This window comes from Lynx canadensis, chromosome D1 (assembly GCF_007474595.2).
Source record: "Lynx canadensis isolate LIC74 chromosome D1, mLynCan4.pri.v2, whole genome shotgun sequence".
In the NCBI taxonomy this organism is placed as follows: domain Eukaryota; kingdom Metazoa; phylum Chordata; class Mammalia; order Carnivora; family Felidae; genus Lynx; species Lynx canadensis.
The window spans coordinates 46208833-46497190 of record NC_044312.2 but is presented as its reverse complement, the minus strand read 5'-3'; the positions used below and the strand labels follow the sequence as shown (position 1 = coordinate 46497190).

The window sequence follows — 288358 nt, the reverse complement described above, 5'->3', positions numbered from 1 at the left end:
GTCAAAACAAAACAAATGCCAACTAGAACTGTGTTTTCAAATGGACTAGTTGAAATGTAGGAGAAAGGGCTTAAGAAGTGAGGATGAGAGGAAATAGGGAAGAGGGTAAAAACAATGGGAGTAGTTAGAAGAGCAGGAAACATTTCACTCAAGAAAAATTATTTTTTTGGCAATAGGTACATCAGCGTACAAGTCACCATGGCTTTTTTTTGTGTCCATAACATGATCTTTAAAGCTCTCTGAAAGCGCAGAGTATGGGAAGCACATCTTGGTGACGTAGAAGTATGGTCACCCTCTTTCACCACCAGAGGGTGCTTTCTGTGTAAATAGTATGCTGTGGATTCTGGGAATATTCCCAAACACCCACTGTTTACAAAGTGCTTTTATGTAACAGTCACTCAAGAATACTGAGTTGCTATTGGAGATGAGAAATGTGATCCCAGATGAGAGACACCTAACCAACCCATACAGATATGGAGGCCAAGGTTTCCTAATAACATCTCTGGCTTGGGCACAAGGACCTTGTAGAAATTAGAAGGGGAATTCAACCTAAGATGGAACTACCAAAGAGGTAGAGAGGCTTGAGAAAGCACAGTGCTTTCTAGGAATCACAAGTGGCGGGATGGGAATGTAGAGAGGGTGTGTATTATAGATAAAGGAAACAGGATAAACAAAGGTGTTCAAAATGTGTGCATAAGTTTAGATTCAACTATGGCTATTTAATTGTTTAGCTTGTTATCTGACTCATTTCAATTTTGCATCCCATGACCAGAACTTGAGCAAATGAACTGTTTTGAATAATTACTCTGAATCTGTCCCTTGGAATTTCCACTGCTTTCCTTAGCCAATTCTTGTTCTCCAGCTTCCTCATTTTTCCATGCTTTATTTTTATGTGCTAGAGCTGTATTAGAAGGAACTCATTGCAAAACAAGTGTTGTATTCAAATACACAGAATCTCAAATGCTTATGGAACACCTACACTGTATATATAGAAGAATAAGAAAAAATCTATACCCTATAGTACTGATGCATTCATTCTGCTTGTATCTTATTCAGTGGTTCAAGCAATTATTATTGTGTCCATATGGTATGTCAAATACTGTGTTAGCACTTTACATCTGTTCTCTCATTTAACATGGAGTTGCATGATTCCCATTTTACTGATGATGAAACTAAGACTCAGAGAAATTAAGTCTTGCCCAATTTTCAGAATAGAAAATTAAAGACCTAAGACTTAATTTTCCATTAAATATTACCATGTCTGTCTTCTTTATATCATGCAGGTCTCTGTTCGAATGTAATCTCAGAGAATACTTTCCAAATAGCTGCCTCACTCTGTGTTCAATTGTCCCAGCTTATTTTTCATTGTAGTACTTACTCTTACATTATTTAAATTTTGTCATTTGTATCTCCCACTAGACTCTGATTCCTGTGAGTTTGAGCTCTTGGCTATATTACTTACTGTTTATTATAACACTATGCATAATACAGCCTGGCACATAATAAGGAGCTGAGCAAATTTTTGTTGAAGGATTGACTCTCAAACCCAAACTCAGCCACTATTCTATTTGGTGTTTCTAATAGGTTAAGAAGATTTCATTTTTAAATGCCCTGATACCAAAGAGTGTGGTGCACAGAGCTTTTGAATGCAACGTGCCAAATAATATGTAAACTGCTGGTCCATACTTTTTAAAATTAGAGTTTAATTTGCATGTAGTAAGATAAATCTTAAGCATGTATGTATTTTTTTAGAAAAATTCCATTTTAATTAAACTGTACAGTCTGAATTATTTCCTCTGACACTGAGGTTAAAAATAGAAATCAATTTCTGCAACCTTCCAAAGCAGCCTTTGAAATGTCAAGGTTTTAAAAATTATTTTATAGCATGAATTTACATATAAATACAAACTGTACAATGTATTAACTTAGCAATCAACGAGCTTCCATCATGGAGAATATCTGGTACTGGGACAGGCCAGGGCAGAATTCAATTGCTGCCGCCTTAGTGGAAGACTTTTCAGCCTTCTCAGCAGTTCGTGGGGTGACAGGTCTACAGTCCCTTCTTCACCACTCGGGCTGTCACTGCTGTTGGTACTCTCAGAACTACTGCTCTTCTCCGAATTTTTATTCTTTTGCTTGACTTTGTATTTGTGCTTCCGGTGTTTCTTTTTCTTCTCTTTCCTCCATCTGTGCTCTTTCTTGGTCTTCTGTTTTTCTTTTTTCTTTTTTTTTTTTTTCTTTTTTTTTTTTTTTTTTTTGTTTCTCTTTCTGAGGTGCCTCAAGTTTCTGTTGAACATTGGGCCAGAAGATGGGACGTAGTTGTGGGCCGAACACTTCTCTTTCATCTATCTGCATCTTTTGTATCAGAAAGGAAGGTGCGGGCTCCTGGAGGGCTGCCAGCTCACTAGCATGTGCCATGGATTATGTTTCCATTCAGTCAGTCTCTTGGGAGCTTTTGAAGTCAGCCTCCCTGGTACCTGCCTGATCATCCTCATTGTCGCCTTGCTCATCCTCAGAGGATGAGGACTTCTCATCGGAGGAGCTGGCAAAGATGGCCTTAAATAAGTCCATGGATGGGCGGCTCCCTTCTCCTTCAGTCTGTGAATCCACACCTTTGCTTACATTCTTATTTGAGAGTGATTCCATCACATGCTCTTCCTCTTTGATTACTAAAGAGCTGGACTCTTGTTTAGGTGGACCAACTTTTGATCTAGCCAAACTTAAAAATTCACTAGTGGGATCTTTTTTCTTTTCTTATTTAGATGTATCCCATCTTGATGGTTTTTGTGATTTGTCGGGACCTCAGTGTTGCGGCCCTTTTTCACTTGCTGCTTGAGTTGTAGGTGAGGAAGTGGTCTCTGGGAGTGTCAGAAAGTTGAAGACTGAGAATTTGTCACATTTCACACTTGGTGAGCCAACCAAAGTTGAATCTGGATAAGGGTCAGGGACATGAAACCTCTTACACAGAAGCTTGTCAGGATGCCACTCAGATGTGTCTCGGGTAAGCTTCCCGAACGGCTTCAGCTTCACAGCTGACTGCTTGTCATTGACATCATTCTCTTGGTCTTGAGGGACTTCCACTTGATCTGAATCGTCCTCCTCCTTGGCATGCATGAACCTGGAGGACAAGGTCAAATGGGAAGACACATACAGCAGGGCTGCCCAAGCAAACTTATCCCGCTCGTGGCCTCGCTCCCATTCTGTCATACTGGGGTTCAGACAACGTTCCAGGGCATCTTTCTGGAAGATTCCTATTTATTAAATTAGATTCCCGTTTCCTATTTACTAAAAACTCTTCTTATAGTTTTTGTTTTTCTGGATCTTCACGAAAGGTTTGAAGTTGCTGGCTCTTGTGGTGGCTGTCCTACCACTCAATGCCATGTGCCATGAGCAGGGCCCGACATCCAGAGAGGAGGGCTGGGGTCTGTTGCTTGAGGCCTTCTGGGCCAGAATCCTGGCCTTGAGTTGAGCTGCTTTAAGGTCAGTTACATACTTCATTTCTTTGATTCTCTCTTTATCTTTTTGGGACAGAAACTCTAACACTGAAGTAGATGAGCCTTGAATGGGTGTTTCTCCCAGCAACTCCACCCACTTGGAGGCATTCAGTTGGTGCCTACTGTGTGTCCCTGGGTTAAGCATTGGCTTTCCAGCTGACTCTGACAACACCTGAATTAAGTGGGTGTTCTCTAAGGTTTCAGCTACCACAGGTCTGAAATAATGTACTGGTTGATAGTCTCTTGGCGATTCAGGTGGTGGGGAAGTGTTTTTAGAAGATAAAGGTTTAGAAGCCAAGGAAAATCCATCCAAAATTTTGCTAATGTATCGAAGATCTTTCTTTGATTCTTTCTGACTTCTATACTGCCTGGGTGCTGTCCAGCCATAGACTCCATCTCCAGGCTCCTCATCTTTCAAAATGGTGTCATATTTGGATAAAGTTTCTGTGGCATAGATGTCATCATCTTCCTCTTCCCAGGGCACTAACACCAAAAGCCTGGCCTGAAATTCCCAGTTTTCTTCCTTTATTCACTCCAGTCTCTCCAAGGAGATCGTGGGCTCCCTCAGGTCCTGCACTGAAAAGATTAAAATGTTTTCCTGAGGTTCCAAACAATGCTTGGTGGGGATCCAGGCCCTTGTAAGCCAATCCATGCACGTTATCTTTAGGTGTGAAATCCACAGGTGTGATGTCTTTGGGTGCAGAGGTCACATTTTCAGGCACATAGTCATTGTCTTCATCCTCAGATCCTTCAGAGCCTCCAGGGGGTAACGCACAGCCATAGATTTTTACTCCAGGATCAGGTTTTTGTCAGTGAGGTCTTCTCTTTACTTGAGGGCCAATTCCTTGTCCTTCCTTCCAACCCATTTTTCTTAGCAATTCAAAACCAGTACATAATTTTGTTGGTGTTATGAGGTCATCAAGGAGAGTAGCCCCAGGAATAGGGGAGTAGCAGTTGCTAACTGCCTGGCCTTTTCTCATATTCTATCTTTGGTTTCGGAAGCAAAATCATCCATGGTGACAATCGCTTTAGGTGCTATCCCAAATTCAGTAAGATCCTCTTCTTCTATAAAGTCTTAAGGATCAAGAACAGATTTGTCTGCTCTGTTCTGTCATGAAGACATGAAGGAAGAGGGCGTCCATCCATCTTTTGAGCCAACAATGTTGAAGTACCCAGCAGAGAAACCTCCGCTAAAGGCCCCATGAAACTGTTTATACCTTCCTTTTTCATCTCTGACAGTCTGATCCTGAAGAGGAATTGGTTTCTTTGGTCTTTCACCTTCCAGCGGCTCCAGGTCCATCCCATAGCTGACCAAGTCCTCTTCGCTGTCACTGCCCAGCACCACCATCCTGCTCCCTTCTTCAGCATGTGTGTATTTTTACAGATGTTATATGCTTGTGTAACCACTACCCAGGTCAAGATACAGAACATCTTTAGCCCCTGAGGGAAGTCTCTTTTATTACCTCCCAGTTGATATCCCATCTCCCAGAGGTAACTTTTTTGACTACTGTCACATAAATTAGTTTGCTGGTTCTTGAGTTTTATATAAATGTAATCTGTAGGTTGTACTTTTGCATTTATAATCTTTTGGATAAATGCAAATCATCTTTTGGGTAATATTTTGGAGATTTATCTATGTTGTATATTTCAGTAGTTTATTCTTTTTTTATTATTGTGTCATGTTCCATTGTATGAATATACCACAATTTGTTTATCCATTTATTCATTTATTTTTTTAAAGAGAGGGTGAGTGTGAGTGGGAGAGGGGCAGAAAAAGAAGGAGAGAGAGGGAGAATCCCAGGCAGATTCCATGCTGTCAGCACAGAGACCAACATGGGGCTTGATCTCATGAAGTGTGAAATCATGACCTAAGCCAAAATCAAGAGTTGGACACTTAACCGACTAAGCCACCCAGTTGCCCCCCATTTACCTTGAAAAATTTTTTTCAAAATATTTATTTATTTTGGAGACACAGGGAGCGTGAGTGGAGGAGGGGCAGAGAAAGAGGGAGACACAGAATCTGAAACAGGCTCCAGGCTCTGAGCTGTCAGCACAGAACCCAATGCGGAGCTCAAACCCATGAACCATGAGATCATGACCTGAGCCGAAGCCGCTCAACCAACTGAGCCACCCAGACGCGCCCCCCCCCACCCCCCATTTACCTTTTGATGGATGATGTTCAGAATATTGCTAGTTTTTGACTATTAGAAATAGAGCTGCTATAAACATTCCTGAACAAATTTTTATAGACACACACACTCAATATGTTATTTTGGGGAGGATATACTTAGAAGTGGAATTGCTGCATTATAAGGTACATGTATGTTTAGTTTCCTTTTTTACCTTTTGTATATCATGGATACAATCCTTTATCAGATGTATCAGACATACAGACTACAAACATATTCTCTCAGTTTGTAATTTGCCTATTCAATTTCCTGATGTGTTTTGATAATAGAAGTTCTGAGTTTAATGAAGTCAAATTTATCAACTTTGTCTTTTAAAGTTAGCACTTTTTTTTTTGTCATGTTTAAGGAATCTTTGCCTACCCCAAAGTTGTGAAATTACTTTCCTTTGTTTTCTTCTAGAGATTTATTTTTACATTAAGGTCTGTGATCCACCTTGAATTAATTTTTAGGTTTGGTGTAAGGTAGGGTTTACTGTTTTTTCTTATGAATTTGTAATTTTTGAAGCACCATCTAATGAAAAAGACTATTATTTCCCTGCCAAATTGTACTGATACTTTTGTTATAAACCAAGTGAGTCTGTATGTAGAGGTGCATTTATAGACTCTGATTTGTTACATTGGTCTGTTTGTCTATCCTTGTACCAACACACCAGTCTTAATTGTGCAAGTCTTGAATTCTGATAGCATAAGTCTTCCAACTTTTTCGTCTTTAAGATTGTCATGGCTGTTTTAGGTTCTTTGTATTTCCATATAAACCTGAGATTCAGCCTGTCAGTATCCACCAAATATTCCTGCTGGACTTTTGATTGGGTTTGCACTGAATCTACACATCAAATTGGGAGAAACTGACATCACAATATTCATGCTTTTGATTCATAAACATGATAGATAGCTCTGCATTTATTTAGGTCATTTTTAATTACTCTCTATAGTATGAACTTGCAATATTCTGTAGTTTTCGATATTAGCCTTATGTAATTTTTCTTAAATTTGTTCCCAGATATTTTTATTCTGCTGTAAGGGATATTTTTAAAAATTAAATTTTCTGATTGTTTTTTGCTGGTATATAGAAATATGATTTTTTAAAATGTGTTGACCTTATATCTAGAGAGCTTATCAATAAGCTTCACTTATTGATTCTAGTAGTTGATGTATTTTTGGATTTCTGCCTTTACAATCATATACATATAATATAAATATTCTTTGCAATCATATATATGATATAAACCTATATCTTACAATATATAAATGAAAAACATCTTACTTTTGTTTTGAATGTTATGCCTTTTGTTTCCCTTTCTGATTTTATAGCACTGTCTAGGGCCTTTAGCACAATGGTGAATACATGGTTGTGGATATCCTCATCCTGTCTTTGACCTTGGGGAGAAAGCTGTGCCTATTTCACCATTGCTAATGATGTAGCTATAGGGTTTATTAGTAGGTAATCTTTTTAAGATCAAAGATGTTTTCTTCATTTCTACTTTGTTGATTTTTTTTCTAAAATCATGAAAAGTATATTTGGTTTTATCAAATGAGCTTTCTTCACCTATTCTAATGATTGTACTTTCTCACCATTTTTTTATTCTGTTAATGTTAATCATACTGATGGAATTTTTAAATGTTAAACTATCCTTTTATTTCTGGAATAAGCCACTCTTGCTTAGTTTTTTTTTTTTTTTATATCCCTGGAATCCTATTTATTGATATTTATAAAGGATTTTTACATCCATAGTCAAAAGAGATACTGTCCCCCCACTCCCAAGGGAGATGCTGGCTTATAATTGTTCTTTTTGTAATTTTTCTTTTTCTGTTTTTAGGTTTTGGTATCAATGTTTTGCTGCTTTTAAAAACTGAGCTTAGAAGTGTTCCCTCTTTTTTTTCTGTTCTCTGGAAGAGATTGTGTAAATTTGGTATTATTTCTGCCGTAAATATTTGGAAGAATTCACCATTAAAGCCAGGTGGGCCTGGTATTTTCTTTTCTTCTTTAAAATTTTTAATTACAGTATAGTTAGCATACAGTGTTATATTAGTTTCAGGTATACAATATTGTGATTCAGTAATACATTACACAGTGCTCATCATGATAAGTGGACCTTTAATCCCCATCACTTATTTCACCCATCTCTCCACTAACCTCCGCTCTGGAAACCATCAGTTTGTTCTCTGTAGTTAAGAGTCTGAATTTTTTTTTGACATTTTAAGTTTTTATTTTAATTCCAGTTAGTTAATACACAGTGAAATATTAGTTTCAGGTGTGTGTTCAGATAAGTGATTCTACACTTACATATAACACCTGGTACTCATCACAACAAGTGCACTCCTTAATCTCCATCACCACTTTCACACATCCCCCTACCCATCTCCCCTCTGATAATCATCAGATTGTTCTTTATAATTAAGAGTCTATTTCTTGGTTTCTCTCTCTCTTCTTCCCCCTCCTTGCTCATTTGTTTTGTTTCTTAAATTATACATATGAGTGAAATCATATGGTATTTGTCTTTTGTTGACTAACTTATTTTGCTTAACATTATACTCTCTAGCTCCTTCCATGTCATTACAAATGGCAAGATTTCATTATTTTTTTATAGCTGAGTAATATCCCAGTGTGTGTGTGTGTGTGTGTGTGTGTGTGTACATATATGTATATATATGTGTTTGAGTGTATATATATATATATGTATATATGTGTATGTATGTGTGTGTGTGTGTATATATATACATACCACATCCTCTTCACCCATTCATCTATAGATGGACACTTGGGCTGCTTCCATAATTTGCCTATTGTTGATAATGCTGCTATTGTAGGGGTGCATGTATCCCTTTGGATTAGTGTTTTTGTATTCCTTGGGTAAATACTCAGTAGCGCAATTGCTGGATCATAGGGTCATTTATTTTTGAGAGAGACAGAGAGACAGAGTGCAAGCTGGGGAGGGGCACAAAGAGAGGGAGACACAGAATCTGAAGCAGGCTACAGGCTCCGAGCTGTCTGTACAGAGCACAATGTGGGCCTCTAACTCATGAACCATGAGATCACGACCAGAAGCTGAAGTTAGACACTCAACTGACTGAGTCACCCAGGTGCTCTGAATTTTTCTTTTCTTTTAGCACTTTGAATATATTGGCCCATTACATTTTGGCCTCCTAAGTTTCTGATGAGAAATTTGCTAATAATCTCATTGGGAATCCCTTGGATATGATGTGTCACTTCTCTCTTGCTACCTTCAAGATTCTTTGTCTTTGTCTTTCAAAAGTTTGCTTATATTGTGTCTCAATGTGAATCTCTTCTTTTTTTAATTAATTAATTAATTTTTAATTTACATCCAAGTTAGTTAGCATTTAGTGCAATAATGATTTCAGGAGTAGATTCCAGTAATTCATCTCCCATGTATAACACCCAGTGCTCATCCCAACAAGGGTCTTCCTTAATGCCCCTTACCCATTTGGACCATCTCCCCCACAGCCCTTCCAGCAACCCTTGGTTTGTTCTCTGTATTTAAGAGTCACTTATGTTTTGTCCCCTCCCTGTTTTTATATTATTTTCACTCCCCTTCCCTTATGTTCATCTGTTTTGTATCTTAAATTCCACATATGAGTGAAGTCATATGATATTTGTCTTTCTCTGACTGACTTATTTCGCTTAGCATAATACCCTCTAGTTCCATCCATGTTGCTGCAAATGGCAAGCTTTCATTCTTTTTGATTGCCAAGTAATATTCCAAGTAATATATATATATATACACCACATCTTCTTTATCCATTCATCTGTCGATGGACATTTGGGCTCTTTCCATATTTTGGCTATTGTTTATAGCACTGCTATAAACACTGGGATGCATGTGCCCCTTCGAAACAGCACACCTGTATCCCTTAGATACATACTTAGTAGTGTGATTGCTGGGTCATAGTGTAGTAGTGTGAGTCTCTTCCAAGATGTTTATATTCATGTCTTTCATCAAATTTGGGACATTCTCAGCCATTATTTTTCAAATCTTCTCTCTTCCCATTTTTCTCTTTCATTTCATTCTTAGACTCCCACAATGCATATGTCAGTTGGCCTGAAGGTGTCCAAAAGGTGACAGGCTCATTTTACTTTCCTTTCATCTTTTTCTTTCTGTCTCTCACACTCAATAATTTCTATTGTTCTATCTTCAAGTTCCCTTTTCTTTCGTCTGCCTATTTAAAGCTATTGTTGAATTCCTCTAGTGAATTTTTCATTTCAGTTACTGTATGTTTCAGCTTCAGAATTTCTTTTTTTTTTTTTTTTTTTAGAATTTTTTTCAACGTTTATTTATTTTTGAGACAGAGAGAGACACAGCATGAACAGGGGAGGGGCAGAGAGAGAGGGAGACACAGAATCGGAAGCAGGCTCCAGGCTCTGAGCCATCAGCTCAGAGCCCGACGCGGGGCTCAAACTCACGGACCGCGAGATCGTGACCTGAGCTGAAGTCGGCCGCCCAACCGACTGAGCCACCCAGGCGCCCCTTTTTAATGTTTTTTGAGAGAGAAATAGAGACAGAAAGAGAGAGAGCACAAGCAGGGGAGGGGCAGAGAGGGAGACAGAGGATCTGAAGCAGGCTCTGCACTGAGAGCAGAGAGCTCAATGCAGGGCTTGAACTCAGAAACCATGAGATCATGACCTGAGCTGAAGTCAGAAGCTTAACCACGCAGAGCCTCTCTTTGGTTCTTTTTTACCCATTTTTCTATTTGAGTTTCCATTTGGATACTTTCTTCAAGTTCATTAATTGTGCCAGGTGTTATTTTCAGACTCCTGTTAAAATCCCCCAGTGGGTTCTTTATTTTTTAGTTTACTTATGAATTATTTATTTAAGCTTGCTTCCCCCAGAACTCTGGGTTACTTCTTAAAAAAAATTCTCATTGAGATATATTTTATATACAACCAACTACAGCCATGAAAGAGTAAATTTTGATGAGTTTTGACAGTTGTATATGCCTGTGAAACTGCCACCATACTCAAGATACAGAATATCTCCATCACCCCCAAAGATTTCTCATGCCCCTTTGCATTTTATCTCTCTATCTGATCCTGACCCCAGCCAATCACTGATTTGTTTGAGTAACTCTAAATTAGTTTGCTTTTTCTAAAATTTTATATAAATGGGGTCACATAGTGTACTCTTTGTGTCTCATTTCTGTCAGTTAATATAGTGATTTGGAGGTTCATCCATGTTGTTGCCTGTATCTGTAGTTCATTCTTTCTATTACTGAATAGTGTTACATTGTATGGATAGACTTACCTGTTGTTTATCCAGTTACCATTTGATGGACACATGGGTCATATCACATTTTTGTCTCTTGTGAATAAACCTGCTATGAATATTTATGTATAACACTCTGTGTGAACATGTGTTTTTATTTTCCTTAGTTGAAATTGTAATAAACTGCTAGTTTTTCAAAGTACATTGAATCACTTTACATTCCCTTCTGTAGAATGTAAGTTCCAGTTGCTCCACATCTTTGCAGATGCTTGGTATTATCAGTCTTTTTAAAATTATGGTCATTCTGATATTGTAGTGCTACCTCATTGTGGTTTTAATGTGTGTTTCCCTAATAACCAGTGATGTTGAGAATCTTTTTATCTGCTTATTAGCTATTTGTATATCGGCTTTGTAAATTTATATTCAAATATTTTGTCCATTTAAAAATTTGAGCCGTCTTATTGAGTTTAGGAAGATTTAAAATATGTATATTCTGATAGGTGTTGGTAAGGATGTGGAAAAAGGGGAAGCCTCTTACATTGTTAGTAGGAATGCAAACTGGTGCAGCCACTCTGGAAAACAGTATGGTGTTTCCTCAAAAAAGTTAAAAATAGAATTACCCTACAATCCAGCAATTGTACTAGTAGGTATTTACCCAAAGGATACAAAAATACTAATTCGAAGGGATATATGCACTTGTTTATAGCGTTATTATGTTTATAATTGTTTATAGCATTATTAACAATAGCCACATTATGGAAAAAGCCCAAATGTCCATCAACTGATGAATGGATAAAGATGTGACACACACACACACACACACACTAGAATATTACTCAGCCATAAAAAAGAATGAAATCTTGCCATTTGCAATGACATGGATAGAGCTGGAGTGTATTATGCTAAACGAAATAAGTCTGAGAAAGACAAATACCATATGATTTCACTCATATGTGGAATTTAAGAAACAAAACAAACAAACATGGGGGGAAAAAGACAAAAATCAATAAACAGAATCTCAACTATAGAGAATGAACTGATGGTTACTAGAGGGGAGGTGGGTGGGAGGATGTGTTAAATAGGTGATGGGGATTCAAGACGGCACTTGTAATGATGTGCACCAGGGGTTGTATGGAAGTGTTGAATCACTGAATTCTACATCGGAAACTAATATTACATTGTATGTTAACTAACTGGAATTTAAATAAAAACTTGAGGGAAAAAGGTATGCCTTTTCCCTGTATGCCAGTTGCCAGATGTTTGTAATGTGAATATTTTTTCTTGTCCTGTGTCTTTGTTTTTCATTTCTTAATGGTGTTTTTTGAAGAGCAAAACTTTTAAATTTTGATGAAGTCCCATTTATTACATTTTTAGCTTTTATAATTCATGCTTTTTATGTCCTAAGAAATATTTGCTTAACCTGAAGATCACACGATTTCTCTCTTATGTTTTATTTTGGAAGCTTTATAGTTTTTACCTCTAGATTTAGCTCTCTGATCCATTTTAAATTAATCTTTGTGTACTGTGTGAGGTGAGTTGGCTAACCAACTTAACTCACATTGCCTAAAGGCATCTACATTTCAGTTCTTTTCAGAACTTGTTTATTGATCAGTAGTCTTCATTTAAAAAAATAATCAAGAAGTATTCCTTTGTAGAATATACGTTTTGTTTTGCCTATGTAGAATGGCATAATATAATGGTAAAATTGGATAAGTAACTGTAAGTTTAGAATTTTTGGAAGCCAAAAAACCTTTCTCATTTTGTTTTTTCCCATTGTTTCTCTTAAAATATGGGAATTGGGGGCACCTGGGTGGCTCAATCATTTAACATCTGACTTGATTTTGGCTCAGGTCATGCCCTGCATTGGGCTCTACACTGACTGTATGGAGCCTGCTTGGGATTCTGTCGCTCCCTCTCTCTCTGCCCCTCCCCTACGCTCTCTCTCTTTCAAAATAAAGTTAAAAAAATATGGGAGTTGGGGCACCTGGGTGGCTCAGTCAGTTATGCATTTGGCTCTTGATTTCGGCTCAAGTCATGATCTTATGGTTCGTGGGTTTGAATCCCACATTGGGCTCCACGCTGACAGTGCAGAGCCTGCTTGGGATTCTCTCTCCCTCTCTTTGTCTTTCCTCTACTTGTGCTCTCTCTCTCTGAAAATAAATAAACTCAAAAAAATAAAATATGGAAATTACTTCTATTAGTATTTGTCATCATTAAACACATCTATTTGTTTGTCACATCTATTAAACATGAGAAAGTCCTATTGTGTGACTTTTATCCTGTAGATAGGCCAGGCAGAATGGTGATAGTGTGCTGTCTATTACTTGATTTGTTTTTAAATAGTCTGATTTGATCAGACTTGCTGTATTTCTTCCTTGGGTTATCATTTCATAGCTTAGGCTCAAAATATTCTCATTTGTCACACTAACTCACCTTTTTTTTTTCAGTTGTGTTGCATCTTTGCCACGTCATCTGTCAAAGTTTATAAACAGTGGTCACTGTCAGTGATATTAATCATCCTGTGGCCAGCCTTCCCATGGCTAGCACTTATCTGTTTAGTCATTTGGTAGATTTCCTTCATCTCCCTCAGCAATTTTTCTGACTTTAGTTGCCATATGACATATGGATTCCTTATGCCATGTAATGAAATATGGAGAATAGAATATTCTGTGAGTGATCAGTCCATCATCTTATTCCCAGGCCTTCAGGAAACATCTACATCTTCCAAATAAATCCCAAATCTCTTTGCTTGGCATTCAGACAAATCATCTTAGTTTTAAGTAATGTTCCTTGTCTTGTACTCCCATTACATTGTCTTCATACCTCTAATATGAGGGTTAGCATGTCTTTATAATAGAGATGCAGTACGCAAGCTCTTAGTTTATATGATGTCAAGTCTAAGTAAAGCTGAAGAGAATACAATAAAACCTTGGATTGTGAGTAACTGGTTCTGCGAGTGTTCCTCAAGACGAGCAAATATTCTTAATAAATTTTAACTTGATAGGGGCACTTCGGTGGCTCAGTCAGTTAAGTGTCTGACTTTGGCTCAGGTCATGATCTCATGGTTTATGGATTTGAGCCCTGTGTTGGGCTCTGTGCTGACAGCTCAGAGCCTGGAGCCTGCTTCGGACTCTGTGTCTCCCTCTCTCTCTGCCCCTTGCCCGCTCATACTCTGTCTCTGTCTGTCTCTCTCTCTCTCAAAAATAAACATTAACAAATAGAAATTAAAATTTTTAACTTGATAAAGGAGTGATGTCTTGCAATACGAGTAGTACATGACACTGAACATCACATGATCAGAACTGAGCCAATGGTTCTTGAAATTCACTTTGATATACAAGTGCTTTGGATTAGAAGCATGTTTCCAGAATGAATTATGCTCACAAACCAAGGTTTTACTGTAATTTAAATGTAAACACTTCAGTTTTAATGACTAGTCCTGTAGTTAGGGTTTAGTCAGAGAAGCAGAAGCCCCATGAATGATGAAGAATATGGGATTGTTATGGTCATTAACCCTTACATAATTGTAAGGTCTGGTTAGGCAGTCTATGTCTGGTGTTCGGCCTGAAGTCAGCAGGGACAACAGTCAGGAAGGAAAGATGGTCATGAAATGGGGGAGAATAAAAATAGCTTAGGATTGGTGAGAAAAAGCTGGAACCCATGAGGGCAAATTAGAACCTGTGAGGACAAATTGGGACTTGCATTTGTCTCTCGATGTATCTAACCCTCAGTGATAAATGTCATCTGTAGGATAAGGTGGTGCCTATGGCCACACTGATGAACATGCACTTAGTGTAGAAGAGCTAACAGAGAAGATCTGATGGGAGCTGGAGAGCTGCAGCCAGGCTGCTGGCCCGTGCCTGTATGGTGAGCCAGCAGATCAGCTCCAGGCCCTACAATGATTTTCAGAGCACAAAAATGTCTTCTGCTTTACTTCTGCCTTTCAAATCTCACACAAATGTCTCTTTTTACTAACCCTCACATAGAGTCATACGGAGAAGCGTATTTTGGGAAATGCAGTTCCATCTTAGCTAAGTTAATGTGGTAGAAAGCGACCACAAGTACACTTCTTAAAGAAGCCCTGGAGTAGGCAAGGGATTGAAGATATGTATCTGGTGTATTTTCAGTCTGTCTCAGTTCCCCAGTATGTGTCATAGTGTAAGCATCTCACAGTGTTGAGTGCAGTTCCACTATTTGGTTGAATTTTTCAGACAAGACTGCTTTTTAATCATAAGCCAATTGCTTCATTACATGATCATAAGAAAGTGATCTGACCTAAAGCTGGAGGAAAAACTGGCTGTATTAGGTCTGTAAACCAAGAGATGTTATGTGGATCTCTAACATAGGGCCTTCCTAAGAAGGTATTTCTAGAGTGATTTTGCCCATTGATTGAATTTTCAATTTGCACTTTGACTTTCGAACTCTTCCTGATTTTAGAACCTTCTTTATTTTTTAAGTTTATTTATTCATTGAGAGAGAGAGAGAGAGAGAGAGAGAGAGAGAGAGAGAGCGCGAGCTTGAGCAGGGAAGGGGCAGAGAGACAGAGAGAGCAAGAGGGAGAGAGAGAGAATCCCAAGCAGGCTCTGTGCTGTCAGTGCAGAGCCTGATGCACGGTTTGATCCCATGACCCTGAGATCATGACCTGAGCTGAAATCAAGAGTCAGATGCCTAACTGATTGAGCCACCCAGGTGCCCCAGAACCTTCTTCAATAAATATTTGTCAAATGGCAAATGAATTGTATACTTCTCATGTGTGGGGATTTTCTTCTGCTGTATTCCTCTTACCAACTAGCAAAGTACATGACACATATTAGATACCTAATAGATGTGGGTTAAATTATTTATTGCAAATTCTTATTCTGTGTTGTATAATATGAAAACAAGAGTATTACAAGTGTTTTCTTTTTTAACAGATTTCCAAGTGGCCCTTAATATGAGCCACTGAATATCGTGTATGCTTTGGGGTCTGGGTAAAGGTAACTGCCCATTTAGTGTGGGTTTTACAAGGCAAGTTGAAGCTTACAGAAAAGTATGTGTATATTAAAGTACTTTGGAAAATATTGGCCCAGTTTATTTCCTTCAGTGTTTTTCATAAATCCATGCACTGTGCCGGTACCTCTCTCTGTCCTCTGTTTCTCTTTCTATGGCAAATTACCTTTAAAATATTACTAAGATAATCCATGTCTAAACAGTAAATAAAGGAGAAATGTGAACATAAAAGTTCTCTGAACTCCTCCCTCTCCACAAAGGATTTCACACTATCCAGAAATAATCACTGCTAATACTTTTATGTATCTTTCCTCAAATATTCTATGAATTTATAAACATGTATATGAATATACATACATATTTATATGTGTATGCATACTTGAAGCAAGTAGTATCATATTAATACTATTCTGCAACAAGTTTTCACTTAATGTATCTTGAAACTTTTTAAAAATCGCCACATAAAGTTACAGCTTTCTTTTAAGCAAACTCTTCAAAATGTATTCCAAAGTACATTGTACAATTTAACTGGTTCCCTGTGATAGTTATCTTAAATTCTAAGATTAGCATTACAATGTTACATATACATATATCTTTGTTTGTATCATGCAGGTATATCCAAAGAGCAAATCCTAACTAGTAGAATTGCATGGTGTGCCTGAGCTTTGTTACCAACTAAAGGTTATGTTTTTTCGGGATATATAATGTTTATAGTTCATTGCAAGTTGCTAGTAAACATTGGGTCACATGTATCTCCACAGCCTCTTTTGGCAGGAGACCTTTGGTAAAAGGAAAAGATGTCGAAAGAAAGGTCTTTGCCTTTACCAATTGTAGATCTGCCTTTGGTCATCTATAATTCACTAATAATTAGCAATCGTTCATAATGATTTCATTTCATAATCACTTCATTTTTTGAAACTGAAGATAACTTTTTGAGAGACTAAAAGCATCATCGCCATGCTTAACTCAATCTAATCTATTATTCTAAGAAACTAATGTATTTCTACACTTTCATTTATTTTCTTAAGATTGAATAATAATGCTGATATGACCACTAAAAATTAGCTGACTCAGCAGTTGTCAAGACAACTGTCACAAAAGTTTGCCCATTGTTTACTGCTGATCCATTCAACAATATTCCCTGCTTATTTCCCCAAAGGATTTGAGACAGCTTATTCTGCAAAGACAAGTGCTTGAAGTCTAAACACCATCATAGACCAAGGGCAAAAGGCGGGTGTAAAAGAGAGAGTGGGAGGAAATTATTTCCCCAAGAAATTAGCTTATGAAAGGCCCCAAACCTAGTTCTTAAGGTAGAGAGACAAAGGCTGAGTTATGGAGTTTGTCATTTTCTAGCACAGAAGTTCTCAGTCTTATTAGACACAATGGTTCTTTTTCATAACAAGTATTTTATCTGAATGCCTTGTTACCATCTTGAAACGAGGTTTATGGATAGCACAGCTTATTTACTCCAACCATTTAAAAATGAAGTCAGAACTCTTGCATAATGTAAGTAATGTATAGTAAAATAATATGTATTTTGGCATATATGTCCAGGCATGACTATGCTGGAAGGCAGAGGAAGTTACCACATGCTTATACCAACAGAAAGAATCACTATGAGTGCTGCAGCTACAAATGCAGCCTGGTTGAGATGTGTTGGCTACTCAGCTACCATCCGCATTGATGTGATGATTACAGTTTTCCTAAATAGTGAAGAATTCTCCTTAAATCCTGAAAAAAAAAGGTGTAATTTTCCTCCAGTTTACTTGGATTTTGAATTTCTAGGAAATTAAGTGATAGTGAAATTAAGCAGAAACTTCTTTGTATTTACATGCAAAGTGGATTTTTTTTCTAGGTTCATAAATAGCCTTTTTTTTCCTTACATGGAAATCTGATGAGATATTCAGACACAGTGCAGAATGTGGAACCGTCTTCACTGTACAGGACTGTCCTATACACTGCGGACCATCAGGGACCCCTGGTCTCTGTTCATAGTAAATGCCAGAAATTTCTCCTCCCCACTACCATTGCAAGAGTCAGTCACTTTGGAAATCTGATGGGTATTATGTGTTAAAATCTGCATTTCCCATGACCCAGTAATCTACTCTTAGTTATATATACACATCATAAATGAATATGTATGTGCATCAGAAGTTTTGTTCAAGAATGTTTGCAGCAACATTATTCCTAATAGCCCCAAATGGAAATAACTCACATATTCCCTCAACAGCAGAATGGATCAACAAATTGTGCCATATTCATAAATATGCAACAATGAAAATGAACAAATTGCTAGTACAGAAACCATGGAGAAATCTCACAAACATAATGTTGAGTGACAGAGCTACACACAAAATAACACATACTATATCAATTCCGAAAGTTCAAACACAGGCAAAACAGATTTATAGTAATTTCTGGAATAATGCCTGGAGGGAGAATGAGGCATTTCAGTGCTGAGTAGTTCAACGGTACGTGAATTGTATTCCGGTAAAAAACTCACTGCGGGAAGGGAAGACGAAGGAAAGAAGGAACAGGGGGAGGGAGGGAGGGAGGGAGGGAGGAGGGAGGGAGGGAGGGAGGGAGGGAGGGAGGGAGCGAGGGAGGGAGGAGGGTAGGGCGGGAGGCGAGGGAGGAGGGAGGGATGGAGGGCGAGCGGAGGGCAAGCGGAGGGAGGGGGAGGCGATGGTGAGAGGAAAGAAAGAACACGGAAAGGTGGGAAATGAAGGAAGGGGAGGGGGAAGATAAGAAAGGAAGTTAGGAAGAGGGAAAGGAGAAGAGGAAGGAGGGGAGGGGGGGGGAGAGGAAGGAAGGGAAGGAAGGAAGGAAGGAAGGAAGGAAGGAGGAAGGAGGAAGGAAGAGGGAGAGGGAGAAGAAGAAAGAACAAGAGGGAGAGGGAGGGAGGGAAGGGAGGGGAGGAGGAAGGAAGGAAGGAAGGACGGGACGGAGGACGGAGATCTCAAACAATTCCCCAGGAATGTCTTGTGTCCTTACTTTTGTCTCTTTCGTCTCCATCACTCTTCCCCTCTTTCTTTCCTTTCTTGTGTCTTTTCTTTCTTCTGTCTTTCTTTCTTCTTCTTCTCCTCCCTTCTTTTTTTCCACTTGTTAATTATGCCATAAGTAGTTAGTATTCTACAGAACACACTTTGGTGAAATTCTTTGTGTCACTTTTGTTTTATTAACTCTCAGTTTCCATAGAGAATCTCAGGGCGGGTAGGGTAACTTGCCTAATATTAAGTGAGTAGTAAGTGATGGATACAAGATTCTATTTCTTGACCTGGGTGGAGTTTACATGTGTGTTCGCTTTGGGGTAATTATTAGCAGAGGGGAGGGCATTAAAACAATTCTGCAGGATGACACTCATGCCGTGTATAGGGAATAAAAAAATCACTGTAATTACAGAAACGTCAGCTCTTGCTAGTTCTTTTCTCTCCCTAGTCCGGCTCTCCATTTTCTAGGAGGGGAGTCCAGGAGAAACCAAAGAAGAGAAAGAAATTCCGACTCAAAGTCAAACTTATCCGGAGACCCAAATGTCCGTTTCTAGGGTTAAAAGGTTTTCTCCAATTGGTCCAAGGTGGTTACAAAAGCGACCAATTCTCTTCGCTGCCCAGGGTAAGAGGGGAAGGAAAAAACAAAGTTAAAAAAAAATTACTCCCCAGCCTCGCTGTTTGCCACTCCAGAATCCCATTGTCTACGTAGGGCTCTACCCAACATAGGAGGCGGGGCCAAGGCCATGCTTTGACACCCTAGCGACGCAGCAAGCCTTTGTTGCGTCCTAGCAACACACCACGCCCTCCCTGCGGCTGGCCTACCTTCCCTCAGTCCCGTTTTCTTGCTCTTGGCTCTGCGCACGCTCTCACTCGGTGGCCCTGAGCGCTTGGGATTTTTGCATACTGGTGCAACCCAGCTCTTGGGGTTCCTGGGGTGGGAGCCACTCAGAGAGAGCCAGCACGGGGTGAGAAGGGACGGCGAGAAAGGAGGTGTTAGAAAAACACAAATCGATATTTGGTAGTTTTTATTTTAAGGTACATCCAAAGCTCTGAAGAGAGGGGCTTTGGGCGTAGGAAAGTCACTTTTGTACAGATTTCATATGAAGAAAGAAAAGAGACCCGTCAAGGACTCAGCACCGAACCAAATGAACACCAACATATTGGACACCATCGTCCCTTCCTTGCGGGACCTGAGCAAGCCGGTGCTGCGTACTCTTCGTACTCTTCGGTCGCTGAGCCAGGAGGGTAAGCGAAGTGAGGCGAGGGCCCTGGGGGCTGAATCTTCACCTGCTTGGGGGCAGGTAGAAAACCTCCTTCCCCATCCCCTGAGTGGCCAGGTTATCTTGGCAACCAGCTAGTAATCACAGCAGGCTCCCATTGGATGCCCATAGAGTTCCTTTATTGATCGTGTTAATGAGGGAAAGGGGCCAGCTGAGGATTTTGATTAAAAGTGATAATGTGTTAGCCTGGGGACTAGCACAAAACAAGTGCTCATTAAATGTTAGCTAAAAACAACCACTCCAAATGGGTCCTTCTCAGACTTCATGCAACGACATGGCTACTTTTGTTGCCCCTGATATTTTGGGGTTGTGTTAAGAAAGTGAGATGGTCATAAAAGGAACTTGGTGTTTGCAAGAAGACCTGACAACTTCTCATAGAAACTTAATAGGCTTGATCAAAAGCATAGTTTCTTAGAAGAGTCACTCTAGAGTGACACCAAGATCTGTTTGTAAGCATTGGGAACCCTTGGGAAGAAAGGTGCTCCAGAAATGGAAACTATTATTACTATCAAGTCATTGTGACTTAGGGACGTTGCCTACACTTTAACCAAATGACTTAAGAAGACAAAATAAATAGGAGTAGATGCCTCGTTTCTTTCCCCTGCATCACTCTTACTTTTTCCTGTTAAAATAATTATAAAAGGAGCATTAAGTATAATGGTTTTATGGATTAAAAATATTTGCCTTATTTACAAATTTACATATAATTTATTCATTCAAGTAATTTTGAGAACCTACTGTGTTAGACACTAGAGAACTGACGGTGAGCAAAAACCTTGGAATTTACATAGTCTAGTGGGGAAGAGATATACATTAACCAAATAATCACAGAAATAAGTAATAATTTCAATTAGTAAGTGCTACCGAGGAGGAGGTGCATGGTACGCTGGGAACTTTTACTGTGGTTGAGGATGGGAATGTGTGTCAAGATTTGTTGAAGAAAAGAAGACGTGAGCTGAGATGTGAAGAATGAGTTGCAGTTAAATAGGTGAAATGGATCAGTGGAATAGGGAGTGGAGGGGAGGTGACAGAGTTCTTGGCAGAGGGAATAACAAGAGCACATTGATGAGAGACAGCATGGTGTGACCGAGGAATTGAAAGAAAGTCAATACGGCTGCTCTGTAAGTGCAGAAGCCAGAGTGTTCTAAAGGAGGCTGGACAGAAAGGGAGGAGTCGGGCGATCAGGGCTTTGTAAATCATATTAAGGATAGTGGCCTTGATTTTAAGCCTGTGGAAAGCCATTAAGTGTTCTAGCATGGAGATAAAGGAGGAGTTGAATGACATGATCACGTTTGTGTTTTGAAAAGATTGCTCTGGTTGCAAAGTGGGGAATGAATTAGAGGGTCAAGAACACCTATAACAGTAACTTAAATGAGACTGAATGGTAGCTTGGTCTAAATTGGTAGCAGTAAAGATGGAGAGATGTAGACAGACTGAAAGGCTATCTAGAGATTGTGGTGGTGGGCTGGGCATGGAGGGTGAGAGAGAAAGGAAGTCGCAAGGATGAGTTCTGAGTTCCTGGCTTATATAACTGAATAGATGAAGGTGGCAGTCATTGACATCGAATCCCTGGATACAGGGCAAGATTTAAGGGAAAGAAGATCCTGATTTTGAGCAAGTGAAGTGTCTCTGTGAGATATCCAAATAGGCAGTTGGATACACAGGTCAAGAACCTTAAAATGGGGAGGGTTTCCGGGATCTAAACAAACACGTGGGAGTCATCAGCATATTGGTGGTCATTAAAGTCCTGGGCACAGATGTAACCGCTGCAGCAGAATATGGAGTGAAAAATGAAGGCCTAGGGCTATATCTTTGGAAATCCCAACATTTAATGGCTGAGTTGAGGAAAATGAGAAGAAGTGGCTAGAGAGGTAGGAAGAAAATCCAGGAGAGAGGAGTGTCACAAAAGCCCATAAGAGAGGTGCTTAAAGGAGGAGAGAGTGGTCACCACTGTTAGATATGACTAAAGGGTCAGCGAGGTGAAAGCTAAACATATCTATTGAATTTATTGACGACATTGTTGGTGACCTCAGCAAGAGCTTTATTGGTTGAATGACAGAAACAGAAGTCATTATTAATGTTATTATTAAAGTCATTATTAAAATCACTATTAACTAATAAGTGACTACTTATTAATGTTCACAAATGATCCCTTGTAAAGGAGATGAGGATAAACTAATCTCAGTAAAGCCCATAAATTAACTTTTCATCATTGTATGTATTAAGTCCTGTGGCTTTCATGTTTTTCCAAAGTTTAGTATTATGTAGTTATAGTACTTAGAAGGTCCCGTCATCATTTTGTGGATGTGACCGGGCAAAACTATTGAAGACCACATAGCTAGCAATCTGCAGAGGCAGGAAGTCTGCATGTCTTCAGTGCAACACACTGATCTTTCCACTGAACTATGCTCCTATGCTCTGGGAATATGTTTCTTTGTTCAAATCACTCTTGAATTTTATGTTTTGTATGCCAGTATTTTAATTTTAAAAGATGTCTTATGGGGCGCCTGGGTTGCTCAGTTGGCTAAGCGTCCGACTCTTGATTTTGGCTCAGGTCATGATCTCATGGTTCATGAGTTTGAGCCCACACTGGGCTCTGTGCTGGCAGCGGGGAGCCTACTTGGGATTCTCTGCCTCCCTCTCTCTCTGTCCCTCCCTACTCATGCTCTCTCTCAAAAATAAATAAACATTTTAAAAAATGTGTGTGTGTTGTTTTTAAAAAGATGTCTTATAAAGTCAAGGGAACTTATCTCTTATATTTGGTGTTAGTATCTATTTCAAGCATATATTATTCTACAATTTATAATCATATATAAAATGTAGCATTCTTGCTACCTGGCACTGTGTTTGAAAATATGGTTTTGAATGCATAAAATGTTTAGAATTTGAAGTCAAATGGTGGTTGAACTGAGTATAGAAGGTATGTCTGGGGATTATTTCTTTATAATAATGATTCTAGGTATTTCAATATTTGATTAAAATAAATAATAACTCCAGTTTTCTCTAAAACATAAAAGTAGCATATCTTTAATTCGCTTTTTAGACTGGATTAAAATTCTTTTTGTTTTACGATTCAGTGATATCCTCTCTGACTTTGGGATGTCAGAAAAAATCAAAGTTAAAAATCATTGTTTGTAAAATTTTCAAATCTATTCCAATTGAAATGCAGGAACCTACAACTTCCCAAAGGGAATGATGTGCATATTTTCTTTTTTCTTCAGTAAGAAACAGCAAATCTCTCAGGGTGCCTGGGTGGCTCAGTTGGTTAAGCGTCCAACTTCAGCTCAGGTCATGATCTTGCAGTTCATAGGTTCGAGCCCCACATCAGTTCTGTGCTGACAGCTCAGAGCTTGGAACTTGCTTTGGATCCTGTGTCTCCCTCTCTCTCTCTGCTCCTCCCCTGCTTTTGCTCTGTCTTTCTTAAAAATAAACATTAAAAAAATAGCAAATCTCAGTTTAGAATAATAAACTCTGCTTTTATATAATTTTGCCCATTAGATTCTATAGAATAAAACAACATGGCAGTCTTGAATATATCATTCGAATGAAGAAAGATGATCCTCAAATTTCCAGCTAGGCTCAGTCAAGTCTTTTCATTAGGGTTTGGTTGCAAGCTATATAGTTTCTCCTGGCTCTAATTAAATCATTTCCATTTGGTATAGATTGTTTTCCTGAAATTTGAGCTGCATATTGTGAGCCTGGGTAAAAGACTTAACAGTTTTGACTTCATAGTTTTGAAAGGTCTCCATGTAAATCTTTATATGGAGATTCTGTGTTATTAGCAAATTAATGACATTTTTGGTCATGATGAAAAATTTAATTCAGTATCTAATTGGTATTGGTTGAAAGACCTTCTTAGTTCTTAGCAGCCGGAAGTAGAATTCTTTTGTCTATGGTGGTGGAGAGGAATGGGGAATACAGTAGGATGGAGCAGAGTAGAGGAAAGACTTGGTTATAATAAACTGTGTATCTGTGATTTAGAGTGAAGGGTAGGATCTTTTCACCTGGCTCACTGTAGCATGTAGCCCTAGTTTCCTTGGTGGGTGAGTGAATTTCCATCACCCAACTTGTTCCCAGATACCCATGAGAATCATTCACTGCTACTTCTCATTGCCCAAACTACTCCTCCCCTGGCATAGTAATAAAAATATTTATAACCCTGACATGCTGTAATTAAAAGTACAATTTCCCTGCTTTAGGTAGTAGTTTAAACCATTAGAAATAAAAGCTATACCAATAAATCAAGCAATTTCCAAAGTGGGGAAAGAACTAGTCTTTTGCCTCCATCCATATCCCAAAGTGGCAAACTGGTAAATGTCACTGTTCTTGATTTTTTCTTTTTTAAAGTAGGCTCCACACTGGGAGCCCAAGGTGAGGCTTGAACTCATGACCCTGAGATCAAGAGCTGAGATCAAGAGTCGAATGCTTAACTGACTGAGCCACCTAAGCACCCTGTTATTGATCTTTTATTCTGAAAACTAAAACATAACACTCTGGATTTGCAAAGAGTTCATTGGAAAGTGTCTTTAATACACATAATTAGGTTTGGAGTGGAGATGTCAACACTGACTTAATTTTCAGTACTTCTAAATATTAGGTATACCTAGAGTATCCCTTCATATCATGTATTTAACCCTAGTTATTGGCAACTACTTATTTTTCTACCACAGTTTCTTTTTGGAAAACAGCTCAGAACAAGAAAAACATAGAAGACCCCTCTCTGATCATTCAAAACAGATAGTAAGAAGTCTATGCACTGATTCAAATTAAGCCCCTTGGGTCCCTACCCAAAGGTCTGTTGTCAAAAATTATTATTTTAGGGCTGTCTGGGTGGCTCACTTGGTTAAGTGACCAACTCTTGATCTCAGCTGAGGTCATAATCTCACAGTTTGTGAGATCAAGCCCTGTGTTGGGCTCTGCACTGACAGTGTGGAGCCTGCTTGGGATTCTCTCTCTCTGCCTCTCTCTCTTTCAAAATAAATAAACTTTAAAAATATTACTTTAGATATAATATTAGTATATTTGTTGAAAGCAAAAACAAAGCAGATCAGAAGCAGTAAATTAGGATCAGGTCTGCAGAGCACTAGCAGTAGAGAGACGTAACAGCTGGTAGTCTAACAGTAACAAATGAGAATGAAAAGCAAGTCAAAATTTAAGCAAAAATATGGTGATCATTTTGCAATATATACAAATATCAAATCATTATGTTGTACACCTGACACTATTATTATGTGCCAAACTGAATCTCAATTTAAAAAGAATATATTGTTTTATGGGTTTAGTAATAATGTTATATGGGCTAAGGCATTTAAAGAATATCAAAGACTACTACATGCTACTCAAGGTTGATAGTACACAAAGATTCAGTGCACAAAGCAACTTAGGTCTCTGCTGTCATGGAGTTATCATCTGGGCAGAGTTGTGGAGAAAGATGATATACACACACACACACACACACACACACAATCTCTATAAAGACCCCCCCCCCCACTGCCCCCAACAAAGAATTAAGCAATAAAAGAAGTATAGAGACACTTAATGCCCAGACAGCAGCCTTTTATACCTTAATGATGCTTGGCTTTACTTTTGTGTTAAAGAATGTCATAAGAATGAAGGTTTAGGGGTGTCTGGGTGGCTCAGTTGGTTGGGCAACCCACTCTTGGTTTCAGGTCAGTCTGTGACTTGTTGTGGGATCGAGCCCTGTGTCAGGCTACATGCTGAATGTGGAGCCTGCTTGGGATTCTCGCTTGCTCTCTCGCTCTCTCTCCCCCTCCACTGCCCCTCATCTGCCCCTCCCCCACTCACATGTGTGCTCTCTCTCAAAATAAATAAACATTAAAAATAAAATATGGGGCCTGGGTGGCTCAGTTGATTGAGTGTCTGACTTTGGCTCAGGTCATGATCTCATAGTTGGGTTCCAGAGTTTAAGTGCCATGTTAGACTCTGTGCTGACAGCTCAGAGCCTGGAACCTGCTTTGGATTCTGTGTCTCCCCCTCTCTCTGCCCCTCCCCTGCTCATGCTCTGTCTCTCTCTCTCTCTCTCTCTCTCTATCAAAAATATATAAACATTAAATAAAATAAAATAAAAAAGAATAAAGTTTTATATTTCAGAGGGCACAGAGTAGACACTCAATAAATACTTTTTGAATCGGTCATTAAGAAAAAAGGGGTAGGGTTAAATAGGTGATAGAGATTAAGGAGCTCACTTGTAATGAGCATCAGGTGTTGTATGGAAGTGTTGAGTCACTAAATTATACACCAGAAACTAATATTACACTTTATGTTAACTAACTGGAATCTAGAGAACTAAAAAAAAAAAAAAAAAAAAGACTAGATTATACTTGATTAACTCTATTTATAGGATAAAAGGAACTCTGTCCCACTTCTATAAAGAATAAAAGGAAATGTGTGACAGAGTTCTCTTTATCCTAGAAAGATTTTATTTAAAAATTTGTTATTGTTATTTTTAAGCACATTTTTGGAATGTAAAATGGTAAGCTTTAGTTACTAGGAAAATTAACTTTTGGGAATGAACTTATTTTCTGTTAATTCTAAATTAATTAGGAATTACTATTGTTTGATTCTGCAGTTCACATTTACTTTTTTATTTATTAGCACTAGATACTATCACATGAGTGCTTACATCAATTATTTTTTATTTCCTTTGAATTTCAGAAGTGTCTACTATCTGGGGGAATGTGTCAGAATTTGTGCAACGACAGCTATCCCTACAAAAGGCAAGATTTATACTTTAAGTTTAATGGAAGAGTCCAAAGGATCTTTCTTCCTTGGTCTTGTATAATTTTGCTGGGAGCAAGATAACAGATTTTAGAGCCATTCAATTTGACTTTCAGTCCTGTGATTTTATGATGCTCACACTATGACTTACAGATAGCAGATTTAGCAAACATGGATTTTATTCTTAGGTAATGAATTTGTAAAAGTTCTCTCTAGTGATACCAAGCAGATCACTGACTAGTCTGGATGTGTGTAGAGGAACTAGATAAATTCTGTTGATCTGTGACCTGATAGTTTCTGGCATTGCTATAGAAGGATGTAATGCTTCCTGCCATGCCTCTTTGCAGGGAATGGGTTTTAACTGAAATACAAGAAGACAATCTGGGATTGAACTCGTCTTGCCAAAAATGAGAAACTTTGCCCAGACTTCAGTTTGGATGCCATGGAACTGGACAGAGATTTGGGGAGTTTGGAGGGAGCTGGGAAATTGTGAAACTTTTATATCCTACTCACAGGTCCCATTATGACAACCCGTGGGCTGAATTCGTCCTTCAAACTTATCTTGTTTGGTCTGATAATTTGAAGTAGTCATCACCAACCTAAAATTTGGAGAGTTTATATAAAGTTTTGGACTTGTTTCTCTTTTCTTGAAAAATCAGCAGATTTAACAACACCAGTTTTCCATTCCTGCATGATGACACTTGGCTGGAGCCAACAATGAGCTCTTCCCTTTGGATGGGGTTTGTACTTTCTAGCCACTGCACTCTGGCTGGCTACCTTCATTCCCTTGCGTTCTTTCGTGGGTGGTGCCTGTAGGCATTTGAGTTTGCAACCCTTGAGGTGTGATATTTCCAGGGAGACAGAGGCCTAGTTTGAGAGCCAAAAGCATTTGCTTCTACCCCTCAGCCAAGATCACTACACTGTAGCAGATGCCTTGGATGCTGGATTGTCTGGTTTTAAGTGAGAGACAAAACCTAAAAGAAGGAATGAGAAAGCAGAGATTCTTACAGTTTTTCAAATTCCTTCTTTCTAATGGTAAATGATTAAAATTCAGAATTTCCCACGATTTAGGATAAGAGGAATCTTAAATATAGATTAAAAGTATCAATGGCATCCATACAAGTTATCTTAGTCCTCACAGCCTTTGAATGGTAATGGAGATGCAGGATCTGATGTCAGAAGCATTGTAGATCAATATATTACATTTTATACTTACATGAGAACTTAGAATCATGACATACTATAGCTGGAAGAGAGTTTAGAAATCATTGAATATTTAAGGCTTAATTGTTTTCATGGGGTTTTTTGAATAGCGGTACCAAGGGTTATTTTTCCTTACCTCTTCAGTGATTTCTGATTGTTGCTCTTTTTTTTCCCCCCTTCCTTTTTCTTTCAGGGTGTTCAGATTCCAGGGCTTGGAACTTTTACTTTCATGAGACAAAAAATTGACGTGGGAAACAACAAGTTTATTCTGATCCAGAGACCCATATTTATCATGGCAGAGAAGTTAGTACGGACCCATGAACTCAAACAAAACAAAACATACATTCCTGGTAAATCTTTTCAATATTTAAGACATTCTCAGAAAGTTACTGGCCTGGGGATGAAAATGGAAGGGCAAAGTTTGTTCAGTTGCTGCTTTATCAGTTTGTGATTTCAGCTCACTTTTCACATGGTACCTTTGGAAGAGGGAAGGGCCAAGGTGGGAAATGATAGACAGTCTTCCTGAAGGACATTTTAAACCTCAGTAGCTTAAGAGGCAGGCATGGGAAGACTTGATGTGATATCAAGGCACATTTACATGCCACATTACAGAGTTATACAGCCTTTGTTCATTTTTTTAGACCTTCAGAAATTAAAAGTGGTTATAGAGAAAAAGTTAATTAGGGACTGTAATTAGAATTACAGTCCACATTAGCTATGAAAAAGATCACTAACTGTGTTCTATCATATATAATGTACATTATTAAAACTTAGGAGTGAGGTTAATAATTCCATAAAGACTTAATGAATACCTTATATACCTCTCACACCCTAAAATCTTCCTCCCTTGCTTTCTCCCTCCCTCCTTCCCCTTTCCTTCCTTCTGCCTCCCTTCCTTTCTTCCCTCTTTCCACAAATATTTACTGAGAGCCAACTATGTGTTAGGCCTTGTTCCAGGCACTTGAGATATAGTGATAAGCTAAAGGGACATGGTGCCTGACAGACGATGCTTACTTACCTTCCAGCTTTGGTGTGTAGACTTGGTGACACCTCCCCTGGTTACTTAGAGGCCTTTGGGGACGTCCTTCCTGATTTTGGGGCTGTATTCATTTTAACCTTCCTTATCATCCCCTCTTGCATTGCACTCCTACGTGGATAGAGACAGTCCACCCCAAATGTCAGCAGGTCAAAAGGCTAAAACTGGCCTTTACGGTAACTTCCCTGAAAGTTAATTTTCAGAGTAACTTACCACCAAAAAGTGAAATATTGGAAAACCAAATACCAACAAGTTATACTTAGAATTCATTATGCATATGATCTTTATGGTAGATTTGATGGACTTTTCAGCCATTTTTACCTAGAATTTTATGACAGAAGGCATATAATACCCCAATTCATCAAAAACCTACCAAATAAAGTGAAAATAAAGCCAACTTGTTTTTTTTTTTAACAAAAACATCTTGGATCTCATAGTATAGTCCAGAAAAAGTAGCTTAGATCTATAATTAATTTTTTTACAAGGCTGAAGAAATTTCAGAATTAAATATATATGATTGAATTAATTCACAAGAACAATTCTGTCTCTAGTTTAGCTTTGTGGTTATGAGTCTTCATCATTAATTAAGTAGGTAATTAATTAAACATTATACATTGGTTCTTAAAGATAATCAAGACATGGTCCTTGCTTTGAAGAGCTCAAAATTTAGCATGGGAGATAAATATATAAGCAAATATTTCAACCTGATTAAATGCTGTGAAAGCAGCATTGATCAGAACTAGATTGAATGTAGGGGAGCCCAGAGGAGAGCATGCTTAACTTTGCTCAGGGAGGCTTAGGAAGATGACATATCCCAGGAGGTCTTAAAGAATGATAGGGCTTTGCTGGCATAGAAGCTGTGGGAGATATTTCAGGAACAATAAGAATAATTCAAGAATAAGAATAAGGTACTTCTCTGTGGCCAAGGCATATGATTGTGGAGGCAATTGGAGGGAATTAAGACAAAAGTGGTTGGTAGCAATTAAGTTGTAAGGGGCTATAGGCAGTATGATAAGGACTTTGGGATTCATCCTATAGGCAGTGGGGAGCCATTGAAAGTTTTTGAGCAAGGAACTGTATGTACTAGTCCAGTTTTTAATTTAGGAGGATAGTTCTTTTAATTATAGCAGTTTGATGAAATATGGTAGGAGCCTGATTGCAGTGGCAATCAGGAGGAAGATGAAGGAATCTATTTGTGAGATATTTCGTATGGAGAACTGATGGGATTTGGCTGCCAGTTGAGACTGGTGGGTAGCAAGAAGAAGGAAGGTACGTAGCATGACTCCGATTTATTGGAAAATAGATGTACGTTTTTGTCATTAACACCTTAGGGAAGCAAGGGGGAAGGCAGGTTGGGGTGATAGATAAAATAATGAGTTAGCTTTTGGACATGTTAAACTTGAAATTCCTGTAGGGATACGTAGGTGGAGGTAGTTCCAGAGCTCAGGTGAGGGATGGAGACTAGAGGTCAGGATTTGGAAAAATTTACCTAGGAGAAGATATAAAGTAAGAGAAGGCGACAGACAAGGACAAAGTCTTGTTTAAAAACAACAACAACAGAAAACAGCACAACAAAACACCATCTTATCAGAAGTAGATGAGGAAGGAAATCAGCAAAGGAAACCAAGAAAGAGGAAATTGGAGAACCAAGAGTGGTGCCATGGATACAAGAGCATAGAGAGGGCACGGTCAATGGAGGTTACAGAGAGGTCATGAGATTAAGATTTGCAATGCATCCATTGGCTTGTCCATTATGAGATGATAGTGTCCCTACTGAAGTAAGTGGGCTAGAAGACAGATTGAAGAGAGACATTGGATAAATGGGAGGGAACAATCCATAGGCAGGCAATATAGCATTTTCTTTTAAGAACTTCATTAAAAAAATGGAGGGAGGTGGTATAGAATCACCATCAAATTGTACAGAAGACCATGGCTGATATAGGGAAGCTTGTGTTTTGCAGATATTAATCTTCATCATCCAGCACCATTGGGCACTTGGAAAGCTATAAATTAATGCTTGCTCAATGAATGTTTAGAATGTTCTTCTTTCTATCCTGTTCCTCTATTAGTGGATCTTGTTACTGCCTCTTTTCGGATTTATTATCTTGATCGCCTGTGTTATTTATCCCCTTTTTTGACTGGTGATCTGTTCTTGTGGAATAGACCCTATGCTTATTTTTATGCTAGATATACCATATTCCTTTGCAATGTCATTTAGGGATTCATTAGGGAGAAAAAGCAAGTTATCCAGTCTGATACCCTCTGATAAGACACTTTCATTTGAAGGTAACATCTACTGAACTATCTTTTCAAAACACTTGACATTTATGGATATTTATAAACATTTAAAAATGATGTGATAATTGGAGGAGACAGGCAAGTGTATTGCTACAGTATGTCCTGAGAGATAAGAGGGCTGAAAACTTCAGAAAACCCTCTGATGAAGAAATGCAGTTAGTTATTACATTGTCTCCAAGGGAAAATCAAAAGCTTGTCTGGAATTTGCTTAGAAACCTAATTGTTCTTATTGTGAGCAAAATATATACTTTTAAGGAAAATTGTACTGATTACTGTCTATTGTTAGGGTACAACTAAGGACTTAACATGGACAATTCTATTTTTGAGTATTAAGAATCAGATAATTATTTGTGAGTGTATATGATATGACCTTGTTGTAATTTACACTTCCTTTCTCCCACCCTGTCTTTCTCCTCTAGGTGATATTCCCGTTGTTCCACTTAATTTTGTCACAATATCCCTGCAGGGTCCATTTAGCAGGGATACAGTGGAAAGCTGTGTGAAAGAAACTTTGCTTTTTTTATCACGATCCATTTCCACCAAACCAAATGTGGAGTTTACTTTCAAAGGAATCGGGATCCTCACGATTAAAGGCGGCAAAGTGAAGATGAGATTTTATAAGGATTTCCTTTCTAAAATGGATGGAACTGGGGCTTTGGCAGAAGCCCTCACAAATGTAAGTTAATGTTTTCCTTCTCCACACCCCTCTCCCAATCAAAACTTTGAATTACCTGTGTGTCATTATTAAGAAAAATTCAGGTTGACATTTTATTTATTATTATTTTTTTTTTAATTTTTTTTTCAACGTTTATTTATTTTTGGGACAGAGAGAGACAGAGCATGAACGGGGGAGGGGCAGAGAGAGAGGGAGACACAGAATCGGAAACAGGCTCCAGGCTCTGAGCCATCAGCCCAGAGCCCGACGCGGGGCTCGAACTCACGGACCGCGAGATCGTGACCTGGCTGAAGTCGGACGCTTAACCGACTGCGCCACCCAGGCGCCCCTATTTATTATTTTTTTAAATGTTTATTTATTTTGAGAGAGCGTGGGCACGCAAGTTGGGGGGACAGAGAGAGAGGGCGAGAGAAAATCCCAAGTAGGCTCCACACTGTCAGCATGCAGCCTGATGTGGGGCTCGATCTCAGGAACTATGCGATGGTAACCTGAGTTGAAATCAAGAGTCAGACACTTAACTGACTGAGCCACCCAGGCGCCCTGGGTTGATGTATTTTAAATGGCACTTACCCCAAGTGCAAAAAAATGCTTGTTTATAGATGGTTAACTCTTTAACAAAAAGGTTAGAAGGGCAAAGAAACTTTAAGTTTTGAGTCAATACCAACTGAAAAATATAAATAGTAATAAAAGCGTTCATAATTCTGAATACTTTATAGTACCATATAGTGTTTAAAAATTCTTCCATATCTATTATTTCATTTGAGTTTGAAAACATTATAAAACTGGCATTATTATCATCCTGATTTTACAAATGAGAAAAATGGAGGTTCAGAGAGATTATGTGGGAAGCCTGAAATCAGAGTGCTAATAAGTGGTAGAACCAGACTTCCTAATGGCTCTTTTTTTTTTTTTTTTTGGCTGGTTATAGCATTTATTTATTTATTTATTTATTTATTTATTTATTTATTTAGAGTGCACAAACAGCGGAGGGGCAGAGACCATGAGAGAGAGAATCCCAAGCAGACTCCATGCTCAGCATGGAGCCCGGGGTAGGGTTTGATCTCATTAACTGTGAGACAAGATCAAGAGTTAGATGCTTAACCGACTGAGCCACCTAGGTGTCCTTATGGTATTTTATTTTAATGACAGTCTACAATAAATCGAGTCATGGAAATGTATCTTTAGCTTTTAATTTGCCATACTGTGGAAGAAATTTCATAATTGACCCCATCATTATTATTCAGTAGCTGGTATGACCTTCATGCTAAGTTGGACATAGCAGAGTTTAAGGAGGTAGTGAAACAGTTAATCACCAGAACTAACTGAATGCTTAGTGTGCCTTAAGAATGAATAAAATTGGTACAAATGAATTATATTATCATAGAATGTTATAAAATCCTGGGTCCCATAGAGCAAAAGCCTGATTTTTAAGTGAAAGACTATAAAATGAAAGTCTATAAATATGGTCTAATTCTACTCTCTACTCTCTAATTTCCTCTTTCATGGAGCTCTGGGATGGGGATTTAAGAGTTGTGCATAATGAAGCTCTTGGTGTTTTCTGCACAATCTGGCTTCATGTAGGATTTTAAAGATAGGCACTAACCCTGTGTATGTAAAGTGGAAACACGCAGCTATCACCCTCCCATTTCCATGAAAATACAGCAGAAGCAAGGCCAAAGTGCTGGCCCATGTCTAATCTTCAGGGATTCTACAGAACTTTGTAGCTTTAATAACATGTTTATAAGAGAGGACAGCCTGCTGCACTCTAAGACATAACTTTGAAGGAGCATTTTCCAGAAGTAGTCATCCCGAGAGATATTCTATGAAAAAAGGATCTGGAGACCAAAGCAGATGGAGGGCTGCTGCATATATCACCCTCCTGGACAGAAGCACAAAACACACTGGCATGTTAAAGGATCTGAGAAGTCTGCTTTAACTGACTGAATCATGAATCGTGGAACTTTTGGTTAATCCAAGGCTTGTTAACAGCAAAAATCACATTTTGGGGGGATGCCTGGGTGGCTCAGTTGGTCCGACTTGGGCTCAGGTCATGATTTTGCGGTTTGTGAGTTCGATCCCCTCGTCGTGCTCTGGGCTGACAGCTGAGATCCTGGAGCCTGCTTCGGATTCTGTGTCTCCCTCTCTCTCTGCCCCTCCCCCACTTGTGCTCTGTCTCTCTCTATCAAAAATAAATAAAATGTAAAAAAAAAATTTTTTTAAAAATCACATTTTGGGAAATTGCTATAAAGTGGTGAGAGTGATTCTTTCCCCCCAAATGTCCCATAACTTAAACCTGAGTGTTGTTCTGCAGAGTCGTTCTCTTGGGAAGCTGTAGGTTTATTTCAATGATGCTGCTTTTGCTGGAACCATATTTAAAACTTCTTTTTGCGAATTCCCTTCAAAGCCTTTTGTAAACCATATCATTCCAAAAATAATTTTGGATTTCTATACTAGTATAATGTAATAATGTCATTCCTGTAAAATGTGATAATAATTATAATAGCTATTTGTTGAGTGTTTATTATGTGCCAGCCACTTATTTTTTTAGTGCTTAAAGTCTAGAGCTTAAAATCCAAATCCAATACAGTACCTCATAAAAATTCTATGAATTAGATCCTGTTATTCCCACATACTCAGGGTTTAAGGTTACATAACTTAACAGTGTGGGGATGTGAACATGAATCCACGTGACTTCAAAGCCCTTCTCTTACCCTTCTCTTAGAGTTATTTGGGTCAAGAGTGGAATTGGCTTCCTTGCTCATTTTCCTCATAGTTTCAAATAAGTCAGCTCTCCTCTTAAAGATGTATAAAAGAAGTCATCAACTCTGAAGGTAATTTCCAAAGAGGAAATGGTTTGAGAAAAGGCAGCATCAGTGGAATTGGTATGGGACTATCCACGGTGATAAATGAGATAATTCCTCTTTGGATTTTAAGCTCTAGACTTTAAGCACTAAAAAAATATAAATAAATAAATAAATAAATAAATAAATAAATAAATAAATAAATAAGAAATAACAATAGAGAGTATCATGGTAGCCTTGCCTCTGAGACTACCTATAGCTTTGATTTGTATGTGTCCTAGACCACTGCCCGAAGCATAACCTTTCTCTTTCTCTGTCCTCCAGAGGCCTGGCACTGTGGACTCCGTGTTGTCCAGCAGAGAGAGCTCAGAGAAGCAATCCAAGTGTGGGTGTGCATTTGCAAGGTCAGTGTTTTGCTCCACAGGTTCCTCCAGGCACAGCAATCCTTGTTGATTTATTAATGTGATTGGGTAGTGTTTCTCATCTTTTCTGGCTCATGCTCCTTTTAGTGTTCTCTCTCTTTCAGTGTTCCAGCAAAGAAGGATTTGTTGCATACACTTTCCATAGTTAAGTTAGAAAGCAATGGCCAGTTAGACTATTTTTATTTATGATAATTCAACAACTCTATACATTACTTGGTGCTTATCATGATAAATGTACTCTTAATCCCCTTTATTTCACCCATGCTTCACCCACCTCCCCTCTGGAAACCACCAGTTTGTTCTCTGTATTTAAGAATCTGCTTTTTTGTTTGACTCTTCTTTTCTTTTGTTATTTGTCTTGTTTCTTAAGTTCCACATATGAGTGAAATGATATGGTGTTTATCTTTGTCTGTCTGGCTTATTTAATTTAACATTATACCCTCTAGGTCCATCTAGACTATTCATTTTTAAAACTACTCTTAGCTCCCTAGAAACTCTGATACTACCTCCCATCAATTTTAGTCCCTGCAATATTAGTGCAATTCTTCTCATCTTCTGGGCTTTCCTCTACCTTCCATCATTTCCTCTGAACTAGCTTTCTCTTTCTGCAGTCTAGCTCACCTGTCTGAGCTCTGATTCTTACCATTCAAGTGGTTAGAGAGATAAGGTAGAATAAAGGAACAACTTTATCCCAAGAGTGCAGTGGGTTTTAGTGGTGGCTGCTGACAATGATTATAATAATGATACTGATAACAATAATAATAATAATAATTGTCATCTATGGAATATTTACTACTGTAGATGTCAGATGCTATTAAGCACTTTCTCAATATTATTGCACTTAATTTTCACTTTAGCTATTTGAGATGTGTATTTAATTTTATCCATTTTATAGAGGTGCAAAATTGTAATTTTAATTTTTTTTTCTTTTAATAAGTGAAACAACATGGTGCAGTATTAAGAACACTGGAATAGGGGGCACCTGGGTGGCTCAGTCAGTTGAGTGTCCAACTTTGGCTCAGGTCATGATCTCGTGGTTTGTGGGTTTGAGCCCTGCATCGGGCTCTGTGCTGACAGCATGGAGCCTGGAGCCTGCTTTGGATTCTGTGTCTCCCTCTCTCTCTGCCCTTGCCCTACTCATGGTCTGTCTCTCTCTCTCAAAAGTAAATAAACATTTAAAAAAAATTTTTAAAAAGAATACTGGAATAGGAGTCAGGAGACTTGTTTTTTTCTCCCCCAGTTTAGCTGTCACTCACTCATTGTGTACCCTTAATCATGTTCTTAATCTTAATTGCTATGCCATTAACTATTACACTTTTCAGGTGGAGGAAGTTTGGGGAATAACAACCAGCTTCCCAGAGTATTATTTTCTCATGGTTTTTTAATCTGTGACATCCTCCTGTGTTAGTTGGTTTGGAAAAACCCCCTCTAGGAAGGACTGTATGACATACCTCAAAATCAGTGTGAGGGTCAGAATAAACATTAGAGATTAGTTAGTCTAGACCCTTAATATTGTGGATGAAATGGACAAACAACTGAGTGGCCAAGCTAGAAATAAAACCATGGCCCCTGACTGTTCCACTATTCTTTCCATTGTACCATGTTGCCTTACTCATTAAAAATAAATCAATGGATTCAAAATAATTTTATTGTGATTGTATTTTGGAAGGCAAATTTGGCTGCCCCCTTGGACATATTTTGGCTGAAGCATTACAGGAGGGAAATAATTGCAATGGGTCAAGAACAGAGATGGAAGCTCCTGTTAACTAGAGAGCCTAGAGATGGACCGGAGAACTCAAATACTCAAAATAGTTGTAGATGTTTTATTCATGTGAAGTTTGGTCCCTGAATTTACTGGAAGTACCACCCCTCCCCCACTGCCCTCTCTCCTGCTTACACCTCTAACCCAGCACTCCATACTTGAGACCACAGAAAACCTACAACTACATGCACCAGCTGAACACATCCATTCCCCCATTGTGCTTTTGCAAGTCCCTCACTTTTGCCTGGAGGAAAGGATGGAGCTGTGGGGAGGAGAAAGAGGGAGGGGAGGAGCAGTTATTTCTGGGCATATTTTGGTCTCTGCCTACCAGGCTGTGAATCTTTGCCTTTAAGTCATCCAACAGCCACCTTTCACTGTCACCTCTATGCATCCGGTTACAGAACTAGAAAAGACAGCCGGGTTCAAACTGAGACCAAACCCAAAGCTTACATCCCTCAATTTATCTCCATAAGAGCTGCTTTTGAGGCCTCAGTACTGAGAGGGGAGGTCTTGGTTGGCTCCCAAACTTAGCCTGAAAGAGAGCCTCAGTAAATCAAAGCACTTCCCCCCTTGAGAGAAGTGGGTGTATTTTAGAACCAGATAGCTATCTGGGTTGCTTCTAAGGATTGAAAGTTCACACATTCACCTATTCAGGCCCAGAGCAGTAAACATCGTGGCTTGTTTCTAGGATTGAGATCAAGACGTTGGACAAAAAACCACCTATGGAGACCATTGTAGAGGAAGATGAAAATGAAATGAATGGACAAGAGAAGTGCGAATTAAAAGACCATCCAAGCAAAGAAGTCGTCAGAGGTAGGCCAATATTGCTACCATATTGATGGTAGCCCAGCCATATTGCTTAGTGACTTCTATGCTCAAAATAAATAAAGTTAGAATCATGAATAATTACTGTATTCTTCTTTCTAACATATATCTTCTATTCCTGGAATCTTGTATCTCATCTTAACCACTTTTTGACTCTCAGGCTTTTAGACTATGATCTCTTTGCTGGTTCCCCATTACTTAAAGAGGTCAAAATTCATATGCCTACAGGGTCCAGTCAGATAATGTAAATGCATGAAGTGGGTTGCATTTAACATGATAGGGTGACATGTTAGCATAAATAATAATTTTTATGAAAAATGGAGAATGGAAGTTTTGCATCTTTGATACTTGGCTTAATATAAGGTGGCTAGATTTTCATATCTGTGTCTTCATTTAATCTGTTATATGTTTGTGTTGGTTGAAGCATATGAAGAAAATCCTAGGATTTCAAAGACTTTTGGAAAGGATCCTAGGGATCCTTAGGGGTTGCCATGCCACCCTTTGGAAACTTCCTTTAGGAGATTATTGCTTTGTAGGCAACACACTAATTGACGTTGAAGCAAAAAATGCTGATAGAGCCAAAAAAAAACCCATGTCAGTGGGTAAACATTGGCTTGTGGATATTGTTTTTGCAACATGTGGCCTACAGGATTACATGTAAACTGTTAGCCTAATATTCACATGCTTTTGTGTCTGTAACCTCATCTGTCACTGTTTCCTATAGATTCCTTCTCTGAGCAGAATTGTCTATTTATGTCCTTCTAACACATCTTGTCCTTCCCTGACTTCATGTTTTTGTTCATTCTTTTTCTCTTGCCTAGAATGTCCTTCCTTTTCTTATAGTCTAGCCCAATCCTACTCACCTCTTAGCATCATTTTTACATCGCACTTACTCCATGAACACTTCTCTCATCACTGGATTCTGAAGTGTCTTCTTTCATCTCTAAACATGGCAGACCCTTAAAGATAGCACCATCAACTGGAATGTAGACGTTTTTCATCATTGCCCTGAGTTGCTATTTATGCAATGTATGCAAAGCGACTTAGCATTGTAGGCACGTAATAAGACCTCCATGATGAGAGCTCTTGGGGTTTTTGTCTATATCTTATTTTTCTCTACAACTATAGATCTTCCCCAATTTAACGATGGGGTTATGTTCAGGTTAACCCATTATAAGTTGAAACTATCATAAGCTGACAATGTGTTTAATACATCTAACCTACTGAACATTATAGCTAGCCTGTCTGAAATGTGTCATCTAGCCTACATTAGCCTATAGTTGGACAAAATCACCTAACACAAAGCCTATTTTATAATAAAGTATTGAATATCTTATGTAACTTATTGACTACTGGAAGTGAAAAACAGACTGGTTGCATGGATACAGAATAGCTGGAAGTGTATCGCTTGTTCACTCTCCTAACTGTGGCTGGCTGCCTGCTGCAGCTTGCTGGGCCGCCCAGCATCCCCCAAGGGAATGTTGTGTCACATATCACTAGTCCAGGGAAAGATCACAATTCAAAATTCAAAGGGCAGTTTGTACTGCATGCACATCACTTTACACCATCAAAAGCCAAAGTCACAAATCATAAGTCAAACCATTATTAAGTTGAGAACTTTCTGTATATCTTTTGAAAGATCTTGAAGGGCAAAGACTTGCCTCTTGTATTTTCTAAAGTGACTAGCCAGTGTCTTGCATGTAATAAATATACAAAAAAATATTTGTTTGAATCACACTAGGGCAAGGGACAATAATTTAAGATAAGAAATGTATCTTATATATAAATTTTCCCGGGTAAAATAATGAGTTTTAAAAATTAGTTAAGTACGGGGCGCCTGGGTGGCGCAGTCGGTTAAGCGTCCGACTTCAGCCAGGTCACGATCTCGCGGTCCGTGAGTTCGAGCCCCGCGTCAGGCTCTGGGCTGATGGCTCAGAGCCTGGAGCCTGTTTCCGATTCTGTGTCTCCCTCTCTCTCTGCCCCTCCCCAATTCATGCTCTGTCTCTGTCCCAAAAATAAATAAAAACGTTGAAAAAGAAAAAAAAAATTTAAAAATTAGTTAAGTACAAAACCATCCATTTAAAGTTGAAAGGAAACTTGGTTTCATTCATTTTACAGAGATCATAACACACAAGAGACTTCGAGAAAAACATGCTCTCTCTCCTTTCAAAGTGACAAACATCAGCTTTCCAAACACGGCGGAGCAGAATGTTAGTGGTGGTAAGAGTGTGAACCGCGAAAGGTAATGCATTGGTATTTTATCTGGTGTCTGTTACTAAATATATTTTTGAGTTATATCTTGATGCAGGGAATTTAAATGAGTGTTTATTCATTCCTTCATTCTGTATCCTTGAGTACATTCTACCTGTTAGGTGATTGGGATAATAGATTCAGTCAGGGCTCATAATCTAGTGGGAAAGCCAGGCATACATAGAGTGATAAATTATGACTCAGTAGGATAAACACTATGACAGAGGTGGAAACAAAATAGCACAGGGGAGAGAATATCTAACTCTCTTGTGGATTTGGGAAAATTTCCCTTGTTTTCTGAGTGCTTGGATATTATGATATAACATAGTTTCATTATTTGGATCAAATTGGAAAGCAGTTTTGCTAAACATGGCTGGCATTCAATAAACATTCTTTGAATGAATGAATGTATTACAATTCATTATGGTCATGTCTTCTAACAATGTTATGTCAAAAGATTTCTATTTTCATTTTTTTTAAGTTTACTTATTTGTTTTGAGAGAGAGAGAGAGAGAGCAAGCAAAGGAGAGTCAGAAAGAGGAGAGAGAGAATTCTAAGCAGGCTCCACACTGTCAGTGCAGAGCCTGATGTGGGGCTTGAACTCACAAACCATGAGATCGTAACCTGAGCTGAGATCAAGAGTCAGATGCTTAACTGACTGAGCCACCCAGGCACCCCAAAAGATTTCTATTTTCTTTTTTTTTTTTAACACACTTTTTTTTAAAGTTTATCTTTTACTAATTTTGAGAGATGGAGAGCAAGTGGGGTAGGGGCAGAGAGAGAGGGAGACAGAATCCCAAGCAGGGCTCGATCTCAGGAACTGTGAGATCATGACCTGAGCTGAAATCAAGAGTCAGATGCTCAGACTGAGCCACCCAGGCACCCCAAGTAGGACACTTTTTAAAACCTCAAATTAGTCAACCATACTCAAGTTATCTATTGAGCATTGATTATTTACACTGCACTGGGCTAGCAAATTTGAATTTGTTAATGTGTCACAATGTATCAGCTATCATATGTGTGATTTATGCACTCTGTGGTACTAAAGTCATGTTCAAAACCCTGGGCATGCTTGTTTTGAATAATCTCATGGTTATGAAAGATAATTGTGAATTAAATGTCTTGTACTTTGGAATTTAGTTCAATCCAACAGACACTGAGCACCACAGTATGCTGGGCATTACTTTAGACACCAAAGACACAGAGCTGTAAGACATATAAAAGACATATAAACAGTCTCTTAGGGAGACTGACACTAAAGAAGTAGTACACATGGTAAAGACAACAAAAGAAAGTACAGGAGCTGCAAGGAGGAGGGAGTAATTAATTGTTAGGGCTTATTGGTGGAGGCTTCCTATAGATGTTGACCAAAAAATGGTTGGGTGTGTGTGTGTGTGTGTGTGTGTGTGTGTGTGTGTGTGTGTAATGTGTATCACAGAAATTTTGAAAAATGAGAAAAGGAATAGATACAAAAAAATCACCCATTATACATATATTTATATTTGAAACATATACACACATTTTAAGTACAACTGAGATCATATCATATGAAACTTTGTTATACTCAACAATAAGTGGTTAACATTTTCCCATGGCTTTGAATGTCCCAGAACATGAACAAATAATTGCACATCATTTCATTAATTAAACCTTTTGTTTAACTCATCTCCTTTTGGATATTTAGATTATTTTTAGTTTTTTAATATTATAAACCATACTGTGACAATATAGCTACACATAATTCTCTGCATGCACCTGAATATTCTATAGAATAAAAACTTTAAAGTAAAATTTTAGAGGTAAGAGATGAACCCATTTTTCATGCCTTTGATACATGCTACCAATTATTCTCAGGAAGGTTATATCAAATTATCTTCCCAGTAGCAGAAATATGAGGGACTGCTGTCTTCTCCATAGTTTTATTAATACTGGACATTGTACCCTCCAATGGATTCCATTCTTACCCAGGGTAAAAGCCAGAGCCCTTGCCATGGCCTCCAAGAGCCTGTTTGGTCTCTGATCTCTCTCCTACTTTCTGTCTGCTATCTCATCTTTCACTGGCTACTTTGAGCACAGGTACACTCCCACCTCAAGGACTTTGTACTCATTCACTCTGCCTGGAATGCTTTTTGCATCAGATATTTGATTATTATTAACCCCTCCTTCTTTCAGCTATTTACTGAAATATCACCTTCTTGGTACATCTTACATGGGCGTTCTGTTTTATGGTTAACTACTCCATCCCTCCAGCATTGTAGGGCATTTATCACCTTCACACATTCTATTTTTTAAATAAGTTTATTATTTTGAGAGAGAGAGTATGTGTGTGAGCGGGGGAGAGGCAGAGAGATAGGGAGAGAATCACAAGCAGACTCCAATACTCAGAGCAGAGCCTGATGTGGGGCTCAATCCCACAACCCTGAGACTATAACTTGAGCCGAAATCAAGAGTCAGATGCTCAACTGACTGAGCCACCCAATCACATATACTATTGAATTGACTTACTTGTTTATCAGCAGGCTGTCAGTTCTTATCAGAATGTTAATTCCATAAGGACAAGGATTTCTTTTTCTTATTTTTTTTTGTATATTTTGTTCTTTACTGCATCTCCCATGCCTAAAATAGTGCATATAATAAGCACAATACATTTTGTAGAATGAATACATTTTATACCCATTTCATAGCATTGGTAACTGAGATTTTTTGCAAGATGACCCAGGTTGCCTAATGCCAGTCAACTTGTAAGCAAAAAAGCTGGGATTCAAACCCCAGTTTATTTGACACAAACCATGGATTCTTAACCTCAATACATATAGATCCTCTGAGAAAGATTGCTAAGATTATTTTTCTTTCCCTTATATTTGTACTTGCTTCCCAAATTATCATAGCTCATGTCAGACTTTTAAACATTAATTCATGTTGCACTGTTTTTATAGCTTATCATCTCCACGTTATTTGAAAGATTACAATAAAATGAAGCATCACATTTCTCCAGCCACTGGTTGCCAGGATCATACTAAGGCAGGGCAGGTACAGTGTCTTCAAACAAAGTTCTCTTTCTGTTTCTGACTTCTGTTTCTCAGTAAGAGTTATGGGAATTGCTTTTTTTTTTTCAATGTATGGATATGGTTCAAATACTCAGGACCCCAAATTAGACTCCAATAAACATATCTATTATTAAAATCTACTAGGGTTAACACAAGTAGGGTTGGTATATCTCTTTCTAATTTTCACTTGCTACAAATACATTTCTTTTTTGAGGTAAAGAGAGGGTGCAGTGAGCAAGGGCGGGGGGGGGGGGGGAGAGAGAGAAGTGGGGCTCACCCAATGCAGGACTCGAACTTGCAAACCATGAGAGATCATGACCTGAGCCAAAGTCAGATACTTAACTGACTGAACTACCCAGGCCCACCTGCTATAAATACTTTTGATCAAATGAGAGTTCAGTAAATCTTCTTGGATATTTGTGGAGCCCACTTTGCAAGACTCATGTTTCTAATTGCCATCAATACATTCGTTTATAGAGTATGTTGCTTGACATACTCAGTCTCTGGAAAGCTTGTGAAGGGAATGTGAAGGAAAACAAGTAAAAGGCAAAAAACTCAGTTTGTCTTCAAACTCGGTATTGTAGGAATTGTGTTATGTGTGTTTGCAACGAGCGCTGCGCAATTTGCCACGACACCACAGCAGTGAGAGGAAGAGAGGGGAGAGAGAAAATGAGCAACACATTCGGCAGTATCAAATGATGAAGGATCAAGAGGAGCTCCAGAAACACCAGGTAGTTCAACACTCCGACTGAAGAATGGGACCGTAGGAACATGATTTTAAAGGGCCACGTTAAATGCCCCATCATATGTCTGTACTGTAATGTATTTAATCATTTCCTTATTGTTGGACTAAAACTTGGGTTGTATGCAAGTTTTCATAATAGTGAGCAACAATGGGATGAATGTCCAAGCAGCTGAATGTTTGTACCTGCCACTGATTTCTCCCTCTCCCCAACCCCCAAGGACTTAGTTTTAAAGGTGGAACTCCTGGATTTATATGGTTTTATTTGTGATTTCTAATACAACATAACCAAGGCTTTCCCCTTCAAATCTATGGCCTATCTCAAGCAAGCAAAGAGAGGATGGTACCCCCATATTTGCACTGTCCAGATTTCTGTGGTCTCCCATAGTTGACCATACTGCTGTTTCCTGCATTTGTGATACCAGGTAACCACTTAAGAAATCTTCCATTCCCTCTTGCGATCCCCACAGAGGTGCTGCCTAAAGCCGCAAAACAGGAAAAAAGAAAAAAAACCTTCCCCAACCCACTTTTAAATATTTCTTTTTTTCAACGTTTATTTTTATTTTTGGGACAGAGAGAGACAGAGCATGAACGGGGGAGGGGCAGAGAGAGAGGGAGACACAGAATCGGAAACAGGCTCCAGGCTCTGAGCCATCAGCCCAGAGCCTGACGCGGGGCTCGAACTCACGGACCGCGAGATCGTGACCTGGCTGAAGTCGGACGCCCAACCGACTGCGCCACCCAGGCGCCCCCCAACCCACTTTTATAAATCTATGAAGCTTTATAGAAAGTACCATTGCCTCCAAAAGGCGAGTTTCTACCTCAGTTGGATTATTATAATGTAATAGAATTAATTTTTTTAACGTTTATTTATTTTTTTGAGACAGAGAGAGACAGAGCATGAAGAGGGGAGGGTCAGAGAGAGAGGGAGACACAGAATCTGAAACAGACTCCAGTCTCTGAGCTGTTGGCACAGAGACCAATGTGGGGTTTGAACTCACAGACCGCGAGATCACGACCTGAGCCGGAGTCGGACGCTCAATCAACAGAGCCACCCAGGCGCCCCTAGAATTAAATTTTTAAAGGCTGTATTTTCAGTACGTAATTTTTTGTTTGTTTGTTTTCAAAGATGAGAAATCTGGCTAATAGAGCACAGAATCAAAAAAATGCTGCCTATAATCTTGGAGTTGCTGAAGCTATAAGAATCCACAAGAAGGAGAAACCTGAATTTTGTGTGAGTCTTTTCAAAATTTCTGTTGCTAATACCTGCAAATACTATAAGTTAATCATGGATTTTAGTTTTCTGAATTACTACCTTTATTCTTTGTTGCTTTTTGGTATTTTAAAGTAAATGAATTGCTTCTCCTTCATTCCAGAAATCTTTCCTATTTGATAAACGGCCACTCAGTTCTGAGATTAATGCTTTTAAACAAGAAGAATATTCCCAAAGTCTCCTGAAACAAATGGATAACAGACGGGAAAAGCAAATAAAGCAAAGACAAAACAGAGAGCTGATGGGCCGCCTAGAACAAAAGCATCTCACAGAGGAGTGAGTCTGGTTGACAGGCTCTAAAAACGGGTTCAGAATTTTCACGTGAAGCTTGTTTCCATGTGGGATTCAATCAGCATTGGTAGTTTCATTAGCACAACTATAACCAACTGAGCCAACCAACCCAGCTGGCAGCCAGTACCACAGCATTACATTTCATTAGAAAAATGAAAAAAGCTGTCATTATTATAATTATCATTATAGTGATACCAATCTATAACTAATTATAGAGAATCATTTTGTATTGTTTTGTGATCACTAATACTGGTAGATGAAGGAGGGGACTTGTCTTGAACAAGCACTATTCCCAGCTATTCCCAGTCAATCTCAAGTCAAAGCTGTGGTTTAATGTCAGTACCGGTATCTCACAGGGGAACCCGGGGACAGGAATGTGGGGGAGAGGGGATCTAAGAGGACTAGAATCAAGGACTAAAAAGTCATGTAAAGAATCCTTCCCTCTGCTCACCCCCATAGCTCCTTGGTAGACATCATCTTTATTCCAGCTCAAACCTGGATGAATGTTAGTCTCAATTCTGAATATTCAGGAAAGAGAATCTGATTGGTATTGTTCAGATCATCTGAGGTCTGGGATAGGGTCAGAGTTCAAACCTGCCTAAGGGCGAGTCACACTTCTACTACTGAGGTCAGGAGAGAAATTAAAGAGGCTACTGTAGTGTGAGAGAGACTCCTAAAACAAATAATAAGCTAGCTTTTGGGACTGAAAAATTATTTTTCTACAAAATGTTTATGTTCCATTATACTCGCTTTATAGATCATATGGGTTCCCTCTAGGTTGCATATAACAGAATCATAATTTATAATAGGAAATATCACTTTCTTAAAAAGGAGTCTTATGGTGAATCGTTTTGTAGAAGAAATAGACACTTCCTGCTTTCCTGTCACGGTTTTTTAAAGCACAGGGGTGGGGGGAGGGTGAAGGAGGACCTGTCTTAGTGGTAGTGAATTTGGACAAAACGGTCATTCCTCTGCTTACACTTGTCCTGTCTGTCCTCTATTCAACACATTGTCCACTAGCCTATGCATTTGAATTACTCCTTTCTTTCTTAAAATGGAAGCTCCTAGAAAGAAATGCCACTTTTTATTTACCAGGCTCTCACTCCTATTGATACTTATTAAATACATTTTAGTGATGTTAATCTGTATTACTGAAGACAATAACGAACGTGGCCCCCGCCTCCTCTTATCTTTAATTGCTAGACTTGATGCACAGAGAGCCAAATACATCAGAGATAAGATGGAAGACACCCAGTGTTATAAGAGAGCTTTGGATGCACAGGTAAGGGGACAACTGTTATTTCAAAGTTCTGCAGTTCTGCAGTAGCATTCTAAAAATACGTATAAAAACTGTAGCCTTGTGTGTTACCCATTTGGTGGTTTTTGCAGCCCTTGTTCCTGCCTCTAAGGGACTGGTATTTTACTATGCTACACTGTTGTGTGTAAGGTTTATTGCCTGGTATCATTCTGATCTGTATTATATGTGTCCTTGTTTCAGATAAAGAATAAATCCATGCAAATGTCCACGTTTGAGCCAGAGCTTTGTGAACCCATCTTTGCTAAGGATGAGAGTGAAATGATGGTGCAAAAGCGAAAGCGAGACCAGAAATACATGAAGCACCAGATGGAGACTGCTGCTAGCCAGAAAAGAAGAACCATCATGCAGCACCTGGTGGGCCAGAAGCAGGATTTGCAGATGCTTCAGAGGACACAAAAAGAGTAAGGGACCCCAGGTCTTTCTTCCTCCTCCTCCTCTCCTGCTCCCCTCTCCACATTCCCCTTCTCTTTCTCTCCTTCTCCTACAACAGCACAGAAACAATAATAATAGTGAACACATTGAGGAGTTACTATGTACAAAATATTATCCGTCAAACTTCATCTTGTTTCGTCCTCACAATTCACTCAATGAAGAAAGGTTATTGATTAAAAAAAACAACCCAACCAACCAGTCTCGATCCACCCCTCTCACCAGTTACCTCTCCATATTTTTCCTTCCCTTTACAGTACAACTTCTTCTTTTTTTTTTTTTTTTAAACGTTTATTTATTTTTGAGACAGAGAGAGACAGAGCATGAACGGGGAAGGGGCAGAGAGAGAGGGAGACACAGAATCGGAAGCAGGCTCCAGGCTCTGAGCCATCAGCCCAGAGCCCGACGCGGGGCTCGAACTCACGGACCGCGAGATCGTGACCTGAGCTGAAGTCAGACGCTTAACCGACTGAGCCACCCAGGCGCCCCTACAGTACAACTTCTTAAAAGAGTTGTCCACTTGTTGGAAATACAATGTGAGCCACAAAGCAGCTATTTTTCTCAACTAGACACAGACATGAAACTTGGGTCGTTTCTCCAATAAACCCTCTTCCTCCTAAGAACCGTTCATGTAGTAAGCTGCACTGATGATGGCTGGTGAGGGACGGTGAAGGTGGCAACGTAGGCAGAGGAGGACTTTATGCCTTATCAATGCAAATACCTTTAAATTCAAACATCAAACACCCAGTTTCTTTCTTTTCCTTTTCTTTTCCTTCTCTTTCCCTTCTTTCCTTTCCTTCTTTTCTTTTTTGATTTGATGAGTTTATACATTATGTTGACCACAGGTGTAGCTACCATTTGTCCCGTTACATTGCTAGTACAATATCATTGACTGTATTCCTTATGCTCTGCCTTTTATTCCCATGACTTACCATTCCATAACTGGAAGCCTGTATCTCCCACTCACCTTCACCCATTTTGCCTGATCATCCACCCCCCCCCTTCCCTCTGGCAACCTTCAGTTTGTTCTCTGTATTTGTAGAGCTGATTCTGCTTTTTTGTTTGTTTATTCATTTTTTTTTTTTTTTTTTAGATTCCACTCATGAGTAGAATCATATGGTATTTGTCTTTCTCAGACTGACTTGTTATTTCACTTAGCATAAAACTCCTTGGGTCCATCCATGTCATCTCAAATGACACAATCTCATCCTTTTTTATGGCAGTGTAATATTTCACGGTGTGTGTATATGTGTGTGTGTATATATACACCACATTTTTCTTATCCATTCATCTATTGATGGATGCTTGGATGCATCCACATATTGGTTATTATAAATGATGCTGCAATAAATTTAGGGGTGCATATATATTTTTGAATTAGCGTTTTCATTTTCTTTGGGTGAATACCCAAAGGTGGAATTACTGGATCCTGTGGTAGTTCTATTTTTAACTCTTTGAGGAAGCTCCATACTGTTTTCCATAGTGGCTGCACCAGTTTGTATTCCCACCAACAGTGCACTGCACAAGGGTTCCTTTGTCTCCACATCCTCACCAGCACCTGTTGTTTGTTGTCATTTTGATTTTAGCCATTCTAACTGGTATAGAGTGATAGCTCATTGTGGTTTTGATTTGCATTTCTCTGATGATGAGTGATGTTAAACTCTGTCCACTTCCAACCTCCACGACCTGGGCCAAATCACACACACACAGGGTTCTTCGGGCCCTCTTTTCCTCACATGAAACATAAGGATAATATACCTGCCCTACCTCTCCTTACTGTGAGAATTATATGAGTATGTATTTGAGAACGTTTTTGGTAACCGCAAAGCTCTGAACAAATATGAACTGAGGTCTTTACTTGGTTATCTCTCTTGTTGAAGCTCTGGTCCCAGACCCCCTTTTCTGTAGGGGTCAGGTCCTTGTCTCCTGTTTCTATATCCTTTACTAGTTATTCCATATTCTCTCACTTTTCTTTTCCAACTTCCCTGTCTCTGGTCCATCTCAGGATGTCATCTGAGGCCCTCCTACGGCAAGTAGAGGGTCACTTTCTTTCAGAGGGGATCATTTAGTCACTATGAAACAAACAGGCCTGCTAAAGTATTTTTACTTCTTTTTCTTTAAACTCTTCTGCTTTTGTTTATAAAAAATATAACAAATTATGCTTATTAAAATAAGTCAATTGGTGGGGCGCCTGCGTGACTCAGTCAGTTACGTGTCTGACTCTTGATTTTGCCTCAGGTCATGATCTCGTGGTATCTGAGTTTGAGCCGCATGTTGGGCTCTGTACTGATGGTAGGGAGCCTTTTTGGGATTCTCTTTATCTCCCTTTCTCTCTGCCCTTTCCCGCATGCTCTCTCTTGCTCTCTCTCAAAATAAATAAACTTTAAAAAAAAAGTCAATTGGTGGAGAGATTAAAAAAAAGTTAATAATCTCCCCCTAGCCTTCTATATTTTTTTCTATTCTTTACAAATATATTCAAATAAGATGCATATTTTTTTCCTTCCATTTTTGTAAATGAAAATAAGAGCTGTGAGATCTTACACATTACTCTGCAGCCCAATCTTTCTTTAACCTAATAATGCATCATTAGTTCATGTTCATCAGATCAGTACATAGAAAGGAAATTCATTCTTCTTCAAAAACAGCATGATATCTATAATATGGATTGCTATAATTTAACTTTTGCATTATTGATGAACATTCACTCTGTTTCCAGATGGTTTGCTATTACAACAATTTTGCATTAAACATTTTTAATATATATCTTCATACTGGTTCTTTTGTTTCCATTGGATAAAATCTTAAAAGTGGAATTGCTGGATGCCAGCGTATGGCACATTTTAAATGTCACCAGATACTGACAGTTTGCTTTCTAAAAAGGTATGGCAATTTGCTTCCAACAGCAGTCTTGTGGGAATCCTAGTTTGCCTCCCCTGTAGCCCCACTTCATTTTCTCACTTTCTTAGCATCTAAATTAAACTGAATTTTTAAACTATCCTTTTAAAAAGAATACAATTATAGCCAAAAAGCTTTTGAAAAGCTGCTCGACATCACTAATCATTAGGGAAATGCAAATCAAAGCCACAGTGAGATAGCTGCTTACTAACACATTGTTTCCACTTTCTGAACCGTGGGCAGGTCAGCCTTATTCGGCTGTCAGCTGTCATTGTTTGTACTGTTTGGAATAGATGTCATTTAGCTTTTAACTAAATGTGTGCCTCTCCAAGCTAAGAAGTGTTTCATGTTTTACTGAATATTTACTTATCTAGACCTGAGAGACAGGGATTCTCCACTCCAGTGAATAAAGGTAGCAAAATCAACTCCAGTGAATAAAGGTAGCAAAGTAGGATGGTGAGATTGCAAATGTAGCTGTGTTTTGTATTACACAATTTAATAATTTAATTCCAATCACATATCCATCCTGGAGGCCAAGTCTATGACAGTCTGAATGAAGTAAGCAGTTAGCAAATTGTTCATTTTTCTCCTTGCAACTCATTTATGTAGATGGAAGAAAAAATCTTACACTGTTTAAGATCTATATATCACTGTAATGTATACAGGTAAGATGGCTATCTTTTCTTCCCCCTAGGGCTTTATGCAAAGAAAACATATGTTTGCAGAATAACATCTTAAGGTTTCACAAATGCAAAGATCAAATGTGCTATCATGTATTTTGTATTATAAAATCTGTGCTTTGATTGTCTTGTGAAATGTCCAAATCAAGAATAATTATAGATTTTTCTTATACCACATGCACCATGAAACATTTAACAAGTACTTCTTTTAGACTATGCAAAAGATTAGAAAGGAAGAAAACTGTCGATTCAGTGGTAGACAAAACCATTAAGATGCAATTATGATGTAAAAAGGAAAGATAAAGAAAACTAAGGCAAGCAAAAACAAACGCAAAAACTAAAACTAAAGAAAAAAGAGAAAGATACTAGGGTCACATTCGTTAGGATGGCTCCTATCAAAACCCAGAAAACAGTAGGTGTTGGTAAGGATGTGGAGAAATAGAAACCCCGGGCACAATTGATGAGAATGTAAAATGATGCAGCCGCTATGGAAAACAGCATGGCAGTTACTCAAAAAATTAAAAATAGAATTACCATATGATTCAACAATTCCACTTCTGCGTATATATCTAAAAGAATTGAAAGCAGGATCCTTTTTAGAAAATTAAAAAATTATTTTATTTTCACTCCAGTATAGTTAACATGAAATGTTATACATAACATATAGTGTAATATAACATTGTACGTTTTAGATGTACGATATAGTGATTCAATAATTCCATGCATTACTCATTGCTTATCAAGGTAAGTGTACTCTTAATCCCTTTTACCTATTTCACCCATACCCCATCCACCTCCCTCTGGTAACCACCTGTTTGTTCTCTATAATTAAGAGTCTGTTTCTTGTTTTCTCTTTATCCCCCCTTTTTTTGTTTGTTTTGGTTCTTAAATTCCACTTATGAGAGAAGTCATCTGGTATTTGTCTTTCTCTGACTGGCTTATTTTGCTTAGCATTATAACCTCTAGACGCATCTGTGTTGTTGCAAATGGCAAGGTCTCATTCTTTTTTATGGCTGAATAACATCCATTGTATGTGTGTATATGTACACACACACACACACACACATATCACATCTTCTTTATCCATTCACCTATTGATGGATGCCTGGGCTGTTTCCATAATTTGGCTATTGTAAATAACACTACAGTAAACATAGAGGTGCATATATCCCTTCAAAGTAGTGTTTTTATATTCTTTGGGTAAATACCCAGTAATGCGATTACTGGATTGTAGGGTAGTTTTACTTTTAATTTTTTGAGGAACCTTCATATTGTCTTCCACAGTGGCTGCACCAATTTGCATTCCCACCAACTGTGCATGAGGGTTCCTTTTCCTCCACATTGTCACCAACACTTGTTTCTTGTGTTTTTGATTTTAGCCATTCTGACAGGTGTGAGGTGATGGCTCATTGTGGTTTTGATTTGCATTTCCCTGCTGATGAATGATGTTGAGCATCTTTTTATCTATCTGTTGGCCATCTTTATGTCTTCTTTGGAGAAATATCTGTTCAGATCCTCTGCCCAGTTTTTACTTGGATTATTTGTTTTTTTGGTATTGAGTTGTAGAAGTTCTTTATATATTTTTTATTTTGATATGGTCCCAATAGTTTATTTTTGCTTTTGTTTCCCTTGCCCCAGGAGACATATCTAAGAAGATGTCATGGCCGATGTCAGAGCATTACTGCCTGTGCTCTCTTATGGGATTTTTATGGTTTCAAGTCTCACGTTTAGGTCTTTAATCCATTTTGAGTTTATTTTTGTGTATGATGTAAGAAAGTGGTCCAGGTTCATTCTTCTGTATGTCGCTGTCCAGTTTTCCCAATACCATTTGTCAAAGAGACTTTTTCCCATTGAATATTCTTTCCTGCTTTGTTGAAGTTTAATTGACCACACACTTGTGGGTTTATTTCTGGTCATTCTATTCTATTCCATTAATCTATCTCTGTGTCTATTTTTTGTGCCAGTACAATACTGTTTTGATCACTACAGCTTTGTAATATGACTTGAAGTCTGGAATTGTGATGCCTCCAGGTTTGGGATTTTTTTTTCTTTCAAGATTGCTTTGGCTATTTGAGGCCTTTTGTGTTTCCATACAAATTTTAGTATTATTTGTTCTAGTTCTGTGAAAAATGCTTTTGGTATTTTGATAGGGATTTCATTAAATCTATAGACTGATCTGGGTATATGAACATTTTAACAATATTTGTTCTTCCAGTCCATGAGCATGGACTGTCTTTCCATTTGTTTGTATCATTTTCTTTAAAAAAATTTTTTTTTGTTTATTAATTTTTGAAAGAGAGAGAGCACAAGCAGAGGTGGGCAGAGAGACAGGGGGACACAGAATCCAAAGTAGGCTCCAGGCTCTGAGCTGTCAGCACAGAGCCCGATGCGGGGCTTGAACTCACAAACCGCAAGATCATGACCCAAGCCAAAGTCAGATGCTCAACCTACTGAGCCACCCAGGAGCCCCTGTTTGTATCATTTTCAATTTCATTCATCAGTGTTTTCAGAGTACAGATCTTCTACCTCCTTGGTTAAGTTTGGTGCAATTATAAATGGGTTTATTTTCTTAATTGCTCTTTCTGGTGCTTCGTTATTAGTGTATAGAAATGCAACACATTTCTGTACATTGATTTTGTATCCTGTGACCTTACTGAATTCATTTATCGGTTCTAGTAGTTTTTTTGCTGGAGTTGAAAATAGGATCTTGAGGAGATATTTGCGCTCCCATGTTCATAACAGCCTTCAGAAACCAAGAAAGGGAAGCAACCCAAATGTCTGGCCACAGAGGAATGAATAAACAAAATGTGTTAACGCGCATACAATGGAATATTACTCAGCCTTCAGAAGGAAGGAAATTATGACACATGCTACAACACAGATGAACGTTGATGACATTATGCTAAGTAAAATAAGCCAGTCATTATAATACAATACAAAATATTGTATGATTCCACTTCTATAAGGTTATCAGAGTGGTCAAATTCATGGAAAAAGTAGAACAGTGCTTTCTAGGCACTAGGGGGAGGGAGAAATGAGAAGTTGTTTAATGAGTATAGAGTTTCTATACTATTTAAAATAGTATAGAACTATTTAAAAAATACTTTCAAACAGAGAGGGAGGCTAACCATAAGAGATTCTTGAATGTGGAGAACAAACTGAGGGTTGTTGGGGGAACCGGGATGGGGGGGATGGGTGATGGACATTGAGGAGGACACTTGTTAGGATAAGCACTGGCTGTTGTATGTAAGCGATGAATCATGGGAATCTACCCCCAAAACCAAGAGCACACTGTTTACACTGTATGTTAGCTAACTTGACAATAAATTAAAAAAAAAAAAAAAAAAAAGAGTTCTGGATATTGGTTGCACAACAATGCAAATGTACTTAATGCTATGTATCTGTACTCTTAAAATTTTTTAAGATGGTCAACTTTATGTGGTTTGTGTTACAATTAAAAAACACTATGAAAAGGAAAAAAAGGTTATGAAAGAAATATATAATAGGTACCATTTAGTCATTGAGCTCTCATTGTGTTATAGGCATTGGTACTTTCTGTATATTATCTCATTTAATCTTTATAATGACCACACAATAGCTGAATTGCTCAATGCTCCTTGGAGGAAAACGTGGCCATGTTTATTTTAGGAAAAGCAAACCAGCACACAGTCCATTACTGATTTTTATCAGAGGGTCCTGACACCTAGTGGCAGTGGCTGCCTGTAATACAAAGCCTGGCAGAGCAGGCTAAATCAACCTGCACATTTAGTGAAGTCCTTTCTAGACTTTAATGAGAACTGAAGGTAAGAGTTTCAGTCTGGCAAATAGACACATATAAATAATTTGAACCAGGTTTAAGATGATTCACAACAGCAGTGGCTACGTGTCTGGAGACTAGTAATAGAGACACTTTTCATTGGGAATTCTGGGAAATGGTACTTGAAGAGAGATACACCATAATTACTTCTTTGATGTCTTTACTTTGACCAGACATTCCTCTTTTTTTTTTTTTTTCTGAACCTTCTTCACAATGTTACATACTTTCTTGATTTCATTTTGTTTTGCCTAGTCACTTCTGTTTCTTTCCCTGTTTCTAGCCATTCATTTGTATTCCTGTCTACTTTGCCTTGTAACATGCCTGTAGCAATTCGGGCTGATTACTGACAGCTGAGTGACTGGAATAAAAGGAAAGAAACCTAAAGTAGAGGAAATCCATTTGAGATGATTCTTCAGATTAGTTAAATTAGCTTCAAAGGAAATTAATGGCTTTAAAGGCTGAATTTGTTCATTGGAAAAAGGTTTCAATCCTGCTAATTTAAACCAGAATTGAAGATGAAAGGTCCCAGACCAGTAAACTATTTGAGACCTATAATATTTTTAGTGTTTTTCTCAATGTTCATTCCTTTCAGTGTATTTCAAGGAGTAGTGAACAAAACCAGAATGTCTTCTGGGTAATCTACCATAAAGGAATGGGGCTTCCAGGGTGGGTGCATGCCCTCCCTGGTATTGTGATTGTGAACAAAACCAGACTCTGCTGTTGTCTCCAGACACCTGGCAGACAGAAAGGCTGAGATGGAGCGGGTGAAGAGAATGAACGAGAGCTTGCTGAAGGACTGGGAAAGGAGCACCGCAATGAAGAAACAGCGGGACATGGAGGAGAAGGCTTTCCAGCGGTAATACCCAATTGGAACCAGAAGTTTTTTGCAGAGAAACCCCCTCCACTCCTTCTTTACTTTCCTGGAATCCTGGGATGGCACACAGGTTTCCAGTGCCAACTCCCATTGATTAGCAGTGGCTACCTAGTGAACCTGGTGGAGAAAAGAATTCTGGGTTCAGTAGGAAATGCTGTGGTGATGTATTCGAAATGTCTGCTATGGATATGGGATTGGAGAATGCTGGGATGTGTGTTATATGCTTGCCATATTTGCCCTAATTTTTGCCTCTGTTTAGGGTAGTTTATTTTCATATTGTGGAGGGTAGGGAAGCATGGGGTGGGGGAGGGTAGGAATTCTCCTTGGAAATAACTAGCTGGAAACAGGGAGAGGGAGTTTCTATCTGGACACATCCAAGTCTGACAGAATGGTCATTTAAGAGCAGAGTCAAGGGGTTGTAAGATTGGCAACTGGGAAAATGAAATGCCTGTTACAGAACCAACCCAAGACCATGTTCCTGAAATGTATTATATCCATATCCCCTCTTCCCAGCTACCGATTGACAATCTAGAGTCAAGGACTCTAGTCATGGCTTTGAGAATTAATACTAAATTTGGAAAGGCAGCTAATCTTTTTGTCTTTTATTTGTAAGATGAAGAAAGTAAACACCTGCCTGACATAGCTAACACAGGAATTTTGTGATCAAATAAAGAGATGGAAAAACATTACACTTAAAAAAAAAGAAAATATTTTACAAATGTAAGGTATGATTTCATAGTATGTTAAAACTTGAACAGACCAAGCCTATGTAGTCACATGTTATTAAATCCTGAATATACCAAAATAATATTTTAAATTCCCACATATCAACTAATTTTTACCATAGTTAAAATTTGTCATAATAAGTCTTGGTTTGTAACTCTGTTCCAAGATATTCTTTTAAGGCATCTCTTACCTGTCTTTCTAATGGGTAGAACCCATATTTTGTTACAATGGGACTAAGAGGGATGATGTAGCAATGAAGTTCCAAAGTAGAAGTGGGGTTGTTTGGCTTAGAGAAGACGAAGGGGCACTGGGGTTTCAAGGCATTTTCCTTTTTTTTTTTAAAGCTTATTTATTTGTTTACTTTGAGAGAGTGAGAGAGCATGACTGGGGGAGCGGCAGAGAGGGAGGAAGAAAGAGAGAACTCACTGCCAGTGCAGAGCCTAATGTGGGGCTTAAACTCATGAACCATGAGATCATGGCCTGAGCTGAAGTTGGATGCTTACCTGACTGAGCCACTCAGGCGCCCCTCAGGGCATTTTCTTAATGTTGGGGAAAAGCAGGTAAAAGGCAGTGACATTAATGCTGGGGAGATCTTGCTGGATTTCGGAAGATTGCTTGGCCAACGTGGTGATAAAGGATAGAGGAGACATAGGAAACAACCTTGAGTGTCAGGATATGGCAGGGACATAGCAGGGACATGGCAGAGCAATCCTGTTACCTGAAGACCGAAGCCAAGTTGTGGGCAGGGCCTCAAGCAGGAGCAGGTTAGGAAGAAGGAATTGGTTGCTGTTAAAAAAAAAAGCAGAAGCAAAAACAAACTTCCCATGAATGCAGTTAGCACATGATACTCCATCCCAACACCAAACCAAGCCAGGTAGGCCCCCCTGAATACTGCTAACATTATTTGTTCTTTTACCTTGTAAGGCTGTCCTTGATGCTCCTTTTTACAGAATGCCAGTCATGTAGAAATGTTGGTAGGGTAGGGGAACACACCAGGGACTGTCCTGCATAATCAAGAAAAATTGTTGACATGCAAAATCAATTATTGCCATCACTTCATCTCTGCTCTGAGCCCCTTTTGTCCTCCTACTCTTTGTCTCCACCCCCTCTCCTACCCTTAACCATCCAGAGGGCTCTGGACACCTAGACTTACCTTATAAGTCTACTCTTAACTGTCTGCTGGGGCTTAACTTAACCAGCAGCTTAATGGCCTGCTCTGCCTCTCAATGCTGTCTTTCCCCCGAGAGCCTGACAGATAAAAGTGTATCCACATGGCAAAGCTTTGAAGACACCTGTTTGCTGGCTGTGTGGTCTTGGGCAAGTTATGTTTTTTCTGAGGGTTTAGGTGGGTGGGGCTGGAGAGAAGCGCTGGGGTCAGACGGTTGTGAAGGCACCAAGTCTTATATTTACTGGAAATAGCAGACATGCCAACAGCAGAACATGCCAAGCTGGGGTGAGCTGCAGGAAGCCGTGTGGACGGGAGAGATGGCAGGTGGGCCCTCGCAGGTGGGCCCTCACAGGCAGGCATTAAGCTCCTAGATGGTAGGTATGTGCCTTCTCTGCTGCATCACTTCTGCGGCACAGGCTTCTAAGCTAGGCCCCAGCACGGACTCAGGGAGCCCCTAATAATGACCGCCTGTCCTTGCCTCTCCTCAGGTCTGCAAACAAGCTCTTTATCCTGGACCAGTGCGAGAGATATTTGCGCTGCAAGCAGTGCCAGAGGAGCACCAACAATAAGGGCAGGAGCAACGTGTGGCCATTCAACCAGCACCTGCCTGGCTCGCGGTTCTTTTCATAAAACCCACCGCTTGGATCTATGTTTTCCTCCGGAAAATTTTTATCTTTTAAATGTTGGAGGCATGATGGCGAAACTACTGATTTTTACTTTGGAGGGAAAAAGTTATTGTGTTGTTTTGGTCCTTTCAGGAGTAGACTGCTTTTTAACCCCTTGTTGAATTCACATAGGCAGGGCCTCCTCACCTACCTTCCTCCCCCGCCCCACAGAACCCTGCCGCCATGGGGGCTGGGACAGGGACCCAGCCTCATTCTGGCCGCAGGGTTGCTGCTGACCCAGCAGCATAGATAAGACAGAAAAACTTTATCCTTTTTTCCATGTATAATGAATAGTGTCGTAATAAATATTTTCCATGTGACTGTGCATAATGGTAAATCTTACCTCCCTCCCCGGAGAACTGCATACGCGAACGTTCTAGAGGTAGATTAGGTTATTTGCCACAGGTGATCAGAGCAACGCTTTCTGAGTTTTCTAGCTGAAGACACACCTGGAGCTTTGTTGGGACCTCCGGGGATATCATTGCCTTGGTGCCCTTCTGGTCAAGCATCCCGTTAGAGGTTTATTGTTGGGCTACTTGGGTGCTGTGGGAGGAGCCTGGCTGGCCTGCCTGGTGCCGCCGCCTTCTCTCCTTGCTTCCCTTGCTTCCGTGCTTGAGCTGCATGTGCTGTGGAAGAGGAATATCTTTCTGCTAAAGGGCTGATTTCCAGTTAAGGTATGCGTGTTTTAAACCAAAAACTTTGTTCATGCACTTTCATCCTTTACCCTTGCTCCCCCTCCCCCGTCCTACTACCTCAGGCAAACCAATGAACAAAGCAGAGTGGGGTCTACATATCAGAAAAACAAAAGCTAGGAATACAGTCCCTTAGACTATTTGCTTTCTGTCAGCCTCATCTTTCTTAGAAAATGGGGAAAAGTATATGTGGGGAGACATCCAACACATTGTTTTTACCACAGATACAAAATAAGAATGTTTTGAGCCCTGAATGGTTAAAGGGAAAGTACCTTTTAAATTAATATCAGGAAAATTTTGTTGCTAATTTTGTCTTTATCTTTTCTTTTAATTTATTTTTGAGAGGGAGGGAGAGAATCTTAAACATGCTCTGTGCTGTCCGCACAGAACCCAATGCGGGGCTTGAACTCATCAACCGAGATTATGACCTGAACTGAAACCAAGATTCGGATGCTTAACTGACTGAACCACCCAGGTGGCCCTAATGTTATCTTTTTCTGTGGAAGCCAGTATGCTTCCTAGGGACTGGAATTGTCTGGAACCTCTCCCCCAAAGCTTCCTACACTGCCACTTGCGTTTTCTCAAAAGATCATTCCATGCACGTCCAATCATCACCAATCAATATTTAAAATGATAGGCTTTCCCAAAGTACAGTCTAACTCACCTGAAGTCCATACCTGCAACACCCTTGGAGTACTTTTTTGTCTCTAGCATGTAACAAATTACTATAATAGTGTTGTATTATATATTTATATATATATATGTATATTTATTATTTTATTATCTTAGCGCATGCATGCACAAGCAGGGGAGGGGCAGAGAGAGAGGTGGACAGAGGATCTGAAACCAGCTCTGTGCTGACGGCAGAAAGCCTAATGTGCGGCTTGAACTCAGGAACCATGAGGTAGGTCATGACCTGAGCCAAAGTTGGACATTTAACTCATTGAGCTACCCAGGTGCCGCTGTATTAATACGTTTAAAAAAATATATATATACTGCCTTGTTACAGACTTCAGGCAATTTTGTAGGTTTAGGTGAGAAGATTTAACCTCATAGACAGTTTTTTTTTACTGTAGGATCTGAACTTATAGTTTGTTGCCATTGGTAGTGATACTGACTCTTACTGTGTGCCAAACACCCAGCTAATTTTTGATGACCTGGAGATTAAGACTCATCAGTCCCCGTCTTCCTTCAGAGCACTTACTATGCAGTGCAGAGGTGAGATTTGACTGGAGAATCTCCCTGTAACAGGGTAAATACCTACTAGTGTTGTGCATTGGAGGCTGTGGAAGAACAAGGTGGAGCCCCTGTAGTCAGTTTAGCCTGGCACAGAGAGGGAAAGCTTTTGGAGAAGATGAGGCCTGAAATGAATTTGTAAGGATAAATAGGAAATATGTAGGTGAGGAGTGACAAGGGGTCATGGCAACAGAGGTCAAGGCCCTGTGTTTCTGTTCTATCAAGGCTAAGGTGGAGACGTGGTTATATGAGTTAGGTTATGAAACCAAATATGTTTCTGTATCGGCCATTTTAAGACTCAAACTTTATTACAGCCAGGAATTAACACAGATGACTTCATATGATAGAGAATGTAGTTTTTTTTAAGAAAAATTCTTCATAATTTTATATCTTCTTAATTGACCTAAACTGCTAATCTTATATGAGTCCAACCCTGTTATTAGGCCAGACTCAGTAAGAATGTCTTTTCCTAAATCAATTTGAATTACTATCATCAAGTTCTGTCATTCCCAGAATTATGGCACTGCCAGACAAGATTTAACCTATCAATGGGTCGCCTGGGTGGCTCAGTCAGTTAAGCGTCCGACTTCAGCTCAGGTCATGATCTTGTGATTCATGGGTTCGAACCCCATATCGGGCTCTGTGCTGACAGCTCAGAGCCTGGAGCCTGCTTCAGATTCTGTGACTCCCTCTCTCTCTGCTTCTCTCCTGCTTGTGCTCTGTCTCTCGAGAATGAATAAACATTAAAAAAAAATTTTAAAAAAAGGTTTAACCTATCAAAAGTTTCCCAGTTTCAATGGTTTTTAATGTCTTGGACAATTGTAGACTCTCTTGGGTATCCTTGATAAATATGGACCCTTTCCTAAAAATATGTCCCTTTTCATATACAACATTTTGCTTGCAATCAGAGGTTTCCTAGACCACCTGGACCACAAGTTAAGCACCCCTGCTCTGGATAGCTTTCCTTCAGTATCATTATGAGCTCAAGCTATCAGAAGTGAGTAAAGTGAAGGACTTTGCTTCTTGAAAAGGCCCTTTCAGTTTTAGAGAACTATGTCTATTTTTGTCTTTCTCTTTGGATTTTCACAAGAACAGTGAGGTGAAAGTTGGGATAGCTATCAGAAAGCACATGCTCCATTATTTTTCAAACCCTTCCAAGACTCACTAAAAGAAATATATATTTCATATTGCAACACAGAACTTGTGCTCATACATATAATTGAGACAAAAGTCTTATAGAGCTCTGCTTACCCCATCCATCTGCAGTGCATTCTGATAATTTCTTTTTTATTTCAGTAAAAATTCTGATTAGACAAAAGTGATTTAAAAATCCACTAATGTAAATCGTTTTCTATATGACAAACACACTTTTAATATAATTCTCTCTACTGTGCTCTTATAGTAATGTGTAGTTTGCTAGAATTCATTCGTGGTTAAGATGGTATTAAAATAGCATTCAGCCAGGAGACTGAGGAATGCTTAGGTCCTATCTTGTCATAACCAGATGTCCTTCTTCTGAGGTATCCCAAGAAAAGCAGGTAGCTGTTTGCCTCATGCCTCCTCCCCACCAAAAGAACTTTACTTCCAATACATGTGAGGATCAGAGAGAAAGAAGCCAGAGATAGAACAAATGAAAATATATGCCCCACTGCCTAGGCTGCAGGCTGCGGGAGGCCTTAGAACTATAAAGAAAGAAGAAATGCTAACCAGTTGCAGCCTGTGTCTTAATTTACTAGTTTGTGTGTAGAAGGGGAAGAAGTGGACTACACACAGGCCATCTTGGTCTGCAGATTGGGCTGTGTACAAAGGTTCCCAGTTCCCAGTTTTCTATTGCTGCTGTGACGGATTATCACAAACCTAGTTGCTCACAACAATATAAATGTATTCTTTTACAGCTCTAGAGGTCAGAAGTGTGAAATCAGTCTCACTGGGCTAAAGTCAAAGTGTTGGGAGAGCTGGTTCCTTTGAAGGCTCTGAGAGAACAATCCTTTTCCTTGCCCTTTCTAGCTTCTAGAGCCCATCTTTACATTCCTTGACTCATGGCCTTTCCTCCATCCTCCAAGCTAGCAGTGTAGCATCCGCAAATGTCTTTCTGCTTCTGTTACATTGCCTTCACTTCTCCACCAGTCAAATCTCCCTCTGACTCTCTCTAAAAAACACAGTTGTGATTACCTTCAGGGCTCACCTGATACTACAGAATAACTCCCCCCTCTCAAGATCCTTAATTACATTTGCAGAATCCTAATTGTCATAGAAGATAACATGCACATGTTCCAGGAATTAGGATATGGGTGTTTGAGGGGACCATTGTTTAGCTTACAACAGGGTAAATGGGATCTAAAATTCAGCCCAAGCTCCACTCCACGCATTAAGCCCTGCATCAGGGGATATACAGTAAGATACTTGAAGTTCCTGGCATTTTTCCCTTGGGTCTTAGCTGCATACATGTACCTGAAAGCTTTCTTGGGGGTTTAGTTAGGTTTGGTTTTGCAGGATTATAGCGGGATAGGATGTGGAGAAGGATGTTTCACAAGTCATGTGTTAAAGGCTTGTTATGGGTTTCTTGTAATATTCTGATCGTATTTTGTAACATTATTTTTTGTAGAGTTTTCCTTAAGTTTTGATATCAGGGCAATGATGACCTTATAAAATGAGTTGAGAAGTGTTCCCTTTTCTTCTATTTTCTGGAAGATATTGTATATAATTGATGTCCTTTCTTACATACTTGGAGAATTGAGTAATGAAACCATCCAGGCCTGGAGTCTTCTTTGCTGGGAGGGTTAAAATGATGAATTTAATTTTGGGAAGACATATCAAGGACTTTCAGCTATTGGTGAATTTATGGGCATACGATTGTTAGTTTTCCCTATTGTTTTCATGTCTGTGGTTTTTGTAGTGAAATTCCCTCTTTGATTCTCAGTATAAATAATTTTTGTCTTCTTTTTTTTCTTGGTCAGTCTGGCTAGAAGTTTTAAAAAATATATTGGTCTTTCAGAGAACCAGTTTTTGATTCCATTAGTTTTTCTCAATTTGTGTTTTTTCAATGTGATTGATTTCTACTCTTTGTTATTTTCTATCTTTTGCTTGCTTTGAGTTTGTGTCTGTGTCCTAATTTCCTCCTTTATTAAGGACATCAGTTCTACTGGATTAGGGCCCACTCTACTGTCCTCATTTTAACTTAATTTAACTTAACCTCTTTAAAGATCCTATGTCTAGTCACATTCTGAAACACTGGATGTTAGGACTTGAACACATGAATTTGGAGGGGTAACAATTCAGTGTATAACAGTGTATATTTTGTTTTTCATTCATCCTAGAGTGTCTTTATTTTGCCATTGTACCTGAAGGGCATTTTTGCTGGAAATAGCATTTTGAATGGACTTCATTCTATTGTTTCTGGTTCCATGATTTCTGATGAAAAATTCAGCCTTCTGAATCATTGTTCTCCCTTTATGTAATGTGTCTTTATCTGGCTGCTTTCAAGATTTTTTCATTATTTTTGATTTTTAGAATTTTATTATAATATATCTTTGGTGTGTTTGGGTTTATTATGCTTCGTTTACTGAATTTCTCAAATCTTTAAATGTTTGTCTTTTAACAAATTTGGGAAGGGTTTATCCATTATTCACATTTTTGTTCTGTACCTATCTCCTCTTCTTTGGGAGTCCAATGAAATGTATTTTAAACCTTTGATATATCCCCACAGGTCTTGAAGGCTTTATTAATTATTATTTTTACCATTTTTTCTCTATTTTTCAGATGGGATAATTTCTGTTAATTTATCTTCAAATTCACAGATTCTCTTCATCATCATCTATGTTGTGTTGTTGAATCCACAGTGAATTTTGCATTATATTTTTTTCAGTTCTAAAATTTCCTTTTTTAAAAAATATTTTCTGTTTCTCCTGAGAACTTCTATCTTTTCATTTGTTTCATAATATTTACTTTTACCTCATGGATTATGGTTATAATATCTGCTTTAAGGACTTTATCTGAGGATTTCAATATTGAGGTGACCTTGGGTTGGCATTTGTTGTCTTTTTCCTTGAAAATAAGTTACATTTTCTTGGTATGTTGAATAGTTTTGTATTGTATCTTGGACATTTTTAAAAATATAATTTATTTTCAAACTGGTCTCCATACAATACCCAGTGCTCATCCCAACAAGTGCCCTCCTCAATGCCCATCACCCACTTTACCCTTTCCCCCACCCCCCGTCAACCCTCAGCTTGTTCTCAGTATCTAAGAGTCTCTTATGGTTTGCCTCCCTCCCTCTCCGTAACTTTTTCTTTTTCTCCTTTCCCTCCACCATGGTCTTCTGTTAAGTTTCTCAAGATCCACATGAGTGAAAACATATGGTATCTGTCTTTCTCTGACTGACTTATTTCACTTAGGATCATACCCTCCAGTTCCATCCATGTTGCTGCAAATGGCCAGATTTCATTCTTTCTCATTGCCAAGTAGTATTCCATTATATATATAAACCACATCTTCTTTATCCACTCGTCAGTTGATGGACATTTAGGCTCTTTCCATAATTTGGCAATTGTTGAAAGCCTTGCTATAAACATTGGGGTACATGTTCCCCTATGCATCATAACTCCTGTATCCCTTGGGTAAATTCCTAGCAGTGCTATTGCTGGGTCATATGGTAGTTCTATTTTTAATTTTTTGAGGAAACTCCACACTGCTTTCCAGAGCGGCTGCACCAGTTTGCATTCCCACCAACAGTGCAAGAGGCTTCCTGTTTCTCCACATCCTCACCAGCATCTGTAGTCTCCTGATTTGTTCATTTTAACCACTCTGACTGGCATGAGGTGGTATCTCATTGCAGTTTTGATTTGTATTTCCCTGATGAGGAGTGATGTTGAGCATCTTTTCATGTGTCTGTTGGCCATTTGGATGTCTTCTTTAGAAAAGTGTCTACTCATGTCTTCTGCCCATTTCTTCACTGGATTATTTGGTTTTCAGGTGTTGAGTTTGATGAGTTCTTTATAGGTTTTGGTTACTAGCCCTTTATCCTATATGTCACTTGCAAATATCTTTTCCCATTCAGTCAGTTGCCTTTTAGTTTTGTTTATTGTTTCCATTGCAGTGCAGAAGCTTTTTATCTTCACACATTATCTGTCTCACATTCAGGTCCTTTATCCATTTTGATTTCATTTTTGTGTATGTCGTAAGAAAGTGGTCTAGTTTCATTCTTCTGCATGTTGCTGTCCAGTTCTCCCAGCACCATTTGCTAAAGAGACAGTCTTTTCCATTGGATACTCTTTCCTGCTTTGTCAAAGATTAGTTGGCCATACATTTGTGGGTCCAATTCTGGGTTCTCTATTCTATTCTATTGGTCTATGTGTCTGTTTTTGTGCCAATACCATGCTGTCTTGATGATTATAGTTTTGTAGTAGAGGTAAAGTCTGGGATTGTGATGCCTCACGCTTTGGTTTTCTTTTTCAATACTACTCTGGCTATTCAGGATCTTTTGAGGTTCCATACAAATTTTAGGATTGTTTGTTCTAGCTTGGAGAAGAATGCTGGTGCAATTTTGATTGGGATAGCATTGAATGTGTAGATTGCTTTGGGTAGTATTGACATTTTAACAATATTTATTCTTCCAATCCATGAGCATGAGATGTTTTTCCATTTTTTGGTGTCTTCTTCAATTTCTTTCAGAAGCTTTCTATAGTTTTCAGCATATAGATCTTTTACATCTTTGGTTAGGTTTATTCCTAGCTATTTTATGGTTCTTGGTGCAATTGTGAATGGGACCAGTTTCTTTATTTCTCTTTCTGTTGCTTCATTATTGGTGTATAAAAATGCAACCGATTTCTGTACATTGATTTTGTACCCTGCAACTTTGCTGATTTCATGTATCAGTTCTACCAGACTTTTGGTGGAGTCTGTTGGGTTTTCCATGTATAGTATCATGTCATCTGCAAAAAGTGAAAGTTTGACTTCATCTTTGCCAATTTGGAGGTCTTTTATTTCATTTTAATTGTCTGATTGCCGATGCTACGATTTCCAACACTGTTAAACAATAGCTGGAGAGTGGACATCCCTGTCATGTTCCTGATCTCAGGGGGAAAGTTCTCAGTTTTTCCCCACTGAGGATGATATTAGCTGTGGGCTTTTCATAAATGGCTTTTATGATGTTTAAGTATGTTCCTTCTGTCCTGACTTTCTTGGGGGTTTTTATTAAGAACGGATACTGTATTTTGTCATATGCTTTTTCTGCATCTATTGACATGATCATATGGTTCTTTTTTTTTATGAATGTGATGCATCACATTGATTGATTTGCGAATATTGAACCAGCCCTGCATCCCAGGAATGAATCCCACTTGATCATGGTGAATAATTCTTTTTATATATATGCTGTTGAATTCTATTTGCTAGTATCTTGTTGAGAATTTTTGCATCCATATTCATCAGGGATATTGGTCTGTAGTTCTCTTTTTTTGCTGGGTCTCTGTCTGGTTTGGGAATCAAAGTAATGCTGGCTTCATAGAATGAGTCCAGACGTTTTCCTTCCATTTCTATTTTTTAGAACAGCTTGAGAATAATAGGTATTAACTCTGCTTTAAAGGTCTGGTAGAATTCCCCAGGGAAGCCATCTGGTCCAGGACTCATTTGCTGGGAGATTTTTGATAACTGATTCAATTTCTTCACTAGTTATGGGTCTGTTAAAATTTTATATTTCTTCCCATTTGAGTTTTGGAAGTTTGTGGGTATTTAGGAATTTGTCCATTTCTTCCAGGTTGTTCAGTTTGTTGGCATATAATTTTTCATAGTATTCCCTAATGATTGCTTGTATTTCTGAGGGATTGACTGTAATAAATCCATTTGTATTCATGATTTTATCAATTTGGGTCCTCTGTCTTTTTGAGAAGCCTGGCTAGAGGTTTATCAAAATTTTATTTATTTTTTTTGGATTTTATATTGTTTATTTCTGCTCTGATCTTTATTATTTCTCCTCTTCGGCTGGGTTTGGGGTTTCTTTGCTGTTCTGCTTCTGGTGTCTTTAGGTGTGCTGTTAGATTTTATATTTGGGATTTTTCTTGTTTCTTGAGATATGCCTGGATTGCAATGTATTTTCCTCTTAGGACTGTCTTTTCTGCATTCCAAAAGGTTTGGATTGTTGTATTTTCATTTTCATTTGTTTCCACATATTTTTAAATTTCTTCTCTAATTGCCTGGTTGACCCATTCATTCTTTAGTAGGATGTTCTTTGACCTCCATGCTTTTCGAGGTTTTCCAGATTTTTTCCTGTGGTTGTTTCACGTTTCATAGCATTGTGATCTGAAAGTGTGCATGGTATGATCTCAATTCTTTTGTGTTTATTGAGGGTTGTTTTGTGGCCCAGTATGTGATCTATCTTGAAGAATGTTCCATGTGCACTCAAGAAGAAAGTATATTCTGCTGCTTTGGGATGTAGAGTTCTAAATATATCTGTCAAGTCCATCTGGTCCAATGTATTGTTGAGGGCCATTGTTTCATTACTGATTCTCTGTCTAGATGATCTGTCTATTGTTGTAAGTGGAGTATTAAAGTCCCCTGCATCTAACACATTCTTATCAATAAAATTGTTTATGTTTGTGATTGTTTTATATATTTGAGTGCATCTGAATTCAGTGCATAGACATTTGTAATTGTTAGTTCTTCCTGATGGATAGACCCTGTAATTATTATATAATGCCTTTCTTCATCTCTTGTTACAACCTTTAATTTAAAGTCTAGTTTGTTTGGTATAAGTATGGCTACCTCAGCTTTCTTTTGACTTCCAGCAGCATGACAGATAGTTCTCTGTCCCCTCACTTTCAATCTGAAGGTGTCCTCAGGTCTAAAATGAGTCTCCTATAGACAGAAAATAGATGGGTCTTTTTTTTATGCATTCTGATACTCTATGTCTTTTAATTGGAGCATTTAGTCCATTTACATTCAGTGTTATTATTGAAAAATCTGGGTTTAGAGTCATTGTGATGTCTGCAGGTCTCATGCTTGTAGTGATGTCTCTGGTACTTTGTGGTCCTTGCAACATTTCATTCACAGAGGCCCCCTTAGGATCTCTTGTAAGCCTGGTTTAGTGGTGATGAATTCCTTCAGTTTTTGTTTGGGAAAAGCTTTATCTCTCCTTCTATTCTGAATGACATACTTGCTGGATAAAGGATTCTTGGCTGCATATTTTTCCTGTTAATCACATTGAAGATTTCCTGCCATTCCTTTCTGGCCTGCCAAGTTTCAGTAGATAGGTCTGCTACTACCCTTATGTGTCTACCTTTGCATGTTAAGGCCCGTTTATCCCTAGCTGCTTTCAGAATTCTCTTTTTATCCTTGTAGTTTGCCAGTTTCACTATGATATCTCATGCAGAAGATCGATTCAAGTTATGTCTGAAGGGAGTTCTCTGTGCCTCTTGGATTTCAATGCCTGTTTTCCAGATCAGGGAAGTTCTCAGCCGTGATTAGTTCAAGTACACCTTCAGCCCCTTTCTCTCTCTTTTCTTCTTCTGGAATTCCTGTGATATGGATATTGTTCCATTTGATTGAATCACTTAGTTCTCTAATTCTCCCCTCATGATCTTGGATTTTTTAAATCTCTTTTTCTCAACTTCCTCTTTTTCCATAATTTTATCTTCTAATTCACCTATTCTTCCCTCTGCCTCTCCCATCCGCACTATGGCCACCTCTATTTTATTTTGCACCTCATTTATAGCATTTTTTTAATTCATCATGACTATTTTTTAGTCCCTTGATCTCTGTAGCAGTAGATTCTCTGCTGTCTTCTATGCTTTTTTCAAGCCAAGTAATTAATTTTATGACTATTAATGCTAAATTCTTGTTCATTTATGTTGCTTATATCTGTTTTTATCAATTCTTTGGTTATGACTTTTTCCTGGAATTCTGTTAGGAGAATTCTGCTGTTTCATCATTTCGGCTAGTTTTCTGTCCCTTATGAGTTTTAAAAGCTTGTTATGTGCTCTGCACCTGCGAGCACTGCTATATTAAACAGGGGTCAAGGTACCTGGGTGGCTCAGTCGGTTGAGCTTCTGACTTTGGCTCAGGTTATGATCTCATGGTCTGTGAGTTCAAGCCCTGTGTCAGGCTCTGTGCTGACAGCTCAGAGCCTGGAGCCTCCTTTGGATTCTGTGTCTCCCTCTCTCTCTGCCCCTCCTCTGCTCATGCTCTGTCTCTCTCTGTCTCAAAAATAAATAAAAACATTTGAAAAAATTAAAAAAATAAAAAAATACACTGTCCAGGGCCTTCAGGAGGTGTTTTTTGGAGAGTGTTACTTGCTCTCTGTTGTTGTGACTTTGGTTATTTTATTTACCTACTCATAGTAATTATTTGGACACTCCACCAGGTTTGCTTTGATTTATTCCTTGAAGTAGCCCTGGAAAGGAAAAGAAGCAGACAGACAAATAGGAATAAAAACATGCCAACACACAAACAAATAAAACAAACAAACAAACAAACAAACAAACAAAGAAAAACTAAAAACAATCCAAAAGCAAAAAACCCAGAAACACCAGCTACAAGTAAAGAACAGGGTGGAGGCAGTGCTGATGGAAGAGCACATATAAACAGAGAAATGACAGGGGTGGGGAAAAAAAAAATAAACATTGACCAGGCAGAGAGACTAAAAGGCTTAATCCAGAGAGAGAGAAAGGGGAAAAGAAAATGAAAATAAAGTTGCCCAGACAGTGAAACTATATGGCTTGATTATTCCAGAGAGAGAGAAAGGAATGTAAAGAAGGAGGTGTAGAACATGTATCAAGAGAATGGATTAAATATGTCTGTTTAAAAAAACCAATAACCAGAGTAACCAGCCTACAGGAGGGAAGAGATAGAAAAGAGAAATGGAAGGGAGAATATATCTATATAGCAAGAATTGTCCTAGAATTAATCCAGGCAATGAAGCAGTGCTGGTCTGGGGAGGTGGGGGGGGGGGGTGTCTGGGTCCATAGTGTCTATCCTGCTCCAGTAGATTATGCAGTTACCCAGTGCAGTGGGGTGTAGGCTGGTCCAGCCTCCACTGTGGGCCTTGCTTACCAATCCCTAAGGCCCTGCCTTGGTGGTGGTGGCAAGAAAAATGCGACACCCCACTCTTTCCTCCACAACCGGGTGTCCCAAATCACTCCTTTGGAGCCATCCTCACTGTGCCGTGGATGCAAAGGAGGCTATCTGTCTTGGTCAGCCAACTCCTTTGCCCCGGTGCGTGGCTGGGAATTAAACTCCCACTTCATGCTCCCCGGTACTGGGGAAGCACCTCCCGATACGCGGTCCTGGCTGGTTTTGCCCTGTGCTGCAGCACTTCAGGGGAGGGGACCTGTTTCTGTTGCTTCAGACTGTGCCCCTGATCTACCACCGAACCGAAGGTGGCTCCCCTCCTCCCTGGATGCACCAACAGAGCAGCCAGCCCCAGTTGGAAGATGGGATCTGCAGTTAGAGATTCTCTAACCTGGAGTTAGAGATGGGATCTCTCTCCGTTCTGGTCTGAGGTTTTTTCTCTAGTCCAGATACAGTCCTATGCTTCCCCAGCCGCGCTTTCTCTTCTTTGTGTCTGCACAGAAGTGGATCCCTCCCCTCTGTGCCTATACTTCCCGTTTTATCTCCCCCACTTCGCATTCACCCACCTATAGCCCATCAGGTTGTCCCAGTTTCTCCCTGGTAGACTCAGTCTCTTTTCCTCCCAGACTCTTGGGGTTCAAAGTCCTTTGGCTTCAGCCCTTCTTTGAGAGACACAGGAAGTACGGATCCCCTTACTTCTCCGCCATGTTGGCCCCTCTCCCTTGGGCATTTTGAATATTGTGAAACTCTGGGTCCTGTTAAAATCATCTGGAAAATGTTGATTTTTTTTTTTTTAAAGCAAGCTAGATCTTGATGTTCAGAATACAAGTTCCTTTTTTGTTTTTAAGTTAATTTATTTAGGGGCGCCTGGGTGGCTCAGTTGGTTGAGCATCTGACTTTGGCTCAGGTCATGATCTCCTGGTCTGTGAGTTTGAGACCGTGTGGGGCTCTGTAGTGACAGCTCAGAGCCTGGAGCCAGCTTAGATTCTGTGTCTCCTTCTCTTTCTGCCCCTCCCCTGCTCAGGCTCTCTCTCTCTCTCTCTCTCTCTCTGTCAAAATAAATAAACATTAAAAAAATGTTTTTAAGTTTATTTATTTTGAGAAAGAGAGCAAGCATGAGCAGGGGAGGGGCAGAAAGAGGGAGAGAGAGTTTCCAAGCAGACTCTATGCTGTCACCACAGAGCCCAATGAAGAGCTTGATCTCATAAACTGTGAGATCATGACCTGAGCTGAAATCAAGAGTTGGACATTTAACTGACTGAACCCCCCAGGTGCCCCAAGAATATAAGTTCTTTCTTTCTGTAGATAATAGCTATGATGTCAATTCAATTCTCAAAGGTTGTGTTTTCACATGTGCAGTTGGGGAGTAAACTTGAGATTTGTATTGACTCATACAAAGAATTATATTACTTTCTCCAGCTCTCTTACTAGAATTTCTCCCTCATTCTTTAGTCCCCTATTCCCAGTCCTCTAGCTATAAAGCCATGATTTTTTTTTTCCAGAGTTTTGGCTCGTTGTGATGTCTCAAAGTTCCACATGAATGGGCTGAACTTGGAGCAAAGTAGTGAGGGACAAGACAGAATAAAATAACAGATATTATTCCCATTCTTCTGACCACAGGGGTCTGTTTTCCTGGTTTCTCTGGCCACGAGGACAGGGTCTCTCCGGGTCTTAGGTGTTTACAATGTCACCACCACTACTGCTGCTGCTGCCACCCCTGCACAGCTTCATGACTGCTGCTGGCCTTGGGGCACGCCAGGGAGGCTCAAAAAAAGGAACAAAGGGCATTCTCTTCATATTGTCCAGCTCACAAGGGACCTTTTTCCTGGTTCTCTGGATAGAAAGATTTGCCCTTAGGTCAAAGCAAGAGGAAGAATAAATTCACCAGTAAATTCATCACTATGCCAGTCATTCTTCAAGTTTTGACTTCCTTACACAATCTCTCTGCTATTGCTTACTTTTCAGTGTCTTCAGATAGTTGATATTTGTATTCTCTTCAGTTAGGATCAGAGAGAAATCCTGTGGTGAGCTTACTCTATCTTGGCCAGCATCAAAGGTGTTTAATTGTGATTTTGAGTCTTTATTCTTCCTTCTTTTGCCTTTCCACCAAGTCAGGTTGTACTTAAATTTTGTTAGGATAGTGCTTTAGCAGAGATCAAATAACAGTGGCTTAACCAAGACAGAAGTGTATTTTTCTCTCAAGGAACAGTCTAGAGATAAGTAGTCTTAAGATAGTAGGTGGCTCTACTAGGTTCTCCTGTGGTTTCCTCCACTGGGTCAAGGCAACTGCTCCATTTCTTAACATTTCCCAATTAGCAAGTAGGAATAAAGGGGCAGGGGAACAAGTGTGCATTTTTTAAAGGAGTATAAATTGGAAGTGGCACCATTATTTCTGTCCATGGTCCATTGACCAGAATTTAATCACATGGCCCCACCGTGCTGTAAGGGAACTTGGGAAATGAAGTCTCTAACTTGGTGGTGATGTCTAGTGAAAAAGTAAGGGAATGCTAGTACTAAATATGGGGAAAATGGAACACAGGGGACACTGCCAGTCTGCCATAACCTGAAATTTTGGGGGGAGGGAGCTACAAAATAAATGACAATGCTAGCAAAAATATTTTAAAAACCTTTTAAAAATGTAAACCTATAAAATAAGTCCCCAGAGGCAAACACAAAGAGCAAGATTCTAAGCAGCAAGGATCTGTGATCTGAGTCTTTTAAAATAATACTTAAGATATTTTTTTTATGTGGAATTATTTCAAACTTGCAGAGAAGATTCAAGAATGTTAAAAAATATCCTGGGGTGCCTGGGTGGCTCAATTGGTTATGTGTCTGATTTTAGCTCAGGTCATGATCTCACAGTTTGTGAGTTTGAGCCCCATGTCTGGCTGTGTGCTAACAGGTCATAGCCTGGAACGTGTTTCAGATTTTGTGTCTCCCTCTCTCTCTTCCCCTCCCCTGCTTGCACTCTCACTCTCTCTCTCAAAAATAAATAAACATTAAAAAATTAAAAAATATATATCCTCCTGTCCTCCTTACCCCCAGCCAGAACTAAAAGCAAGCAAGTTGCTGACATATGCCTTATCAATTCTGAATACTTTAGGATATGATACCTTATGAATAAGGATATTCTCCCATAAAACCACAATATAATCGCCAAAATCAGAAAATTAATATTGATTCATTGTTACTATACAATTAAAAGACTCAATTCAGATTTTTCCAGTTGTCCCAATGATGTCCTTCTAAGCAAAAGGATGCAAATCTATAATAATGTGTTACATTTAGTTGCCATTATCTCTTTAATATCCTTCAACCTGGAACAGTCTTCAGCATTTACTTGACTTCCATGGCTGACACCCTTGATTTCAGTCCTTCCATTTGGATTTGTCAGATTTTTCCTCATCATAAAATTCCATTAACATATTTTTTGTCAGGAATATCACAGGTGGGATGCTATGTTCCTTGCAATCCTCCTATCAGGTGGTACACAATTCAATTTGTTCCATTACTAGTCATGTTAATTTTGTTCATTTGATTAAGGGATGCCTGCCAAGTTTAGCACTCTCTTTTTTAACAAATTGGTTTTTTTGTGGTAGGTAATTTGGAATGTAAATAAATATCCCATTCCTTATCAACTTTCACCCACTAGTTCTAGCATCTATTGATATTTTTTTTTTGCTAAATGAATAATTATGATAATGATTGCTAAATACAGGGCTTTTTAAATTCTACCATTCCTGTTACATTATTAGTTGGCATTCTACTGTAAGGCAAAGTGTTTGCTTCTATTTAGTGTATCAGCATAGACTTAAGGGTATCTATTTTATTCAGTGCATTGATAAAATCATGACCAATGGGAGCCCTTAAAACTGGCTTCTGTGCTTTTACAGATCTTAGAATGATTCTATAGAGTTCCTTGCATATTCCTAACCTAGTTCCCCCTTTGTTAACATCTTCTATTTCTATGATACTTTAGTCATAACTAAGGAACCAACATTGGTACTTTACCATTAACTAAACTTCATACTTTACTCACATTGCACTGGTTTAACCCTAACATCCTTTTTCTCTTCCAAGATCCCATCCACATTACATTTAGTTGTGATCCCATCCACGTAACATTTAGGTCTCTTTAAACTCCCTTGGTTTGTTTTCTCTGTCCTTTTGGCATATTCCTATCATTCTTTGAAAACTTTCTTGCTGTCATAACAAGGTATGTTCCAGGCAACTCTTGTATTTTTCCTGCCTTAGCTCTGAAACCAGCCATTTCTTTAAGGAGACTTGGTTCCTTTTAATGGAGAATGGTATTAAGAAACCATGATATGAGTGCTAGTTGTTCTCATTGCTAGTGGGATGTCATTGTTTCAGGCTGTCTTTGCTCTCTGTGGATGAAGCTGGGGAATACACACACACACACACACACACACACACACACACACACACACACATCTGTATCACCATAACTCTTTCCTCTGTGTTAAGAGTTCACACAGATACAACCAATTCCAATTCAAAATCCTAGAGTTATTTCTACTTTTCTCCCTTTCTGTATTTGTAACTCCTATCTGACAGTGAGAACTGATCCCCATTATCCCCAATGTATTATTATTGGATAAATACTTACGTATATGTCCTCTCCACTCTGCTTGGGCTTTGTACGAGGCTGCTACTACCACCCCTACTGTTGCTTGAAAGCCCTACTCCCCCAACCCCAGACTCTAGTATCCTCTGAACCCCTGTACAGACAACTGCCTTGCTCCACTCCATCTAGTGAACTGAGTTATTATAGAAGAAATTAAGAAAGGAAAAAGGAAGAAAAGAGAGAAGAGGGAAGGAAGAGGAAAGAAGGAAGAAATTGAGCTTTATTATTGTAGGCCATGCATAGGCCAGGAAACAAATCCTAGACATTTTATTTTTCTTGAAGTTTGGTTGACACACAATGCTATATTGGTTTCAGGTATACAACATAGTGATTTGACAACTGTATGTTATATAGTTCACCACAAATTGTAGTTACCATCTGTCAGTATACAATGCTATTACAATACCATTCACTATATTCCCTCTGCCGAACATTTCATCCCCATGACGTACTCATTCGATAATTGGAATGAATGGGAGTCTATACCTCTCAATCCCCTTCACCCATTTTGCCCATGCCCCCACTCCCTTCCCCTCTGAAAACCACCAGTTCGTTCTCTGTATTTATGGGTCTGTTTCTGCTTTAAAAAATTTTGAGTTTAATTAACATATATTGTTATATTGTTGCGTACATTGTTATATTAGCTTCAGATGTACAACATATTAATTCAACATTTCTATACTTGACTCACAAAACAGTGTTGGCACTATCTGTTACCATACAATGTTATTATGATATTATTGACTATATTCCCTATGCTATACTTTGCATCTTCATGACTTAATCTATTCTATAACTGGAAGTTTGTACCTCTTAATCCCCTTTATTTGTTTTACCCATTCCTTTCCCATATCCTCTGTAGCAACCACTGGTTTGTTCTTTGTATTTAAGTCTTTCTTTGTTTGTTTTGTTTTTTAGATTCCACACATAAGTGAAATTACATGGTAGTTGTCTTTCTCCGTCTGACTTATTTCACTTAGTATAATACCCTCTAGGTCCATCCATGTTGTTACAAATGGCAAAATCTCATTCTTTTTTATGGCTGAGTAATATTCCATCGCATATATATACCACTTCTTCTTTATCCATTGGACACTTTATCATTGGACACTTTATCATTGGACACTTAGATTGCTTCCATATCTTGGCTATTGTACATAATGCTGCAATAAGCATAGGACCACACATATGTTTTTGAATTAGTGTTTGCATTTTCTTTGGATAAATACCCAAAGGAAGAATTATTGGATCATATGATATTCTTATTTTTAATTTTTTGAGGAATGTCCATAATGTTTTCCATAGTGGCTGCACCAGTTTACATCCCCACCAACAGTGTTCAAGGGTTTATTTTCCTCCACATTCTTGCCAGACTTGTTATTTTTTGTCTTTTTGATACTAGCCATTCTGACAGGTGTAAGGTGATATCTCATTGTGGGTTTGATTTGCATTTCCCTGATGATTAGTGATTTGAGCATGCTTTCAGGTGTCTGTTGGCCATCTGTATGTCTTTTTTGGAAAATCACCTGTTCAGGTCCTCTGCCCATTTTAAAATTGGATTATTTGGTGTGTGTGTTGTGTGTGTGTGTGGTGTGTGTGTGGTGTGTGTGTGTATTGTAGAAGTTTTTTTTTAATATATATTTTGGATATTAACTCCTTATAGGATATATCATTTGCAAATATCTTCTCCCATTCAGTAGGTTGTCTTTTAATTCTGTTGATGGTTTTCTTCACTGTGCAAAAGCTTTTTTAAAAAAATGTTTATTTATTTTGAGAGAGAGAGAGAGAATGAACATCCCAAGCAGGCCCCGTGCTATCAGAATAGAGCCTGATGTGGGGCTTGATCTCATGAACTGTGTGATCATTACTTGAACCGAAATCAAGAGTTGGATGCTTAACCAACTGAGCAACCCAGGCACCCAAAAGCATTTTATTTCTGTATTCTCCCAATAGTTTATTTCTGCTTTTGTTTCCCTTGCTTAAGAAGACATATCTAGAAACATGTTTCTAAGATTGATGTCAAAGAGACTACTTACCTATGTTTTCTTCTAGTACTTATAGGTTTCAGGCCTCACATTTAGGCATTTAATCTATTTTGAGTTAATATTTGTGTAAAGTGTAAGAAAGTGGTCTAGTTTCATTCTTTTGCATGTAGCGGTCCAGTTTTCCCAGCACCATTTATTGAAGAGACTATCTTTTCCCCATTGTGTGTTCTTGCCTCTTTTGTCATAAATTACATGACCATATATGTGTGGTGTTATTTCTGGACTCTGTTTTGTTCCATTGATCTAGGTGTCTATTTTGATTATAACAGGTCTGTAGTATACCTTGAAATGTAGGATTTTGATATCTGTAGTTTTTTTGTTCTTTCTCAAGATTGCTTTGGCTATTTGTGGTCTTCTGTTGTTCCATACAAATTTTAGTATTCTGGTTTAGTGAAAAATGCTGTTGATATTGATAAGAATTACATTGAATGTAATTGCTTTCAGTAGTATGGATATTTTAACAATGTTTGTTCTTCCAATCCATGAGTATGGAATATCTTTCCATTTGTTTGTATCATCTTCAGTTTTCTTTTTCAGTGTCTTAGGGTTTTCATAGTATAGATCTTTTGCCTCTTTGGTCAAATTTATTCCCAGGTATTTCCTTCTATTTGGTGCAATTTTAAATGGAATTGTTTTCTGAATTTCACTTTCTGCTATTCTTTTATTGGTATATAGAAATGCAACAGATTTCTGTGTTAATTTTGTATCCTACAACTTTACTAAGTTCACTTATTCTAACAGATTTTGGTGGAATCTTCAGGATTTTCCATGTATGATATTATGTCATCAGCAAAAAGTGACAGATTAACTTCTTCCTTACTAGTCTGGATGTCTTTTCTTTCTTTTTCTTGTCTTATTACTGTAGCTAAGACTTCCAGTACTATGTTGAATAAAAGTGGTGAGAGTGAACATTCTTGTCTTATTCCTGATCTTAAAGGAAAAGTTCTCCATTTTTCAGCATTAAGGATGATGTTACCTGTGGATTTGCCATAAATGGTCTTTATTATGTTGAGTATATTCCCTCTAAATCCGCTTTAAGAGTTTTTATCATGAACAGATGTTGAATTTTGACAAGTGCTCTTTCTGCATATATTGAGATGATCATATGATTTTTATCCTTTATCTTTATTAATGTAGTGTATCGTGTTGATTGATTTGCAAGTATTGAACCATTCCTGCATCCCCTGAATAAATTCTACTTTATCATAGTGAACGAGCTTTTTAATGTATTATTGAATGTGGTTTGCTAATTACTTTGTTGAAGATTTTTACATATATGTTCATCAGGGATATTGGCCTATAGTTTTCTTTTTTGTACTGTCTGTTTTTGGTATCATGGTTATGCTCAAAAAGTAGATATTTATTTGTTTATTTTTAAATGTTTAGTTTTGAGAGACAGAGCATGAATGGTGGAGGGGCAGAGAGAGAGAGAGAGAGAGAGAGAATCCCAAGCAGGCTCTGTGCTGTCAGCTTAGAGCCCTGTTGTAGGACTCTAACTCTAAAGTTCTCTTTGGGCCAGCAAAAGAGCAGGATAGAGGATGAAAAACAAGAGATGGCTAATGTCCAGGAGAAGACAAGAGCCCCGAATAAGGGTCCTTGCCCTGTTTATTAAGATCAGAAGGATTACAAACGTGATGGGCATGTACAAAGAGACAAAGAAACTGGGAACATTAACTTGCGGATGTGAGGGAAAAGGGGGTTTTGAAGATATAAGGGGTTTGGGTTTGGGTCAATATAAAACAAAATCCTGGCACCGAGCAGATGGGCAGATGGTTGTTAACAGCAGATAGGAGGTGCCATGTCTGTTTATCTTAGCTAGCCGAGGGGATAAGACAGATAGGGGAAATAATCTCAGGGTTAACAAGGCACCTTTTCTTTTGTTAACCATCTCCATTCTGGGCTGCTTCGCCTGCAGTGCAGTGGTCTATAGTCCAATTTATCTGTTTGCCTGACTTGGTCTTTCCCTTCTGGGAAAGCAGTTTTCTGCTAAAGTACTAAATTGGGGGGCACTTCCACCCTGAACGACTAAACTTGCTTACCTCATATACCTTTGTATTGGGTGCCTTTGTGCCCCTCTCTATTCTGGAGCCTTTGCTCCTCCCTCTCTATTCTGGGGGGTGCAGAGCCTTTGTACCTCCCTATTCTGGGGTGCTAATCTTGTTTACCCAAACTTGGGTGAGAGCATCTTATGGTTTTGTACTTCTTTATGCCTTGTTAACCCATTGGTGTAAGCCTGGGGAATTCCTAAGCTTATTTCCTACAGAGTCCAATGTGGGGCTTGATCTCATGAGATGATGACCTGAGCTGAAATCAAACGTCAGATAATTAACTGACTGAGCCACCCAAGTACCCCATCAAACACTAGACATTTTAGAGAATTCTATGGCTATTACAGAGGAAATCTGAAAACAAGGAATGTCTTCAAAGGGCTAAGAAAATACATGTCAATGTAAAATTAAATACCTATCAAAACTATTAAGAATGAAACCCAAATAAGAGAATTTTAGGAAAAAAAACTTATTAAAGCTTTTGGAAATGCTCCTGGATAAAAGATGCTCTTGGATAAAAAAAATAACCTTATAAGAGAGAGTAGAGATGCAAGGAAGGAATAGTGAACGTAGAAACTGATCACTTATATTGGGCAAATTTAAGCAAAGACTTTTTGTAAACATTGTAATTTGTGGGGTTAAAAAATGCTTGGCAATATTAATATTTAAAGCTGTTGAGGGGTGCCTGGGTGGCTCACTAGGTTAAGCATCCAACTCTTGATTTTGGCTCAGGTCATGATCTCATGGCTCATGAGATTGAGCCCTGAATTGGGCTCTGAGCTGACAGCTTGGAGCCTGCTTAGGATTCTCTCTCTTCCCACCTTTCTCTACCCCTCCCCTACTCACGTGCATGTGCACTCTTTCTCTGCCAAAGAAAAAACCAATATATGTATGTGTATGTATGTATGTGGGTGTGTGTGTGTATATATATATACACACACACCGTGTTGAATTCCTTCAAGACATGAGAAAGGATTTTGAATGTTTGACTTCTTCTAAGCTATTTAAGTAGTAAAAGAATAAAAATAAAATATATGATAGGACACATATATATTAGAGAGTTAGACTCTAGAGCCAGAATTTCAGGATTCAAATATCAGCCCTGACATTTACTACTATGTAACTTAGGGGAAAAAACTTTTCTGCGCCTAGGTTTTATTTGTTTTTTAAATCAGAGATATGGAAATAAAGAATATGTAATTCATACGGTTGTTGTACCACTTGAATTTACATAAAGCCATTTAGATTTAGAAGAGTGTCTAAACTATAATAATTGCTGAGAAGTTTGAACCACAATCACAACATTCCAACACAGTAGAGGAATTAGCATATGGATTTAGAAGAGAAAAACCTTAATCCAAAAGAAATCAAGAAGGATAAAAAAGAGATAAATATGTCAAATAGCACAAAACGAGAGCAAAAACAGCAAATATAGCAATAATTAACAATGTAAAATAATACAACAAAATAAATTAATTTGCTTCAGGTAAAAAACTAATATTGTCAGACTGGATTAAAGAAAAAATCTAGCAATGTGTTCCCAAAAGCCAGCTAAAATATGAAACAAATGATAAAAGGTTTATCAGTCAAAGTCAATGGAATGGATGGGATTCTTCCTCCAGTACCTTCCCTTTCCTGCCCATCATAGTCCACTTCTGTGTCTCTTTACAGCTTCTTTCAGGATTTGTTTCACGCCCACCCCCACCCATCCCCTCACACCCTCCCGTGTCCCTCCCACCTCCTTCTTAGGGAGAGGAAGGAAGCTCAGGGTCCCCCATGTCTCTCTTCCTAAACCAGCACTGGTAGTGAGGTCCGCTGTGAAGAAGGCCTCACGCTCAAAGCTTCTTGTGGCAGCTTCTTGTGCCCCTCCCCACTCCTGTGATTGGTGGAGAGGAGCACACGTCACACCAGCTGTGAAAGTGAGCTCTTGCAATGCAAGAACACCTGAATGCCTGCGGATTGGCTTCTTGGAGGCTGGCGCATAGTAGAGCCAGGTGTCCAGTCGCTGCTGCCCCAGGACAACCACTGCAGCTTCCTGCCCTGCATTCAAGGCCACCGCTGCCCCCTGTGTCGCCTCCACGGGAACAGTTGTATGATTAAGCCACAGTCTTTAATGAGTAAATGGGTGCCTTTCTGTGGTATTCTTGGTCACACATTTATGGAGTTTCTGAAGGGCCCCAGAGATTACTGCCAGGCACAGCGCAACCTTTATGAGGACAAGTGAACTGGAGAGATTCATACTACTACACCAAGAAACCTCCATAAGAGCCCTTATCCTGGGCACAGAAGTGCACAGTTGACATCATCGGAGCATTTTACAAGAATTTTGACCTGGATGGGGTAAACCTGGGTGCACATCCTTTCCATGGACTCAGTATACTGAACTGAGGGATTATTTCCTGTTAGGTTCATTTCATTTCCTGTTACTCTCTACTACATATTTAAATCATTGAGAATTTCCAGTGGAATATATTAGAGGATACTTTGTTTGCTTTACATAATTTCTGTATTCAAAACTTCAAAACATTTTTTCGTAACCGTATTGAATATTTTAACTAAATTAACATGGCTCCAGTGAACCAGCCAGCCCGGTGGAAGTCACATACAGGAACATGAAATTTCTTATTACACACAGTCCAACCAGTGCAACCTTCAACAAATTTATAGAAGAACTTAAGGAATATGGAGTTACTACAATAGTAAGAGTATGTGAAGCAACCTACAACACTGCTCTTGTGGAGAAAGAAGGCATCCAGGTGCTGGATTGGCCTTTTGATGATGGTTCATCACCATCTAACCAGATTGTTGAGGACTGGTTAAGTCTTGTCAACATTAAATTTCATGAAGAACCTGGTTGTTGTATTGATGTTCACTGTGTTGCAGGTCTTGGGAGAACCCCAGTGCTTGTTGCCCTAGCACTAATTGAAGGTGGAATGAAAAATGAACATGCAGTACAGTTTATAAGACAAAAGCAGCGTGGAGCTTTTAACACTAAGCAACTTCTGTATTTGGAGAAATACTGTTCTAAAATGCGGCTGTGCTACAAAGCCTCCAGTGGTCATAGAAACAATTGTTACATTCAATAAAACTTGGCTGCCTGATGCTGTTGCCTTGGAAATGGAACTTGAGACAGGACTTACTTATCGTACATATTAGCCAACATGCAGGCTTAATGAATGACAAGTCTAATGAAGCTTCCACAGGAATATTGAAAAAGGAGCAAGCTTGACAGAATTGCAACCTCTATGTTTGGCTTACTACTATTCCCATGCCAGAAATAATATGTAAGAAATTGAGAGATTAGGTGCCAAAATATCCAGCACAATACTTGTGTGTTTTTAGTATCATGCAGAATTAAAATCCTAGATTATGACTAGCACTGGAAACCATATGTGTTTTATTCCTTTAGTCATTTCAAATATTGCCAATAGGGCCTATGTGGTTATTCATGTTTGCCACCCTACAAGCGTACCAATATACATCAGGTTTTAGCAAAAATTGATTTTATTGGATTCTTACCAAGGCTTATGGGGATTATTTAATGTCTTTCTATAAAGCTCATTTTGTGCTGTTATGAATGCCTCCATTTTGAAAAATCACAAATGTGTGGTTAAAAGTTCATATAAAATATACGTTGTACAGAAGCACATGTGTGTAATGTCTTCAGACAAAAAAGTCTTACAGTTACTTTATGTTTACAGTTGGGGTACAACTTAGAGGAAGAGGGCCTGAAGACAGAGTGGGAGGAGGCTATGAAATATCTCCAGTAAAGTGTTGCCTTTGTCTTGTGCAGGATGTATAGAATAGGTCTTTTATTTAGTTAAAAATTAAGGCTGAGATGCTTTGTAGCTAAAATATTTCTTATTTATAATATTTCTGAAATCTTGTAATTCTTCATATCTATTGGAAGTTTTTATTAACTATTTTTCTTTGAAGCATATTTTTTCTTGTCTTCCAATCAAAAAAGAAGTGAGTTTCCAATAATGAAGTGATCAAGCATCTAATATTTTATATGCTTTTTGAACTCAGTAAATTCGTATTTGGATACCTGGATACTTTGTTCTATTATGTGATTGATAAAATGATGACATGTATTAATGCTAGTTTAACCATATATTCATACCATCTGGGAATATAGTTCTGGAGGAGAAATAATTTCAGTGTTCACCATTCACCAGCCAGTAGAAGAGCTTAACCATCTGAATAAATAATGAATTGCAGAAGAAAGAGGCAAGATGGTAGAGCTGTGTTGATATTAGTAAAAGTTGAAGCAAAGGCATTACTAGAGATAACAAAAATCATTAAAGTTTCAAGTTTCATTTCACCAGGAAGTCAGAACAATTCTAAACTTAATGCATCAAACAACATTGGTCCAAAATGTATAAAGCAAATATGGAGAGAACTACAAGGAAAATTGACAAGTTTATGATAGTGATGGGAAATTTTACTATTTTTCAGAAACAGTTCAAGTAGAAAAAAATCAGTAAGGATATAGATTTGAACAAAACAATTAACAGGCATGGTCCCATGACAATATAAGGGGCATTACATTGAACAGTAAGAATCCATATTATTTTTAAGAGTACATGAAATATTTCATTACATTTGACAATAAAAATTTCAGCAAATTTAACAATATATAAGTAATATAAATAAGATAAATAACTTCTTGGACTACAGTTCAATATCTATACATTTGGAGTTTTGAGAATCTGTGTCTAGAGCTTTCTACTTCTGGATGGGGTGTGGTAGGTTGTGGCATTCCACCACCCACCCTGCAACAACCAGAAAAATATGGAAAAATTTAAAAAGTAGTATGTTTGAAGACATATGAGAACTGTGAAAGCAACAAGAACTAGGTGAATAGGAATTCCAGAGAGGGAGGAGCTCTCCTGAGGTGAGTGGCCATCTCCTCTCCCACCCCCCTTCCCCAATGGTAGCATTTACAGGCTCTGGACGTGGTCTAAGAATCAGGTGTGGTCCATGAGGTGGGTCTCTACCCATGTTGCAAGTTGTGGTCCTCAGAAAACATATACTAAATCTGAGGTTTGCATTTGGAGATTTACTGGGGAGTTGTCTCAACACCTTTGAGGGAGCAAAAGAATGAGGGAATGGTAGAACTTGTTGAATGGTGATACATACAGTTGCAAAACTGGCCGTAGCCAATCTTGCAGGGAGCTCTGAAGCTGTAATAGCTATTTAAAGATAGTCCTCAGTTGAGGTGAAAGAGTTGAATCTTTGGACTTAAATTAACGAGTCATTGGATGCAGGTTGTCCCTGAGGATGAGGCGTAACCTTTCTTTAGTCAAGTGCAATCCCCAGAAGGGGAATACAGCTGTGACCCTTCAGCTGATAATACTTGTGGCAGCTTGGGGAATGAGTGTTTCAGACCTGCAGAGGGACCTGGGTGGTGCAGCCACAGTGTCCACTATACTAAATGATACTTGCTGAGTTCTGGGGCTATGTATGAGAGCCAGGGGAGTTAGAATGAAGACTTAAAAGAGGGGAATCTCCCTTAATCTCATAGTGCTTAAGAGACAAAGTCTTATTAGAAGAGGTTCTAATCTTCACCAACACTTAATATCTTTTTTTATTATAGCGTTTTTGGTAAGTGTGAAGTGGTATTCCTTTGGGGTTTTAATTTTCATATGACCAGTAATGTTAAGCATCTTTTCATGTGTGTGTTAGCCATTCATGTATCTTTTGTAGTAATATGTCGATTCAAACATGTCTACTTTCTCAATTGTGTCATTTTGTCTTCTTATTGAGCTGTAAAAATTTTTCATGTATTCTGGATCCAATGCTTCTATCAGATATATAATTTGCAAGTATTTACTCTTAGTCTGTTGCTTTTTTTCTCTCTTAATTGTATGTTTCAAAGGCAAAACTTAAAAAAATGAATTATAATTTATCAATTTTTCTTTTATAAATCATGTTTTAAATTGTATCTAAGAACTCTCCTCAGCCACAGAGAGTTTTCTGCTATATTTTCTTCAGAAGTTTTATAGTTTTAGCTCTTACATTTAGATCTATGATCTATTTTGGGTTAATTTCTGTGTATGGTGTGAGGTAAATGTCTACTTTTTTGTGGCATGTGGATATTCATTTGTCACAGCATCATTTATTCAAAGACTATCCTTTCCCCCACTGAATTATCTTTGTAGCTTTGTTGAAAATCAATTTGGCATACAAATAAGGATTTAGTTGTGAATTCTCAATTATTTTCTATTGATCTACATAACCACACAGTCTTCATCACTGTAGCTTTATAGGAAGTTTTGAAATTGGATAGTGTACTTTTTTTGTGTGGCTATTTTAAGTGTTTATTTATTTTTGAGGTGGGGGGAGCACAAGTGGGGAATGGGCAGAGAGGGAGACATGGAATCTGAAGCAGGCTCTAGGCTCCAACCTGCCAGCACACAGCCCAACATGGGGCTGGAACTCATGAACTGCAAGATCATGAGCTGAGCCAAACTTGGACACTCAACCGAATGAGTCACCCAGGCGCCCCTGGCTATTTTAGGTCCTTTGCATTTCCATATACATTTTAGGATTAGTCTGTCAATTAAAAAAAGCCTGAAAGGATTTTGATAGATACAATATTGAATTTATAGATAATTTGGAGAGAATTGCAGCCTTGACAATATTGTTTTCAAATCCATGAATATGGAACATCTTTCCATTTACTTAGATCTTCTTTAATTTCTATCAGCAGTATTTTGTAATTTTCAGTATACACGACTTGCACTTCTTAATTTCCTAAGTATTTTTTTTGATGCTATTATGACTGGAATGATGCTCTTAATTTTATTCTAGATTGCTTATTGCTAATATATAAAAATACAGGCAATTTTTGTATATTGACCTTGCATCCTATGATCTTTGTAATGATTTGTTAGGAGAGGGAGAGAACAATTGAGAGTGACATAAAGGGTTCTTTATATTCTTTGGTATTTACTACATACTGGATTATGCCATCTGTGAATAAAGGCAGTTCTACTCTTTATTTCCAACCTGGATGCCTTTAATTTCTTTTTCCTTCTTCATTGAACTGGCTAGACCCTCCACGTTGACCAGAAGTGGTGACAACATCTTTGACTTGTTCCAGGTCTTATAGAGAAACTATTCATTCTTTCACCATTAAGTATGATGTTAACTGTTGGATCTTCATCAGGTTGAGGAGGTTCTCTTCTATTCCTAGTTTGTTGAAAGTTTTATCATAAATGGATGTTAGAGGGGTGCCTAGGTGGCTCAGTCAGTCAAGCATCCAACTTCAGCTCAGGTCATGATCTCACAGTTCATGGGTTTGAGCCATGCATCAGGCTCTGTGCTGACAGCTCAGACTCTGGAGCCTGCTTAGGATTCTGTGTCTCCCTTTCTCTCTGCCCCTCCCCGGCTCACACTCACACACACACACACACTCTCTCTCTCTCTCAAAAAATAAACAGTAAAAAATTATAAGAAAATGGATGTTGGACTTTTTCAAATACTTTTCCCACATCCATTGACATGATCTTGTGGTTTTTATCCTTCACTCTATTAATATCATGTACTAAGATGAACAATTTTTTTTTTAACGTTTATTTATTTTTGGGACAGAGAGAGACAGAGCATGAACGGGGGAGGGGCAGAGAGAGAGGGAGACACAGAATCTGAAACAGGCTCCAGGCTCTGAGCCATCAGCCCAGAGCCTGACGCAGGGCTCGAACTCACGGACCGCGAGATCGTGACCTGGCTGAAATCGGACGCTTAACCAACTGCGCCACCCAGGCGCCCCAAGATGAACAATTTTTAAATGTTAAAACAACTTTGTATTCCTGAGATAAATCTCCCTTCTTCATTGTGCATAATTCTTTTATATGGATGGATTTAGTTTGCTAATATTTTTCTCTTTCTTTTCTTTAAAATTTTTATTTATTCTCCGATGCTCTCCCTTTCTTTTCTTTAAATTTAAATTCAAGTTAGTTAACATATAATGTAGTTATGTCTCAGGAGTAGAATTTAGTGATTCATCTCTTACATATAACACCCAGTGCTCATCCCAACAAGTGCCTTCCTCAATGCCTATCACGCGTTTAGCCCACCCTCATCCATCTCCCCTTCCAGCAACCCTCAGTTTGTTCTCTGTATTTCAGAGTCTCTTATGATTTGCCTTCCTCTCTGTTTTTATGTTATTTTATTTTTCCTTCCCTTCCCCTATGTTCATCTGTTTTGTTTCTTAAATTCCACTTATGAGTGAAATCCTATGATATTTGTCTTTCTCTGACTTATTTCACTTAGCATAATATACTCTAGTTTCACCCACATTGTTGCAAAGGGCAAGATTTTATTCTTTTTGATCACTGCTTAATATTCCATTGTGTATATATACATCTTTATCCATTCATCAGTCAATGGATATTTGGGCTCTTTGCGTAATTTGGCTATTGTTGATAGCACTGCTGTAAACATTGCTATTTGGAATCAGAATTTTTATATCCTTTGGATAAATACCTAGTAGTGCAATTGCTGGGCCATAGGGTAGTTATATTTTTAATTTTTTCAGGAACCTCCATACTGTCGTCCAGAGTGGCTGCACCAGTTTACATTCCCAGCAACAGTGTAAACAAGTTTCCCTTTATTCGCATCCTCACCAATATTTGTTGTTTCCTGAGATGTTAATTTTAGCCATTCTGACAGGTGTGGGATGGTATCTCATTGTGTTGTTTTTTTTAAATTTTTTAAAATTTTTAAAAAATTTCTATTTTTAACGTTTATTCATTACTGAGAGATAGAGACTGAGCATGAGCAGGGGAGAGGCAGAGAGAAGGGAAGACACAGAATCCGAAGCAGGCTTCAGGCTCTGAGCTGTCAGCACAGAGCCTGATGTGGGGCTCAAACTCACAAACCGTAGATCATGACCTGAGCTGAAGTCAGCTGCCCAACCGACTGAGCCACTCAGGCGCCCCTCTCATTGTGGTTTCAATGTGTATTTCCCTGATGACAAGTGATATTGAGCATCCTTTCATGTGTCTGTTAGCCATCTGGATGTCTTCTCTGGAAAAATGTCTATTCATGTCTTTTGCCCATTTCTTTGCTGGATTATTTGTTTTTTGGGGTGTTGAGTTTGATAAGTTCTTTATAGATTTTGGATATTCTTTCCTGCTTTGTCAAAGATCGGTTGGACATATGTTTGTGGATGCATTTCTGGGTTTTCTGTTCTGTTCCATTGATCTATGTGTCTGTTTTTGTGTCAGTACCATACTGTCTTGATGATTAAAGCTTTGTAATACAGTTTGAAGTCTGGAATTGTGGATGCCTCCAGTTTTGGTTTTCTTTTTTCAATACTACTTTGGCTCTTCAGGGTCTTTTCTTGTTCCATACAAATTTTAGATTTGTTCTAGCTCTGTGAAGAATGTTGGTGTTATTTTGAAAGGGATTGCATTGAATACTACTTTGGTGGATAGTATTGACATTTTAACAATATTTGTTCTTCCAATCCATGGAAGAACATGGAATGTTTTTCCACGTGTGTTTTCTTCAATTTCTTTGATAAGCATTCTATAGTTTTCAGCATACAGATCTTTTACCTCTTTGGTTAGTTTATTCCTAAATATCTTAATGTTTTTGGTGCAACTGTAAATGGGATTGATTCCTTGATTTCTCTTTCTGCTGCTTTATTATTGGTGTATAGACATGCTACCGATTTCTGTATGTTGATTTTATATCCTGTATCTTTGCTGAATGCATGTATCAATTGTAGCAGTTTTCTGGTGGAGTCTGTCAGGTTTTCCATGTAGAGTGTCATGTCGTCTGTGGAGAGTGGAAGTTTGACTTCTTCCTTGCTAATTTGTATGCCTTTTATTTCTTTTTTGTTGTCTGATTGCTAAGGTTAGGGCTTTCAGTACTATCTTGAACAACAGTGGTGAGAATGGACATCCCTGTGTGTTCCTGACCTTAGGGGGAAAGCCTTCAGTTTTTCTACATTGAGGATGATATTAGTTGTGGGTCTCTTGTATATGGCCTTAGTGATGTTGAGGTATGATCATTCTATCCCTACTTTCTTGAGGGTTTTTATCAAGAATGGATGCTCTATTTTGTCAAATTCTTTTTCTGCATTTGTTGAGAGGATCATGTGGTTCTTATCCTTTCTTTTATTAATGTGGTATATCACGTTGATTGATTTGAGGATATTGAATCACCCCTGCATCCCAGGAATAAATCCCACTTGATTGCAGTGAATAATTCCTTTAATATATCATTGTTAGTATCTTATTTGATTTTCTAGTATCTTGTTGAGAATTTTTGCATCCACGTTCATTAGGGAAATTGGTCTGTTCTCTTTTTTAGTGAGGTCTTTGGTTTTGGATTTGAGGTAATGCTGGGCTCATAGAATGAGTTTGGAAATTTTCCTTCATTTTCAATTTTTTGGGAACACTTTCAAAAGAATAGGTAATAACTTCTTTAAATGTTTGATAGAATTCCCCCAGGAAGCCTTCTGACCCTGGACTCTTGTTTGTCGGTACATTTTTGATTACTGATTCAATTTCCCTTTTTTTTTTTAACTTAATTTAATTTTTAATTTACATCCAAGTTAGTTAACATATAGTGCAACAATGATTTCAGGAGTAGATTCCTTAATGCCCCTTACCCATTTAGCCCACCCCCTTCCCACAACCCTTCCAGTAACTCTCTGTTTGTTCTTCATATTTAAGAGCCTCTTATGTTTTTTCCCCCTCCCTATTTTTATATTCTTTTTGCTTCCCTTCCCTTATGTTCATATATTTTGTCTCTTAAAGTCCTCATATGACATATGAGTGAAGTCATATGATATTTGTCTTTCTCTAATTTCACTTAGCATAATATGCTCTAGTTCCATCCACTTAGTTGCAAATGGCAAGATTTCATTCTTTTTGATTGCCGAGTAATACTCCATTGTATACATATACCACATCTTCTTTATCCATTCATCCGTCGATGGACATTTGGGCTCTTCCCATACTTTGGCTATTGTTAATAGTGCTGCTATAAACATTGGGGTGCATGTGCCCCTTTGAAACAGCATACCTTTATCCCTTGGAAAAATACCTAGTAGTGTAATTGCTGGGTCGTAGGGTAGCTCTATTTTTAGTTTTTTGAGAAACCTCCATACTCTTTCCCAGAGTGGCTGCACCAGCTTGCATTCCCACCAACAATGCAAAAGACATCCTCTTTCTCTGCATGCTCACCAACATCTGTTGTTGCCTGAGTTGTTAATGTTAGCCATTGTGACAGGTGTGAGGTGGTATCTCATTGTGGTTTTGATGTGTATTTCCCTGATAATGAGTGATGTTGAGCATTTTTTCATGTGTCAATTGTCCATCTGTTTTCTTTGGAGAAGTGTCCATTCATGTCTTGTGCCCATTTCTTCACTGGATTATTTGTTTTTTTGGGTGTTGAGTTTGATAAGTTCTTTATAGATTTTGGATACTAACCCTTTATCTGATATGTCGTTTGCAAATATCTTCTCCTATTCCATGAGTTGCCTTTTAGTTTTGCTGGTTGTCTCCTTTGCTGTGCAGAAGCTTTTTATTTTGATGAGGTACTAATAGTTAATTTTTGCTTTTTTTCAATATATGAAATTTATTGTCAAATTGGTTTCCATATAACACCCAATACTCATCCCAAAAGGTGCCCTCCTCAATACCCACCACCCACCCTCCCTTCCTTCCCACCCCCATCAACCCTCAGTTTGTTCTCAATTTTTAAGAGTCTCTTATGCTTTGGCTCTCTCCCACTCTAACCTCTTTTTTTTTCCTTCCCCTCCCCCATGGGTTTCTGTTAAGTTTCTCAGGATCCACATAAGAGTGAAACCATATGGTATCTTTCTTTCTCTGTATGGCTTATTTCACTTAGCATAACACTCTCCAGTTCCATCCACGTTGCTACAAAGGGCCATATGTCATTCTTTCTCATTGCCACGTAGTACTCCATTGTGTATATAAACCACCATTTCTTTATCCATTCATCAGTTGATGGACACATTTAGGCTCTTTCCATAATTTGGCTATTGTTGAGAGTGCTGCTATAAACATTGGGGTACAAGTGCCCCTATGCATGAGTACTCCCGTATTCCTTGGGTAAATTCCTAGCAGTGCAATTGCTGGGTCATAGGGTAGGTCTATTTTTAATTTTTTGAGGAACCTCCACACTGCTTTCCAGAGTGGCTGCACCAATTTGCATTCCTGCCAACAGTGCAAGAGGGTTCCCGTTTCTCCACATCCTCTCCAGCATCTATAGTCTCCTGATTTGTTCATTTTGGCCACTCTGACTGGCATGAGGTGATATCTGAGTGTGGTTTTGATTTGTATTTCCCTGATGAGGAGTGATGTTGAGCATCTTTTCATGTGCCTGTTGGCCATCCGGATGTCTTCTTTAGAGAAGTGTCTATTCATGTTTTCTGCCCATTTCTTCACCAGGTTATTTGTTTTTCAGGTGTGGAGTTTGGTGAGCTCTTTATAGATTTTGCATACTAGCCCTTTGTCCGATATGTCATTTGCAAATATCTTTTCCCATTCCGTTGGTTGCCTTTTAGTTTTGTTGGTTGTTTCCTTTGCTGTGCAGAAGCTTTTTATCTTCATAAGGTCCCAGTAGTTCATTTTTGCTTTTAATTCCCTTGCCTTTGGGGATGTGTCAGGTAAGAAATTGCTACGGCTGAGGTCAGAGAGATCTTTTCCTGCTTTCTCCTCTAGGGTTTTGATGGTTCCTGTCTCACATTCAGGTCCTTTATCCATTTTGAGTTTATTTTTGTGAGTGGTGTGAGAAAGTGGTCTAGTTTCAACCTTCTGCATGTTGCTGTCCAGTTCTCCCAGCACCATTTATTAAAGAGATTGTCTTTTTTCCATTGGATGTTCTTTCCTGCTTTGTCAAAGATTAGTTGGCCATACGTTTGTGGGTCTAGTTCTGGGGTTTCTATTCTATTCCATTGGTCTATGTGTCTGTTTTTGTGCCACATTTTTGCTTTTGTTTCCTTGTCTCTGGAGATGTGTTGAGTAAGAAGTTGCTGCGGCCAAGGTCAAAGAGGTTTTTGCCTGCTTTCTCGAGGATTTTGATGGCTTCCTGTCTTACATTGAGGTCTTTCATCCATTTTGAGTTTATTTTTGTGTATGGTGTAAGAAAGCAGTCCAGGTTCATTTTTATACATGTTGCTGTCCAGTTTTCCCAGCACCACTTGCTGAAGAGACTGTCTTTATTCCATTGGATATTCTTTCCTGGTTTCTCAAAGATTAGTTGGCCATAGGTTTGTGGGTCCATTTCTGTGTTCTCTATTCTGTTCCATTGATCCGAGTGTCTGTTTTTGTGCCACGATTCAATGTCTTTACTGGCAGTGGGTCTGTTCAAATTTTGTATTTCTTCCAGTCTCACTTTTGGTAGTTTATATGTTTCTAGGAATTTAGCCATTTCTCCCAGATTGCCCAATTTGTTGGCTTATAATTGCTCATAATATTCTCTTATTGTTTGTATTTCTGTGGTGTTGGTTGTGATCTCTCTTTAATTTATAATTTTATTTACATGGGTCCTTTCCTTTCTGATCAGTCCTGCTAGGGGTTTATCAATTTTGTTAATTCTTTCAAAGAACCAGCTCCTAGTTTTGTTGATCTGTTCTACTGTTTTATTTTGATTTCAATATCATTGATTTTTGCTCTAATCTTTTTTATTTTCTTTATTCTGCTGTTTTGGGGTTTTATTTGCTGTTCTTTATCCAGCTCTCTCAGGTATAAGGTTAGCTTGTGTATTTGAGACATTCCCTCCTTCTTTTTTTTTTTTCCAACGTTTTATTTATTTTTGGAACAGAGAGAGACAGAGCATGAACGGGGGAGGGGCAGAGAGAGAGGGAGACACAGAATCGGAAACAGGCTCCAGGCTCTGAGCCATCAGCCCAGAGCCCGACGCGGGGCTCGAACTCACGGACCACGAGATCGTGACCTGGCTGAAGTTGGACGCTTAACCGACTGCGCCATCCAGGCGCCCCCCCTCCTTCTTTATGAAGGCCTGGATTGTTCATAATATTCTCTTATTATTGTTTGTATTTTTGCTGTGTAGGTTGTGGTCTCCCCTCTTTCATGCTTGATTTTATTTATTTGGGTCCTTTCCTTTTTCTTTTTTATCATACTGGCTAGGGGTTTATCAATTTTGTTAATTCTTTCAAAGAATCAGTTCCTGGTTTCACTGATCTGTTCTACTTTTTTTGTTTGTTTATTTTGCTATTCTTTTCCCTGCTCTTTGAGGTGTAAGGTTAGGTTGTGTATCTGAGACCTTCCTTCCTTCTTTAGGAAGGCCTGGATTGCTATATACTTCCCTCTTATGACTGCCTTTGCTGCATCCCAGAGATTTTGGGCTGTGGTGTTATCATTTTCATTGGCTTCCACGTACTTTTTAATTTCCTTTTTAATCTCTTGGTTAGCCCATTTGTTCTTTAGTAGGATGTTCTTTAGTCTCCAAGTATTTGTTATCTTTCCACATTTTTTCTTGTGTTTGATTTTGAATTTCATAGTGTTGTGGTCTGAAAATATGCACGGTATGATCTCAATCTTTTTGTAATTGTTGAGGGCTGATTTGTGTCCCAGTATGTGATCTATTCTGGAGAACATTCCATGTGTACTGGAGAATAATGCATATTCTGCTGCCTTAGGATGAAATGTTCTGGCTATATCTGTTAAGTCCATCTGGTCCAGTGTGTCATTCAAACCCATTGTTTCCTTGTTGATTTTGTGTTTAGATAATCTATCCATTGGTATAAGTGGGGTGTTGAAGTTCCCTACTATTATGGTATTGTTATCAATGAGTTTCTTTATGTTTGTGAGTAATTGATTTATATATTTGGGTTCCTCCATGTTTAGAGCATAAATATTTACAATTGTTTGGTCTTCTTGGTGGACAAACCCCTTAATTATGATATAATGCCCCTCTTCATCTCTCGTTGCAGTCTTTATTTTAAAATCTAGATTGTCTGATATAAGTATGGCTACTCTGGCTTTCTTTTGGCAACCATTACCATGATAGATGGTTCTCCATCCCCTTATTCTCAATCTGAAGGTATCTTTATGTATAAATGGATTTCATATAAACAACATACAGACGGATGTTGTTTTCTTATTCATTCTGTTACCCTATGCCTTTTGATTGGAGCATTTAGACCATTGACATTTGGAGTGAGTACTGAAAGATATGAGTTTATTGCCACTATGTTGCCTGTAGAGTTGGAGTTAGTGGTGGTGGTCTCTGGATCCTTTCTAGTCTTTGTTGTTTTGGTAATTTTTCTTTTTTTTCCCGTCTTTTCTCCCCTTAGAGAGTCCCCCTTAAAATTTCTTGCAGGGCTGGTTTAGTGGTCACAAACTCCTTTAATTTTTGTTTGTCTGGGAAACTTTTTATCTCTCCTTCTATTTTGAATGACATCTTTGCTGGATAAAGAATTCTTGGCTGGGGCGCCTGGGTGGCTCAGTTGGTTAAGCGGCCGACTTCGGCTCAGGTCATGATCTCGCAGTCCGTGAGTTCGAGCCCCACGTCGGGCTCTGTGCTGACAGCTCAGAGCCTGGAGCCTGTTTCAGATTCTGTGTCTCCCTCTCTCTGACCCTCCCCCGTTCATGCTCTGTCTCTCTCTGTCTCAAAAAAAAAATAAACGTTAAAAAAAATTAAAAAAAAAAAAGAATTCTTGGCTGCATATTTTTCTGATTCAGCACACTGAATATATCCTGCCACTCCTTTCTGGCCTGCCAAGTTTCTGTGGACAGGTCTGCTGCAAACCTGATCTGTCTTCCCTGTAGGTTAAGGACTTTTTTGTCCCTTGCTGCTTTCATGATTCTTTCCTTGCCTGAGTTTTTTGTGAATTTGACAGTGATATGCTTTTTTTTTTTTTTTTTCCAACGTTTATTTATTTTTGGGACAGAGAGAGACAGAGCATGAACGGGGGAGGGGCAGAGAGAGAGGGAGACACAGAATCGGAAACAGGCTCCAGGCTCCGAGCCATCAGCCCAGAGCCCGACGCGGGGCTCGAACTCACGGACCGCGAGATCGTGACCTGGCTGAAGTCGGACGCTTAACCGACTGCGCCACCCAGGCGCCCCGACAGTGATATGCTTTGTTGATGGTTGGTTTTTGCTGAATCTGTTGGGAGTTCTCTGCGCTTCCTGGACTTTGATGTCTGTCCTTCTCCAGGTTAGGAAAGTTTTCCGCTATGATTTGCTCACATAACTTTTCTACCCCCTTTCCTCTCTCTTCATCTTCTGGCACCCCTATGATTCTGAAGTTCCTTTTTAAGGAGTCAATGAGTTCTCTAATTCCTATTTCATGCTCTTTGCCTTAGTCTCCCTCTTTTTTCTTTTTTTTTCTGTTTCGTTATTCTCCATAAGTTTTTCCCCTATATCACTGATTCTCTGCTCTAGCTCATCCATCCTTGCCACTGTGGCATCCATTCAAGATTGCAGCTCAGTTATACATTTTTTATTTCATCCTGACTAGCCTTTGCTTCTTTTATCTCTGCAGAAAGGGATTCTAATCTATTTTTACCCCAGCTAGTGTTCTTATTATTGTGATTTTAAATTTTGTTTCACACATCTTGCTTGTATCTGTGTTGATTAAGTCCCTGGCTATCATTTCTTGCTGTTTTTTATTCTAGGGTGAATTCCTTCATTTCATCATTTTGAAGGAAGAAAACGAATTAATAAAGTAAAAATAAAATTAAAAAATTAAAAACAACACAAAGAAATCAAATAAAAGCTGCTAGATCCTAGGTGTGTTGGTCTGGTTGTTGAAAGAAGCTTGATAGATTATAGAAAAAAGGAAACATAAGAGAAAAAAAAAGAAAAAAGGAAAATGTTTGAAAATTTGAAAAAATGAATACAATAAAAGAGAATACAATGAAATGATGAAAGTAACATAGAATTTAAAAAATTTACAAAAAAGTAAAAAATATAGTAGAAAAATTTAAAGAAAAATCTTTTTAATAAAAATAAATTTTTTCTCTTTCTATATTCAAGAATAAGAAAAGAAAGAGAAAAAAATTGAATAAAAGGACCAGCAAACAGAATGAAATACAATTGAAATTACATCTGGTTTCCCAATCAAATTGTGAAACACTTTATATTCTGTAAACTAAGCAGGTGGAGAGACTTGGGTTCATCAAGAGCATAGTTGGCCGAGCTGGGTGAGGCTTAGAGTAACAGCTCTGTTCTCCACTGGATGGTGCTTCTTAGCTTACTGGGGTGAATTGTTATGGCACGTGTAGGCATATATGTGTATGTGCATGCAGGGGAGGGGTGACAATGCTGTCACCCAGCTACCTAGTCTCTAGTGTCAGAACTCTGTGTTCTCCCCGACAGGCAATCAAACACCCCTCCTTTGTTTCTAGCTTCTGTCCACTCCTCACTTCTACACTATCCATGACCAAGCCGTCAGGCTGCCAGGGGGCACTTTCCTCCTGAGTTTTATCTCAGATGGGGCTGTGTTTCCCAACCCCTCACTTCTGAGGGACTGTGGCCTTGACCCGCTCTGACCCTCCAGGGGAAGGTCTTGGTGAGCCATGGATGGGTGCCAGCCCGCTTCCAGGAACGTTCATGAGACCCTGCTGCTGCTGATGCCCAGAAACTGTGGCTGGATGCCAGCCCATCCCCCAAAAAGTTTGTGTGATTGTGTAGCAGCAGTGTTTCAGGGACTATGGCAAATCATAACACACATCTGGCACCAGGCTTTACCCTTAACGTCCTTGTTCCAACACCAGTGAATGTGGTTGTTCTCTGGGTCCACTGGGACCTTTGCCTGTTGGGGGCCACACAGCTTGTATCAAATGTGCTCCCAGCAGGGGAACCCCTACTCCCCATGTGGCCTGAGGACCCCTTGGACTTCTCTTTCTGCTCCTGGGGATTCATCCTTTCCACTAGAGCACCGCTAGGTACCTAGCTATGGAGTTTCAGACTCCATGCTCCCCCTGTTTATAGAGTCTTAATGGAATTTAAACCCTCTCCTTTCTCTTTTCTCCCTTTTTTGTTCCAACCCTTGCAGCTGTTCCCACTTTTCCTTTTTCCCTCCAGCTGCTTTCCTTTTTCCCTCCAGCTGTTTTTCCTGTACTCTCCCCCTGTCTCTGTCCTCTCTCCACAAGCAAAATCAGCTCCCTGCCCTCTCTGGCTTCACTCTCCTCCAGTTCACCTCTCCACACTGTGTACCTGCTGAGTTCTGTGGATCACGTTGTGCAGATTGTTGTGTTAATCCTTAAATCAGTTTTCTAGGTGTGCAAGATGGTTCAGTGTTGATCTGGCTGCATTTCAGGCATGAGAGATGCAAAAAAATTTCCATGCTGTTCCGCCATCTTGGCCCCTCCCCCAGTAGGATGTTTTTGATGTTTTTTTAACCTTGAAGTTTTTGGTTTTTTTCCCCCACATTTTTTCTTGTGGTTGACTTCAAGTTTCAATAATGTTGTGGTCTGAAAATATGCATGGTATGATCTCGATCTTTTTGTGCTTGTTGAGCACTGATTTGTGACCCAGTTGTGATCTATTCTGGCGAATGTCCCATGTGCACTTGAGAAGAATGTGTATTCTTCTGCCTTAGGATGAAATGTTCTGAGTATATCTCTTAAGTCCATCAGGTCCAATGTATTATTTAAAGCCATTTTTTGGTTGATTTTCTGCTTAGATGATTTGTCCGTTGCTGTAAGTGGGGTGTTAAAGTCCTCTACTATTATTGTGCTATTATCAATGAGTTTCTTTATGTTTGTTATTAAATGATTTATATATTTGGGTGATAGCACATTGGGCGCATATATATTTACAGTTACATCTTCTTGGCGGATAGAACACTTAATTATAATGCCCTTCTTCACCTCTTGTTACAGTCTTTATTTTAAAATCTAGTTTGTCTGATATAAGTATGGCTACTCTGGCTTTCTTGTGACATCCATTAGCATGATAGATGTTTCTTCATCCCCTCACTTTCAATCTGCAAGTGTCATTAGGTATAAAACAAGTGTCTTGTAGGCAGCATATAGATGGATCTTGTTTTTTTTTTTTTTTTTTTTTATCCATTTTGATACCCTATGTCTTTTCATTGGAGCATTTAGTCCATTTACATTCAGAGTGATTACTGAAAGATGTGACTTTAGTGCCATTGTGTTGCCTGTAGAGTTGGTGTTTCTGGTGATGTTCTTTGGTCCTTTCTAGTCTTTGATGCTTTTGGTCTTGTTTTTTTTTTTTTTTTTTCCTCCACTCAGAGAGTCCCCCATAAAATTTCCCTGCAGGGCTGGTTTAGGAGGTTATGAACTCCTTTAGCTTTTGTTTGTCTGGGAAACTCTATCTCTCCTTCATTCTGAATGATAGCCTTACTGGATAAAGAATTCTTGGCTGCATATTTTTCTGATTCAGCGTATTGAATATTGCATGCCACTCCTTTCTGGCCTGCCAAGTTACTGTGGACAGATCTGCTAAGAACCTGATCTGTCTTCCCTTGTAGATTAAGGACATTTTTTCCTTGTTGCTTTCATGATTCTTTCCATGTCTATGTATTTTGTGAAATTGACTATAATATGCCTTTGTGATAGTTGGCATTTGTTGAATCTAATGAGAGTTTTCTGTGCTTCTTGGATTTTTATGTCTGTGTCCTCACCAGATAAGTTTTTAGCTACAGTTTGCTCACATAAACTATCTGCCCCTTTTTCTTTCCATCTTCTGGGACTCTTATGATACAAATGCTATTCCTCTTTGATAAGTTGCTGAGTTCTCTAAGTCTTGTATCATGATCTTTTGCCTTTGTTTCCTCTTTTTTCCCCAGCTTCATTATTTTCCATAATTTTATCTTCTGTATCACTGATCTGTTACTCTGCTTCATTCATCCTTGTTGTCATGGCAACCATTTGAGATTGCATCTTGGTTATAGCATTTTTAATTTCAGTCTGATTAGATTTTAGTTTTTTTATCTTTGCAGAAAGGGATTCTCTGGTGTCTTCTATGATTTTTTCAACTCCATCTAGTATTCTTATAATCATGGTTTTAAATTCTAGTTCAGACAACTTATATCTGTGTTGATTAATTCCCTGGCTGTGATTCCTTCCTATAATTTGTTTTGGGGTGAATTCCCCCATCTTGTCATTTTGGAGGAAGAAAAAAATTAATAAAATAAATTAAAATGAAAAAAATCAAATAAAGGAAGTTAGATCCTAGGTGTGTTTCAGTCTGCTTAAGAGAAGCTTGGTAGAAAAGAGAAAAAAGAGAAAGATAAAAAATTAGAAATTAAAAATTTAAAAAATAGAATAAAATGAAGAAAATAAAGTAGAATAAAAGACTTGCTTTCTGTATCCAAGAAAGTAAAAGAAAAGAAAAAAACCCAACATAAATAGAAGCAAAGAAACAAAGAAATGAACAAGCAAAATGAAACTCAAATGAAGCTAGATCCAGTTTCCCCTAGAAATGACACTTTGCAGCACACTATGATCTGTAGACGAAGCAGGAGGGAGGGATTTGTGCTGGTCTTTTGGTGGGTGTGCCTGGAGGGCGCATCCAGGGTGGGCCTTGGTATAATGGCTCCATTCTCCACTTGGTGGCACTGCTTAGCTCACTGTGATTGATCAGTGCGGGTGGGCTAGAGGTGAAAATGGCTTCACCCCCCTCTCTAGTCTCCAGAGCAGGAATTTCACACTCTCACAGACATACCGTCAAGTACCCCTCCTTTGTCTCAGGCTTCTGTCCACTCCCTGCCTTTACCCTGTCTGTGTCCAAGCTGCTTGCCTGCCAGGCAGCACCTCCCTCTAGAGTTTTATCTCTGATGGGGCTGTGCTTCACACCCTCACACTTCAGACCCATGGGACTCAGACCTGCATTGATCCTCTAGGGGATTTTCTCACCAAGCAATGGCCAGGTACCAACTTGTCCCAGCAAATGTTTGTGCAACTGTGCAGACACAATGGCTGAGTTTATGGTAAATTGCAAGACACAGCCAGTGCCAGATATTTCTGCTGTTAGTGTCTTTGTTCCTATATCAGTAAATGTGGCAGCTCTCTGGAGTTAGCTGGTACTTTTGCCCCTGGAGAAGCCATATTACCTCTACCAAATGCATTCCAAGCAGGGAACTGCACATGGAACCCTCAGAATATGCTGCCCGCTCCTGGAGATTGACACTGCTTCCTCACTGGAGCACTGCCAGACACTGAGCTCCAAACCTTCAGACTTTGTGCTCCACTGTTTATAGAAAACTGGCAGTATAGAACCATCTTTTTCCCTTTCAACTATCACGATCCTGATGTGCTACACTCTTGCCGTCTTTCTCTGTCCTGTTTCAGCAAAAATGGCTCCCTACACTCTGTAGCACCATGGCTTTTCTCTCTCACAATTCTCCTGTCTACACCAAATACCTGCCAAGATCTCTTGTTCAAATTAGGCAGATTTGTTGCATTAATCCTCAGATCAATTTCCTAGGTGTTCAAAATGGTTTGGTGTTGATCTAGCTATGTTTCAGGGACTAGACAAGCTCAGGGTCCCCATACTACTCTGTCATCTTCACTTCTCTCTAGTTTGCTAATATTTTAAGATTTTGCATCTATATTTGTGAAGGATATTGGTCTGTAGTTTTGATATCAGGGTGATACTAGTATCATAGAATGATTTGAGAAATACTCCCTCCTCTATTTTCTGAAAGAGTTTGTGAAGGATTGGTGTTATTTCTACTTTAAATATTTGATAAAATTCACCAAAGAAGGCATCTGGGCCTGTGCTTTTCTTAGTGTGAAGTGTTTTTTTGTTTTTTTTTTTTTGGGGTGGGAAGATTTTTAATTACTAATTCAAATTCTTGTTATAGGTATATTTATTTCTGCTCTGATTTTAACTTGCTTTGGATTTTGTTTGCTTATCTTGTTTCTAAAGGAAGTTTATGTTATTCCTTTGAGACTTTTTTTCCTGATATAGGCATTTATTTAGAGATATAAAATTTCCCTCCAAGCACTGTTTTAGCTACAACTCATTAATACATATTTTTTTCATCCAGCACACATATAATTTACCCTACAATTTCTTCTTTGAGCCACAGGTTATTTAGAAATGTATTGTTTAATTTCCAAATGGTTAGAAATTTCTTTCTTTCTTTCTTTCTTTCTTTCTTTCTTTCTTTCTTCTTTCTTTCTTTTTTGTTTTTACTGTTGTTGATTGCCTATTTAATTATTAACTCTGTCCAGGAAGAGTTCAGGAGCCAATTGCATTTGAACTCTAAGAAAGAATGATGCCTCCAGGCAGAAAGCTAGAGTGAACTTCGATTTAATTGATAAAGGGAATGGGAGGGAAGGACTCTATAGATGGAGACCAAACATGTGTAAGAGCATAGGCCTGAAAGTGCATGTGTTTAGTGCCATCTGTTCAGTGTGGTTGAAACAAAGGGAATGGAATTTATATCTTCTTGATCTCTTGGTCAGTATAGCTACAATTTATTAATTTAGTTGATCTTTTCAAAGAACCTGTTTTTGTTTCATTGCCTTTCTCTACTATTTTTCTTTTCTATTACACTGAGTATAAAGGACATGTAGTTGGGGTACAGGATATAGAAAAGACAGTGTAAATATTCCCTGGTGTTCACATTCCTGCTTCACTTCAAATCCTCTTCTGAAGAGTTTCTCATTGTCTGTGAACCCAGGGATTATAGAACAGGGATGTTTTCTCAGGATATGCTTGGTTTAGCACCAGCACCAAGGAAGCAGATGTTGGAAGAACAAGACCTAGGCAAGAGGTGATTGGTGTCTTAGCTAATTACTCTTCTAGGAACCCAGCAGTCCTGTCACTGGGAGGTGGCTACATAGAACGTACTCATGGTGGGCAGTGAGGTTTCTGAGGCTGACCTGGCAGCAGGGGTTTGTGGTGGTAGGTCCCTAAGCATGGTTTACTGTTTTTCCGTGTTATACAATAAAATTAGTGGTTGGAAGCTGTCATCTCAATAGGTCCTAGCAATTTATCAGGGTTTTTGATTGCAGGAGCTGTAGGCTTGTCCCCACCTCCCCATCCCAGGTGTCCTCTGCTGGACATGAGGGAGGTGAAAGCTATGGCCGAACTTGTCTAAGAAACCCCCAGGACATACTGAAGACATTTTATAAGAATACTGCCCTTGTTTGCTGAATTCCTTCAGAGTAAAGGGTGGGAGACAGAGAATTCCAGAGCCAGGAAAATGAAATCAAGTCTTCCCTAGAATTCCATGGTTCTCTTCCCCTGTCTCTCTTCCTCTTCACTCCTTGGCTTGCTGACCCCTCCACACCCACATTTATTTATAGTTTTCCTTTTAGTAATAACCAAAAAGGAATCCTAACATTAAATAACCCACATGTCAGTGACTATTTTTGACTAGTGAGTTGCCTTCAGCTACTCAGCCTTCATATCCATCTGAGTCTTGAAGGGTGTACATTCTTCCAACAGGGATTGAACTCCCTCATGGGTGGACCATGCTTTCTGGCCAGTGGCTGCCCTTACTTTCCTCATTTCCCCACAACCCCTACCTGTCCTTCACTCCTGGGACTCAGTGTGCACACTTTTCCCCCTGAAGCCTTCTCTAATGTCCTCAGAGGAAGTGTCTCCTCCCTTCTCTGGGCACCTTTGCTTGACCTTTATCTGCACTTCTTTCATGGACTTACCACTTTCTCCCCTGTGGCAAAATGAATTGTGTCCATACCTGTTCTACTTCACTAGACTCTGAACACTGTCAACGCAGAGTTCTAGAAAGGAGTCTAGCTTTCCCACAAGGCCTAGCTAATTGTTGGCAATTGGATTAAGAAATTCTTGGGGAGGAAGTCAGAAGAGGGTTACAGAAAAGGGAATTCTCAGGGCTTTCAGGAACAAGGCTATCATTCACTGTGTGCCTGGGTAGCTCCCATCACACCAGCAAGTTCAAAGGAAAAACACAGTGACAAAGATGGCCATTTTAGAACCCATTTATATTGTCAGTGTTACGCTGGGGTTGTTCCAGCCCCATACCAGACTCTGAAACTGCATCAGACTGTTTGAACATTCATGGCTTCCTTGGGCCAAGTATAGCTGTCCAGTGTAAAGGAGTCATAATCTGGAGTGTAGACCAGGGATCTTACAAAAGCCTCCTTGTCCTTGGGCTCTGGGTAGTAGGAGGCCAGGTTGTGTTTGTACGCGAAGTCGAGGACCTAGGGAAAAACATAGTGGCTGAGGAACTGGAACCTGAGGAGGAACCTGCCTAAAAGTTGCCTGAAGGTTGCTTGGGAGCCTGTGGAAGGGGAATTCCCCCTGGAGAACCACGAACTGTTGTCCCTGAAGCCACTGGAGCAGAGGGATGGTGAGCTTTCTGCCTAGGTAGAAATAAACACTAGGCCAGGATCAAGAGGCCTCAGACTCATGTCTGCCTCTGCTTCCAACTGCTGGTGGGTGCTGAGCAGTGACATTACCATTGCTGAGCCTCAGTTTCCTCATCTGTAAAGTGTGAGTAATGCGACCTTTCTCTGGAGTGGTGTCCAATACTGGACACCTGATATCTCCCCTACCCCCTGCTAAATGTGGGCTGAATTGGGACAACAGCCTGGACATTGTTCTCTGCATATTAGATTTTGCTTCAGAAGAGCATGAATCTAAATATCCCCCAAAGGAAGGAAATGGACAGGGCAGAGTTGGGACTATCAGCTGAACTGTTGGTCTCGAGGGCTGATTCTGGATTTTACAATGGACAATGCATGGGGAATAGATGCTTTTGTGCAATGTGTCTTCTGAAATTATTTTGAAAACTTATGGACAATGTACAATATATATACTAATAAAAATGACAGTATAATAAACTCTAATACAATCATTATCTGTATCAATAATTATCAGTGTTGGGGCCAGTCTTTATTGTACCATGTTCTGATTCCCCGAAAACCCATCATCTCTGCAGGGTCTCTAGGATGACATTTTTCCTTGGAATATTCCATGAACCTGATCACCCCATGGCCCAGTCATTCTGAGATAAAGGGGGGAAATGAGCATCTACTCTGGTAAGAAAGGCACTGAGTATGGAGCTTTTTCCCTGTCCTCTTTAATCTTTTTCAAACTCTGGGAGAAAGGAATTACTGGCGCCTTTGGAAAAGAGGGAAACTGAGGCTCAGGAAAATGAAGTAGTTGGTGGAGCTGGGACCCAACAGCCTGAACTCTTTCCATGATACTATAAAAACTGACCTTTCTGTATAAATGGGCACTTATGATTCATTTTTTTAAAATTCCACCCACATTTTGATCCACAAGACTATGGACTTTAATGACCTTTTTGCCTGGTGTTTGAGGGGAAATCCAGGAGCTTTCCCAGAACTGGCCTGAGTGGGTGTTGGGGGTGGGGCTCAAGCTGCAGATAGGAGTTTCTCACCCAGCCTTGGTGCAGTGCAGCCCAAGGAGCTCAGGATGTCTCCATCGCTGCCATCCCCTTAGCTCTCCTAAACTCAGAGAGGAGGCTGTTGAGCCTCACTAACCACATTTCTGGGGGCAGGATGCTCCTTACTTTGATGGCGATTCTCAGAGACACATCTCGGATGGTGCTGAGTGGTGGGTACAGTCTCCCCTGGGACAAATGCTGCTCAGAGACCTCTTGGGCAATTTGCTGGGGAGAGAGAACCAAGAGGAATAAGCTGAGTTTCTGCCTTCCCAGAACAAGCCCAACCCATTACCCCAGAGACTCACCTCACCCCACACAGGTGGCCAACCATGGCCATTCCCCACTGTAGTCTCTGCCACCTCATGGCCCACTGGGAGCTTAATGCTTGGGCTTTTAAGCAAGGACACATCCTTTCTGTACTGAGAGACTGGCTGAAGCTTTAAGCAATATGAGACCCTGAATTCTAAAGAAGAATCACTAAGACCAAGGTGAATAAACTTGTATCAATACAAGGTGAATAAACTTGTATCAATACAAGGGATATCCCCTTGGCTGGTCCAGCCTATTGCACAGAGATCCCTGAGACTCTCACTTCCCTAGTTCCATCCTCTCCCACATGCTTAGTAACATCCTGGGTACCCATCTAGGCCATCTTGTCTGTATTCAGAGCTCCTTGAGCTCTCCTCCAGCCCTGAGGAAAGGCTTCTCCTCTGAGTGACACCACAAAGGGGCCTTGGGCTTTATCTGAACGAATGTTCTACACACATCATCCTGGGAACAGCACCTCCCACAGAGCCTGTCTCTGAGGCCCAACTCTCCCCCTCAAGCCTCATCCTTCAGCCTCAGGCACTGGTGCTCAGCCAGCCTTGCAGAACAGCCTCTGTTATGTGCTGGCTCTGAATCCACTTCCACTCAATCTTCTTGTGTCAGATTTAAATTTGGGAGAAGCCATGGTGCTCTCTGAGAACTATGTCCAAGAATGGATGAGCCAAAGGAGTTGGTCTTGCCTCAGAGTTTGGCTGACATTAGGAAAGAGGGCCTCCTCCTCTTCTGCCTCATTTTCATCCTATGTCTCTTTTCCATTCATTGAGTCAAACATTAACTGAGCTCTGTGAGATGCCAGGCTTTGTGCTAGTTGCTGAGGATCCATGGTGGAGAAGCCCTTTTCCTCCTGTAGTCTGGAGTCAGTGGGCAATTAACAAACAGGAACAACAATTTTAACATAGAAGTGAGTGCAAGGAGAAGGGGCATAGAAGCATAGAGGAAGGCAGCGCCTAGTCTGCCATCTTCAGAAAAGCTTACCAGGAGAAGAGACATAAGCTAAGACCTGAAGGACAAAGTATGAATTACCCAAAAAGGGACAGGCAATAGCACATGCAATTTCTTGGAGAGAAGGAGGGAGGGGAGAGCGTGAGTTCTTGACTCTAAATAGAACCTTGACTACTAGGTTGATGATAGGGGGGAGGCTAAAGGCTTGAGAAGGAAGGAGGGCTCAGTGATGATACATCTTATATAGAAGCCATGTGAAGGAGTTTGGGCTTTATTCTTTGAGCACTGAGGAGCCATTTGAATGTCTGAAGTGAGAGAGATGGACTGTTCTGGGTTTTGAAGGATTTTCTTGGTGGAGGTATAGAAGATGGGATCAGAGGGAAGCAGGATTTCCATGGCTAGATCTGCATCGGAAAAGGTATCCTGTAGAGTGAGGCATGGTCACTTCTAAGACACTGGGCACTGGTAACACTCTGCTGCAGCTTGGGGTAAATCAGCTGGGACCATCCTGGTGCTATTGCTCACAAGCCCAGTGACCTTGTGCAGATAACTTAGACTCTCTGTGCCTCACTTCCCTTGAGTATCACATAGGGATAATCACTATATTTATTTTACAGAGTGGTCAAGGTGAAATATATAAATCTCCTAAAAGTTGTATTAGTTTTTTTTCCATACGGAAATCAGATTCAACTTCAATTGTCTTAACTTAAAAGCACCCCTTTCAGAAATAGAACTTGCCAGTCCTTTGAAGCCCAGACTGTCAGCTCTAGAAGGGAGTGATCTTGTCCTGCTTGCAGCAAGAGACTAATACATGCATTGAGGAGAGGTTCCTGTGTAATTGATGGACACTGTTCATGAAATGATGGAGCTGAACGGTCCCACAGCACTAGGAGGTGGGCGTGCAGATGTCTCTTGGGGTTACATAGGAAGGCTCTAGCGATCATGTTTCTGCACAACAGGGGGATCTGCTTTCATGCTAACTCCAAGCAGGAAGTGACTCTTCCGTCCCATGGGGGTTTCAAATAGCTCTACCCACGGCCATAGCACACCACCACCAATAACACAGCAACAAGAAGAAATACCAGAATACTCACACAAGATGGTCAGACAGCCATGTCCTGAAGCCACAGCTAGTGTGCATATGGCCTGGGGGCTATTGTGCTTGCAGGTCTATACTACTTGCATGTCCTTGTGGAGCCAGTGCTCAAAGACCAGGATGTAGTAAGAAGGAACCTAGAGCATGAGACAGTTCCTTGTGGGGCCCATAGAAGTGGAGCTAGATAGGGCTGCATGGAAGCCATTCCCATGTCTTGCTGGGTTCGGGGCTCTCATCAGTGCCATGGTGATGGGGAAATGCAAACATGTCAGAAATCACAGCAGAACCTTTGGTGCTCAGTGGGGATAAATAGATTTAGTATTTGTTTAGAGTTTTAATTAGTTTAACCTCCCAAAACAGACATTTCTATGCCTTGGTTTCCTCAGAGTGAGGATAATTGTGAAGTGCGTGGCATTAGTAAACATTTGGTAAATGTAAGCCACTATAGCTGTTATTACTAATCACCATTATTAGGAATGTGTGCTGTCATTCTTAATATATTCTTTCATTGCTTTCATCATGTCCAGTAAAGAATCATTTTGGGAGAGTTTCTAGTTAGAAACCTGGAGCAGGAGCACCCCCATATCTGTGCTTAATATCCAAGTACTCAGATCCAGACTTGCAACCTATCCCTTAATAAGCCCCTAGTGGGGCTTATTCTGCAACAAGTTACCCTAGTAACATGGTCAAGATCAGTGTATGGAAGAATCCAATGCTTGTCATGGTCCATGAGCCTAGTTTCAGATGGTTTTGGTGGCATCTTCTCTGTTCTAGGCAAGTATATGGGCAGTGCTGTCCCCTCACTACCAGTGCTTCCTGCCAATGCCTCCTCCCATTGACTATTCCTTATTCCCCCTTAAAAATTGTGTGCGTGTTCTGAGAGAAGTTTAAGCCTCAAGGTGATGTTGAGAGAAGCTTGAGGTTCAAGCATTTTGAGGATCCACTGCTAGGGTGAGGGGCAGGTGGGTAGAAGAGATGAGAGAAGGATTCTTTGGGAGCCCAGTGTAGGACCTGGTATAGATCACAGGCCCTGTTGGGAGCATGCAAGGGAGGAGGGACAGCGATACCTCTGCCGTCAGGAGGAAGATCTCATCTGGGATGTGCCGGATCCCCCCAGCAATGACTCCCAGAGCCACTCCAGGGAACACATAGGCATTGTTTCCTTGCCCAGGAATGAAGGTCCTGCCATCTTCCAGAGTCACGCTCTTAAAGGGACTTCCACTGGCAAAGATCCCTCGGCCCTGGAGGCAGGAAGAAAACCAGAGATGGAACCTGGAGATTGGTTTCAGGCAGTAATGGTGGCCTAGTTATTTTTCCCAGATGTTGAGCCCGTCTTCATCCTCTCCCACAGGCTCAGCGTTGTGCTGAGCACATTACAGGTGCTGAGAGCACACTTGTTCATTTGACCAGAAAGCTTAGCTCCCACTGAGTTACCTGGCAGCCAAGAAATCACTGAAAGGTGAAGGTTTTTAACCTGTCACCTCCCGACAGGGCTATCCCAGGACATGACAGGTGTGCAAGTGACCTAGAGTCTACAAATGCCTCAGGTTCTGGTCAAAACTCTACATTACTAGAGGAACCTTGAGCAGTATAACAGGATGGTAAGAGCCTGGGTTTTGGAGCCAGACCTGGGTTTGAGGGCCAGCTCTACTCCTTATTAGCTCGGTGACCTTGGGCAAGTTATTTCATCCTTCTGAACCTCATTTTGCTCATCAGTGATGTGGGGATTTTTTTTCACCCTCACAGGGTTACTCATAATTATTGTTACTGTGTCCTCTCAGCCTGGGGAAGGAAGGATTCCCCGCTGACCTCAGTGACCCGGTAGCACTTCTCAGCCGTGCACTCGGCCTTGCTGGTGGGGTTGCTCAGGGCAAAGATGATAGGGCGCTCGTGGAAGGAGGCCATGTCCCTCAGAATCTGCTCCGTGAAGGCTCCTGCGATGGCAGCAACACCTACAGGGAAAAGGGGTGGGGGTAGTAGGGATGCCTACTCTTTATAAACAACCCATTCCTCTCCTGGTGGTAGTGGTGGTGGTAGGGAGCCAGGTGCAACATGAAAGACTTAGGAGTCTTAGAGATAGCGTCTGCCATAGGAATGGAGGGAGCCAAAGAGAAAAGGGTCTTCTTGCTCAAGCTGGGTAAGACCTCCAGTTAATCCCTAAGGGAACACTGGTCCACTTCAGGTCCCTGCCTGGTTAAGACGTACCTGTGAAGGCATTCCTGGGCATTGTCCTTTAGAGTGGGCTGCTCTCCCAGGCCAGGAAGAGGTGCCAGGGTCCCCTCTTTAGGGGAGCAGCACTTATTTGCTCCCAGACCAGCCCTGTGCTTTTCCGCTGCACTGGATAATTCTGCATCACTAAGCCCCAACTTTGTGCCTTAGTTCTATGATTTTTGTACAGTAGTCACTCAATAAAAGACTGTGGCACTGAAGCAGACATGGGATAGGGGAGAGAGCTGTGTTTCTATTGATCACTTAGGCCTCCTTGCTGAGCCTCAGTTTCCACCTGCAAGTCAAGAGGGTTAGCTGGGCTGAACAGTGGGTCTCCTGCCTCCTCCTACCTATGATAGCTGTGGGCTTTACCAGCCTCACCACCTCCTCCAGGGAGTTCACTTCAGGATGGTCCTGGGCAAACATCTCCTTCTCATGGTTCAGGTGGCTCCTCCCCTGCAGGGAAAGGAAAACACAGTGCGGCTTGGCATTGAGAACTGCCGGGCAGGACATGGATGCATCTGGAGATCCTGAGAGCATTCCCTGTAGAGCCCTATGCTTTGGTATGAGCTATCAGAAGCCTGGTGGCTTATCCTCTTGAGCAGATCTCTTGGTAAAACCTAAGGTGGAACCTGAGGATTTTAATGTGTGTTTGTGTTACCATGTGGGGGTGGTGTGTGAGGTTTCTTTAATCCAAGCCACATGTGGAGAATCCATAAAACCTTTCTTTGTGCTGCTAGGGTCATGGCTCTGGGGCCAGGACAGCAAGGCTCTCGTGAAATGTCTGAGACTGACCAGGACCCTTGGCCCCAAGGTGTCCAGCACTCACAGGGGCAGTTGAGTGATGGGGGGCCTGTGCTCCCGCCAAGGTCAGGGAGCTAATGTGAATGTATTTTACAAGGGCCAGTAACCTCCCCAGGAACAATAATAAGCTAAGTTCCAGAGAAGGCTTGCCAAGGTTGGCTGTTCCCAACAAGCTCAGGATTCCTTCCATTTGTTCAAATAGGAATCAGTGGGTGACAGTACGGTAAATAGCACAAAGGTTTCTGATGACTCCTTTGGGTCAGCTGGCCTCCTGAGAATCAGAGTGAAGACACCAGCTTTGAGGGATATTTGAGTAGAGGTGAGGTCCATGGGATGAACAAAATAATGCTGGAAGGTGGCAAGAGGGAAGTGTGGCAATCTCTGGCAGCTTTTACCTGTGCCTGCACTATGCTCTGGAATGACCTGGGGTGAGAGGACGAATTCCTTCTAGTGGTAATTGGGTTCTATATGAGACAAGGGAAGGTCAGTTTCTTCTGGAAGGTCTCTACTGTTCTTGGTTGATAGCCCCATGGCCTCCCCTCATCCTATCTCGGTCATCTTATTATTTTTTTTTAATTTTTAAGAGAGAGACACTGTGAGTGGGGGAGTGGGGCAGAGGAAGAGCAAGAGATAATCTTAAGCAGGCTCCACACTCAGTGCAGAGCCTGATGTGGGGCTCTATCCCACTACTCTGGGATCATGAGCTGAGCCGAAATCAAGTTGGATGCTCAACCAACTGAGCCACCCAGGTGCCCCATCTGTCATCTTTTTAAAAAATCTTTCACTGATATTCTATGTTAGTGAAATTTGGGGCATTAAAACACGGGGAGCTCAGTGAAGTCCTAAAGGAGGAGGCCATCCAATTGTGTCCCTCACCACATTCCAGTCAGAAGCTGGACTGTTTCTCTCTCATTCATTCTTTGGCCCACACCTCAAACATAATTATGTACTCATTACATGCCAGGCATTGGTATAAAGACTATATAGATTAGGGGCAAGAGAGACAATTAAAAGGGCAGCTGCCCTACAGTGTGGCAAGTGCAATGTATGGAGGCTATATGAGCATAAATGTAGGAAATGAATTGACACCTAGATGTTCAGGGAAAGCAACTTGGAGGAGGTAACAGAAGACAAGGAGGAAACAGATGGGGTTAATGGTTGAGAGTGGGTATGTTGAAAAAGAGAAGGGCATTTCAATCAGAGGAACAAAATATGCAAGGATGTGGGAGAGACAGCATGTTACTTCTGGAAAACTATGATTTACTGTGGCTGGAGGTTAGTGCAAGGCAAGAAGTGGTGGGAGATAAAGCTGGAAGAGGCATATATATACAAACTTGCTCACATATTGAGAGCTTTTGGAAGAGCTACTTTGGGGTGTGTTTCTTGCTTTGGAGATTAGAACCTTGTCCTCCTGTTTGCCTTCTATTTTGTTTGAGTACTTTGCCCCTTGGAGACCTCTTATAGTCCAGTTCCGATAGCTGTAGGTGTCAAGAAGCCTCTAGGTTTCCAGACTGACAGTACCTTGACAATGAGTCCCTTGGAGTCCACCATCCAGATCTTCCTTGTGGCCTCTGCCTTGGGTACACCTTCTTTCTCTAGAGCCATGACAAGGAGGTGGGCGATGCCCATGGCTGCCTGGGAGGGAACATCCATATGGTAGATGTTCAGATACAAGGCAAATGGCTGCTCACCACTTATCAGATGCTTTACCAAGATTCTCTCTTCTCCATACCTTTCCCCCCACTCCTAGGAGGCTTGGTTAAGTCCTTGAGACACCCAAATGTTGGTGTCCAGGCAGCTGCAATTATCACAATATACCTGTGTTGCTTCCTCTTCTCAGCACCCCTGAACACCTCCCTTCCTTCATGCTTCTCCACCCATCCTTATTCTCCTGATGTCACCTACCTCACCTGCGCCTTGGAAAACAAACACATGATTGGAGAGCTTGTTCTTGGTGATTCGCAGAGCAGCCAGGATCCCCGCTACAGCGACAGAGGCTGTGCCTGTAACAGAGGGCACTGAGGTCAATCTCTGGTCATTGGCTCCCAACCCCTAAAGAGAAGACCCTTGGCAGAGTTTCCCACACCTAGAATGTGTAGCCAAAGAAGCAACTTTCCTTAGCCCTTAGAGAAGCCTGTAAGCATGCAGGTTTGGAGCAAAGATATGTCCTCTTTTGTAGAAAAATGTCCTTTTGAGAAAGAGCTCCTGGATTGTTACTAGACTGTGGGAGAGAAGATCAGATAGTCAGGTGTTGCTACCACCATCATTCATAAATGAAATGACAAGGACAAACATAACAGAGGCCAAAAAGAAGCATGAACCTCATAGAATAATTTGTTTACAGTATAAATGGATTAAAAAAAAACAAATTAAAAATGAAACCACAAAGTAGCCATGAGCCATTAAGTGACTATGTGATCTGAGCTGTCTATCTTATCAACCAAGTCATAAGGCTGGGTGTGCCCAGTAGCATAACATCATCAAATGGCTTGAGCCCATCTGAAAGGTACAAATAAGTTGCATGAGCAGGTGGCTCAGACTCATTTGACACCTACTTCTGCTGCATGATGTCCTCTCCTTCAGTGCACACCTAGGGCCTCATATAATCAAGGAGAAAAAAGCTTGGGCTTGGTTTACAGATCATGCTTAATGATATGCTGGAATCAATGAGAAATTTATGTTGCAGCTTCACAGCCCCAATGAAAAGTAGTCCTAAAGGGTAACAGTGAGGAAAATATTCCTAATGCACATGACTTCAAGTTATAAATTTGGTTGTCCATTTTGGTCCAAGAGATGGCTAGACCTATATTGATTCATTGGCAGTTGCTAATGGTTTAGCTGATGGTCAGGGACTTAGAATAAAATAAACAGTAAGGTTGGTGATGAGGAAGCCTAGGATAGGGGTGTGTGGATGGACATCTTGGGAAAGGTATAGAGTGTGAACAAAGTTGTGCCACACATGAAAATTGATCAAAGGGCATAATGAAATAGGTTCTCTCTACCAGGTGGACAAAATGGCATGTCATGTATATGTTAGTCAGTGTCCTTCTTCTGCCACTTAGGGTTTGCTCAATGAGTTTATGTACCAAGTAGCCATGGTGGCAAGGACAGAGGCTATGCATGGACTTCCTCTCATCAAGGTTGACCTGCTACTGCTGAATGACTAACCTGTCAATGGCAGATGCCAACATTAAGCTCCTGGTATGACACCATTCTCTGGGAAGAACATCTACCTGGCAGTGGAATGGTTACTTTGGACTCTTTCCATTATAGACAAGAAAGACATTTATCCTCAATGGACTAAAAATATATTTTGGCTATAGATTTGCTTTCCCTACATGTAATACTCTACCAGTGCCATAATCTGTGGATGTTTGGAATCTGTGGATAGCCTATTCACCATTGATATATTCCAGACAAAAGGCTTCTGATCAGGAATTCATTTCACAGTAATGGAAATGCACCAATAGGCTTATGCCCATGGAATTCAGTGGTCTTAACATGTACTCTACCACCTAGGAGCAGCTGGCCTAATAGATCAGTAGAATGGTCTACTTAAGACTTAGTCAAGGTAACACCCTATGAAGATGGTGAAATTCTATTTTACAGGATGCAATTTGACTTAGCACATGCTACACTGTGTTCTTTCTTCCATGGCCAGAATATTTGGGTCTGGAAAGCAAAGGGTTGAAGTGGAAGTGGCTCCTTTCACCATTTCACCTGATAACTCACTTGTACACATTCTTCCATTTTGTGCTCTCTGGATTGGAGGTATTTGGTTCCCAAGAAACAAATGCCTGTATTAGAGTTCACAGCATGGTTCTACCAAATTGAGGGGTGAGAGTGCCACCTGGCCATTTGGTACTTTTTTCTTTCTTATTTATTTTATTTTATTTTTTGCCATGAAACCAATGGGCAAAGAAAGAGAGGGTGTGGTTATTCATCCTGATAACTGAGGGGAAACTGAGGATAGGGAGGACTAGATCTGAGCCCAGGGGATCCTCTGGGGTGTGTCTTAGTATTTCCAGGCTCAATAGTAGATATTAATGAATATTACTGCAACAAAACAGAGGCAGGACCACTTAGTATTCATACCATTCAGATATAAAAGGTTTGGGTCATCCCACTAAAGAACCCTGGCCAGCTGAAGTCCTGTCTGAGGACAAGAAAGCATGGAATGGGATGTTGAGGGAGAAATGTATAAACATCAATTATGGCCTCACGACTGGTTACAGAAACAAGGAATACAGCAGCCATGCAGATTTTCATCTTTGAGTATTATGTGATTATATGTAATGGTATATATTAGCTAATTTATTCTCCCTTCTCCTTCCTCTTAATCCTATAATTTAGTCTTTAGGTAACAGAATTTTCAAACATGACTGTGACAGAGTTTTAAGATAGTTAATCCTGACCAGAGATGGGTAGTATGACTGTTTTCCAGAGATGAAGAGAATGACTGTACAGACTTTGCCTCTCCCCATTTTGAGGAGAAGGTGAGAATGTCTTCATTTGTTGTAAAGATATGTTTTGTTGGAGTTGTTTTGTTGTTTTCTGGAAGTATCAGTGCATACAACACGGTGTACGGATGCTGAGTAGCTAAAAGGATCGACTGTGCCAATTACTGGGTATAACTGTTTCTTAGTTTCAAACCCAGTCTTCACTCTGCTTTGTCTGCAGACCAGCTTTGCCAGCTTTGTCAACTGGCTTTATGCTGGGCTCTGCCAGTGAGGGGCACCAGAGGGTGACTGAAAGGCTGGGTTAGGGGGAAGGAAGAACGCTTTTTGCAGCATCATCCCCGCCTTGTGAGATTGCCCGGATAAAATGTAGGACACTTAAATTTAGATTTTTGATAAACAACAAATAACTTTTTTTTAATGTAAGCATTCCGATCCAATATTAGCATAAGTATTCTAAAAAATTATTCATTATTATCAAAATTCATTATTTATCTGAAATTCAAATTTAAGTAGGCATGCTGCATTTTGACCTTGCTAAATCTGGAAACCCCACAGCCTTGGTTTTCCACTTCCACAGCAATAGATTGTTCCCGAAGCAGTAGATGAATCCAGTTTGCAGTCTGTCCTGCAAACTGCAGAAGCAGTTCCTGCAGAAGCAGCCTCATAGTGCACCCCTCAGAGACAACAACGCTAGCCAGCTGCCACCTGGTCTTCCCTTTGTTCCCTGAGGAGTAGGTCCTTAATGCTTTTCATTTTTAAATACATAATCAGTAGGTTGATTTTAAATACATAATAATACATAATACATTTTTAAATACATAATCAGCAATTCTTTGTATTTTCTCTCTTAGAGCAACTGGTGTAGACCCTTACTGACAGAGAGTTCACAACACAGTAATCACATGGGGAATGGGAATCCTCCATGATAGTCAAAGAAAAGAAAGTTACAGTGGGACTATCTGTGGAATGTTAAAGTTGCACAAATCAAAGAAACTGATGTTGTCCAAGGCTGGTGAGGGAGTAGTGAAAAGTAAAAAATTCCAGCATAAATTGTATTTTACAATGCTATGAGCTTTTTTTGGAAAACAATTTCCCAATATAGACCAAAGGCATAAAATGCTTGTGCCCTTTACCCTCATACTTCTACTTCTGGTAATCTATGTATGGAAAAATCCAAAACGCATGTCCTAGGATCTTTATGACAGTGTTATTTTTAATACAGAATGACTGGAAATAACTTAAACATCTAACAAAGGAGTAACTATTAAGTAAAGAGTGTGGACACTCAGAATATATTGCAGCCATTAAAAATTATTATGAAGATGATGTGGCAACACAGAAGAGGCTATTAAGTGAGTAACTAACATCAGATAATTGTTCTAAGTGCTTTAGATGTCTAACTGTAAAGACATTTATTTGTTTAATCCTAACTACTATCATCCTCATTTTACAGCCCAGGAAAATGAAATATAGAGTAGTTTTATGACTTGTCCAAGATCATATAACAAAGTGAGGATTTGAACCCAGGGAACCAGGCTCTAGGCCTTGTGCTTTTTTTTTTTTTTTAAAGTTTATTTTATTCATTTTGAGAGAGAGAAAGAGCAGAGGAGGGGCAGAGAGAGAATCCTAAGTAGGCTCCACACTGTCAGCACATAAGCCTGACATGGGGCTCAAACTCATGAATGTGAGATCATGACCTGAGCCAAAATCAAGAGTTGGATGCTTAACCTACTGAGACACCTAGGTGCCCCTAGGTCTTATGCTCTTAACCACTAAACTGCGTTTCACTGAGTTAGTTGGAAGGAAGAGAAACTTAAAAGGTTGTTCTGTGTAACGAAAAACACAGAATCAGGAAGGAACAATATAACTAAAGGTTGCAGGGTGGGAATATGAGTGAATTTCCTGTTTTCTCTTTCCAGTTTTCTAAGGGATTAGTACTTTGGTAGCTCTGGGGAAGGGCCTTATCCCAGAATGTGGGTTGGATTTGTGTCTGGCTTAGAGGCCATGTATTGGGCAAAGACAGGGGGCACAGCAAACAGTTGGAGCCTAACAAGTGCACGTTCATCGTTGTGGACCTCAGAAGGTAGGACCTGAGGTAGGAACAAGAAGGTGGGGTACAGGCTCCAGCCTGCACACAGGAATGGCCTGGGTGGGGGGGACTGCTAAAGTGTAACAGGGTCCTACAGCCAGGGCTGAGGACTACTGGGGGCTTTCCTAACATCCTTTGGAGGGTCCCCAAGAGCTCATTGTGCATGTACTGAGGGCTTACCAGGTGACAGGCACCATGCTAGGCACTACAAAAGATGAATCAAACACGGTCCCTGCCCCCAGGGACTCCCTGTTCACCAAGGCTTGGGCACAAATAACTGTAACATAATCAGCAGTTAGAGGTCACTGTTTAGGGCTAATTGCATTCAGTTATTTATGAAGCATCAGTTATAGTTAAGTATACTGTCGGTATCAACCTACCTTTGCAGCTTCATGCCTCCCCACATACTCTGTGTCCCAGGCGCACTACTGATCATTCCCTGACAGGTCACGTCTTTTTACACTTCTATGTTTTGCCCATGCTGTTTACCAGCTTAGGACCTTCTGCGTTGTTATTTCTTCCTTAAGACTCAGCTCAAATGATCTCCTCTGCCAGATATCCTCTGCTTTTCCCAGCCAGGCATCCTGAACCTCTCCTTCTTTTCCCAGATCTACTTTTTATCTAACCTGAATAAAGCTGGGCTATGTCATGGCCAGGCTCAGCACTGTACTGCATCCAAAAGGAACACCAAACTGATAGCCAAGAAAGCATCAAAAAGCAATTTAAGTAATTACTGAAATCATTTACATAGGTAGTGAGAATTGCATGGTATGGTGCTCCTCTAAATTCCTAAATACCTTGGTCTCTTATTTTCTTGAAGTCCACTTATTGTGTCAGCTAGTCCCCATTTCTCTTTTTGGAAACAACTCCACCCATCCTACTCTCTGGCCCCCAAGAGCTGTTTTCATTTTAGTTCTACTGAGTCAGAGCCTGTATTTCAAAAGGTCTTCAGATGACTTATATGGCCATTTAAGTCTGCGATGCACTGAACTAGACGACTTCTCTAGCTGAAGTACTAGTTTCCTTCCACTGGATAGAGAGGGAGTCTTCTGCTCATCTGATTCTATTTTGGGACATCTGCCTCCGGCAAGGAGATGTGCAAAACATGTGCCACCAGATGGCGCCAAAGATATTCCATCAGAGAAGACACTGCTTGATGGCTCTTTACCTTCTCCGATGCCAGGGATCTATTGTGGTTAGAACCTGCAAGCTGACTATCTGGGCTTACCTGCAGAAATCCAGTGCTGGATGGGGACTGGAGAGCATGACCTACCCCAAGCACACAGGTGAGGAAACTGGGGCCCCTTTCAGTCAATCAGTTGGAAGCAGAGCAGGGATACCTGCAGTGCTGCTTCCACCCCTTCGTGGCCCATGAATCTCAGCCAGCCTCTCCTGAGTCTGGACTTGTAGGCAGCAGGTGGGGCATTATGCGCTCTCCTTGAGGGAGAACTGAGGGGTGGTGGAGGTAGAAAGAAGTGAATTAGGCAGTGGATGTCAATGGCTCTGGCAGGGGTGGAGAACACGAAACAATGGGAAATCTGATAGGAAAGAAGGGAACATTTTGATGAGAGGAGAGAAAGGCAACTGACATTTATTGATCCCTCTCACTGTGACCTTGACTCTGTGCTATGTATGTGCTTACCTGCATTTGCTCATTTAATCTTCACAAAATAACTACCAAACAAGTACTATGAGCTCCGTTTTCTCCCCATCTCAGAAGTGGAAAGTGAGGTTCAAAGGGAACAGCAACAGTCAGAAGAGAACTTCTGAATCCTCTTACCACCAAGTCTGTAAACCCTTTTCCTCCATATCCATTTGCTTTGTGTTTCCTCCTGTTACCACCAATGAACTGTCCCTGCTCCTAGCTAAAGCCACCCCCAGGTGTGTGTCAGGTCCCATCATTTTTGCCTGCTCTCCTTTGTAATTTTCTCTCCTTTTTTCTGCATCAATTTCTCCTCTACCAGATCACTGCCATCAGCACACAAACATGTCATCAAGCTCCCATCTTTAAAAAGGCTTCCTCTTGACTCTCTATAGTCCTACCCTAGTTCTTATTTGGAAGAGGTGTGTATACTTATTGCCTCTGTTTCCTTTTTTCTCAGTCTCCCTGAAACCAGTCAAGTCAATCAACTGTCCCCACCTCTTGACAAGGTCACCTGTGCCACCACCTTGTCACATTCGGTTGTCAGTCCTTAGTCACTTCTTCTTTGACCTCTCAGCAGCATTGGATACTACTGCTTATTTTCCCTTGGGAAACTCCTTCTGCACTTGGCTCCTGGAGCCCCACACTCATCGGCTACCTCGCTGGCTACTTCTTCATGCTCTCCTTTCTGGAACCTTCCTCTGAGGCAAGTTACCCTGTGAAGTGGCAAGTTACCCTGATTATAGACCGGAACTCAAGAGGAAGAACAGCAGTTCTTGAGCCCCATATTATAAAGTTGGCCAAATACAGTTATCTCCATCATTAACTTTGATTTGGGGCAGCTCTTGGGTAACGTGTTAGGGAATTAAAAGTGGAGAGGAAGGAAGCTGTTTAGCTTCCTGAAGGTAACCACATGAAGAAACCCAGGGGTGCAGGGATGTTGTTGAACATGGCTTGTGCCCATAAATGCCACGGGCCACCTAAAGTGTGACTGGCTGTTTCCCATTCACAATGAAAGAAAAACAAGTTTTCCTCTTTAGAGGGAGCTTCCATAATTACACTTCCTGCAAACTGAGGATCAGAGGCTGTCCATTCAGGAAATGCACAAAAGGATGAGCTGAAAATGTAATTTCTATTCTGTTTTTAATAGTCACATTTGACGAAGTGATAGGGAACTTCCATGGTGAACAACAGATTACTGGAGAAAAGGGAAAGAATTAGCCATTTTGTAGGTGAGGTGAGACTGCTGTCCCAGACAGGGAGAAGGGCAGGGAGTTAGACTTGGTCAGGGTCTGCTCAAAGTGGCTTTGGAGGCCTAGGGCCCTGGGGGACTGGGTTTTGTCCACTGCAAGGCCAGGCCTGCTTCCAGGATCTGCATGATTACCTTCCCAAAGCAGCTGGCTACCGTCACTCACTTGTTCATTAGTGTGTCTGGGGGCCTGTTTCTGGGCCTTCACTGCACCTGGCCTTGCAGATATAAGGATAAATAGAACAGTCTGTCTGTAGGTAGTTAACAGCTTATATGTTCAGAAAAATTCAAGTTCCCTTAATGATACCAAGCAAAGGCCTTCTAAACAACTTCAGTCCTATTTCTGTGTCATGAGGAGAATTTTCTGAAACTGCTGGACCCTCTAGAAGGCAGTTCCTGGCCCATGCAGAAGATGGGTTAGACCTATTCAGACACACTCTGGAGGAACCAGAAAGAGTAATTACCAGCTTTTTGCTTCCCTGGGCTTTTACCTGATGCAGCAGACTAATGGGAGGTCACAGAGGAGCCAGGATCAGATGTAAGAGACCCGTGGGAATCTCAGGGCTAGAGACGGCCCTGTAAGTGAAGAGCAGGCACAGAACACAGGGCTTCATGAAAAGGAAGGCTGTGGAGAGAGAAGGTTGAAAAGGCCAGGGGAGGCCTCACTGTGAGGGAAAGAGAACAGAAAGGCCAGGAAGTACTGTTCCATGTGTGTGGCCATGGTGTAGGAAAGAGGGCAGCAGACCCCCAGGAGCCGGAAATAACTCCTGGTGTCTGGTAAACAGGACAGATCAGCTGGACAAAGTCTTCAGAGCTTGGCCACTCCTTCCCATCTGCCCCTTTGGTATCATGACAAACTTAGCTCTGGGGAACTTAGAAGCGTTCTGCAAAGTGGGTGACTCCTGAGCTCTGGAGAAAGGTGGGATCAGCCAGACACCAGTGGGACAGGCTTGGCCCTAGGTGTGGTACCTTGGAGGAGGTGAAGCCTGAGACTTTAAGGACACACAGAAGTCAGCCAAGAGCAGAAGAGAATTCTAGGCAAAGGGATCAGCACATTCAAAATCACAGAGTTGGCAGAAAATTCATAGAACCGTGAGGAGTTCAATGGGTTGGAAGAATAGGGTATATGTGGAAGGTGGATAAACGTCCTGCCTCCTTCTCAGGCTTGCCCAGATCTGTGCTCACACCCATCTCTTTCCTCACCTCCACCAAAGCGCCTCTATCCTGGGTATCAACCATTCTTCCCTCCCTCTCATACTTATGTGCCAGGAGCATACTATGCACCAGAGGTATTTGTACTAGGTACCAGAACTAAGTACTGTTACATGCCTGTCCCTGCCTATACATGACTCCTGTCCTTATAATGACCTGGTGCCATAAACTGGGGTAATTCTGGTGTAAAGTTGGTGTAAAGTCCAGCCAACTAGAATAGATGCTGGCCTTTTAAAACCATCTTGGTCATTCTGTACATACTGACGATTATCATTTCGGGCTGTTAATACTATGATGTCCATTTTGCAGATAAAGAAGGCTGTGAGGATTTAAGTCAAGTGGCCAAAGCCAAAGGGAGAAAAATGGGGATTCAGACCTAGGCTTGTCTCAATACAAGGTCTGACTATTAAGCACTCAGACTCACAAATTAAAATTTGAAAGTGTGAGGGGGTGATGATGGCCTGACATGCCACAGGGCACACTGACAGGCCATCTGGCCCCAGGTATGTGGTAGGACTCGGGAGTAGTGCAGGTCCAGGGCAGGCCGGTGGGGCAGGAGGATGCTGTGGACTGGACATGCCAGCTAGACTTTCACACCCGAGCCACACTGTGTGAGGAGCTAGCAGTGTGTTCAGGCCGGAGGTCCATGGTCACTAGGCCAGCAGCATCCTGGATCTGGCTTCTGTGGAAGAAGGCAGCTGGCCTGTCCTCCAGCATGATCATTCCTATTGCTGTCCCCCTTCCAGTTTCCTCCTCCCCTAAGAGCAGGGAGGCTTCTCTGGTCCCAGTTGAAACAAGTCACCTGAGCCTCTGTCTTTTCCAAAGTCTCCCGAAAAGACTGCCAGCAGTATGTCAGCACACGAGCAGCCCTGCTCACCGAGGACCAGCCTGGGGCGGCTGAGGCTCTCTGTGAGCCAGCTGGGGTGGGCACAGAGGAGACCGTCAGCAGTCCTTGGGGAGCGCTTCACCCTTCCAGCACTGGGTTTCCAGAGGCCCCACCGTGTGGTCAGCCCTGTGGGGTGAGTCCAAGGTGTGTGGTACAGCCGGGCTGGCTGGGAGACAGTTCAAATTATGTGCTGGAGCTCCTGCTCAGCTCCGGGCATGGCCCTGCCCTCTTGGAGCTGTCTGCTGTGATCCTCAAGCCCTCAGTCCCACCTTCCTTGTTCCACCAAGGATGTGATGCTGGGCCGGTATTCGGAGCCGGCAGCATGGCCCCAGTGTCATTTTCACGTGGCAGCCTGGTTCTAGCCCCTCCCATATGTGGGGTTTCAGGTAGATTCCGATGGGGAGTCCTGCTGGGGTGCATTGGGTCTGTTCCCAGCAACCACATATAACTTGTTTTTGGGGTCTGTTTGCCACGGTCATCCCTCCCTTCTGCCCTCCCTCCCTCTCAACCCTTTTCAATTCTGCATACGGTGTTCCTTTTTCTATTTTTGAGCATGGCTATATAGTTTTATGTTTCATTTCTCTTAACTTTGTATTTGGAGTTAAAGATTAAGCATGAGCTTCATCTTCCATGTTTCCCCCTGAGTCCTGGAATTGCTCACCAATGTCCTAATTGCCCACTTAGCACTGAGAACACACATCATAGGCTTCTGGTCCTGGACTCATCAGTAACCAGCTGATGGTGTGGTCAAGCCCCTTCCCCTCTCTGGATCTCCTCTTTGGTCTGTAAACCAGGGGAGGAGGGGATGGGGAAGATGGGAGCAGCAGGCTTCTGGAGACTAGTGATATCCCCACTTATGTGGGATCTGGAATTTAATCCTTAGCAAGAAGACTCATTGCACCGCCTCACCCACACAGGGGAATAGGCAGCCTGATGTCATGGAGAGAGAGTGGAGAACTGTGAGTCAGAAACAACTAGGTTCTAGTCCCACTTTGTGTCTGTCTGGCTATGTGACCTGGAGCGAAAATTAATGCTTGAACTCCAGTTTCCTTACCAGTGACAGGGGACAGCAATGTCTGTCCTCCCCGAGGGGGGGCTGTTGCCAGGAAGTTACGAGGCAGTATGGATTAAAAAATAGCTCACACCTAAAGTTCTCTGTGCATGCAAAATATTATTTGGCACAGCTTGGGCTCCCTGGGAAGCACATTCTGAGACATGTAGAGTGTTCAGGATGTTACCAAGAAGTGCCCTTGGGATTGGCACCTATGGAAGCGAGTGGGAAAGGGGTGGGGCAGGGGGAAAGCAGGAGGGAGCAGAGGAGAAGCTGGGCTGTGATGCAGTCCCCAAAGCCTCAGCCAACCCTGTGGGGGAGCTCTGGAGTTCAGTGTCCCCTCAGACTTGTCCTGCATTGGGCCAAAGTGGTTGGGCTTTTATATTCCCTCATCAAGGGGTGAGGGCATCCCTGGCAGGGCAGGACCGTGGGCGAGGCAGCTCTGGAGCTGGGACTCTGCCCGAGGCAGCTGACAGCCCTGCCAGTAGTTGGGGCATCAAGTCTTTTCTCGAAGGAAGATCTGGGTGGTGTGCCTCCACCCCCACCTCTTTACTGTTATTACTTACATGCTCCTACCTAACAGTCAGCCTGTCCTATCAAAGACTTGATATTACAGGGCTCCTGACATTCTGGTACTATTCGCTAGCTCTCATCACACATTTCAGATGCATGACTTTAGTTTTTTTTTTTTTTTTTAATTTTTTTTTCAACGTTTATTTATTTTTGGGACAGAGAGAGACAGAGCATGAACGGGGGAGGGGCAGAGAGAGAGGGAGACACAGAATCGGAAACAGGCTCCAGGCTCTGAGCCATCAGCCCAGAGCCTGACACGGGGCTCGAACTCACGGACCGCGAGATCGTGACCTGGCTGAAGTCGGACGCTTAACCGACTGCGCCACCCAGGCGCCCCTAATGCATGACTTTAGTTTTTAATTGCTGAGAAAAGAATGGGAAAGTCCTCTGCTGTCTGCTGTGGGACCCAGAAAACTATTCCATCCAGCTTTGCCTGGGAGCGAAATAGACTCTGTTGGGACTGGCTATGAACAGGAAATCAAAACCAATGAATTTAACAATGAATTGACTAAATTAAAAATGCTACATGTGTACACACGACGATGTAAATCCATCTGAGCGTAAGCACATGTGGGGGGCACTACTGTGTAAGTACATGTATGATGACCTGGACAAGAGAGAGGCTGCAGGGGCAGGTGTCCAAGGTAGACATGCCCATGGGAATTGGCGGGTATGCTTATGAGAATGTCAATTTGTGTGTGTAGACTTCATTCATTCATTCATTCTCCAAATACTTATGAAGCATCTAGAATGTGCCAGGCACTGTGCTGGGAACTGGGGAATGAGAATAGATGACATAGTTTCTGCCTCTGGAAGCTTATTGTCTCCTGGGGAGACAGACAACTCCACGCGGACATTTGGGGTACAGTGTGTGGTAAGAGAACTGACAGGGGAGCACAGGTGACTGTGGGAGCACCTGGTGGGCACCTGAATCAGACTGGGGGAGCAAAGGCTGCGTGAGTCCTTCCCTGGGACAGGACACCCTTAAGCTGAGTCTTGAAAGGTACATATGAGTGACTAAAGGGCAGAACTTTCACACGCAGAGAGAACTGACAAGGAAAGGGGTTAGAGGAGTAAACGTAACAGTGGGTCAGGGGACAGAGAGATTAGTGGGGGTGGAGTGGGGCCCAAAGAGGCCTGATACTTGCAGTGGGGCAGCGTGAACTTGCTCATGAAGAGGGGGTTGACGGCCATAGTTTCATCTTAGAGGTGCTTTCTGGCAGCAGCGGGGGGTAGTGGAGGCAGGTGGATTGCAGGGTCCAGATGTGTCCCCCTGTTTATGAGGATGTACACACATGACTGTGTGTGTGTGTGTGTGTGTGTACATCTGGAGTCTGCACCAGGTGTGCCACCCACATGGACTTGTTTTCCACTCCCACCTTCTGGTCTTGGCAGCCCAGTGGGCTCAGGGGGATGGCTGTCCTGCCTCTGACTCATGAGTGAGTGCCATGACGGGGGAGCCGGTCAGGGGCTAGCCGGCAGGTGTTTCCTTGAGGGCTGTGGCCACACCCCTGTCCACGGGGCTGACAGTGAGGTGACCAGCAGGAGGGCAGGGAGGGAATGCTTCCTGCCACCAACCATTGCCCTTAGACTGTGCTGCCCTGTCTGTGCAGAGTGCCCACTTCTCTGGGTAATACTGGGCTTTCCCAGGCCCATACATCTAGGGTGACAGACTGGTGACAGGCTGGGGGGTTGCCATATGTCAGCTCTCCCTTACTGGGTCTCCCCTTTCTGGCTACCCACTCTTCAAGGGCTGAACTCATATATTTTGATCTTAATTATCTAAAAATATGCTAAACTGTGCTATCCTGCCTCTTAAAAATGTATGCCCAATCCAAAAACACACCCCATTCATCACATTTCTTTAGCTCTTAATGCGGGCCACAGGAAAGGAAGAAACATTTGGTTCTGTAATAGTATGGTCTGGGAACAGTACGATGAGTGATTATGTACTTAGAATTTAGGGTCCAGATTTCAACTCTATACTTACTTTCTGCATAAATTACTTACTCTCTGTGCCTCAGTTTCTTCATTCTTAAGACAGAGATAATAAGATCACATAGGATTAAATGTGTAGAGTGCTTAGAACAGTGTCTGATGTATAATACATGTTCAGCTCTAAACCTTAGCTATTATTATCTGGGTTTGAACCCTCTTAGGTTTAACCCTAACTCATTTGATGAAAAGTTGTGACCTCTTTGGGTCTCATCTGCAAAATGAAAGGTTGGCCAATCTTTTACTCCCAAGGAAGGACCAACACCTGTCCCCCCACCGACTTGTTCTTGTCCTGACATGCATCTTTGGTTTTAAAACATTCTGCTTGCCAAACTCCCTCTATTAGATGCTAACTACATGTCATCAGTGTTTCTGTTGACTTCTACAAAACATTAGGAATAGCTCCCAGTGCTCTTACTGAGAATGCCTGGATCAGGAGAGATGATATATGAGGGACCCCCCCCCCCAACACTTCCCTTCCAGTTTCATATACTGGCATCTCCACAGCAAGAAGCAAGTGCCTTCAGATACTTCTGGTCCATAGAACAGAAGTTCTATGTAACCAAGTAACCAAGTTGATCCTGAACTAGAAAATGCTTCCTATTGGCTTTTGGAGCACCCTGGGGCCCTGGCATCAATGCCTTCCACAGTTATCATTCTGAGTAACACACATTCTAGCCAAGTTAAGAGAAGGGACTGTCCTGATTCTGACAGAGCTGCACCTAATATTTGGAAAATCCAAGAGCGAGCTATTGGGGCTGGGGAAGGACATTTTTAGGGTAATTGATGCTTTGGTCCGATGAATCCTCTGTGCTAGCGCTTTCCATATATTAGCTCTTTAAATTTTCATAATAATCTCCCAAGGCAGTTATTATCATCCACATTGGCTAGATGATAAGACTATAGCTCAGAGATATGATTAGCCCAAGTTCAACCAGCTGGAAAATGACAGCACTGTTTAGTATTTCTTTCATGTATTAAATCGCATAATTCTTACTTTCCTTTGAAGCAGTAATGACGTCCATTTTATAGATGAGGAAACTGAGGCTTAGCAAAGTTAAGGGACTTTTTCAAAGTCACAGAACTAAATTTAGCCAAGTGGGAGTTGAATCCAACATTAATGCTCTTTCTTCCACAGCTGCTGGCAGCAAACTAGCTAGGAGGTGCCCCCACTTGGGCATCCAGGGGAAATCTGTGAGAAGGCATGTGTCCTTGGTGGCTTTGTCAGGTGGGGTGGAAACTCACCTTGGATGTCATCATTGAACATGCAATACTTGTTGCGGTACTTGTTGAGCAGGCGGAAGGCATTGGCATTGGCAAAGTCTTCAAACTGGATGAGGCAATTTATTCCAAACCTGTGGGAAGAGAAAGGAAAGAACTCATGATTGTCTCCCCAAGGCCAGTCCCTGGCAGATCCCAACCTGCCCTGGGAGTGGGGAGGCACAGGACAGATGGTGGGGGGTGACGTGGCTCATTCAGTGGGGTTTTTGCCACTTGGATGGCTCCTGGACTCCCTGGCTCTGCTTTCCCCATTATGAATGAGGATGGGGAAGGGAGAGAGTAGGAACACGGGGCTTGGTGGGTCAGCTGAGCCCATATTTTTGTCTTTAATGTAGGCTGGTGGCTACCATGAGTTATGGATGGCAGACCCTGAGGGGTGATGGAAAGACTGAGATGGGGCCTGTGGCCATCTGAAATTCTAGCAGAAAGCTCACTACCCACCCAAGTGCATGAAGAAACCTTGACTTTCCAACTCCTGGGGGGCCTGGAGAGCCTGTGCAGCCTTCAAACATCTCTCTGGGTGAGTCTTGATACCTGGAGTTCCTCCACTAACCAATGTGCAGGTATAGAACATCAGTTAGTGAGCTTGTTCAAAATACAGACCACCAGGCCCATCCTCCAGAGATTCTCACTTAGTGAGTTTGAGGCAGGGCTCATGAATGTATATATATTTTTCCCTCTGGCTTTCTTGTGGCATAATTGACAAAAATCACGTATTTTAGATGTACAGTGGGATACTGTGATATACATTATGAAATGATTACCACAACCAAGCTAATTAACACATGCATCACCTCACAGCAACACCATGTTGTGTGTGTGTGTGGTGTGGACATCTAAGAAAACTCTCTTAGCAAACTTCAAGTATACAACTCAGTAGGAACCATGAACTGTGGTCACCATGCTGAACAGGAATCTGCATCTTTATCAAGCACCCCAGATTGTTTGGATTCTCACAGTCTAGAGAACTCTGAGAAACAATGCCTGGGTGGGTGAAGACAATGCCCATTAAGCTGCCTGATGTGCCTTTTTAAAAACTATGCTACAACTGACTCCTAGATTTCACTCCTAGATTTCAAGGTCAGGCAAAGTTTGTCTTTCCTACAAAATGGCTGTATCTGTAACCCATTTTTCCTGTTGACATTGTGAGAAAGCTGAGAGTTCAGTTTTCTGCTCCTGGGCTGAAGGCAGCATCAGGCCAGCCTTTCTGCACACACCCTTCCCCTTACTCCATTCTTGCTTTTGATCATCATTTTGATAGTTTTGATCTATTGTGTATTTTCTTGGAAACAAGCATGACACAAATTATTAAAAATTACCTAATGCACAGACAAAAAAATTTCATCTCATGGGTCCATTTGTGTCGAATATTTAATTAAGTTCATGTTCATTGAGAAAAAGTGCCTTGATTGACCAGCCAGGAGTGTTGAAGCAGGAGATGGAGAGAAGGGGTCTGTCACTCCCAACCTGGTGTGAACTACAGGCTTAGGACCAGTGTGGGACCAGCTGTGGAAAGAAAGATTTATGACCCTGCTAGAAAATGTGGGTGGGGCGCATACCTGGTGGGCTTCCTGTGCTACCCGGGGCATCTTTCCAATGAGGCTGTTGTCTATGATGGGTGAGTAGTCCTGAAATAGCCCAGAAACTTCTATTTCAACTTCATAATTTTGTGCCTGGCTTACCCTATATGGTAGAAATCCAGCAGCAGGTAAATATTTGCTCCTGTCATGGTCCTTCCAGAACCTTAGCAAGTTAAAGCTGTTGGTGGGGGAACTTGGAGGTGGGTTCATGTCATAGCGGCAGAAATGGAGAGGCTGTGACTTGCCATAGTCCAGTACTAAGAGTGCCGGGCATGGGTCAGCAGGCTTGTGGGCCTCACCTGGCTCTGAATGGTCTAACATCTATCCCTTCACTCCTTTATTCTGCCTCAGGTTTTCATCTGTCAATGGACACAGTAATATCTGCCTGGCCAACTTCAGTGGGCTGTTGTGAGGATGAAAAGCTGGGGTTATTCTGAAATTGTAAATTGCTAAGCACACATGTCATTTTGGCCACAATTCCTATTCATTCACAGAGCAAGTGCTGTTTGGGGTGGGGAAGGGGGCTCTCTGTATCTCCCAACCCACCATCCAGCCCCGTTCTCCTTTTACAGTGAATACAACTGAAAAATAAAACGTCCTATGCACAAATACAGTGCTATTCTTGCTGACCCAAAATTTACTGTGAATTTTTTTCCAGGGTGTGAATTTCAAGTATTTGGATTGGGAGGGGGACAGAATGTCTTTGGTTGCTGGTGACATTTTGCTATATATAATCCTCACAAGACTCCCAGTGTTGCTCCACGACTGGCCTGGAGCTAAAATGCTGAAAAGGTCAGATAACAAAGCAATGCGATGCACGTTCTTTTTCTTTCTATCTCTCTTACACACACACACACACACACACACACACACACACACACACACACACACTTGACCTTTAAGCAATACCAATCTGAGATAAAAATAAGGCAGAATTATAAATACCTTTGTTCAATGCACTACTACTCTTTCATATTAAATTCAGTTTTTTATGAGTAAATTTTTTTTACTTTTTATTTTTTACTTATTTTTTAATTCCAGTGTAGTTAACATACAGTGTTATATGAGTTGCAGGTGTACAATATAGTGATTCACCAATTCTATACATTACCCAGTGCTCATCATGAAACGTGTACTCTTAATCCCCTTCACCTGTTTTACCCATCCCCCCCCCACCTCCCTCTGATAACCATCAGTTTGTTCTCTATAGTTAAGTCTGTTTCTTGGTTTGTCTTTTTTCTCCCCCCTTTGTTTGTTTGCTTCATTTCTTAAATTCCACAGGAGTGAAATCATTTGGTATTTGTCTTTCTCTAGCTGGCTTATTTCACTTAGCATTATATTCTCTAGATCCATCCATGTTGTTGCAAATGGCAAGATTTCTTTTTTATGGCTGAGTAATACTGTATTGTGTATATATACTACATTTTTACTCATTCATCTATCAATGGACACGGGCTGCTTCCATGGTTTGGGCTATTGTAAATAACACTGCAATAAATACAGGGGTGCACATATCCCTTTGAATTAGTGTTTTCTTGTATTCTTTGTGTAAATACACAGTAGTGTGATTATAAGATAATAGGGTAGTTCTATTTTTAGTTTTTTGAGGACCCTCCAAACTGTCTTCCACAGTGGCCGCACCAGTTTGCATTCCCACCAACAGCATACGAGGGTTCCTTTTTCTCCACATTCTTGTCAATACTTGTTGTTTCTTGAATTTTTGATCTTAACAATTCTGATAGATGTGACACAATATCTCAATGTTATTTTGGTTTGCATTTCCCTGATGATCAGTAATGTTGAGCATCTTTTCATTATCTGTTGGCCATATGTATGTCTTCTTTGGAGAAATGTCTGCTCATGCCTTTTGCCCATTTTTTTTTACTTGGATTCTTTAGGTTTTTGGGTGTTGAGTTGTATAAGTTCTTTACACACTTAGCATGCTAACCCTTTATCAGACATGTCATTTACAAGTATCTTCTCCTATTCTGTAGGTTGTCTCTTAGTTTTGTTGGTTATTTCTTTTGCTACGCAGAGACTTTTATTTTGATATAGTCCCAATAGTTCATTTTTTGCTTTTCTTTCCCTTGCCTCAGGACACATATCTAGAAAGAGGTTGTTTCGGCTGATGTCAAAGAAATTACTGCTTATATTCTCTTCTAGGATTTTTATGGTTTCAGGTCTCACATTTAGGTCCCTAATGCATTTTGAGTTTATTTGTGTGTAGGTATAAGAAAGTGGTCCAATTTCATTCTTTTGCATGTTGCCTTCCAGTTTTTCCAACACCATTTGCTAAAGAGACTGTCTTTTTCTCTTTGCTTATTCTTGCTTCCTTTATGGAAGATTAACTGAACATTTAACTATGGGTTTATTTCTGGTCTTTCTATTCTGTTCATCTATGTGCCTATGTTTTGCCAGTACCATACTGTTTTGATTACTACAGTTTTGTAATATAACTTAAAGTCTAGAATGGTGATACCTCCAGTTTTGTTTTTCTTTTTCAAGATGTCTTTGGCTATTTGGGATCTTTTGTGGTTCCATACAAATTTTAGGATTGTTTTTTCTAACTCTTTGAAAAATGAATATGCTGTTGGTATTTTGTTAGGGATTTTATTAAATCTGTAGATGTTTTGGGTAGTGTAGCTATTTCAATAATATTTGTTCTTCCAGGGCATGAGCATAGAATGTCTTTCCATTTCTTTGTGTTGTCTTCAATTTCTTTCATCAATTTTATAGTTTTCAGAGTACAGGTCTTTCACCTCTTTGCATATCTATTACTGATTTTAATTCATGGTTACCACTAGGTTTGTACATAACATCTTCTATATATAGCAGTCTATTTTAAGTTGATGGTAGCTTAAGTTTGAGCCTATTCTTTACTCCTTTCCCCACCACATTTCTGATATATGGTATCATACTCTTTTATTTTGTGCGTCTCTTGACTGATTTTTACAGATATACTTATTTTTACTGCTTTTGTGCTTCCTTTTTTTTTTTTTTTAACTCTTACTGTCTTTCCTTTCCATGCAAAGAGTCCCCTTTAACATTTTTTGAAGGGCTGGTTTAGTGGTCATGAACTCCTTTAGCTTTTGCTTGTCTTGGAAACTCTTTATCTCTCCTTCTATTCTGAATGATAGCCTTGCTGGATAGAATATTCTTGGCTGCAGATTTTTCCCTTTCCACACTTTCAATGTATCATGCCACTCCCTTCTGGCTTGGAAAATTTCTGCTTAAAAACCTCCTGATAGCCTTATGGGGTTTCCTTTTTATGTAACTGTCTTTCCTCTTGCTGCTTTAAATTTTTTGTTGTTGTTGTTTTTATTGCTACTTTTTGCCATTTTAATTACTATGCGTCTTGGTGTAGACCTCCTTGGGTTGATTTTGCTGGGGGAATCTTTGTGCTTCCTGGATCTGGATATCGATTTCCTTACCCAGATAGGAAAGTTTTCAGTTATTATTTCCTCAAGTAAATTTTCTGCCCCCTTTTCTCTCTTTTTAAATTTTATTTATTTATTTTTTAGTAATCTCTATACCCAATATGGGGCTTGAACTCTCAATCCTGAAGTCAAGAGTTGCATGCTCTTCCAACTGAGCCAGCCAGCCCCCTTCCCCCCATCTTCACTTTCTCTCTTTTCTTCTTCTGGAATCCCTATAATGTAAATGCTATCATGCTTAAAGGAGTTTCTGAGTTCCCTAAGTCTATTCTCATTTTGCATAATTTTTTTCTCTCATTTTCTCGTTTTGATTACTTTCCCTTACTCTGTCCTCCAGGTTACTAATATGTTCCTTTGCTTCCTGTAGCCTGCCATTTTATTCCTTCTGGTGTATTTTTAATTTCACCTATTGTGCTCTTCATCTCTGGTTCTTTTTTATGTTTTCTTTTTCTTTGTTAAGGGTTTCATGAGGTCCTCCACTCTTTTCTCAAGTCCAGTGAGTATCTTTATAATCATTGCTTTAAATTCTCTATCAGGCATCTTATCTATTTTGCTTGGGTGTCTTGCTGTGGTTTTGTCCTGTTCTTTTATTTGGGCCATATTCCTGTTTCCTGTGTATTAGAAAAAGTCAGCTACATCTTCTGCTCTGTGAAAGTAATAGCCTTATGAAGAAGAGGTCCTTTAGTGCCATGCAGTGCAGTGTCCTCTGTTCATCAGAACCTGGTGCTTCAGGGTTGTCTCCTGTGTGTGTTGTGTGTGCCCTGCTGTTGAGTCCTGGCTGCCTTTTTTTCCATCAGTCCAGTCATCTGCAGAGGCTCTGACTATTGTAGGCAGAGTTTGGTCCCTGGCCCAGGTGGGGAATGCAGTTTTAATAAGGTGGGGCCACTGCTGGGACCAGGGCTTCAGGGTGTGGTGTGCAGTTTTAACAATGTGAGCCTTGGGCTTCCACAGAGTCTACAGCCATCACCATAGGGACAGAGGCCCTGCAAAAGCCCAAGTCCAGAGAAATGGTGTTGGCAAGATTTGTGCAGGTATTCTGGGGGAGGGGGACTGCAGTGCCTGGACTGAGGCAAGGGTGACTGGGAAGGGTAGATCTGCCAAAGTGAGGGGGAGCGGGGCTTGGCATACACAAGTTAGGTAGTGAATGTTGCCACTGTGCTGGTTCCCATAGGTGGTTATATGTTTATGCTAGGGGGTGGGGAAGGGAGATGGAGCTGGTTAGCTCCTTTGTTCCTGGGAAGTCCCTCTGGGAGACCTGCCCCTCCAAGACCTGCTCTGAGATGTGTAAAAAAAAAATTCCCTCGGGGCGCCTGGGTGGCGCAGTCGGTTAAGCGTCCGACTTCAGCCAGGTCACGATCTCGCGGTCCGGGAGTTCGAGCCCCGCGTCAGGCTCTGGGCTGATGGCTCAGAGCCTGGAGCCTGTTTCCGATTCTGTGTCTCCCTCTCTCTCTGCCCCTCCCCCATTCATGCTCTGTCTCTTTCTGTCCCAAAAATAAATAAACGTAGAAAAAAAAAATTAAAAAAAAAAATTCCCTCATGTTTACCCCAGGCGTTTTCAGACTGCTGCTTCTATGGGGGCTGTTTGTAGAGCTTTTTAAGTGCAGGGACTCAGCTTCCTATTGCCCTTTGGGCTCTTGGAGAGCTGAGCCTTCTGATTTTTAAAACTCCAAGTTTTAAGTCTTGCTATCTGTAAGAACTCATGAAATTTGGCTCCTCTCACTTTCAAAGCCAAATGTTTTGGGGATTTGTTGTCCCTTTGCTAGCTCCTTGGTTGGTAGTCTATTTCTCTCCCTCTTCAAAGCTCCCTCTGTCCATGGGTGGCCTTGGTCCATTTAGATCCCCACTGGGTGTCCACCCTTCCTACTGTCTTCGATGTGGCCTCTTCTCTACCTTTAGTTGCGGAGTTTGTTCTTCTAGTCTTCAGGTCCTTTTCTGGGTTATTTGCACTGACACGAGTGTTTTCTAGTTGTATCCACAGGATGAGGTGAGCTTAGAGTCCTCTTACTACACCATCTTGGCCCCCTCCTACATTCAGTTTTACATAAGGGAACATCCCCAATGAGCAATTTGATGAAATAGAGTAAAATTTCATTAATTCAGGTCAATTTAATCCTAACTTGGAATTGCACAAAATGTGCAGTGTGCTATGTGAATTGTCCCTCTGATAACCTAGACTTAGTTCCCACACCTCCTTGGATTTAAGGACCTCCAGAACTCCTGTCCACCTCAGATACCCATCCACATGGCTACTCCTTGGACCTTTCTTCACCAGGAACCACTCCTACTCCAGAATGTTATACTGTCTATATTGGTTTCTGACAGCCTGTCCTTTGCCTTCCTCATTCCTACTGCACCTTACACCTGTTCTTTGTCTCCATTGAGACCTTTGGGCCCTTAACCATTTTCTTCCAGTCTCTCAGTCCCTCATGGCTTTTCATAAAACCCAACCACTGGCTGGTGTGAACCAAAGGTGGCTACTTCAGTTGTTCTCAACATCATCCATCCATCCATCTGTCCATTCACCCATCCCAAAGCATCACTGAGCACCTATGAAAAGGTGATACTTGAGTTGTTCAATAAATGTTTAGGAAGGGGTGGATACATGAAAGAGTTGGTAGAGATTTAGTTGGCCTGCTAACTTGTTAATCTAATTAAAAGCCCTTAAGATAAACACAAAATTTCAAAGTGAAAATTTAAATGGTCTAGGTGAAAAAAATTTGTTCTCATTTCATCCATATACGTTCAAATACAGGTAATGGACCAAAACACCAATTTAAACGTTAATTGTAATTGCCTTACATATTACTTAAAATCCGCTACTACTAACAACAGTAACACAAAGAGCTAAAGTTTATTGAGTGCTTATTCCCCTCTGGGCATCACGCTGAGCTATTTACCATACATTATCTCAATTAATTTTTGTATGACTTAATGAAGTAGGTGCTGTTTCAGAGAAGGAATCCTGAGCTACAGATGTGAAGTTATTTGCCCAGGGGTTATAAACTCTACTGCAGGTGCAAACTGGTGGAGCTGGAATCTGAATCCAGCTCTATCTGACTCTAGAACTTATCTTCATAGCAATATGATGCCTTTAACTCAACCTTAACAGCAGTGTGATTTTGTAAAAGATACAACTAAATAGGTAATAATGTTGGATTTCTTTCTCTCTTGAGAAAGACGGGGCCGTGTGGTAAGAAAACACTCAACTGGGTAACAGGAAAACCGTGCTCTCTCTCTGTCTCTGACAGAAGCTCTGCATCTTGGGTGAGTCTCTCTCTCTCTGGGTCTCAGTTTCCTGCTCTGAGTGGTGGAGCTGTAGCATGAGCTACTTAATGGACAGTTGGGGTAGAAACACTATGAGCTTCACTCGGATTTTTCTAGAAGTCTAGAGTAGGGAGGTTTGACCATTCTCAGGAAGAGCAACATGTGTCAGGAAAAGCTGAAGAGTGAGTCTTTCAGAGTCTGTTTTGAGCCGAGACACAGCTAAACGAACCAGCTAAATGAACAGGGCTGAGGCAGGTACCCTCCAGGTAGTGTGGCTGGAGCAGAGGAACCCTAAGAAGGGTACCTATTCAGGCACACTATTCAGGGGGCTGGGCAGCTTTCTGATTTTAGTGCTGGCAGCCTCTTGCTGACCTTACTTCCTGCTGGAAGCTGCCCCTCACCGGGGAGGCTCCTGCTGGTCTGTCCCCTTCTGCACTTTTGAACTCTTCACCCTGAAGCCCTGGCAGGGGCTGAGGAATATCTGATGCCTCTCCAGGGGAGAATTCCTGCAATGGAGAAAGAGGCACCTCCCCAAGCCACACACGGAGCTGCCCAGACTTTTCCACCTTAGGGACTCAGCTGGGAAATGGCCTTGGAGCTGCCAGGGAAGGCATTCCAAGGCCAGGGTTCACTTAAAGTCCCAAGGATGATGGATGGCTGTTCAATTCCACCCCCAGTGCTCAGGCAAGTGGAAGCCTGAAAATGGCAACCTGTCTCTGGGAACCCTAGTGAGCTTTGTATGACAGTGGACGAGACCCAGGCCAAGACTGACAGAACCAGGTACTTGCCATCTGGGATGCAGCCACCCCAGGATAAGGAGATTCTGAGGTGGATGCTCTGTCCATCCCCCCAGCAAGCTGATGGAATGTTGTGTGAGGGACGTGGTGAGAGGAGAACATTCCTGGCTCTGTAGACCTGGTTTCTCTGTTCCGGAGGTCAGGACCTGTCATTCTTTCAAATACCTGGGTCCAACCTCTTTCAGGCCTGAATAAACACAAGGGACCTAAGAGGAGCAGGTGAATTTGCTCAGCCTGTCTCCAAACCAAATGACCAAAAGCAACATACGTATTTCCAGGGGAGTCCTCTCTGCTCGCCCAACAAACCCACACATACAACATTCTCACAGCAGAGTGCTCAGTAAGCACATTAGCTGTCACCTAGTGGAAAGCTATGTCTTTGATTTATTTTTTCCTTCCAGGAACTACAGCTAACAGAATTATGAAAGCTCTTGGTCTTTTTAAAAAATTTATATATTCCATTAAACTCTAGTCTCTTGAGAGGTTCTCAGAAAGTTTCTGTGGCTAAATATGTTTGAGAAACTCTGAATGTTACATATAGTATAATGCAGTGTATGTTGAAGGCTCTGAAAAATCCTGCATTGAGACACCTGTTTAACCCAGCATTTTTTACACTTATCTGACTAGAGACCTTACCCTGTGTCCCACCCTCCCCACCTATGTGTGGCAGAGAACATGCTGATAGACACAAGTCTCCATACAAAGAACTCTGTACCAGGTAGGGCTGGGTGAATTCAGAGCAAGGTCATCTCTCCCTGGGATTACTGCAATTGTCTCTTCTGGCATGGATCCTATAATAACTAATCTCACCCCCTCCACGTTTATTCCCCTTCCCCCAATCTATCCTCCCTATCTTTCTAAGCACAAATCTGTGCAGAACACTTGGTTTTTGAAAATCCATATGGGGCTCCCACCGCCCTTGGGATTATGTCCAAACTCCTTGGCTGGTATTCACTTTGGCCCCAACCTTAATACCTGAACCCTGCCCATGTCTTCCCATACCCTAGACACATCCTGCTGTCTTTCAATTATTGTGGGTCCTTGCACAGCTCTGTGTTTTTGCTCAAGGGCCTAGCAGGCCCCCTCTCACCCAGGCCAACTCGTACTCAAACTGTAAGGCCCAGCTTAAATGTCACCTCTTCTGGGAAGGCTTTCTTGTCATGTTGCTTTCCCTATTCTCAGGGTAGTACTAATTCTCTTCCTCTCTGGACTTCCATGACACTCTGGGTAGATCTTTATCACAGCCTATGTACCACATTGCATCGCAACTATTTATTGACATTTCAGCTTCAATTACTAAAGAAATGTATCCAGCAGGGTATTCTCTTTGTGTCAGGAACCATCCTAGGTATGACATAAGAATTCAATTTAGCAAACATGTCTAAGTGCCCACGGTGAACAAGGGACCACCGTACGTTACCAGATTATAGAGGCAAACGCAAGGATCTCACAGTCTGATGGGGACGCGAGAAGATAAAGCAGTTGCAGCACACTGTGACGAGGGTAATGGTAAAGGTACATGCTAGGTATGTGGGAGGCCTTCAAGGGAGCAGGCAGCTCTGCTGGAGGGAAAGGCAGTGAGGGCTTCGCAGGTGTGGCCCGAAGGAGGAGCAGAGGTTCACCGGCAGACTGCGGTGGGGCAGGGGAGGAAGAAAGGTGTCTCAGGCACATGCATGTGGAATGAGAGGAGGGGGCCTTCCAGGGGCTGCACGAAAATAAACAGAGCTGGAGCCTGGGTGGGGCTTGGGGAGGAAGGGAGGTAGTCGGGGGAGATAGCACAGCAGCTGCCATGGGAGCCACATGACAGGCCGTGGTCAGGAGTGTCAGGTGTCACCAGGATGTCAAGTGAGAAGGGGATCTCGAAGTGTCTGTGGGAGCTGGCATTTAGATGGTCATTCATGACCTCTTCCAGACTACCTGTACAAGAGTGGTGGAGGGGGATCAGTCTGCAGAGGGCTGAAAGATAAATGGGGAGGAAAGGTCAGTGATTATGAATTTCAAGAAGGTTGGCTATGAAGTAGGGAAAGGATGACAGCCTTTGGGGGATGAGGGACTGAAGGATTCATTTTTAAAAAATGTTTATGGGGGGGGGAGGTGTGAGAGAGAAAGAAAGGGAGAGCAGGGGAGAGGGAGAGACAGAGGGAGAGAGAATCCCAAGCAGGCTCTGTGCTGTCAGTACAGAGCTGGACACAGGGCTTGATCCCATAAACCATGAGATCATGACCTGAGCTGAAATTAAGAGTTGGACACTTACCAACTGAGCCACCCAGGTGCCCCAAGACGGATTCATTTTTGAGATGGGGCTGTCCCTATGAAGTAAGGGAGATAGCGTGGAGGAGAGGTGAGAGAGGAGTGATGGGGGAGGTCCTAGGGAAATGGGGGAGGTAGGAGCCAGAGTCCAGTTAGAGCCTGGAGAAGACATGGTCCCTCCCTCCAGGACCTCGCAGCCAGTGGAAGGGTGGACACAAAGCCCTCACACCACAGCCCCACCACAGATATGCCTGAGGGAATGACTCACTCTGCTGAGGCAGGAGTTGGGAAGGGATTCACAAGCATCATGGGGAAACTATCCTGTAGGTGAGGAAACTGGAAACCATGGATTGGAGAAGGTGGGAATACTGAGCCTGGAAAAGAGAAAGCCAAGGGGAATGAGGCATAATGATTTTCTTCAAAGACTTGAAGGCTTGTTCTGTGGACAAGGAATAATATAGTAGACTTATTTTATGTGGCCTTGGAGGAAAAAGTAGAGCCAACAGGTGGAAGTCAGCAAGACACAAATTCCAGTGATATATAAGGTAGAGATTTCAAGCACTGGGTCACTGGAAGGGATTCTGTAGTCACTGAAATGCCACTTGGCACGGAAGTTGTGGAAGGGATTCCAGCCAGGAGGTGCGGGCGGACCTCTAAGGTCCTTCCCTTCCTAGGTCTGGCACCGGGAGATCCCCCCGGTGTGCTGGGCTCTGGCAGCCAGACTGGCGGGCTCCTATAGCTGGCATTCTGGCCTAATGGGGAAAATTCCCATCAAGTAACAAGACAGTCACAGGAAGCAGTGATTTTCTAAGCAAAAGTACCAGAATAATGTGGCAATTCCTCAGTCACTGCTCTGATGGCCACCCCTGGCCAGACAGAAAACACTTCAGGAACAATTTGGATTTCCTCCTCAATTTCCCAGTTTGTCTGAGTTCCTGGGCAAGCACAAAAATGGCGCCAGAAATCCCAGTGTGGAAAGAGGATGGTGGCTGATCTGCTGACCTCTTGACCTCTTAAAGGTCAGAGGTCAGTACTGGATTTCTCTTCTAGGGCACAGCATCTCACTCCTTAACCTTCTGCTCAGAAAGCCTGTGCACTTTTCCCAGCAACCAAATTGCTGGCCGGCTCGGGGGTGTCAGCATTTCCACCAGCTCTGGTCTGCCCACAGGCTGTACATTTTAGTTGTCGTAAAGCTGCTGATGTTCCATGAAGCTTCTCTGATTAGTGTGGCTCATTCCGATCTCTCTCTGCAGGTGTACCTACTCCATTACCTGTACCATACAGTCTGCCCTGCAGTCACAGCTCCAACCTTCTAAGAGTCTCAACTGCCTCTCATAGACCTGGCTAAATTCTACCCTAATTATGACAGTTAGTTGGGGGTGGAAGACAGTAAGACTGGAAATCCCAGTCTGTGTTTGTGGGCTTTCTGGATGGAAGTGAGGCACAGCTGGGGAGGTTCCCCCTCCAGGAAAGACTAAGCTAGGTGAGGGGACAGACGAGATCAAAGTAGCATGAAGCAGTGTCCTTGAGGACAGGGGAAAAGTCTTATTTGCCATTGTTTGACACAAAAGCTGAAGAAGGAGCGCTGACCCCCTTTGCTGCTTCCAGCTCTGGACAAGTCAGCTTCAGATACCCGTGTTAGAAGACCCAACAAACATGCTGCTGTGTGCCCAGTGCCCTGTGCTTGCCTGGCTCAGTAAGTGTCATGAACACATGGAAGCAGGAATGACTGAATGCCAGAGAACAGTCCCTCCACACGAGTGCCCCACTGTACACATCGGTATGACATCAGCTCCCCTTGGAGCCACGCGCTCCTCTGAGACCACAGCAAGGTATCTCTGTGTCACCTTAGTTCAGGCCATTCCCTTGAACTCGAGGGTCGAGTTAACACAAATAAGGCCACTAGTGGAGGACATTCCCAGCCAGGCGGGGAGAGCAGGCAGCAGAGGGTCAGTAGTAAATGACCTCAGGTTTTGGAGTCATATAGGTTTGAGGTGAGCCCAAACTCTTGTTAATTTCTAGCCCGGTGATTTTGGACAAGTTACTTGACCTCTCTGAGCCTCAGTTTCTCTATCCCTAAAGGTTGCTGTGATAATTAAATGTAAAGCACCCCAGCACGGAGTAGGTGCTCTGTAAAAGTGAGTTGCTAGCTCTTTTCTGGGAAGAAGGCCATAACTTTTAAATCCAACCAAACGTCCCAAGTGCTCTGACCACTGTATTCCCCCTACCAGCCTTGAAGGACACTGCAGGCAGGGCCATTAAATAGGCACACATTAAATCTATACAACTCAATAGTAATTATTTGAGCATCTTTCTTTTTTTCCCTAGTTGATTATAAACTCTTTCAGAGCAAAGGATATTTCTGACTTACCACTATGTTCAATAAATGTTTCCTCTGAATGAATGTACAGATAAATACATGAATAAATAAACAGGTGCTGCCTTGGACTATTTTTCTGATTATTTTATGTGTCCATGTTACAATCTTAGGAAGAACTGACTTCTTTGGGATGGGTGTGCACTTTGTACTGGCCACACTCTGGGGCACAGAGAAGGAAATGATAAAGGCTGAAGAAAGGAAATGTGGAAGAAAGTTCATGAATTAAGTGAAGGAGAGGAAACAACTGGAGAGGTTCCCCTTAATTTCCCACTGCTTTTATCATTATATGACCATAGGGAAATAATTTTCTTCCTGGGTCTCAGTTTCCCCACTTATGAAGTGCCAGACTTGGATCAAGTGAACAGGTTGTTTCTTGTTCTGGGGTTCTAAGACTGTGGGATTACAGTCCTAGGGAGGGAAATGGGAAAATGAGGGAAGACATAGATTGAACTGCAGAAGGCATCCTAAAATTCAGTATATGTGAAAATACTGAGTACTGACTGTCTCTGCTGAGAACGACTCAGAAAGGGAACACTCCCTTGAAACATTATTATCAGGGCTGGGAGCGAACAATTATGCTTTTTACAATCTCTTAAAATTAAGATGAAATCTTGAAACTTTCTTTGTAGTCCAGATGTCACATGCTTTTCCTTTGTTTGTATCATTTTAAAACCACCGGGAGAAGCTTAGAGCCAAAGAGCCTCAGCTTTTCCCTTGGGGGCTGAGTGCATGAGGTAGACTTGTACTTTACGAAAAACCCTGGAGGGGGCGCCAGCTCTGGTGAGTGATGGGGCAATAGGACCACCATTAAAGAAGGAAGAATCAAGAAGTGCCAGGTAACTGACCCAGATGCTGGAGAATTTTCCCATCACAAAAAAGAAATGATAATTAAGCGATGTGATAGCTAACCCTATGGTGCATACTGCAATACACACACGCACACACACACACACACACACACATATACACACACAATCAACAGGTTGTTTACCCTAAATGGACACTATAGGTCAATTATATCTCAATAAAAAATAAAAAACAAAGAAGGTGCTTCCCTCACTGCTGGTAGCTATGGAGTTTTGAAAATGAGAGTTGATGGCTGGTTCCTCCAGAGCCCCCCTTCTGGTGAGGATGGGTGGGTCACTAACCATGTCCTAGAACAAGCCGGAGAGAAAAGACATGAGTATGCTAAGTAGGATTGTTTCCAAAAGACCTTCCTCCCATTTATCTTCCCTGACGACCGTATCAAGAAGGTGTCTGGATTATGTTGAACGGTCTTTCATGTAAAATAACAGAAATAGAAAGTATCCAAGTTAGAGGGTGGGTTCTGGAGTTAGACCACTTCAGTTCACAGCTTGGCTCCACTATTTACCGGATGTGTGATCTTGGACAAGCTCCCTAACCTTTCTGTGCCTCGGTTTCCTCATATGTAAACTGTGCATTCAGCACATGTTTATTGAAAATCCACAGCATAGTCAGCATTGTTCTGGGTGCTTGAGAGGTAGCAGTGAACAGAAGAGTCAAAGATCCCTCCCTTGGAACTTCTATTTTAGTGGGACAGGACAATAATTGTTATCTACTTAATAGGACTATTGTAGTAAATGACTTAATGTAAGTGAGTTGCTTTGTTGTCTAGAAGAGCCTAGGTTAGCCTAGCATTGAATTCACCAAAGGGAGAAGAGTGAGATTGTTGCTTGCTTCTTTCTTTCTTTAGTGGACTGTTTTTTTTGTTTTTTTGTTTTTGTTTTTTTTTTTAACATAAGGAACTATTACTGGGCAACAATCAGCTGCTTAACTCATTATAAAACAATTCATTATTTTTTCCAATCACAAAACAGATGCCTGTCCACAATCAAATGTTACAGAAATGGATGCCTTGGAAAGAAAACACCCCTGGCAACTGCATCCCTTAACTGTAGTCACTGTTCACAGCTTGCTGTAGAAGCATCCAGATAGTTTTTTCTTTTTAGAAAAAACTTGATGAAATCATTTGTTTTTCAGAATTTTTACCAGTTATCTAACTTATGAAAAAGCAATCTGGTTAAACCTAATAAAATAAATCTGATAGAATAAGAAAAAACTGTGTGTGAATGAACACAATACAGAGAAAGAGAAAATGAGAATTAGTAATGTACTGTGCTATGGATTGTTTGGAATTGCTATATCCCCTCTGGCATGGAGAGATGAGGCTTGGACTTGGGGGCTCTGGGCTTATCCATCCTTTCTTTTCTTTGCGAAATGCTCGTTTCATGAGTAGTGGCTCAGAAAAAATCTTTCCTGATAAAACACATTGGTGTCCCATTTCCTTTCTGGATAATCAGGTATAGGAATGGAGAGTGCCTGAAATACCCCCAGGTAGTACTTTTTTTTTAATGTTTATATATTATTTTTCAGAGTGAGAGAGAGAGCATGAGCAGGGGGGCAGGCAGAGAGAGAGAGAGAGAGAGAGAGAAAGAGAGAGAGAGAGAGAGAGAGCGCTACAGTCTGAAGCAAGCTCCAACCTCTGTGCTATCAGCACAGAACCCGATGTGGGGCTCGAAGTCACAAACCATGAGATCATGACCTGAAGTTGGACGCTTAACTGACTGAGTCACCCATTCACCCCCCACAGGTAGTACTTTTTGAGGGCTTGGGATTTCTGAAGGTGTCCTGCCCTAATACTAGCATACTCTGCTGGATTTCCAGGACTCTGTTTTTCATTTGCAGGAGGCTTTTGTTTTGTTTTGGTTCCTTTTCAAATTTGCTTGCGTTTTTTCTTTTTTTTCCCCAAGTGTTGGGTACTTTCCTCATTACATCATTCTTGTGAAAATTATCTCCTTAATACATTTAAGTAAAGCTGCTTTATAATCTTTCTGAGGATAATTCGTTTTTCTGGGGTTCTAAGTCTTCTATTAGCTGTATATATGATTTTCCCACAGTGTGGACTGTTTCCATGTGGATTATTGTGAAGCATGAATTTATTTTCATTGGGGAGCTGTTTTCCCCTCAAGGAATTCCACACAGCATGGCTCGTGGGAGTGTCCCTATAGAGAAGTTTTACTTTTCCTTCTTTTAACTAAAAAAAATTTTTTTGGGGGGCGCCTGGGTGGCTTGGTCGGTTAAGCGTCCGACTTCGGCTCAGGTCATGATCTCACAGTCCGTGAGTTCGAGCCCCGCATCGGGCTCTGTGCTGACCGCTCAGAGCCTGGAGCCTGTTTCAGATTCTGTGTCTCCCTCTCTCTCTGCCCCTCCCCTGTTCATGCTCAGTCTCTCTCTGTCTCAAAAATAAATAAACGTTAAAATTTTTTTTAATTTATTTATTTTTGAGAGAGAGAGAAAGAGAAAGAGGGGCAGAGAAAGGGAAAGACTCCCAGACTCTGTGCCCTCAGTGCTGACCCTGACATGGGGCTCAACCCCACAAACCATGAGATCATGACCTGAGCAGAAACCAAGAGTTGGATGCTCAAACGACTGAGCCACCCAGGCACCTCTACTTTTCCTTCTGCCAGGTTCCCCAGCTGTATCACTGGCAGGGGAAAATATTTTGTACTCATCTCTTAACCTTGTGTATGTTATAAATGTGGACTCCAAATCACATGTGGTGGAGGCTTAAGGTTTGGTTTCTTCCAAACATTCTTCCCCCTCACAAGCACCTTGTCATTTGTCAGGCTTGCTGAGCACAGCCTGTTTCTTCTTCACTGAGAGCGTCAGCCACTGAAGGCTCCCAGTCTTCTGCAGGACTGTCAGTGCCAACATACTGCCTGGTACGGGTCTCAGCACTTGACCCTGCTGTGTGGGTGTGGGGATCCATCTCTGAGTCTGAATGATGAGAAGGAAAGAGCCATGCAAATGGAAGCACATTCATGACTGGGGAAGGAAGCATGAAGGCTCTGCATACGGATCTAACAAAATGACACGTGGAAGGAAGAGCAAGGCAAGTGTGAGTGGAGCTGAGATGGTGGCAGGTGAGGCAATCAAAGGCTTCTTTCCAGCTCCAAGAGCACAGTACAGATGTCAGAACTGGTGGGGTAATCTCAAGGCAGTTTAGTGATTTTTTTTCTTCTTGGGCAAGTTTCTGTTTCTCATTTTTGTATTAAGAAATGCCACACAAAGAGATGTTCAGTTATGCAAGGGGACGATGCTCCCCCATGAACCATGACTCCTGGTATTTTTGTCCTGTGTTATCTCCTCCCTTAGCATCTGGTATGGATCTATAATTTGCTTTAAGTAGTGGAATGTGGTAGAAATTTTATTGTGCCAGTCCCGCTATGGTGTGGCCTCAGGTATCAAGTATAGGATCGTGTGTGAGAGAGAGAGGGACTGAGAGAGAAAAGACAAAGAAAGAGAGAGAGACTGAAAGAGAGAACCAGAGACAGAAAGCTGAAGAGACTCAAAAAGAAAATTTTCTTGAACTAAAAAGCACAAATTTTTTTTAAGTCAAGGGGCATCTGGGTGGCTCAGTCGGTTAAGCGTCCGACTTCAGCTCAGGTCATGATCTCACAGTCCATGAGTTCAAGCCCCATGTTGGGCTCTGTGCTGATAGCTCAGAGCCTGGAGCCTGCTTCAGATTCTGTGTCTCCCTCTCTGCCCCTCTCCTGCTTGCATTCTGTTTCTCTCTTTCTCAAAAATCAATAAACATAAAAAAAAGGTTTGTTGTTGTTATGTTTTTTTAAACTCTCATTTGTCTTCTTTATCACTCCTCTCAACAGCTTAGAAACCTCTAGTTTAGAGTTGGGAGCTACAGAGAAAGGGGGTGGTTTCCCTCCCAAGCCCGTCAAAAGGCTGACGTGGCTGCTGACCACAAACTCTGTCCAAGCATCAGATGGGGCCAGGGCTACAGGTGCAAACTTAAAACAGACCATTCCCATCCATTCTACTGTAAGTAACCAAACATGTAAGTGGAAACCACAGGGGCAAATGAGTCACTCAGGTGCAGTGTTCTGGGTCCCACTGTGTTGCAGAGAGAGCAGGGAGGATGGAATGACTAGTGTTCCCTACTGGAGTGGCAGGCTATGTCTCAGCTTTGAGCAGCCCACTGATAGATATTTACTGCTGAGATTCCTTCTACCCTGGAGGGTCCTCCTCCCCAGTGGCCAAACCCCAGGATAGTAACTGAGCTACAGCGACTCTTTAAGGCCAAAAAAACCTTAAGATACACCCCCATCAGGGGATAGGGGGTTTTCATTAGCAGGATGTTTGGAAAAAGACAAGGAAGTTGAAGGCAGGAGTCAACATTTCCCAAAGTTCTTTCTTAAAATACACTGTGTTTGGTTTCAGGGCTGCTGACTCACCCCCCGTCCGGGCATCCGATCTCGGGGCTACTATATTCCCCAGAGTGCCTGGGGAGACCAGCTCATTTCCCACCTACAGTATCCACAGAAACATCTGCTTTAGCTTATTAGAGAGTCAAAACAAGCAACTGTCAACTCATCACCATTTCCACTTGAGGACACATTCCTCTTGGCTGACGCACGCCCCTCCCCAGCCCCCCACCCTGACTGCCTGCATGTCTGAGACTGTGAGCTGATTCTGATGATAAATGGAAGAGCCTCTTATATCCTCGTTTATCTAACCTTCTCACATGCATAGCAAGACTTCTCTCTGGGGAATCGAGGAACGACTTCTGACTCATCAGATAAGCAGTAGGCCCTGGAAACAGGAAGCAGAAACCGGGCTCTCCAAGCCCCTTCCATTCCCTTCTCTTCCTCTGCAGGTAACTGCACTGTGGAAAGCAGTCTGGTTTTGGAGCCAGCAGACCCAGGTTCAGCCTGCAGTCCTGCCTGACACTGTGGGACCTAAGACAGGTTCCTTAGCCTCTCGGGGCCTCAGTGTCCTCTTCCATAAAATGGGAACAGTATTACCTATCCTGCCAGCCATGCAGGGATCTTATGTAGTCCAAAAGTAATACAGGGTAGGAAGCATCCTAAAAAAGTCTCTGATGCTTAAATTTCCTCCTATAATCACATCACCCATAATCTACTCTTGAACCTGTTCTGTGACGAGGAACTCATTCCCACAGACAGTCTAGTGCACCATGGGATAGTTCTAACTTCTTTTGAGCTGAAAACTGCCTCTTTTGGCATTCTACCAATTGGTTCCTCTCTAGGTGGGTATACAGAAACAAGTTGAGCCCTCTTCTGGAACAATTGCTTTCAGCTATCTGGAGGTGTACCTCACCCTGATACTGACAAAGCAGCCCCTAAGCCTCCTCCCCACCAGGCTAAGCCTTTGAAACCCTCCCTCACTGTCATGGTTACTGTTCTCCAAAGGCACTTCAGGTAAGTTATGACCCTTAAGTGTCTTGTCCAGAACCGAATCTGGTGTTCAGGATGGCCTGAAAGGGGGAGAATGAGCTGGGACATTCACCTCTCTTGTTCTAGACACTATGCCTCTATTAATGCACTTGACCCCCAGGTGCTCTGGTGGTTATATCTCAATAGAAGCACTTCCTCTATAATCTCAGTTGTGAGCACCTAGCTTTCTGATTACCACCTCCTTTGTGGCCAGCTCATTTGATCTTTTACCTACCTCAATAATTCTTAAGCCCCATTAGGACTTACTATCCCTTGATCATGTCACTGTCCCCTATTCTCCTCTGCCCCTGCCATGTCCTCATGTCCCTTCTTAGCATAACCTCAGGACACATCATTATAATCACCCCCTTGAATACACTCACAGTTCTCTTTTTTTCTCTTGCCTATCAAAATCCAACCTTGACTAAATCCTACTTTCTGCCTCTTCCTGTCCTGCATCCAGATAGCTGAAACTAGCCAGAGGAAAAAAAAACACAGAAATAGGTTAAATTCATGACTAGTGATTTGTGGGGGGCCATGGGGCTGTCCAGCAAGCATCCTCACGTACCCTAGTTTGGACATTTCAGGTCATACCTTCTCTAGCCTTAAACCTCCACCACCTCTGCCCCATCCTTACTCTCTGTGGATGACCTTGTCCTCGGTTAGTGGACCTTCCATCCCCAGCCCCCACCACATCTACCCACCTACCCATGCCTGTGCCTCTCTGTCCCTGTGGATGGGCATCTGTGCGCTCATCTAAAGGTAAGCTCTTCAGGTGTGCACCAGACTCTCACCCTCTTGCTTACTTGGGAACTTTGGACCCCACCCCCCTGACCCCACACTCCATTACTAATTTCTGCTTTTCTACAGGATCATTCACATTCCATATAATTACAGTATTATTTTCTTTCATCTTAAAAAACAAAAAACACAACAGTAAAATGCTTGTATCTTATCCCCTGATAGGTACCAGATGAGGAAAGTTAAAAGCTCAGGGACCTACTCAATGACATCATAGACCTAGAGGAGATGGGGTCAAGAGTCAGATCTAGTTTTCCTGCCCCCAAAGCTGCAGAGGCCAGAGCAGCTCTCTTCCCAGCCCACTGCTTTGCTCTGAGCAGCTGAGCGCAGGCAAGGGAGTACTTTGCCCCAGATGCCCAGTCCAGCTCTGCCATGACCTGGGCACTCTTGGGACAGCAACAAAGGCTGGAGGTTCTCAAGAGACTAGGGGACCTGCGGGGTCTGCAGGGGTCTGCCCAGCTGCTGAAAGTCTGTCTTGACTGACTTGCCTGTCACACTATACATGGGTGGGTGGAGAGGCTATTTCCAGAACTCCATCCCAGGACCATGCCAGCCACAGCAGGGCGTGTGGGTGGCTGTGATGGCACACAGATGGGGCAGGTGAGGGGGGCTGAAGCCACCGATATCACATACCCCAGAGCACAGATGACACCTCATAAATCCTGCAGGCCCATAGCCGTGTGACCTGCTATGGTGGTTCATTAATGCTGCCTGGTCCTCACATACAGGTGGAAATGACAGCTGGTGTGGCAAGCTGCCTTCCCCAGCCAGTCTGTCAGAAGGGCACACTTCTTTTCTCCACCACTCACTACATCCCTGTTCATGCCAAGAGCCCAGAACAGCTCAGCAAAGGGGTTTTCTTTCTGGGACATCGGGCATTTAGGCTCTCAGTCATCAACCCTCTTCCCTCTCCCCTCTGTTCTCAAAGAGTCTCCCACGGAACAAACCCAATGGCTTTGAGTCTTCCAGATACACGGGGTCAAGTTGCAACTTTCAGAACACTCAGAAAAGCATGCATCTCCTGCCTCTTGTTTGTGCATCTGCTGAACAGTCAGATACGGTGTTGGCCTGATCCAGACCATCTCCCAAGAGTCCTCTTTCAAAAGGAATAGGCTGACCCACTTACTTGTCTGTCACAGCCTGCATGAACTCGTCCAGCAGGTCATCGTACTCCTTCCCACGCACACGCTGGTGTTTCAACCCAATGTACAGGGGGTCTCTGAGCAGCTCCTGGAGAAGACAGCATCCGTTTGTTCAACTGTCCTGGTTTAGTGGGAAGGACCAGGGAGAGGGGGCGGAGGGAGCTGGATGCTGGCTGCCCGACCTGCCTCGCCAGGTGTCATGCCTAGAAGGGTCTGGAGGCTAGGCCACTGACTGATGTGGGACTCTTAGGTGGTTCCAATGTTAAGAAACAAGGATGCTTTGACACAGAAAATCCTCTTTCAGACGTGGTCTTCCAACCCCTGGCTGCAGGTGCTCTGGTTTTTTTTTTAATTAAAAAAAAATGTTTATTTATTTTGAGAGAGGGAGAGGGAGAGAACGAGCCAGGGAGCGACAGAGCCCAAACAGGCTCTGTGCTGTAAGTGCAGAGCTGGACGTGGGGCTCAAACTCATGAACCATTAGATCTGACCTGAGCTGAACTCAAGAGTCGGACACTTAACCGACTGAGCCACCCAGGTGCCCCTGTTCTGGGTTTATTTCAAGGTTTCCCAATACTGGCACTATTGACATTTTGGCTTGGAATTCTTTGATGAGAGGGCTGATCTGCACATTGTAGAATATTTAGCAGCATCTCTGGCCTCTATCCATTAGAAGTCAGTAGCACCCCCAGTTATGACAAGAAAAAATGTCTCTAAACACTGCCAAAAGTCTATTTGGGGCTCTAGACAGCATCTGGATTGAGGTATTGGGTCTCATCCAAAGTCACAGATCTGAATTCAAATTAGAAAACACTTTATTCATTCAAAAGAAATCTCACTGAATACCTACCACGTGCCCGGCACTGTGCTAGTCCCTGAGGGTACAAGGATACAATGATACAACCAGACATTTCCGCTCAAGAAAGATGTCCCCCTGCGGAATACCTCCTGTGTTAGGGGTCCCCCCATTCCACCTCTTGCAGCTCTTTCTGTCACAGCCCTCACACACTCTGGTTATCTTCTGTGTCTGCCACTGGCCAACTTCCCACCTCTTCTCTAACCCCTCACACACACACCCTACACAATCAGTGGACCCGATCATGCACATTTACTGCCGGTCTGTTACTGCTGACACTGGGCCCTCCTGGGGTCTGTAAATGAGTAAGGAGTGGTTGTTGCCTTCAAGGTGCTCACCGTCTACTGCAGGGGGCTCATGAGTAAACAAACTCTACTACAGTGAAGAGTGACACTGTTTTGGCACTAAGTCTGGCACATGGAAGCACAGGGAAGGAGTAAAGTAATTCCCACTGGGGGATAGGCGGTGACTGTCATGGGGGAAATAGTCGAGCATTAAAAGACACAGTGGGGTGCCTGGGTGGTTCAGTGGGTTCAGCATCTGGCTTCTGCTCAGGTCACGATCTCACGGTTTGTGGGTTCAAGCCCCACATCAGGCTCGCTGCTGTCAGTGCAGGGCCTGCTTCACATCCTCCGTCCCCCTCTCTCTCTCTCTGCCCCTTTACCACTCACGTGCTTGCACGCTCTCTCAAAAAACAAAACAAAGATGGGCAGATTTTGACAGGTAGGCTGGGCTCTCCAGGTGGAGTCAGCATAGGGAAGGGCTGGGGGCTGGAGGCAGAAGGAGGGAAAAGTGCCTGGTATATTCAGGAAACAGTAAGTGATTCTGTGTGTGAGCGTCTCCAGAAGTTTTGTGTCTGCAGCACCAAAACTATGAGCTCCTTGAGGATAAGCATCATGTTACGCTCATCTCTACATTGTAGGATGCAGAGATAAGGACCCCACAGCCCTGCCCTCAAATGGAAGCTCCCCCCCCACCCCAAATCTGACCCCCATCACAGCCTAGCCGTGACCTTGGGCAAATCACAGGACCCCTTGGACCTGTCTTCTCATTTGTCAAAAGGGAATGAGATGCCAGCTGGAAAGTGTGCTTATGATGATTAAAAGAAATAATGTCTGTGAGAGAGCTTTGTGAGTTTTAACATACGCCATCAAGTGATGACAGCAGCTTTAACTTTCACAGCGCTTCATATGTGCCACATGCTAAGGAACATTCTAAGTATGCAATTCTCCCCTAAGAGGTGGGACATCCACAGAGGTATGTGGCTCAGAACTCCCTTAAGAGAACCTGTTGAGGAAGAGGAGTTGAGTGGACAGCCTTCAGCTGCCATGCTGTCTCTGGGCTGCTCCCAGCCATGGCCACGCACAGCAGATGCCTGGCCAATGCCGGGCCAACCCTCTGTGCAGGCAACCCGGGCTCGGGTTTTCCTCAACCTTCCTGAGGCTTTCCCAGGACCACACTGCGGACTGGGATCTTCTTAATTAATTCATAGAGACAGAGTGCAAGTGAGGGAGGGGCAGAGAGAGAGGGAGACACAGAATCCGAAGCAGGCTCCAGGCTCTGAGCTGTCAGCACAGAGCCTGATGTGGGGCTCAAACTCACAAATCGTGAGATCATGACCTGAGCCAAAGTCAGACACACACCCAGGCTGGGGTCTTCTGACTGAGGTCTCCTTCCTTCCTTCTCTCCTTTCAAGGGGGTCAGATCTTCACTGTAGCCTGAAGGCCCCACCCACTCGCCAGCTGCTCCTGCTTCCCCCTTTATTCTTCCTGGGTGTTCCCCAACAAACCTTTCACACCTCTGTTTCTCAGAGGATCGGGTGCACAGACCTCAGGCTGGTAAGTGGAAGAGTCAGGACTCAAACTCAGGCTGCCTGGCTCCAGAGCCCACGGTCCTCCCCACAGAGCCACAAAGTTCGGGCAGCTCTTTTGCACATCCACCAGAATGGAGTTATTTTTGTTAAAGACACTGCTCTAGACCCATACTGTCTTGATAGTGCTACAGACGTGGTTATGCAAAAGTGTAGGGGACAGACAAGACTAGGCAGGAAGTATCTGCCTTCCTAAACCCTCAACCCCAATCCCAAGTGCACACAAACCAAGGTAGGTGTAGAGCTTTCTGCAAAGCACCACAGTCTACATTTAGCAAGAGGGTCAGCCCTATCCTTCGACTCTCACTCTCTTCACCTCCAGATTATAACTCCCTGAGACAGTTTAGGATTCTGCCCTGGCAGGCATGTGTGTTTATTAGACTAAAGGATGACGGTGGGCATTCAGGTGCCCACCCTCCATGTGCCACCTTCAAGGTGACCCTGAAAAAGCCACTTAGGGGCAGGAAACATCCAGCCAAAGGCACACCATAAAGTAAATGTTGTGAGGACTTGATGGAAAGCTAGACAGTCATTAAAGTTAGTGGTTTTTAAAACTGTGCAGCCACCTGGACAAATGTGGTTATTTAATGAGGTTATTTAAACCTTTTTTTTAATGTTTATTTTTGAAGGAGAGAGATAGAGCATGAGCGGGGAAGGGGCAAAGAGAAGGGGAGACACAGAATTTGAAGCAGGCTCCAGGCTCTGAGCTGTTAGCACAGAACCCAACACGGGGCTGGAACCTTCGAATCGTGAGATCATGACCTGAGCTGAAATCAAACACTCAACCGACTAAGCCACCCGGGGGACCTTTGTATGAGATTATTTTAAGTGAAAAGAGCAGGATATAAAAGGGCACAGATGTAATTTCAGCTATCCGAAACACATACATACACACACACACACACACACACACACACACACACGCACACACACACGGACATGCACACACACAGCCCTGAAGGGCATACACATATAGAAACAGTATAATTCTCAGCATCTGCAGAAAAGACTCACAGTTTTAGTTCTTATACAGACTTAAAGGGTCCAGCAGTGAGTTACAATCTGTAACGTTGCCAAAGTGAAGATTTGAATCACTGGTACTATCAGGCAGCGAAAAGTGAGTTTCTCAGTGCTGCGTGTGTGGTTTGTGGGGCAAGGCAAATTCTCCAGAGGTACTGAAGAATTTTAGGATTTTCCAAAACTTTCTCAGTATATCTATGTTTAGAATCAAAGGTCAACCATAACGAGGTACTACTGAGACATAAGAGTGACTACGAAAGCTTTAGAAGAGTCTTTATATTTTGCTTTTATATTAAAATGTTTTATGCCTGAAATACTTCCTAACTAAGCACACACAAAAAATTGGAAATCAAGTTTCTATATGGAGATAATACTGAAATATAAATACTGAAAATATTTGTATAGAACTTTCAAGTAATTTACTACTGAATCAAAAGTAATTCGATCCTTCTGTCTTACCTATTCTCATCCCCATTTCACAGATGAGGAAGGTGGACAGTTTATGGAAATTGCCCAAACGCACACAGCCAGAAAGCAGCTAAGCCTTGCTTTGACTGGACCTCATGACAGTGTCCCTTCTCCCCAGTATTCCATGTAGGGGGGGAACAGCTGACCTGGGGGTGGCTTGTCCTCTGCCTGGTCCTCTGGAGGAACTCAGCAGTGGCTGGGAAGGTCAGGCTATCATCCTGCAGGTGAGGCCGGGGAGCAGTGATGGAGTCCCCATCACTAGCCAGCTGGATCTCCTTTGGCAGGAGGGGGAGTGGCTTCTCCAAAACAGCACAGGGTGGAGCACTCACTCTGTCCTGGCACACCATGAAACAAGAAGTCCATATTCTGCCCTCTGTCCCACTGAGTGACTTACCTGTAACAGTGGCTGCCAGCAAGGCGTGGGGCTGTAACTGACCTGGACTCTCTCCTCGCACCCCTCCTCTATCCTTCACTTCCTTACGTACGTGTTTAGAAGTTTTCAGTAGGTAGTATTGCCAGAAAAAATACAGAACGCCTACTTCAACCTGAATTTCAGCTAGGCAATAATTTTTTCTTTTAGCCTAAACATATCCCAAATGTTGCAAGGAACATACATGGAACACAGGCCAAAATATGATTAGCTATTTACCTGAAATTTAAATTGAATTGGCATCGTATATTTTTCTTTGCTAAATCTGGTAACCCCAGAAGGAGAGGCAGAAGGGATCTTGAAGCTGGGAGGCAGTGTGCTGCATGCAGAGCAAAGGGCACTGCCGGGCTGGGTGGTACTGGTCAGAGTGCTCCCTCTGAGCTCCCTCAGTCTCGTCTGGCTTTGGCATTAGACAGACCAGGGTTCGAATTTAGGCTCTGTCACTTAGGTCTGTGACTTTGGGTGTTTCTTGGAGACAAAATGTCATGGAAAACAAAATGGGTTTCCTCCTCTTCACTTGCCATATCTCTGAGTACTGGATTAAAGCTGGAAGAGGGATGAACTTCCTGGCCTGGAAAAATATGTATCTTAAGTAGCAACAGGCACGCTAAGAGGTTACCCAGAGAACATCTGGGGGTCTGGGGAGGTCATGGGATTGGGTTCATGAGTGGACACAGCACACCCCCCCCTCTCAGGATGGCAGTTATGCCTACCACATGTGTCCCTGGTTGCTCAGTCAAACCCATGGGTAAGCTACAAAGATCCCAGGAGGGGCACCCTCAGTGGTCACATGCATACAGGGAGTGAGTGCCTCTGATGGCACCACATGGTGAACGCTGGCTGTTCATCAGCCTCAGCAACGATGCTCTTGAGAGGCAGAAGCAGGCCTTCAACACCCAGCTCTGTTGGCAAACCCATGCTTCCTCAGCAGTCCAGTAACACACCCAAGGCTGTTTGCCCAGCTCTGTTGACAGTCTGTTCCCATGTGTCCCCAAGGAGCTCTCCACCCATTAGAATCCATCGAGGCTCAAGACTCCTAAGGCTCAGAGGCCATTTTAGAGCCAAGCCCCCCCCCCCCCCCGCCCCCGGGTTGCCCTGCAGGACCTACTGTGTAGAGTGACAAGAGCACTAGGCTCAGAATCAAACCCGGGGAAAGCCACTTCTGCTCGGAGGCCCCTCTTCCTGGGTGGAACAAGGGGTTTGAAGGACAAGTACACTTGGCCCTTGAACAACACAGATTTGGACTGTGCAGGCCCACTTACATAGGGATTTTTTTTTCGATACAGTACAGTGCCATACATGTATTTTCTCTTGTGATTTTTAAAAATTTTTTAAATGCTTATTCATTTTTTGAGAGCGCGTGCACGCTCAAGAGTGGGGGAGGGGCAGAGAGAGAGGGAGACACAGAATCTGAAGTAGGTTCCAGGCTCCGAGCTGTCAGCACAAAGCTCGACGTGGGGCTCAAACCCATGAACCACGAGATGATGACCTGAGCTGAAGTCGGACGCTTAACGGACTGAGCCACACAAGGAGCCCCTCTCTTGTGATTTTCTTAATATTCTTTTCTTTTCTCTAGCTTACTTCATTGTAAGGATACAGTATCTAACACATACAACATACAAAGTATGTGTTAATCGACTATGTTATTGGTAAGGCTTCCTGTGGATAGTAGGCTAGTAAGTTTTGGGGGACTCAAAAGTTATATACGGATTTTCAACTGCATGGGGGTTAGCACCCCTCACTCCTGGGTTATTTAAGGGGCAATTATCGTTCCAGTCCCTTCTAATGTGGACAGTGCATGATGCCGTCTGGCCTTGCATGTGTAGGAAATAAAACGTACAAACCGATCCACACACAGCCTTGACAGAGGCCCAGAGCAGGTGGGCCTATCTGGGAGGGGCTCCCTGGCTCTGTCCCTTTAGAAGTTAAGCATGGGATGTCCCCTTTTCATGGGATCACTGCCCACCATATTTATCTTTCCAAACCTCCTTGGGGGCGGCAGGTAAAAGTGACTCAGTTTCAGGGCTGCAGGCAGCAGATGTTTTCCTTCAACAGGAAACATGGAGGGGTGTTTTCCTTGACTCTGATTAAAGCTCCTGTTGCCTCAGGGGTTTTCACAGAGCTGCACACACAGATGGTGTCATCATCCTGACCCTACAGCCCCCCACAACAGCACCCTCCCTGCACTGACATGTGAGATGAAAGGTGCAAGATTAAGCCTCTCTCCCGTTGCTCTGGCTTGCTGTGTGTGTGTGTGTGTGTGTGTGTGTGTGTGTGTGTGTGGCGGGGGGCGGGGGTCTCCTGTTGCTCTGGCTTGCTCTGGGGGTGGGTTCGGGGAGATATGCCCCAAGACTTCTGGGCCGGGGGGTGGGAATCTTGCAAATTGACTCCTTTTTTAAAAAAGAACTGTAGTGTGGGACATCATATAGTAAATGCATCTGGAAAGAGTGAAACCACTGTTTTCCTGATATGGGCCGCTTTGTAACTTTGGATTTTTGTGTCTTGAATTTTGTGAGGAGGGTCTGGTGGGAGCTTGCCTTTCTCTGGAGCAAGAGGACCCTGCAGATAACATCAGCACACCTACGCCTGAGTGTCCACAGGACCCTGACTGGTTGAAACACCTGCTTCCCAGTCTTCATTACCTAGTCTATAACACGAATGCCTGACCCCTTGAAGAAGAGTGCCACAGTGGACAAGGCAACTCTGGAATCAGAGATACCCAGGTTCAAATCCCAGCTCTGACACTCAGTGCTGTGGTACCTGAGGTAAGTAGTTAACATGTTTCAGTCTCAATTTCTTTATCTATAAAATGGGGGAGGACAATATCTCATACAGCTGCTGTCAGAATTAAATGAGATTGAAATCTATAAAATCTGTTAAAATCTGTTAAAATCTATAAAGGCTATGAAAATCTATAAAGCCCTGGCACATTGCAGATACTGGTACTGGTCTAACTGCACGGGGTGGGAACTGCTTTCTCTCACCTCATGCTGTGGGGGCAGTGCCTCCTCTCACCTTGTGTTTTCCCCTCTCAGCGGGGGATACATACTATGGTCCTTCCTGACAGAAGTAGGCAGACCCAGGGGAAGCTCTCTCACTTCCACACCCAGAGGGAGAAGTGATTCAGAGTCCTAAAGCCTCAGGGGGAGAAGCAGACACTTGGTGGAGATGTAACACATTAGCCATTAAAATGATCAATTAGGTGGCAGTATTGAAACACTGACAAGTAGAATATTCCACCCACGCCTGGCTCTCATTTATCTTCCTCATGCCTAGCCAATGCCTGACACCTACTCAACATTCAATAAACTCTTGCTAAGTAAGTAGAGAGAAAGCGTTCATGAAATACCATTCATTGAAAAAATCAGAACAAAATTATAGGCACATTACTCCATCTATGTTTATGCATAGACAGATACTGGAAAGAAACACAGATGTAGCATTGTGGGAGAAATGTCATTTCTGTTTTAAGATTTTGAATAATGTGTTCAAGTGACCTTAGTAATAAAAATTCTAAAAATCAAGAAATGACCTTTGCTTACAAAGCAGCAGGAAGCCAGGCAGGCAGCTGTGGTATGGGAAGAGGAGGGCAGATACAGATTAGGATCCCTGCCTTATCACTCCTAGCAGATCTTTGTGGGCAAATTAATTTCTCTGGGTTGTCAAGCTTAAACAGGGTGGTCTGTGAAAAGCTGCCTGGCCATGATTTACTCATAGTTTCCTGCCATCTCTTCTGGTGGGTTTATTACAAGCTGGGGCTCTAGATTTTAGCACATCATTGCAAGGGTGTTGGACCTTTAATGACACAGGACCTTATGCATGTGCTACAGGCGACTGACACCCTTCCAGGGGATACAGAGGTCTTAGGATCAGATTCAATGCTGCTTGGAGCGGGTTCTTAGGAGACAGTGAGTAAAGGTCTCAATTAAATCCAGTTGGAGTGGCACCTGGGTGGTTCAGTCAGTTTAAACGTCCGACTTCAGCTCAGGTCATGATCGTGTGGTCTGTGTGTTTGAGCCCCACATCGGGCTCTGCGCTGACAGCCCAGAGCCTGGAACCTGCTTCGGATTCTGTGTCTCCCTCTCTCTCTGCCCCTCCCCTGCTCGTGTTCTGTGTCTCTCTCCCTCAAAAAATAAACATTAAAAAAATTTAAACCCAGTGGGAACACAGCAGGAAGTATTGGATGGGAAGAACAATTAAAACTTTGCTACACTTGGGGCACCTGGGTAGCTCGGTTGGTTGAGCGTCCGACGTGGGCTCAGGTCATGATCTCGTGGTTCGTGGGTTCTGGCCCCACATCGGGCTCTGCGCAGACAGCTCAGAGCTCAGAGCCTGGAGCCTACTTCCGATTCTGTGTTTCCCTCTCTCTCTGCCCCTCCCCGACATGCACTCTGTCTCTCTCTCCCTCTCAAAAATAAAGAAAACTAATAAAATTTTTTTTTTAAAGTTCACTACACTCATCCATGCCTGCATGATTCCATGCATGTTGAGACCAAAGGACAATTTCAGCAAAACCCAGGCACCTGGTCTAGGAAAGAGAACACAGCATACAGCAGACCTTGAGGACTGGTCTTATGGAGCAACTCTAAGGCTTGTGTCTCCATCCTGCCTCCTGTCTCCGAGGCTGGAGGGGAGGCATGTGGAGAAGAGCTTTAGAGGTAGAACACTCAAAAACCTTCTGGTTCAGTTCCTCATTGTACCAGAATGGGTGCAGGGACTCACCTGGCTGTCAGTGATGCAGGACCAGGGTCCTTGCTTCCCACTTCCCTTGTCCTCCTTCACCTCCCACGCCCCACGATTTCCCAGCTCTTAGCAAGGTCTGCCTAGCTGTCCTCTCCTTTGATTCCATCTGTGGATGAAGCCCAAATAAGCATCATTCCTTGCTAGGAGGTACAAGTGCTCATCCATGTTTAGAAATGGGGGTAGGGATGCCTGAGTGGCTCAGTTGGTTAAGTGTCTGACTCTTGATGTTGGCTCAGGTCATGGGATCAAGCCCTATATAGGGCTCTACACTGAGCACAGAGCCTGCTTGGGATTCTCTCTCTCTGTCCCTCCCTCCCTCCCTCTCTCAAAATAAATAAGTAAACATTAAAAAATAAAAAAGCAATGGGGATGTACAGTGTACAGGGAGGAGGAAGGCCATGCAAAGACTCGTGACAAGTATCTTGAGAAAGATCACTGCACAATCCAAGTAAGTATAACGTTTTTGACAGTATGAATCAAGAACCTAAAAAATCACCACTCCCCTTGCCTCAATATTTCCATTTCTAGGAAATTATCCTAACTATATAATCACACCTGGAAACAAAGACTGATCTACAAAAATGGGCTCAGAGTAAATTTATATTTGCAAAAAAACTAGAAACAACCTGGGTGTCCATCTGTGGAAGGTTTCCGATGCAAAATTTAATATAAACCCAATTTTGTTTTTATAAATGCTTTGGTGGGGAAAAGCCTGGAAGGAAATACACCAAAACATAAACCATGATTAGTACTGGTTGTGCGACTGATATTTTATTTTATATTTAACACTTCTGATTTTCTCAAATTTTTTCCAATTTTTTAAAATACTTATTTATTTTTTGAAGAGCGCAAGCAAGGGAGGGGCAGAGAGAAGGGGACAGAGGATTCAAAGCGGGCTCAGCGCTGACAGGCTGACAGCAGTGAGCCTGATGGGGGGCTCGAACTCCTGAGTTGCGAGATCATGACCTGAGCCGAAGTCAGACGCTCAACTGAGCCACCCAGGCACCCTAATTTTTTCCAATTTTTAAAAGATGAATTTGTGCTGATTTTAAACTCAGAGATGAAGGTCACTAAGAAGGAATTCTTGAGTAATTTTTTGTCTTCCCTGACACAGAGACCCAGAGTGGAGCCTGCAGACACGCACAAACACCACTTCCCCGGGCGGTCCCCGTGGACCCTGCCCCTCAAAGGCACCCCCCACCCCACCCCAGCTGCCACCTTCTGGCCCCAGGGCTCCAGTTCAGGGTGGCGTGTTACCTCATTGTTGGTGCCGACGTCCAGCAGGACTGGGAGGCACTGCTGCGGGCTGACCCCTCCGCACGCTGTGTACAGGGCCAGCTTGCCCACGGGGATGCCCATGCCGTAGCAGCCCAGATCGCCTAGGCCCAGGATGCGTTCCCCATCAGTTACCACCACGGCCTGGAAACAAAACAATCGGGAAGCGCCTCTCATGACAAAGTGCTCATCTTAAACAAATTTTTTGTTTGTTTGTTTGTTTGTTTTTTTCCAACGTTTTTATTTATTTTTGGGACAGAGAGAGACAGAGCATGAACGGGGGAGGGGCAGAGAGAGAGGGAGACACAGAATCGGAAACAGGCTCCAGGCTCCGAGCCATCAGCCCAGAGCCTGACGCGGGGCTCGAACTCACGGACCACGAGATCGTGACCTGGCTGAAGTCGGACGCTTAACCGACTGCGCCACCCAGGCGCCCCGACAAAGTGCTCATCTTATCAACCCTTGCGCACATCAGGCCTGTCAAATGGACGCCCACCTCTTCTGCTGCGGAACAAAACCGCCTGTCTGTGGAAAGGCCAAGGGATTCATTCAGCTGCAGGTAGGCTTTCTTCTTCCCGTGCCCTCCCCTTCCTGGCAGGCTGGTGAGAAACCCCACTGAGCTAACACCTTGCCCTGCTCTGAAGTTTGGGGCGGGGACTGAAGAAACAGCTGGAGGGAAATCACATCTAGTTGCTCCCCCTCAAAGAAACTAAGCAGATCTTCTCAGCTTGGGATCTGGGGGCAGGGAAGGAAGGACATAATGAACAGAGACAATGAAAAACAGGTGTTCATGCCACTGCCACCAGCCCCCGGTATAGAGGCCAATGAAGTCTCTCAGACCTGCTCCTAGGGTGTAATAAACCCACCCTGCACAGGGCAGGGCTCCTATGACAGCTGCTGGGGTCACTACTCCACACGAAACCAGGAGGATTCTAGACATGTACTGGGATTCGTGTTCTGGGAAATATTCACTGAAGGCAACCTAGGTGCCAGACACGGTGCTGGTTCGGGACTTCCTTGCTGTTAACTAACAGATGCCAATGAAGCTGATGGTAACTGAAATTATTGTGATTATGATAGATATTCACTTATTCATTCCTTTAGCACATATTTACACAACACCCACTTCGCAGACACTATGCCAGATCCTGGGGGAAGGAGCGTCAGTTTGTGCTTTTGTAATAACAAGTATGTACGGACTCAGGCCTTCAAGAACTAAGGGGCAAAACAAGAGATGAAATATATGTATTTATAATTAACGAGTCTGGAAGGAAAGTGGGTACAGCATAAACAGTATGAGGGCAGCAGAGACAGAGAAGGGAGAGTCACTTTCTGTAGGGGAACCCTTCATGGGTGAGGGGACACATGTGCCACACCTGACACAGGAGAAGACTGTCTGCAGGGGGTGCAGCTGGGGAGGAAGGCGCTTGATACAAGAGGAAATCAGGATCCAGGATAGAGATGGGGAGGGGGTGGGTTATGTGTGGGGAACAAGGAGATGCCAGTCCTATGAAAGCACAGAACAAAATGCCAGGCAGGAGTCAGACTGTGAAAGCCACAGGGATCCCCTCAGGGTGACAACGAACTTGTCTATAGGTCACCTCCACCTGCTATCACTCCTCTGTCTTGAAATGAGTTAAGTTTATGAGGCCACCCATCCCTCCTCTGGAGCCTGGCTTTGGCCAGGTCTTAGGACCAGCTCTGAGCTATGGAGGTCCCGGTGCCCCAAGCATGGTGCTCATGGGCACCACAGGGCTCAGTTCACTCCATGCAGGTACAACTCCAGCCCTGGGGATCAAGAGATGAAGACCCATTCTTGCCCTGGAAGAGTTTATGATCTGGTACCCAAGGGGTCCATGACAACTTATCATTTCTGTTTCTCTAGCTCTCTTAAGTGTGAGCGTGCACATGGGCTGGTGCTGCCTTTTGGTAGAAACAGGTGTAGGGATTCTTTTTTTTTTTTTTTTTTTTAAAGAGAAAGAGAGGCACAGAGACAGAGAATCCCAAGGAGGCTGCACCCTCAGCATGGAGCCCGACATGGGGCTCAATCCCACGACCCTGGGATTGTGACCTGAGCCAAAATCAAGAGTCAGAAGTTCAACTGACTGAGCCACCCAGGTGCCCCAGGGATAGGGATTCTTAAAAACACTCCTCCTCTTCTGAAAAGGGGACTCACAGGGTCGTGGTACAAGAGACCCATGAAGATTATGATATTCCTCCTCAGACTGCTCTACTGTCTCTATGGAGAATGTTCTCAACCCACATGTCACCTGATTCTCTCCACAGCCCTGGCAGGTAGGTGAGTCTGAGACTGTTAGCCCATTTCACAGGTGAGTAAACAGAAGCTCTAAGACCTTCATGTTTGATATGTATTTGTTACGTATCAGCCAGATGCCAAGCACTGGACTGGATGTTTGCACATTGGGTATCTTAGGGAAGTTTAGATGACTTACTAAAGTCACTTTGTGCATGTGGCAGGGCAGGATCCTAATTAGGGTTTGGGTTCCTGGTTCAGGGCTCCTTCTACCACATTTCAGTTGGCAGAAGCACCATTAAAGCACATGTGTTCTTGGTAAAGTTCTGCCCTGCCTCTTTGCCACCCTCTCCACAGCCCGCCTCTGACCTCCCCCTTGCAGCTCTCCCTGGTGAAGCCTGTGCCTTCGTATGAAGGGTGCCCACACTCTGGGAATCTCCCATCTCTCCTAATCCAAGCTTCCTTATCCTGATTCCCACTGTCTCAGAATTTCTCTCCGTTGAGGGGCAGTGAGTTAAACAGAGGAAGTCAGTGACTACTCCAGGGTGTTATCCCTACAACTCTGGGGTCTTTCAATGGTGATGGGGCTCCTGAAATGTTCAAGGGCACTCCACTGCATGCCCACCTCCTCTGAGGGCATGTCTCGCTCCATTTGTCACCCACTCTCAACCCCACTGTGAGAATGTCTGGGTTACTGCATCAGCTTCAAGCCACACTCATCTTCCTTCCAATCTCCCCTCCCAACCAATGCCAGATTCACTGTATCAGAAGCCCATTTTCATTATGCCATTCCTAGGTTCAAAGACCTTTAGTGGCTTCTAACAGTCCAAAGAATAGAGTCCAAAACGTTTAACTCTTTAATGATCTGAACCCAATGTATGTTCTGACTTATCTCCTGCTACGCATCTGCACACAAGCTCCTCCTCCAGCCAGACTGGCCTCCTCATTCCTCCCAGACCTGCTCTGAACTCACCTATAATCTCCTCCCTCTCAGCCCCTATGCTCCTTCTCTTTTTCCAGCATGCAAACGCTGCCCATGACAATCTAACGTGATTTCTCCTAGCACTTCTTATAGCTACTGCACAGGTGGCCTGCTCGCCCTCCTTGTCTGTCTGCCTGCCTTCCACAAACATTGATTAAGCACCTACTGCTTGCCAATCCTTGCATAGGGTGCTACTTTAACATTTTAAAAAATGCACATTTTATCTCACCAAACAACCTAAAGGTTAATGGCAGGGGTTCTGGAGTCTGATAACCAGTATTTAAACCTAGGCTTCTTGATAATGTACCATATGTAAACTTGGGTAAACAGATAATTTTTCTGAGTTTTAATTTTCCATAAAATAGGGATAATAATCATACCTCACTCATCAGATTGTTGTAAAGATGAAATGAAATAACAGTTTCATTTTCACCAGGTGCGTTGGGTAAGTGATCAATAAATGGTTGCTTCTCTTATGATTACCATGGTAGTTATTATTTGGGGCAAAGATCCCATATTAAATTTTTAATTGTTTTATTTCTTTCTAGTTCAGCATTATCACAGAAAGGCCACTCAGTAACTATCTGTTAAATTAGTGATTGAAATGGAAACCAAGCAGAGATGCAGTGGCTAATGGCTGAGAAAGTCAGCCATGCAAAACTTGTGGTTTCTGCTGTCATTTTTTATTTTTTTAAATTCAAGTTAGCTAACATACAGTGTAGTCCTGGCTTCAGAAGTAGAACCCAGTGATTCATCTCTTACGTAGGACACCTAGTGCTTATCCCAAAAAGTGTCATTCTTAATGCCCATGTACAGCTGGCTATCTGTTGGACATTGCCACTTGGATGTCCAATAGTCCTCCCAAATTCTTGAGTCCCTAACCAAATGACTCTGCTTTTCCCTTTTACTCTTCTAAACCTTTCACTTCTGCTGCCTTCTTGCCCTTTGTTACCTTTATCTCCCAAGCTCAAAACTGTCTTGTCTCCTTCCGCCACAGCCAATTGGTTACCAAGTTCTGCTGATTTGATTTGCTCCTTGTTTTTCCATTTGTTCCATGAACTTCACTTTCATTGCCACTTGCCTTAGGTCAGCCCATCCATCTCATCAACCACTGCAGTGGTCTCCTGACTGGTCTCTCCACTCTTGGGATTCCCCCCGCTCCACTGCAGGTCTCCAAAGCACACCCAGATTTGTCACTTTCTTACTCTAAACCTCCAGGGGCTCTCGATGCCTGTAAAACAAAGCTCAAACATCTTTGACTGGCATTTAAGGGCTTCCATGGTCCAGGTCCAATCTACTCTTTGAATTTCTTCTTTATCCAAATAGAGTAATTCTAACCTTGTATAAGGTTTGTACTTTCCTGACTACATGCCATTTTACCCCCTCAATCCCTATGATCTCCCTGATCCACATCCTACCATCCTTGTGTGCTTTAAGGAGCTGTACACAAGTCACCTTCCTCCATGATGTTCTCCCCTTCCAGAAGTCATCACTCCCTCCTCTAGCTTGTCTTGAGGGCAAATAATGAGACTTGTCATCTTTGATTCTTCAGCACTGTGCTTGGTGCCTGCAGTGAGATATGAACTGAATAAACAGTGGCCAATGTGACAGATCTAACATAGAAAGCAAAAGATCTCCAAAGGGCTAATTCAGACCTTTTGTGTGAATGAATGAGTTGGGAGAGGAGATACTGGATCCTATTTTTCATGACATCAATGGAGCTGATGCCAAGGGCCACTAGTGCAGTAGAGGTCAAAAGGCTGAGAACAAATCTGAGTAGCACTGTGGAGTTTTAGAGTCCAGCAATAACTATGTGAACTACAGGATCACAGTTTCCTTGTTTGGATGGCATGTGCAACTCCTAATTCTTCTTACTTCAGATGACTAGGGGGAGGGTGGGCTACATTCTTCCTCTGTCCACGTAGCTTGGACATACAGCATTTTCTGACTTATTGTCCATGTCCCTTAGTGTAGGTGGACCCAATGGGGCCGACCTCAGACTGACCTGAGGGTCATGACTCCTTGCTTGCTGTAGCCCTGCTTTCCCTGGACTTGTAGCTATGTCATGGGCTGCCCACAGCCCTGTGTATGCATCCCTCTCCTTCCTCCTTCCCTCTCGTCCTTCCTTTTCTCCTCTTCCTCCTCCTCCTCCTCCTCCTCCCCCCTCGCCACCTACTATCCACAACATAAATGATGCACAGTCTGCAGTTTCAATTCTTGGTTCCACCCTTCACAAACAACCTAACCTCTCAGCTTCCTTGTCTCTACCATAGGGATAATAATAATCCCTACCACTTACAAGTCATGAGGAGAAGTAGATGCGGTAATCTACATAAAGCACTTGGCAGAGCTGTGTGAGGCGGATATGGGGATGAGCTGCCCACATCTCCCTTTCAGGACTGAAGGAGTGATTCCCTTAGCCGTACCCTCAGCTGTCAGCCCGCTTTGAGAATTTCCTTGACTGAAGAGAGCCACCTTGCCCAAAGTCACACCCTGTTCCAAAGGGTAGCAGTCCACAACCAATGACTGGTGGATGCAGGGCTACAAAGGCCTGGCTCCTCTGCCCCAAGTTGGTTTGACTTTGAAGGACGACCCCAGCTACAGAGGCTCCTCATGGGCTCAGCTGAGTCTTCCTTGAGACCTCACCCAGCTCAGCCTCTCTCTGGGCTTTCTCCTGCTTCCTTCCCTTCTAGAGGTGTTGATCCCAAGAGCACTCCCTGATATGCTGATATCCGTCCCAGAGAATGTTTCCCAGGAAACCCACCTTCTGACATTGAGGAGGGAGTGGGCCTGTGCATTACAGGCGGGCACTTGGTGCCAGCACCTCCTAAGTTTGCCTGCCCACGTGGAAGGGGCTGCTCCTGTGCCCAGCCACCTCTAAGCACCTCCCCCCGGAAGCTGCTGGGATTGGGATGAGGGAGAGATTTAGGAGCTTGGGAAAGCTGTGGGGAGGAGGGCCGTTCTCAGCCGAGCCTTCCTCAGGCTCAAGACAGTGGCCACTGTGGGAAAGAGTCAGAAAAGCAGTTCTCACTCCTCTTTGTGATTTACGCTGGACAGCTCTGGGCAGCCTGGCCCGTCCCCTCCTCCCTGAACAAGAGGGGCTCACAAAACTTCATGGCCTCCGCAGCCCTGGGCTTTGGCCTCACTTCCCTCCCAGCCTACTTCTCCTGTACCTGTCTGCAGTCCTGCTTTCTGTCTGGGAAACCAAGGAAAGTCATCCTTTATCTTCTGAGTTCCTCTGGACCACGCCTCCCCTCCAGCCAAGAGGCCAACAGCATCAGGGTCTAAAGATACCTGTGCCTTGGAAAACCACCTCCTGGGCTCAGCAGCTGGGGGAGAGGAGGCTCAGCTTCAGGGCTCTGTGGGCATCCAACACCTTTCATGGCTGACCATGGGCAAGTCACAGCACTTTAGCTTGCTCACCTGAGGAACGACACACCCCAACCCATTCTTCAAGGACCCACCTTGGAGTGTTCATGGCACACCTTCCTTCCTCCACTCTCATCACAGTGGCTGACAGAACCAAAGGAAGTAATGATGGGGAATCTGCACCAGCCCCCAAGTACCATGAAAGGGTATTCCCTGCCTAGGGAGGGAGACCTTCATCTCCTCTTTTTTGTCTTATGAAATGTTTATTTTTGAGAGACAGAGAGACAGAGAGAGAGAGAGAGAGAGAGAGAGAGAGAGAGTGCATGCATGCGTGAGTGAAGGAGGGGCAGAGAGAAGGGGACAGAGGGTCTGAAGTAGGCTCTGCACTGTCGCACAGAGCCCAACATGGGGCTCAAACTCACAAACCTCAAGATCATGACTTGAACCAAAGTCGGATGCTCAACCAACTGAGACACCCAGGTGTCTCTCACTCCTCTTTAAGGCAACTGGAGAAAACACACCAGCAAACAAGAAAGACTAGGAGTTGGAACATTCTGAACCTTTTAAATGGCAGCCTTAGGAGTGGTGGGGGCGGGGGGGGGGGGGATGATCCTCCAGGAAAAGACTGGTGGGGCAGGCCAGAGGCTGGGGTAAGCCGGGGGGCAGCCTGATCAGTCCTAATTGACTTATTTACAAACTATGGACCCAATATTTAGCCCAGCTATGGGCTCCTGGTTTTTCTAGAGAAAGCCAGAAATCCAAGTTTCTATGTTTCCTTTCTCAAATGAAGTCTCCCAATTTTAAAATCTTGCCTACCAATTCAAAAATTTGAAAAATCACTGAAGGCCAAATCAAACACGTCCAGGGGCCAGATCGGCCGGCTTCCCCTTTGTGGCCTGGGATCTGCAGGTAACACAGCCTCCTCCTTGGCTGCTCTCAAGGCCTCTGCAATCTTTCCCCTGCCATGCTTTGCCCTACAGCCTCCCCTTCTACTTCCAGCAATGACCACAAACATTTGAGTGCCTTTCAGTGTTGTACAGACTCTATGGTTAGTCCTCACAAGAAGAAAACAAAGATCAGAGAGCTTATCTACACATACGGCAAGTAAAGGGCAGATTCAAGATGTCTGACCACAAAGCCAGAGCTGATTCTTCTGTAGAGTTACCAGGGACTGATCTCGGGGTTTCTCCCAAGTGAGACAGACAGAAAGGGTGGAGGGGAGGAGCTGGCCCCAGCCATTCACTTGTCCGCTCTAAGCTACTACAGGGGTAGTGGTCAGCCAGTCAGCACATTTGATCCTCTGTCTCTGGGCTCCTCTCTTGAGCAGCACACAGTCTACTGCAGTTGTTTCTGGGTCAGTCCCTCCAACTAGACTTTGAGCTCCTTGAGTTTGGGCCTGTATACCTTCTTTATCCCGGAAACTACAGGGAAATCATATAGATGTTTACCATGTGATAGACGGAAGCAACCAAATTAGATGAACCAGTCCAGATCTAACCATGGAACCTCTGCTTGCCCTAGAGGCTTCAGATGTCTCTGTCTGCGGTCTGCTCCAGTCCCACCCCATCTGGGGTGACCTAAAGCTCCGTTTCTCTTCCTCTAAAAGCACAAAAGTTGCTGTCTCCAACTCTCTGGTAGTTAGCGCTCAATCCTTAGAAGGGCCTCAAACTATGTTTGTTGAAGTCAACGAGTATTTTTTTAAGTTGTGCCCTGACCAAAGGAGCAAAGAGAACCAGAAATCCAGTCCACGAGCCCCTCACCAAACCTCTGCCAGCCCGGGGGAACAGGCACCTTCTTCTTACTGTTTAAGAGGGGATGGCTTTTTGTCATTCTTTTGAATTCCTCGTAGCTTGCACGAAGGCACGGTGCATGCTGGTGGAGACCCCATTTCTCTGCTCCTGGCACTGTGCCTGGTACACGGAAGGCCCTCATCATGTCCGCTGAGTTCATTCACCTCAGCAGGCATCTACTGCATGCCTCCTATGAACAAGGTTTCACCACGGCTGAACCTCCTAGGAAGGTAGACAGATTCGTCTGCTGACATCAGCAGCACGTCTGCACAGGGCAGGCTGGAGTTAACTTCCCATCCAGTGAGCTGGCTTCCCTTAACATGGTTCAGATTTTATTATAGCTTCAGTAGACACACCCTAGGAACTTGCTTCTTCTGGGATGGAGACCAAAACCCTCAGGGCCAAGGCCTGCATGTAACTGGAGTCTAAGCAGATAAGCGGGGAAGAGAAGCACAGGGCAAAATCACACCCAGACAGAGAGGTACGAAATGAGCTCTTCACCGTGGCCAGGACTGAAGTCCCAGGGTCCTGGCCGTGGCTCGGCCTGGCCCCAAGAGCCAAGGTCCTGGCCTCCATGCTCTCGTTCTGAATGCTACCACTCCCAGAGAGGGCCAGAAGTGGGTGGAATGCAAAGAGAAGTGTGCAGAAAGAAGCTGTACTCAGTGCCTAGTGCAGAGGTGGGAGTCGTTCAGGGAACTGGCAGGAACAGGGAGGGAGGGTCTGGGAGGAAGCAATGCTGGGGTGCCTCAGCCTCCCAGTCCAGCAGGGTGGTGCTGGCATCACCCCGAGAGGTATTTACACTGCGCTCAGTCAGCTCTAGCCCCTCCCCAGCTTGTGGGCCAGAACTACCCTCATGAAGCAGCTAGCAGATGTTCTGCATTTTTGCTTCACATGTTTCATCTGCAGAAGCGACATGACTTTTTTTTAATGTTTATTTATTTTGAGAGAGAGGAGACAACTCGAGCAGGGAAGGGGCAGAGAGAGAGGGAAAGAGAATCCTAAGCAGGCCTCACGCTGTCACTGCATAGCCTGATGCGGGACTCGAACTCATGAACCATGAGATCATGACCTGAGCTGAAATCAAAGAGTTGGGATGCTTAACCGACTGAGCCACCTGGGTGCCCCAAAAGTAACAATGATGTTAAATGTGAAAGCCCCTCGTGCTCTTCCACAAAAGTCCCTATGGCAGGAGGAGATCTGGGCATGTAGCCAGAAGCTAACAAGTTCCTACAAAGCTTCATGTCTTACATTTTAAAACCAACACAAAGCGTGCATTCTGTATTATATCCTGCTTATGATATAAACATGTTTTCCACTTAGATTTTTTTCAGTAAAACTGATATTCCAGGAAGAAGCAGGTTTACTTTGTCACTCCATATGGACCACCTCCACTAACTGCATACACCCAGGCATGAAGGTACCATTCATCATAAGCTTTTCCTCTTGTTGAAGAATATCCTCATCCCGTGTCCTCTCTCCAAAGCCTACGTGGCCAAACTCTACCCCTCAATTCAGGGCCCTGCTCCAATGTCACTTCTCCCATGAAGTCTTTCTAAATTCCCGTTAGGCTAGAAGTAATCTCTGCCCTCAACCCTCAGCTCTCTCTGTGTGCTTCCTTTACCTCTGATCAGGTTCCTTGTTAGTCTTTTGTATCTCTGTCTTATTTTCCTCGTGAAAAGTCAGCTAGCGGAGAAGTTCTGATTTCTCCCCAAATCCACCATGGAAACTGGCAGTGTGTATTTAGTAGGTACTCAATACATGCTGAACATGTCTTCAGACTACTACTGCTACTACCACTGATGATGATGATGATAAGGGCAATTTCACATGGCTGTGGTTTCACATGTAAACCTCTGCTCCACGGTGCGCTTATGCTTGGCTCTCACCGGCCTGTGCTCTGGGCCTGGGAAAGCCTTTGGTGTTGCAGTGGCTCATTTTCTAGCTGGGGATGCCTCTGGTCCCGGTTGAAAGGACTCACCCAACCACAGAACAGTAGCAAAGAAAATGGGACCAGGGGCGCCTGGGTGGCGCAGTCGGTTAAGCGTCCGACTTCAGCTCAGGTCACGATCTCACGGTCCGTGAGTTCGAGCCCCGCGTTGGGCTCTGGGCTGATGATGGCCCAGAGCCTGGAGCCTGCTTCCGATTCTGTGTCTCCCTCTCTCTCTGACCCTCCCCCGTTCATGCTCTGCCTCCCTCTGTCTCAAAAATAAATAAACGTTAAAAAAAAAAAAAAAAATTAAAAAAAAAAAAAAAAAAAATGGGACCATACCTTAATATTGTCTTCTGGCCAAGAGTTCAGCATTGTTGCAAGGTGGCCCTTGTCATGAATGGTGATAAACAGCCCCCTAGGAAAAACAAAACAGGTACACACAGAGAAACCAGCCAGTCAGATTAGGAACAGAACAAAGACCACAATACTGTGTATCACTGCATCATTTAATTTTTCCCGCAGACCTGGGCAAAGGCAACCTCTAAATTGCCTGCCCTGCCCTGGCCTTCCTCCAATGTCTCCTCTCCTCAAGGAGAGGAGTGGACTCCTCAAGGCAAGGAGTCCACGGGGCCAAGTGCTGTGCCCTCCTGGGGCCTGTGTTCTCCAGAGACTGCCCCTCCCTTCTGCCCTCTAGACCAGGCACACAGGACCCCAGAATTCTCTGAGGGACCCAAAGCTGCTTCAGGAAACTGTGTCGACCTCTTCTCTGAGGTCCACTCAGAGTACCCACTGTACTCCTTTGAGTACAGACCACACCACGGTGGGCAGACCCCTACGCCTGGGGCTGTGGCTGGAACATGGACGTGTGGGTTGTGGCATCCAGACACAGGCAGTGGGGGATGGAGCGGGGAGAGGAGGAGGGGTGGGCTGCCAGCTGTGAGACACTTTTCCCTGCAGCACTAGAGCCTGTGACTTCTAAATTCAAACTTGGCCTCCCAGACCAGCATGAAGGTGTATCTGTAAAGGCGGGGGTGGGGGTGGAACATTATTTTACATAACAGTTCATTAGCACGATTTAGAACTTCTAAAGTTCAGCCCTCTGTATATGGACCTGAGTCTTTTGCCCTGGGATCGGGGTATGAAGATGGGATAGTTCGTGCCACTTCCTTCTTTCCCTTTTGTCCGATACACCCAAAAAGACTCCTTTTGCTAATGAAGCACTCACTGTTTTGCCAATGTGAGGAGGCCGGGAGTTGTGGGAGAACAGCCTCCCCCATTCGCACTGCCCTGGCGAACTCAGAGAAGACTTCCCAACAGTACTTCATGGCTTCGTGAGATACTCACATTTTGGATCTGTTATTTTAATCATGCCCTAGTCAACGCTGTCAACACCCTGGGCCCTGTTCTTTAGTCTCAGCAGTCTTGTAAAACTCCCAACTGTGGACAAACCTCCTCTCTGCTCCCTGTACACCTCCACCCAGGTGGCCGAAGGCAGGCGGAGAAAGTCTTACCACAGGACTGAATGGCACTTCCACAAATCCGTCACTGTCACCCCCCCCACCGTGGACTCTCAACAACCGACCGGTCTTTGTTCTTTCAGTGTTTCTCCGGTCAAAATCCACTCTTTCTACTCTTTGCAAAGACCATTTTAAACTTCTCTGTTCTCAAACCTCCAACAAACAGCCTCACCTTCCCCCAACACCCCTAGTGACCTCGCCTCTGATGTCACATGAAGCCACGGGATGGCATCTCTGTCAACCTCCCACCACCAAACCTGCAAACTTCTGCATCTGCAGACAGTTCCTTCATTCCTTCTGTTCCAATGAATATTATAAAGTCTTATACTTAATTACCTCTTCTCTCCTCTGCACTGTCCATTAACTTCCCATCAGCCCCACAATATCCCCGAACCTTTATCGTCTTACAAACTTCTGGCTTTTGTTAGTGACAGTTTGTTGAACGGACTAAACTTTCTTCAGATAACAATAATAAAACTGTTATTTTTTTAAAACGATTATATTATTGTTACAAAGCTTAAGAGTGTATAAAATAATACATTTTGAGGCAATGGAGGTTGGCCAAAAGCAGGCAGAAACTGAAAGGGAATTTACCTTTGAAAGCAGGAATTACACCTCTCGAGATTTACGAATTTGCAGCTTCATGTCTGAGGGGAGTCTAGTCTGAAGGCAACTTAGGGCAGCAGAGAGCCTTCCCAGCTCGAGGTGTCAGGGAGGGGAGTTAGGGCTGGTAGAACAGCCAGGAAGTGAAAGGGGGCATTCTGGAAGGGAAGGAGCCACAGAAAGAATGAACTCCCAGGTCTGGGTATAAAACCCGCCCACATCATTAAGCTGCCGACCATCACCTGGGCACACACGAGGGCCTGGTAAAGAAGCCGCAGCTGCGAGCAGCAAAACCCCAACAGAGATTTCAGTTGCTGCCAATCTGGAGAGACAGGGTTTTACACAGAGCTCCTTTAGGATATTCTGCTTACTTTATGCATGTTAGACATTTTCCATCAAAAAAAAAAAAAAAAAACTGAAACAAAACAAACCAACAAAGACCACCATGGAACCCCAAACTATTCTTGGCTTCCACGTTCCTTGCCAACACTGTTTCTTCTCTCTCCTCTCTTCCATCACCAAACTTCTTAAAAGCGTGGTCTACACTGGCTGCCTCCGGTTTTTGTCTCCAGCTGCAGCATGCCTTCTCTCACGGTCATTCGGCCAAAGCTGCACTTTCTAAGGCCGCCAATGACTTCCATATCCCTGAATGTAACAGGGATTTTCATTCTTCATTGCCATTGGCTTCCCAGTAGCATCGGACACTTTTACCTACTCCCACGCAACCTTTGGCCTCTGTGACTCTCTCTCTGAGTCTTCCTCTTACCTCTGGCTGCTTGAAGTTCTTCGTCTTTCATGTAGGGCCATCCAGCTATTAGGTGTTATAGTTCCTCAAAAACTTGTACTATTCCGCTTTCCTTCCTACCCTTATTACTGTATGTGCCCCAAGGCTTTGGGCCAGTGACTCTCAGATATCCACAGTCCAGAGTTTCTCACCTTTGGTGCCACTGACATCTGGGTTGGATAATTTTTGCTGTGAGAAGTGAGGTGGCCCTGTGCACTGTAGGGTGTTTGGCAGTATCGTTGGTCTCTACCTACTATGGCAATAGCACCCCCATACTCTGTTGTGACAACCGAAAATATCTCCAGACATTTGTAAATGTCTCCTGGGAGGCAGTGTCACCTCTGGATTTAGAGCCATTGTTCCAGCCCTTTATATTTAACTGTGTACCTGACACATCCCTTTGCATGTCTCAAAGGCACTTCAAACTCGGCAGGTCCAAAACCAAGTTTCTGATCCTAATCTCCCACCACTATGACTCAAAGACAGAACAAAACAAAGACCCAAGACAAATCTGATTCTCTTCCCTTCCTCCTTTTCTCAGTGAATATTAACCCCTCGCCCCACACTCCCATCTAGTATATACATCTAGTTTAACAATCCCAGTCCCCTGGAATCAATCTTCTCCCCTTTAACATAACCCAATTCCAAGTCCTTCAATTCTACCTTCTATGTAGCTCCTGGTTCATATGCTTCTTTCTACCCTAATATCACCTCCCTGGTCCAGGCTCCTATTCTCTCTTCCCTAAAGAGAGAGTGGGGTGTCCTTTGGGGCACCGCCTCTTGTCTGTCTCCAATCCATTTTCCATACAGTATAAAGAGAGAGGTTCTTGAAATCAAAATCTTACTTCGTTATTCCTTGTGCTTGTCTTCCCATGACTCTTGGAATGAAGACCCAAATCCTTAACATGGCCGACCTGCAAGGCCTTGTGTGGTCTGGCCCTTGCCAACTTATTATCCTTACTTCACTCTCCCGTCATCTGCCACACTGGCCTTCTTTCCATCCCTCCACGTGCCATGATCTTCTTACCCCAGGACTAGTTCACATACTGTTCCCTTCCCGGGCACACCCTGCGTCTCCTCACTCTTTTTATTTTTATTTATTTACTTAAAATTTTTTTTTAACGTTTATTCATTTTTGAGAGACAGAGAGACAGAGTGCAAGTGGGGGAGAGGCAGAGAGAGAGGGAGACAGAGAATCCAAAGCAGGCTCCAGGCTCTGAGCTGTCAGCACAGAGCCCAACGCAGGGCTTGAACTCACGAACCGCGAGATCATGACCTGAGACGAAGTCAGATGCCTAACCGACTGAGCCACCCAGGCGCCCCTCTCCTCACTCTTTGTTTAGTGAATCCTCCTCATTCTTCTGATGACTTCCGAGTCAAAGCCGGAGCTCTCTGTTACACGTTCTCAAAGTGCCATCCCTGCATACACAAACTTCTTACATTCATTTGTGTGGCTGTTTTGTTAATATGCCGCTACCTCCCTAATTAGACCGTAAGCTTCACTGGGGCAAGGTGAACATTTATTTTGTTGTTGTTGACTACTGTACATCCAGGCTTAGTGCATAATAGATGCTCAACACCTGCTTTGCGAATCAATGGAGTGAGCCAGTGAACCTGAGAATGGCTGGAGGTTGAGGGATGAGAATGAAAGGTGCCGAATAAAGTTGGAGAGAAGAAAATTTTTATGCATGTGGGGTTGTTTCATGCACCAGGGATCACTAAGGCTGGGTGGGGCTGGGCTGGGTTAGACTGTGCCCTGTGGCTTAGACCAGGGGAATGCACATATGAAAGTGGGTGGACACGCCGGGGAAGAAGAAAACCCTGGAGTCTAAGACTTGGGGTGATGCAGGGCTCCTTCCATCACATTGATGGAGGGCAATGTGGGTGTTGGAATGACCTTATTCACAAGGTTTGAGAGCAAGTTCCAGCATTTGCTGTGCCATTTTGAAATGACCAAGGGGCACTCAGTCATATCAATGAAGATGAAAACGAGGCATTGGATTGGCTTCTTGGAAGTTGTTTTTATGAATGATCTCCAGGAAATGTGAGTTTGGAAAATCGTACTATGTTCATAATAATGAACTTCAAAGAATGACCTGGATGAGAAAAGCAGCCACACATGGGCCACCTGAAGTTTAAATAGGGGTACTTGCCTAGTGGCAGTAGAAGGGTAAATGGATCAAGGTGAGTACATAAGCCCAGAACTTTTAAAGAACCACCTTCTCCACCTCCCAAACCAGCCACTGCTCTGAGGCCTGACCTGAGGAGGTCTTGTTAGGGGTGTATTTCTGCTAGTTTTACTTCCCCACAGTTGCACTTCTAATATCCAGAAGTGATTTCCCCCCTGGGGTTGTCCAGAGCTAGTCACATGGAATAATAATGCCAACAGGATGCCAATTCTTTCCAGCTGGAAGAACTGAGTCCCAGGCTCACTGATGACTCACTGAGTGACCTTGGGGAAGTCATTTACCTATACTAATTAATCCCAGTGACGCACTCCTGGCCTCTTAAAGGTCTTAACTTGGCTCTGTTCTGGAAATGTCCCCACCCAAACAACTCTGGCTCTCAACATTCCCCTGATAAGATCAAGGCTTACTAGTGATACTTAACAAAAAGCTCACATACTAAGGGGTTTGATACATGCACACTATTCCAGATCTTAGCAAAGCTCTTGTGTGATTAATCCTAAACACAGAAAAAGTATGGTTACAAAAATTCTTTGGTACATTAAAACATTCCCTCTTCGTTGAAGATAAGGAGAGGGAGGAGGGACATTCACTTAAAGTGAATGTTTCACATTTAAATTTGAGTTACTAAAATTTCAAAAGATTTTTTCTCTTTTTTTGCATATATGCTCTGCAGGGATCATGCTATAAAAAATAACACCTTTTGAAATGTATCAAGAGCTTTTAATCACTTCTCAAAGTGCTCTTCCATCTATTTTCAAAACTATAGTGGGGACATCTCAGTGGCTCAGCCAGTTAAGCATCTGACTCTTGATTTCAATTTAGGTCATGATCTCGAATTTAATGAGTTTGAGCCCAGCGATGGGCTCTGTGCTGATGGTGGGGGAGCCTGCTTGGGATTCTCATTCTCTCTCTCTCTCTCTCTCATAATAAATAAATAAACTTTTAAACAAACTGTAGCTACAAATGATCCCAAATTGATTGCCCTGGATGAGGATTTTGAAATATCTAGTCCGAAGACTTCATCTTATAAAAGAGGAAACGGACATCCAGAGAGGCCACTGTGGCCAGTAGTGAAACATTCCTCTTTGATGCATGTTGGTGAGAATGTAAAATGTGCAGAGTGAGGGATTCTGATGATAAACAAATGGACAGCAGGTTTCCAGCAGGATCCTATGGGGTTCTCTTGCCCATCCACCCATTTCCTGGCAGAACTGCATCTGGGAAGAAAGAAAACCTCTTAAATGCCTTCAGCAACCTATTTGCATGTTTAGCCACTTTCTAGTCAGGGGACACTATCTTTTCCAGCAGTACTTGGTGATGGGGTTGGCTGCTATGTCTGTTTCCATGAGGTTCTGATCAAGTGAGAAATGCAGACATTCACTCCTCTGCATTCCTTCTTAGTGACCTCAGGAAGTAAATACATAAGCGCCACGGGAGGATCTCCTACCTGCACCTGCTTTGTCTCACCCTGAGACCTCAGACTCACAGGCGTCCCTGAGGCTGGAATAGGGATTTTCAGCTAATTCCCAATAATCCAAAGCACTGAAAATGATGGGGCTGCAAGCGACGCAAGTGTGGTTTTGGAGAAATGGCAGATGGAAGGTAGCACAGACTAGGGGTTAGACGTATGTGCTTTACAACGATAGCCCCTGTGTTCAAAGCCTGCCTCTGCTACTCACCAGCGATGTGGCAATGGACAAGTTACTTCCCTTCCTCAAGCTTCAGTTTGTAACATGACAACATGACACCAGCTGCTTCATATATTTGCTATAAGGACTAACTAAGACAATGCGTATTTAGTTTATCAGAGTATCTGATGGTATACAGTAAGCATTCAACAAGTGACAGCTCTTAGCGTTGCTGAGCTAGTGTTGTAAGAGTCCAGACTCAGGGAGCACCTGGGTGGCTGTCGCTTGTATCCAACCTCGGTCCAGGTCATGATCTCACGGTTCATGAATTCGAGCCCCGCATTGGGCTCTGCGCTGACAGTGCGGAGCCAGCTTTGGATCCTCTGTCTCCCTTTCTCTCTGCCCCTCCCACCTCTTCAAAGATAAATAAATAAAATTAAAAAAATAAAGAGTCCAGACTCAGGAGTCAGATCGCCTGGGTTCAAATGCTGACAAAATGCCAGTGAAGTACCTGGCCCATAGTGAATGCTCGGTAGATTTTTGTAGCTAATTATTAACTTGTATTTTAACTAGAATTATACTAAATCAATGTGCATATTTTTAAGAGCCACGACTGGCAGTTATATGTGTCTTTGGTGAAACAGGAAAACAGTCATAAAGTTTGGTGGAAAATCTTTTCATTATGTGGGTCACTGAGTGAGGGCAAAATACTGGGGTGATACACACTTGGGACTAAAAGTTTTCCATGTTCCCTGCAAGAGCTAATATTCAACGAAAGTGTTATCAAGGGCAGACTGAAAGGAAATACAGGGCACAAATGGGCAATATTCATTCACTCACTTATTCACCATTCATGCACTCATCCACTTATCTCTCCATCCATCCATTCATCCATCCATCCATCCATAGGCTTTTTTGAGTATCTCTCTTCCAGGAACACTATTAGGGTTAGGCTCTTTATGTACATATCTTAATTCTCACGAAAAACTATCAGGTGGGCAACACCCCCATTTGATAAAGGAGATTAAGAAGCACAGATGTGGAGGTAGAGGTGAGATTGAAGCACAGGTCTCTTGATCCCAGAAATGTGGTTCCTTTAGTGTGTGATTTGGGATAAGTCACTTCAACTCTCTGCGCCTTAGTTTTCTCTTCACTAAATGGGAACAATGGCTTCTCCATTATGGAGTGACTGTGGATGAAACAAGCAAGTTCACAAAAACTCTGCACACCAGAAAACCCTACAGACGTGAATCTTGGTGTTTGTCTGACCTTGTCCAATATGGTGAGTCTGAGAGGGGTTTAACATGAAGTCCTCCAAGAGCATGCCAGTCCTTCTGGTTTCCTGGGGGCCCTTGATGGATGAAGTTAGGTGTCAAGAAGCTATCTGAGCCCACAGCTGGGTCTATTTCAGCCTTCTTTCCATGAGAAGGAGCCAGAACCCCACGGAAATGAATGATGCCCTGTGAAGCACTACCTTTGACAGCTGGCGTGATGTTATCATCCTGCTCCAAGGCACAAAGGGAGGTAGGAAGGTGGGAAGCTCCAGGAAGCCCAGGGCTGAGACTCAGAGGCGTTTCCAGCTTTTGAATGAGTTATAGGCTGCCCTGGGGGATCCCAAGGTACTGAACATCCTGCAGTGAGCTAATGTAGCCTGAGCATTCATCAAGGCCAGTGACTCCTCTGAGTAATTAGAACAGAATGTCCTGCACCATGCTAACAAAGATGGGCACCTGGGACAGAGGCACTCCTGGGAATCTCTCCTTGTTAACAGTCATTAAGTGGGACAGCACAAACAAAAAACAAAAAATAACCTTGGCTACTGGTTACTTCCCCCAAATTTTTCCTGTTTACTTCAGGGAAACACTTTTGGACCCTGAAGGAAGAAAAAATACATATAGTGAATATGGCCAATTGCCAACCTCTGGAATCCAGGGCTTAAATAAATACATGCCCTGCTTTATATAACATACAGCCTATTCTCAAAAAGCTGTAAGTAAATAAAATATCTATACGTAAAATTATATTATACATGCACTTTGGAGGTTGCTGTTTTAGGGGGACCTGCTGAGAATTGTTTGCAAATGTAGATCACTGTCCCCTGATTTATGTCTTTCACAAATTTGGGCTTTCATACTTCAGTTTCTAGAAACAGAACTTAGATTTTCTCTTGGCTGGTGCCTGGACAGCAGGACCCACTGACCAAAGTGGTGAAGTGGCCAGAGAAGTGGGGCAGTGCCCTTCTGCATGGAGCTTCGGGATAAACATGCAGAGACAGGGAAGGGAAGGAATGATGCTTATGCTCTCTTCTTTCACATACGTGATGCTTATGGCCTGACAGGCGTATCTGTCACGGACTGTTCACCGTGGAGCACAGTTGACGTGACACTTTGGGGTGCAAGTGCTTAAGGGCCAGCGTGCGATTCACCACCTGGTCTTTCCCTTTGCCATGGCAACCTGTCCAGTTCCAGATGAAGCTACTTCACTAGCCTGGTTCCGGAGGGAGGAATCCATGAAGCACCACCTCCAGCTGCCCCACAGAGGACAGGATGCAGGAACACAGAATATATTTTAAGAGTTGAGATTCTTAGGGTTGTTTGTTCTGCCACGTAAGCCAGCCATGGTACTCCCTGTGCAACAAGATCTCCCGGAGGTGCCCCGTATATAAGACAAATGTTGGGGCTCTGGTGAAGCAGAGGCGAGGGCCCGTCTTTTCTGAGGGACCACCTGGTGCTCTTCATCTCGGCACTGTTCCCACAACAGATCTCGGGCAATGACAGCAGAGAAAAACAATTCCTGATTGGAAATGGTACTATGGCACTGTGAGTTAGTAGTTGGTATTTAGGAAATTAAGTATTTTTTTTTAATGTTTATTTTTTTGAGAGAGGGAGACAGTCTTGGCCAAGTATTTTCTAGGTTAGAAAAACTCCAAGCCAACTACTACAAGTTGACTCGTGTCTCCACCAAAAGATATACTGAAATCCTAAGCCACGGTACTTGTGATCTTATTTGGAAATAGGGTCTTTGCAGATGTCATAAGGCTGAGGTCTCAAGGAGGACCCTGATCTGATATGACAGGTGTCCTTAGAACAAGAAGTGGGGAAACACAGGGAGAAAATGGCCATGTAGTGCCGGAGGGGAGACTGAAGTGATACATCTATAAGCCAAGGAATGCAGGAGTTGCTGGCAAACAGCATGAGTTAGAAGAGGCAAGGAAGGATTCTCCCCTAAGATCTCAGAGACAGCACAACTCTGTGGCCACCTTGACTTCTGGCCTCCAGCACTGTGAGACAATAACTTCCTGTTGTTCTAAGCCCCCAGTCTGTGCTGTTTTATTACAGCAGCCTCAGGAAGCTAATGCACCAGCTGTCCACCATCCGTGCAGCAGCCACGAGCAGTGGCGATCACGACTCTTTCCCTCCTAAAACTCCAGTGGGATGGAATGTTGCAAGGGCAGGTGCCGGTGAGGTTTCCTCCATCCAACAAAGGCCTGTAAATTACATCACTATCTCCAGTTTCCATCAGGAGCCAGAAAAATCCGCTTAAATTTTAGAATTCAGTTACACGAAAGAGAAAGAAAAACAAAGATAATGTTCACTTAGGAGAGTGTTATTTCTTGAGAAAAAGACTCTTAACCCTTATCTCTGCCTGCAGAGGACTAACCCTTAGAAGTTTCCTAAAATAGAACTGGGGGGATAAAAACCTAGCAAAATCCACTCAAATAGACAACATTCATTTAGGCTTCTTGTTACCAAGTCCAACACAAAAGAAGGACTTAATTAAAACAGGGTTGGTGACACAAGGCAACACACCGAGGCTGGGCTCAGGAGGAGGGATGTACACGTTCAACTCTGGAACAAAGGCTCACTGTTGCCACGAAACCACCATTCCACACATTTTTGGCAGGACAGACACATTTTTGGGCAGGAAGGGAAGCTATCCTCTGAAATACTGCAAGAGGCTATCTGTAGGGTCCAGCAATGGTCTCCCGGAGCCAGCAGCACAGCGGGACAAGGTAGGTATGAGAAGTGCCAAGGGCTTCTGCAGCCCAGCACCTGGTGAGGCATAGCCTGAGGCCAAGGTGAGGAAGCTGTCCCTGCCTTGGAGAAACTTAAAAATCATATCTTTCCTTGATTCTGTCAAGTGTCCTCAGGGACTGTGGCTAAAGTAAGGGATGAGTTTGTGGTAGGTCTCTCACAATCCTTTGGTTTTATTTTCTGTCTTGAGAAACAGTTTGATTATTTTAATCCGCTGAACAACCATAGCTAATTTCCTGTACCTTGGACAGCCCATCCTGTTTCCATTCTGTCGCCCTCTAGGTGGGATGTTACGAGGGGCCTGTGGAGGCCCCCTTTCCTTCCGACCCTCCCAAATCACAAGTGATGTGGAGTGTTTCTGCCCTTGGAGTGAGGCATAAGGGTGAGGACTGAGATGTTTGCCACGTGACTCCTTCAGTGGGAGTGCGGAGTAGGCATGGCTTCCTGGATCCCTTGTGCTTGAGGTTAACATCTGCCTTGCCCCCTGCACAGGTTCCATGCATTCTGCTTCCTGCCAGGCATTGTGCAGGGCACAGGAATGAGACTGATTCAGTGGGGTTTTCTGATGGAGGCAGATCAGGGGGGAAAAAAATGAAGTACACTGTGGTGTAACAGAGAGCTTGCTAGAGGACGGGGAGAACTACAGAATAAGCAGGCCCAGGACGGCGAAATCACAGGGTGAAAAGAGCCACAGAGCTGGGCTCAGAGTCCCCAGTCTAGGGCCCTTTGGTTCTGCTGTCCCCTTTCCCTTCCTCTTGCTGCTGTGGGATGATGCCCCCCACGCAGACTCAAAGCCTCAGATGGGCAGGGACCAAATCCACAGTTTCCATTGACCACAGGTCCCCCAGTATAGCCCTATGGACACTGTATCCCTTCAGAAAGGGATTTCCAAAGAGATGATCTCTTCCTTTCTCTCCCTCCCTGAATGTGGGAATGGAGTAGTCAGGACCAGAGTGCCAGTGTGTCCACTACCACATCTAGCCCTGTGAATTTGAGAAAGTTACCAGACCTCTCTGAGGTTGCTTCTCCATCTGAGAAATTTAGGATTCTGTGACATAATCTAGCAAGACCTGTACTTTCCAGGTTGTTATCTGCAAGGATGCAAAGGCATGAGCAAAGACAATGAATCAGTGACACCAATACTGTAGTTCATGACAAATATGTACAAAAGGAGAAACTGAGTAATAAAAACATATAATAAAATGAAAATGAAGCTTTCATAAATTTTTGTAGTATAAGCAAAAAAAAAAAAACATAATAAAGGAAAAAAGAAAAAGAAAAAAAGAAATCCATGCACTTTTTGGATCTGTTGCAAGAGCACGGATTTGGAACTAGAGAGACCCCCAGTTCAAATTCCAGCTCTAACCAACCCTTATTCGCTTGCTGGGCAACTTCGACAAATTACTTAACCTTAGTATTAGTTGCTTATTATTTAAATGGAGTTCTAATTAGTAATTAATTTAATAATTAAATCCTCTCATAAGTTTGTGTGAGCATTAAATAACATAATACAATGTCAATCACAAAGTAGCCTCTCCATCAAATCTTAAGTCGGAACCTAATAAATATTTACCAAAGGAACAAGTATCAGTTCAGTTCACCTCAAAGGGACACTGAATTTTGTACCATGGGCCACAGACAGGGTGACTACATATTATGGCTTGCCTGTGTCTTGGCACAATTATTGTTTGATTTCCTTTTCACTTTCAAAAACATATTGATCTGCACAGTCTATGATGCTCAATACTGCAGACATTTATGGGATGCCTAGTGTGGAAAGTCAGGCCCATCTTTCTGGTGCTGTTGTTCTGAATCCTTTCCCTGTGTTGTCATTAATTATAACCCTACTAGTAACACAAGGCACCTGTGAAGTGGCTAATACCACCCAGTCTTTTGCTCTCTCAACTTTTAGGAAAAGTCTACAGCATACTTTGTGCCAAACTCTGCAGAGTTGGTGTTGAACCCAGACAAAGGATGAAACCTTCAAGGTGATAGACCTGCAAACCTTTTAGTCTTGCCTCCTTGTGGGTCTGATCTTTGGCCTCAGGTAACTCATCATTTTTACCTCAGCTGCTGTGTGAAGAAAGAAATAAAGAAAAGAAAAGGAAAGGAAAGGAAAGGAAAGGAAAGGAAAGGAAAGGAAAGGAAAGGAAAGAAAGAGAGAGAAAGCAAGCAAGCAAAGAAGGAAGGAAAAAAAGAAATGAAAGAAAGAAAAAAAGAATTTGGGGGGGATGCTATGTTCTGAATGCATCCCCCCAAATTCATATGTTGAAATCCTAATGCCCACCGTGATTGTACTGGGAGGTGGCACCTTTGGGAGGTGATTAGGTCATAAGACTGGAGCCCTCAATGAATGGGAGTAGTGTCTCACAAGAGGTCCTGGAGAGTTCCCTAGTCCTTTCCTCCATGTAAGAATAAGGAGAAATCTGCCACCTGGGACAGCCCTCACCCAACCATGCAGAGCCCTGAGCTCAGGCTTCCAACCTCCAGTGTCTGTTGTTTGTCAACCACGCAGTCTGTGGTACTTTGTTACAGCAGACTGAATGGACTAAGACATGCCCACTTGGAATACTTTACAAATACTACACCATTTACTCATTGCCACAAACCTGGGAGCCAGCTACAGTTCCTATTTCCACCTGAAAATACTGAGGCTGGCTGAAACGAGGTAACATCACTGAGACAGAAAGAAGGCACTGTGCCTTCAGGTGTGTTGTTGAAGTGGAAGGAGACATTTGTAAAACACCAAGCTTCTGTCAGCATAGACAAAGACTGGAGTAACTTTTGCCCGGTAAGCATCTGACTTCGGCTAAGGTCATGACCTCACAGTCCCTGAGTTCAGGCCCTGTGTCAGGCTCTGTGCTGGCAGCTCAGAGCCTGGAGCCTGCTTCCAATTCTGTATCTCCCCCCCACCCCTTTCTCTCTCCTTCTCTCTCTCTCCCCCTCCCCCACTCACGCTCTGGCTCTCTCAAAAATGAATAAACGTTAAAAAAAATTTTTTAAAAAACTGGCGTAACTTTCTAATTATTTTACTATTTTTTTTCTTCCCGGAATTTGCAAATCTCAGCTATTCCTCTGGTGTCATTGATTATGAATGCTTTTTGGCAGGAGAAAATTGTTCAAGGCGCATTCCAAGGGTTGGAGAGGAATTTCTCCATCTGTTCTCTTTGAATTAAAAGGATCCTGATAAGGTGTACAAATAACTGAAGAAGAAAGCGTGGTTTTCATTTAAGAAGCATGCACACGGAAGAGCTAAAGAGTGTGCCTTGTATCTCCATCGTCATTGGCTGACTGAACAATTTATAATCAGGAGGACAAAAAAGGTCCCATAGATGGAAATTTCAGCTGCAATTGACACCCCTGTCCAAACAGCAAATCGGTTCAGAATCTAAACATTCTAATTTTGCAATTCACAGATGCTTCCAATTAGAATAGGGAAGGTTAATGTGGTTTCAGCTGTTACTTGAAAATATTAAAATGTGCCAAGAAAATGCAGACAGAGTTGGTACAAAGGAGTTTCTTTTTCTACTGAAATATTTACTCCTCCAAAAATAATAATCACAGAGGCTTCAGGCCCCCTCTTCCCAGAGAAGTCACACTTAATACTCTTCACTTTCTTTTATGGTGGTGAACATGGTACAGACCCACACAGGCTTCCACTTCATAAAGCAAACAAACACCTTCCTGGGGTCGAGAAGAACTCTCATCTGGGTCTCTGGGCAATAAGTATTTTGGAACATGGCTGTGCTCTAACATACACTTCTGATTTATCCAAGCAAATAATCATCAAACCTGAGAGTCTGAAATTGCAATACCACTGACTCAGAGGCCAACGCACTGCTTGTTTACAGGTACCTGCGAGATAGGGAGGGAAAAACATCCTGTTTGTTTTTCCAAAGCAGATTTGAGAAGTAGTCCCACATATTCTTTTTCCACTGAGTCATAAATTTCTGAGGCCTCAGTTTGAGAAATAGGCTAGGAGCTCAGAACCCTATCCGAACCCACTGAAACAAGGGGCCCCACGCCAAGGACAAGCTGAAACTGTAAAAGCTCGAAAGTTTCATGCTAGCATTTATGAGACAATTCTATGGGCAGGCATCTGCATTCTATCTTGAAGCAATTTGTAAGCGGAAGACTCTGCCCACTTTAATTTATTATATAAACATTTCTGGGGCTATCACTGCATATTAGTCATGAAAGCTGGAATTTAATAAAGGAGAACAGAATGCAGTTTTCAAAGAGGACAAAAGTTCACTGGGAAAACATATGTGCAAACCTCAGGGACCCTGATCACTGGAAGCAAATGTAAGAGACAGTTAAGTGCCTGAAACCAAATGTCTGAAAGGGCCGCTCAGCAGGAGTAACAGGGGCGGGGAGACATTTAACTTCACTTGTCATTCTGATGGAGTTGAGTCTCCCAACTATAAATGTTAAGGGAAGAAGTCTCACAAAACTCAAGATCAGGAATGTTCAAGGACAAGAAAGCATTTCTCTGAAATGCCTAGGGAAAGCTGTGTGCTTCTCTGGTCAGAAATAAGTCCCAGTTGGACCCACTCAATTCAAAACCCCAGTGTTACTGTCAAGCTTAGGAGCAGAGGCTCAGACAGACACACACTCCACTCTCAAGTCTTCTGGTTAGTAGTTGAGTGACCTTGACAAATGACTACGCTGGAGCCTCAGTTTCCTCATCTGTAAAATAGGGATAACAAGACGTTTCTAATAAAGTTGTATGTGACACTTAGAAGAGATAATATACGGAGAACAGTATACTGTGTGGCACATTCGGCAAGGGCTCAATACATGGAAGCTATTTTTCCTATTATTCCGTGTAAACTATCCTAAAAAACCCTTCGCATCCTGGGCTTACTATTAGTAGAAGAAACATAATGAGTAAAGCTAAAAAAAGCTGACTTGATCTGATTTATGTATGAACTATATGTTTGCAACATTATTGCTTTTTTCTCTATTAGAATACCTTGGGTCTATATAGCTAACACCCCAACTATTAGATGACAGCAATATCAAAAGAGGATCTTAATCCATTCAGGAGACTGATAGTATTGGTGCCACTATGAGTAATTTTTACTGTTACACTGAGAAACACAGCATGTCCAGTCCTTCTTTTCTACTGGCTTCTATAAGGTGAAAGCAGTCATTCATGAACTATTCCAACAATTCCTTATTAAACCCCTCCATGTAACAGGCACTGTTCTAGGCACTCGGCATATTTATTTCAGTTAATAAAACAGACGAAACCTACTGCTTTCTGGAGCTTATATTCATTCATCCATTCTTGTATACGGGACCTGCCATGCCAGGAGTTACAGAAAGGATGAAGATAACAAAGATGAATAAGACACACTGTCTGACACACTCTCCAGCTTAGCTTTACATTCTATTAAATTCCAGAAACACTGATCCAGGCACTTATTGAGTGCCACTCTGTCCTAGGTCCTGTGAAGGTCTACCCGCTGCAGATTCTTTTCTTTTTTTAATTATTATTTTATTTTTATTAAAAAATTTTTAAATGTCTGTTTATTTTTGAGAGGAAAAGAGACACAGCGCAAGTGGGAGAGGGGCACAGAGAGAGGGAGACACAGAATCCAAAGCAGGCTCCAGGCTCTGAGCTGTCAGCACAGAATCCAAGGTGGGGCTTGAACTCACAAACCGTGAGATCGTGACATGAGCCAAAGTTGGACGCCTAACTGGCTGAGCCACCCAGGCGCCCCTACCTGCTGAAGATTCTTAAAGGAATCAAATCACCTTTTACATTAATGTTAAAAAGAAAATTTTAAGACACACTGCATTTTAAACAAAGTTAATAGAGTTAAAGCTCTTTGTCTTTAAGGAATCATTAGTAATAGAATCTCACTCATCTAGGATTCTATTAACAGTATCAGGAAAATGAGATTCCAATTTTCTTCTATCCTTGCTCCTATTCTAACTATTGGTCCTTCCTTACACCTTCCTTCCATCCAACAAGGCCCATCTAACAAGGCTCTGTGCTGGGGGCTGGGTGTCCAATGGTAAGCTAAACAAATATGGCTCCTGCCCATAGCAAGCTTACAGTCCAGTAGTGTGGGAAGAGTCCTGCATGGCAAACAGAAATAGTTCAATTCTACCTCTCTCTCACTACCTATACAGCCTGGGGGAGTCAACCTCAGGAATCCTCATTTGCTCAAGTCAAAGGGGCTGCACTATCTGTTTCAGAGAGTGCCTGGCAGGGCTGTATTTGAATTCATACTAAAACTTCAAGGTACTTTATAGATATAAGTAATAATTATGAGTTATGGTTGATCCCCCAAATGATGGGGGAACATCTATCTCTCTACACAGTAGAAAGGAATAAAGAGGCAGGAGACTTGAGTTCTAGTCCTACCATTTCCATTGACTTGCACCCCTAGTTGAGGAGGGTGTCATGTCCCCTCTTGGCCTCAGTTTGAGAAAGTTGATTTATAGACTCAGGATCGTGTCACTGTGTGCTGCAAAGGGAGGCGAACCTACAGAAATGCAGACAGAGCCCAGGGTGTCTTCAGAGCTACTCCCTTCCACCCCCGCACAGACAGGGCTCCACCTGAGATATCCTGAGGAGATAGGACTCTTTTCAAAGTCCTCTTAGGAGGCCGATGCCTCAGCCTGTCTTGGAACCCACAGTGGGGGGATATCTGGGAGTTTTTGGGGACTGGGCTGCAGGTGGCACACAGGTAACATCTGTGTTGGTTGTGTAGGGTGCTTTTAAAATTGGAGGCCATTTAATATCCCGACACCAACTCAAGGGAGTATCATGGCAGCAGGAGCCATGAAGTGCTTGGTATGTCCTTGCCACGTGCCTAAAAGGCTCTGTCGGTGCAGGTACGAAGGGCCCGCCAAGGTGCAAGCCCTGGCCCTCTTCCTGATGCTTTGTAACAGGGCAGCACAGTTCACGGCCCCACTTTACCTCGTCTTCCCCCAGGGGACTCCAGCCGACACCTGCTGTAACTCCATTCAGCCTAAGGAACGTGTTTGCTTTGCCACCGTTGTTTGTGGGGTAAGGGTGTGCACATGATTCAGAAATGCTGAGTTTCAGCAACACAGGACTAGAGAGGGCTCCAATGAGGAAGGCGAGGTAGTGGACAAGGACAGGTTTGGGTTTCAACACTGCCACTCACCAGCCAGATGGCTCTCGACAAGACCCGCATCACCTCTGAACCTCTCCTCTGCGACATGGGGACAATAATGCCTTCCGATTTCTCAGGGCTATTGTGAGAGTCAGAGATGGTAAAGATACCGTGATCATCACCGTACTGGCCACACAGTGAAAGGCAGTGGTAGTCGTGGCTGTTGTAATCCAACTTGAGGTTCCATTTCCAGAGCCTCATCTCAACTTTTCCCTACTGTCATTATGCGGCGATGCAGTTCAGAGCCAGCAAATCTCCCTTCACAGCCACATCACGCCGGTGTCCGTGTGCTGCAGTGTCCTGGGTTTTCACCTTCATCTCCACGTCTAGGACCCTCTCTGGCTCTTCTCTCCTGGTGCTTGAGGGAATACAGCACTTCTCTGTGGCCTTGCTCTTTAGTCTTCCTGAATTATCTTCCTCAAAAAATGCTTTTGTTACAATCTCCCTGCTCCAAAGTGTATCGCCATCTCTGACTGACGCAATCCAAACCCCTCACTCCGCCTCACATCAGCTCCATCTTCCCCACCCCGTCAATGGAGTGAATTCCTCACACACCCTGCACGTGCTGTGGGCCAGTGTGGTAGTGAGCCCTCCGTCCCGGACATGCTCAGTTACCAGAGAGAAGAGGCTCGTGAAGGCAGCAGTGAGGGTGTGTGGTCTGAAGCCTGGGTGGTGCTCCCATGTAGTGGATGTGTAACCTTTTTCAGTGACTTTAACTCACGGTGCCTCAGTTTCCTCTTCATTAAAATGGGCCTAATAGGATTAGTTACCACAAGGAGATGTCGTGGGGACTACGTGTGAAGCACCTACAAGAGTGTCTGGTGCATCGGAAGCTCTGAATAAACCAACGTGAGCTACCACTCGGTGACAGACATGACTCAAGCATCCTCTCAGGAAGGGGCACTGCTTTCAGCTGTAGGCAAGACAAAACTGGCTGGGAAGAGGAAATTCACTGCATATAACAAGTCCAGGGGAAGGCAGCTCCAGGATTTGTTTGTTTAGTGGCTCAACCATGTCACCAAGGACACAAGTTCCCCACATTAATTTTGGGCATTAACGGCCTGGACCCTGAGCTGTTTATCCCATGACCGTAGGATGATCATCACAGTTCCAGGCATCCTGGGCAAACATGAAAGTGTCATGGGAAGAAGGAGCCTTCTTGCAACAAGAAAAACCTTCCCAGAAGTCCTCGGGTGGACGATCCTCATACCTCTTTGGCCAGAACAGGGTTGGCTGGGATTAATTAGGACCCACTGCTTGGTGCTGGGAAAGGCCAAGACTTCCTCAAAGCACATGGCCATTTGGGGGGAAAAAGATAATGGAGAAAAAATAAATAAAGCAAACAACAACCAGGGTTTTGTTAAGGAGGCGGAAGGGGCCATCAGCAGTGTCTTTTGTATTCCCAGTGCTGAGAGTCTGTGATTCTTGGCTTGTTCCAGCCACATGTCTTACTTTATGCAGTTCTTCCTGCTTGGAACTCATCCACTAAAGCTTTGTATGCCTGGGCTATGTATGTGCTGGGCTACCTTCCCAACATGAATCAAAATCCTTTTTTCGAGGTTTAGATCAAGAACAACAATTCAGGGAAGAGATCTCTTACCACAATGAATTACTTCCATCCTTTCCAAGTGAGCTAGACAATCCACACCACAATTTACTAACTGGCTTATGTTGCTTTAGAGATGCTCTTCTCCTCAGGTGGCCTGTAAACATCTCAAGGTCACAGGCCCTGAATAAACTATCTTATTCCATTTGGATCTTCCATGTACTTAATGGTGTCCAACCACAAAGACAGTTAATGCTTGTTGAATCAATGCTTGTTGAACCTAATCAGAAGACAGCCTTGAAGTGGTCTCTCTGGTAGGTACCTGAAGATACTATGCTCAGCACTATGGGAGACACAGAGAAGAACAAAACACATAATTTCCCTCCTGGACCTTGTAGTTCAGGACAGGAGCTCATATGATGAATGATATGAAGTTGGAGAAGTCCATCATCCTCTACCCATGTTACTTTTTGTTCTTTTGGGTTTTTTACTTGTTCCCCTCCAGTAACCTTTGGACAATGTTGAGGCCTCAGTGGGGCACCCCGCTGGAGCCCTGTTTCCACCTGCAGTATCACAGACCTGAAATCTTCTTGATCTATTCTTTCCCATCCTTCTCCCATTCACATAAAACCTATCCTTCCTAAGTTTCAAGTGCTATGGTTTTAGGAGATTCTGGTTTAAGATTAGTCTCTAAGAAATCAGTTCATCAATAAAGTTTTCAATGTTACCCTTCCAGGGCACACAGAAAATTTGAGGGGACTCCTATAGGTGCAATGAGCCGACCCAAGGACATGACTATGATCACGGATTTTAGGGGTTTGCCTGCTGGTGGTGGAGTTCTTTTCTGGCAAGGCAGAAATCCCCTTTTCTTTGAGAAATTCTACAACAATGACCCTTTATTCTTTCTCTAGTCCAGAAGCTTTCAAAACATTTACACTGTTTGCAGCATCTCTTAAGAAGCCACTTCTGGACTAAACTTCTGGACTAAACTTAGTGTGAGCAAACACAAGCTTTAGTGCATTTTACAGGTTAATGAGAGATCAAGGTTATTTGAGGAAAGGTCTACTCAACTCCTGCCTGTATGTACGTATTTCCTTCTCAGTAAGGAAATTCTCCCGCCCCTATTCTTTTGATCACCATGGCTGGGATTGCCAGAGACAAAGGAGGAAAAGGACAGAGTCAGATAAAAAAGAAACAAAAATCAGTTTGTTTAAATTGCCAGGGAAATCTGCCTTTGGCTAAAGGAAGTCAAACCCAGAACATCCTGTTCAAGTTACTAAGGCTCATTTACTTCCAACTTGAGCAGAAAACTATAATCTTTGCATTTGTGTGGGGTGGCTCAATCTTTTCTACCTTCACTCTCAACCCCTACACCTAAACTTCTGGATGGCTGAGGTGTTCCTTTGTCCTCCCCAAACAGCAGTCTGCTCCTTCTGGATGCTAAAGTCCCAAGTGGGTCATGTGCAGTTAAATACAAACTCATTTTTTCTTTGTTGGTATGTAAATGTTCAAACTTCCTCTAAGAAAGAAAAAGCCAATTCCCTCAGGGACTGAAAGCAAAGTAGTTCAGAAAGGAGAATAAATGCTCCTTCTTCTCTCCTCTAGATCAATCTGTTCCAGAGCGTTTCAACGATGTGGGATCCAGACACAATTTAACTTGTTCCATGTGACATTCATGTAAAATAATAACTGAACAACTATTAAAGTCCTTCATGCTTTGGAAGGACTCCTTGCGCCACCTTCCTTAGATCTATTCCAGCATCAATTCCCCAGCACGGAACAACCCATGAAAAACCCTGGACTGCCCGGCTGGTCTGCCTGGGAAGGTGCCCATATGTGAGTCAGAGCTCTCAGCAAAATGACACTTTTGCAGATAAGCCTGCAAGCTTTTTCTTGTCAGAAAATGAAAAGTATGTGTTTTCGTCGACTTTTACATTTTCCTCCCTTGAATGCCAGAAACTTTAGAGGCAAATTTATAGCCACGGTGCTCTAATCGGCTCAAAAATTATAGACTATAAGGGTTGGATTTAGAAGGAGCCCTTGAGATCACCTAATAAAATTCTCTTGTTTTATAGATGAGCACAGTGAGGCCCAGGAAGGAGGAGACTTGGTGACAGTCACACTGCTCAAACTGGGACCAGAGCCTAGGTCTCATGACTCCCAGGTTTTGCTACTAATGCACACTGGGGCCTGGCAGTATCCATTCCTCCTGCTTCCTTCAGATGGCCTCCACTTAGTTTTCAGTGAGCAGCTTTTTACCAGCTCCTAATCCAGTGGTTTTCAAAGCGTGGTCCCTGCCCCAGCAGCATCAGGGTACCCTGAATCTGTGTTTTGCCAAGCCTCCGGGTGATCCCAATGCACGCTAAGTCTGAGATGCCCTACCTTAATCTGTTTGCCCCACCCACTGGATTAAGGAGATTAGGGCACTAATCAGATCCATCTAATTTCACAGCCCTTTTTCAGCTTGGCTCTTCCTGTTACCTAAGGCAGAGGTCCACTTAATTTACCTCTGGGGAAAGAGTTTATTGGAAATTTGGAACTGGGGTGGAAAGCCAGGGACTGGCACTCACTCTGCCTGCTTCTTCCTCTCGCTGCCACCTGTCCAGTTCTCCTCTTTCCACAGATCTGTTCGTTAACTTTCCTCTCTTCCTTCTGTTCCTTCATAGTCGACATCTGCTTTTGTTGTACCACGACCCGACTCTGAACTCTAAACTATAGCATCCCTTCTGCCTTAATTTCTCTTCCTAACTGCAAAATTCTTCTTATGTAGCTTTTCCCATTTTACGGTTTACACTCCTGAAAAGGACTCCAACTGACCCAGCACATCTTTTGAGTCAGTTCACACTGGTCCAATGCTTACCCCAAAATGCTTGGTCACCTTTGGTCTGATGCTTTGAGTCAGTTCACACTGGTCCCATGCTCACCCCAAAATGCTTTGTCACCTTTGGTCTGATGCTTTTTCCTGTCTAATCAACTATTGACATAAGATAAGTGTACAGTTTGGACGGGGTTTTGGGGGGGCGACTTCCGTGCAGTGTTAAAAGCTTCAGGAGGAAATTGGGGGAGGGGGAAGGAAGCATACATGGGTGACTCTTTCTGACCTCCCCCTCCACTAATCCTGGGAATGAGACATGAGGGAACTTGGCAATGGGTTTAATAGTTAGGCTTACCGAGGGTTGGATTGGAGATGGAAGTTCTGTTATATTATCATGATCCTAATCTTCAGTATACTGCCAGGCCGGGGTGGCCTGGAAAATATGGACTGCTGGTTATCAACTCCCCAGAAGTCACAGAAGATCCAAGCTGGAGGAACTATAGAGATCACGAAGCTCCGTGATTTGTGGCCCTGGGCTGCCACGAGAATCCCTGGGAGCTTTTGAGAAATGAGAGCTGCGTGGGCCCCACCTTGGGGATTCTGACTTAAAGCTCCCAGATGCTTCTAATGCACAGCTGTCACTGAGAACTACGGGTCTAACTTGACCCTCATAATTTTACAGCTGGGGAAACAGGCTTGGCTATATAATGTGACTGTGGCTCACTTAAAGATCTCATTCCTACCTTGGTTATAGAATTTGGGTTATTAGATCCTAAGTGGTTAGAGCTGGAAGAGATCACAGAAGCCACACAGTTCAACCCTACACTTCCAGGTGAGACTAAGGAGCTTAGTGACTTGCCCACAGAGTCAGCCAGGAAGGAGGTGGCCAAAGCTACAAACCATGTCTCATGACCCCTCACTCCTCTGTGCACAATACCAAGGCAGAGGACCAAGGATGCCAGATGAGAAGCTAAGCAGGCCCAGCCGCAGACCTCACTCTTGCTCTGCTCCAGGGAACCTTTGCACAGCACAGCTGGAACAGCTTGGCAGAGAAACCCGACGTAACTGGGTGTGGAATGGGCTCAACCAAAGGAATTGGTACCTTGGGGCCTTGAGGATGGGGAAGAGGCAGCTGGTTTGATGATGCTAATCTTCACTTTCTGCCCGCCTTCCAATCATGCTGGGAGTACGGGTGCCTGTTCCTGATCAACTGACAGCTGGGCTGGAGTCCAGACTGTGATGTGCTCAAATGCTGTGCCCTGGGTGTCAGGGGGCTTCTGACACTTGCTGAGATCGGGTTGTCTTTGTTTTCCAGAGTGGCTTTAAGTCAAGATGTTGGCGTCCATTGGTCCTGTGTATGGCTAGAAATGGCTTCGGTTGGCATTTGGGAAGCAGAGGCATGAACCCTGGGGGCCCTTGTGTACGTGGGTAGAGGCGATGGAAGTGGTGGTGATGGCTGAAGATAAAAAGGTTCCAATGTAAAAACAGAAACAAATAAAAGAGAAAATAAAAAGCATTTAGGGCTCCAACAGCAAAGACAAAAACCAAATGAGGCAAGGGCTTGACATAATGAGTGACAATCAGGAAAGCCCAAAGAGGTGAGTATGAACCTCAACCACACCTTTCTGGGGGGCTGGGGTGAGGGAGAAGAAGCGATGAAAAAGCAATGTCCCTTTATGCTTGTGAGGAACCTTACAGTGGATAAAGCACTTTCACACACACGTAGCTCATCCGATCTTTACAACAACCCCAAGAGGCGGACAGTTCCCGTGGTCCAGACTTGGGGACAGGAGCAGCCGGGCTCCAAGGCCACATGGTTCACAGGGGAGCTGACCCATTCCCTCTGGACTCCAGCCCCAGTGCTCTGTCTGCCATGGTACAGTGTGTGTGTGTGTGTCCCTCATGTGTGCAGGCCATTCATGCAAGGGAGCTTCCATGAAGACATGCATGCAAATGCTTATCTCTGAGGTGTCATGTTCACAGGGCCACAAGAAGCTCACCTGTGAGCTCAGGAGAAACGCAGGTGTCTTAGACAAGTTAGCCTTAATTTTCCTCTGGTAAAGTAACAAGCTCCTTTTGGGGTTGTGTAGGGATAAAGTACCCGAAGTGTCTAGCCTAGGGCCCACCATGAGCAGCGTAAGCATTCAATAAATGGTAGCGGTTACTGTCCTGCATACATGTTACTGGCCTGTGTGCAGGACCCCACCTGCCTGCAGATAAGAAAGACAACAGCCTGGCTCAGGGCCAAGGGCTGCTGGCTTTGTCCAAATCCAAACCTGACTTCAGGTATCTTCTACAGGATCTCGACCACCAGTGAAGCCAAGGCCCACTTCCTACCCTCACCTCTCCCTCCACATCTTCCCCTTACCTGCTAACAGGTTTGCTAGTTAGGCACAAGTATGGATCTTTTCAGGTCTGTATCACACAACAGAGGAATGGGGGCACTTCAGAGGGCCAAGATGCCCTCAGCTGGTTTACCCTTCAGACTCTTGGGTAGGGTGACTCAGAGTCAGATGACAGACCCTGAGGGTGGTGTCTTGAGCAGGTCACAGCTGCTGAGCACCTGCTAGGGCTGGGCCTTTTACACATGGAATCTCACTGAATCCTGGTAAGCAGCCACATGAACAAGCATCATTCCCATTTTACACATGAGGAGACTGTGTGTGTGGGGGGGGGCGTCGCTAAATGGTCATAAGTCATCAAAAGCTGGGATTCAAGGCCAAGTCTTCCTGCTTTAAAGTCTGCTCCTGCTACTACCCATAACCCAGCCCTCACCGCCCATGTGGATGGGATCCCACACAGAGGCTGGGAAATGTCAGGGTTACAGGCATGTGCATATCTGTTAGATCCCAAGACGATGAAGGTGAAGACAAGGTTGGTCAAGATGGAGGTGCCTAGGGAAGGGAGGGTATTCTCCCACACTGGACAGCAGCCTACACCATACTGGCTTTCCCCTCATAGCCCCTCCTTAGCTGAGTTGCATCTTGGACTCCTGCCTGGCCTCACCCTGGGCTTGCACATGTTAATGACATTCAAGGCCATTCCTTCAAGCCAGGCTATCCAGTATCTATGGCCCATGGAGAAGCACGCACGGGAGGTGCAAAGGGTGAGGCAGGAAGGGGCAGAGGAGGCTCCACAGAATCCAGAACCTGCAGCTGTGTTTATCCACCCAGGGATACTCAGGTGCCCCAGAGATAGTCTAGCATCTCCCCCAAGGCTGTGAGGCGATGCAGAGCCCGAGGCACTTTGGAAGTTCCATTTTAGCATCAGCTGGACCTAATTAGCTTTGGAGGGGGACAGGCCCTTTCACAGAGGACTCCATTGTTCCTGGGAACCTGGCAGGAATGTTTATCATTTCAGAAACTGAGAAGGAGCTGGCTCTCTCCCTCCTGGCCTTGGGGCTGTCCTCCCTTCAGATGCTAATCCATAAAGCCATTCCAAGCCAGGCCTCAGATGAAGCTCAGGGCTGGGGTGGAGCCCAAACTCCCATTTCCTTCAGGAGCAAGGCAGGTGTGGAATCAACACCTGGAAAGCAGCCAAATGGAAACCTGGTGCAACAGCTCAGACTGTCACATGTCAAGTAGCTTAATTGGGTAATCATCTGAAGAAGGGTTTGTGCAAAACATATGCGGGAAGTCTGTACCAAGAGTGTGAGGGAAGAATCCAAGAACACAGTTCAGTCTGCCCACACCTGCCTCAGCCCCACAGAGCCTCAGGCTCAGGACCTAGCTGGATCATTCTCTCCCAGGAGAGGCTCAGGAAAAGGTTATGTGGCAATCCCCACCAAAGAGTCCTGAGCAATCAAGCATTCCTGGAGCTGCAAGGGCACCCATCCCTAAATGCCCACCAAATAAATGTGCACAGTCCCAAACCACAGCAGGCAGTGTAGTGCGGTGGCTACCTGTCCACGTTCTAGTTCAGACTGCGTGGGTCTGAGTTCTGGCTTTGCTGGTTATGAGCTGTGTGATTTGGGACAAGTTATTTCTCTGTGTCTCAGTGTTCCCATCTACAAATGGGATGGCAGTAGTAACTACCTCTTAGGGGATTGTGAGAATTAAATAAGTTAATATGCAAAGATTTTAGGATGTGCCTGACCTTCAGCAAACAGTTATGCATTACTATGATGCTTTTTTCCTGTTCCAGTTCAACTGCACATCTTGGGCTGGGACCATGGCACTCTTGTTTTCCCCACTGTGTGTCCAGCTTCTGTAGTACCCTGACAGCCCTCACTCAGGGCTGGCCTGGTTCTCTGGGCTCAAGTGGTTGGCAGAGCCTTGTTTCCACCCATATGAACCCCCACTCTGCCACCATGCCCCTCTCCATTGCTGAGCCACTGGAGAACTGCCAATGGGGCCTGGGTCCAAGTGGACACAGCTCTCCCTGTGACTCCAAACACCTTGTGTCGTGGGAAGGAGACCAAGCTCGTTCCTCTTTTTGGGCAGAGCCACTGGCCAATTCTCCTACCCCTCTATTCTCCTGTTTCACCCACCGTGGGGTCCTAGAGGACTTGCATTCTAGCAAGGGAGAGAAGGGTGTGCATGGATCATTGTAAACAAATGCTTTTTGTCTCAATTCTTTGCTTTCATCTTTTACAGCCCAGCTCAAATGTCATCTCTTTGGTGTGGCTTTCCCTGACTCTGGTAGCCAGAATTCTAACTACCAGTTAGATCTTACACAAGTTCCTTTCCTCTGGCCACCTCAGTTTCCTCATCTGTGAAATGGAGGTACTGATCCCAGACTAACCTGACAGGACACTGGGAGGATCCATTATGAGCCAATGGATGTAAAAGCCTATCTCCCCTCCCCTGACCCTCCTTGCCAGGCACAGGAGGTGGGGAGATACCCAAGTGAGCTGACCACCCAGGTGTCTATAAAACCTATAATACCAAGCCCTTTCCTGGAATGGCCATTCCCTTCTTCTTTACCCACAGAATTCCTATCCAACCTTCAGGGACCAGCTCAAATATCATCTCTTCTGTGAAGCATTCCTACCACCTCCAGGGAAAAGAAATTTCTCTCTCCCATGGACTCCTGTAATTCTTTGTCTCTATTAAATCTCTTATTTTTTAAACTTTTATTATATTTAACTTATATCATTATTGCCTGGCCCTTCACTGTGCTTGAGGTCAAGAACCATATTTTGTTCTTTGGGGGGTAATTTCACAGCATGTAACATGATGCCCAGCACCTAGTAGTTGCTCCATCAGTGATGAGGGAAACAAAGGGAAGAGAAATGCAGTTCAAATTAAATTCCCTTATTATAGCCTGCAGCCCACTGATAGATGTCAGAGACATGCAGCGTGTAACGCTCCCCAAGAAGCTTATGGCTGCCTTAATGCCTTAATGTTTACACTTCCTTAAAAACTAAAAGCAACCTTATCTTGACAATAGCTAAATCTTTAGGGTCCTATGAGACCTTGCTTCCAGCATCCAGAAATTCCTTGGAGACTTATGTTACTATACCTCCCCTCCCTGCACAAACTTGAGAGTATAATCAGTTGTTCCTCACAACCCTAGTGCAGCTCTTTCTGCCCACAGGTCCTGTCCCTGTGCTTTAGTAAAATCACCTTTTTGCACCAAAGACATCTCAAGAATTTTCTTGGCCATTTGCCCATGAACCCTACTTCAAATTCCATCAATAAGTGTTCGTTAACTCAAGTTCAGTTTTGTGTGTTCCCTGGATTCTAGAGTGGGTTCTGGAGGCAAAGTCTACCTTAAGAACCTGTTGTATGTGCAGGATCCTGATCCTAGTAACTGGTTCATCCGGAACCAACAACCAAATCTACAATCTAGACTGTAGCCTGGGAGTGGGATAGCCTTGCATTTCCACAGGACCTCAGTGGCCAGCCAGTGCAGGCAGTGAGCCATGTCATAAGGGCTGAAGGACTTCAGGAAACAGTAGGTTCTGGAAGAGTCCAATGGTGTCTGTAGTTAAACGTGTGAGTTCGTTAAATGTTCAATGACTCAATTTTCTTTTTAAAAATGTAAAAGTGTATATGTATGACTCTACATGTAGCAATTTTTCCTTCCTCCTACAACAGTCACTGAAGACAAATAAACACTCACATGTATGACAGATACCTAATCCACACATCACATTTTACCCTCACAATGACTAGTTGATATAGGTAGTATTATTACCTTCATTTTACAAATGTGGAAATTAAGGCTGAGAGAGGATAAGGAAATTGCCCAAGGTCAAGGAGACTAAAAGTCAGGGCTGACAGCAAAGACGTAGCTCTTTCTAGTCAGTACACAATGCTACTTTCCATCGGAGTGTCAGGTGCTTGCCAAGTACTGGTCTAGTATATGCAAATGGATCTGACGTATTGACTAACGCCTCAAGAAATTTGTGTTCTGGTAGAGGGGGCTGATATACAAATAATTAAAAACATGAAGCACAAAAAATGTAACTACGGAATGGAACTACGTGTAATGAATTGAGGGAGAGGCAGAGGAAGGAGTGAGCAGTTCAGCCCTGGTGGATCAGGGAGGGCAGAGAAGCTGACTCTTGGGTGACCTTGAAGGCTAGCAACAATTCTGATGGACAGAGAACAAGGAAAGAAGAGAATGCAGATGTCTGAGGCAGAGAGGAACACATGTGCAAAGGCACAGAGGATTAGAGCACCAGACGTACTTGGACATGAGGAATATCAGTGTAGCCAGAGCATGGGATTTCTGAGCCGGAGCTGGGATGTGATAAGCTTACTTTCATCAAAGTTCTGGACTTGTTTCTTTAAGACTTGGAGGCTGCTGATGGCCTTGGAGGAGGGAAATGAGCTGACCTGCACTCTGCAGGAGGGAGGACCTGGGAGGATCATTTCTGAGTAAGAACTGGCAGGTAAACGGGGTCCTACATCCTTTAGAAATGTTCTACCAGCTCCCAAGGTCTCTGCCACTACTGGTTTCAGAATGAGAATAAGAGAAAAGGAGTCTCTTTCCTCTTGAAAAAGGCAGGTTGAAGACCACTGCTACAGGGTCTGGGTGCAGTCCCCCCATAGGACTGCAGAAGAATGGCTCCTTTTTTTTTTTTTTAAGTTTATTTACTTTGTTTTTAGAGAGACAGAGACAGTGAGTGAGTGGGGAGGGGGAAGAGAGAGAGAGAAAATCCTGAGCACGCTCCACGCTCAGCAGAGAGCCTGAGGCAGGGCTCAATCCCACGAACCATGAGATCATGACCCGAGCCCAAAATCAGGAGTCGGACGTTTAACTGACTGAGCCATTCAGACACCCCATGGCTGCTCTGAGTGATGAGGTCAGGTCTGCTTCAACAGCTGGACCCCACCCCCACCGCAAGAAGTGAGATGTGACACACTGCCCCTTGGCCAAAGGTGACAGTGGGGCCAGAAGAGGAAGAGAACCGGCATCAGGGCCTCCACGTGCTCAGGCGGCAGGCTCATCCCAAATGCTGGCTTCACAACTGGAAGAATGTTTTTCCAAATCAACAAAAGATGTTCTAGATCCATGATTACATGCTCCTCATATACCAAAGGATTTACAAACACAGATTTATAAATTCTATGCAAACATAAATTACACATCAGTGCACAGCACACTGTATCTTAACATATTCTAACACAGACTAAAACAGTGTTCCATTACATATAATAAACCCAGGCCAATCTTTTATCAGCAGTGCTAGAAATATGTATTGATAATAACCAGGCACCTTGCACTGAGGATCTTTGGAAAACACTCATTTTTACTTTTTTATACATTTTTAAAAATATATATTCTGAACTCATCATGAAAAAAAAAACACAAGCAATCTTTTTAGAAAGACTGCCCTCTAAATTCTTTGGCTCTGAAAGAAACTGTAGTGCCAAATTTTTGTCTAATAAAATGACATTTTAAGTGGAATCTGAGTCAAGCCCAAATGAAGGAATACTGCTTCTTTGAGTCAGCAAAAGAATTCAATCTTTGGTATCCAACACTCCATTATTCATTGGCCCGAACTGGCAAGAGAGTCGTCGGCACTGTGGAGATGACAAGAGAGGGGGTAGGTGGTAGGTAGATAATGAGAGAAAAACAATCTGAAATACCTTTCAGGCCAACTTTGAACAGCATGTTGCGCATTTATCATTGGGAGGTGGAGGGGCTCTGTTATTCCCTTGCGAGACCCTCTCTCAGCTCATTTCTCTGGGCGTGGGGTAATTTCCTGAGCAAGAGCTTAAGATCAAATGTCTTGTCGAGCCTTTGGCTCAACCAGGAATAGCCTCCAGAATCCCATTAAGCAAGACCAGAGGGAAGAATAGATTCCCCAACATGAGACAGCCCCTCCCTGAGCCCACGCCCCAGGATGGCTCACCGGGGCCTGCGGAAGGTCAGGCCATAGTGCTGACAGGCCAGTCCCACGGTGGGGGTGTACACGATGGGCATGAATTTCTCCACATCTGACGTCAGCACTCGGTAGAAGAGCTTCTCGTTCCGGTCCTGGAGTGTCATGAGAATGATGTACCTTGGAAAGGGAGACGAGAATCACACTGGTCACATGAGCACCATAGTGGCAGTGCAGAGGTCCCTTGATGCAAAGACCCAGGGCTCCTGCTCAGCTACTTACAATGGCACGTTCATGGGCAAATCACTATCTCCCCTAAGCATGGGTCTCATTTCTTGTAAAATGTGGAGGATATTGTCTGCCTTATAGTACTTATCATTATTCATGGCATAGACACTATTCTAAACATTTTACATTAACTCATTTAAAACCCCCAAAGACTTGTGAGGTAGGTCCTATAATTCTGGCTGTTTTAGAGATAAGGAGGGTAAGGCACAGAGAAATGAAATAGATTTGAACTTAAGCAATCTGACTCCAGAATCACAACCATGATGCAAGATGGTTAGTTATGTTATTACTGTGTGGACATTACTGAATGAAAAAATCATAGGGGCGCTTAGGTGGCTCAGTCAGTTAAGCTCCTTGACTTTCGCTCAGGTCATGATCTCGCCAGTCAGAGTTCGAGCCCCTCATCAGGCTCTGTGCTGACAGTTCAGAGGCTGGAGCCTGTTTCAGATTCTGTGTCTCCCTTTCGCTCTCTGCCCCTCCCCCATTTGTGCTGTCTCTATTTCTCTCTCTCTCTCAAAAATAAACATTAAAAAAATTTAAAAAAGAAAAAAATAATAATATACTGGAGGTGGCATAGAGTCGAGGAAAATACAGAATACACCAGAGCTGGACTTTCCCACTACAAAGGGCTGGTCCCTGTCACAGCAGAGCTCCCCGAGTGGCTGCGTACCACTTGACCTCAGGAGGTGTGCTCCAAAAAAATCTCTTTCTCACCTATTCCCTGAAGCCTGAAATCAGTAAGCCAGGAAAAAAGCCTTTCATTCAGAGTCCTGAAAACGCAAAAACCCTGGGGGAAAAAAACCCAAGGGTTGAAATTCAAGGTGAGGTGTTGGTGACTACTGATATCACACCCGTTCTGGACAACAGTGTAGGAGAGTATGGAGGCACTTGAGCCCTGGCATGGAATGGTGTGGGAGAGAGGTACCCAGAGGGGAATGATCCCTGGGCATGGTATCAGGGTTCTGGGTTTGAACCCCAATTCTGCTGTTAACTAGCACTGTGACTCTGGGGAAGTCATGTGACTTCCTGGGGCCTCAGCCTCTTCCCTACCAAAGGCCCTGGTCTAGAACTAAAAACAGTGTTTTAGAAGGAAGGGAGGATTTCTGCTTGCGTAGCCAGGATCTCAGCTCGTTACTAGTGTTCTGAGCTCATTCCCTTACTCAGTAGCCATTTGCACTCATCTCTTCCCAGTTCTGCATCCAGTGATGTCAAGTTGATAACTTGAAATCGGTCATGGTTGGGAGTATTTATATCATGGAAATTGGCCAATGCTATAAATCAGGGTTCTCCTCATGCCCCAGAACCAGTTACTATAAATTTACCAGCATACCATTACCCTTACTGAAAAGAAGCCAGGGAGCTTCCTTAGCATTTCCCTGAGCGCCTGCTGAAATAAGGGACTCTGGGAATGAGTGGGTCAGAGGAGTCGACAGACCATCAGGAGCAAGCCCTGTAGAGCAGCCAGTATCAGGCACGTCCCCTGCTCCCTGAGTCTGGCATGTCTTCCCAGGCATATGAGTAAAGTCTATCTAGCTGAAAAAAACTGGGGACAGGGAAGGATTTAGGACTTTTAATTCTTAGGAAAAAGGATTTCACATTAGACTTTAATTCTTTGTAAATTTAACAAACAGGGGAAGTTCAGATTGTTCAAAGTTAGAGCATGTGTAATGCTGTTGGTTGGATTAATCCTGTACTTTCTGGTTTGGTCTTCAGGGTGACATAGTTAGACTACTGAGTGGAATAAACAAGAAGGAAAGAATATTCGACCTGGGCTGCAGTATGGCCTTGGAGTTAATGGGAGTGATACCCACAGAGTTTACCTGTTCCGGAATAGAGGGAAGGGGGGAAGCAGAGCTTTCATTATTCACTACAATTTAGAAAATATGGACTCTATGGGGGAAGCATGGGAAGACAGGTGCAGGATCTGACATCCTGCTGAGGGGGACAGCCACACCATCAATGACCCAAAGTCTTGGCCATTAAGCTCTACAGATGTATGGGGGGGTCTCTTATCTTCTCCCCAAATTTCTGCCGGAGCCCAGCAAGGCGCCGTATTTATTTTTGCACGCTTTTGCACAGTGCCTATTGTTGTAAGTTACAGTTACTATGTAACTATTCTGAGCACATTACAAATACTAATGCATTTAAGCCTTATCATAACCCTATGAGTTAGATACCACTGGTATGGTACAGATGAGCAATGAACCAGAGGGGCTGAGTAAGTTTTGCTGTTAAGTGATAGAATGAGGATTTGAAGTCAGTCTAATACTAGAGTCTAGTCTTAAAGCCACTGAGCTCTAATGCCTCTTAGCTATGGCACAGCAGAGCAATTAAGAGCAGACTCTGGAGCGAACTGTGTTCAAATCCTGGCTGTACTAATTCACAGCCATGTGACGTGGGAGGTCACCACCTTCTTTAGTAAAAACTGACAAAGCTGACCCTGTGATCCCTCATTTGGCTCTTCGTGTAGTATCCTCACTGGGAGAACCCAGAGGGGAGGCAGGGTTATTAACGGCTCTAACATATGACATCCGAGGTCCCTTCGGAGGTGTCATTGTGCACTTCCCCTCTTCTCCCACACATTCCCCTTACCGTAGGAACCTGGGCCATGTACCACCCTTCTCCCCCTTGCTCCCCTTCTCCCTGTTGAGTGAAATGCCTTCCATGATCCCCAGTGCCATCTGCTGAAGTCCCATCAGTGCTTCTCCGGCTGACTCAGATACCATCACTTCCCAGAGGCCCAACCAGATTCCACTGGTTGGACGTCAGTCTCCCTTCCCAGTTCTCCCAAGACATGTCTACGGTGCCTCTATCATAACAAGACCTGTCCCTCAGGGAGACCACCACCCTGTGGAAGACAGGGCTGGGTCTGGGATGTCTCAGGGCTCTCAGCCTTTCCCTGCTGCAGAGAACCAAGAGAACCTTGTACGGGCCACAAGAAACAGCTCAGCCTGTGGCTCGAGTAGAGAGAGCAGATCTAGGCACTGACTTGTCCAGGTCGCTCTGCTGCCGCTCGTAGTATCTCATGATCCGGAGAAGCTGGACGTCCTGGCTCAGGAAGCAGGGGGGAATCAGGCCATGGATTCCAAGCTGCAGCCTTTCTTCAAGTGTAAAGGCCATCCCCTGGGAAGAACAAGAAAGAAACACACACACATGAAGGGATATGTGTAAAACTACAGAACAGAAAGGTTCCATCCACAGACAGGCAAAAGTCACTGATTCAACAGTGGGCCCTGCATTTGAATCCCACCTCTGCCATTTAAATGACGGGCAATCTTGTGCCAAGTACTTGGATTCTTCTGAGTTTCAGATTCTTCCCGGAAGAATGAGGAAAATATCTACATGGTCAGTTTTTTTGGCTAGTTTTTGTTTTTGTTTTTAAAATGTGTTTTATTTTTTAGAACAATTTTGGATTTACAGAAAAAATGAGAAGACAGTACAGAGAGTTCCCATATATCCCCTCAGCCAATTTCTATTATTAATATCGTCTATCACTTCAATACATTTGTTAGAGCTAAAGAACCTATAGTGACACATTATTATGAAGCAAACGCCATAGTTTTTTCAGGCTTCCTTGAGGTTTTTTTTGTTTTAGAGAGCAAATGAGCAGGGAAGAGGGGCGGGGGGTGGGGCAGAGAGAGCATCTTAAGTAGGCACCATGCTCAACGTGGAGGCTGATGCAGGGCTCAATTCCACAACCCTCGGATCATGACCTGAGTTGGAATCAAGACTCAGGCGCTCAACCAACTGAGCCACAGGTGTCCCATAGCCTTCCTTAGTTTTTACCTATGGCCCTTTCTGTTGTTCTTTTTGCAGGATCCCACACTACATCTAGTGATCATGTCTCCTTAGGCTCCTCTGTCTGACAGTTTATCAGACCTTCCTTGTTTTTGATGACTGAGAGTTTTGAGGAGTACTGGTCATGTATTTCATACAATACCCTTCTATGGAATATGTCTGATGTTTTTTTCATGACTCTACTGGGGTTATGGGTTTTTAGAAGGAAGACACAAAGTGCCATTTTACACATCAGATCAAGATACATACTGTCAACACGATTTATCACTGTTGATATCAACCTTGATCGCGACCCTGATCACCTGGCTGGGTAGTGCTTGTCAGGGTTCTCCACCGTAAAGTGACTTTTTTTGGAATCTTCTGCATGCAAGATTTGTCTCTTCTCCCCATTTATTTATTCAATCATTTATTTATATTAGAATGGACTCATGGGTACTTATTTTATACTTTGGGTTATAATCCAATATTTATTTTGTTGCTCAAATTGTTCCAGCTTTGGCCATTGGGAACTCTTTCAGATGGCTCCTGTGTCCCTTTGACATATTCCCCTAATTCCTTCCTCCTCACTCCCTCTTTCTCTTCCTTCCTTCCTCTCTTTCTCTTTCTCTCTCTTCCTTCCTTCTTTCTTTCTTTTTCTTTTCTTCTCTTTTCTTTCTCTCACTTTCTTCCTGCCTCCCTCCCTCCATCTCTTTCTCTCTCTCTTTCTTTCATCTACTTCTTACTTTCTGGCACAAGATGATCTAGGATCACCTTTTATGTTATAGCCTGCTCCGGTCCTAGAATCAGCCATTGATTCAAGGAGACCTAATTCCTTCTTTGAAACATGGCATTGGAAACCACTACTCAATACATGTGCTACTTACTACTGGGGTTTTATTGTTTCTAGTCCCTCTCAGCTGAAGGAGCAAGGAAATGAATCTATATTAAGCTACACATAACTTCATAGTAATATCTCTAATCCATTACTGCATGGATCATTTTAGCCTCATCACTTTGCTAATCTGTAAATTCTTACTGCACCATTGAGAGACTAAGCTCCCACCACCTGCCACCCATGTACTTAATTACTCAATTCCAGTATACACATTTGGTATCAGAATTGTTAACCCATGCCACCATGGGAAACAACTTAATACACTAGATTATAGTGCTTATAAGCTGTTCCTTTTGCCTTTAGTCTTCCAAACTTCACTTATTTCCACAGCTACTTAGGTCAGCACTTTTCCTTCCACTCCTTCACTGAGGTTGTATCATACATTTATGTATGATATAACACAGTTGTATTCTAATGTTACAGTGTGCATTTGATCCAGTAGCCTATTAAATTATTTGGAAAAAAATCTGGATACATTAAGATCCATTCTTTGTACTGTAAAGTTGTAGGAGTTTTGACAAATGCATAAGGTCTTGAATCCAACATTATGGCATCATGCAAAATAGTCTCACAGCTCTAAATATCCCATGTGTTTTACCTATTCATCCCTCCCTTCCTCCCCCTGGACCTCTGGCAACTACTGATTTTTTTGGCTGTCTGTACAGTTTTATCTTTCCCAGAATGTCATACAACTGGAATCACACAGTATGTAGCCTTTCCAGATTGGCTGATTTCACTTAGCCAGAAGCACATAAGGTTCATCCATCTATTTCTGCGCCTTCCTAACTCATTTCTTCTCATCATGGGAGGACATTCCATGGTCTGGCTGTCCCCTAGTTTCTCCGTTTATCTGTTAATCTTGGTTGCTTCCAGTTTTTGGTGAATATAAATAAAGTTGCTATAAATATTCATGTGCAGGTTTTTGTGCAGACATAAGTTTTCAGATCAATTGAGTAAATACGTAGGAGTGCAAGTGCTAGATCATATGGTAAGGCTATGTTTAGCTTTTTACACAAACTGCCAAACTGTTTTCTAAAGTGGCTGTGCTATTTTGCATTCCCACCGCAGCAATGGAGTTTCTATTGCTCCACATCCTTTCTAGCATTTGGTACTGCCAGTTTTTAAAATTTTAGTCATTGTAATAGAACTGTAATGGCATATTATTGTAGTTTTAATCTGTAACTCTCTATTGACATATTAATGGTGAGCATTTTTTCATATGCTTATTTTCCGTCTGTGTACCTTTTTTGGTGAGGTATCTGCTCAGATTTTTGCCCATTTTTTTGCTTGTTTTCCTTAATGTTAAGTTTGAACAATTCTTTGATCTACGTTTCAATGTAACCCATATCAAAACTCAAATGGCCTCTTTTGCAGAAATAGAAAAGTCAATCCTCAAATTCATATGCAATAGCAAGGGGCCCTGGACAAACAAAACCATTATTTAATTTAATTTCATTTTTAATATGAAATTTATTGTCACATCGATTTCCATACAACACCCAGTGCTCATCCCAACAGGTGCCCTCCTCAATATCCATCACCCACCCTCCCCTCCCTCCCACCCCCCATCAACCCTCAGTTTATTCTCAGTTTTTAAGAGTCTCTTATGGTTTGGCTCTTTCCCTCTCTAACCTTTTTTTTTTTTCCCTTGCCCTCCCCCCATGGTCTTCTGTTAAGTTTCTCAGGATCCACATAAGAGTGAAAACATATGGTATCTGTCTTTCTCTGTATGGCTTATTTCACTTAGCATAACACTCTCCAGTTCCATCCACATTGCTACAAATGGCCACATTTCATACTTTCTCATTGCCAACTAGTATTCCATATGTAAACCACAACTTCTTTACCCATTCATCAGTTGATGGACATTTAGGCTCTTTCCATAATTTGGCTATTGTTGAAAGTGCTGCTATAAACATTGGGGTACAAGTGCCCCTATGCATCAGCACTCCTGTTATCCCTTGGGTAAATTCCTAGCAGTGCTATTGCTGGGTAATAGGGTAGATCTGTTTTTAATTTTTTTAGGAACCTCCATGCTCTTTTCCAGAGTGGCTGTGCCAGTTTGCATTCCCACCAACAGTGCAAGAGGGTTCCTGTTTCTCCACATCCTCTCCACCATCTACAGTCTCCTGATTTGTTCATTTTAGCCACTCTAACTGGTATGAGGTGATATCTCAATGTGGTTTTGATTTGTATTTCCCTGATGAGGAGTGATGTTGAGCATCTTTTCATGTGCCTGTTGGCCATCTGGATGTCTTCTTTAGAGAAGTATCTATTCATGTCTTCTGCCCATTTTTTCACTGGATTATTTGTTTTTTGGGTATTGAGTTTGGTGAGTTCTTTATAGGTTCTGGATACTAGCCCTTTATCCGATATGTTATTTGCAAATATCTTTTCCCATTCCATCGGCTGCCTTTTAGTTTTGTTGATTGTTTCCTTTGCTGTGTAGAAGCTTTTTATCTTCGTGAGGTCCCAATAGTTCATTTTTGCTTTTAATTCCCTTGTCTTTGGAGATGTGTCAAGTAAGAAATTGCTGGACAACAACATGCAGAAGAATGAAACTAGACCACTTTCTTACACCATTCACAAAAATAAACTCAAAATGGATGAAGGACTTATATGTGAGACAGGAAACAAAACCATTATTTTAAGTTTATTTATTTATTTATTTATTTTGAAAGAGAGAGAGAGAGAGAGAGAGAGAGAGTGTGCATGGATGGGGGAGGGGCAAAGAGAGGAGAGAGGCAATCCCAAGCAGGCTCCGTACTGTCAGTACAAAGCCTGACCCGGGGCTCTGTACTCATGAACCATGAAGTCATGATCTGAGCAGAAATCAAGAGTTGAATGCTTAACTGACTGAGCCACCCAGGTGCCCCCAAAAACCATTTTTAAAAAAGAAGATTTTAAAATGTAACACAAAGCTACAATAATCAAAACAGGGTACTAGCCTAAGGATAGATAAATAGATCAACAGAATAGAATCAAGAGTTCAGAAATAAACTCATACATTTACGGCAAATTGCTTTTTGACAAGAATGCTGAGTCCATTCAATGGGGGAAAGAACAGTCTCTTAAAGAGATGTGCTGGGATAACTGGATTTCCACATGCAAAAGAATAAAGTTGGATCCCTACCTCATACTCAATACAAAAATAACAAAAAGTGGATCAATAACCTAAGTATAAGAGCTAAAATCACAAAACTCTTGGAATAAAACACAGGGGTAAACCTTCATGACCTTGGATATAGCTATGAGTTCTTCGATGTGATACTAAAAGCACCAGTAACAAAGGAAAAATTAAGTAAATAGACTTCATTTGAAAACTTTTGTGCAAAAAGGACACTATTAAGAAAGTGAAAAGACAACTTAGAGAATGGGAGAAATATTTGGAAATAACATAAGGCATTTAATATCTAGAATCTATAAATAATTGCTATAACAGAACCAACAAAAAACAACCCAATTGAAAAATGGGCAAATAAATAACTTGAATATACATTGCTCCAAAGAAGATACATAAATGGCCAATAACACATGAAAAATGGTCAGCATCATTAATCATTAGGAAAATACAAATCAAAACTACAATGAAATACCATTTCATACCCACTAGAATGGCTGTAATAACAACAGTAAATGACAAGTGTTGATGAGGCTGCGGAAAAATTAAAACCCTCATACACTGCTGGTACGAATGGAAAGTGTTGCAGCCTCTATGGAAAAATAGTTTAGCAGTTCCTCAAAGCTAAACATAGAATTACCAGATGACCCCAGCAACTCACACCCAGATATATACCCAAAGGAATGGAAAACAAGGACTTGAATAGACACTTGTACACCAACATCCAATGCAGCATTATTCACAATAGCTGAAAGGTGGAATCAACCCAACGTATGAGGAGATAAACAAAATGTATACAGGAACAATGAAGATTTAGTCAAGTGTAAAAAGGAATGAAGTTCTGATACATGCTGCTACGTGGGTGAACCCTGAAAATGACATGCTAAATGAAATAAGCGAGGTATGGAAGGACAAATACAGGATTCCACTTACATGAAATGTCAAAATAGGCAAATTCACAGAGACGGCGTAGATTAAGATTACTAAGGGCTGAGGGGGTAAGTTATTGCTTAAGGGTTACAGAATTTCTGTTTGGGATATGATGAAAAACTTTGGAAATGGACAGTGGTGACGGTTGGACAACTTTGTGAATACACTTGATGCCACTTAATTGTACACTTAAGAATGGTTAAAATGGCAAATTCTGTTATACTTTACCACAACTTTAAAAAAGAATTAATAACATATTATACCCTAAACCATTAAGATGTACACTTTACACGGGTGAATTATAACTCAGTAAAGCTGTCTTAAAAGAATTCTTTGTGTGTTTTGGATCCAAATCTTGTATCAGACATGTATTTTATAACTATGTCTCTGAGTATGTGGCTGGTCTTTTCATTCTCTTACCAGAGTCTTTCACAAACAAGCTTTTTCTGGTTTGGGCGCGGGCAGGGAGATGGGGAACAAGTGGGACGTCACGGAATCTGCTCCCTGGCCTGTTAAGCCCTCTGGAGACAGCGTCTGCTGGCCGAAGTTCAGGGACTGTTCTCTAAGGGACACTGGGAGACACGGGGACCACAGCTGCCCTACCTTTATCCCAACATGATAGAGTGCCACCCACGGTGTGAAGAAGACCTTTTCTGTGTAGAGCTCGGGCGGCACAGCCTAGAAGCTCCTGGCTTTCTCATGAAGGGTCCTGGGAGTGACGACAGTAGCGAGCTCCTGAGTGGCTGCCACGGGTGGAGGACATCAACAAGGAAGGGAGCAGAATCTCCACGGGGGTTTTGTAGGGGACTGAGAGCAGTTTTTAATTAATTAATTAGTTAATTGCTTATTCTGTCAGTGTGGCCACCATCGTATTCGAGGCTGATGGCACCTGGAGCAACTCTGGTTAAGCCCTGCATCCACAATGAGCCCCAGGTAGTGCAATGTTCCTCCCACAAGTGGGGAAGGCTGTGCGTGGTAAGCGGGAGCTAGATTGTTCCCAGGGCAGTCTAGCTGCCCCCAGAGCCCCTGAACACCAGAGCTCCCCGCATTGCCCTGCCAGCTGAAAAATACCTCCTCTACTACGATTATTACAAGCTCTGTTAGAGAGAGTTCAGTAATGACGGAGATGCAAGCCCGCATGCTGATCGTCCACACGTTAGGATTGTTGCCATCATCAGCTCCAAGAAAGGGGGTCTCATAAATACCCAATCTTACCTTATCCTTACAACCACACTGTGCGGAGGTTTTACAACCTCTACTAGACGAGGTTCTACAACCTTTCTAGAGGAGATGGCTAACCAAGAGAGGTTATATCATGCTCTGGAAGTTGCCCAGCTGCGGCCTCTATTTCATTGCTTCTTAACCAGGATGCATCTTACAATCAGTGAGCACATTTGGTGCCAATCATTTCTTCATGATTTCATTGACTAGCAGCAAGTGACAGAACCAAGATGTGATCACAGGCTTCATGCGTTGCCATTAGTGTATTTCCCTACCAGGGCCTTGGTGGACAGGCCTCAGAAAATGTGAGTTGGGATACAGGTGGTGGCAGAGAAGTGGAAAGAAAGAAAGAAAAATAAAGAAGTGAATAAAAGTTAGACTCCTTGGTTACTCCCAATTTTCTCTTTGTTTTTGTTTTGTAATCTCTAAAACCATGAATACTGGGCTCCTCCAGTGTTTTTAAAAAGCAATAAAGACATCTCAGCTTAGTGAAAATCCTGAAGAGTTGTTCCCCCCCTGTCCGATGTGCTGGAGGTGTAAGAAAGTTCTATCCTAAGATAGGCTCCACTGTGTTTGACAGTATGACTCACAAAGAATTCTCAAAGTACTGTTCACACATAAAATTCCACACTTTTTCTTCATCAAAGCCCAAAGTCACCAGTTCATAAATCCCCTGTGCTGGCCACCGGCTTTGCAAGCTGGTGCAACACTGAGGTCCCCGATCATTTTGCAGGAAACCGCCCACCCTGGACACTGAGCACTTTCACCAAACACCATTAGGCAGGAGACTGTTCACTGGCTTGGTAAAGACTGTGATCGTCTCTTCTTGGCCCCGGGGATCGCAGGGAGGCCCAGGCCTTGAATTATGACATCATCTTTGCTAATGACCGCTGTGGCTTTTAATAATAGTCCTCTTCTCTCTACAAGGCTAAGTGTTTCTCTTGGCTGATTGCCACCAACTTCTTTTGTATTTGAGGGAAAAATTATGACTGTTTAGCAACTGGTAATTTCAGGGATTAAAAAAATACTTCTAGAAGCTTCTTTTCATCCTGAAGCTAATGTGAAGGCAACTTCAGATTTACAAGTTTGTAAATCAGAAATTCAGGCACGTTAGCTGTATGATGGCCTCCAAAATAGGATTAGCGCAAGATGATTCTCTAGCACATAGCAGAGAAGTATTTGAATTTATATTTCTCCAAAAAATAAATAAAATTTGCTAATTGACACTCAAGACTCTTGATCTGTATGTCAAAAAGTCATATAGTTCCCATAAGGTATACCAGGAATCCTGAGGTAAAAGTAGGGCTTGTACAACATGGAGGAGTTCACAGTGGGGCCCTTATTCATTTTTACCACGTTGAGAAATTATAGTCTCTGTGTGCCTGGTTAAATAAGAGTTATGCATTGTATTATCTAGTTGTAACAAAGCCCTCAAAATAGAACAAGTGGCTTTTGAAAAATGGCTGACTCTCTTCGTTATAGTTCAACCTCATACCCTTGTGGTATTCAGCCCACATGAGTAGGGACCTACAGTTACAGTTAATGTTTTTACTGTTACAGAGCCACTGCTCTGACCACTCCCTCAGCCAAGTGTACCTCCCAGCTCTGGCTTCTCTCAGGGCATCTCTGGACCTTGCCAAGATCCAATGACCGAGGAGTTAATGTCTGGCAGAGTGGGTGGCCTCAAGACCCTATTCTAGAACTAAAGGCCTGGGACTGTTTTGATTGGTCAGTGCCTAGCTGTACCAGTGTTAATCTCTTAACTGTCACCCCCAACTTTACTTAGTTTATCATCTTCTCCGAATGATCTCTAGCCCAGCTACTGAACTCTGCCTATGGGCTCAGCATAGCCTAAGTTCTCAGGACAAAACTTTCTGACTTCAGAGAGAAGATGTGTGAATAGATCCCATCATCAAATGGCAGGGCTCAGGGGCAGCAAGCCCCTCAGGCTGTGCCCCTGACCCAGCCTCCTGCTGTTCAGAGATCCAAGCTTCCCAGTGCTCGGTGCCTTGTGACTTAGCTTCTCTGAGGGCAGGCCTCCCCAACCCACTTGGTGACCTGCCTGGTGCCTCTGGATCCAGAGCCTTGCTGGACACTTGACAATTTCTTCTCATTCATTCCACATGCATTTATGAGTTCCTACTTTGTGCCAGGACTACCACGTTAGACACTGGGGAGTTCGAAAGGAAAGAGGTGTTGGTTGCCGCCATCCTGAGTCTATTAGAGGAGTCACATGGATTAACATATAATGGAGATTCTGAGCAAGCCATGCCCTGATCTCTTTCACCTGTTGTGGGATTCAATGAAATAATGCCTGTAAAATGCTCAGCACAGGTCCCGGCACATAGGAGGTGCTCTGTGAGTGTTAGCTGTTCCCTATTATCATTACTATTGTGTCCATGGGACAGGGTGCACACAAGACCTCACTGGCAGATGCTGGAGATAAGCCCTAAAGCGTGGTCAGGAGCTAGTCTGGCAGAAGGGGCTGGAGGAGTAGGGGCTGGAGTGATGTCACCACATCGAGTGTAACTGCCCATCCATGGCTGTGCAAGGCTCCTGCCTTGGTTGCTCTGTGCATCCTCCCCACACCCCGACGGGCACACTCTTTCTGCCGCCATGCACTGACTCACATCTGTACCCTGCCCGCTATGCTTTGACAGCTTCCCTCCTCCATTTCCCAATCCACAGTCCAGGGCCCCTCCTCCAGGAGGCTGTCCCTGACACCCCATTTCACACATCTCTCCCCCTTCCCTCAGAGTCATTGTCATACAGTTTAGCAATGAAATGTATTTTTTGTTTGGTTTCTTCAGCATTAATTACTAGGTAATAAACTCAGGGTGGTAAAAAGCAGACACTTCAAAGCAGCTCACGTGGGGCTACAGCACAGCAGTATCATCATCAGTAACAGCAGCAACCATTAGCTTTTATTGAGCACCTGCTGGGCTGTGTCAGGCACTGAGACAGGCACTTTCTACCTGTCATCTCCAATCATCACAGCAACCCTGGGTTAACAATCGTATGATTAGTATCCCCATTTATAGACTAGGAGACTGAGGCCAGAGGGGTAAGTTAATTTGCCCAAAGTCACACAGTGAGTTGATGGAAGAAGCAGGAGTAGAACCCAGGTCCGTATGTTTCCAGTATTCACACTCTTGAAGCAAGGCAAGTGCTCCTGAGAGTTAACAGTTTCAACAGGTTGTGGATTGAGCTGGCTTTTATTTCAGGGGAGATGAAATTATTCTGCTTCTCCAAATAGAGCCAGTGACCTTAACAGTTCAGCTACTGCTGAGTGGACCTCTGTGTCAACACTGGGCCAGTCAGCCTGTCTGTAAGCAGGTGCGCTTGTACCCGTGCAATCATGTACTCAGCTCATGACACACATGCAGCCCTGTTTCCTCTGACCAGTATAACTATGGAAGAAGGACAGCAGACACACGTGTAAAGGGATTCCGTTCCACCATCATTACATCACGCTTGAAGCGGACTGCATATGCCATAACCCACTTCCTCCGTCCGTTCACTGCAGTAGCTGGGACAGAGCTGTGTGCCACCAGCTCCCAAAAGGTACAGTTGAAGCTGATTAGCTGCTAGAGGACTGGAAGGCGTTTCCTCCTCCTTTTGCATAGTACTTCATGACTCTATCCGTTTGGGATTTTTATAAGTTAGGGTGACATGGACTGCTATAGGTAGGAAGTGGGGTGACTGAGGCTGCCATTCTCTCACTGAATCCCAGGTTTGTGAAGGGCCCCTGAGCAAGTTCCTGGGATGGATATTTGGGGGTCTTAGAAACACAGGCATCAGGAAGTCTTCACAGACACAGACCTGAGAATGGCCTTCCCCCCAGACACACTTCTGGGATCAGTGCAAAATCACAGATCCAGAAACAGACTGTAAATTCCCGAAAGTGGAGGATATGCTGTTCATTATGCCCAGAGCTAACCTTAACCCAGTTTTGGGCTCCAAGACTGGGCTTTGGTGCTGTGGGTTGCAAATGTATGGAAAAGTTCCTGTTCTACTGAGAAATACAATCCCGTTTTCCTTCCATGGCATAAGGCCCCCCACACAGAGGTGCTGTGCTCATGCAGCCAGTGTGGGGGAGTGGGAAGGGAGCTTCAGGCCAAGGGCCTACATCAGTTCCTCCACTTTCAGGCTGTGGGACTCCAGGGAACTTACTTCACCTCTCTGAGTCTGCTGCCTTCACTGGGTGACTGTGTCAGTCAAATGAGAACATGGATGTTGAGATTTCATTAATTCAAAAAAGTGTCAGAAAGGCTAAAAAAAAAAAAAAAAAGACTGGGACTGTTGTTGTTTCAAATTCCTCTGGATTCAGGATTAGAAGCTACTTAGCAACTGCCCTGGATGGCATTTATTTCCTTTCTTGTCTCTTTTCCCTTCAAGGCAGTAAGTTCCTTGAGGGCAGGGATTAGGACTATATGAGCTGTGTGCCCTTTTGGTCCAGCATGCCTTGCATATTTCTACTGCTTTATTATTTCTGGAATGGTCTCAGATGGTTCATGGCATCTGGTCCTAGATTGGGCAGGTGTTATATCACCAGGTATAAAAGAGATTGAGGCTCTGACAGGTCAATGACATGCTGAGGGCACGTGGCTAATACACGCTATTCAAGAGCATGTGAGAATAATGGCCATTTCAATTGTCTTGCCATCAGAAGACTGGTTTTTGAGGAGTTGTTGGATAAGGACCAACATGCAAGGGAAATGGAAGAATCTGCTCCTGAAATACTTGGCAACTTTAGGATTTTGTCCTAACTCAACAAGGGGAGAGGGGTAGATAGTTGGAAGGCTTATGAATCATTCTCTTGGCAAAATTCTCTGTGGCAGTTTGAATGCCTCATGACCCTTTCTTCCCAAGAGACCATTATTTAAAATTTAAATAATATTGTTCTTGGCACACTGATGGCCCTCTTACTCAGCTGACCCTCAACAGAGTAGCAGCAGAGGAAGGTGACGAACAGGGGACCGGCTGAGGACAAGGGAGGACCGCTTCCTTCCTCCAACAATACAAGAGCTCTTTGACAGGCCCAGCCTGGGAGGATTGGGTCAAAAAGTGAACCATGACCAGGAAAAATCAAACAAACAGGCGCATTTGGGAGGGTCTCTGAATAGGCATTGTACACATATGCCTAGTGCGTGCGGATGAGTGGGTGGGACAGCCAGTACTGCACGTGAACCTTCCCAAGGCAAGTTCATCCAACAGGGCAACTGTCCAGCAGGTCACTGTTAACCTGTTCGAGCCCTGAGGGCAACCAAATCCTCCTCCTCCTGGGCCTCAGCCTCAACTCTGCCCACTGATCAGATGAACCAGGAAGGAGGTCATTTGTCCTGGAGACAGATGACTGATGTGGCACACAGGAGATCAGAGTAACCCGTCTCCTCTGTCATTAGGCAGCAGGAGTTCTAGGCCCAGAGTCATTCTGCATTGACTTTTAACAACTGTTTATATTTAACTGCATCTTTGGATTTTACAAAGCAGTTTTATTTCCTTTGCTGTGTTTGACAATCCCCCCAAACAAAAAGAATATCCCTATGACAGTGGTTCCAAACTGTGCTACCCCTTAGAACCACCTAGGGAGCTTTAAATGCCCAGATCACAACCCATACCCATCAAGTCAGAATTCTTGGGATGGACGCCTGGATGAGGAGTTTCTAAACAGCCACAGGCTGTCCCAAGGTACAGTAAAGACCAGTTCCCTATAAGGCAGGCTATGAAAGTGTTATGCCCATCTTGCAGATGGTAACGCTAAGGCTAAGACAATGAAATGATTTCCTTAAAATCGAAGCCCCAGCAATTTGCAGAAATGGGACTTGAACTTTGAATTCCATTTCAAATTGTTGGTTCATTAATTTTTTACATAATCATTCATTTAACAAGTATGCTTTGAGGATCAGCCACATACTAGGCATCCGACATACAGTGAGGGACCAAATATATATGTCCTCTGCCTCCATGGGATTTCAGTTTAGTGATCTATTCATTCAAACCAGTGTCCTTTACACCATTTTATATTTTGGAATTAATTTGGAATTATGCAGACTAATCTAGTGCCTGGCAGGCTGGGGTGCTCAGCAAAATAACACTGGTGGTGTTTTTTGCTTAGAGTTCAGGTACAGACTTGCCCATGAGAGGCCATGGAGAAGGGAGATCAGGCTTCGAAGTCACTGGCCCTGTATTCAAACTGTGGCTCTGTCCCCAACAGCTGTGTGATCCTGGACAGCTTTCTTAACCTCTCTGATCCTCAGTTTCCTCATCTATGGAATGAAGATAGCAATACCCATTTCCAAAGACTGCTGTGAGGACTAATGGAACCCCCTGCATGGTGTGCCCAGCTCGTTGAGGCACTCAGTAAACAGAGCTGTCTCCGGGTCCTTACTAGATGCTGAGCATGGCAAAGAATGCAAGACTTCATGGATATCATGTTCCTGAGAGGTACAGCAGCCTAGAGTGTCCTTAGAATTTCTCATCCAAGGGGCCCGTGGGTGCTCAGTTGGTTAAGCATCCAACTCTTGGTTTTGGCTCAGGTCATGATCTCATGGTTTGTAGGTTCAAGCCCCACATCGGGCTCTGCGCTGATGGCACGGAGCCTACTTGGGATTCTGTCTCCCTCTCTCTCTGCCCCTCCCCTGCTCGCTCTCTATCTATCTCTCTCTCAAAAATAAACAAATAAGCATTAAAAAAAAAGAATTTCTCATCCTGTTTATTGTGCCCTCTCTTACCTCTATCCTCAGTCCAGTGTATTTATCTTCCTTGGTACTCACATTTGGGACACCATTTACCTGGGGGTTAAGAGTATGTCCCTGATAAATTTTAACTAGTAGTGACAACCTGATGGAAATCTAAAATTAATGAGAGAAAGTCAAAGGGGACTGGACTGAAAGTTAAAAGTTCAAGTACCAGGAATGCTTTCTGAACTGTATTTCCATTTTTAAATTAGATTTATATTAAAAGAAAGGGAAAGGAAATGTAGAACCGTAAGCCTGTGAGTTTATTCGTACCCAGTACTTTGCTTTGCTAATCGACATTGAACTGGTTCTTTCTTCCCTCATGAGACAGAATCTAACTTTTTCACCTCATTAATTTCAAAGTCTTCTAGAAGAGTTCTCATTTCATAAACATTATCAGCTCTGGGACCTATAAGTTTCGGTATAGGTTTGTATTTAATCAAACAGCTCTTTCCACTGATGATTTCCTGTAAGGGCACTGGGATTCCTGCACATGTAACACAGCTGTTCTGGAGTGACACTGTCTACTCTGAAGGAAAACTCACAGGGTAACCTCCCCTCCAAATGTCCTGAAATAAACAACTCTGTGCCCAGGGCTATATTTAGTGACATTTAGCCACCAGGCTCTTCTAAGACCTACTTCATGCTGTGTTAAGTAAAATCAATATTCAAAGTCTCATTTAGGGGCCCCTGGGTGGCTCAGTGGGTTAAGTGTCTGACTCTTGTTTCGGCTCTCACAGTTTCGTGAGTTCAAGTCCCACGTTGGGCTCTGTGCTGACAGTGCAGAGCCTGCTTGGGATTCCCTCTCTCCACCCCTCCCCTGCTCTCTCTCTTTCTCTCAAATTAAATAAACATTAAAAAAAAATAAAATAAAGCCTCCTTTAAATGACTTACTAATAGCTTGCTGATCATTGAATGATTGGGTCATTACTAAATATCCTGGAAATTTTAATTTGCATTTACAGATGAATATTCAGTTTGTAAGTTAGTCTACTAAGGGCTAGGCTTGTGTAGTTGTTGAAAGAATCAGCACACTATTTCAATTTTATCCTTCTACAATACCCTCTGAAGTAAAGTATCTGCCCCAAATTATACGGTTAATAAGGTATAGAGCTGGAATACGAACCCAGGCCTGTGTGCCACTGAAGCTCATACTGGCAATCACTATTTTGCTCACACTGCTTTGCACTGCATTCTTTGCTGTGATTTTGCACATTCTACAACGACCTCGGTCAGCCACATTAAAGACGAGGCTCAAGCAGTCTATGCAAGTGAGTGTTCCCAAGCTTTTACCTTTAATACCTTCTCTAGAGACAAAAGTAGGACACATGCAGCACCATTTCAGTGTTCTTTCTACAAAGGTGCAGGGAATGACAAGGATTGGGAATAGAAATGAAATGCTCTCCCCAGGAGAGCAAAATAGAGCAGTGTCTGTCAGACTCAGACTCTGGCTGTGAAATCAATTTACTAGGGTAAAACTGACATTAAAAAAATGTTTTTTTAACGTTTATTCATTTTTGAGAGATGGAGAGAGACAGAGCATGAGTAGGGGAGGGGCAGAGAGAGAGGTAGACAGAATCCAAAGTAGGCTCCAGGCTCTCTGATCTGTCAGCACAGAGCCCAATGCAGGGCTGAACCCATGGACCATGAGATCATGACCTGAGACGAAGTTGGACACTAAACCGACACCCAGGCACCCTGGGAACAACTGACATTTTAAAAAATGATGGAATTGAATAGAAAATATAGGGTTGCATCAGTTTAGTGAGGGTGAGTACTGTTTGGCTCACTGTTTATTTAATTGCCTGTGTGAGTGGTGCACACAGGGTAGTGTGTATCCATGGGCGCTGGTTTGTGATGGAAAGTGCCTGTTTAACTGCAGGTGTGGCTGGAACGGTTGAGAAACAATGTAACACAGGATGGTGATTACCAGTGGTGGACTTAGACAGCTGCTTGAATCCCAGCTCTGACCCTTACAAGATACATGGCCTAGGTACATTACCTAAAAGTTTCAGGTTCCCCCCCTTTAAGTCGGGGATGGTAACAGTACCTATTTCATAATGTGTCCTGTGCAACAGGGTGTCTGCCGTTTAGTAAGGACTTACTAAACCAAACGCCAGCTATCGTTACGTTAAATACAGCGCTTTGGGTGATAAGCTGGTGGCAAGCAAGGGTAATGCTTTGCATCATGTCGCCAGAATCATTTAAATTCCAGACGTGTGTATCCATCTGCTCCCTGGGCATCACCACCTACATGTCTCATAGGCCTGTCAAACACCACATGCTCCAAACCAAACTCATCTTTCTTGCCAGAACTCCATCTTGCACTCTCTCCTCAACAACGGAACTCCAGAGAAAGTCCATTAGCCCAGGAGAAACTCCAGAGGCATCCTGTATTCCTTACAACCCAACCCATATATGCAGTCATTGCTAAATTCAGATGGAGTTTTATCTCCTAAATGGTTCTAATTTTTCCTCTCTTGTCCAAGTGCCTCATTCTCATCCTCTTGATCTCTTCAGTGTCTCCCTGGTCTCTAATAAACCGATGGTTCTTCAACAGCTGGACTCTGGTCTTCCCTACTCTCACCCAAGCTGTCATTGTCCTGCCCCTGGACAGGCACTTTTAGAACTTCTGCCAGACATTTTCCAAAAACCAAATTAGATAATTTCACTTCCTAACCTAAAACATCTTTATTAAAGCCTACAAGGCTTTTCATAAGCTGTGTTTCATTTCTGGCTTCATCTCTTGCCAGCCTCCATGGGTAGCCTTCAATACAGCAAACTAGATCATTCCTAGCAAACTGGGCATTTTCATGCCTCTGTGTGTGTATATGCTGGTTCCTCTGCAGAGAGCACCCTTCTGTGTCTGTCTGCCAATCACAAAAGTGCACTGAAGGATGAAAGGTTGAAGGACTTACACTTATAATTAAGGTCTCTGAGTCTCTAAGTTCACTGTACATCAGGAGTGCCTGGGTTGCTGGCTAGAAATTCAAGTCCTAGGCCTGTACCATTAAATGTTGATTACAGAGAGTCTGGGCTTTTCTTTCACCTGCACAAGTTCTAATTCACAACACACAGATTCAGGAGGAAAGGTGAGGGTATTGTCCTTGGAAATTATCTCAATAGAGATTCATTTAGGACAATTGCTTAATTAAGGAGGATGGGTGGGTGGATGCTGACTTATTAGTAAAGGTACATCTTTTTTTTTTTTTGAAGTTTATTTATTTATTCTGAGAGAGACAGAGTGAGAGGGGAGGGGCAGAGAGAGAGGGGGACAGAGAATCCCAAGCAGGTTCCATGCCACCAGCGGCAGAGCCTGATGCAGGGCACAAACTCACAAAACTGCGAGATCATGACTTGAGCCAAAACCAAGAGCCAGACGCTTAACCAACTGAGCCAGGCACCCAGTAAAGATACAGCTTTTTAAATGAGCAGCAATGACAAAAAGGAAAAATACTGCTATTTAATATAATTCTTTATTAACGTTACTGCCTTAAAGTATGAAGACTGCATAGCACAAAAGCACAATGATAGTACTCATCATCATACACTGTCGTAGCAAGATCTCTCTTTGTCCTTAGTGGAAAATCCTAATGAGAGTCCTGGCACTGGGTAGGTTTATAATAGAAAGAGAACATCAGCTCCCATGCCTATGGAGAAGACGAAAGCCAAGTTGTTTCTATTCAGTTTGAAACAAAGGGATTTCTCTGTTATTTTCCCATTTAAAAAAAAAAAAAGGACAGAACAGAAGCTTTAAGTTTAGTATCTGGGCTTTTGGGACAATTAAACCTTGGTGAGAAACCAGGATCAGAGGCTGGCTTTTTATAAGGAACAAATCTCCAAAGTATTTTTATGGCTGAAAGTTAATGCAAACCAGATAACCCAAGGCTTACAGATAAGGACCTTAGAATACTTTTCTCATTGCTGTCTCTGTTGAGATGTCCAGCATTTGGCCCACTCTTCTCACACAAACTAGTTGTCATTCATTCATTCATTCATTCAGCACATACTGTATGACATGCACAATTCTAGATACGGGTTTAAAGAGAGATGAAAAAGCCTGAATCTTATGTTCCAGTAGGGGAAATTAACACAGAAGATACAAGACAAAGTGATTTGTCACTCATTCAAACAACGTTACAAAACAAGTCAACAACATTCATTTGACAAAAATTTGTTGAGTGCACAAGGCAGTGTGCTAGGCTGGGGATACAGCTGTGAAAAAGAGAAGCTCATGTGCCAGCAGGGAAGACAATAAATAAATGATTATCTAAGGAATCCTTTCATGATAAGAAATACTACAGAGCATGCGGAGAAAGAGGATCTCTTTTGCATTGTTGGTGAAAATGCAAGCTGGTCCAGTCACTCTGGAAAATAGTATGGAGATTCCTCAAAAAACTAAAAATAGAACTACCCTACAACCCAGTAATTGCACTACTAGGCATTTATCCAAGGGACATAGGTGTGCTGTTTTGAAGGGACTCATGCACCCCCATGTTTATAGCAGCACTATCAACAATAGCCAAAGTATGGAAAGAGCCAAAATGTCCATTGACAGATGAATGGATAAAGATGATGTGGTATATATATATATATATATATATATATATATATACACACACACAATGGAGTATTACTCGGCAATAAAAAAGAATGAAATCTTGCCATTTGCAACTATGTGGATCGAACTGGAGGGTATTACACTAAGTGAAATTAGTCAGAGAAAGGCAAATATCATATGACTTCACTCATATGAGGACTTTAAGACACAGAACAGATGAACACAAGGGAAGGGAAGCAAAAATAATATAAAAACAGGGAGGGGGACAAAACATAAGATACTCTTAAATATGGAGAACAAACAGAAGGTTGCTGGAGGGGTTGTGGGAGGGGGGATGGGCTAAATGGATAAGGGGCACTAAAGAATCTACTCCTGAAATCATTGTTGCACTATATGCTAACTAATTTGGATGTAAATTAAAAAAAATAAAAAATAAAATTAAAAAAAAGAACACACACACACAGAACTACTACAGAGCAGATGCAGAGGATGCTATGACAGCAAGGGAGGAACCAGGATCCCTGATGTGGTTTCCTTTGGAGGGAGGAGGTGATCGGGAAAGCCATCCCTAAGGAAGCAATATTTAAGATGAGATATGAAAGATAAATAAAGAGTTAATCAGGCCAGGCGTCAAGGCAGAGTTGAGCAGAGAAAAGACAAACACACTAAGTGGAGAAGAAACAGCATGTTCAAAGACTCTGAAAGAGGAATGAACACAGGCTGAACCAAGATCGTGCAGCAGGTGGGTGACTTTGCTAAGGACTTGTTTTCAGCCACAGCGCAATGGGAAAACCCAGAAAGGTTTGAAAGAGAAGAGACATAATTCACTTTGCAGTTTTTTCGCAAATGATCACTTTGGCTACAGTGAGGATTTTTGGAGGGGACTAAGAATGTGTTAGTAACTTGGAAGATCCCTGCAATAATCTAGGTAAAATGTAATGGCAGGTTGGACTAGAATGGTGGGGTGCCGATGGAGAGAGCTGGAAGGATGAGATGTCTGGAGGAAAGAGATGCACAGGAGCTGGTGATGGACAAGATTTGGGGTTGAGTGAGAGGCAGGGGTCAAGGATAATTGCCAACAGAACTGAGTAGATGACTGTGATGGTGTCCCTGAAGTGGGATGCCAAAGAGTGAGGACCAGGATACTTGTGGGGAGGGGATGGAAGGAAAGGAGCACATCTCAAATTGCACTTTGTACCCCCTGAGCCTGATAGCCTGTGAGACAGCCACCTGTAGATGTCAAGTGGGCAACTGGGCATCTGTAAATCTGGGTCATAGAGAGAGGGCTAGAGAATGAACCTGAAGCAAACAGGTGGTAATTGAGACTCCATGGAGAGACTTTAGAATGCAGAAGAGCCTAGGCAGGAGCCTGAAGACACTTCAGCATGTGAAAGCTGGATAAAGGAGGATAAAGTGCTAGAGGAAGGTGAGAAGGGACAGAAACTGAGAGGCAGAAGGGGAACGAGAAATTGGGTTGTCACAAGATGGCCAAAGAGGAGCATTTCTGGAAGGAAGGAGGGAGTCTGAGAAACTGAGAGGCAGAAGGGGAACGAGAAATTGGGTTGTCACAAGATGGCCAAAGAGGAGCATTTCTGGAAGGAAGGAGGGAGTCGTCAACACTGCTGAATTTCTCTGAAAGGTCAGGTAACATGAGGACTGAAAACTGTCTGCTGGATTCAGCAAAGAGGAGGTCCCCTGTAAGCCAGTGAAGGTCTGCTCCAGAAAGACTAGGGTAGTTGGAAGAGAGAGCAGGAGGCGAGAAAACAAACAGCAAACACACACAACTCTCCAAAAGTTTGGCTACCAAAGGCAAGTGGCTTAAGGTGGAGAGGCTTGAGCATGTTAAAATGCTAATGGGAAGGGTTGCTCAGGAAGGGAGAGGATGGGAGCCAGAGCCCAGGTGGAGGGACTGGTCCTGGACAGAGGAGGCCCCCTCAGCTGCTGGAACAAGAGGGAGAGAGGCACGGCCACGTGGAGGTGCAGTGCTCTTACATGCACCATGCGGAAATCATCTGCGGGGAAGGAGGGTTGGTGATGTCAGAGTGGAGAGGTTTCCAAAGAGAGGTTGTGGAGAGTGTGAGAGCAAGGTGATCAGAGAAACAATGACATCACTGGGCTCCATTCAGACTGATGATCGTAAATTTATGTATGACCCCTTTCCTCTGTTGCACGTTTTCCTCTAACACGGCTTGACCACCTGCCACAGGCATGGAGAAAGCGAGCTCCGGGTTTATCCAGGGTTGTGACTTCTCTCAAAAGAGTGCAATGAAAGATAAAGGTGCACAAAATCTGGGGCACTGACAGGAGGGGCAGGAATGGCGGATCATGAACTCCAAGCAGGACTGGATTAGGTTGGTGGCCAGGAGTGATGACCGGGACACAGAGGTGCACAGGAGACAGGAGACTTGGAGAGTTCAGAGGGCTGCCCAACCATGCAGTGTCTCTGGCCGGGGTGTGTGGTTAGAATCACCAATTTCTATGATTCTAGGATTTCTGTGATTCACACAGAGGAATTTCGCCCAGTGCCAAGGTCCAGGGTGTGACTCTGGGAGTCGCTGCGGGGGAATGTGGAGGAAAAGTTTTCCAGCTGGGAGAGGCCAGGGCGTTGGAGGAGCCAGCCGTACCGATGCTGGAGCCATCCAAGATGATGGCAGGGCTGGGGAAAGTCTGTAAGCTGGTGCCAAAGTCCTCAAGGAATGAAAGGTGGTAAGGGACGGCGATGAAAAGGAGAAAAGGTCAGTATCTCTCAACAGCACAACTCTTAAGAAAAGGAGCAGAGAAGCAGACCTGCTTGCTGTGGAAGCTATTTGTTTAAAAAAGAGGATGGGCGAAGGCAGCTTTAAAATAAAAGGGAACAAATAAAAGGGTACCTACCTGTGTCCTGACTTGGAGAGTTGAGGAGTGCAAAATCAAGTGTGAGAGGGGTTAACAAGAAGTCATCTCAGGGTGAGAGTTATAGATGTTACTAGATAGAGCTGGAGAGAATGTTCTGGAAGGGACTGAAGATATAAGGGAAGGGTGTTTTTCCCATAACCCAAGTGGAAGGGTATGGAGCAGGGAAGGGAAAGCTGGGTCAGGGGTAAGGATGTACAGACATGAAAGTTGGATAGAAAAATAGATGCAAATAGAAGAGGAGTTGGGAGTGTGAAGAAGGGGGCTAATTGCTTGCGGTCACAAATATGGTGGACGGGAAAGTTTTGCAAAGGCTGTCACATCTAAGCTAAGATCAAGTAGAAGATCTGCCGATAGGCAAAGGAGGGAGAATGCATCCCGGGTAAGATGTTGAGGCCCAGGAGATATACTGCTGAAGGTCAGTGCAGCCTGCTTCAGGAGTCAGCTGGGCCCAGCAGGTCAGAGGTCTGGGCAAGCACAGGACAGGCAGGCCCAAGTCATGGAGAACTTTGGGGTCCAGCTGAGAAGCCTGTGGTTCAAGGAACTCCTTCCTATAGGCTTTTAAGTGGGGACAAGGCATGATCCCCAACTGTCTGTGTTCCAGGCAGGTGGGTGACTTTGCATTCCTCATTGCCCCTTCCATGCTCTGGCTCACACTGTCCCTAGAGAGTCCAGCCTCAACCCTCTGGTGAATCCTACTCATCCGAAGCCTAACTCAAGTCTTAGCCCTGGAATAAAGCCCTTCAAAGCTACTGTAGTCCACACCTTCCTCCATTTCCCAAGACATTTTCCATTCTTAAAGTCATAATCACACTCCACAAGAAAGACCGTGGAAAAGGCCACCATTCAGCATTTGTGCTAGCAAGCACCCTCTCTCAACTACCAGAGACCTGGTAGGACATAAAGTTGTAATTATGAGAGGGTAACCTGTTGCTCTCATCTAAAGAGAAGGCAGGGGCACCTGGTGGCTCAGTTGGTTAAGTGTCCGACTTCGGCTCAGGTCATAATCTCACAGTTGGTGAGTTCCAGCCCCGCATCAGGCTCTGTGTCGACAGCCTGCTTCGGATTCTTCCTCTCTCTCTGCCCCTCCCCTGCTCATGTTGTCTCTCTTTCTCTCAAAAATAAAAAACGTTAAAAATTTTTTTAGGAAAATAAAGAGAAGGCAGAACGAGAATTGTTCCTAGAGCATGGAAAAAAGAATTCCTTCTCTTTTCTTTCTTACTATCAAAAAAAAAAAAAAAAAAAAGATGAGTGACTTCAGGTTCAGGTATAAACAAGGGTTCAATTTCAAAGCCCTGGGTTAATAAATGTTGGAGTTAATGACTGGCTATGTAGCCTTATGCAAGTAAGTTGCTTCTTAGAACCTCAATTTATTAATCTGCAAATGGACAATACCAATTCCACAAGGTCGTCAGGAGGTCATATAAAATCATTTGTGTGTTCATTCAGCGTTATGTATTGTGTGCCTTAGTACGTGCCATAGCTGGGCTATGGCAGTGCACAAGACAGGCTCCCTCACTTTCCTAGAGCCTGCAGGTCAGAGGGAGAGACATTACACAGACAGCATCACAGTAATTGCTGGTGTAAGGATCGAGGGAACCAGGCACCAAGGTGGGTGCCCGGTTCAGGATGCACCCTTAGTCCACATTAATTAGCTCCCTCACTTTCTTAACTCCTCTCAGAGGAACGAAACAAGTGCTATTTGCAAGTATATGCCAATCACTTGTTTTGGAAGTGTTCAGGGGCTCTCACTGTCAACAGGTATTATCTCAGGCACAGGTATTATCACAAACACAGATGGGGCCCTGAGGAGACCACGGCAAGGGGACTAAAGTCATGTCCTCTCCAGGCATCTAAGGCAAAGGAGACTCAAAATGACCATATCAAATCACATATTTCAACCTCCAAAAACCTTTGGCTCACTAGTGCAGAAAGGGCAAACACCTCAACTGATGGGGTAAGGCGTTGTCCCGGACTCAGGCTGTGAGGGGGCCAAAATGCTGCTGGAACATGAGGGGTGGGGGGAGGCCCTTTCCTTAACTAATGGGCTCAATCCATTCCTGGTGAAAGAAATCCTGGGTTTCTCTCAGGTTTACTCATGAGTGACAACGTTATTCAAAGATGTCTGGGCACAAAGGCTTTCTTAACTCCCTAGTGCCCTAGGACAAAAGCATCAGGCCAAGGCACTGGCCCTGCTCTTTGTGAGATGGCAGCTGTGTGTCCTGAGCTGCTGGAGAGAGACTTCCTCCCCCTGCCCTCTGCCACCTGCCAGGGCCTGCTCTGTGCACTCCACTGGGGAGACCTCCCTGAGCTGGGAGGCCTGGGCAGGTGCACATGCTCCTAACACAAAAGCTCCCTCTTTTATTCCTTTAGCAGCAGACGCTAGGGAATATATCTCCTGGCTTGGGAATTCCGGCAACCTTATTTTGAGCACTGACTGGAGAATCACTGGCTCTCTCCTTTCTTGGTAACCTCACTGCCACCCTAGAGCTCTAAAAATATCTGTCAGATACTGCAAGTGTTTGTTTACAAGTCTGCCTCCCCATTTAGACACTTAGGCTTTTACCTTAGTGCTTGCGTTGTAGTAGGTGTTTAACAAATGTTGAGAACAGGGAGGGAGGAGAGGGAAAACTAACGAATGAATATAAATGAATGGTCTTCAAGGTTGGACAACTAGATTAGGAGTTTCCACAGTGGTGTTGTGCAGGAAGTGGTGTGGGAATGGGGGTCTGTCTTACTTCCTCCACCACAGTTTAACCCAGCTTTTATGATATTCATTGGGCTTCCTTATTTGAGATTTTGTTTGAAAGAAGGTTCTGTAGGGGGCGCCGGGGTGGCTCAGTTGGTTAAGCGACTGACTTTGGCTCAGGTCATGATCTTGCAGTCTGTGAGTTTGAGCCCCGCATTGGGCTCTGTGCTGACAGCTCAGAGCCTGGAGCCTGCTTCAGATTCTGTGTCTCCCTCTCTCTCTGCCCCTCCCCTGCTCGAGCACTCCCTCTCTCTCAAAATAAATAAACATTTTAAAAAATTTAAAAAAAAAGAAGGTTCTATGGTACAGAAAAGTGTCTGAAAATATATTGGGCTGGATTTTTCCCCCCTTAGGTCCCTTCCAGCTTTGCTATTTTTCCACGGTGGGCAAGTACTTGTATCTCTTCTGCTTCTGAGCACTGCTAGAACATTTTTCTGCATCTTATTCTTGGACAGCCCAAGGAGGAATGACATGAGTAAGGGAATTCAATTGCCAAGTATCCACTGTGTGCTCTGCTTGGGCAGGCACTCTGACAGCTAAGCCACTGCTGCCTGGCCCCACATGTGCTTTTTTCTTCCACATGTGCTGCCCCACATCACAGTGATGGGGTGCAGGGTTACAGCAGTCCTGCTGACTGTCCCAAACTGGGAGGGGACTCGGCCCTCAAAGGACCGAAGTGCTGTGGCAGGCAGAATGGTCAAGGGACACTATCACAGAACAGTTCATCATTCACGTTTGTGAAGGACATCATCAGATAACCTGGAAAGCCCACAGCACAGGCCATCAGCAAGGTTCTGGAGAGATTCCTGTGACTTCATCTCTTTACTCACCTACAGCCTGTCTATGAAGCACCTACGAGGCATGGGACTGTGTGGGGCAGCGAGATATAGAGATGGATTATATAAAGTCCATTTGCTAAGGAGCTCACGCGCCAGTGATGGAGACAAAGTCAAGAAAAGGAAACAATTCAAGATGTTAAGCACACAGAGAAATGTATCAAGTGCTCTGGGGGGAGAGAAGGATTCTCCTTGAGGGGTGGGGCAAACAGTCGGGAAGCCTCCACAGAAAAGTGACCTTGACTTTGGGCATTTCTTCAAGCTTCGAAGCAGGAGAGGGAAAGCAGGGCAGACTTTCTGAGGGAAGAGGAGGAGAGCTGGGGAGTTGGACCATACTGGGGGGGGGAGGGGGGGAGGGGCAGGGCTGAGGGGTAGTGGTATGTCAGGCAGTCATAATGGCGGAACAGGTCTGACCAGACTGAAATGCAGGTCTGAGCCTGCAAGCTTTGCTAATTATATTACTCTGGAGGCAGCAGGGAACTCCCGAAGGTTTTCAAGTATGGTCTTCATGTACCATGCTAAGGAATGCTAATTATCCTGTAGGCAGTAGGGAAGGCAATCAAGCAGGCAGGTACTGGTCCAGTCTTCACATTAAAGGAGCCCTCTGACAGCTGAGTGGTGGACGGGAGGGGCGGAGCCTGAGGCTATGAGGCGGGGATAGACCGCTGTCACTGTCCCTATGGAGGAAGCCGCTCTATACCAGGGCAGAGCAGAGGAAACAGAATGGAGGAAAAGGGAGAGCTTCAACGTACATTTCAGAGGGAGAGAAAGCAAGATATGATGTCTCCTGATGTATTGAGCTATCTGGGGAAGACAAAACACGTGCAGGCCTTGGATGTTTGAAGCTGGAAAATCAAGGCCACTGCCCATTTCTATTTCTCAGCACTGCTTAGGCATCTGTGCTGGAGTCCTCACAGTCTGCTTGAGGCTCTCCCTTTCCTGGGGTCTGATTAGACACCCCAGCATTGGAGGAGTTGCTGACACCAACCTTCATGGTTTGGAATGTGGCAAGTGACTGTTCAATCATTCTATTCTGATTCTCTGCAGTTTTCTTGTTATGGGCTGAGTTGTGTCCCTCCGTACCTCAACCCTAAATTCATGCCCTAACCCCTAGTAATGCAGAACATAACTGTGTTTGGAGCTAGGGCTTTTAAAAGAGGCAATTAAGCTAAAATTGGGTTGTTACAGTGGATTCTAATCCACTATGACTGTTGCCCTTAAAGAAGAGATTGGGACATAGACAATACAGAGGAAAGACCACGTGAAGACAAGCGGGGAGAAGATGGCCATGTACAATACAAGGAGAGAGACCTCAGAAAAACCCAACCTGCTAACACCTTGATCTTGGACTTTTAACCTTTGGAGCTGAAAGAAAGTGAATTTCTGCTGTTTAAGCCACACAGTCATGGAATTTTGTTATGGCAGCCCCGGCAAACTAATACAACCTCCTGTGAACAAAATCTTACCCAGAGTCGAAGCCGTGCAGGATAAGCAAGGGTTGGGAACTGGGGCCATGTTCCCTTTCATTTCTCCAGCCAGTCCAGCTTCTCCACTGGCCTATTCCATTACTGTAGTCATGGCCCCATGATAAAGGACAGGCAGGTGAGTCCCCAGAATTCAATCACTGGAAGAAGAATGGCACTGGGTTGTCACCAGTAGTGTCCTGCGGCTGTTTTCTAGAGTCTCTAAACTGGTTCACAAACCAGCTCTCAGCATATGCTCAGAGCTAGTTTCTTAGCCACTGGGAAGGAGAATGGTCCACTTATACCACAATGATTATTGAGCTTCACTGAAAAAATACAATTTGGAAGAATAATATAAACACAATCCACCTTCCAAAGGCAAAGGCAAAGGCTATCAGAGAGGTCAAGGAACACTTCCCTACCTGTGGTGACTTCACTACTAAATCCAAGGAGACAGAAGCATGAGGCCTGTGGCCTTAAGTAGGCAAACACAGGGGATCTCATTGGAACCAATGGGAAGCCGTGGTTTTCACAGACAATTGCTGGATGTAGCCAGCTCAGTCGCCACATCTGAGATACGCCATTTATCTAAGGATTTTTACTGAAACCAGCAACAAGGGGGCATTTTTACTCAATTCCTATTCAGATTCTGAGATTCTGAGTTTTCTTTGTTTCTGTCTAGGAACCACCAAAAAGGTTTGAACGGTACCATCTGGAATATCTGAGGAAGCCCTCAAATTCAGCAAGACCTTCAGAACAAACTGCCTGGTCACTCCTCTGGAAAGAGGGCCAGTGAGGGGAAGAGCACAGAACTTAGGAGTCAAAGAGAATCCTGGCTCCACTGGTCACCACATATGTGCCCTCGGGCGATTTGTTTACCTCTCCACTGGCTTCAGCTTCCTCATCTAAAACCTAGCATAATACAGACCGCTCTGCACAGGGTTATGACAAGGATTCGGTGTGACCGTGTATGACAAGATAACAAAGAAGTGGCATGGCGGTGATGTCTGTGAACTAAGCTCACTGCTAGGAGAATGACTTACTTCTGTGTAGCAGTGTTGCAGGTCATGGTGACCCTGACAAGTTAAGGCAGCGGATCAGCAATTCCTCAACCTTTCTGCTCACACAGTGAAAGTCAGCAAGCACCTGCAACATGCTGGCCTTGTACTAGCCAAAAAGGACAGGGTCCCTCTCCAAGAACTGACAATATCGTTCCCAACCTGTTGGGTATTTTACCACCCATCACGGAAGGATCTTAGGATACTCTGGACAACTTTCTCAAGAGGTGCCACTTTGCTACCACAATAGTAAGAATGGTAACAACAGCTATCATCACATACTTTGGTTTTATGCTTAACGTTTTGGGAAACACAGTTTCACATACATCACATGAGCCACACGCAGTCTCTGCAACATCAACACACAATCAGCAAATTGCTAGGTCACAAGCCTGATCTCCATCTAACTCTGAGTTCAACAGGGATTTTGTAACATATATCTTTTTCCTAAGTTTAAAATAAATATATGCTTATTATACACTGAAAAGTTAAAAATTAAATAAAAATTACACCTATTCTCATAACTCAGAGATAACCACTGAATCATTTGGTCTATTTTATTCTATTTTTTCTATGCTTAAGAAAAAAATTTGTTTAAACGAAGTTGAGATCATACTATATACAAAATTTCAAAAATTTTTTTCACTTAAAACTATCTAAGCATTTTCCCACATACTAAAGCTTCAACTTAAAACATTATTAAAAAACTGAAAAACGCTCCAACTATCTAATAATTCCTGTTTTGTATAATTGTTTCCAAACTTTCACAGTTATGCTTTGATGAGCACCTACTTCATTTGCATTTGTATATTCTTTTTTTAAAATTTACTTATTTTGAGAGAGAGAGAAGGAGAGAGAGAGTGAGAGAGTGCACAAGCACATATGGGGGAGGGGCAGAGAGGGAGGAAGAGAGGGAATCCCAAGCAGGTTCCACAATGTCAGACACAGGGCTTGATCTCATGAACCATGAGGTCATGACCTGAGCTGAAATCAAGAGTCAGACACTTCACCAATTGGGCCACCCAGGCGCCCTCTGACTTTTTTTTCTCTTATTTATTTTATTTTTTCCTTTTTAAATATTTTAAAGTTTATTGAGGGTGGGGGTGGGGGAGAGTGTGTGTGCACAGGGAAGGAGCAGGGAGAGGGGGAGAGAGAGAATCCCAAGCAGGCTCTGCACCACCAGCACAGAGAGCCCAATATGGGGCTCAAATTCACAAACCGTGAGATCATGACCTGAACTAAAGTTGGACACTTAACTGACTGAACCATCCAGGTGGCCCTATTTTATTTGTTTTCTGTGTTTTAGATTAAACTACTATGGGCCTCTAGAGATAACTCTTTCATTCATTCATTCATTCATTCATTCAATATTTAATGAGTACTTGCTAGGTGTTGGACAACATTCTAAATTGGTAATAAGCAAAAAACAAAACAAAACAAAAAAACCCAAACAAACAAAATTCAAAACAGACAAAACATCCCTGCCTTCATGAAACTTACATTCTAGAGAGATCAAGCAGTTTTAAGTCTCTTTAGGCATATTGCCAAATCCGTATAGAAGTAACTGTCTTACTGCATTTCCACTAGCACTGAGTACTATGGTTTAATTTTTTCTGACAGTTTCATATTAATGGCAATATTGCATTCTTTAAGGGCTTTCCCCCTTTCCTCTCTGCCCTCATCACTTACCAACTCTCAAAGCTGGTAGAAGTAGATTAAAGAGACACTTAAATTTCCATCCAGGTGGCAACTTTCAAAGGTACTTTTTTCCTCTAGTGAGAAAACAATCCCCATCCCAAATCAGGGATGGCAACAGTGAATTCACCTCCTATATTTTGCAAGGTAGCCCTTGATGGTAGCAGGGAATGATGATGACTAATCGTGTCCTGTTAGGGCTTGATGCACCTGGGAGCCCAGTCAGCAGCAAGTTTCTCCAGCCAAATGCCAGGTCTCCTTGGGGGACCAGCCAGGACAAGCCAGGTGGGCTCTATGAAGGGCAGGACTGAATTCAGAGTCAAATCAGTTCTTTCCCTAAAGCACTTGGTCAGCTATAAAGCACTGAATGGTGGGAAGGGAGTTTTGTTTTCTTCATGGAAACCTTTGGAGGATGCTGAAGACTTTAAAACGGGCTTATAATATGTATGGAAATACATACAAATACGTGAATAAAATAAATAGAGAAAATGAAAACGTCATCTATAATATTTTGGGAGCATTTATCATGTGTTAGAAAACTTCAGAATACTCTTTTTACAATAAACACATAAAGAGTGGTTACTATGTATCAGGCACGGCTTTAAGTGCTTTTGATCCATACAATCATTATAACCAGCTTAAGATATAGACACTATCCTTTTCATTTGGTAGATGAAGACACTTAGGCATAGAGAGGTTAAGTACTTGTGAAGCCAGGATCTGATCCCAGCTGTGACGCCTCTAAGGCCTGTGCTCTTCAACACTATCTTATAGGAAGGAAACTGCTGATCAAGTCAGGTAAGTAAGTGCCGTGGTTCAACAGTTTAGGTCAGGAGTGTTCCATAGACTAGGCACTGTGCTGGCCCAGGGTCACAAAGCTTACCAGCGGGAGGCCTGGGAGCCTGGATCTGGCTCAAGATCTGTCTGAATCCAGGCTCTCCCTCTTTCTACTACATCTCGCTTAAGCGAAAATGTTTTCCTGTTTAGGTTGATGTCTAAGAGGCAATGCTGGCACAGGCAAAAGTGCTCCTGGAACAAAATGCTACAGGGAGAAGAACAGAGGCTCTTGGCTCTGCTGTGCTTTGGGAGGGCAGCTGTGCTAGAAGACACGTCTGCGGGGGTGGGGGGCCCTCTCTACCCCTTCAAGCCCCCAGTCACTTTAATATGGTCCAGGTGATTCAGAATTTATCTCCTTGGTCCAGATTCTTCCACGCAATGAACAGTCTCCAGGAATTCCAAGAAGTGTTCTTACAATCCCAGGCCTTGGCATGAGAATCAGCCGAACCTTCAGTTATTGAAAATTCTCTTATATTTTTCCCCTGACAACTCACACTATACCTCAGACTGCTTTGATAGCTCCCTTAATAGATGCCTTCATATTTCAAAACCTATAAAATTACATATTTGAAGGGATTATTCATTTTTTTTCCTATGGAAAGCACACACGCCCCATAATGATTTAATAACGATAACCAGATGGATTGAGGGGTCTTTGACAAGGGGTTTCTTCAGCTAATTTGAGAACATACTGAATTTCAGCTTTTCTGACTAGTGCAAAAATGAGCAGAATGTAAAGTGCCCTATAAATTTCCTACTTGTGCAATTTTAATGCTTTCATCATAGTCAAATGAAATATATTTAAAGCCAACTCTCCCCCTTCTCCATTTTTGAGAGTACAAGTTTCGGGGTTTACTCAGTAAAGCCCAGGAAAACACTTACCCAGAAGGACTGGATACTCCTAAGTAGTTACCACTAAAATACTGCCCATAACACCTCCACTCAGAGCCTATGCTCTGGCCTCCTTCCTTACTCTCAGAAGAACCCAAGAGATGTTCAGTAGGTTTCTTACCTACACATAGAATCATAAAATATTGGCTGATCATTTGGCCTACCCCTCTCATGTTGTAACTGAGGAAACCGGTTTTAGGAAGGTTCCAAACTTGGCTAAGGTCACATAGATAGTAAGTAGCAGAGTTTAGACTTGAACCCATTCTACACATAATGTTTATTTATTATGTCACCTGCCTCTTCCTTTTCTGTACTTTCTCTCCTTTTTGGTTATGCTTTCCATTTCCTCGGTCAGAACCAGGTCTTTGATGATGACGAGACGGGTCAAACCAGAGTAGGTCAGGTTGTGGAAGACAGCCATAGCAAGGGAGCAACAGAGGAAAGGTCTGGCAACAGGCAGCCAGAAAAAGTTTAGCCGACACGTCCAGCACAAGGCAGAGGCTCGGGGAGATGGATGGTATTCAACATCAGATAATACATAGATGCATATAAGCAGATTAGGTAAACAGCAGCTAGCAGGGACCCAGACTCACGTGACAGGACTCATGTTCATAAAACCTGAGATATGGTACCAAGGCAGGGATGTGACCACAGGGGTCCTGGTACTTGGAACTGGAACCAGAACCTGGAACTCAGTTCCACAGAACACGTTTACAAGGTCAGGTCAGAACGAGCAGTGAACTGCTCCCCAGAGTCCCTTAAATTCTTCCAAACCTATGTGGGAGAGACAGTTAGTAGCTGACCAAAGAGGCCATGTACCTCCATAAATCTCCTAGCATCCCTTGCAGCTGGATTAGGACCCTGTGATTATTTCTGGCCAAAGGACTGTGAGGGGAAGTGGAGACCATAAAAGCCACACCATTTTGTTGTTGAGGAAGGGGAGGCAAACTAGACACCTATTGAGAACAGTCCTGCTGTAGCTCCCTATCTATCCATCCAACTCTGTGAACCATCAGACACAGCATGACCTTCTAACGTGAGGACTTAATATCTACACAGGAAATGCCTTAGAGGAAGACAGCACATCTTGCTGCAAGGGGGCTGTCTCCTAGAAGAAAAAAAGAGCCAAGAAGTTTCCCCTCATGAAGCCAAAGTTCTCTGCATATAATAACGGCTTGTTTTGTTGAGAAATAATTGGGAATCAGAAAAAAGTAGGGAATTTATATATGATATAAATGTAAACATATGCAAATATATCAAAATTACATAACGTAACTAGGTTTACATGGATGTAAGTAATTTACGTAGGTATAGACTTACGTTTCCTAACTCATTTAATCCTCTGGACAACTAAATGAGGCAGGTACAATTATTATTCCCATTTAACAGATGAGGAAACTGTGGCACAGTTCCTGTGAATAATCTGGGAGGCAGTTAACCCTTGAGTAGAAAATCCAGTATGTTAGAGGAAGCTAAGGCTGTGTTGGGGTGAGGCCTTCACTTCATCCGGTGACTAGCACTGTGCCCAGCAGCACCCGCTCAGCGCTCACCGGCCCATAGCCTCCTTCTCACAGCTCGCCGGCATCTCCTCAGCCCTCAAACTGTACCACGATGCGGTGACAGTCACAGAGGATAACAACGCCCTCATGGAAGCAGCAGGTGTAAATGCTGAACCTTTCTGGCCAGGCTTGTTTGCAAACGCAGGCCCTGGCCAGTGTCAACATCGGGAGCCCCATCTGCAGTGTAGGGGCTGGTGGACCTGTCCCAGCAGCTGGCACTGCACCAGCGGGAGGTCCCACCCCCTCCACCACCGCTGCCCCAGCTGGCGAGAAGGAGGTGGAAGCAAAGAAAGAAGAATCGGAAGAGTGTGATGATGACATGGGCTTTGGTTTTTTGACTAACCTCTTCCGTAACCTGTTCAGTGAAAAGTTGAACTCTTAAAAAAAAATAAACAAAAACACTACATTAGAAATGACATTTTAATAGTGAAGAAAATGACTACTGAATATTAATATACCTCTTACCCTAATTTAAGTTGAACCCATCATCTGTATTTTATGTATCTTAAAAATTAAAATTAACCATTTTCTTTTTTTTTTTTTTTTCAACGTTTATTTATTTGTGGGACAGAGAGAGACAGAGCATGAACGGGGGAGGGGCAGAGAGAAAGGGAGACACAGAATCGGAAACAGGCTCCAGGCTCCGAGCCATCAGCCCAGAGCCTGACGCGGGGCCCGAACTCCCGGACCGCGAGATCGTGACCTGGCTGAAGTCGGACGCTTAACCGACTGCGCCACCCAGGCGCCCCAAATTAACCATTTTAAAATGCACTTCGTACATTCACAAGTTGCTCAACCAACACTTTCATGTACTTTTGAAACATTGTTATCACCCCAAAAAAGAAACGCTGTCGCCATTAAGCAGCTGCTCCCCATACTCTCATTCTCCCGTCCCCCAGACCTAAGCAAACACTCAGCTACTTTCTGTGTCTATAGACTTTACTGTATTGATATATTTATTCTAAATATTTCATCTAAATGGAATCATACGAGAGAGGTGACCGACTGGGTCCGCCTTCTTTCACTGCAGCACGTCCCTGAGGTTCATCCGTCTTATAGCACGTGTCAATACTTCACTCTCGTTAATAGCTGATTGGTATCCGTTGTAAATGCACACTAAGATGTGTTTATCCATTCACTTGTTGGTGGATGTCTGCGCCCTTTCACCTTTTGGCCGCTGTGAAGAGTGCTGCTGGGGATATTCTTACACATGCATTTGCATGAGTGCCTGTTTTCCACTCATCTGGCCATTTACCTAGGAGTGGACTTGCTGGGTCATATGGTAATCCTGTGTTTAACTTTTACAGGCACCCCCACAACAAATTCCACAGTAGCTGAATCCAATTTTACATCCTCACCAGCAACGTATATAGGTTTCAGTTTCTCCATATCTTAACCAACACTTGCTATTTTCCCTTTTTGTTTTTAACTGCCATATTAGCGGATGTGGAGTGGTATCTCATGGTGATTCTGATAACGCATTTCTCTGATGATTAATGATGTGGAGTATCTTTTCCGAATGTGCCATTGGCCATTTGCATATCTTCTTTGAAGAAATGTCTGTTCTAGTAACTTTGCTCATTTTTTAGTTTTTTTTTTTTTCTTTTTCTTGTTTTAAGAGCGCTTCATGTATTCTGGATGCTGGATATATGACTTGCAAACATTTTCTCCCATTCTGTACGTTATTTTATTACCTTAAAGCTGACTTTCTAAGTCTGTTTCCTACTCCAAGAGACTTCTCAGGATATTAAAAAGTTTCTTTCAGTATTTATAAGTACTGTTATCTCCTACCCTTGAGACTATAGATGTTTGTTTGCAACGGAAAACTACATTTGTTAAAATTTGCTATAGAAATTTGTTATTAAATTTTGTAGTTTATGGTAGAAAAAATTAACAAGTATTTACTAAGCCATCTAATATGTCTCTTGTCCTTAATGTATTTTAATTTACTTTCGGACCAAATGACTTTTACTACTGACATGGTTACAGCATACGTAGCCCAGTGTGCTGTAGTGGGGAAAGTGCTGGAATGAAAGTCCAGCCTCTTGGCCAGTGAAGCTCAGACAAGGTGCTTTACTTCTGCCCCTTGGTTTTCCTCATCTGGAGGACAGGGCTGATAGTAACTGCTTTGCCTCCCTCTGACAGCTACTGTGAAGATCAGATGAGAAAAATGAGAATCTACACAAAGGCCTTTGAGAGCTCTATGGAATACCCCTGCCCACCCACCACCCCACCACCACACACACACACACACACACACACACACACACACACACAAAAGCAATTCATAAACTTCATCCACTGTACTGGTGTTGTACTGGGCAAACCAGGTCACATGGTGTCCTCACCGCACTCGTGGAGTGAGTTTTCGAAAACACAAGTCTGACTGTGTTCCTCTGTCTTCTAAAGCCCCACAGTGGCTCCCTCTCCTCAGAGAGAGACTTGGTGATGTGACTCTTTAGCCTCTTCTCTGACACTGACCCCCAGGGCCCCAGGCCCAGCTCTGCCAACCTAGTTTCCAGTCTGCACTGCCCTCTGCAACTTCTCAGAGCACCTGTACATGCTGTTCCACGAGCACTCAGAAGGCTTCTGAGTCATGAGATCTGCCACCTGTAACGGGGTATGGGTCCTGGGAAGGCCTCCATCTCAGAGGCTTGATGGACAGGGAATTACTCTGGCTTTTGAAGACTTGTATTGAGGCTTCCATTCTGCACCAATTGCTGTGTGACCCTGGACCAGCCTCCCTGGACCTCAGCTTTCCCATCTGTAATTCAGGGGAACTCAGAGTCCCTTTCAGTCTATGAACTGGCATTTCCTCTATGAACAAGTATTTATTTTTAGCTTTACTGAGGTACAACTGACAAATAAAACTGTAATATATTTAAAGAATACAGGGATACCTGAGTGGCTCAGTCAGTTAAGCATCCAACTTCAGCTCAGGTCATGATCTCACTGTTTGTGGGTTCAAGCCCCGCATTGGGCTCTGTGCTGACAGCTCAGAGCCTGGAGCCTGCTTCAGATTGGAGTCTGCTTCAGATTCTGTGTGTTCCTCTCTCTGCCCCTCACCCGCTTGCACTCTCTCTCTCTCTCTCTCTCAAAAATAAATGAAGTATTTAAAAAAATAAAGAATACAGCATGATGATTCCATATATGTACATGCCGTGGAAGGATTCTCTCCAACGAGTTAATTAACGTATCCATCACGTCATATATTTACTCTTTTTGTGTGTGTGAGAGAACACTTCAGTTCTATTCTCTTAGCAAATTTCAGTTCTACAATACAGCATCATCAACTATAGTCACCATGTTATACATTAGATTGGATCCTTATAACTGAAAGTTTGCCCCCTTTTACTAACTTCCCCCTATTAACCCCACCCCAAGCACCTGCCATTCTACTTTGTTTCTATGTGTTCAACTTCTTTTTGTTTTTAAGACTCCACGTGTAAGTGACACCATGCAGTATTTGTATGAATACAAAACAGGAGTTTTTTTTGTTGAATTACAGTTGACCCTTGAACAACACAGGCTTGAACTGCCTGGGTCCACTTCTATGTGAATTTTAAAAAATAAATAGAGTACGGTGCTGTAAATGTATTTTCCCTTCCTTATGATTTTCTTAATAAGATTTTCTTTTCTATAGCTTCCTTTATTGTGATACTGCAATATATAATACATATAACATACAAAACATGTGTTAATCAACTGTTCATATTACTGGTAAGGCTTCCAATCAATAGTAAGCTATTGGTAGTCAAGTTTCTGGGAAGTCAAAAATTATACATGGATTTTCAACTGCTTGGGGGTCAGTGCCAGTAACGACCACATTGTGTCTTCAAGGGCCAACTACATTGAAATTAGTGGTACTCAGCAATAGCCATTATTCATTGATATTTACTATTTTAGGCTCTATTCAATTTCATTGTTTACAATCTTTGTAACAACCCTTTAAAAATGGATTTATAAAAATCATGTCTGCTTTACAGTCAGAAGAGACAAGCGGCCTCCCTGAGTCATACAGCCAGAGAGGGAGGGGCTGGCTAGGCTTCAAACCCAGACAGTCTGACTCCGAAGCTCAAAGTTTTTCACTTCAAGTGTCTTCCTCCAGGACTCTCCATGATTTTCTTCTCCCTGCGTTTGCTTCCACGCCCCATCCCATTGGCCCAGAAACAACTATTTCTCCACTCCAATTTTCTAAGAGCTTCCAGAGCCTATGTGTGTCCCTCCTAGAGAAGGATCTGGGAGACCACTGCACGTTACAGAGAAAGACTCCACCTCCCCTCACCCCACCCCCCCACAGCTATCTGAGCTCATCTGAGAATAGCAGTAACAACAATAACCTATGACATTTACGTAACAACGAGCAATTGATCCCTTGCTGTATTTTATCTTATGAGACTGCCACAGCAATCCCAGAAGTTAAGCGAAGATTGATTTTATGGATGAGGAGACTGAGGCTCAGGAGTTCACCTGCCCACGATCACATACGTGGCTCCAAGTTCATCACTTCCCTCCTGAGCCTTTGACATACTGTTGAGCTAGAGTTTGGGGACACATCTCAGCAACATGCCTTACTAAGTCTCTCCTTGTGGACAGCAAAGAGAAAGTGGTGTCCCTGGCTACTTACAGCTACACACACAAGTGCCACTCAAATGGAACCCTGGCCTTGACCCTAAAGAATCAATCAGTGGCCGGCCTGCAGTGAAGCTATTTCCAGGTCCCCATCAGTGTTCTCACATTCCATTACACAGGCTTCCTTCCTCCTGTGACCCATGAGCTTGACAGTACCTCCAAATACCCCTGACGACCTCAGTCACCAATGCTCACCAGATGCCACTCAGGCCTTGTGTTCTTACACAGGGATGACAGAAAAAATACACCATTACCCATTGGGAACTAACTGACTGATCATTCACAGTGCTGATGACTCTCCCTGTGTGGAAAAGTGGAGAGGTTTCGGTGCAGTGGCGTGGAGACTTTGGTTGGCTGACTGGCTTTGATTTGGAGGTCATTTGTCTGGCTTGGGATTATCTGATGCTTACCCCTCCTGACTTAATCTTCCCTATTTCTTTTTCTAATCCATGTGTCACCAGGCGAAAGAAGTGTAAACATGTGAGATTGCTGTTTTCAGCAAATTCGCCCAGGAGTTGATGCCAAACCAGGCTTCGCCTGAAAACCAGTCTGGCACCACCAACAACAGAAGGAGATAGGGTTACATTTCTTGTAAACCAACAGCCTGATTTTCATTTTGGCACACTGTGGGTTTTGTTGTTATTGTTCTGGACTGAGGGACAGGCTTAGTTTCCATAGCTGGGTTTCTGGCTTAATGTAGCATTGCTTCTTGAGCTTGCTGAACCAATTCTACTCAACTGACATTCACAGCCAGCAAGAATTGTAGCAAGCCATTCTCCTCTCAGAGTGATCTTTCTAAATCACAAATGTGATTGTCCTACTCCTTGTTTGGGATATTCCGGCCAAAAATTATTTTAGACATATGGACTGGGATGATATTTACCTGGTATTCCAGCAGCACTGGGACAACAGCTATCTGCCGTTTTGATTGGTTTAGATCCAAGCCATACAGGTCATTAAATATTTTGAATATCACACATGCTCATTAACCTTTACTTCTTCCCTTACTCTGATGTCACTAAGTCAAGCCATTCCAGAAAACACCTCCTGCTTTGAATAAACCAAGGTCTCTCATTTTCTCATAAGTCTGCCTTGGAGACCCCCAGCTTCTCCTAAACCCTCTCATCCTTCAGTGATCTCAGGTATGATACAAGGCCTTCCCTCACCCCTTCTTCTCTCCCCTTCCCACCACACACAGTCGTTCTGTCCTGACTCCATAACACTAATGACACCAATATATGTAACACCAATGACTGTATAACACCAGTGACTTAAGAGACACAGTGTTTTCACTACAAGGGAAAAATATCCCCAAAGAATCAAGTCAATACCATCAGCAAGAGGCAAGCTAGGAAAACAGGTCCTTTCCAAAGGAGAGTCACAGAATCTCAGAGTTGGAAGGGGTCTAAGGGTCCCCCTCACCCTCTTCCACAGTATCTGTAATAGATGTTTTTTCAGCTTCTAATCAAGCATTTCCAGAGATGGAGCAGTCAGTGTTTTTTTACAAAGTTTTTCTTGACATTGAGCAAAAGTTGACCTCGTACTACACTCTACCTACATGCCCTTGGTCTGCCTTCTGTACATGCAGAATAAGTCTTTCCCTGTTCTGCTTGATGGCCCTTCAGATACTTGAGGAGGGTGCTCCTCTGCCTTCTGCCCTTCAGAAAGAGATTGGGGTTCCAGAATCATTCTTTCAGGCATGCTAGAAAGAAGATCATGCCCTGACTGCCCCATAAGCCATCACATTATTTCCCCAAGTGCCTGGCACCAGGCTGTTGTTTGGGAGGAACATAAATACATTTTACTCCAGTCTTAACTTAGGCCTAAGAAGTATACCCCTCTTAAATATAAGGTTACACATGAAGAAAATAAGAAATAAAAATAACAGGAGGTATTTCTTAGAGACAGAAAAAGCTCCACACATTCTGTGATAAATCTAGCAGGTTTAAGTTTAGCGGCAGCTCGTTATTTGTGAAACACTATGCCTGCTTCTAGAAAAGGGACAAAGAGGCAGCCAAAAGATAAGGCCTATGTGTCTCTCGGAGTTCACGCACGCTGGCTTAATTTAGGAAAATTCCTAGGAGGGGCCACTGTGGGGAGCTGGAGACCACTCTGAAATGAAACCCAGTTGCAGTAACATTAAGTATGCATGTGATGGAAGCAGGTTGGGCACTGTCTGGATCTATTTTGGAAAATGATCCTGGAATTTTTCTCCAAGAATCTATTCACAATAGTGATATTTTCAGGTATGGTTTCAAGGCAGTTTTGCCCAGAGGCAGAGCAATGGACTCAAATACCCTGCAAGCTCCCTCTAGAGGCTCAAGAATGCAGCTGCCAGCAGAGTTCCTGGGCTTGGAAGCCTGCCCCAGTGTCCAGCAGGGAATCAAGAGACATATAAGAAGTTACCCTTTTTTTCCTGTTAGAGCCAAATCTGATGGTTGAAAAAAAAAGTTAGGGAATAAAATGAAACATCTCTATTCTCCAAATAAAGCAAGGCTGGGATCAAATACATTGTGAATATACATTCATATAGAAGAGGTAGTAACTGGTAATACCCTAAATTTTTGAATTGGGTAATAGGCTGATGCCATCGCACAATGAAGAAAGCAAAAGTTCTTGATGACTCCCAGGTATGCTGACTTCTAAAAAGGTATGCATCTTCCGGTTAATGGATGACATAATCAACATGGTCATCATTATAGCCACCAATGATTAAGCACTTTTCATGTGCCAGACTCTGTGCTAAATACTTTACTTGCATTTTCCCGTGTAATCTTCACAAGCTCCCTTTTAGATAGACACTAGTATCAGCACCATTTACAGACCAGGAAGCAAGGTCTGAAGGAGCTAAATCCTTTCTACAGGTTTATGCAGTTCATACGTGCTGATGCCAGGACTGGAACCCTGGTCTGTGCTTTTAAACACAATGAAATAGTGCTTTCTCATCAGAGGAAACTGGACTCTGTAGGATTAATGACTAGTTCTAAACACCCAACAAGTGAGCAGTGCCATTAATGAGGGGCAGGAGACCAACGCATGCATAGTCCATTGCAAAGTTTCAGTGAAAACCTTCCCCTGTAAAATGACATGCCAATCTGACTACCTGGGTCCTGAGTGTGTCTTTTACAGCACAGAGACCCCTGGGAGTCAGTCCATGCAATTTAATTTTTATCCTGCCACCTAGACCTGTATGCTCCCTTTACTGGGCACATGAATCAAAGAATGATTGAATGACATTGGCTGCCTTCTATGAGTTTACAATATGCTAGAAATGTTTAAGATTTGTGCAAACACAGACAGACACACACACACACACAAAGGGCCCAGTATAATCCTAATATTAGTTCAGAAGTGAGTTAAAGTATATTAACGATGTGTACCAGCAATTTCACATTCTTGTTCCTATGAAGCCAGGAAAATGTGCCCATGTACAAGGAGACATGTATAAAATTACAAAATTGTTTCTAAGAGCAGAAAGTGGGAACAACTAAATACTCATCAACAGAGGCCTGGAGGTACATTTCAGTTTACTGATAAAATGGAATGTTATACACAGTGATTAAAATAAATGGTCTACAACTAACTGTATTACATGTATAACTCCTGAAAGACAGTTAAGTGAAGACATACCGATAATAATAACAACTAACATTTATTTAACACTTCTCAGGTGCCAGGTACAACTTTATGTGCTTTGCATGTATTAACTCATTTAGCCCTCAGAACCCTTTGAGGGTAGATATTATCACCAAACCCATCTTTAAAATGACGAAGTTGAAGAAGTATTCCTACATATGACATAATTGCTAAGGTGTTTAAAGATATACAAAAAGACTATGATTTAAGAATACATCCATATGTATTAAAACAGGCATGGGAGGGGCATCTGGGTGGTTCAGTCAGTTGAGTGTCTGACTCTTGATTTCAGCTCAGGTCATGATCTCATAGTCATGAGATCGAGCCCTGCATTGGGCTCCATGCCGAGCGTGGAATCTGCTTAAGATTCTCCCTCTCTCCCTCTTTCTCTCTCTCTCTCCCTCTCTTTCTCTCCCCGCCCCATGCCTCCCCCGTGTGCATACTTTCTCTCTCTGCCAAAAAAAAAAAAAAAATTAAAAAAAAAACATGCACGGGAATCACTAAATACCAAAATTATGATGGTGATGGTGAAAGGGAGAGGCCCATGATCCAGGAGGATATCAAATATATTTACGGTGCTTTGTTTCTCAAGTTGGATGACTGCTACATAGATGTTCTTTATATTTACACTTTTTCTATGTCTGAAATGTTTCATAATAAAGAAAATGACCAACAAGCATAAACTAAATCCCTAAATACTAAATAGCCTCAAGGTAAAGGAACATCATTCTTGATACTGCATGGAGAAAGGGACGTTCAAATTGGACCTAATTCTGAGTAGGACTAGCAAATGTGGAAATCAGGGCATATGCTGGGCGCAGGATGCCGTGCACAAAGGTGGAAGGCACAGAAAACTCCGACTGCAAGACCTTCCACTTTGAAATCCAAGGCCCCTGGGAGGCCCGGTCTGAGGGATGGAGACCCAGGACTTGGTGGCTCCACTGTCTATTTGCCCTCCTTTCTGTGGCCAGAGAAGTGGGAGGCATCGGCCTCTCTGCTAGGAGCAAGCAGGGGTGGCTGGGGATGCTTGAATCTGGCATCCTGGGGTTCTCCCTCAGATTGTGTGTGTGTGTGTGTGTGTGTGTGTGTGTGTGTGTGTGTGTGTGAGGGGGTGTTCTTGTTTGCTACCCAAAGCAGATTGGCTGGATGTGGAAGTCTGTGTTTATTGGCATGAATAACGACTGACAGAGTGTCTGCTTTTGAGTCTGGGAAGGAATGAAGGGGCCTTGCTGCAACTCAAAGCCCAGGCAGTGACTGGCTGACCATAGGGGGCAAGTGTTTCCTGAATGGAACAGAACCAACCGTTGCTCAGAAAGGCCAGGGCACAATGGAAGACCTCAGACAGTCCAGTGTTAAGGCAGCTGTGGCTCTGGGTCCAGACAGCCCCAAAGTCCAGATATCACCCCAATCCAGATGACACTGTTCCTGAACTCGAGCCTCAGCCTCTCCCTCCTGGCCCCGCCTCCACTCATCTCTCCACCATCTATATCTATGGGGACTCACCCTGCTGACCTGTTCTCTCTGGCTGTTTTAACTGCTGGTGTTCTGGATCAGAAACTCACAGTTGTGGACAACACAACTTAACAGCCTTAGATACTTTGCCACAGCCTCTCGGGGCAAAAGCTCGTTTCCCAAGTGCACAAAGAAAAGTAGCTGGTCAAAAACCACTTGTTTGATTGGTTGAAATCAAGTACTATCTGGCTGGTACTGCACTGAAAGGAAGGCATTGCCTTGTTACACAATGGGAAGACCCAGAAGTTAAGTCTGAAGATGGGGCCTGAATACTGGCTCTTCTTCTGCTTCTGCATATCTGATCTTAGACCTAAGTACTCAGCTTCTCCTAATTTCAGTCTTCTCATCTGTAAAACAGGAGCCATAATGACCATCACCTGAAGGGTTGTCATGAGGAACAAAGACAATAGTGACCATTGGGTGTGTACTATGTGCCTAGCTCTGTACTTGGGACTTTGAAACAGAATCTCCTGTAAACTTCTCAGCACCTCTAAGAAGGAACTGGGGAACAGACAGCTTAAGTAATTTGCCCCGGTCTTACAGCTGATAAATTGTGTGTCAGGGATTCAAACCCAGGTCCGCCTAGCTCCAAAGACTTATAGCACTAGAGGCTGTGAAGTGCTTTGAAAATGTTATTTCTACTACTCATGTAGAAGTTGCAAACTCATCTCAACTAGGTTAAAAAATCTTTCTTTTGAACTGGCCTGATTTGGGATTAATTTAGATCCAAAACACACAGGCTGGATTACATCCTTGCTGTGAGTCCAAGACCCCTTTTGCTCCCTACGAGCAGACTGGAGACCTGTTTTCCTTTCTGTCTGGACACTCAGTGAGCCAGGTTGGACATGAAGGGCTCCCCAAAGCAAGAACAACCTTCCCTGGGGAACCTGGGTCTCCCAATTCCCAGCATGGTGCTTATACCTTGGACTTCAGTTCTTTGTCTGCACAGTTTCTTGGCAATGGTCACCAACCAGGTGCCTGAGGATTTATTTTGTAGTCTCCCAAAGCTGAGTCCTCAAACCCAAACATTCACTTCACTTGCCAAACACTTCACTGAATTAAGTGCTCTGGAAATTAAGCTTTTCAATAGCTTCTCTGTATCCATTAACCTAGGAACAGTTCAAGCTATTTCTTTTATACTGGTATTATTCTTAATATTGTATTCAATATTAAGTGTTTGGCATTCCCAGTTCTATAGAGCTTACCGCTTCAAATAAATTAATGAGCTACTTTTTTATATAATGTCTGAAATGTTAAATCATGTCACATGTGGCCACAGGAGAACTTTTAGGATTTTTGGCTGTAAGAATACATCCACTCTGGCAGAACCACATTTTTTTTTTTTTTTTATGTGATCCAGCTTGACAAACCAAGAGCTATGGCCTTCAGCTGGAGGTCCTTTTGGGACACGCTTTTCTGACTTTCAGAAATCTAAGCTGGAATTTCGACACTATTCTTCTACACGTATAGACGTTAGTGAGCTTCTGGCCACATTCAGACCCTACATGTATTTTTCAGAGTCACAGTTTCAGAAGCTGTAGCCTCTGGATAATTGGAATCAGAGCGTTTTAGAGTCAGAGGTTAACCAAGAAATCATTTAATAGGGCATTCTCGAATTCCCGGCGAAAAAAATTGTTCTATCACAAGCCATTATATTAAAGACCATTCACTGAGTACCTACTATGTGCCATGTACTGTTCTAGGCACTTTAGAGGTATAGCTTACTTTGTCCCCTCCCAGATTTGAGAAGGTAGATACTGTTATTATTCCCATTATAGATGATGAAACAGATGCAGAGAGTAAAATTACCTGCACAAGGTTCAAATCCAGACTGTGGGACTCCCCTTAATCACACCTTTACCTCTTGATTCAAGATCACAGAGCTAGTGAGTGTTCACCTTGGTCTCCATCTACAGTCAAGTGGCTCCAGGGGTGTACTTTGCCTGGGCACCTGTGTATGGGGTGTTGGTGGTGTGAGGTGGGTCATGGCGGAGTACCCCCTTCCTCTTCCTAGCCCCCCACACTCAGACTAAGGCATGCTGACCTTGGGTGTGCTATGGCTTGGGGGTTACAGACAGAATGAAACCTAATTCATGTGTCTTGCTCTCAGAGATTCTTCCTTTGAAAATATTTTTTTTAAACAAAGGAAAACATAAACATCCTAACTGCATGGAATGTATGGAGAAGTGGAAGGAAGTAAAACTTACACGTAATCCCACCACCCAATGACCACTGTTGGCATTTTGGTATGTATTTTCCTGCAGTCATTTCTGGACAATGCACACATCGTTAGCTCTGACTCTGACAAATACACAGTACTGAATCTCGCTTTTTCCACTAAATATTATCTAAATATTATACCATTACAGGAATATGCTACAATTTACATAAATACTCCTCTGTTGCCGGGCATTTATGTTATTTTTTAAACATCTTATTATCATAACTAGCACTAAAGAAATTTTTTTTCTGAATGAAACCTTTGCCATATTTAGGCTTACTTCTCTTGCAAGGATTTCCAACATGAAAATAGTGGAACTTCTCTTCACCTGAACATTAGGAATTCATTAGGAATTTCTCAGTGTTGACATTTATTATCGAGCTCTCAGCTGTCAATATGGAAATAAGGAAGCCATCATGTGATTTCTAATTATATTACAAGCTTAAATGAACCTTGACCTTTTTGGGTTTTTTTTCCAAACCACACTACAGATGTAGTTCAGTCTCAGGTAGAATGACAGAAATATTCTGCTCATCTACAATACAGGCATGACTGAAAGTGACACAGTATCAGAAGTGTTTAAGAACAAGGGTTCGACCTCTGTGACATTCTTTCAAAAAACTCATACCCCTAGTCTAATCATGAGAAAACATTAAACAAACCCAGTTGGGGGGTATTCTACAGGATACGTGGCTAGTATTTCTCAGGACTGCCAAGGTTGTAAAAGAAGGAAAGACAGAAACTATCCAGACCAGACAGGTTAGGGGGACAGGACAACCAAATGCAATGTGGTACCCTGGACTGGATCCTGGAACAGAAAAAGGGCCTTAGTGGAAAAACTGATAAAATATGATAACAACTGGAATTTAGTTAATAGCAATGTACCAATATCAGTTTCTTAGTTTTAACAAATGATCCTGGACATACAATACTAACATGGGGAAAACTGGGTGAGGGGTATATTACTATCATTGTAACTTTGGTGTATATCTAAAATATTGCAAAATAATAGTTTTTTTAAAAAAGATAAAGGACAAGGGTTCTGGAGCCAGTCTAATTTGTTTTTGAGTCCTGGATGTGGCATTTGTTACAGCTGAGTGACCTTGGACAAATGATTTCTTTGAGTGTTGGTTCGTCTACTTAATACGAAGAAAATTCTCTACCACAGGGTGTTGTAGGTCTTAGCTATAATAATGTATACAAAACACCTAGCATTATTCCTGGCACAAGGTAAGTGCTTGATAAATGTAAGCCATATGATTATTTTAATTAGTTCGAAGGTTCGTCATTCTAATTTTCTGTTGTCCCTAAGAAGGAATTTTTATGCACAGCTATGTAAAATGTGGAAAATTAAATAGCCTCATTAAAATTTCAAACTCAACACAAAGGAGACAAACTTCTCATGAATCTGGAAACAGTAACTGGTGTGGGCTTTTGGGTCATTGTTCTTGTTTTCTGTGTAGTTATTGGGTCATTTCCTAAGGGTAGGTGTAGTGAGAAGATGCGAGTAGAAATGAAACTACATTCTAGCACTGATTGCCCAAAATAAGCAACTTACAAATGCCCATTGTGAGACATGGGAATTCTTTCATTTGAACTGCTTAGAAAAACAATCTTGTAGAGGATTGAAAATGGTCTGTGCTTGGCCTCTACCCAAAGGCAAATTATTTTTGTATGAAAGTCTAAGGAAAATAATTTAACCACAAGCTATGTGAGTAGGAAAGGAAAAATAACCAAAGGATAAAGACAAATACACTCTGGCTCTACCATATATAAAATTTCTTTTTTGGGTGCTAAACTGCAGCACAGATGTGAAACTTGATCTACAAGTTAGGGTCCAAATGACAAAAGGAAAATAAATAATCCAAGATGTAAAAAATATTCTGAGATGACATTAAACTTCAGTGAAAGACTAAGTATGAGCATGGGCAAAGCCCATTATTGAACACCACTGGTCCTAGCCTGAAGTCTAGGACCTGAATTCAAATGTGCTTACAAGAGGTAGGATCATAAATAACCTAACTAGCTTCAGTCTCCTCACTCCAGCAACTGTGATAAGAAGACCTACATCACAAGATTCTTTAAGAGACAATATAGGGATCAAGTAAGATCGCGTGAAAAATACCTTGCACAGAGAGAGGTCACGTACAGGAGACAAAGAAAAAATATTAGCTAGATCTAAATTTGAACATACACAATGCTGACTTGGTCACATTTATGACCTTGTTTCTAATGTTAAGGAATCCATAATCTTGTTGGTGAAAAAGAGATTCCTATGAAAAGTTACAGAATAACACTGAAACTGCATAAGAGAGTGTTAATTTGAGTATTAAAAATATGGTACTGACTAAGGTCCGCTTTCTTTCTGCTGCCAAACTTGACCTTCCTTGTCAACACAGTACCTTTTGGAAGTGGATGGAAGGAAGAATCTGGATCAAATACCATACATTAATTAGGGCAGCAAATTTATCCCTTTGGCGTAAGGCTGACCGACTGACTAATGCTCCTCTAACTTTGGGATTCACAATAATTCACAGCAACAAATCACGTATCCAGGGAATGAGCTCTTCCGTATAAGTAAATTTTCCAATGTAATTAAATATACATTCTTCAATGCTAAAACATCAATATTCAAAAATTGAAAATACAGTTGTTAACATGATCTGTTTCACACTCCAAACACATATCATCCTTTCAATCTCTAGCACTAAGCGCAGTGCCTGGCACCTACTAGATGTTCAACAAATGTCCTGGTAAACTGCAGTGTATGATACACATTCTTACTTACCTTCTTAAGTCGTGTTTGATGAACACGATCCAACCTTATCTTTATGACTACAATCATTATTCTAAACGTAATAAATGCATAACATTTCTAACATTTCCTGGACTGAAGTCCTCTGGGGCTATGTGCCTTCATAAAATGGTCTCAGACATGTGATCTAATTTTTCCAGCTTGTTTTCAAGGTTTCCATCTCCTCCCTTGTTGTCAAGGGGTCAGTGATCGCTGCTAGCTGTTGTCATATTGCCACCTTTTTGAGTCTTTCCTTTCCTAAAATGCTGTGAGCTGGGAAACCACAGAGCCTATTTGTTGGGACATTATCTAAAACTAAGGGTCAAGAGGCTCTATGAAAGGGACTCTAGGGCCGCCCTCAGAATAAATCACATGTGTCACATTGCATGGGCTTTTCTGGTTGCTTGGAGGCTTAGCTTTCACTTACTCATTTTTAAAAAATGTGTTGAGTGACTTTTTCTAGTCACTCTTCTAGGTGCAACATTCATGAAAAACACTGATAAAAAAGTCTCTACTCCTTTTAAAGGATGTTCTACTTGGGAGACAGATAAGATAGTAAGCAATAAACATAGTAACTTAGCAAAGAGGTGTGTTAACAATTAGTATTAAGGAAAAAAAAGTCAAATGTGATATGGAAGATCTGGAATGAGACATGGCAGGTAGAGCAGCCCATGGTATTAAAAAGGTTGGTAAAGGTTGGCCTCTGAGAAGGTGGACTTGAAGGAGGGGAGGGAGTTTGCCAAACAGTTGTCTGGAGGAACCGGGTTCCAGGCCAAGGACAAAGCACAGCAAAGCCCATAAAGCCAGAATAGAGAAGAGCAAGGAGTCCAGGTGACCAGCTGGTATGAGCAAGAGAAAGACCTGGATGAGATAAGACTGGCTTGGGGAGAGGACAAGCAGTTGGGGCCTCATAGGCCATTGGATTTTCCTTATGAGGCAGGGGCTGTGGTTCCATTTTACAGATGACACAACTCAAGAGCAGAGCATTTAAGCATCAATCTATGGCATCAGTGATGACTGTTAGCTCTTGTCATATGGTCTCTTTCGAGGGTCTTCTCTTTTCTGCTAGTTAGAATACATGTCTTCTCTTTTCCAGTATGTCAGGATTTACACAAGAGGTTCAGGGCAGTATCTGAACTGAGATCTTTGAATTACAAATGTAATCTCTTTCCATCATGCCATACAGTTGCAGGGAGGATGTCGATCACATATCATTTAAGGAAGTTGATCACATGATTTATTTGCATACTGATTCTACTGATTACAAAGGAAGGGGTCACCTTATAGGCATCTATCTCTACCAGGTAATACACACTGAGGAGTTAGTTTCAGCTACTTATGTATCTTAAAATAATACATCTTTTTCTGGTCAAATATTGTACAGTTCAGACATTTCATTAATTCAGACAATCTCTCTGCCCTCCAGGGCCTCAGTCCAATTTCCTGAGGTTTTACATAATGGACTCCATCTGACCCGGGGCCACTTGTCTTCGTACATTTTCCCATCAGAGTGTGAGGTTTCTGAGGCCTCGCGATTGGTTAAATAATGGAACACAGTCCAAGCTCCCAACTAGGCCTCCTCAGAAATAAGGTCTAGGTTTGGATCCAGGACACAATTGATGTCAAGGGAACTCTTCCAGACCTCACAAAGAAGTGTCCAGAACCAAAATGTTTCTGTTTTGAGTCCAGATCAGAATATCAAAACCCACCTACTCACGCCAATTCCAAATTTTTCCATAATTACTTTGGGAGGATTGTTTGCTGCTTAAAATATTCATTTCCCATCCCGACACAATGTTCTTTGAGGTTAATAAAAGGAGCAAAATCACCATTTTCAACAATTTCAACCCAGGGCCAACACGGGAAAAAACACAATGTTTTTATTGGCACAGAATTCATGGAACTTAAAAACAATAAAGGTCAACTCTACCATACTTTTAAAACTTCTTTTCTCCTTAGACTTGCTAATTTGTAAGGAATCATTTTGGAATTCTCAAACAAAATGCAAACCTTTGAATTATCTACAATTGGTTTAAGAATTTCTCTTAAAAAATCAGCAGGCCAGGCCTCGTTTCATTGCTTCAGAAAGTTTTTATTTGTACTTTTTTCCTAAAATACTTTAAAATTCAGGGCTTTCTTTCTTTTTTTTTAATAGAAAATCCCTAACTTTAAACTTGTACTTGTAAATAAAGCTGTATTAAATTCAAGCTGACCTAAAACATAATCTTAAGGTCAAGTTAGTCCAACCTTTTAGCATAATTTAATAATGAAGATTTACAAGGTTTTCAGTACAAACAACACTCAAATCGTAATTACGATGTAGACTGGGATACAGTCTATAATTGGGAGAGAGAAGGTCTGTTTGATACTTAAAGAAAATCAAAATATTAGAACATTTGTGAAATGAATTTTTGTATAAATGAAAATTAACGCTTTGAGGCAAAAAATGAAGTTAGTTTTTTTCCTTTCAGAGAACTATGAATTTTCAGAGTTTACAGGAGCTTTGGGGATCATCTATTCTAGAGATAACAAGTGTGTCTGGAGGCCAACTTTAAGCAACTGTTCGTAGATGCCTGGCGCACTGTGATAAACACCAGGAAGTGATTTCAGTGAGGACTGTGTGATTGATTATTGTCTGCCATGGCCAGAGGAGGATGTGGAAGGCTGCAGGACACACGGAAGGACATGTGTGGAAGGACATATTCCAGATACCTTTCGTTGATCCAGTCTAACCTACAACTTGACAATGGTCACGCGGCTAGTTTGTGACAGAGCTAGAATCAAAGCTTAGCAGTTTGGGTTCTCATTTGAAACCCTCCTATCAATGGAAGTCATTACAACACGTACTACCCACTTCCCTGCCATGGCAGATAGATTAAAGGAAGACACTGTCATATCCAGTGATGCCTACAGGGTCATGGGGGCGCACAAGGCTGTCAGCTGCTCACTCAGTACAGTCATGAAATGAGAGTCCCTAACAGTGTCTGTTAAACCATGTGGCTTTTTGGTGGATCTAATAGATTTCTCATTCAGTCCCAAGTGTGAGGGTGGGGTGGACTAGGCAACTGCATTGTTATCAAGAGTTCCAAGCTCTATACGCCATAATTTAAAAAACACTGGGATGCTATTTCTCTTCTTTCTGCAAGTTCATTCTATGGTCTTCCTGCCTCTCCCCACCTCTTTTGCCTAGTCTCTTTCTCCTTCCATTCATATATTTATCTTTAAATGCTCATTTATTTTTAGAGAGAGAAAGAGTGCATGCAAGCAGGAGCCCAGCAGAGAGAGAGAGACAGAGAGAGAGAGAAAACCCCAAGCAGGCTCTAGTGTGGAGCATGATGTGGGGCTCAAACTCACAAACTGTGAGATCATGACCTGAGACGAAATCAAGACTGAGCCACACGGGCACCCCTCTTCCATCCATAGTTTCTGATGGTTTCTTGCCTCTTCACTTTCTGGTGCACTTTCTCTTATTCCTGGCTCTAGTTGCCATCATCAGCCAATGAGAGTCCCTCTTGGTTATTTGGTGAATTGATCCATCACAGGATATCTTTCCGGCTTTGTCTTTGGAGCCTTTCAGCCATTCCCATCCACTCCCCCTGGAAGTACAGGCTCTGAAGCAAGGCGGCTGGATTCAAATCCTGGCTCCACCTCTCACTGATGGTGTGATCTTGAGTAAATGATTTCAGCCCTCTGTGCCTCAGTTATCACATCTTTAAAATGGAAAATAATAATCATGTCTACCTGATGCCATTGTTGTGAGGATTAATTTAGATGAATTAACAAAAAGCAAAGTGCTTAGAACAGGGTCTGGTTTATTAAGGTACAATGTCTTGGCCATTATTATTATTATGTTGTTGTTGTTGTTGTTGTTGTTGCTTCATACTGTTTGAAGCTACCAGTCAAGAGTCAAGTAACCAAGGCACTGTTATAGAAATAACAGCTTAGTTCACAGCTCAATCAATAGATAATCTCATGGGGCACTTCCGGCTCAAAAGCACATAGTTATCAAAGACTCTGTGTATCCATGTTTCCCTATAGGGATTATAAATGCCTTTTTTTTAATACAGTAGACATTTTTGGGAAATGTCTGCCCAGCTCAAAATCACCACCACCACCCCACACACCCTCCAGCAGTCATGATGCACAGTGTGACCTCTTCCTTCCAGCCAGTGACTAGACTGGGGCTGGCCACCCAACTGAGGCTGGACCAGTCTCATAATTTATTATTGGGACTAAGAGATGTCTGAGTTAGCATCTCTTTGAAACTGGAATTTTAATGTAAACTTGGGAGCTGTGGAGCAGCCATATTTCCCACAATGAGAAATTGAGAAGTAGAAGAGGTTAGCTCATTGGCAATGAGAGAACGGAGAAGCTGGAACATTCTGAGGGCCTCCCAGCCCCTGGCCCCAGTATTCCCCCAGGCCTGCCTGAATTCCACTGACTGGGTCTATCCAACACTCCTATGGCCTTCTCTACTTTTCTTAATCTACATCAAGCCTGTTTTAGCCAGGAGAGATCTAGCACTACTTTTACTAGCAGTGGCTATGAAATCTGTGGATTCTCTGACCTAATAAACATAAAATCAAGTAAAAATAATATGCTTACTATACAAATATAGCTTTAAGACCCATATTTCCCCTCTTCCAATGCCCCATCCAACAAGATTATTGCCCTAGGTCACACTTAATACAGAGCTGCTACTGTTCATAGGAATATCTGATACAATCAGTACAGGAAACTAAAATAGATTTCACTGGTTTTAAAGGAGCCCACATAGGAAACTGGACCATCATACCGATTACATTTTATAGTTAATTGGAAGGTTAACAATGAACCAATGTTGGTAAAACCTACCACTCTTCTGCCTTTCTCTTTTTTTTTCTTCCTCCAGTTCCTCTGAACTACTCTGGCATCAGACCGAGGCAAAGAGGCAGGGCAAAGGAGCTGCCATGACGGCCAGATCACGGAGTACCTCGTATACTGTGGTAGGGATGTTGGCTGTGCTCTGAGTAGAATGGTACTACAAAAGGTTCTAAGAAAAAGACGCAAAATGCAGCATGTGGAGCCCAGCAAGAATTTGAACTCTCTCGGATAGAGAGAGATTTCAAACGCTTTCAGAAAATCCAAACGTGTGAATGGTATATGGAATAAAAAGTACAAGAATCCTTTCCCCCACCAGACATAACTACAGTTAGTTAACACAGTGTGCATCTCCGAAAGTTTTGCTGGAAGGCCCAGCTCCCTGGCTTTGGTGACTGTATCCACAGAGTACAGTGATTTCTCTCACGCGGCGTGATCAGAGAATGCAGAATTATAGCTGGTCGCACATTCTGGATAACCCCAAGACCACAAGGAACACTCATTTGTTCAAAATACAGAGAACAGTGCTGAATGGCCTCAAGGCCATCATCAAGAACTTCACACATCACTGGCTGGCAAGTGCTCATCTGCCAGCTCATGGCTGGGAAGACTATGGGCTCCAGAGTCCAACAGATCTGTGTGGAATCCCAGCATGGACAGTTGACTGTTGGCCTAACTTTTCTGTGACTCCCATTCTTCATCCATGCATTCATCCACTCAACAAATATTTATTGAGGGCCTTCTGTGTGCCAGACTTTGTGGCAGCCACAGGGGACACAATGACTGGCAGGAAGAGAGCCAATGCCTGCCCTCATGAAGCCAGTCTAGTGAGGGAGACACACACCGAATCAAGAGTCACAAACATTAACTTGAAACTGAGGGGCAGCACAGGGTAGTCGAAGAACACAGACCCTGGAACAAAACCACCTTAAGTTCAAAGGCTGGGTATTTGACCTCCTCGCTGAATATAACCTTGAGTAAGTTACTTCATTTCTCTGTGCCTCAGTTTCAATATCTATGCAATGAAGATGATATGAGTATCTATCTCTAGTTGTTGTGAAGATTTTATCTTGACAAATACATAGAACTGTGGAAGCACATAGCAAGTACTGTATAAGTGCTTGCTATTATTTTTTTTTTAAGTTTATTTATTTTGAGAGAGAGAGAGAGAGAGAGAGAAAGAGAGAGACAGACAGAACATGAGCAGCAGAGGCACAAAGGGAGAGGGGAAGAAAGAATCCCAAGTAGACTATGTGTTGTCAGCATAGAGTCAAACGTGGGGCTCGATCTCACCAAGGGTGAGATCATGACCGGAGCCAAAATCAAGAGTCAGACGCTTAACTGCCTGGGCCTCCTAGGCACCCCACGTGCTTACTATTATTAATTGTTAACTGTACTAAGTGCTGTGGAGAAAAGACACAACATAGGATAAAGATATGATAGAGGGCACTGAGCACATCATGAAGTTCAGAGAAGGCTTCCTGCGCCTGGTACTGAATGATCATGCTCAAAACCTATTCCCCTACAGTCTGTGGTGTGATCTGGGGGCTGGGACTCTGCAGACCACATTCCCTCTTGCAAATTGCTTTTATGTAAGGCTCACCCAAGAAGATGCAACGGAATGAGAATGAAAGCCTAGAGGGGAGAGACGGAAGCTGCTCCTTCTTGCCCGCTTCCTGAGGAGTTTCTGTGGACTTCCCGTACCTTTGAGTGCCACCTGTACCTGCAAAGCCTCTTTGCCAGGTAGCAGTGTCCTTCCGGAGGCAGCAGCTTGGTGGAGGGTGCAGTTTTCTGCTACTTGTGACACCAGCTTCATCACACCCACCTCAGAGACAGCAGCGCCACTGGCTGGCGCCCCCTCCTCAGAGGTCTGGATCAAGGGCCTTTGGGTCCCCTCTTTAAGTTTCTGAGTTTTAATAATTCCCACTCTTGTTCCCGCAGACCTAGGGGTGGTAGCTGCAACTGCAGGTTGTTACCTCTGTGGGGCACCTGGACGGCTCAGTGGGTTGAGTGTCTTGACTTTTGATTTCAGCTCAGGTCATGATCTTGTGGTTCATGAGTTTGAGCCCCATATTACGCTCCGTGCTGACAGCACACAGCTTGCTTGGGATTCTCTCTCTCTACCTTTCTCTGCCCTTCCCTTGCATGCTCTCTCTCTCTCAAAATAAACTTAGAAAAAAAAAAGTTGTCAAATTTTTTCTGTAAATGGCCAGATAGCAAATACTTCAAACTTTGTGGGCCCTGTGCTATCTTTGTTGTATTATTTTCTTCTAACGACTTTTTACAAATGTAAAATCCATTCTCAACTCACTGGTCATACCAATACAACATGAACTGGACTTGGTCCAGCAGCCACAGTTTCCAGCCCTGCCTTAGAGTTTTCTTTTCACTATTTTTATTATCTAATTAATAATTTTGTACTTACTTAATGGTTTGTTATATGACACCCTCTCGGTTCAGATAACTGGCATGGATTTAGTCCCCTGCCTGGACCCTCACTAATACACTTCCCTTGGGATCCAAGGAAGAGCTGGACCCAACCAGGTGAAGGGTCAGTAGAGGCTGTGCTGTGGATGGCAGGTGGACACTGTTGCAGGAGAGAGAAGCACGAGTGTGAGCCCTGCGGTGGGAAGGAGCGGGGCTCATCTGAAAACTGCTGTGATCCGAGTGGACAGACCATGGCTACTGTGGGGCCAGCCCAGCAAAACCCTGTAGGCCACATCAAGAATTGGTTTTCTGTTCCAAAAAGTTCTGGAAGCCAATGAAGGTCTTTAAGCAGATGGATTATAGTCTCATCTTTGTATTTTGAAAACATGTTCATGGGTAACACAGAGTGTGGCAAGTGCTGAATGATCTACTCTTTACAAAACAACTTGTAAATCAAACAGTTGCTCAACAAATTTCAATATCCTTCGATCCCTTCTGTATCCTGGCTACAAGGACTGGTGCTGGACTTCTTACAAAACTGTAACCAAATTTTCTTGTCCCTTGTGATTTTCAACTTTGAAAGAACAACTTTTTCAAACTGAAAGTTTCTCTGCTCAGAAGCATACAAATATTAAGTATACTATTGCTTTTATTCTTGCCTTACCCGAGACCATGAATATAATTTTTCAATCAGACACACACTGAAATTACCAAGGCTCTGAGAATCATGTACACAGCCATTTGGCAAGCACATTCTTGGCAGCTTTTTTGCTGACTTGTGAAGTCTGCCCCTTTCTCCTCACTCTGAAGGATTTAGTATCAACCTCAAACTCACAACCCACAGGACCGAGTGAATCTCCTTACGGCCTCTCTGCCAAGGCCATCGGCACTAGCAGATTCACTGTGCTGCAGAAACCTGTGTTCCAGCACCAAAGGAAAAGCACAGAGACTAACCTTCTGGCAGGAGGCCCGTGGACTTGCCAGGAAAGGGTGCCTTCAGTGTCAGCATACACAAACACAGTCCCAGTTTCACACACAAAAGCAGAATGGCTTCTAGAATGAATTCACACAAAAATATTACTCTTTCCAGGGATGACCACGCCCCTACCTAAAGATGCCCCCATCCTCCTCATGTCTAGTCAACAAGTACCAGGCCCTGTGCTCTGCAGCCTGGGAGATTAAGAAGAATAACATAGGTCCCACCCTTCCGAGCCCAGAGTTTGGGGATGATGGTGAAGATGGTAGACGTCTTTGGATGAGTACTGGCATCTCAAACTCTGAGGGGATTTATAATCCATTCTGAGAGTTAAGATTCAGGTACACAAAATAATTACAAGCCGGTAGGTAAGAATCAACCTTTTGGCTCCCACAATGATTATCACAGGTAGTTAGTATGACAATGTGGCTCCCAGCCTTAGCTGAGCTCTGTTGCCTGCCCACCTCCAGGCTTCTCCCTAATACCATTGGGCCACTAGAACCCCCTTCTGGGTTCTATTCCTGGTGCAGCAGATAATTAAACAGCTCCAGCCTCACATTCTAAGATAGCATTTCTGTTTTTCCTCAGCATTGGTTCTCAGTTTGGGCTTACCATCTAAATCACCTGGGGAGCTTTTAAAAATTCTGCTGCCCAGGGGAGCCTAGATGGCTCAGTCAGTTAGGCATCTGACTTCAGCTCAGGTCATGATCTCGCAGTTCACAGGTTCAAGCCTTGCATTGGGCTTTGGGCTGACAGCTCAGAGCCTGGCGCCTGCTTCGTATTCTGTGTTTCTCTCTCTCTCTGCCTTTTCCCCCACTCACCCTCTGTCTCTCTCTATCTCAAAAATCAATAAACATAAGAAAAAAAGTAAAAAAAAAAAAAAAAAAAGTAAATCAGCAACAGTAAAAAAATAAAAATTCTGATGCCCAGGCTATATCCCAGACAAATTTTATCAAAATCTCTGGAGGGGGAAACTGTCATTGGCACTATTTAAAATTCATCAAATAATTCAATGTGCAAGGTTGAGAACCAGCATCCTACAGTGTGTCTGCCCTTGACCTTGTAGATTATTTGATAATAGGGCCTACAACTTGATCCAGACATGAGTCCTCCCTGGAGACTTTAATAATGTTTCTGTTCTGGTAGCCTGCCTAGGATCCCAGCTCCTTTTTAGGTAATGGATTAGGTAACCAAGATAGGAGGTGCAAATACAGACTTTGGATTTCTGCAGACCAGTGTAGGATGTAGGCCTTGACTAAATTAGGGGCTTCTGAGCCTCAGTTTTACAGTCCTACCTAGAGGAAAGTCTATAGAGGTATAGGAAAGACTTCACATGGAGACAACCTTCTAGATCTAGTATTTCCCACTGGCAAATATGGGATGAAAAAATCAAATAAGTATGGTGACCGTGGCTGTCACCTGATTAGCCCAAGTGTGGAGCCAGTCCACTTTGCTTCCTTGACGTTCTGCATTAACACACCCAACAGCTCCTACAGACAGAAACCCGTGGGCCACGTGCATGCTCCTTGCTCCTATGAAAACTGACTGATTATATGGAGAATTCAATGGGCCTGACTGATGATTTGTCTTCTGGGGAAAGAAAACCCAGGCTTGGAAACTGGAGCCCTACTATCTTTCTCACAGGGGTCATGAGAACGTCTAGCATTTTGAGTTCATGTCCCTGAACTTGTATTCCTTTGTTACAACATTTAGAGCAGCTGGACTATTCCCAGAGGCATGGCTCTGTCTACGGGGCTTCAAAACACATTACAAGAGAAAGATGCAGTACTTATAATCATTTGTTTTCTTAAAGAAGCCCTTAACTTTAGAAAACAGTTTTTAAAAACTTAGGAACACTCTCTTAAACTGAAGAAAGGTTGACCAAATATCAAGCTTTAGACAAGATGTTCTTTCTCCACCCCATGGATAAAAGACACCAGATTTCCTATTACTTACTGGGAAATGGTATACTCAGACTGGTTACAAGTTCCTTATCACTGGGAGCCTCAGACACTGTATGAAGACCAACCCATTAAAGCTTTAGATTTTCTCTCTGATAGAAACAATGTTGGCCAGTCTACATTGTCTTCCAATCCTAAGGTCAGTCCTGACTGTTTTGCCTATCTGTTGAGCCCTGGGTTCTGATGTTGCAGAGGTCAAAGGCAGCCCGCCTGATACAAGCCAGGGGTGTCTAAGGTTTTGAGCCAAGCCATCATTCTTACCTAATAAGGCAGCTTACAGAAACTACCCTGCTGGCCAAGCTTATCATCCACCCGCTGCTGCCAGGCGCCTCCTAAGTCAGCTTTGATGGACAAGAACTGTGATTGAAGGTGGATGTGAATAACACAATCTGAACTGCTGAGGTTTAATGCTAAGCCTGCACCATGACAATGAAACTATACGAAGCACGCCTACAGGGCACTTGCCTCAGAGCTCCAGAACCCAGGAACTACAGTGGTTTAGCAAACAATGACTTACTTACAGTAAAGATCTAAATCCCCTGGTGAACCTTTCATTGCTTTTATCTGTTTTCTGTATAGGGTTTCCCCAAAGAATTCTGATGAAAAGAGCTCAAGGCCATACTAATAGCATGTGAACAAAAGACCAGAGGCACCTTGACTCACCTCTGTTTTTCATAAAGGAAAAAAGAGCAAGCAGCAGAAGTATGTGTTTCTGATGGTGAGACCAGGACTGAGAACACTTGCTTGAAGAGTTTTATAAGTGCAGATGGACTTTGCAGGCTCGGGGCCTGAGCTGGATGCCTCAGAGGGTTTTGTCTCCAGGGGCTCTCCTGCGTGCCTCACGATGCTATGGATTGCACCGCTTCTGGGTTTCCACAAAACAGACCACTGGGAATGTGTTTCTGGCTTGTCCTTTGCTACCGAGGTTAAGCAGCCACTTGGTGCTTTATATACAAGCTTCCAAGCCCACAGGCAACATTACAATTTTAGGTAAAAAAAACCAAACCTCCCACAGTGTTTACCTCAAACATGTCCAAATGCCAAGAAAAATGGACAGGACGAAGCAGATCTGATCCAACGAGGCCTCTGGCTTGGAGGAAACACACTTCTTGGCATCTCCTTGGAACACCAACCTCCAGCATTTCTCCTCAGAAACTGTAGTTAGTTCTTGAATAATCATGTTAATAGGGTGAGGGAGCTCTTAGAGGCCTGAGTCAGGATCTGCAAAGGGTTTTTCGGGCTGAGGTTGGTGCCTATACAGTGTTACATGAGTCTGTCAGCAATACAGAGGCACTGGCGGGGTTGAGAGTAAGAGACAGCCAATCAGGAGCCCCTGCGGGAGACAGATCGGGGCTGCCCACACCCTGCAAAGGGGCAGGCAAGGCTGGCAGGAAGGGCATGAATGGAAAAGATGCTGGAGAGGATGCACCCACCAAGTCACAGACGTGCCCAGGTCACCGAGGCTGGGGAAACAGGAGGCTGGGGAACAGCTGGTTTGGGGGGTGGGGAAGATGCCACGTGCTGAGTAGAACATTTAGTAAATAGTTCGAAAATGGTGGTCCTGGGGCTTGTGTGGGGAGATAAGGGAAATTGCTAAATGACACACAGCCAGTAAATGACATACCTTGGATCTGAACACAGGGATTTCCAATTCTGAAGTCTAGTGTTTCCAACCCCTGCGCTCTCCTGCCTCCCGAGAGGACAGGGCCCCCTTCTCTGCACATCCATGTCTTGGTGGAACACTGCTCATTAGGAGGGACAAATTAGAGACCTCAGTCAGAATTTTCCAAAGCTAAGGCCAGCCCACCCACGAACCTGCCTTTAATTTGCAGAGAATGAAGAAATGTGAAAGAATTAGGGCAACACTCACGATAGGAAGACAATGGGCAAGGAGGGGGCTCTGTGTTCCCAAGTCTAAATACAGAGTCTCCTTGACAAATGAAAGAACATTCCCAAACCTGTCCCAGACCTCCTAAATCAGGCTGTATCATCTACAGAGCTCCCTCAGCCATTCTTAGGCATCTGGAACCACTGGCATAATAAAGGCAATGTGAGAGAAGGTCTTAAAAATAACAGGTCATCATAAGTAATGGGCACGGCACGTTAGATGCCCATTCTATGCAAGACGTTGTTCCCAGGATTGGCTATAATTATCTCATTTAATTCAGCACAGAAGATTGCAGAAGAGGAAACGGGGGCTCCAAGAGGCTAAGCGCCTTGTCCACGGCCCCACAGTGGCATGCCTGATGCCAAGGTCACCGTGCTGTGATCTGGGCACTGGGAACAGAGGCACGTTCGAGAGATGAGGAGAGCCAGAGTGTGCAGCCCAAGTAGAGCCTCTTTCCGGACGGCTGTTTCCCCGGAGCCTCACAGCTTGCTGGGGAGAGCGTGGTGAACAGAAGCGAAGAGGAGAAACCCACAGCCGGGTAGAGCCAGGGAGCGCAGGCTCTGCTAAGCTGGTACCTGGAACTTGCTCACCTGTACCTGATTCTGCCTCCTCTTCACACCACAGCCAAGCAGATTCATTCTGTAACAGATTTTCCCAGAAGGAACACAGACTTGGGAATCAGTTCTTAGGGGTCCAGTCCTGAAGGCAGTGCTAGCTATCTGCTTCCCCTGGGATATCAGTCTCCATAACTGCAAAATGGGGAGCGGCGCTGTGCCCCAATCCCAAGGTTCTTTCCAGCCCTGAAGGCACTGATTGTCTGTGACACCCTGCTGACCCATTGTGAAGGGGGAGCACTGAGGAGACTGAGGGCAGAACCGCCCTCCCAGGGTATTAGGTGGGCACAGGAGGTGTGAGTGGTGGCCCAGGCAGGCGGTATCCTTCAGGGAAACCTGGGGTGTGGTGTAGTTACATGAACCCCTCTGTGGATGCTCCAGGCCATGGAGCAGGGTTGTACTGACAGGAAACACACAGAGGCGTGGGCTTTCAGAGTCCCCACCGCTCAGCCCTCTCATTCCTGAGTCAGTCACCACAGCCAAATGGATGCTCTTAGTCACTCTCCTTCCCAGCACCACACGAGCCCCAGCGCCCAGGGACACAGAGTCAGGATGTTGAGGGTTCCCACAGAAAAACGCTGTGGGTCTCCAATACGCATTCCAGCAGTGACCACTGAGTCACCATCGAGTATCGTGTGGCCTGGCTGGGGGTTTGGTTTCTTACTCTCTGGCCACAGAAACTCCTCTTTGCAAAGGATAAAGTGGCTTTATGGTCTCCAGTAGGCTTGTTGACACACAGGAGAGACGTGACCAAGGCCAGATTGACATTTCGTCACTTAGCATGTACCAGATACCGTTCTGAAAGCTTCAGTACTAGCTCATTTCGTTTTCATTGATGATGACATGAGGGGTACTATTAACAGCCCTATTTTATAGATTAGGAACCTGAGCACAAAATGCCTAGACAATTTGTCTAGAGTCACATAGTCAGGGGAAGCAAAGCCAGAATTTGAACCCCAATATGCTGGTTTTGGGAGCTCTTCTTGTTAAATGCGATGTTCCACTGTCTGCATCAAATAACTAGAAAATAAGGGCATGGAGGAGAAATCTAATATGAGAAATAAAAGAGAGGCAGAGAGCACATTGAGGCCCCATTGCTAGGTAGAAGTGAGAGAGAGGAACATATTAACAGGTATCTGGAAAACAAATCCAGGTTGATCTGAAATCCAAATGCTTGCTCTTTCCCGGGACAGAGAGCAACATAGAACAGTGCTAGAAAGACTCTGAGGAAGAAGACAGCATGTCCATCACATGCACCATCAAAGTTTTCCTAAGAAGATCTGCTACGGGCAGGGTTTCTTAGGCACAAATGAAGAGGAGTGGTGGTGGCCTGCAGAGGTCAGCAGACTGGCTTGAGCAAAGGCCAAGAGGCAGGAAAGTCAAGGCACTTCCAGTAAGAAGGGAGAGTTTTGTTTTCCTGGATCACAGTATGTGTGAAGGGAAGTAATGGGGGGAGTCAGTTTGAAGGGGTCTCATCACAGGAGACTTCAAGCAACAGACCAAACGGGCTGGGTTCTGACTGTCAGGCAATAGCAGCCGAGTCTCTCCAAACAGGACAGTACACGACAGAGCAAAGTCTTTGGAAGCTGTCTTGGGGCCGGATGTATGGTTGACTGAAGCTGGAGCAGAGCAGCAAACAGCCAAGAGGGTACTGTGACAGACACGCAGCACACAGGGACAGCTGGCCCGTGATGGCGGCTCCAGGAATCCAAAAGTGAGAGGCACTCTGGAAAGGACTTTGCGACAGGAGGGACATGGGGTTGGGGACAAGGTATAGAAGGATTCAACAGCCACAGGTGCCTACCCTTAGCATCTGGTGGACCGGATAGGAAGGAGGGGAGCTTCTTCGGAGACAGTTTAGAATCCTGGAGATGGAGCAGACCCAGAGAGGCGGCAGTCAAGGTGGGCTGCATGGTGGCTCCCAGCAGAGAGGACTGAGGCCACTGGACAAGCGGAAGCCAAGGAATAATGCGGACATCTACTCCACTGGGACCCATGCATCTTTCTCCTTGCAAGGCTACAGCTAATATTTATAGAAGGGTGGTCAAGAGCACAGACCCTGGAGCTAAAGTGCTCTGATGTGAATCCCAGCTTCATTATGCACTGGCTGTGTGATCCCAAGCAAGTCACTTAATTCTGTGCCTCAGTTTCAAATTCTGTAAAATGGGCATCATAATGATACCAGTACCGGCCACCAAAAGTTACCATGAGATATAAAAGTTACCATATGTAAAATGCTTGGCTTGGTACTCAGCACACAGAAAGTGCGATGACTGATAATTAATGTTATAAGTAATGCAAGTGTTAACATAGGCACTTTCTGCCTCTCAAGCCATATTTACATTTGCCATCCTGGTGGGTTATCACAGTGATACCGTACGGTTACATCTCACTATCCAGACGGGTTCACCTGGGACTCAGAGCAGTTAAGTGACTGGCCTCCCTTTAGCAGCAGAGCTGGGATAAGAGCTGTGCTGACTCTGACATCACATTGTCTTTGGCATCCAGAAGGGAAGAATCACAAGGACCCAGAATTTCCTTCTTGCACTTAGTCCATTAATTCAGCCCCCAATTCCTATCCCAAATACACCGTCTCCTTCTACTCCAACACACAGCCATTTGGGGCATAAGAAAGGGAAGGAAGAGGAAGAGAGAGGAAAAAGGTGGGAGACCTGAGAGAGGTGTTCAGGGAAGTCTCTACCTGGTCAGTCAGAAGTGGAGGCCCTGATTTAAATCCCCCCCCCACAAATAAAATTGAAAAAGTCCCCCTCCCCAAATGAACCACGGAGTATGGGGGCCACAGCCTCCATCTGTGAGCCACCTTCACCCCTGCCTGAGCTCACGCTTCAGCCCCCAGCAGCCTGAGCAGCCATGAGGCTCCACACCTGCATCCTGACGGTGAGGGCTGGTCATGTCGGCTAGCTGGCAGGCAGCACGACTCTGGGAGAGCATCTTAGCCACTGGACTTCCCAGTTTTCTTAGCTCACAATCAGATCCGCTACTTAGCTGTCTTCCAGAAAAGCTGTGGCGTTTGGCTTGAAATAAATGATCTGTGTCTCCAAAAGAACATTATCCAAACAACAAAGGATGGCAGGCAGCATTTTAGTCCCATATTCAATGTTTACTGAAGGCTCAGGTAAGAGAGAAGGTCACATCTATGGGCTGGAAAATGGTTGTGGGTTTTGCGTTTGTTTGGGGGTTTTTGTTTGTTTTTTATTCTGAAAAAAAAAAAAAGAGTCATAGATAGCAGCTGTTTTGTCCATTGTTGTTCTTTCTGGGAAACTTTAGGCAGGTTCCTTTGAACACTAGCCTTGGCTTGCTCCCTAAGGACAAACTGAAACTCTAATCAATGATAAGGAACAAGTTAATTTAGATTGAATTCTCCATGGCAATTCTTCAGGGGTGAGACTGTATCTTTGTTCCATCCTGGATGCCACCAGGCACTGTTAAAAAATTAGGAACTGTCTATGGACCTGAGGCGTGAGAGCTTTGCAGGTGATCTTAATACGTCCCCCAAAGGGGGTGTGGGTGACTGGTCCTACAGTCGCCTTCCTTCTCTTCATTAACATCATGATGGTGAATATCATAGGCTGAGGGCTGTGGTGGACCGAGTATTTGTGCCTTCCCTCCCAATTCATATGTTGAAACCAATAGTGTGATGGCATTTGGATGTGGGCCTCTGGCAGGTAATTAGGTTAAGATGAAGTCCTGAGGGCAGGGCTCTCAGGCTGGGAAGCAGAGACATCAGAGCTTTCTCTCTCCATAGGTGCAGGTACACAGGAAAAGCCATGTGAGTACACATGGCCAGAAGGCCACCACCTGCAAGCCAGGAAGAGGGCTCTCACCAGAACCTAGCCACGCTGGCACTGGGATCTCAGACTTCCAGCTTCCAGGACTGGGAAGAAAAATGACTAGTGTGTAAGCCACCCAGTCTATGGTATTTTGTTAAGGCAACCCAAGCTAAGACAAGAGCTTTATAAATTTCAGAGAACATGTGTCATTTTCTAGAACAATTCAGTGATGTTATTTTCATTTTGCAGATAGAGAAACAGACTCACAGAGGTTGAGGGACCAGCACAAGCTGGTTAAAGAGCAGAGGCAGGATTGGAACTCTGATCTTTTGACCTGATTATTTCCCTTCCAGGTTCTTCTGGGGCTACATTGTTTAACCTCGTCCCCATGTCTCAGGGAAGACTCACAAAGTTCCCACGGCATCAGGCAGAGGAGGCCGGGACCATTTACCAGCCTATCAGGATCACAGAGGGGAAAACGGCCCTTGCAGAAGCCTGATGCTTCTGAGTGTTGAGGGAACAGCAGGTTCTGTGGAGTGGTTAAGTGTCGGGAAGCAGGGTGAAGGAGGTCTGGCCTCAGACTTTCTAGGGTTAATTCCCTGTTTATTATACTCTCTGTGCCTCAGTTTTTCTTACCTATAATATGGGACTAATTATGGTATTATGGTATTTACCTCTTAAACAGTGAAAAAGAGAGGGATTGAGGTCACGGTCTAGACTGGAGAGCAGGGGCAGAGCACTGCCTGACCGCTGCAGCCAACACTGGTTCAGGAGGACGGTCCAGATGAGAGGCCACAGGGACGGCACCCCCCCACACCAGGAGACAGGTGCCAGCCTGCAGAGCATGTGCACAACCGCCAGTCCTTCCCTCATCCCCCAACAGTCTAGGAGGCCTCAGATGGGGAAACTGAGACTGGGAGAGGATAAAGCAGTCATGTAGAACCTGTACAAGTTTGGGAGTCTCAGCAGCACATACTCTAGCTTTTGTCTGCTATGCAAGTGATCTTGTGCACATGACTTTTCCACTTCTCAGTTTCTTTACCAAAAAAAACCAAAAAAAGAAAAGAAACCTTACTAAGTGACTGCCTCAAAGGGTGTTGTGGAGATTGAATGTGAAAGGCATGTCACGGTGTCCCTAAAAATGTTCATACTGTTTTACTGTAAGTGCCATGCTTGTAGTTACCCAGCAGCTGGTAAGCAGCAGAGTGGGGTCTAAAATCTAGGCTTTCTGGGTGGCTCAGGTGGTTAAGTGTCTGACTCTTCATTTTGGCTCAGGTCACAATCTCATGGTTTAGTTCATGAATTTGAGCCACGCATCGGGCTCTGCGCTGACAGCTCAAAGCCTGCTTGGGATTCTCTCTCTCTCCCTCAGAATAAAATCCCGCTCTCTCTTTCCCGCATGCTCTCTCTCTCTCTCAAAATAAAATCTAGGCTTTCAGGTGCTGTGAGGTCACAGGAGTAAATCAGGAGGAAATGAGAAGCTGACAATTTGTGTGGCAAGGAATTGCCATTTCCCCTACCACTATTCTTGCATCTACACAAGGAATAAAAGAAGCACAAAATGGAACCCCAAATCAGGAAATCATTAAAGAGGTCTCTATCCAGAATCCTCAAAGGGTTTCAAGACCAACAAAGGCTGGGTCTTACCCACAGCTGATATCTACACATGCACAGTTAGTGCATGAACTCATGAGCTCATTCAGTCAACAAATACTATGAAGCATCTGCTAGGTGTGCAATGCTTCAAGGCAGGCTCTTGGGGCCAAGAAAACTGATGGAACAGTCAGTCTGTGGGGGATCCTATCACAGTGGGTAAGATAAAAACAAAAGCAAAAAACTCCACTCATCACAGGAGTGCTATAAGAGCCACAGCAGGGGCATAACGTGGAGATAGGACAAGCCTGTATTTGGTCTGGAGCTGTCAGGGAGGCTTTCCAAAAGAGCAGACACAGGCGCTGTCAGAACTAAGAGGAGCAAGGGACCAGGAGGCACAGAGAAGTGGATGAGAGACAGCCTGGTGTGCACATGAGAACATTAACAACTCTGGAGCAGGCAGGCACACAGCACGTGGTGAGGACGAGAGATGAGGAGGCTACAGTGTGAGTCCCTTTGAGAAACGCCTTGGACATTGTGCTTCAGAGTGTGAACTCTGTGGTAAGGGTGGGAGGAAGCCACAGAAAGTTCTAGGAAGGGGAGTATCCATGCTTTACAAATCTCATCTAGTGGAGGCTAAAGTAGAAGCTGGACTGAGGGTAGAAGAAACTGGATATAAGGCAATAGAGAAGCTACAGGCATGTCCAGATGAGAAAAGAGATCCCAAACTATGTGTGCACACACACACACACATACACATACACACACACAGCTGGTTCTGCCTTTACTGAGACACACTGGCATGAGTCACACCTGGCTTCATGCGCCCACAGAGCCCCCCAGGGGTTACCTTAGCTATGCTCTATCCTCTTACTTCCCCTCGGTGGTAAACCCAAATGGCTTTTCACTTCCAGACTAACCTCAAGCCTAGAGTTTGAGGTGATTAACTCCTGCCTGTGAGGTTGTAGTCCTGGAAACCTCCTCCCAAATGATGTAAGCACAGGGAGCGCTGCGGGTCTGGACACACACAGCACCCCGGGGGCTGTGCAGATCGAGCACATAACAGCTGCGTTCACTTCTGCAATCAGCCCTTTACATTAACATGGCAATTACAGCTACCAAGGGAAAGGGAAATCAGCATTTACTACTGATTTTTATAAACAAATGCAAAAAAAAAAAAAAAAAAACCCCAAACAAACCACAACTCACAGAATGCACTGAAGGAAATACGCAGTATTTAATGTGCCTTTGTTAAACTAAAAGCTCTCAATGGAAAAAGGCAGAAGTTCATGTGGAGTGCAGGGTGCCAGTGGATGACACATTATCTTTCAGATTTCTGGAACTCTTATTATATAATATGACATCAACATTAGCAAAAGAGTATGGGAGCTAACTAGCAGGTACTGGGTACCTACTGTGCATCAGATTGTGGGATAAGCAAGAATGGTGGATATATGTTACCCCCTTTTTTTAAAGGTCATTCATTTTTGAGAGAGAGAAAGAGTACAAGTGGGGAAAGGGCAGAGAGAGAGGGAGAGACAGAATCCCAAGCAGACTCTGTGGTGTCAGCATAGAGCCCAACGCAGGGCTCGAACTCACAAATCTTGAGATCATGACCCGAGCTGAGATCAAGAGTCGGACACTCAACCGACTGAGCCACCCAGGCGCCCCATGTTACCTCCTTTTTTTTAATCCTGAAAATGACCTTGGGTGGTTGGAATTGTTATCCCAGTCTGCAGACAGAAGACTTGCGGAGAGAAAGATCAAGTAGGCTTCCTAAGATCGCACAGCAGTTAAGTGGCAAGGGTGCAGACCCAGGTCCCTCCAAGAACTCCACAGCCTGAGTTCCTCCCATTGCTCTACCCTGCTCACCTCCTTAGGGAAATGTGAATGGCTTTGCCTCTCCAGCTGGCTGGGAAGCCCCTGAGAAAGTCATTCTCATGGTGACTATCCTATCCTATCTCTAGACAATGTCAGCCTGGAAAGAGACTTGAAAGCAATCAACTCCCATCTTCCAGAAACAGAAGCTCTGAGATGAGTATGGATCACATTTCCTGGCCCCAGAGCTGAGAACGAGGGCCACTCAAGTCTGTAACTTGGGGTAGCTCTCTCTCTCCCTAGCCAGTGTTCACCTCGCTCTCTCAGGAGTCAGTGCTTCCCCACAAGAGTTTGTTATTCTTGTTTTTGTTTTAATAATGAGATTTCTGGGGCGCCTGGGTGGCGCAGTCGGTTAAGCGTCCGACTTCAGCCAGGTCACGATCTCGCGGTCCGTGAGTTCGAGCCCCGCGTCGGGCTCTGTGCTGACTGCTCAGAGCCTGGAGCCTGTTTCCGATTCTGTGTCTCCCTCTCTCTCTGCCCCTCCCCCGTTCATGCTCTGTCTCTCTCTGTCCCAAAAATAAATAAACGTTGAAAAAAAAATTAAAAAAAAAAAATAATGAGATTTCTATACTCATCTGAGTCTAAAACGGAGCTGGGGAGGGAATAATGTCTTTTCCTCTAGTAGATATACTCAATGGAAAAGCATGACCTGAGTCTCCCCACTGTACACAATCTCCTTCCACATGATCCTATAAGAGAATAAGAAGTGATTAATTCACAGCAAAATGATTTTATTTACTATCAGTGCTCAGTGTCTTAAAACACAAAACTTCCACCCAAATATTTGTCCCAGGGATAAACTCTCCCCCACATGTTGTCATAACTGATTCCTGCTGGCACAAAAGCATACATCTAAGCATCCGTATCCAGGATATAAATGATGACTTTCATAAAAAGGACTCAGAGGGCACACTTGTGTGTTCAAGTCCTAGTCCCAGACTGGAGCTTTCTAATGTGTCTGGATTCAATAAGGATTTTTCCTCAAAGGAAAAAAGATAATTCATAAACCCAGTCATGCTGATCTCAATGATGTCTTGAACAGAAATCCCCTCTATCTTCTACAAACTCAAATGCTCAGGGGCATGAAAATGAAGCTCCACATTAAAGCAGAAACCTTCAAGGTGAAAGAAATGTGAATATTCTTTCAAATTACGCTATAAACATAGTTTTGCTCTAAGAGTCATGTGATTCAAAGTCTCTAAGATGGGCAGATGGTGGGGGCCATGGGGCTTGTCATTGGTGGGTAACCCGAGACAGGTGTGGTCAGGTGGAGGTGGAAGAGAACTGAATGAGTAGAGCTGATGGGAATCAGAACCTACCTCTGGGCATGTGATCTGAAAATCTACCACTGAGCAGAGAGAGTGGACTGACCTTTGGCCTCAAGGTCAAACCAGAGCCATCTACAGGGTTCTGCCCCAGCTTCTAGCATTCCCTTACTAGTAAGGAGGAGGTACAGTTAAATGATAACAATTTGAGAGGCCCCTAATAGAGGAAGAAGACACAACAAAAACACGACTGCAGGACAGCCTTTTGGTGCTTAGATAAGATTCTTGCAAGAACATCTCTGGTACACTGGGTCCTGCAACAGGGGAATTCGGGGTTTCCCAAAGTTGGAGGGCTTCGGGTCTTATTTCCTCAGGGGCTCTGATGTCCTTCAAGCTGCAGCTATACAATAGGGCAAGTGTCATAGTATGCAGAGGTGAGTGGCCATGAACCCAGTGCTCGGGCAAGAGCTACAGCATGTGGCTACCGTGTGCTCAAATGACACCACCTGGGACCTCAGGCTTCTTGCACCCACTGAGCCATCTGCAGCCAACTGCAGCCCAGTTTGGTTTTCTTAGGAAGCTGCCTTACCTCTTCAGAGGTTTCCAGACCCACCAAAACAGTAATGCTCCCTAGGCAGCCAGCAGTCACTCATTCTGATCTTGAACTGTCCCACCTCACACACCACGGACCTTTACCCTCATTCTTCCCTCTTCACTCCTCTTCCTGTCTGTCATGTTCTTCATTCATTTATGGTCTCCAACATAACACACAACTCAGCTCTTCTTGGCCTCCCATTGGCCTACCTCCCCACTTGGGTTCTCTTCTCTCCTTCCTGGTTTGGTGTATCCTGATACTTCAGGATACATCCCTCCCTTCACCTCAGCCCCAGGAGCTCTTCTCCAGGATGAGAGCCTCCAGACTTGAGCACTTAGTTCTGATGGGAAGAAATGGGGGAAAAAAGGTTTCTGACTCCCAGAGGCTAATATCATCATGCTCAACAACAAGCACACATAATCTGATCTCTGTTTCCTCAGGGTCAATGAAAGGTATGTGTTAATACATCTCAAAAGAACAAGTGAATAATACGTATCGAAATTAAGCATAATTTTTAGTAGCCCTTATGCACCTCTAATGGGCCAAACACCAAGGAGAAAAAAAGAAAGTAGGAGAAAAGTCTTACTCATTTGGTAAGGAAAACAAGAAAGCAACAGTAAAAGTCACAGAACGGTTTAAGGCAGAAGTAGAATTATAACACAAACACCAGAGGAAAGTACATCAGAAGAGGTTATTCTTCCAAAGATGCTAATGTAGCACTTCCTGAGTGGGTTGATGGGAACTCTACTTCAGAGGCAAAGCCAATGAAATAAATGCTTCCCCTGTGGAACGTAGGGAACTAAGAGTCCCTCAGATCTATAAACCATCAGCTAAGTGGATGCAAATGTGTTTACAGCCTTCCTTCTTTGAAGCTACAATATTATGAAATGTTTACAGTGGTAGGCCCCATTATAAAAATTCATTCCTTTGAAGAGGAAGTCAATTAAAGACAGCCACTGCAGTGATACTAGAGAATAGGTTACCCAAGATCAAAGTCTTGGGAAACCCATGGTGTAAAACCAAAGATCTCTGACAATTTTGTAAGAATTGTAAGATTATTAGCCTCCCAGGAATTTTCATTCTGGAAAGCTTGTTTTCATCATTGGACTTTCTATGATGTTCATAGTTTCATGATTACAGTCATAGCATGTGACAGATGGCTTTGCCCAGATGATGCCAAAGACTGTATGAAAAACAAGAGTTGTTTTACTGTGGCATTTGTGCTGCTGATTCTTTTAAAACTTCACCTCTTTCAAAATCTTTAAATAGTCTTTTACCTAGACAAGTGACTGATACTGGGTCAAATTTGCCAAAAAAAAAATCATTCCCATAAGCTTTTGATTTGCTATTTTCCTTCCCCAGGAATTATGGTTTACAAAGACAAACCAGGACTCAGCAAAGCGAAAGGCAAGCTAAAATTCAATCCAATGGAGAAAGTGACAACACTCTGCCCATGGAAGGCCAAATTTGTGAAAGGTTCAACTGCATGAACTTCAAATCCTTGTTTCTATTCCACCTAAGTCTTCTCAAGGGGAAAAAAAAAAAATAGAGGAAGAAAAGAAAAAACAGAGGAAGGAAATTCTCATCTAGAAAATACACTTTCTGAACTATGAATATTTTTTTCCATTTTCAGTGTAAAGAATTATTGCTTTTCCAGGGGATTTAAGGAAAACACAGAAGAAAAAGGAAGTCCCTTGAACCCTGAAGGTGTTAAAATAGAATCGCACTCAGTCTTTGTGATGGGGGAAGGGCAGTGAGGCCAGGCTTGGCAATGTCCCCTCATGACAAAAATGACCATGTTCTCAGTGAGTCAGCATCTTTTCTCCACTTTGGGAGATAAAATTATAACCAGATTACTGCTTTGTGGGAACAGAATCAGAACAAGGATCAGTATCAGAACAACCAATATTCAGAGTAAAACACTTAAAGCAAGGCTAAGTCAGTAAGTCCTCACATTTCCCCCGGTGCCAAAGTACTCCTTAAGGAATTTCAGGTTTTCAGAAATCTTGCACTTAACAAAAATTTTCCAACGTTTAAGACACACAACGTTCTAAGTCAAGCAGAATTTCTGATCCTGGCATTAGATAACCAGTATTAATAGTTTTACTCTGTTTAATTCTAGGCAAAGACAAAGAAATATAATATCCTAGTGAAGCTGTATAAATTTATGACGGATAAATATTTGGTTTCCAATTGCTTTTCTTCTTCTTCTTTTTTTTTTTTTTTTGAATATTGACAATAAATCTTGATCCCCCCCTGCTATTAGGCACTCAAGGAATTCTGGAATGGATGCAGTCTCTGCTTCCTTGGCACCTCTCAGATATGCGTCGGCCTCCCCATAGTCACATTAGGCCCTTCTGAATCCCACAGTATCACGTCCCAGCGCCCCCTCCCTTCAGGACTAAGATCAAACTCTTCAAGCAGGCAACAGCAGCCCTAGTCCCCCACCCATGTCTGACCCTGCCTTGCTCTCCAGCCCCATTACCCCACACACTCTGTCCTTCAGAATCACCCACAGTTCTTCACAGGCCATGCCATTCTACCATATTTGCTCAGGATGCCTTTCCTCCACCTTGTCCACCCAGGGAATCCCTATATACCTTTTAGGTATTAGCACTGAGACACAGATAAAATTAAGTAGTTACCTCAGGAGAGAGGTCAGAGCAGATTTCCATTCTTACTTTACATCACACATTATTTACATAATTTAATATAAGGATCCAAGGCCATCCACTTTAAGAAACTTCACCCTTCTCCCCACCAAGGCAAAAATGTCTTGGGCATTACTAATAACATAATTTTAATGTAATATAAAACCTATTATACTGCATGACATTTATGGGTTTTCAAGTCTGTCTCTTCCTCTGAACCCTAAGCTCCCTGAGGACAAAGATCATGACTTATTCAACCCATTCTTTTTCAAACCCAACACAGTGCCTGGACACACAAGGTGCTCAACAGATGTCTGTTTAATAAACCAGTGAACAGTCTCAGAGAACCTGGATTGATCCCTTCATTACTGCTGCCTGTCATTGTCTGGGATACCTGGGCAATTCACTTAGGCTCTCTGGGCCCTGGTGTTGCCCCCTATAAAACAGATGGTCTGCCTCACAAGGTTTTTGTGGGCATCAAATGAGATGACCCACCAGGAAGCACTTCCAAAGGTAAAACGCCAGCCTTCTATGTCCTTGTTATTATGAGGTGTGCTGAGGAAGTATGGGAAGTATCACCACCAACTATAGCAGCAGCTGCATTGAGCTTGGGTGGCATGACAGGGAAATTTGTGCAGATGGAGTCCTGGTCAATCTGAAGAAGGACACAGGGTCATGTCCCATCCAGTCCACCTTCAAACTCGATTTCCAACCCAGCCACTTCTCTCCTCTGCCCTCCACCCCATCACCTACGTGCCAGCCCTGTCTTCTCTCGCTCCCACTGCTGCAGTCACCTCTAGTGGTCTTCCTGCTTCCACTCTTGCCCTCCAACCTGAGGGCAACCAGAGAGACTGTTCATTCACGTAAATCCAATCCCATCACTTCCTCGCTTAGAATCATGTAAGAGTGTCCTGTTGTACAGAGAATGAAACCCGGCAGCCAGACTCCACGGCCCTGCATGCTCTGGCCCCCGAGTCCTCTCCACCCTGATTTTAGGTAAGGCCCGCACCTCCCCCTGCCTGGTTCGTCACACTCCCACTGGACTCCATTATGTCAGGGCTCATCACCCGGCCTTCCACGCTGCTTGCTGCCTCCAGACTCTGCACGAGCTGTTCCCTCTGCCCCAATCACTTTTACCCTGGCTTCTCCTCTGGTTGGCTCCTCTTTCTTTAGGAACCTTCTCAAATATCGCCTCCTTAAGAGGTCTTCCCTCACCATTGAAGTCAGCCCTCTGTTATGCTCTCACATTGTGCCCTGTTTATTTCATCTCTACCACTAATAACCATCTGTATACTTTTATTTACTTGCTGTCCTTCTCTATAGACAGCTACAGGAAAAGTTTACTTCACAATTTTTTCTCTGCTTGGCGATAATATATGTAAGGCATCTATAAAAGTATCTGGCAGGGCAGGCATTATCTAAGTGTTCATTATTATTGTTTCTAATATTATTACTCCAGCAATTATGAGTCCCGGAGGAGGGAGCTGACTCGGTGTCCAGTTGACTGGTAGGAGGTCACAGAATGCCAAACAGCTCAGTCAACAAAGGAACAGCCCATGATGCTCAAGGGCCTCCAGCCTGGGCCAATTCCTGGAGGCAGGACTACGTCTCCGCCCTGCAGGCCCTCCCTCCCAGTGCCCCACGGCAGGATGCGCACCCACACCCATGCTGTCATCTCCCACAGGCATGGCCAGGCAGCTCCTGAGGCTTCTGAGACGTGAGGAGAAGCTCCTGCCAGCTCCTGGAGTGTGAAAACAGTGGAAATCTTCCAGCTCTGATGGACAGATTTCAAAGCCTGTTTCTAAAAATGGCTGTTAACAGGGTTTTTTCCCCACACCATATCCATGCCTGCTTTATCAGGGGGCAACGGCATCGTTGTTCACTGTTCTATGACCTGAAGTGATTTCACCAGTCAAAACAAACAATGATGGCGTGGAAAAGACCAAAAATAAAAGAGATAAGAAGGGACAGCATGACATTAGGGCTAAGCTCTCTGTCAGCTGTTTTGTCTTCATGATCACGTTACTGCAGAGAAAGACACAAAACCTGAAATGAAGGTGGGAATCAGGAGCAGGCTTACTCTTCCTTCACAAATGGACACCCAGCATATGTCCATGTTCAATATCAAAGCATCCCCTTTCTATGGAGAGACTCAAAGGCATGCTGCATAGTCGATGGGGCTGACTCAGGCACTATTTTAGGAGGGCAGACAAAGGCAGCAGGTCAAAGGGACAGACACCAACCTCAACTCACTCCCTGGGCAGGACATCCAGCCCCTCTGGGCCTTTGAAACCTTACCTGTAAAATCATGGTAACTGCTCAGAGATGGAGGGCTGGACAAGATGACCTATTAGTCTTTTGAGGGATGCTCATCCTGAGTTCTAACAGAGCCTCATTTAAAATGTTTTTATGCAATTATTCATTAATGACCCACAGCAGAGTATATGGAGATTGTAGGAGTCTCTTAAACTCTGCCCAGTCTGGCTGCCAGCTTGGTGAAGTGGGCTGTGACCAACTTAGCTGAATTTGAAGCAACATTTTAACTTCTATGCTCAACTACCATAGCAGACATTCTCTTGTCTTGCTGTCTTGATATCATAACCTCATGAGACAGAGTGTTAGAGACAGACAGAGACCGATGGACTGGCAGATAAACAGATCTGCTAAGTTTGGGTTTGTTTTTCAGAGTTCATTTTTAAATGCTTGGTTAGAATGTGCCAAGATGTTGGGACAAAATCCTGAGATTCCTGCAGGGTTTGATGGTGGCCACTCCCTTCCACCCCAGTCTCAACTTCCAGAAGTACGAGCTCTTCACACGGCTCTTGAGTTTTCTGCTGCCACAGACATTTTTATTCAAGTTTCTTTGAGGCAAACATCTAGATCATCCAATTTAAGCTCCGTCAAGTACAGAGAAATTATCATAACGTCTCCACCCAACCTGCCTCTTCCCTGACTCATTCCTCTCTTATCAAACCTCTGCCCAAATCGGTTGTATCCCTGCCAATGGAAAATGAATTTGGATCTCTTGGTCTTCCCTTCTCCTTCAGAATGGATTCTCTAAGAGGGTAGGTCCGCAGCCTATGGTGTGATGCCTTGTGTTAGGAACGGAGCAGAAGCTTCAGAGACATGGATTAACTGAGACATAATTAACTGAGCACTTACAATGTGCTTGACATATATTATTTCACTTAATCATTGGAGTACACTGTGAAGTAGGTATATTTTATTATCATCTCCCTTCCAAAATGAGAAACTGAGGCTTAGAGAAATGAAGTGGCATTCCCAAGATCCCAAATGTAGTGAATGACAGAGCTGGAACTACAACCTTGATTCCGAATTCCTAGACTGTAGCCTGTGTGCTCTCCTGCCTACTACCTGGTCCAGGCCATACCCCTGGAAAACCACAGGCAATCGATTTGAGCTGACTACTTCCCCTCAGCCTCCAAAATCCTTTAACCTGTTGTTAGTTTTAGCGGGTTTAAATCTAATGTCTTTAAAGCGGCCTCAAGGATGAGAATAAAAAATTTCATCATAAAGGTGCTATTCTTTAGATGACGTGCATCTGGCACAGCATCAGAGCAGAAGACTCTCTTAAAGAAATGGATTTTCAAAATGTATATGACCAGAATAACACATTTCTACTGGCTTTCAAAATCCTCCAAGTCCCATGGAGAGATCTAAATAGGATTTACATTGTCACCATCTTTTTAGAAGAGACAGGAGATGGGATTGTATACCATCAGTCCTCACCATAGTAATTTCTTACCTGTCCAGGAGGGAATGTGAAAGTGATTCATATAATTAATGGTTGTAGAGGGTACTATGAAGAAGGCATTGTAGCTGGGCACATGATGCCTCAGACATGGCTCTGGATCTGAAAATGATATCAAGATGGAGACAACCATGCATACTATAAAGGTATACTGAGGCCAAATGTGGAAAAGAGCCATGACTGCATGAGCTAAACGCCAAAGGAGTACAAAGGATGAATGAATAGCTTCCATGTGGCATTATTAAGGAAGGCAGTGTGGCAGAGGTAGCCCTGAAGAGCCCTAATACCCATGTGCCTCTCATTACACTGACCTACTGAATTCAACTTCCTGCTTACTAACTGGTCCCACCATCACCCCTCTTACACGGTAAGCTCCCTGAAGGCAAAAGAAGGTGGTATTCACCTTGGATTTCCACTGCCTAAAACATTATAGATACTGAGCAAATGTTGATTGAATAAATTTGATACACAAATGAGTCTTTGGGAAATTACACACATTTAAAGGGTGAAGAGAAGGCATCCAGTGATCTTTAAAGTTCCTTCCAATTCCCAGAGTCTGATCTAACAGAGCCAGTGGAGGTGGTAACAGTTTGTTAGAGGTTCCAGGACATGGAGTACCCTGTTAGTGCCTGGCAAGACCCCAGAGCATCAGACTCCATGTGCCAGCCTCAAGTGAGAGGGCACGTGCAGCCCGGAGGTGGCTGTGCATCATGGAGGAGGGCAGGATTGGTAGAGGATGCGGGCCTATAACCAGATGGCCTGGGTTCAAGACCCAGCTCTGCCATTATGACTTGCATGACCTTGGGCAAGTTAGCTAACTCAGCCAACCTCCTTGTGCCTCCATTTCCTCATCTGTAAAATAACAGCGTGCTTCACAAGGTTGTGGTATTACATGAAACGTGTTAATCATAAAAACTGCTTAGAACAATTCTGGGCACACTGTATGCCCTAAAAAAATTCTAGCTCATTTAATTATTACTTGAATCCCCTCCACAAGGCACTCCACTATGGAAGGAAATTCGGTACAGTAGGAACCTGGCTTGGAAAACTCAACACCTCCTTCAGAAACCAGAGAAACAGGGAATAGAGACTGTCTAGTGTAAGTGGAGACCCAGCTCCCCCTTACACAATGAAGGCACTTGGCTTCCTTTCTTTCTCCTACTGGGAAAGTCACAGGACACCTCAGCAACTCAGGAGAGACACGAACTTGTGCAGACAGTGGCTCCGTCCTTCTGTTTTCTGGAAGAGCAAAACAAAACAAAACAAAGGACCCAGCAGGGTCTGCCCACTCCAGAGTTCCACACCTTAGGGGAGTACGTTTCAGGACCAAGTGTGCTGTGGGCTTCATGTAGATACTAGCCAACAACAGTGCAGAATCCAGACAAAATGCTTTAAAAAAAGAAATATTCTCAAGTTGCTAATCATTCAATTCAACTCTACAGTCCCTCCAGCTTTCAGTAAAACTTCTAAAAGCAAATGCAGCTTTGATTTTCTCTTATTCAAGTTCCTCAAAGCTGACGATCTTTCCATCAAATATCCCTCTCCTCAAATGACTGGTACATTTTACTCTTTACTGTGTCCCTTTTGGTCGGAACTGTGTTTTAAGCAGGCTGCCAGGCAACCGTTTGGGTACAGAATGAATGCATGCTTTTAACCGCTGACCTCAGCTCCCCAACTGTAGGGTATCCCTCAGATTTTCATCACACCGTCATAGAGCATCTTTTGTGTTCTGCATCAGAGACGCAGTCAGACATCACCCCAAAGGATTTCCCAATGTACTTTTCACACATCAAAGTGAAGTTTTGGAAGCGGACAACAGTCCATGTCCTTACAAACAAAAGTGCTGCACATTAGTGATCCCTCTGCAATGGCCATAGGAATGAAAGGCCCTTTTCTCCCCCTCGCCACAAAATGGGCATCTGGAAAGAAGAGGGTAGATGATAAAAGAAACCTTTGGTAGCAATGGCAAAAATGCAAAGTAAAATAAAGCCGTAACCCCAGAACCTACAAAGGTCCAAGGGAACCAAGAGAAACTATAAACAGGGAGACTGGAGATGAACCTGGAAATGTATCCACAGACACTCCACACAGACAGCCCAGAGAGCTGGACTGGCTGAGATGCCAGCTGGTTCAAGTCTGAGCCAGACAACACGTATTTCTGTATGGGACGTGCCCTCCAGTGTCACTATTTCCAAGATCTAGAGGTTGCTGTTTACAATCATTTTTAGAACAGGTGGCAGGGTTCCTAGGTTAACATTTTATTACATGAAACTAAACATATTGCCTCTAGAAGATAACTAATGATATGCAGGCAAACTTTGAAAAAGGACACAGAATAAGAATGCCACCCCTGTGTTAGAGACGGGTCATAGCAATAGTGGGCCATAGAGAAGGCCATAGTGATCTACACTCCAGATAGAGGTGATCCTGGGCATATACACACTACACAGGCAGATCCTTGGGGAGCAGAGACACAGGGTGAAAGATGGGGGCTTTGGTGAAAAGGGAGGTGAAAGGAAGGAATCTTAGCAGATTCTTAGCAGATTCTTAGTGTCTCTGAATGACTCACTCATCCAATAACTGTTTACTGAGCACTAAGTATGGGCCAGCCACTGTTCTGAGTAGCTTGGATACATCAATGAACAAATATGACAAAAATGCCTGTCTTAACGGAGCTTACGTGATAGTGGGGAAATACAAACAATAAACAAGAGATATATTAGGTGAGGTCATTAAATAGTACATTAGAAAATATCAAACACCATGGAGGAAAGTAGACCATGTTCAGGAGGACCAGGAAAATTGAAGGACATTCACAACTGCATCTGGTGGGGCAGAGTAGATCTCACTGTGAAAGGGAGATGCCCTGAAGAAGACGAGGGGATGGCCATGTGGCTATGGAGGGGACGTGTGTTCACGGAAGGGGGAACAGCCACTGCAAAGACTTGAAGCAGGAGCATGCTTACAGTGTGTGAGGAACATCGAGGAGGTCAGCTGGTTTGGGCAGTGAGTGAGGCTGAGGAGTAGCAAAGACAAGGTCAGAGAGGGTCAAATCACCCAAGGTGTTCTAAGGACTCTGACTTTGTGGGGTTTGAGCAGAAGAGCGACGTGACCAAACAGTTTTAAAAGGATCACACTGGCTGTTGTGTGCAGAGCAAATAAGAGGAGCTCAGGTGGTAGCAAGGACGCCAGCTAGGAGGCTGCCGTTTATCCAGCCTAAGCCTAAGGTGGCTTAGGTCAGGGTGGGACCCATGGTAAGCAGGGGCTGGATTCCAGACTTGTCCAAAAACACAGCAACAGAACTATCTGGTTGACTGGCTATGGGGTGTGAAAGAAAGAGAGTGGCTGAGGATGTGTGCAAGTTTTAGCCTCTCAAGATGGGGTTAAGAATCGGAAGGAATAAGGCTGGAAGGTGGTAGACCGATGAGGAGGCTCCTGCAAAATCTAGACATGGGATGATGGACTGAACGAGGCTGGTGGTAGTAGGGATGCTGAACGTGAGTGGAGATATCTGCCATGTTCAATCTGTGCCCTTCCCTCTGGCTTCTGTAAGGAACTGACGGCAGATGCCAGAGCAGCCATCGTGGACCACGCAACGTAAGATGGATGCTGAAGATGGAGAAAAATAAAATTAAGCCACATCCCCAACCTGCAATCGTCCATCCCAACTTGTTTATAAGACAGACCTACCCTCTGTCTTGTTTAAGCCTCCATATTGGGTTTGCTTCGTTACAATTGCCTAACCTTTAGCCAGACTAATACGGGTTCTGTCAGCCATTACAAGCACGAAGCCCTAACAGCAAATGCTTTCAATCTCATGAAGCCAGAACGGTAGCCAACAAGGTGGGATTTCATTCCAACCTGCCTCTGCTTGTTTGTTCTTAAAATATTGGAACGATAGTTGAGCTTCAATGTCCTGAGTCACTGCACACGAAGCTCAAGTGTAGAGTGAACTGCTGCTAATGGAAATAGTGTTGACTTCCTAACCCACTGCTTCTCTGTCAATCAGGGGTGCCCAAGTCAACATCCTGTCCAAAGCAGAGGTCTCACGAAGACACATGATGTTTTCTGCTTTGGGTGCAGGAAACAGCATCACCAACAAACTTCTAAATGCCCATATGACCCAGCCATCATCTCCTGATTGATCGGTGAGCCAAGTATGGCAACGGCTCCCCTCACGCAAAGGAGGCAAGATCAAGTTCTAAGCTGGCACCAAATAAAAACATACAGCTTAACCAAAGGCATATCCTAGCTGTGTGAGAACCTAAGGACTCACCACTGAAGACACAAGAGATTCAGCTGAAACGCTGCAGCACTGGCCACCAAACCTTGACACGCTCACTAACTTACATGCATCAGGTCCACGTAGGAAGCTGGTCATCTGCAGGGCCCTGCAGTCTCTGAATGCTGCATGAAATGTGCTGGCACATAATCATGGTGATTTGACTAAGGACCCTTCTCACTCGTTCTTTCCCATCAAGCTCAAGAGAAAAAACTGCAGAGAGGCAGGTGGAGGGCTGGTGGAAGTTTACGGCGAAAGTCACTGCTGGCATACGGGTCAAAGGAGGAGGCTGATGCACTCCAAGAAATAATGTATACCTTCAGTGAAATGCCCTTAAGTCTGGGGAGGTAAGGGTCCTCCAAACAGGCCGCTGGCAGGCATTTGTCTGGGCAACAAGAGCATTAGGGTACCTGCAAAGTAGCAGCACTAGGATTAATAAAGTTGAGAGGAAAGGGGTCATAACTCCATTGAGATCGTTAAAGAGCATCTATTCATTGGGCATCTCAAGTCAGACACAGAGAACACCATGCGACAAAACAGCCTGTCTGCATGGTGCTCAGGGCCTAGTGTGGAACACCAACCAGCCATTATCACAGGGTGCTCAGTGCCAAAAGGAAACAAACACAGAGAGATAAGACAAATGCGGGGACTGGAATCTAGTATGGGGAGCAGGGAATAGGAAGGCCCCTCCCAAAAGAGGGTACCGGTAAAGGTGAGACCAGAAATGTTCTGAAGGCCCACTTGCTACCTGAATAGAATGGGGATGAAAACCTGCCTATGAAGACAGCCCTATAAATAGGGGTTGATAGTTGCCTATTTAATGTAAGTAAAATATAGCTGACATCTTGTAATATGTATCAAATATCTGCCCTGTTGCCACTGTCAATGGGTAATAGAAGAGGTCCTTACATAAATCTTACAAGAAAAGTATAAATGGTAGTAAAAAAAAGAAACAGAAATTGACGTACCATTGAATTTGCATCACTTAGAAAACCTAGACTCCAATAGGGAACTCAGAATCCTCTAGTTCTAATTCTGTCATTATTAGGAATATGCCTAAATCAGCCAAAGCAGATGTAAATGAGAATTGTCATTGCTATTCAGTGGACTGAAAATCAGAAGGCAGGCTGCTTCTATCCACTTCTGCAACCATGATGATCTCTCTGGGCTTACCTTCTCAGCTTGTCCCTCCATCTGAAACTGTGGAACTGAATGAGAACAATGATTTTCAAAAACTTTTTTTCTTTACAACAATCCATAGTGAAAACTGGTTTTTCACGTGGTGACTTAATACTTTTCTTTATGAAGTTTAATGCATTTGCTCTTTTTAAATTCTATTCTAACCTATTTCTTTAAAATAAAAATGCTGGTTAGACCCACTAAGCTTAACTTCATGTTCCAAAATTTGTGACCCGTAATCTGAAAACCTGCAGACTAGGTCATTTCTAAGGGCCCCTCCACCCCCACCTCTGGAGTGTCAACATGATCATTAAATATTTCGTTTCTTTCAGTTTGCAAAATGATTTCACAGGTATCTCCCATGATCCTCAGAGCAGTGGTGCGACATGGGCAGAGGGGCTCATGAACTCATCACAGATCACACGGGCAGATTATGACAGAGCTGGAACCAGACCCAGTCATTCCAGAACAGCAGTGATACTTGGCCCATTCAGCAGCTCTTCTCCTAGAGAATTCCATCTCCCAACAATGTGCTGCCCTCAAGCTTCTTAAATGCCTCTCCTGACCTATCTAAACTGGAATGCAAATCTAGTGAACACATTCCCTATGCTATACTCTACATCCCCGTGACTTATTTATAACTGGAAATGTGTACCTCTTAACCTCCTTTACCTATTTCACCCATCCCCAACGCCGCTCACCTCGCCTCTGGCAACAACCACACTTGAAACTAATGGAATATCATATGTCAACTATACTTCAATTAAAAAAATAAAGTTAAAAATTAAAAAGAACCTCGTAAACACATTCCAAGAATGTAATGCTAATTTTCATGTTCATGGCCTTGCTAGATCCTTCAGGAAATACCCCACGCCAGCCACAAATGCATGAAACTCAGCCCCTGCCCTGGAGGAGCTCATCGTCTAGCAAAAAAAAAAAAAAAAACAAAATCCACCCACAGACCCGCCCACTAAGTGCAGCTCCCTTCCAAGCTGCCTTCCTCTTATTTTCTCAGTGATAACCTCAGTTCTGTTTAAGTCAGCAAGTCTCCCCATCTGGCTGATGGAAAGTGCACGCTTCAAGCCTTCCCTGGAGAGTCTCAGAGTGCTGGAGGTCAGCGGGACAGCAAGGGGGGGGGGGCACTGCAGGGGGAAGTGAAAGGTGTCAGCAGCAGCGCCCTGCAGTGCTGTTCCTTCCGTTGCTGCTCCTCCCACCCTCCCCAAGGGTGAATGGGGGGTGCCAACAGACTCCCTCTGCATCACCCCAGATACCTTCCTCACCCCAGACCAGCATCACCTGACTTCAAGGATATACAAAAAATCTTAAATATTATGAAAGGGTCAGGCCCACTAGCTTTATGGGCAATGTCCCATTTATATTATTTAGGAAGAAAAAATTTATATCAGGGACAAGGAGAGAGTGCTTTTAGGCAGTCATACACCTAGGGCTAAAAAAGAAGACATTCAAGACCTTCTTTTATTTTTTTTAACTATTCACAAAGCAGTTACGTGCTGACTGGTAACATGCCAGTACTTCTAAGGCACATATTGTCAAAACAATTGGAGTCTGTGGTGGGAATTTATTGTTTTGCTTTCCAGCCCCAACCCCTCCTTCATCTGATGACTGTGCACAGATTTACTGTGCAGAAGCCACATCCCCTTACTCTAAAACAGTTGGTATGAGTGGCACTACCTTAAACTCTATCTTTAATTCTAAGAGTGAGCCCTGACAGGCTTAAGTTATGGTAATCAGTTTGAGAATAGGAAGGGAATTCAATCAGAGTTGGTGGGACAGATGACTCTTTTCTTGAGACTTCAGAGAAAGTATCCTTCTCTACCAGAAGAAAGTGTCTTTCTATCCCTGCACAGTGTGGTGTGAAAAAAAGAGATAGGACATTTTGGCAGCACTGAGGCTAAAGGCTCCCCTGGATGGAGTCTGAGGATAAAGCTGACATTGCAGAAGCAGAGAGCCAGAAAGCACCTGCACCCTTAGAGATGCCATCTGGACTGCTGGGTCAAGTCTTGCCCGCAACCCTTCCTCTAGATATTTAGTTATTTTTTTTTTCCACGTTTATTTATTTTTAGGACAGAGAGAGACAGAGCATGAACGGGGGAGGGGCAGAGAGAGAGGGAGACACAGAATCGGAAACAGGCTCCAGGCTCTGAGCCATCAGCCCAGAGCCCCACGCGGGGCTCGAACTCACGGACCGTGAGATCGTGACCTGGCTGAAGTCGGACACTTAACCGACTGCGCCACCCAGGCGCCCCCTAGATATTTAGTTAAAGAAGGCTTTTGTCTGCTTAAGCCAGTTTGAGTTGACTTTTTTAACACTTGCTACCAAAGTAATTAAAATTCATAAAACACCTTAAATACCCCAAAGTAGTAATATACAAAGGACTTAAGGTCTCTTTTGGAGGAGGCAAAGAGTGACGTGATAGGGAAAGATTTTTTTTTTCATAGCTTCTATTAATTCTGCAGGAAATAAACCCAATATTTAGCATCTGTATAATTGTTCCTATTTCTCAAAAACACCTCTCCACGTGTATTTCCTCACCTGAATTTTACAATCCTGAGTCAAAGAAATTATTAAAAATGTTTGTTTTGTAGTAATTACTTGTTTATCAAGCACTATATAGTTTAAAGTATCATTTCAACTTCAGTAATTAATTTAATTGTCACAATAACCAAATGAGGTAGGAATAGTGGTCTGTCATGCTATCATTTTAAGCAGGAGAAAGCTGAACCCTGTAGACAGTAAATGAGATGCCCAAATTAATCTGAGGAGGCGTCGGGAGACAGGCCTCAAACCTAAGTGTTTTGCTTCCAGGGTTTTACCACCAGTGATACTAAACTCTACTTCCAGAAACAAATGCGTGTGCTCTTAAGCACCATGTTCTGGATTCCAGTGGCAGAACCAGAACTAACTAGCTCGTGACCTTGAGCTAGTTCCCTTTGTTTTGTTTCCTCATCTGTAAAAGGAGAGATTTGAGTTAGGCTCTCTGATGCCCCGTCAAGGTCTAAAAGTTCTTTAATTCTAGACTCCTTATTCCCACTCTCAAATTAACCTTAACTCAGAATAATAATTACAACCTTAGTCGACATTTGTTCTCACTGGGTATCAGGCACCGTGCTAAGAATTCTGCCTCCATTTTCCCTTTACGTCTCACAACACGCAGGAGACAACTGTCTCTCATTTACAGATAAGAAAACATGAACCTGACAGAGGTTAAATGAACTGCCCAAGACCAACAGAATTAGTAAGCTTCAGGGGAAGATCTGACACCAGGTCGTACGGGCCACGAGGATATCAACCCAGTTTTTATTGTTCCTGTAGAAGAAATAAGCCCCCCTACATGACTGGTCACCTCTTTCCACGCAGAAAAGGGGGGGGGGGATGGGTGAGCCGAAGCGAGTTACACCAAGCCTCTGCAAGGCAAAAATGGAAAACCGGTGGAAGGGCGCCTGGGAAGATCCAACCCAGACCCAGGGGGCGGGGCGGGGCGCCCCTCCCCGCCAGCCCCAGGGCCACCCTGCCCTCCCGGACCGTTACCTTGTTGAGATGCGGGTTCCTGGTAACATCGTAACCGCGCTTCTTCAGGGGCACCGGGCGCGCCGCGCCGGGCTTGGAGTGGCAGCCTCGGGCGGGTGCAGAGGGCGCCCAGCGCGGGACGGCGCCGCAGGCCCGGCCCCGCAGGGGCGCCAGCCGTGCGCTCGTGCCCAGCGCGGCGCCCATGGTCCTTGCGCAGACCTGGCACCGGGGAGAAACCAAGGTCAGGGGCGCCTGACGGCCAACCACGAACCACGCGCGCCGCAGGGCACCGAGTCTGAGCCGAGGCTGCGTCCTCGGGTAAAGAGCAGAGGGTCGGGAAGGGTGAAAGACGCTAGCCCCCGCCCCTCCTCGGCGGCCACCTGCGCCGCTCTCCCGGCTCGCTTGCGGTGCGCAGGCCTCGCCAAACCCCCGGCAAAGCGAAAGCAAGCCCAGGAAGCAGATCCGGTGCGGTTGACCTCCCGCGCCATCCCCGCCCCCATCCCCGCGAGGAAGAGGCAACTGCTCAGCGAAGGGCCCCCCCGCACCTCCAGCCTCGCTCAGTGGCTTGCCTCGATCCCTTCCTTCCCCAGACCACCTGTGCTGCGCCCAGAGCTGATGTGGCAGGCGGGGCGAGTTGCTGCGGTCCAGTGTTCCCCTCCTGCCAATGGCTGGACCTCAACCGCAGCCGCGGGAGCGCCAGGCTCCTGCGTTCTGGAAAGAGAGGTCCCCGAACCTTTGTTCGCAGTGCGGGGCTTCCTCTGAGGACGCGCGTGGAGCGCCTCGTAACCGTGTGCACGTGCCTCCCCAGTGCCTAAATGAAGCTCAGCTTGCCTCCTGAGCCGCTCCATCTTGCCAAACTGAACGCCCAGAGGGGGTAGCGTTTAGGGATTAACATAGCCTTTACTCTCTCACCCTTTAGGGAGGCCCTGGCTTTGGGATTCAAAGTAGAAACCCTCAGACACCCGGTGCTCAGTGTTGCTTTGCGCAGCCCAGTACAATAGCCATTAGCCACATGTGGCTCCGTAAATTTAAGCAAATTAATTTAAATGGAATAAAATTAAAAATCCAGTTCCTCAGTGACACTAGCCTAGTTTCACTGGCACGTAGTGGCTGTGGGATGGGATAGCACAGGTGTGGAACATTTACATCTTTGCAGGAAGTTCTGTTAGACACCACTGATAACAAGGTCCACAGTTACCGGTAGGGCTCCTGGGTAGCCTGTCATGGATTGCTGTGGACAGAGACCTTGAGGTCCATCTAGTCTTGAATTTAACTTTACGCTTTATCCATATAGTAGCCAGGAAATTCCTTTTAAAGCAAACATTTCATCCTATGTAGAATAAAATCCAGACTCTTTGA

At 43.1% G+C, this 288358-nt stretch overlaps 3 protein-coding genes and 1 pseudogene across 5 annotated transcripts; 2 read left to right on the top strand and 2 right to left on the bottom strand.

Annotated features, from left to right (window-relative positions):
* Positions 1-1939: 1939 nt before the first annotated feature.
* On the bottom strand, positions 1940-4905 carry LOC115525109 (annotated as a pseudogene).
* Positions 4906-19800: 14895 nt separating this feature from the next.
* Positions 19801-58386, top strand: CCDC81 (coiled-coil domain containing 81). 2 transcript variants are annotated; one of them, XM_030332085.1, is made up of 15 exons: positions 19801-20125; positions 26836-26897; positions 28295-28451; positions 31855-32111; positions 35237-35316; positions 37785-37909; positions 40040-40163; positions 43108-43201; positions 43803-43949; positions 45090-45194; positions 45337-45509; positions 46728-46806; positions 47023-47243; positions 55394-55519; positions 57920-58386. In XM_030332085.1, the coding sequence occupies exons 1-15, from the start codon at positions 19981-19983 to the stop codon at positions 58059-58061; spliced, it is 2037 nt and encodes a 678-aa protein (XP_030187945.1). In that variant the 5' UTR covers positions 19801-19980; the 3' UTR covers positions 58062-58386. The 2 variants fall into 2 exon arrangements, with proteins under 2 accessions (XP_030187945.1, XP_030187944.1); XM_030332084.1 differs by lacking the exon at positions 26836-26897.
* Positions 58387-81412: 23026 nt separating this feature from the next.
* On the top strand, positions 81413-81946 carry LOC115526229 (protein tyrosine phosphatase type IVA 1-like). Its single transcript, XM_032595066.2, has one exon. The coding sequence runs from the start codon at positions 81437-81439 to the stop codon at positions 81908-81910; it is 474 nt and encodes a 157-aa protein (XP_032450957.2). The 5' UTR covers positions 81413-81436; the 3' UTR covers positions 81911-81946.
* A 20764-nt stretch (positions 81947-102710) lies between these two features.
* On the bottom strand, positions 102711-287417 carry ME3 (malic enzyme 3). Of its 2 annotated transcripts, XM_030332199.1 has the most exons (15): positions 287021-287417; positions 202708-202841; positions 199461-199610; positions 169219-169294; positions 158537-158698; positions 152253-152441; positions 147879-147982; positions 125939-126048; positions 111442-111539; positions 111058-111171; positions 109083-109188; positions 108334-108476; positions 107592-107765; positions 104286-104384; positions 102711-102948 (listed from the first exon to the last, which is right to left on the bottom strand). In XM_030332199.1, exons 1-15 carry the CDS (start codon positions 287201-287203, stop codon positions 102787-102789), a joined length of 2004 nt encoding a protein of 667 aa, XP_030188059.1. In that variant the 5' UTR covers positions 287204-287417; the 3' UTR covers positions 102711-102786. The 2 variants fall into 2 exon arrangements, with proteins under 2 accessions (XP_030188059.1, XP_030188060.1); XM_030332200.1 differs by lacking the exon at positions 152253-152441 and having other exon boundaries at positions 287021-287415.
* Positions 287418-288358: the final 941 nt, after the last annotated feature.

Excerpts from the sequence above, each read along its gene's own strand:
- ME3 (XM_030332199.1), bottom strand. The coding sequence starts at position 287,203 with ATGGGCGCCGCGCTGGGCACGAGCGCACGGCTGGCGCCCCTGCGGGGC. Across the intron at positions 152,442-158,536 it reads ACGTCGGCACCAACAATGAG|GACAGAGTGAGTGCTCCACC; the intron begins GTAACACGCCAC and ends ATGGTGTGCCAG. Across the intron at positions 107,766-108,333 it reads AGTGCTACCGGGTCACTGAG|GGCCGAGGGATCTTTGCCAG; the intron begins GTCAGCGGGGAA and ends TCCTGCCTCCAG.
- CCDC81 (XM_030332085.1), top strand. The coding sequence starts at position 19,981 with ATGAAGAAAGAAAAGAGACCCGTCAAGGACTCAGCACCGAACCAAATG. Across the intron at positions 43,202-43,802 it reads ATCATACTAAGGCAGGGCAG|GAATTGTGTTATGTGTGTTT; the intron begins GTACAGTGTCTT and ends TCGGTATTGTAG. Across the intron at positions 47,244-55,393 it reads CTTCAGAGGACACAAAAAGA|ACACCTGGCAGACAGAAAGG; the intron begins GTAAGGGACCCC and ends TGTTGTCTCCAG.
- LOC115526229 (XM_032595066.2), top strand. The coding sequence starts at position 81,437 with ATGAAATTTCTTATTACACACAGTCCAACCAGTGCAACCTTCAACAAA.